This window comes from Ylistrum balloti, unplaced genomic scaffold, assembly GCF_031769215.1.
Source record: "Ylistrum balloti isolate Yb309-2 unplaced genomic scaffold, AGI_CSIRO_Ybal_v1 Utg370706, whole genome shotgun sequence".
Classification (NCBI taxonomy): Eukaryota; Metazoa; Mollusca; class Bivalvia; order Pectinida; family Pectinidae; genus Ylistrum; species Ylistrum balloti.
The window spans coordinates 1-225,699 of NW_026782423.1; the positions used below are offsets into that span (position 1 = coordinate 1).

Genomic DNA, 225,699 nt, shown 5'->3' on the forward strand with positions numbered 1-225,699 from the left:
AGAGGTCGATGTGAATCCTCCCTAGGGGGACCACATATGCCAAGGAGTTGAGATACCCCAGAAAACTGAGGAACCAATGTACCTGGACAAGCGACCAAGTGATGAAAGTCAGAGCCAGAGCCCTGACCTTCTCAAACTTCTCCAGAGGTGGAAGGGCTAAGCCCCGAACCATGTCAAAATGGTTCCCCAGGAAGAAGAAGTCCTAATATGAAGGAACCTCTGACTTCTCTCTGGAAGGAATGAAGCCGACTCTGAGCAAGAGTTTCAGGACCAGACGAGTGTCCTTCACTAACGATTCCCACACCAAAAGAGGCATGAGGGAGTCGTCGAAATAGATGTGGACGTCTATCTGCGTGAGTGAAGGAAACACCAGCAGCAACTTGGTGAACACCAAAGGAGCTGTCGTGAGCCCCAAGGGCATCTCTGCCTTGGCAGCATGGTCCCTACTTCCTCCTGGAGCACCCGTGCCCTTTCTGAATCCCTGGGAGGAGGAAAGAAACAAAAACGGCCAGGAGGCGAGGGACGAATCCTGAAGAAGGGGAATACCTAGACCCTCCCTGACCACCGACAAAAGCCCAAGCGTCATCTGTAATATCCTGCCACTGGGAAAGGAAAGCAGAGAGACGTCCGCCCACAGGGAGTTCCGGATGGGGCAGATTGAGCCCCTGCCAGACCAGAGAATCGTCTGCCCACCCGGAGCCTGAGCCTGCGGGAGAAGGACATGAGCCCGGGAAAGGAGAACCACCGTCCACCCGGCCATACCCTTCGCCTTTCGCGGCCAAGAAGCAGAAATAGTCAGGAACCCTTCTTCTTGCCCCCAGGAGGTTTCTTACCCTTCCTACCCTTCCACTTGTTGCCGTTGAAGTGAGGTTGGGACTTGGGCTGTGCAGAAAACTGAGCAGCCGAAGACTTCGCCTTCTTCTTAGGAGGCACTGACCCCTGCGAGGCACTGGCCTTCTCAGCCTGAAACCTCTTCACCAGAAGTGCTGAGATGACCGAGTCCTCCTTCATATCCTTCTGAACCCAAGGAAGAGCTCCCCTGAACAGGGTAGAGCCCTAGAAGGGGGCATTCAACAAGCGGAAACGGTAGGGTTACTGGACTGGGCGGATTTTCAGAACTGAAAACTGCCTAGCCAACACGGCATTGACGAGCAGAGAACCTGCAAGGTTGCCGTGTCCTGTATGTCGGCTGTTCTGTCTCGGATAACCGACACTCAGGCAAATCGGATACCCTGTATAGACAAACTGTCAGGACGTCTATGTATGACAGAACTTGGATGGAGAGGTGCAACATTCTCTCCATCCTGTGGTGCTCTTTGGGATCGAGCACCACCTGGTCCACTGATTTGCCGGGCCAGGCAGCCAGCTGTCTCAACTCCAGCTGTGCTGGTTGAGAGGCCAGCTGCCCATCATGTGTGGCATAGTCGGAAGTTGAAGCCTCCGACAATTCACAACACTGAGCTGCAGACCGACAAACCCGGGAGCACGGGTAGAGAAGGAGTCCTTCTCTAAAACCGGAGCCCGGGCCGTGGCCAGAACCGAAGACATGATATTGCCTTCTGGCAGAGACCGATCTGAGCGAACGGAAGCCCGAGGAGCCACCAGGGAACCCAGAAGGATGGTGGATTCAGGCGCCGACGATGCTGAGGCGGTGGGCAAACCTCCGCCCTGAGAATCCGGGAGATGTTGGCCCGGAGGACCCGCATCCCAGAAAGCACATGCTGAGCCTCGGCTTCAGCAGTCTCAGGGCCATCTTCCCCTTGTGAACCCTCTTGGCCCAGGAGAAAGATGTATGACATCGTCTTCCTCTGCCGAGCCCGCACCCTTGATGTCCATCTCCTCTTCAATAGAGACCGAAGTCCCCTTGGGAGGAACAGGGGCCGCCAGAGGAGCCATCTCCGCAGAGGGGAACTCCTCTTTATGGCATTTGGACGCAGCGCGACCAACAGCCGTAGCTGTAGGCTTGGGTCGGAGACCCGAAGCCGACCCCTGGGAACAGGAGACCGACGGGTCCGCGCTGGAGGCGGAAGTCCTTAAGGTCTGGCAAACCTTTATAGGACCGGCCAACAAGGCCCCCGAAGTAGCAGAACATTGGGGGGATTCCGCACTGCTTTAACATCTCCTAGAGGAGAGACCAACCCCTATGGGTTCCACGAGTGAAGACCCATGGGGTAAAAACCCAAACCCCTGAGGGAATGGGAACGGTCCAGCGGGCCGGGAGTGACCCCAGAACTGGCCAAGATGGCCTGCCTGAGTCTGGGGCTGGACACCCTGTCCAAAGGACCAGGATGAACCGCCACTCCCACCAGGTGGAAACCCAGACATGTACGGGCTAAGCCCGTAACTGCTGAGTAACTGTTGGTACCCAAAACCATCCGCAGGTTGGCCTGGGCGACCCAGGAATAAGTGCCGGCAGGCACCCCTACTCCCTGAGCCCGGGGGAAAGGGAGACCGGAAACCGGACTCCTGGCCTGAAGCCCCAAACCCTTGGGGGAAAACCCCCTGGGAAACTCTGCACTGGGAAATCTGGATAGGGACGGAATGTCCCAGAGCCAGAAGTCTGTGAGGGTGGGAAAACAGACCCCGCGCTGACACCAGGATTAGTGAACTCAAGTGTCACTAATCCCCGTAGCCACAGACAATCCTGACAAAAAGTCTGTGGCCCCTGACCCTATACCCGAAGGCACAGTTCCGGAGTCAAAGCGGCCCCCACCAACGACGCCACCTGGCGCGCCGAGGTCCCTGAAGGAATCAGAGACCTTGACCGGAAGTCCCTTTTCGACGGTAACACCAAATCTAATTATTTTCAAAATGCACACTAATTGTAAGCTTTAAAATACCTTAAATAAACTTATCAATAAAAAAGGTAATTGATGGTGTTATACCTAATTATTTTCAAAATGCACACTAATTGTAAGCTTTAAAATACCTTAAATAAACATATCAATGTGCACACAGGTATAACACACATATATATATATATATATAAACTTCCCAGTATGTACATTGAACAATGTGATATCACGATGTACTGGTTTATGATTTTAACATGCCGTTATGCATGAACATGTTCTGATATTGTTGTGTAATATCTAAAGCCTTCATTTGAATATTGATGGTGATAGAATGACTGTGTAGACTGATTAATGTTGGAAGCCGAAAATGAAGTCAGACAGATTAGAGAAAAACCCAGAGTGGATATTCAGCATTAATAACATAGAGGTAAACCTACAGCTTACATGTGATGTTTTAACTTTCAGTGTCTCCATTTTGATGTACATATGTTACATAAAAGCACTGTTGGGATAAGATTTATCAAAGTAAGTGACAGACACAAGTTCTAGAGATGTAGGAGGATTTGGATTTTGTTACGAGTATTTCTGTTTTGTGTATGAGTAAGGTGTACCCAAAATAATGTAAGAAAAGGTTTGAGGGGGTGGGGAGGAGGTTTTGGATATGCATCACAAATGTATCAGTCTTAAAAATATCTTATTTCTTTGAATTAACCCAGTCTGACTTTGTGTGCAGTAACTGTTATATCTTTGAGGGTTGAAATTTGATATTTTGGCATGAATTGTATCTCATCTATTGCTTGTGAGTATTATCTGGTGCCAACTTTTCCATATAAATGACTTCTCAATGTCCCAGAATAATGTCGCCTGCTGGGATGAAGTTCAGTAGTCTCTTTCAAACGAATGACCTTGATCCACATTCAAGGTCACAGGGATCAAATGTTTTAAAATCTTTTAGCTACCTCTTCTCTATAACTAGGTCCAGGGTCCTGATAGAGAGCTTGTGGCATGCTAGAATTAAGGGCTATTATGTTTGCTCAAATGAATAATCTTGGCCAACTTCAAGGTCACATAGTGTTTAAATCTTTCAAAAATCTTTTGAATACCAACGAGACACAGGGACTGATATCGAATCGGTTACATACTTACATGCTTAGATGAAATGACAAAGTTTGTTCAAACAAGTGACCTTGACACAATGTTAAGGTCACAGGGATCAATTTATCAAACAACTTCCAGAAAACTGAAATGGTATAGAACTTTGATACCATGTATGTATGTGCCTTCCTTTTAAAAAGTATGTAACTGTCAAACAAATCTGACATTGATCAACTTTGTATGTCACAATTGTGTTTGCAAAGAACAGTTGACACTTGATCAATGCAAGCCCATTAGGCCTCTTGGTAATACAAATCAGACTTTGATCATGCACAAGTTAAAAGTATTTGTATTGTTTGCAGTACTGTCCCTTAAACTTGCATTTTCAATATGATCTTTGTATATTGCACACTAGTCTTTGAAATTAAGATATATTTTGTACATCGTAGTAAAACTTAACCCACAATGTTGACCATTATTAGTAATGCTTATAAACTCTCCTGTTTTAATTTGTTTTTTCACAATAGACCAAAATGGTAAATGGGTCATATAAGCAATTACAAGAAAAATCACAGTAAGTTTTCATAGACTGTTCTAAAATGTCCTCAAATGTGACATTAGCATTTGTTAAAGTTCTGATGATGAACTTTTGATGTAATTACTATTTTGAGTTAAGTTTAGCATTATATGCATAATGTCACCTACAATCAAATGTTGAATATGTCTTGTTTATATTTACAGAATTTGCTAGCTGGATGCCTGCTTGCTATTGGAGGAAACCTTCTCATTAGCGTGTCTCTGAATCTTCAGGTATAAACAAAATACAATGCTTCACAATCTGGTTTATCCAGATTTATCAATGGAAAGTATTGAAAAAGGATATGTATACATAAACTGTTGAAACAGAATCACATTTTCTTGTTTTTTTTCCCTGTTACTCAAAGTGTCTTTTACAAACAGAGTTCTTTTGCAGAATATCAAATAAAAAGAAACACTGCAGGGCTCTCGCACCCAATTTTGGGACTGGGGCCCAGGACCCTTAGAATTTGGAAAAATAGCGGCGTTTTCCTTAGAATTGAAAAAACTTGGGCCTAGATTGGGAAAAAAGATACTATTTTGCATTGGGAATATTCGGCCCCAAATCTGGCAGATCGAGAGCCCTGCACTGTGAATGTATATTTTATCACAAATATATTTTGTTACTGGTACCTTTATAAGGAAGTGTGTGTGTGACTTTTTGTCTGTATATTTGATACATTGATTTGTGCCTGGTTATATCAAGACATTGCTGATATATGAATAATAGGAATGCTCTGCTCGAGTGTGAATATATATGAATATTTAATGCAGTAACGAAGACTTCCTTTGTTATAATTGGTATTGTAAGCTGAGGACATTGATTCTCTATGTTTTTATACTTGTTAGCTTTCAGCATAACCAGATTAGCTACACAAAAAGGGATATTGTAAAAACATTAGATAATCTATTTGTTACAATTATGCCCAGTATTAATATATCCATCCAATGAAATGAGCAAGTTTTTTGCCTGTCACATGTGTAGATATCCCTAAATGCATCTTCATTACATAGAAACTTCATTTTCAATTATCTCCACATCAAACATCACATGGATGTTTGCAAATTTGGGATGAAAAACAGGGTCATTGTACCAGTAAACATTGATATTGTGGAAATGTGGTATCATTATTGAATACATATTTATTTGGGTTTTTTTTCTCTCACAGTCATGAAACTTAATGTTGGCTGTCAAAAGTTGCTGCAAATATGAGTAGAGGATGTTTTGTCTACAGTTGTCATTTTTTGTCTTGATTGGCAAGAAAATAGTATACTATAGTTATAAAGATAACTTTCATACAAAGTTGCGTTTTCACCTTCTGTGGTCAAAAGAATTGTGAAAATAATGGAATTTTAGTATCATTACCATGAGCGTCTGTGTGTAAAGACTTTATTTCTTTTCCAAAATTGATTTTTTGTCATGAAACTTGGTGTATATTCTAACCAGCATTACCTCTGGAATAGATTAATGTTTCTACCATGTTGGATTAGAACATCATCACTAAGCAGATTTTATTTCTAAGTTGATTTTCATGGTACATGTACCTTCTAAACGGGCGCAATATAATCTCTTCAATATATGAATTTTTGGTTACTTTTAACATTGCAGTGTAAAAATCAGGTCACTAATTTCGTGATCACAATCCCAACAAGAACATTTTACATAAATAGCTAGGTTTTCTCCTGATGCCAGTAAGACATGTAAATAATGGTAAAATATTGACAAAATAGTGATGAAATAATGAGATTAATTTGTTCCTGTGTTAGAAGGATTTTCTGCTGACTACAAGATGCTACATATACCTTGTTATCTGTTGAAGCAAGCTTCAGGACTAATATGTATTACCTGTGTGACTGTCAGTTATAATAAATATATAATGAGAGTTTACTATTTACAGAAATATGCTCACATGAGAAATGAACTGCGAGTAGATGCCATACACTACACCAAAGATCCACTGTGGTGGGTGGGTGTTGCCTTGATGGGTTTTGGTGAGATCGGGAACTTCTCTGCCTATGGATTTGCCCCGGCCTCATTAGTGGCACCTCTAGGGACTACTACTGTCATAGGTAAGCATTTAAAACACTGTTCAAAAGAAAATTGATTTCCTTTTGGTTTTGTGAAGGTTTAATTTCTTTTCAGCGTTAACAATATTTTGTTTAAACTCTTATCATTAATGTTAGTGGCTAATCCTGCTCCATAAAGCAAGCTTATTGAGAGTTTTGTGGTCAGGCATGAGTTAGTGGGAGTTTTGTGGATCAAGCATGAGTTATTGAGAGTTTTGTGGAGCAGGAAAGAGGTATTGAGAGTTTTGTGGAGCAGGAAAGAGGTATTGAGAGTTTTATGGAGCAAGCATGAGTTATTAGGAGTTTAGTGGAGCATACATGAGTTATTGTGAGTTTTATGGAGCAGACATGAGTTATTGTGAGTTTAGTAGAGCAGGCATGAGTTGTTGGGAGTTTTGTGGAGCAGGCATGAGTTATTTGGAGTTTAGTGGAGCAGGCATGAGTTATTAGGAGTTTTATGGAGCAGACATGAGTTATTAGGAGTTTTATGGAGCAGTCATGAGTTATTTGGAGTTTAGTGGAGCAGGCATGAGTTATTAGGAGTTTTATGGAGCAGACATGAGTTATTGTGAGTTTTGTGGAGCAGACATGAGTAATTGGGAGTTTAGTGGAGCAGGCATGAGTTATTGAGAGTTTTGTGGATCAGGCATGAGTTATTCAGAGTTGTATAGAGCAGACATGAGTTATTGTGAGTTTTGTGGAGTAGACATGAGTTATTGAGAGTTTTGTGGATCAGACATGAGTTATTCAGAGTTGTATAGAGCAGACATGAGTTATTGTGAGTTTTGTGGAGTAGACATGAGTTATTGTGAGTTTTGTGGAGCAGGCATGAGTTATTGAGAGTTTTGTGGATCAGACATGAGTTATTCAGAGTTGTATAGAGCAGACATGAGTTATTGTGAGTTTTGTGGAGTAGACATGAGTTATTGAGAGTTTTGTGGATCAGACATGAGTTATTCAGAGTTGTATAGAGCAGACATGAGTTATTGTGAGTTTTGTGGAGTAGACATGAGTTATTGTGAGTTTTGTGGAGCAGGCATGAGTTATTGAGAGTTTTGTGGAGCAGACATGAGTTATTCAGAGTTTTGTGGAGCAGGCATGAGTTCTTGTTACAATTGTCACTATTTTACTCCATCCTGGAAAAAGTGAAATAGTGTCTGCCATTGTTTATAATCTTACATGTGGAAGGTTTGTTAACTACATCAACTTTATTAAAAGGATCACTGATTCTAAAGATGTCCAGCATTTGGTTTAAGCCTAGATCTGAACCATGCCACTTTTCATACTTGATTAACCCGCTGTCCATATTTTTAGCTTACTTGCCCTTCGCAGAAATGTTTGTTTGTGTTGCTATAAACAAAACACCAAAATACAAGGTAATGAAGTAGACTTAAAATGGAAGTATTAGATCTATTCACAAATGTTTAACCTTGAAAACAAAGCACCATTTCATCTTATATACTATTGAGGAATATTTATGGTTGAGAAAAAAGGCCAAGAACATTCTAGTGGAAATTTTAAGTGCTACATCAAGGAGACCAACTTAAGCGATGATTTTTAAAAGCCACAGCTTGTACCAGATGTCATTGCGAGACTTGATTTACATTTTATGCATTTTAAAGATTTCTCCATTGTTGAGACATAGACATATTTTCATCTTTGATTACTGGTAATATATTTTGTGCCAGGTTTCCTCTGAGTCCTCTGAGAAACAGAGGGTTTCCTTTGAGTCCTCTGAGTAACAGATGGTTTCCTCTGAGTCCTCTGAGTAACAGAGACTCTGGTATCACTTCACAGTATCAGCAGATCAAATACTAACATGATATCAACAAGTGTTATTGATGTCACTATAAAGTGAAAAATGGTTTTTGATCATTTGGTATGAATTTTGCAGATAGAGTTCAGATAGTAAATGAAATAAATGAGTGATACAGGTCTTGTTGGCCTCTTTTTATTGTGAATTTATGTTTGGGAAGACATTCTTTTAGGTCTATGGTAAGTGAAACTGATTGTTGCCGTTTCAGTTCTATAAATAGATAAAATGCCTTTACTTTCTCACACAATGGTTTGAATCACCTGTTAGTACAGTTCTATGAGTCTCTGTGTAGTATGATGTTATCATATGATTTTAGATGAGGTGAAACAAGTGTCTTATTATATGTGTCTTGTCACCAGTCAGGGTCTACAAAAATGGAGGTCATCCCTGTATATATATGGATAAGATAACCATGGCTGAATGACTCTTACATTCATAGCACAGAGTGTGTATTGTACTCATGATAAAATGACATATTTCATACATTTGATGACCTTTTTATATACTTCAATAGTTTTCTCTTTGAATGACCCCCATTTTTGTGTAGTGTTGTTAAATATACTTAAAAAATTTATCATTATTTTTCAAGTATCAAACAAGGTTTGAACTTGCTATGTGACAATTACTTAGTTAATAAGAATAGTATCTGACAATAATTTTTGTTGTTGAATTTAGACAAACCAATACTCTCATTCATTTCATTATATGTGAAAGGTAACAACTGAAAAATTTTTGATTTGAAAGTAGACTTTTTCAGTGTCTAAATTTGTAACTACGATGCACCACAAGCTCACAACCTCGTGTTACTGTCTATTTGAATCAGAATTTTGTTGTTACATTCTCATACGGATTTTGCTTCGTAACATGACTCTATTTACATGCTGTATGTATAACTATGTTATACTTGTAGTGTATGATAGCGATTGTGAAGGTCAACTAGAACCTGTCTTGTGTTATTGTTTTTTCTGTTTCTGTTTCATATTTGTTTTTATTTCGTTGTTTTTCATATAAATAAATTAGGCAAGTTGTTTTCTAACTTTGTCAAATCAATGTGTGTGAGAATATTTTTTTTATTTTTTTGTTATTTCAAATAAAAATTAATTTACAGACTGTTGTAACTGTGGTATAATGATCTTCAGAGCAGGGTAGCACCAAACAATGAAGTAGATTTCATTACATCTTGTGTGTGATATATATGTATATTACCTGGGTATATGTTATTTGCATATTGTGCGTCTTTGTCAACCACAAGAAGAGAAATGATGTAAAAGATCGTTCACAAAGTTACAGCTGGTTACCACTCATCAATGCAAATCCACTCCGAAGATTCGGTAGTCATTACTATATTATCACCAGGTTTCAGCTTTCATTTTATATGGTTCCATGACATTTAATGCAATAGGCAAAGTTTGTCCCAAAGGAAAGTGGGGAAAAATCAATCTGTACATTAAACTGAATGAAAAATAAATTATTTCTAGTCTTACAGCCATATAATAGCACATTCACACTTCCTCATTACTAGGTGCATGGAATCTTAATAATTGTACAGAATGATAATCCAATCGGTGAATAGATTTTACCATTAACAGTAAAAGTTTTGTGATAGAAATGTATTTAAATTTTGATACTTACTGCTCAATCAATGTGATTAATGTCATGTTGTGTTGCCAGAACATCTATAGGTCTGCGAGGGGTTAAATGGATAAGGATTTAGATGGGCTGGCAAACTGTGGTGTTTTAGAATTTATCACAAAGTATTGCTTCATGCAACTTCATGCATTTCTTAATGTGTTTTTGCGATCAGAAATACAATAACCAATAGCTATGTTAGACACATGTTGGCTTATTACAGACTGGTCACTGGTCATGTTAGCACATGCTTGCTTATTACAGACTGGTCACTTGCCAAGTTAGACACATGTTGACTTATTACAGATAAGACACTGGTCATGTTAGCACATGCTTGCTTATTACAGACTTGACACTGGTCATGTTAGCACGTGCTTTCTTATTACAGACTGGTCACTGGTCATGTTAGTACATACTTGCTTATTACAGACTGGTCACTTGCCAAGTTAGACACATGTTGGCTTATTACAGACTGGTCACTGGTCATGTTAGCACATGCTTGCTTATTACAGACTGGACACTGGTCATGTTAGCACATGCTTGCTTATTACAGACTGGTCACTTCCCAAGTTAGGCACATGTTGACTTATTACAGACTGGACACTGGTCATGTTAGCACATGCTTGCTTGTTACAGACTGGTCACTGGTCATGTTGGCACATGCTTGCTTGTTACAGACTGGTCACTGGTTGTTTTAGACACATGCTTGCTTATAACAGACTGGTCACTTGCCAAGTTAGACACATGTTGGCTTATTACAGACTGGTCACTGGTCATGTTAGCACATGCTTGCTTATTACAGACTGGACACTGGTCTTGTTAGCACATGTTGGTTTATAACTGACTGGTCACTTCCCAAGTTAGACACATGTTGGCTTATTACAGACTGGTCACTGGTCATGTTAGCACATGCTTGCTTATTACAGACTGGACACTGGTCATGTTAGCACATGCTTGCTTATTACAGACTGGTCACTTCCCAAGTTAGGCACATGTTGACTTATTACAGATAAGACACTGGTCATGTTAGCACATGCTTGCTTATTACAGACTGGTCACTGGTCATGTTAGCACATGCTTGCTTGTTACAGACTGGTCACTGGTTGTTTTAGACACATGTTGGCTTATTACAGACTGGTCACTTGCCAAGTTTGACACATGTTAACTTATTACAGACTGGTCACTGGTCATGTTAGCACATGCTTGCTTATTACAGACTGGACACTGGTCATGTTAGCACATGCTTGCTTATTACAGACTGGTCACTTCCCAAGTTCGGCACATGTTGACTTATTACAGACTGGACACTGGTCATGTTAGCACATGTTGGCTTATAACTGACTGGTCACTTGCCAAGTTAGACACATGTTGGCTTATTACAGACTGGTCACTGGTCATGTTAGCACATGCTTGCTCATTACAGACTGGACACTGGTCATGTTAGCACATGCTTGCTTATTACAGACTGGTCACTTCCCAAGTTAGGCACATGTTGACTTATTACAGACTGGACACTGGTCATGTTAGCACATGCTTGCTTATTACAGACTGGTCACTGGTCATGTTAGCACATGCTTGCTTGTTACAGACTGGACACTGGTCATGCTAGCACATGCTTGCTTATTACAGACTGGACACTGGTCATGTTAGCACATGCTTGCTTATTACAGACTGGTCACTGGTTGTATTAGACACATGTTGGCTTATTACAGACTGGACACTGGTCATGTTAGCACATGCTTGCTTATTACAGACTGGTCACTGGTTGTATTAGACACATGTTGGCTTATTACAGACTGGTCACTGGCCATGTAAGACACATACTTGTCTATTACAGACTAGCCACTGGACTGTTCGACACATGTTGCCGTATTACAGATGGTTTCTAGAAGGTTGTGGGATGCTAGATCAAAGTACTAGAAAAATATTTCATTGAAGAAGTAACAGTCCTCTGTCAGGGATTAAACCTGATGGCTGACAAATCTACTGCTCTATCTATCAAGCTAACGGGAAATTCCCTCTGGTATGATGCTTGAAGGGGTCCATATGTAAAGTTAAAACTTGCTACATTATTCCCCTTTCTAATCCATCTGGGTCTCTCTACTTTCACTTGTAGTAGTCACTTGCACCTAATATAGCAGGAAAGGAATAGTGTGCCTCCACAGAGAGTTTAACCTGCAAGTCTTTCACTCTACCAATAGAGCTAAAGAGAACTTTCCTTTAGAATATATAAAGCACTTCTGAATGAACATATAATTAATTTTGAAATATCTTCTGACCTGAATGGAATTAAATTCACAGAGGTCACATATACTCTAAATACTGTAAATCACCTAGATTTCAGGAAAGCTTTATTTCACACCTTTGTAGACAGATTTGTGAGTACAGTCTAGTACATGTACAAAAGAAACAAACATGAACACTCCATATGCTTTTATGTTTGAAGAGTGAAATGAGTTGTTTTCAAGGTAAAATGACAGGACTTCAATGGGCCTTACTTATTGTCTAGTGTTAGGGTTAGGTTTCATGATGTGTTTATACTAATTATATCGTACTCGTTCCAGCAGTAACATCTTTCACGGTTTTCCTACTGTTTATTTTGTAATTCAATAAAATAGATATTGTGCATATCATAAACTTTGTCATTGTAAATATTTTAACACCTTTCCAACACCAAAATATCTAACATGGCAGCAATATGTGGTTGTCATTTAACAGTACAGGATTCTAAAGAAGTCTGAATTTGAAAGGAACATAGGTCTAGCAGATTTGTTTGTGATGTTATGATTCAATTCAACCGAAGTGTAAACAGAAATAAAAACAAGGTAAAGATAGAATAACAAGGACTTCATTAAGAGATTTATGCAAATAATTGTGAGAATTTTAAATTCGCAATTGGCTGTCCTTACATATGAACGCAAAAATAAATACAGCACAAAATGTAAGTGATTTACAACATGTGAAGTGTAATTATTGTGTGTATTATTTACAATAAAAGAAATAGCAAGGAAGTGGTCCTGTAGCCAGAGGATATTACGAACAACTTTGTCATATTGTAGAGAACCTTACTACCTAGACAACATAAGCACCAGAAATTCTCATCATTTCAACTGAGGATAGGTAATCATAGAGCCTGTATGTGTACAGCCAGACAGCATCATATGGTTTCTTAAGATGATTGAGGAAGCTCATAGTGTCTTTTTCATGATTGTATACATCTGGCAGTAAGAATAAACCCACCCAAATATATATCTGTTCAGTAAATGCTAATGCTTTTTACATTATTCTGTAATAAGCCCACCCCTGATTCTGAGCAAGAGGTAATTATGCTATGCTCCTGGGCTGATACATACATTAATTTTCTGAAGAGAAATCAGAAGTTATGACAACTCAACATCATTAGGGATAACCTGTTATTATGATCATGTTAAAAATATGGAGGACTTTTTAATAGATAAATCAATCAATCTAATAATGTCATTGATTTTGAAACATAAAAGCAGAATACGTAGAAAATTTCCAAACATAGAAGAGAGCTTCCTATCTAAGTGAAAAAGACAGTGTATTTATGATGTATGGGTTGATGTCTTGCCATTATCACTGTTCGTTTTCAGCCAAGACAGCAGCACCAATTTATGACAGAAACACTTATGCATAATGGGCCCTACATGACAATGAAGCTTATCACCCATAACTGTAGGAAACACATTTTGAACATCTCTTCTTACTCTGACCCCAATAATGTCTTCAGTTATAACATTGTGACAAGGTCTGACAGGTATGACCTTATTTATTCGACAGTAAACCCATGTATAGAAAAAAGGGGGGAAAATTTGTTTGTAATGTCATATTCATAAAGTTAACAATAAATAATATTTCATGTCTGTGTACTTGAGGTGAGAGTGTATATGTTAGCCCTCTTGATTTACGGGTAGGAAAAACACAGTATGCATCTAAATCAAAGATCACTGGTAGGAAGATGTGTGACCATAGGACAAATACGGTATGTCACAAAATCAAGGAACAGTAGTAGGGAAGTGTGTGTCATTATAGGACAAATACGGTATGTCACTAGATCAAGGTACAGTAGTAGGGAAGTGTGTGTCATTATAGGACAAATACGGTATGTCACTAGATCAAGGTACAGCAGTAGGGAAGTGTGTGTCATTATAGGACAAATACGGTATGTCACTAGATCAAGGTACAGTAGTAGGGAAGTGTGTGTCATTATAGGACAAATACGGTATGTCACTAGATCAAGGTACAGTAGTAGGGAAGTGTGTGTCACAGGGCTAGAAAAAAATATTTTCAGCTACTCGTCTGTCAGGCAAGTGAAACTTGAAATTCACTTGCCCAAATCCAATATTCATTGGATTTTATTGTTTTACTCATATTTAATTCACTGTTAACGCAAGCGAGAACATTGACTTTTTGACAGTAACTACGTACACAAAACAACCTTGTCTACAACATTTGTGGTGGCGTAATAGGTTTTCGCGTAGTCTGGATCAGCCCGAGTCTTGACACGTGGTGTAAACAAGGATACTACATCAATGTATTTGATTGACTATCAGTGGATTTGAATTAGTTTTAAGAGTGTTTAAGTTGATAAACATGATTTATTATGGAATATTCAATACTCAGACCTACAAATTTCACTCGCCCGCCGGACAAGTAGCTGAAACAAATCACTCGCCCGCAAGTAGCTTTGACACATCTAGACAAGCGGACGAGTGGATTTTTCTAACCCTGTGTCATCATAGGACAAATATGGTATGTCACAAAATTAAGGATTAGTGAAATAGGGAGATGTGTCATCATAGGACAAATATGGTATGTCACAAAATTAAGGATCAGTGCAATAGGGAGATGTGTCATCATAGGACAAATATGGTATGTCACAAAATTGAGGATCAGTAAAGTAAGGAGATGGGCCATTATAGGACAAATAGGGTATGTCACAAAATTAAGGATCAGTGAAATAGGGAGATGTGTCATCATAGGACAAATATGGTATGGCACAAAATTGAGGATCAGTAAAGTAAGGAGATGGGCCATTATAGGACAAATATGGTATGTCACAAAATTCAGGAACAGTAGTAGGGAAGGTGTTATCAAAGGACAAATAAGTCATGTGACTAGTTCAAGGATCAGTAGTAGGGAAGGTGTTATCAAAGGACAAATAAGGCATGTGACTAGTTCAAGGATCAGTAGTAGGGAAGGTGTTATCAAAGGACAAATAAGTCATGTGACTAGTTCAAGGATCAGTAGTAGGGAAGGTGTTATCAAAGGACAAATAAGTCATGTGACTAGTTCAAGGATCAGTAGTAGGGAAGGTGTTATCAAAGGACAAATAAGGCATGTGACTAGTTCAAGGATCAGTAGTAGGGAAGGTGTTATCAAAGGACAAATAAGGCATGTGACTAGTTCAAGGATCAGTAGTAGGGAAGGTGTTATCAAAGGACAAATAAGTCATGTGACTAGTTCAAGGATCAGTAGTAGGGAAGGTGTTATCAAAGGACAAATAAGTCATGTGACTAGTTCAAGGATCAGTAGTAGGGAAGGTGTTATCAAAGGACAAATAAGTCATGTGACTAGTTCAAGGATCAGTAGTAGGGAAGGTGTTATCAAAGGACAAATAAGTCATGTGACTAGTTCAAGGATCAGTAGTAGGGAAGGTGTTATCAAAGGACAAATAAGTCATGTGACTAGTTCAAGGATCAGTAGTAGGGAAGGTGTTATCAAAGGACAAATAAGTCATGTGACTAGTTCAAGGATCAGTAGTAGGGAAGGTGTTATCAAAGGACAAATAAGTCATGTGACTAGTTCAAGGATCAGTAGTAGGGAAGGTGTTATCAAAGGACAAATAAGGCATGTGACTAGTTCAAGGATCAGTAGTAGGGAAGGTGTTATCAAAGGACAAATAAGTCATGTGACTAGTTCAAGGATCAGTAGTAGGGAAGGTGTTATCAAAGGACAAATAAGTCATGTGACTAGTTCAAGGATCAGTAGTAGGGAAGGTGTTATCAAAGGACAAATAAGGCATGTGACTAGTTCAAGGATCAGTAGTAGGGAAGGTGTTATCAAAGGACAAATAAGTCATGTGACTAGTTCAAGGATCAGTAGTAGGGAAGGTGTTATCAAAGGACAAATAAGTCATGTGACTAGTTCAAGGATCAGTAGTAGGGAAGGTGTTATCAAAGGACAAATAAGGCATGTGACTAGTTCAAGGATCAGTAGTAGGGAAGGTGTTATCAAAGGACAAATAAGGCATGTGACTAGTTCAAGGATCAGTAGTAGGGAAGGTGTTATCAAAGGACAAATAAGGCATGTGACTAGTTCAAGGATCAGTAGTAGGGAAGGTGTTATCAAAGGACAAATAAGGCATGTGACTAGTTCAAGGATCAGTAGGAATGAGTTATGTTATCATAGGTTAAATATGCGATGAATAAGACTTTAGAAATAAGAACTTCCGGTATATGTATTTTGATTTAAATCTTTTGAAATTTTAAACCTTTCAAGCAATGTCTTAAATTAAGACTATGAAAGGTAGTACCCATGAAGTCATTCTACATTACCTTGTTTATAAAAATATGATATAGAATTACATCTCGCTTGTTTAGACCGTCTGGAAAATTAGCTCTACATTGTAGAATGGGAAGGAGACTTATGAAACATCGTTTTGTCAGAATGGTTGTAACCATGAACAACACACTTTACCCTGACTGCATGCGACAGGCCTCCCATATGTTGTTCAGTGAGGTAGCCACTGGTTACTACAAGGAGACCCTACATCAAAATGTCGCTAGCTCTTAATAGGGTGATAAATCCACCAAACAAACAAACGAATAAACTAATTACACTTTTACAGGTATGGAACGTAGAATAACGTGATAGTTGTCTAAATATATTGAACTTTCGGAATAAATGTATACACATTAAAAAAAGAAGGAACAAAAAATTGTTTAAATGCACATGCACCTTCAGTGAAGATTGCTTTTCAGACCATAGAAAATATTATCGTAATATAATCCATGTCTTAAATGTATACATACCAAATATGGAGTCAATAAAAAAAGTTTGAGGATGACCATTTTAATCAAGAGATATGTATAATGACATTTCAGAGTTATTCACGATTAGATACGTGATAAAATTGATTTGGTCAACATGGTTGTAGACTTTGTCACTTTCCTTTGTCCAGGAAATCGATTGTGTCATTTACACCATATATGTGGACTCTATGGAGAATACTGTGACCTTTGGTTGGTGTCCATTAATGTGTGGTCTCACACGATCACTGACAGTTTGCACATCAGAAATAGACACTATAGTTTCTTTGGTTAATAGTCATTGTCTTGATAACTTTTCATTTTCATATGTGACTTTTATTCTTTTGACTTGAAGCAAAAAAAGTTGATTGAGATATAAACAGCAGTTACAACAAAAAGTATAAAAAGTTTCTACATTTAAAAAATTTTTTTTTTTGACAATTTTCAGTTGTTTATGGTTTTTACAGTTACATAAAATGGAGTCTTTGTTGTAAATGTAGATGTTTTTAATGCTCCTATATGTACCACACATACAGGAAGGTGGATATATGTTTTTAATGCTCCTATATGTACCACACATACAGGAAGGTGGATATATGTTTTTAATGCTCCTATATGTACCACACATACAGGAAGGTGGATATATGTTTTTAATGATCCCATATGTACCACACATACATCAAGGTGGATATATGTTTTTAATGATCCCATATGTACCACACATACAGGAAGGTGGATATATGTTTTTAATGATCCCATATGTACCACACATACAGGAAGGTGGATATATGTTTTTAATGCTCCTATATGTACCACACATACAGGAAGGTGGATATATGTTTTTAATGCTCCTATATGTACCACACATACAGGAAGGTGGATATATGTTTTTAGTTCTCCTATATGTACCACACATACAGGAAGGTGGATATATGTTTTTAATTCTCCTATATGTAACACACATACAGGAAGGTGGATATATGTTTTTAATTCTCCTATATGTACCACACATACAGGAAGGTGGATATATGTTTTTAATGATCCCATATGTACCACACATACATCAAGGTGGATATATGTTTTTAATGATCCCATATGTACCACACATACATCAAGGTGGATAAATGTTTTTAATGATCCCATATGTACCACACATACAGGAAGGTGGATATATGTTTTTAATGATCCCATATGTACCACACATACAGGAAGGTGGATATATGTTTTTAATTCTCCTATATGTGCCACACATACAGGAAGGTGGATATATGTTTTTAATTCTCCTATATGTACCACACATACAGGAAGGTGGATATATGTTTTTAATGATCCCATATGTACCACACATACATCAAGGTGGATAAATGTTTTTAATGATCCCATATGTACCACACATATAGGAAGGTGGATATATGTTTTTAATTCTCCTATATGTACCACACATACAGGAAGGTGGATATATGTTTTTAATGATCCCATATGTACCACACATACATCAAGGTGGATATATGTTTTTAATGATCCCATATGTACCACACATACAGGAAGGTGGATATATGTTTTTAATGATCCCATATGTACCACACATACAGGAAGGTGGATATATGTTTTTAATTCTCCTATATGTACCACACATACAGGAAGGTGGATAAATGTTTTTAATGATCCCATATGTACCACACATACATCAAGGTGGATATATGTTTTTAATGCTCCTATATGTACCACACATACAGGAAGGTGGATATATGTTTTTAATTCTCCTATATGTGCCACACATACAGGAAGGTGGATATATGTTTTTAATTCTCCTATATGTACCACACATACAGGAAGGTGGATATATGTTTTTAATTCTCCTATATGTACCACACATACAGGAAGGTGGATATATGTTTTTAATTCTCCTATATGTACCACACATACAGGAAGGTGGATATATGTTTTTAATTCTCCTATATGTACCACACATACAGGAAGGTGGATATATGTTTTTAATTCTCCTATATATGCCACACATACAGGAAGGTGGATATATGTTTTTAATGATCCCATATGTACCACACATACAGGAAGGTGGATATATGTTTTTAATTCTCCTATATGTACCACACATACAGGAAGGTGGATATATGTTTTTAATTCTCCTATATATGCCACACATACAGGAAGGTGGATATATGTTTTTAATTCTCCCATATGTACCACACATACAGGAAGGTGGATATGTGTTTTTAATTCATATGGGATCATTAAAAACATATATCCACCTTCCTGTATGTGTGGTACATATATATGTACCACACATACATGAAAGTGGATATTTGGTGGTTTTTAGCCCACCATCTATTCAAATAGATGGTGGGTTATTCAAATCGCCCTGCGTCTGTGGTCCGTCGTCTGTCCGTCCGTCCGTCTGTAAACAATTCTTGTTACCGCTATTTCTGGAAAAGTACTGGATGGATCTTTCTCAAATTTCATATGCAGGTTCCCCTTGGTCCCTAGTTGTGCATTGTACCTTTTTTGAACTGATTCGCATTCAAGATGGCCGACAGATGGCCATCTTGGATTTTGGAAGTAAAAGTTTGTTACCGCTATTTCTGGAAAAGTACTGGATGGATCTTTCTCAAATTTCATATGCAGTTTCCCCTTGGTCCCTAGTTGTGCATTAAACCTTTTTTGGACTGATTCGAATTCAAGATGGCCGACAGGTGGCCATCTTGTATTTTGGAAGTAAAAGTTTGTTACTGCTATTTCTGAGAAAGTACTGGATGGATCTTCCTCAAATTTCATATGCAGTTTCCCCTTGGTCCCTAGTTGTGCATTGTACCTTTTTTGGACTGATTCGAATTCAAGATGGCCGACAGGCAGCCATCTTGGATTTTGGAAGTAAAAGTTTGTTACTGCTATTTCTTGGAAAGTACTGGATGGATCTTTCTCAAATTTCATATGCAGTTTCCCCTTGGTCCCTAGTTGTGCATTGTACCTTTTTTGGACTGATTCGAATTCAAGATGGCCGACAGGTGACCATCTTGGATTTTGAATGTAAAAGTTTGTTACTGCTATTTCTTGGAAAGTACTGGATGGATCTTTCTCAAATTTCATATGCAGGTTCCCTTTGGTTCCAAGTTGTGCATTATACCTTTTTGGACTGATTAGTTTAAACATATTTTATTGACAAAGAAAAGTCAAAGGGATTGGTCAGTAAGTTGCTGACTGATCCGAAATAAAGATGGCTGACAGGCAGCCATCTTGGATTTTGAGAGTAAAATCTTGTTACTGCTATATCTGAGGAAGTACTGGATGGATCCTTCTGATATTTCATAGATATTGGTTTCCCTTGGTCCCTAGTTGTGCATTGTACCTTTTTTGGACTGATTTGAAATCAAGGTGGCCCACAGGCAGCCATCTTGGATGTCGACAGTAATACAGCACAAGCATATTGTCCATTATCCACCTGTAACTGACTGCTATCTAATAATACTTTGGGATCTTTTTCAAATGATATTTGCTAATAGGTGCTTAATAAAAATATCATGTGCCATCATTGAGTACATTCAATGAAGACCAGTTCATGAACATTTACAACACCTGTAACACACAAAATAAAATAAATAAATCATCAAGAACTGAAAACAGATCCTCAAATGGTGGGCGCCAAGATCCCTCTGGGATCTCTTGTATGTTTTTGTTTTTTCGAGATTCAGCATTAATTATAAGTAGGAACAAGTGTACATGATTCAATGTCAGATGTTTTGTGGTATATGGACAGGTTTGCATATATAGGTATGAAGTATATGTAAAGTGTTATAGATTTTGAATATTGATCATGTGTGTATGGATCATGTGTTCGTAATATTAGCATGGATGTTAACTGATGCATAAACATTATACTTTACATGTAGGAGTGTATGTAGTTGGAGGTCGTTATTTCCAAATATGGACATGTTTTCGATGTTACCATAAATGAATATTTACATTTGGTATGACCAAGAGAATTAGAAAAAATAACATTTATTTTTGCATAACAACAATATATTAATGACCTGATCACTGCAATTGCACTGTGTTGTAATACAGTAAAACCAAGTTACCTGCTAAATTGAAACATCTGCCGTTGAGCTTTCATAATTTTTTTTTGCATTCAGAACTGAACAAAATGAAATGAATATTGTATGAATGGCTGAGTTGATCCAGAAAATGTAATAAAGTGACAACAAATAATTTTCATACAGTCATTCACTATGACCATGCTATGAAATTTCCAGTGAAAAAAAGGCTCTCTGCAGTGTCACTCCCACGAACAAGCATAGTAAATGCCTAATCTGTATATTGGTGAGGTTCACCAATACAATTTAAGTAATTATAATGTAAATATAAGGAATGATTTTTAGCTCACCTGGCCCAAAGGGCCAAGTGAGCTTATGCCATAGTCCAGGGTCCGTCGTCCGTTCGTCGTCTGTCATGCGTCCGTCCTGCGTCCGTCAACTTTTCATTTAAACAAGCGAAAGGCGTAGAGTTATCATATTCAGTTGGAAGGTTCCTCTGATGAAGCCCAACTAAGTTTGCAAAAAGAAATGGCCTTGACCCATATTAAAGGTCACAGAGGTCAAATGTTTTAAAACATTTAAGCAACTTCTTCCAAAATACTGGAAGGTCTAGAATCATAATATTTGGCTGGAAGGTTCCTTTGATAAAGCCCAACAAAGTTTGCAAAAAGAAATGACCTTGACCCATACTCAAGGTCACATAGGTCAAATGTGTTAAAACCTTTAAACGACTTCTCCACAAATACCGGAAAGCCTAGAATCATTATATTAGGCTACTATGTTCCTCTTATGGTGTCCTACAAACTTTGCTAAAAGAAATGACCTTGACCAATATTCAAGGTCACAGGGGTCAAATGTGTTAAACCTTTAAACTACATTTTCTGATGATCCAAAACATCTAGGATAGTGATACTATTCCAAAGTAGGTTCTCAATGATGGCCGGTAATATTTGATAACAGAAATGACCTTGTCCCATATTCAAGGTCACAATAGTCTTAAGTGTTAAACCTTTGAACATTTTCTGATTAAGCTAAAGGCTTAGGATCATAATATTTGTCCAAAAGGTTCCCTTAATGGTGCCCACATAGTGTGTGAAAAAATAGCTGGACCCATAATGATATTTAAGGTCATTGGGGTTAGATTTGGTAAAATAGTTAATCAGCTTCTTGTGATTAACCAAAAAGCCATAATATTTGGCCATTAAAGGCTTATATACAAGTGACTTGTTTTGGACTACTAAGGGACAGAACCCATATGGAGTAATTTGTCATATTGCTTTAAGCATCTACTGTGGAACATATGCACAGATATAGAACAGTTGGTCATAAAGATCCAGGTGAGTGATACATGCCCTCTGGGCCACTTGTTATTTTTTCAACATCATTAGGTCATTTTGAACAACATTTCTGGACACATTTCATCACGGATGTTGAAATAGTGCTCAACTGTAATCAACAGAGAACAAGTTATTAGATATAGAACCATATCTGTATGCTGGATACGAGGTCGAGTGAGAGGTATATTTGTAGACATGCAGATAAAATCATTTAACTGTAATTGTTCCACATGTGTAAATGAGTATGCAAATGTTTGCAAATGTTGATGAGCTCTCTCTGTTGTCCTTTATAGATTGTATTGATCAAAAACTGAAAAAAAAATGAATTATATATATTAATAATGTTATCATAGCTGTGAAGTATTAATCATTATAGATTTAAAGGATTTGAAACATGAGATATGTTTCTAGATTATATTGTCACATACTGGAATTCTTTACAATCAATAAAAATACAAATGATGAATATCAGAGCACTTCCTGTTTTGATTTAGCTGTCCGGCAATTGTTTCACATCTGATCCCAGTCTAGCAGACTCCAGCTAAGAATCAATTTCCACTCTCCCACTGCGGAAACTAGTTGGTAATCTCAGGTGGTGTCAAATTCTTTTTCAGATAATTGAAAAGAAGAAAAGAAATCTTTGTATATTAAGTATATCATCATCATCAAATGTTTTTTCATGATTGGATGAATTTGTTGAGTATCATTATTCTTAAAAAACATTAAAAGAAATGTTTGGAAATAACTACTAGAATTTTATAAGTAGTTCCTATATCTCAATCTGATGTAGACCAACTGTGGCTCAGAGTTTGGACATGTTGATATCTAAGACAGGAGGCATGATGTTTATTTGTTTACCAAATATGAATAGGTCTCCTGTTGGCCAGACAATGGCATTTGGAATATAAACCAGAAATAGCCTACTGGCTCTCTATAAAGCATTTCCTACAGCTGGTAAGGTAATTAACTGAGGTAGATTGTGGTAAATAGTATATGTATTTAATTGTAGTAATTTTTTAATGTACAGTAAGACATTGTCAGTGAAAGTGTTTAGCCATATAGAAAAGAAAATTTATGGAAATCTGTAATGTAGAATGAAAAAGGAATATGTTAAAGACCAGAAAACCTCAACTGCATGCAAATTTTTATACAAGAAAAAGTAAATTTTCTCTAATTGTAAAACTGTGGACATGGACAACCATTGAATTTATTGTGAAGCCTTAAACTCAATACTTCAGAAACTGTATCCGAGACATATACAGGTACTTCCAATCAATGAATTTTCGAACTTTTGAATTCTGACCTTGTAACCTTCAATACCAGAATTTCAAGATAGTAAAATGGTTTAAAACTATGAGAGCAAAGTACTATTATCCCTCCAAAATTGTGATGCCCCTATCACTGAAAGGTGGGAATATGATACTTTAATCAAGTAACTTCACATCATTTCCTCTATCTCAAAACTGACATATTCAAGACCTAAAAACCTGATAGCCCCAGAAACCTTCAATTTAAGACACAGAGAGCTTATAACCCAAGAAAACCTTCAGTTTGAGAGACATGGAGGCCTTATAATACCAGACAACTTCAGTTTGAGACATTAAGATCTTATAATACCAGAAACCTTCAGTTTGAAACATGGAGGCCTGATAATACCAGAAACCTTCAGTCTGAGAGACATGGAGGCCTGATAATACCAGAAACCTTCAGTTTGAGAAATGGAGGCCTTATAATACCAGACAACTTCAGTTTGAAACATGGAGGCCTGATAATACCAGAAACCTTCAGTTTGAGACATTGAGATCTTATAATACCAGAAACCTTCAGTTTGAGACATAGAGGCCTTATAATACCAGACAACTTCAGTTTGAGACATGGAGGCCTGATAATACCAGAAACCTTCAGTTTGAGACATTGAGATCTTATAATACCAGACAACTTCAGTTTGAGACATGGAGGCCTTATAATACCAGACAACTTCAGTTTGAGACATTGAGATCTTATAATACCAGAAACCTTCAGTTTGAAACATGGAGGCCTGATAATACCAGAAACCTTCAGTCTGAGAGACATGGAGGCCTGATAATACCAGAAACCTTCAGTTTGAGACATTGAGATCTTATAATACCAGACAACTTCAGTTTGAAACATGGAGGCCTGATAATACCAGAAACCTTCAGTTTGAGACATAGAGGCCTTATAATACCAGACAACTTCAGTTTGAGACATGGAGGCCTGATAATACCAGAAACCTTCAGTTTGAGATATGGAGGCCTTATAATACCAGACAACTACAGTTTGAGACATGGAGGCCTGATAATACCAGAAACTTTCAGTTTGAGACATGGGGGCCTGATAATACCAGACACCTTCAGTTTGAGACATGGAGGCCTGATAATACCAGACACCTTCAGTTTGAGACACGGAGGCCTTATAATACCAGACAACTTCAGTTTGAGACACGGAGGCCTTATAATACCAGACAACTTCAGTTTGAGACATTGAGATCTTATAATACCAGACAACTTCAGTTTGAGACATGGAGGCCTTATAATACCAGACAACTTCAGTTTGAGACATGGAGGCCTTATAATACCAGACAACTTCAGTTTGAGACATTGAGATCTTATAATACCAGACAACTTCAGTTTGAGACATGGAGACCATATAATACCAGACACCTTCAGTTTGAGACATGGAGGCCAGATAATACCAGACACCTTCAGTTTGAGACATGGAGACCATATAATACCAGACACCTTCAGTTTGAGACATGGAAAACCTTGCATTCCATCAGTGAAACCTTGAACTTTAGGAACAAGAAAACCTAATCTGTTTACTAGAATCAGGGAAGTTTTAACAGGTTTATCAGTATCTACATAGAAAATGATAAGGAACTGTTGACATTATAGAAACTGCAGTGAAGATGGCCTGTGGCTGTAAGATTGGCATTATATGACGACAAAGGCTTTGATAGAAATTTCTCGGAATTAAATGTCAAGGAGACTAGCTGGAAGTAATATACAGAATATTTGCTGGTTGATTGATAACTGATAATTCTCTTGTTTTTATCTTGTCCTTGATATACTGTATAATATTCCCTAATAGTGTTGAAATATTATAAAAATATTGTATACATTAATGTATTTTTATGACAAGTGGACATGAATGACAAGTGTTTAATTAAAACTTATGCTATTATATAAATGATATAAAATATTAATAAAGTGTGTTATGTTAGAGTAAATATGAATGACAGCATACAAATATAGTGTGTTCTGGAAGAGAAAACATGAATGATAGCATAAAAATATAGTATGTTCTGTAAGAGAAAATATAATGTTGTGGATCAAAGTGGAGATACTGATCTCTGAAGAGGCATATAATACAGCTGTTACAGATCAAGTGGGCCATAGTACAACTGTTATAGGCCAAGTGGAGCATCGTACAGTTAATATGGGTCAACTGGGGGAACATATACAGTTTTTCTGGGTTAAAAGCCACACTGGTATATAAGTCGCAGGGTCAGTTTTTAGCGATTTTTTTCTATTTTATCCACATATAAACCATACCCTTTCTTATGATGTGGTAACTGAGATGTTGACCAAAGGTTGTTGATATAACTGACAACAGAGGGCAATTTATCAAGATTTTCAGTGAAACATTTAATAAAATTTGCAAATGAATTATACACAGATAATTCTTGATTTTATTGATGTATTTAAAATGAAAACTTTAAATAGCAAATATCAAACTTGTTTGGCTTGGGTCTCTTCACAGATTGTCTACGCACAGATAGGGAGCTTATGTTACGTGTGGTTTATTAACAATCTCTCCATCTGTGTCTGTACTGTTAAATATTAACAAAGGCAATTGAATGCTGACCAAATTCTTATAGTCCAGTAAAATTGTTCTTCTTGTAAGTTTCATGAAGCTATTCATATCGTAAACAAGCATGGTGGTCGTTCTAGAATTTCACCTATAACCAAATGACTTAACGATCCCACAATGCAAAAGGCCATTTTAAACTTCCACTCTAGCTTTAAAGTAATCTTGGAAGTCTAGACAATATTATTGCGATTCCTATTCAAAGGTATGATTAATTAAATCCAGGAAAATGTATTTTCTATTTCAATCTTCAAATCATCCTGTATACGATTGCAAATGATGGTTCTAGACGATCTGTTTCATTCACAAGCATGTTACAGTCAAGTGGAGAATAGTACAGCTGTTGAAGGTCAAGTGGGCCATAGTACAGCTGTTATACAGGTCAAGTGGGGCATAGTACAGCTGTTGAAGGTCAAGTGGGCCATAGTACAGCTGTTATACAGGTCAAGTGTGGCATAGCACAATTGAGATTGGTCAGATGAGGCATTGTACAGCTGTTATAGGTAATAGGGATGTAGTACAACTGTTATAGTACAAGTGGAATACCTTTCAGCTGTTATAGGTCAAGTGGGATACAGTATAGCTGTTATAGGTCAAGTGGGATACAGTATGGCTGTTGTAGGTCAAGTGGGATACAGTATGGCTGTTGTAGGTCAAGTGGGATACAGTATGGCTGTTGTAGGTCAAGTGGGATACAGTATGGCTGTTATAGGTCAAGTGGGATACAGTATGGCTGTTATAGGTCAAGTGGGATACAGTATGGCTATTATAGGTCAAGTGGGATACAGTATTGCTGTTATAGGACAAGTGGGATACAGTATGGCTGTTATAGGTCAAGTGGGATACAGTATGGCTGTTATAGGTCAAGTGGGATACAGTATGGCTGTTATAGGTCAAGTGGGATACAGTATGGCTGTTATAGGTCAAGTGGGATACAGTATGGCTGTTATAGGTCAAGTGGGATACAGTATGGCTGTTATAGGTCAAGTGGGATACAGTATGGCTGTTATAGGTCAAGTGGGGACAAGTGGGATACAGTATGGCTGTTATAGGTCAAGTGGGATACAGTATGGCTGTTATAGGTCAAGTGGGATATAGTATGGCTGTTATAGGGCAAGTGGGATACAGTATGGCTGTTATAGGTCAAGTGGGATACAGTATGGTTGTTATAGGTCTAGTAGGATACAGTATAACTGTTATAGGTCAAGTTGGATACAGTATGGCTGTTATAGTTCAAGTGGGATACAGTATAGTTGTTATAGGTCAAGTGGGATACAGTATAGCTGTTATAGGACAAGTGGGATACAGTATGGCTGTTATAGGTCAAGTGGGATACAGTATAGTTGTTATAGGTCAAGTGGGATACAGTATGGCTGTTATAGGTCTAGTGGGATACAGTATGGCTGTTGTAGGTCAAGTTGGATACAGTATAGTTGTTATAGGTCAAGTGGGATACAGTATAGCTGTTATAGGTCAAGTGGGATACAGTATAGTTGTTATAGGACAAGTTGGATATAGTATGGCTGTTATAGGTCAAGTGGGATACAGTATGGCTGTTATAGGTCAAGTGGGATACAGTATGGCTGTTATAGGTCAAGTGGCATACAGTATGGCTGTTATAGGTCAAGAGGGATACAGTATAGCTGTTATAGGTAAGACTGTTAAAGGTCGAGTGTTTGCAATAATAAACCGATTTCAGAGTCCATTTGAACGAATTGTTATCATTGTAAAGTGGTATTTCGAAAAATGCTTAACTATGTGATATACTGAACATTCGTATTTCACTTCTTAGCATCAAAAGAACCTTTTAAACAAATATGACTCCATATTTATTATGCCTTCAGGCAAATTTAGTATAAAATGTTTTGTATCGTCTTGATTTTATGGTAAAAAAATCCTACAGTTCACTAAATAAATGATGGTAGTAGAAAAATAGGGTGCAGTATAGCTTCAAAGGCAATATGTGTAGGTGGAAAGATTGATCATGGATGATGCTGGCTCCTGATTCAACCACAGAGTATTAAAATGATTATTAGAACAGGGTTAGCTCAGACTGTGTAATGGGTCTGTACAGGATGTCATCTGCCTATCTCCATTATAGAACCAGTCTATCTGGTCAGACACAGTGCCACAACCTCGACTGTGGAACTTGTAACTCGTGAGCAATTAGTTTTAGTCAGATTTATCAGCCAGAGACAATATTAACATAGCTGAATGCATTTGACGTGATATAAAAATGAATTGTTCATTAGTGATCTGATTGAGGTAGTATTCTAGATTGATCATAACAATTAGCAGCCCAGCAAGGTCTAGTCAATAATGAAGGGTTAGGTCTCTTTGCAACAACTGATGGCTTCTGAAAGTCATGTCATGATGAATCTGAGAAAGATTGGACGAGTTTTCTGTTATATAAGCAGAGCTGTATTTGCAAAATGATATTGAACTGTACCAGTTTTAAGGTAGACCAGTTTGTAGATGTCATCGCCCATTAGAGACAGGATGATCTTTCAGAATTTTTAAAATCCTGGTCATATACATGTACATTTATAGCTGATGAATGTTCGTTGAAAAATTATGAATCAGGATATTAAAGCAAAATGTCTTTTCTATCCAGCATTTGTTTACTGTTTAACATGAAATGATTGTGGATAATTCTTTCTTGGTGTGTATATACTGTATATAAGAGGTTGTATTATGGTATGTCAATCCATCCATACATCCATCATAAAATTGTATTTGTCTGGAAATCTTCTCCCACAGTTCTCAACAATCACAACGTGGCAAAAAGGGTGTGTTTTCTTGATCACAGTTTCATTCGATCAACAGGATTTGGAACAGTCATACTGTGAATGTTCTCAAAATGATAATCTCGTCCAGAGATTTCTTTTCTCAGCTTTGAACCTGTCTCTTTCAAACTTGGTAGATTTAATCACCATGACATGATGTTGTATTCTGGCAGTTTGGTTGAAATTTACTTGAAAGAGTCGAATCATTGCTCCCGTTTTCATGGTAGTCTTTGTCTGGAGATCTCCTTTCCTTAAAATTTTGTAGGCTTTATGATGTAAAATTAAATTTTCTTAAATGGCAGTTTGATTAAAAACTAGTGAAGGAAGTATTGCCCTTTAAAGGGTCATGATGACCTATAACCATTGTGCTTAATCTGTTGTCGTCAGCCGTCCGCCAGAGTAGACTTTGACATTTCAAACTTCTAAAGTTCCACCAGTGGGATTGAGCTCAAACTTACATGAAATAATCCTTAGATGGTACTGACCAAGTGTTGTTATTTTCCGGGTCTGTCTGGAATCCAAGATGGCCATCTTGAAAAACATATTTAAATTTTTTTCTGCAGTTCCACTGGTGCCATTGAGCTAAAAATTGGAAGGAATGTTAAGGAAAGGTAGCCAACAAAGTTTTATTTTTTAGACCATGTCAAAACTTTGACATGGCAACTAGGGATGCCATTTCGTAACATAATTGCAAAATCATGGTTTTCCTGTTCAACACTTATTTCAAAGTCCCACCTGTGGGATTGAGTTCAACTTGTCTGAAATGATCCTGAAATGGTCCTGACCAAATGTTGTTATTTTTCAGGTTGATATTACAGGTTGGTTTGAAATACAAGATCGCTGCCATGGCTTCAATAACCACTATCATGAAAAACATTTTTGAAACTTCTTTTCTAGTGCCATTGAGCTAAAAATTGGTAGGGATCTGGAGGAAAGATAGCCAACAAAAGTTTGCTTTTTTTTACTGTGTCAAAGCTTTCACATGGCAACCAGAAGCAGCAGCCATTTTGTAACATGACTCGTTTTCTTTAACAACTCCTATTTAAACTTCACCAAGTGTTGTTATTTTTATGGTAGGCCCAAAATCCAAGATGGCTGCCATTTTGAAAAACACATTTTAAACTTTTTCTCTACTTCGCCTTCTTAAGGCCTAGGTAGATTTCAACCAATTTTGATCTGAAACATTATTGCAGGTAGGTTATCATTTGTGAAATTCAAAACATTGATTTGACCCTCTAGGGGACCTTGAAGCATGGCCCCAAGTGGAAAACACAAAACATTATTTCCTTAATGCTTGCATGGATTTATACCAAATGTGGTCTGAAATATCGTCATAGGAATTCATTAGATTTGTCAGACAACCATCTGCAAATTCTGTGGTTTGTCTTATCAATTTATCGATTTTCAGATGACTGTTAAGGGCCATAACTCCCTGTCATATTTTACAGAGTTCTCTTCCCTCAGTTGAGCTTTTAAACTGTGGCATGAAATTGTGTTTTTCTAAATGGCATTGAAACTTTATGATTTTGATATCTGTTGCTTTTTGTTTTTTCCAGTATTTTGTTTTTCTCTGCCAATCTACTTGATCCTTAGTAGGCTTAAAAAACCCATACATAAGGTTATGATTTCATGAATTGCTTTTTTTTTCAGCAATATTTCAAAGAGTTTCTGCCCTTTGTTTTGTTTTTTTTTTTTTTGCAGTATTTTGATTTTCCCATATCTTTAAAACTTGGTACACTTTAATTTATTGTCAAAATATATAGCACTGCATCTCTCTTCCTATTTCCATATTTGTATTCCTTTGACACAATAAGTGATGAACATTTCTTTGGCAAGAAGCAGACACCCCACAGTACTCTTGTTTTTTTGTTAAGTGCATAAATGTTGAATTCATTACATTTTATTTCATGGGTTTGTCTGCAAGCAGGGAGATGACAGACAAGGTTTTAACACAATGAGCATTTAATGTCATAAAGTTCCTTAATCTTTCTGAGAGGTTAAGATAAACAATGTTTCCTAGGGTGCAAGTAAAGGTTGACAAATTACATTTCTTGTCTTGATTACAGAAAAATGATTGCATGTTCTCAGGTGCTGAATCATTAGAAATCGCACACACATGTACACTAAAAGCAGTGTGATAAGTTTCCCTCTGTCAAGTGGTCATTAAATGCTGTCTCTGAAGGTGTGTTGTTTCATTGCCGTAAGGTCCTGGAGAAGATTTTTCTTTAATAAAGAAGTCAGTAATTCCTGCAGGCTAGTCAAGGAGACATGAACACAGTGTTTATCATGGTTTTGTAATTTTCACTTTGGAAGCATTTTATTGCTTTTTCCAGCTCTAGCATGCACAGGCACTCCCTGAATCATTTATAGATATAGCATGTCCTTACTTGATTGTGTATCCTTTCAGCTAACCTTTTCCTGGCGGCCCTGATCCTTAAAGAGAAGATCCGAGCTGAAAATCTCTTTGGTAAGTGGATTTTATTTGCCCCATTGTTGTATTGATGATAATGAGGTAATGGATACACTGAAATACAAATATAGTTCTTCTTTTGAAAACACCATCCTACCTTCCATTCCTCACTTGTATGGTTTTATTAAAGAGAGTAAAGCTCCTGCTCCAGGTGTTGTAAAATTTGCTTGAGGCATATTTCCCTTTATATTGGCAGACTCTGTACTAATATATACTTTTTTTTATTTTACAATTGCAAAACAAGATACTTCATCATGTTTATGTCTTTTGCTGGCCTGAATGGTAGAGAGTTTCACGATTGCAGATTGTCATTGCTATGTCTTGAGAAATATTAGATGATTCTTTCTCAAATTCACTTTGTAGTTTCCCCTTGGTCCTTGTTCATGCCAATTCAATTTTAAGACAGATACAAACCTTTATTGCTGATAGGAGGCTATCTTGGTTTTTGGCAATTAATGTTTTCTGAAAAGTGTTTCCTGAGAAGTACTGAATATATGAGAATAACTTAAAACAACCTTCCAAATTAAGCATTCGTGCTTTCATTCCTGTTTCTTCATGATGCTTGATAAATTGCCTAGATACAATGTCTGTGATGTAATAACAAGTGTGATTATGTGACATCATAATTGAATGGTAGATCATGACGTAGTTTATATAATTCTTAAACAGTACTGTTTAGTTTGGGTTTAAATGATCTAATAAAATACATTTCTTTTTCTCTTCTTTCATTGGGATTCCTCCGAATAGAATTTGTAGAAAGGAAATATTTTAAATAGTTTTTTTTTCGCAAATGTCTAAATATTCACTTAGTTTTAATTTTCTGTATTCTGGAGATTTGATGTGCTGTTTGTGGACTCGTACGGTGCGGTACTTATATATAGTGGAAGGAGAAAGTACGTGAACATTTAGTCATTTGCGGAAATATAACATTTAAAATCTTTCCTTTCTTCAAATTCTATTCGGAGAATCCCATTGAAAGAATGCAAGTACTCCGTGGTCCCTCTTGGTGCCTTTTCTATTTGGAGAATGATTTGAAAGCAAAATGGCCGGCAAGCAGCCCAAATAGCCAGTTGGTCTTCAAGTTATACATTTCCATACAACATAATTACTTATACTGTGAGAGTTATTCTTACACGGGAAGTGTTACCTAACATTGTATCAATGTTGCAGGATCTGCAATGGCTGTCATTGGTGCTTTCCTCATTGTCACCTTCTCATCCAAGGTTTGTATAAAAATATCTACTTTATACATGTATTAATGACTCTACACCTGTGAAAAGACACTCCAAGAGAATTTCTCTTTTATGTTACGATTTTTATTTAAGAAGGAGCATATACAGCCCCACCTGTTGTAATATAGTATCATTACTTTTTCATCTGTTATCTTAATATCTCTGTGGATTTTGACAACTTTTATGCAGTAGTCAAGTTTAGGAATACCTTTGAGGCATTCCTGTTTCCAAGGAAATGCCAGTCTCCATTTTTGTGACACTAACTTGCATTGGAATTGGTTAATAATGTCTTACAGGTGTATGCTTGTTCTTATATAGAGCATAAATTTGTCAGCTTCAGCTACAGGAAGGCTATATTTGAGAGTTAGAAAAACTAAACATTAATAATCTGCAATGCATGCACTTTTAAGTACGGAAAGACCATCATCACTAATTGGAATGTCACTATGTTAAATGGTTCCTAAGGAGGTTTCGTTTATATATAACTCTTGGGGTATAGAATATTGTTGGCTGGAAAATCATTGATATGATTCTTTTGAATTTGATAAATTTCTATTGATTTCATGTATTGGTTTTGTATGAACTGTATGAAATTCATCTACAAATTTATATACTGAATCAGTAGAAAATTTAGTTGATTTAAGGGTGAAGTGTATGACTATTTGAAATAATATTTTGCAATAAAGCTAACCAACATAATGTATCATGTCTTTGACAATGTGTTACAAGGAGTTCACAGAGATAATTGGATTTCTAGGAAAGAGCAGGCACTGCCTGCATGCAGCTCTGATTGAGGGTTTCTTAAATAGATCACAAAACCACAGAAGAACCAATTACCATGATAGGAGGTGAAGCAAGGTCACATTGCTGTGTGCTTTTCAACATCATAGTTGTTGCACAATGTGGTGCTTATCCACCTGTCCTATACATGTATTACAATATAAAACATTACAATGTATAATGACCTTGTATTGTACTTATCTTGTATTACAATATATACTTGTATCACAGTGTATCTATACTTACTTTCACAATATATATATATTCAAATATAAAGGTTGAATTCAGTGTCCATGAAATATAATCAAATAACTTCAAACATCTTGAAGATTCAGAAATGAAAACGCTAATGCTTAATTTGACATGTTGTTTGAAGTTATTTTGATATATATATATACATATATACTAACCTTGCAAGATTTATGCTTACTTTTATTATAATGTATGTACATAGTATACTGACAAGGAAAAGATACACAACATCCAGTTAAATACCAATAGTTTTTTATTTCAATAAACTTTTGTTTAACAGTTCTGAGTAGCGTGAAATCATTTGAATTGATCACACTACATGTTCTTGTGTCCACCTGACACATATATCCTGATCAGCATACAAGTAAGTATAGACGTGGCAGCATTTCACTGAAATTTGTCATTGTGTAAAGGATGCTGAGGCTAATTAATGATGAAATTATGATTACAAAAAGTCAGTTCTAATACTGTTGGCTAGAAACACCCAAAACACTGTGGCAAGAACTCTACAGCCATGTTTGATTGACTGGTACACCTGACAGCCACCATCAAACATGACTGGTACAACTGACAGCCACCCTCAAACATGACTGGTACAACTGCCAGCCACCCTCAAACATGACTGGTACAACTGCCAGCCACCCTCAAACATGACTGGTACAACTGCCAGCCACCCTCAAACATGACTGGTACAACTGCCAGCCACCCTCAGACATGACTGGTACAACTGCCAGCCAACCTCAAACATGACTGGTACAACTGTCAGCTACCCTCAGACATGACTGGTACAACTGCCAGCCACCCTCAAACATGACTGGTACAACTGACAGCCACCCTCAAACATGAATGGTACAACTGACAGCCACCCTCAAACATGACTGGTACAACTGCCAGCCACCCTCTAACAAGTGGACTGAAGGTAATTATGCCTTGACAGGATTGTTTCTTGAGGTTGCAACACTTGTCCAAGTAGTTTAGAACTGCAAAAAATCCTGCAAATTAGACGCCAGGGATACACAATTCAAGAGTTAGCCAAGATACTGTGCTGAGACATCTCCACTATGGCATCAAACTGGACTATGTTGCAGTGAGAATATCCCTTTATAGTCATCAATGTGAAGCAAGACTCCAATGTCACCATCCAAATGTGTTTTCAATGAAAAGATGGCACCAGGTACTCTTCTCTGACAAGTCAAGATTAACTCTGTATCTTCCAGATGGGTGTCGGCAGGTTGTTCGACGTTGTGGTGAACATTATGCCGATAACTGCAATGTGGATTGTGACATGTTTTGGTGGTTGCATAATAGTGTGGGGTGGGATCTATAGTGACCATACTTTTTCAACAATACAAAGCTCAATGTCGTTTGACACGATATGAAATGAACCAAAATAATGTTGACTCTTTACCTTGACCCCAAACAATCTTGATCACTCTACAGTAGAGCATGTGTTGGACATATTAGATTGACACATTCAAACACACCCAAATCCACCCATACCCTACCCACTAGGTGTCAGGCAGTACTGGTAGAGCGGTGAAATATCACTGTAGTACATATAAACTGTTTTGCATCGTTGAATTCGGACACCAACTAATACTAACCAGGGCCATACTTCTCACCGAAGACAAAATGAATTTTAATAGCTGCTGCCTTTTCAGCCTTGACATTTCTTGCTAAAGTAATGATGATTCAATCTTAATTCACTGTTTCATCAAGTAGAATACATGTGTTTCTTCAATTAGTTGTATAAATAAGATGTTACATTTGAATGAAATAATTTGGATTTTACCAAAAATTGAAGGTTATGTTTCTTTTGTGTGTCAGTATATTTACGTATCAATCTTATATTAAAATTTAACACATTGCAGGGTATATTTATCTACCAGTAGCAAATTTGCACTACAAAAAAGAAGACGATACTATTGGCCTGACCTGGCTTTAGGAGTTGGTGCTGTTCTTTATTTTTTTTTATTTATTTATTGTTTACCAGTATTTAACTTTTAAGAGACCTCTGTATACCACTTCTGAAGCCTAGAAGATGAACCTTAACACACATAAGATACTTAGCAGGATGTTGGTTCTTTGGAAAATTCTCCAACTTGAGATTTTTTGTCTAATTAACTTTCTTCCAGAATATTTATCATATCATTGTGTATACTAACATTGTATTACAATGTTGCACATTACAATATGTACAGATCTTGTATTTTATTTGCTATTTATAAAGTTACATAACAATTCCTATCCAAATTTTATTACAAAGTACATCATCAAGCTTGTATTACCATGTCACCATTCAGTCAACTTATTTTCCATGTAAGAACTTAAGTTTGATACCTCAACCCTGTTACAGGTGTGTATGTCATAAGATCAAGATAATGTTGGTTTCGGTGTTATAATTTGAATTCCCTTTAATATTTTTAACTTCATACAATGTCTTCTTACGGAAAGTGTTTACATCGATTAAACATTCTTTAAAAGTGCTTTTGTCTCTTTGCAGTGTGCGAAAGTAATTAAAGGTGTTTCATATATATTAGATCCTAGCAGAATGAAAGTGTATAGACCTTTTAGAACATTAGTAACTTGATGTAATCTTTTTTTTTGTACTGTAAGAAATTTTACAGATGAAAATTTTAAGAAATAAGAAAGAAAATTTAAAGAAAAAACACAATAGAATTTGTTAATGACTATATTCTTTCTCTCAGAAAAGAACAAAAATGGTTTGATGTACTATTCAAACCTTTATTGTCTCTCTTGCTAAATTTTCTGGAAACTCTTGGACATTGATCCTTGAAATCGCATTACAAAAAAGAAGAACATTGTTCGTAGGAGTGCTGTTCAAAAGTAATTATTTCGCAGGAACACTTTTAAGAGAAAAACACGAACTCTAGAAGTTTCTACACACAAATGATATAGCAGGATGTTTCTGAAAATCTCCATTGACACATTAGTTCAGTTATTTTGGTTTTATATCGGCTGTCTTGTTTTCACAAAGCCAAAGTCTGTCTGTATTTTACTGTTGTTTTGTACATCATCAAGCTTGTATTACCATGTCATAATCTCTCTAATGTTTCCATGTAATGAGTTTGCAATACATCAACCCTGTTACAGGTGTGTATGTATAAGATAAGTAATGTTTGTTTGATGTTATAATTTGAATTCCCTTTAATATTTTTAACTTCATACAATGTCTTCTTACGGAAAGTGTTTACATCGATTAAACATTCTTTAAAAGTGCTTTTGTCTCTTTGCAGTGTGCGAAAGTAATTAAAGGTGTTTTATATATATTAGATCCTAGCAGAATGAAAGTGTATAGACCTTTTAGAACATTAGTAACTTGATGTAATCTTTTTTTTTGTACTGTAAGAAATTTTACAGATGAAAATTTTAAGAAATAAGAAAGAAAATTTAAAGAAAAAACACAATAGAATTTGTTAATGACTATATTCTTTTCTCAGAAAAGAACAAAAATGGTTTGATGTACTATTCAAACCTTATTGTCTCTCTTGCTAAATTTTCTGGAAACTCTTGGACATTGATCCTTGAAATTGCATTTGGAACATTGTTCGTAAGTCTCAAAAGTAATTATTTCGCAGGGAACACGTAATAAAGAAAAACACGACTCTAGTAGTTTCTACTCCAAATGATATCAGAAGTTTCTGATCTATGAGGTTGATCGTATTAAAGACACATTAGTTCAGTTATACTTAGGTTTTATATCGGCTGTCTTGTTTTCACAAAGCCAAAGTCTGTCTGTATACTGTTGTTTTGCGCACAGTTCATAATCTCTCTAATGTTTCCAAAATGAGCAATACATCAGCTTCTGTTGATTTCTCTGGTTACTGGTTAATGTATTGTATTGTTTGATGGTTAGTTTTGAAGTCGAATTGATTTGATTGGAATGATTACTGAGGAAATGCATGATCATAGTTCAGAGTCAAAGATTTTGGTAGCATTGTTTTAGTGTCTTGACTGATACATTACTTTGACGTCTAGAGGCAAACTTAATTGAAACGAAACAAGAAATCTCACTCTGGAATATCAAGGACACTGTAGGTAAAAGATCAAGTTTATTTTTTCATTTTCAGGTTGTTTTATTGAAATATCAACAGAACAACTTCATAACATTTTGGAACAAGAATTTCTGGAGGACTGATGACTATGATTATTTATAATTCCTATCTATGGAATGGTGAAGAGCCCAACACTGATAATTATATATAATCAGTCACCAATTTCTATTGTAGACAGAGAGAGTACAGGGCTTGTTGACAGAGAGAGTACAGGGCTTGTTGACAGAGAGAGTACAGGACATGTTGACAGAGTACAGAACTTGTTGACAGAGAGAGTACAGGGCTTGTTGACAGAGAGAGTAAAGGACTTGTTGACAGAGAGAGTACAGGACTTGGTTACAGAGAGAGTACAGGGCTTGTTGACAGAGAGAGTACAGGACTTGTTGACAGAGAGAGTACAGGACTTGGTTACAGAGAGAGTACAGAACTTGTTGACAGAGAGAGTGCAGGACTTGTTGACAGAGACAGTACCGGGCTTGTTGACAGAGAGAGTACAGGACATGTTGACAGAGTACAGAACTTGTTGACAAAGAGAGTACAGGACTTGTTGACAGAGAGAGTACAGGACTTGTTGACAGAGAGAGTACAGGACTTGTTGACAGAGAGAGTACAGGACTTGTTGACAGAGTACAGGACTTGTTGACAGAGAGAGTACAGGACTTGTTGACAGAGAGAGTACAGGACTTGTTGACAGAGAGAGTACAGGACTTGTTGACAGAGAGAGTACAGGACTTGTTGACAGAGTACAGGACTTGTTGACAGAGAGAGTACAGGGCTTGTTGACAGAGAGAGTACAGGACATGTTGACAGAGAGAGTACAGGACTTGTTGACAGAGAGAGTACAGGACATGTTGACAGAGAGAGTACAGGGCTTGTTGACAGAGTACAGGACTTGTTGACAGAGAGAGTACAGGACTTATTGACAGAGAGAGTACAGGACATGTTGACAGAGAGAGTACAAGGCTTGTTGACAGAGAGAGTATTGTACAGGAAAAGCTACACACTGATTATTATATGCAATCAGTCATTAATTCATATATATATATTTACAGAGAGAGTAACGGACAGTGAAGAGCTCAACGGTGATAATTATACATGAATATAATTAGTTAGTAACTTCTGTTGTAGATTGAGAGAGTATTGGACAGTAAGAGCTCAAAGCATGTAATTATATATAATCAGTCACTATTCCTGTTGTTGGCAGAGAGATTATGGGATGGTGATGATCTCAACATTGATGATAATGTATAATAAGTCTTTAATTCTTACTGTAGACAGAGCGAGTACGGAACGGTGAAGAGCTCAACACTGCTGTCACACAGGTGTCTTTTATAGTTTACATTGTAAGTAATTATAAGCACTAAAAACATTGTCCTTTGTTTTGTACACTGTAAATGTCCTTAATTATGATTAATAAACCTGTCATTTGTATACATCAATTATACTGATATCCTTTGCTTGGTTCATTGGCCTATTGGATATATAGAATACTTGCCTTTGACTGTGTGGGCTTGGATCCAGTTTCCTGATTAAACATAAAAAAAGAATGGGTTACATATATCTATATATACATATCTATGTGGGTTTACTGTAGGTACTCAGGAATTATCCCATGTGAACTAAGACCTTCTTCACACTTAATCTGGGCCTTTGAGAATAAAAAGATACATTTTTTATCCTTTTTTTTGTTTGTTGTGAAAAGTTTAAACATCTTTAATTATATGCATTAAGGGGCTGCAAAGGCTCAATGTGTAGAACATTAGACTAAATTAACCTACAGTGAAGATCTAATGTGGTGTGTTTCAATACCTATTTGAGGCAGTTTGTGTTTATCCAGAAACGGAGATCACAGATCATTCTGTGTTTTCATGGTTGTGTGCTTTGGTAAGAACCTTTACCCCAGATGCTCTAGATAGCATGCAGCAGGGCCTCTCATCTGATGTTCAGTGTGGTACTCAACAGCTACTACAGGGAAACCTGGCCTTAAATTGACTATTTGTTCTCTAGATGATAAAATCAGTGATCAAACATCTCGTGCTATGTGTGTGAAGAGAGTGTGATATCTCGATTCACTGATGATGATTTAATGGAGTAAGTTATCAACCATCAGAACTATTTAATGGCTAACAGGTGATTCAATCTGTTCAGAAGCTTCCATCTTGTAAAGAAATGAGACATTAAAAAATCCACTTACTTAGATTGGGACATATTGATGTTTTTCTTATAGTAATTGCTTTCTGATGAACCAGGAACATATTGTAATCTCTGTATTCAAAACGTTGCCATTGTTCATATCCAATCTGATTCTAATATACTTGCTCAAAAAGGATTTTGTGGGCACTGAAATTTTTATGGATTTAGTCCAATACATTAGCTTATACTTATTTTAACAGCATATGTTTTTGGAGTTACAGTGCCCACAAAATCGATGAGGAGTGATTCCAGAATAAAGTTCATGGTTTTATAGTAGGCATTTACATTTCATTCTGTATGTATGTAGATGGTAGACAAGATAATTATGTTACTTTTTTGGTTTTTAAAGCAGCTCTTCTTCTCAAAAATGGCCAAATTTAATTTTTACATTGATGAAAGTAATGGGGTTCACTATGAGAACATTGATGGTGTTCAAAAGGGGTTATTTATAGACTCCATTACTGAGTAGTGGTGAGGTCCTCTTTAGGGTATAGAGGGGTCCACATGGGGTTATTATTGGAGTCCATTAGTGAGGTTGTGATGGGTCCTCTAGCAGGTATTAATGGGGTCCACAAGGAGGCATTGATGGGATCCACTTGAATATTGAGGGATTCACTGGGGGATGTTGATTGGTTCCACCACAGGATAACTAGGGGAGAGAACATTGATGGGGCCCACTTGAATATTGTGGGATTCACTGAGAGATGTTGATTGGTTCCACCACAGGATAACTAGGGGAGAGAACATTGATGGGGCCCACTTGAGGGTATAAGAGGGTCCACCAGAAGATATTGAAAAGACTTATTTCAACAAACAGAACAATATTGTAATACTAAATTTGGTAATGTTTTCATGGAACAAATGAATTACATCTTGTGTAAAAGAAATGGTATTCCATCATGTGTAGGATGAATGGGTCCAGAAAGAGAGATGAAATAGCTGAAATGGCTTTTCTGGAAGAATGAGTTAAACCATAGTAATTGTGTGCTACCAGATAAATGATTATGTAAGACCATGTTTCACATTTGGTTGTCAGTGATTATAGAGATTGTTTACTTACAGTGTCTAGAGTTGCTGGCTCTGGTTGTTCTCTTCATGGTTCTTTACTGGATGGAGATCAGGAAGGTGGTGGTTTACCTACTGATTGCCTCTATTATAGGTACGTCACATCTCAATCATAAATAAGTACACATCATATCATATCTTATGGGTAAGTCACACCTCTATCATAGAAAAGTACACATCATATGATCTCTTATGGGTAAGCCTAACCTCATTTTCTCTATTATAAGTAAGTCACACCTGTTATCCTTTGGAATAGGTAAGTCACACCTCATATTCTCTATTATAGGTAAGTCATACCTCGTATCCTCTATTATAGGTAAGTCATACCTCATATTCTCTATTAGATCTAAGACACACATTATATTCTCTATTAGATCTAAGACACACCTCATATTCTCTATTATAGGTAAGACACACCTCATATTCTCTATTATAGGTAAGTCATACTTCATATTCTCTATCAGATCTAAGACACACCTCATATTCTCTATTATAGGTAAGACACACCTCATATTCTCTGTTATAGGAAAGTCACACCTCATATTCTCTATTAGATCTAAGACACACATTATATTCTCTATTAGATCTAAGACACACCTCATATTCTCTATTATAGGTAAGTCACACCACATATTCTCTATTATAGGTAAGTCATACCTCATATTCTCTATTATAGGTAAGTCATACCTCATATTCTCTATTATAGGAAAGTCATACCTCATATTCTCTATTATAGGAAAGTCACACCTCATATTCTCCAATATAGGTAAGTCACACCTCATATTCTCTATTATAGGTAAGTCACACCTCATATTCTCTATTATAGGTAAGTCACACCTCATATTCTCTATTATAGGTAAGTCATACCTCATATTCTCTATTATAGGAAAGTCATACCTCATATTCTCTATTATAGGAAAGTCATACCTCATATTCTCTATTATAGGTAAGTCACACCTCATATTCTCTATTATAGGTAAGTCACACCTCATATTCTCTATTATAGGTAAGTCACACCTCTTATCCTCTATTATAGGTAAGTCACACCTCATATTCTCTATTATAGGTAAGTCACACCTCATATTCTCTATTAGATCTAAGACACACCTCATATTCTCTATTATAGGTAAGTCACACCTCTTATCCTCTATTATAGGTAAGTCATACCTTGTATCCTCTATTATAGGAAAGTCATACCTCATATACTCTATTATAGGTAAGTCACACCTCATATTCTCTATTAGATCTAAGACACACCTCATATTCTCTATTATAGGTAAGTCACACCTCTTATCCTCTATTATAGGTAAGTCACACTTCTTATCCTCTATTATAGGTAAGTCATACCTCATATTCTCTATTATAGGTAAGTCATACCTTGTATCCTCTATTATAGGAAAGTCATACCTCATATTCTCTATTATAGGTAAGTCACACCTCATATTCTCTATTAGATCTAAGACACACCTCATATTCTCTATTATAGGTAAGTCACACCTCTTATACTCTATTATAGCTAAGTCATACCTCATATTCTCTATTAGATCTAAGACACACCTCATATTCTCTATGATAGGTAAGTCACACCTCTTATCCTCTATTATAGGTAAGTCATACCTTGTATCCTCTATTATAGGAAAGTCATACCTCATATTCTCTATTATAGGTAAGTCACACCTCATATTCTCTATTAGATCTAAGACACACATCATATTCTCTATTATAGGTAAGTCACACCTCATATTCTCTATTAGATCTAAGACACACATCATATTCTCTATTAAGTAAGTCACACTTCATATTCTAGGTAAGTCACACCTTATATTCTCTATCTTAGGTAAGTCACACCTCATATCTTTTATTAAAGGTAATTCACACCTCTTATCCACTATCGTAGGTAAGTCACACCTCATATACACTATCATAGGTAAGCCATACCATGTGACCATGTGACCTTGACCGTGACCTTCGATCTTCATTTGAAAGTAAAAAATAATCTTTACCACAATGAAGACATAAGTGTTTCACAAAATGTGCATGCAGTTAGCACATGCCTTACACAGTACAGTAAATGTCCCACTTCAGAATTCTGTTGCAACAAGGGGCATAATATTTCATGAACATGTTTTCATATGAACTGAAGTTCCAATGGGTCAGCAATGAGATATAAAAGATATTGGTTATATTGTTAAAAATAATTCATTTCATTAATCTTTTGTGCTTCTTATATGTGACTCCGTTAAGATTCGGTTTTTAAGGTGTGTCTTACTGTAACCTCATGTTTTATTGCATCCTCAGCCTCCTTCACTGTCATATGTGCCAAAGGGCTGTCGGGGATGATCCAGCTGTCATTTGCGGGCTACTCCCAGTTTGATCACCCTATACTGTATGCCATGACAATCATCATGATCGTCACTGCTATTATACAAGTCAAGTAAGTCACCACAGACATGCTGCACTCAACGCTTCATACAATGTACATTGATATACAGAGTAATGTAAGCTGTCCCATGGGATTTACTTTAGTAAAATTTTCACAATCAAAACAATGTTGTGAGAGGTAATCACAAAAAAATTGAGACAGCGTACTATGCAATGAATATAGTATAGCGTAATAGAGTCAGTTACATGAAATCTACTTGTCATAAATTTGTGATGCAGAAATCGCAAAACCTGTTGGTCATGAAAGAATGTTGGTTTATCATATTGCTTTGGTCCCATAAGTGTAATGGTTAATTAGCGGTCATTGGTTGAAAAGCATGTAGGACTTCCATGAAAAAAAATAAGAAAACATTGGAATTTCCAGTAACTGGTACTAGAACAGGAGATGAATGTAAGTTCTTTAGTTCTTATTACACAGCAGAAAATGTCAATAGGATTCCAACATAGTTCCCATCATGTTATATGTCGAGAGGGGAAGTTGTATCTGTGTATGATGAGGAAGGAAATCTCTTTATATAGGGACTTGGTATGACTCGTGTGAAACATTTCATCACCATGTGGTGATGTGTATATATCTTCTTAGTACATGTATATGGTATTCTGGAATGGGTTTTCACAATAATCTGTTTTGGTTGGTGTTAACATTGAAAAAATTCTATGCAAATATGATGAAGTGTCAGGTGTATTCTGGGATATTATCCATTATCAAAATTGATAATGTCAACTGCTACATTAGCTGGATTCAAATCGTATTTTTTTTTTCTCCCAGTTTGACTTAAACTCTTTACCATGTCTAAAACTAAAATTTCCTAACTACAATTTGTGTCACTAATTCGGCTTGTGAAACTTTCTGTGGTTTAGTATTGATTTTGTCTCGGAACTGCTACATGTATGTCCTGAGAGCATTCAACCGCATAGTGAAGTGATCTAACACTGTCTGCAGTATAAGAGGAAACCAGTAAAATCTGGATGTCAAAGGAATGCATCAAATGCTATTCATTTTTTGTATATTGACCAATGAACATCAGTGAGAGAGTATAATTTCTAATTATAATGTAATGGAGATTTACACCAATTATTGGATACTTTTCAATCTAGAAAAATTTGTTTATCTTAATCCCATTTTGATTCATTTTACATTATCTCCATCTCGTATGATGTAATGGAGACAGATTAAATTTTCTTAATTCTAAGTTGATGTAGTGAATACATTTTACATCAATGCATGTTACAGCATCTTAATCCCATGTTGATGTAATGAATACATTATACAACAATACTTATCACATTACCCAATAAATCATTTTACATCATCTTAATCCCATGTTGATGTAATGAATACATTATACAACAATACTTATCACATTACCCAATAAATCATTTTACATCATCTTAATCCCATGTTGATGTAGTGAAAACATACTACATCAATGCATGTTACATCCTATTAATCCCATGTTGATGTAATGAATACATTATACAACAATACTTATCACATTACCCAAAAACTAATTTTACATCATCTTAATACTATGTTTATGTAATGAATACATACTACATCAATGCATGTTACATCATCTTAATCCCATGTTGATTTAATGAATACATTATACATCAATACTTATCACATTACCCAATAAATCATTTTACATCATCTTGATCCCATGTTGATGTAATGAATACATACTACATCAATGCATGTTACATCATCTTAATCCCATGTTGATGTAGTATGTTTTCACTGTTGAAACAGTTCATCACTGTTAGAATGTAGCATGTAAAATCTTTACTGATTGCGTTGCACATATCACATGATCTTGTTGCATCCTGATCCATCAAACAAAATGGAGGTTAAATTATATCATCATCAGTATTAAGGTTAAGCTTAAAGAGATAACCGTATGTCGTTAGATAGAGGAAAAATTCATTGCTAAAATTTCATGTTCTCTGGCAGTAACTGTCCATCAAAAGGGATAATCTGACACCTCAATCTCACATATTTATCGGTACAGGAAGCCAGGAAAGCTGTAAAGTGACTTGTCATCACTAATGAACCCTGCCATTAATTATTTTGACACATCATATTCCCAGAGCTAAGAGAAAATTGTAAGATAAACCTGCATGTTTTAATTTCTAGGTTCCTGTTAACAAATCAGTCTTCTTTGGTGACAGATCACTGGATCAAGAAAACACTTTTTATTGTGTTTGACTTATTTAGAAGCAGTGATTCTGATTAAATGGCTTAAATTTGGTGTGATCAATTGTCACAGCAGTGAATGTGGGGGGTATGGCTTTAACTTTTCTAAAATAATTGAGTTTGGTTCAACTCTTTAGGATAGGACAGTGTCCCAAAGGGGAAATCAGTTGGTTTCAAGCAAATTTGGTCTGAAACATCACTGAGAGAGGGCAGTCATTTCTTACAAATAAGATCAATTTGACTCCTAGAGATAGGGGGTGGAACCAAAAGAGGAAAAATTAACGAATTTTTTTCTTTGAAATGGTATTCCTCCTAAAGGTCTACCCGATAAATAGACTTGACCAAATTTGAACTTAAACAACCTATGGGGAAGGCAGCCATTTTAAAACGAGGTTGGTTTATTTCCTGAGATTGTAGAAATGTATAGGGACTTGTCCTGACCAAGTGCTTTATTTTTTGTCTCAGGTTGATACGCCATCTAGTGGCTAAATCCTCTTGATGTTTAATTGTCAGATTGAAGCATATCCCTGGGTAGGTCTCTTATTTATACATGTGTATATATTTTTATCATTAATTGATCCACAAGTTATATATTTTTCTGATAGGAACCATTTTGGACACCTATCCTAAACTGATTATCACAGATGTACCATTTACCTGGTACTGTACACTGACACCTATTATCATTTCTGCCATTTCAGTCAACACAAGCATTGTTTATTCTTGAAAGTCACACCTTGCATACAATAGTTTTGAGTGCCATGTTTGGACTTTGGAGTTAAGATTCCACTTGTTTTGCAGGCTTTTTTCCATTATATATATCATACACAAGGGATCTCATATGTTTCAGATTTTTGAATGAAGCCATGAAGAGCTTCGAGTCAACAGTGGTGGTCCCTACCAACTTTGTGTTCTTCACTATTAGTGCAATCATGGCAGGTGAGTGCATAATGAACACCTTTTTTCTCGCTACAGATTAACAGACATCTAATGATAATTTTGTTCAAGTAATAAATAATTAAATACAGTGTACCTTACGTCCAAGTTGAAAAGAAAGATGCATATGAAATCCTTATGTTAGAAAAAGCAAATTGTTTTTAATTACAGTTATACAGAATCAGACATGATATCTAAAGTCCTATGATCTGTACTAAAGGATTGCTGCTGGTTCAGATTATACAAGTAATACTCCTTCAACAACCAGAATTCAGTTCATCTTTAAAAGAAGAAATTGAAAGTCTATGAAATAATCCTGTCTTACTTTCATTTCAGGAATAGTATTTTATAAAGAGTTCTGGGGACTTAATGGCCTGGAGATTTGTATGTTCTTGGTCGGGTATGTAGGTCATTCTTTCTTGTTTTGCCCTGCATTGATGTCATCACTCCAGTGCAATTTTGACAAAAGAGGAAACAAAGATGGAGTATTGGTGTTTCCATGGTCAAAATCACCTCTACTATTCATAAAAAATCATTAGCTTTTTTGCTTGGAATCAGTGGTGCATGTATTCATGTCTTGCAGACATTTTCTAATTCTACTTAATAAGGTATTAAAGTTTTCATAAAGATAATGTGTATTTTACTACATAATATCCCAAGATTTGTATCTGTTGCAAGAATACTTCTACAAAGTAACCCACAGACACAGATTCCAAAAAAGTACTGCTGTGTGACTTTCTTTCAGAAAATTTCTATATGGTTTTTGTCATAGACTGAATTTTTACCAACAGGTGCTTGATGTCATTTGTGGGAGTGTACTTCATAACCATGAACAGAAGTCCAGAGAGTGAATCTGAGTCAGCAGGTGTTCTGTCTGAAACTGCCTCTGTGGACAGTAAACCACAAGTGACGGCCAATATATTTCCTGGTAGGTATCAGTATAATACATCACTTCCTGATTCACAACTTCCATATATATATATATATTGCCATTGTAGGTATCACTACACCAAACAACAATGTAGACTAAGACAGTAAACCCTTGCTATATCACTACACCAAACAACAATGTAGACTAAGACAGTAAACCCTTGCTATATCACTACACCAAACAACAATGTAGACTGAGACAGTAAACACTTGCTATATCACTACACCAAACAACAATGTAGACTAAGACAGTAAACCCTTGCTATATCACTACACCAAACCACAGTGTAGACTAAGACAGTAAATCCTTGCTATATCTCTACACCAAACAACAATGTAGACTAAGACAGTAAACCCTTGCTATATCACTACACCAAACAACAATTTATACTGACAGTAAACCCTAGCTATATCACTACACCATGTATGATGTGTTGTAGTCCACTTGTTTACTATTGCTGTTTGTTTTTGTTGCAGCCTGGTTATTGGCCACTGTCAATGTTGGTGAAGTTCAGCCAAAAGGAGACATCCAACACCTCAGTGATAATGACAGGGCACCATTTTTATCTCCTCTGCCAGAGGAAAGTTCTACATCATTAGACACACTTTCTAGCCATGATGATTCTCCAGTACGCTCTAAACCAGCCACATCATATGGTGCAACAGGATGAGAAAATAAAACATATTTGTATGATAAATTATAAATTTGTATAAAAGATTATTTATTTTAATATTATCATAGATCTGATTAGAGTTTATAAACTCTTTTTCTTAGTTTGAACGTGTGTAAGCATTGAAATGAAGAAATATTGAAAACTAGATAAAACCTGGAATGTGACAGTTTATTATGATACCCTGTTTTGAAAGATGTCGTTTTCCATATCACTGATATTTGGTAATTTAGGGCAGTTGTAGAGTAGTTGTTATTGTTTGTTATTTGTTTATCAGCCTGAGGGTTTTATTGTTTACTACTGTATGGATAATGCCAAAATGTGGTTAGTATTCGTAAAAGTACTTGGTATATAATCACTGACTATTTCCAACTTGGGCTGTAGGATGATAATCCTAATTTGCTTTATTCATTGTAAAAATATATACATGTATATGTTATATCCAAAATATTTACCGTTTAACATTCCTAATTATTGGCAATATCCTATAATCCTATTGGCTTAAGATCTGAGATTTGAACATTGATATTACTGTGGTAGATTGAATTCTAAAGTGCAAAGTATCTGTCAAAGTTGTGAGATCATAATATGTAAAGGAACCTACTGTGTAAATGTCATTCATGAGGGTATGTATGACATTTGGGGGGGGGCTACTCTGTATATGTTATTCCTCAGTGTATGCACTCTCCAGAATACCGCTGTGTGGTATAATGACATGTTAGGGGAGCTTACTCTGTATATGTGTCATTCATCAGGGTATGTACTCTCCAGAATACCACTCTGTGATATCATGACATGTTAGGGGAGCTTACTCTGTATATGTGTCATTCATCAGGGTATGTACTCTCCAGAATACCACTGTGTGATATCATGACATGTTAGAGGGGCCTACTCTGTAAATGTGTCATTCATCAGGGTATGTACTCTACAAAGTACTACAGTGTGATATCATGACATGTTAGAGGGGCCTACTCTGTAAATGTGTCATTTATCAGGGTATGTACTCTACAAAGTACTACAGTGTGATATCATGACATGTTAGAGGGGCCTACTCTGTAAATGTGTCATTCATCAGGGTATGTACTCTCCAGAATACCACTCTGTGATATCATGACATGTTAGGGGAGCTTACTCTGTATATGTGTCATTCATCAGGGTATGTACTCTTCAGAATACCACTGTGTGGTATAATGACATGTTAGGGGAGCTTACTCTGTATATGTGTCATTCATCAGGGTATGTACTCTCCAGAATACCACTGTGTGGTATCATGACATGTTAGGGGAGCTTACTCTGTATATGTGTCATTCATCAGGGTATGTACTCTCCAGAATACCACTGTGTGATATCATGACATGTTAGAGGGGCCTACTCTGTAAATGTGTCATTCATCAGGGTATGTACTCTACAAAGTACTACAGTGTGATATCATGACATGTTAGAGGGGCCTACTCTGTAAATGTGTCATTCATCAGGGTATGTACTCTACAAAGTACTACAGTGTGATATCATGACATGTTAGAGGGGCCTACTCTGTAAATGTGTCATTCATCAGGGTATGTACTCTACAAAGTACTACAGTGTGATATCATGACATGTTAGAGGGGCCTTCACTGTATATTGTTAAATCATTGTGCAAGGAACAGATAATTTGACTTCTGCAACTGATTAAGTAGAAAGCCCTTTGTAACCTTTACATGGATTTAAGACAGAGTTTAATTACCACTTTGGGCTGTGGTTTTATATATTCCCCAGTTTGTAGATATTTTCATTGATCAAGTAGAGAAATATTTCCTACTCCGTATATGTATATTTAATTGTGATCCCTTCTACAGTCTAATTTATTTCCTCAAACCCTGATTACTGGAGGCCCTGTTACACTCTTTGGGTACTTCCAATCCAAACCAAATCTCTTTTTATCTTACAAATTGGAGAACTTGGATAACTTGAAATTTTATCAACATCCTGTGGATTTTGAGAAAAGAAATTTGACTGTTCTGTTAAAATTCCATGAAACATGTGATGCATATCCAAAATAGTCCCTTTTTAAGTAGATTTGTGATGTATTAAAGTTGTGTTACTTGTTTGTGTTTAATTTACAAATATTTTCTTGCTAATTTACATAACCATTGTCTTTGGCATATCATGAAAACATTTCCTTTCTTTGTCTTTGCTCAATTGAATTTTTTATATAATGTTTTAAGAAGTCTCTATTCTGTGATGATTTTCATGTTTTCCAACAGGATTAATCAATTCTTACTTACATAGATTAGATACATATCTATATCATACATTTACATCCTACATATATAAAGTGTAGTCTAGTGTATGTATATTGTTGTTACTGTGGAGCTGTTCCCTGCCTTACTGGCTTTGTTACTTTGAATTTGTATTTCATGGATTTTTTTTTCTTTTTTTATTGATTTTTTTATGTAATTACTCTTACAGTAATTATATAATTATTATATTATTTTGTTCTGAACAAAGACATTCCAACATTAATTTTAGGTAAGAATAAGCACCATGTACAACAATAACAGTGTTATCAATGGAATATATGATGCAGCATTTGTTCTATAAGTATTTGATATACTGTTGTTTAGTTGTAATCTTCTACAATTCTGATCATCAGATAACTTGTCTTGTAAATGATATATACATATTCTGCTTGTCCGTCCACATGTCCTTTCCTTATAATACTCACCAGGATCACCCAGTAGATAGCCAAAATGTAAACTATTACATTACAGTTCAGGTTTTCCAATCACAACAACATCTGTATAGCTTCAATTGATACTGGTAAAAGTTTGATGGCTATAAAAAATGAAACTGAGAAGTGAATAATTATAACATATAATAAACACTGTTAAAACTGACACCAGATGGTCAAAGGTAGTAAATCATACATGTTCTATAGTTCTATATAAACTATGAACAGGAATGAAGGAGATAGTGTGATAAATCACAGAGGAGTTATAAGATAAATGTGTTTTATATGTGAAAAAGTACAGATCTCCTTATTAGCCTCGATTAATGGGAATCTCCCTATAGTCAAACAGTGCCGTGTTCAGCTAAAGACCGAAAGGTCACTAGTTCAAACGTCAGCAGGATGTTTATCATTTTCTCCACCTATTCCATACGACCTGGTGAAGAGAGATGTCCAGCTATGAATCACATACACCTTCAATTCTGATAAAAGTTGTATCCATGCCTTCAGATTTTATATTGTACACTATTATCTTTGTTGATAACTTTATCAATTGTGTTATAAAAGGGTATCCATGGCTCTAGGGGAATGACTGGTGATTGTTAGGGTTAGATAGAGAACATCACATGTTTTATAATTGTATGACAAAAGGGACCAAATAACAGTCATCACCATTAGCAGGCAGGATGTAAGTAAAAAAGTTCTTTGTTATACTTCTTCATAAAAATTAAGAACAAGTTTTCTTGTTAAGTTAAATCAATATAGGACATACATTTACAGAATTTAAAAATTTACCAAAAATATCATTTATATATATGTCTATGTGTGCATGTAAATAAGAGGAGAATTTTCTCACATTTTCAAAACATTATTGAAGTTAATTTTTCAATGGCATCTCATCCCTAACAGAAAAAATTAATCTTGTAAATAAAATTCTACTTGAATGACAAGTGAGTTTAAGAAGATAATATAAGAGTTACCTCCCATGGTAAATCCAAATTAACTACTAGGTTATCTCATTATCAGAATCTGACAACATTGCATCTATATGTAGCTATTGTCATGTCCAGGGGTCCTTGAATTCCAGCCTATCAGTTGGGTCAGGGTGGTAAGAGAACGTCCAACGTTTTTAAAACATATTCATTACATGAACATCAGGGTAATGCAAAAAATGCCATAAAAACATAACCCATGCTGTGTCACAAACCTCTGTAGCATATAGCCATTTAATTATAGTAATTCAGTGTATTTGGTCATAGCCCTACAAAATCAAGGACAAAGAGGTGAATTAAAGGGCCATCAAGGAAAATGTCATGTGATCAATTTTATTGTACATTTATTATTTGCCCAGGTACTTTGATTATGTTAAATCCAAAAATTGAAATTAGAATTTTTTTTTATACTGATCAAAACTAAAGAAATAGCCGGTTACATAATTCATGACATAAGCAGGTTCTGATCTGAAAAATCAGGTGAGGCAATGAGACCTTACATAACACTGCTTTGACTGATAGATCATTCTAAATAAACATTCCAATTTCCTGAATCAATGTAGAGGTTTATAATTGTTTCAGCTAAGTTGTACTGAGAATGTGAGCATCATAATATATTTAATTTGTTTTCTTGAAGTTCCTGTTAATATACTTAATGTGGAGTGACAATTTAGTACAAACCCAGAGTAAGATCAACATATGTTTCTTAATATGTTGTCTTCTAAGTGTTGTAGCTATGTCAAATATTATTGTGGAATTACTGATAGGTTGTTTTTTTTATTAATAAAATCTGTAGGTAACTCTGTAGATTTCGTATATGCCGATTTATACAAGGATAAAGAAAACCACTGTGTTTCCTTAATATGTTATTGGTTTCATATGAAATCTTTGACTTGCTTTAAGGTCATTAAACCAGAGTATTATGTCATTGTATAATAAATCTTAAGTAGTCATCACTTGTGTTAAGCTAAAATGTATTAGTAAAAGTGGCTCAAGTCTTTTAACACCATATGTAATTGGTAATTGTCTTAATAACATTAAATATTCAGTAAAAATGTCTCAATTAATTCTCCTTAGTTAATTGGTTAATAACATTAATATATATTTGAAATATATATATAAAAAAACACCTTAATATGGTCCCAAGTTAAGAAATCAGCTGTAGCATGAAATGGCATATGTAATGAAAAGTTACACAAGATTTATGAATCTAAGTTGGTTATTCATTCCTTTGGTATAGATAAGGAATTTTCCTTGACCAAAGGGTGCTTGAGTTACTGGCATAGTGCTGTGTCCAACCTCATCTTTAAACAACTTTTATTATATACCAAAAGGTCCATGATCATGATATTGGGTCTGTAATATGCTGGGATAAAGTGCTTTCAAAGTTTGTTCAAATGTATGACTTTCACTCACTTTTGATGTCATAGGCTTCAAATGTTTTAAAATTTTCAAACAACTTCATGTCAAAAGGCTTGTCTTTAAGCTGTAGACCTGGGGAGCGATACAGGTCCAGCAGACTTATTTTTCTTATTTAAATGTTATACTTGCAATATTCATAGTGCAATAGAGGTTTTGATCCATTTTAATTTGTGTTCATATACTCACACATTTCTATAAGGTTGATGGTTCGTAGGCTTATATTTACTCTGTCTAGATCAGTATATTGAATGCATTTGTGATAAGGTAATCAGTTGCAGCAAACCAAACATTTTGATCATATCGATCCTTTAAAGGAGTTTAAAAGTGAATTTTTTAAACAGTTTAAATGCAATACATGTTCATGTACTTGATATATCCTGCAATAAGTTGAGAAGGGCAACACATTACATCGTAGACAATGTCAAGGGATGGGTTTGTTACAAGGCATGATGTCCAGAAGGATAACACATTACCTCTGATACAGTGTCTGGGGGTGGGCTTATTACAGGACACTATGTCCAGAAGGGTAACACATTACCCTGACACAATGTCAGGGGGTGGGCTTAGTACAGGACACTATGTCAAGAAAACATAACACATTACCTCTGACACCATGTCAGGGGATGGGCTTATTTCAGGACAAGAAGTCCAGATAACACATTACCTCTGACACATCATCAGGGGGTGGGCTTATTGTAGGATTTCACTATAGTCACATTTAATACAAACAGTGCAAAATGAACTACCAAGTGAACATTTCTACAGTGAATGAATATCTTATAAAGTATCTGCTATGCTTGTATACATGGACAGCAGTTCATAGACTTACAGGAAATGTAATACCCATGAACTAGCCAAAACCAGCACAATTTCAAATCACTAACCCTGGTAAATATAACAAATATATCATATCACATGACAATCAAATTACATTTATTCATAGTCCTACTGAGAAGCAATAGATATGTCCGATATTACAAGGCCTGGGATTATTGTTGGATAACTACAGTACCCTGTGGTAATTTTAGGCCTACATATTATCATTTAAGAAGAACTTGTAATGGATTATTATCAAGCAGATTGTACAAGGTGGCTGTTTAATGTATGTAATGATTAGTTTGTTGTTATTGTGTTCAAATTAAAATAAATTATATTGTATACAAAAATAATAAGTTTGCTGCTGTTATTATTTACAAATTAAATAAATTATACTGTATAGAAAAGTATGACCTGATGGTTTTATTAGCTCACCTGGCCTGAGGGTAAGCTCAGTAATCCATGGACCAAATGTTTTGATATTTGGTTGCTATGTTCCTAAGATGAAGTCTGACAAAGAAATGACCTTGACCTTATATTCAAGCTCACAGGGGTCAAATGTGTTAAAACCTTTAAACAAGTTTTTTTCAGGAATTAATAGGCCTAGAGGCATGACATTTTGCTGGTAAGTTCCCAGGATGAAACCCAACAAATTTGAAAAAAGGAAAGGCTTTTAAATGATGTCTTCTCAAGAAGTAAAATGTCTAGAGGCACTATGTTTGGCTTGTATGAATCCCGACAAAATTTGGAAAAATAAATTACCTTCACCTATCTTCAAGGTCACAGGGGTCAATTTTGGTTTAACATTTAAATGACTTCTTCTTATGAACTAAAATGTTGAGAAGAATATTTGCCAGGTCAGTGCTACAGACCCATTGGGCCTCTTGCTATAATTATCTGGCATATGCTGGACAACAAAATAATTTACTGATATTTCAAAGACCATTAATCAATTTTTGGAAAAAAACAATGGGCAAGTTTTATGGTTGCCTAATGATGATTTCATTAGTGGATTTGTTTCACAGTATGCCTGGTGGTTCCGTTATTGTTCAAAATTATTCTCAATGGAGAATGATATGTTGGGTTGTAAGGTGGCACAGTGCACTCACCTTTGCTTAAACATCCAGGTTTTACTCCTGAGCAGACATGGAAAGGTATGGGGTCAACTGCCTGACCACAGGTTTCTGGACGGTATTCCAGTTTCCTCCCATAGTAAGACAATACTTCCATCAGGGCCAACAAGAGTGATTGATAAAAGCCAATAGGTTGTTTCACGACTTGTAAAATAGATATAGTTATGTTACTTGGATTGACCAAGATTTGCATGATGGGTGTTGTTCCTTCAGAAACACCTAGACCTCATTCTCTTTGTTCCTTCTATCTCTCTGTATAAATCATTCTTTTGTACATGTTTACCCCTCATTGTATCAATTTTAAGTTTGGATTTCGATTTTGTTAAATTTATCATTATTTAATTGAAAGAAATTAATTATTTCAAATAAAAGCACAAATGCACTCGATTTTAAAGCCAGTTCTTGATAATTCTGACCTCATGCTGAAATCTGTATATAAAACCTATCCATTGTTTTACCAGTGGTCACTCCATGTTTATTCTGAAGTTGTCAAGCAATATGTTGGTTTTTGTCACATCTATCATTGGTCATTTCCAGGGACTTCTGTACTTATCTAAACAGAGTCTGTATATATGTTTGAATGCAGGGATAACAATACTGTTGTAAATCATCTGTAGCCTTCCTTTGTGAGGAACAAGTCTAGTACCATGTAGAAACAGCTGAAAAAGATGTGAAAAAATTGTTTGACAGGTGTTTGGTATATTTAAAACTAAACAAACAATTTGTGTGATATTCTTCCAGTTTACTACAACTCCATTCTCTATTTTATCATCAGACTGTCCACTCGCTGTTCTGTGATACCAGACTGGCATGGAAGTGATGAGAATCGTATCGGCTTTAAGAAATTGATATTATTTAGAAGTCCCTTGTATTTACCAGGTTCTAACTACAATGCTTAAAATCAGAACTAGACGTGCTGGAATTCAAACGCACCAGAGCGTGACAATCAGATGTCCACAACCATTGATTATGAAATAAAATTTGCAGCAAGAAGAACCAGTTCTGAATTTTTTTTACTGTATATTTGTGTTTTCTTCACTCAAAATCCATTTGTATACCCTTCTTACGTCAGACGTTTGACATTATTATCAATGTCACCTACAGCAAACAAGGCAATTTTTTTCCTCAAAGTACGAAGGCGATGTGTGTAGGACACTACCGCAGTTAACAATACTGTTCAAATTAAGTAGTAATGTTATTGAATAAAATCTCGAACAGCCAACATACTTCTGAGGAGGAACCTGGTGATCGGTTTTCTCTCCTTTTGTTTATCACGATTTTATGAGTCTGGGAACTCGACATAACCATGGTCAGGTACATTTTTTGTGTAATCTGCAGTGAGCCAACAAAACCACGTTCTTATTTTTCATAGATGCTGACTTACACATTGGAACCTAGGAAATCACTCAGTCTTCGTTGTTAGTTTTGTGGACATTCTCAGAATTAAAGGTGTAGGTTTCGGTATTGCAAGGTCAACTATTAATAGAAAGCATACCGCTTGTCATAAACAGTTAAGGGGATGATTGGTAGGACAAATAGTAGAAAAACACTGACGTCATAGCAACAATGTTAACTCAAGTGTAGGTTTTGAAATTTGATAAAAGGGGACGTGTAATACACACACACACAGAGCAACATTACACGTCACTATGCTTCAATATGATCTACTCATAATTGATGTGTATCATAGTTACAGAAGGTATAAAAAACGAAACTGGGTATAGAAAGCGACTATAATAAGGCCCTAGAACTGAAGAGAGAAACTCCATTTATGGACTTCTATAAAAATTGCAGCAATTTTCTATCATCAATTAACTTGAAAGTCAGGCAAATATGGATTACTTCCATTACGATATCATTCGTGTAGACCAAAGCAGCTCTGTTGGAACACAAAACATTCATTACTTCAAATTGTATACTCCTCTGTCTTCTGTAAAGGTTGAATCTGGAAATTATTCTTAAGTGAAGTGTGTATTATTACAGCCTACGTACATACTACAAAGGATATTATAGAGTATGATAATGACTTGTTAAGCAAATCAATTCCGGTAGTTTGACTAAAATGTTCTTAATGTATGAGTAATTAGGGACCTTCAATAAAAGTGTCACTGGATTGTAATTGACAAGAGAAGTCGTTGATGCGTGACACCTTAGACTGATGGACGAAATTGAAAAATAATTCTGCTGAAAATTCCAATACTATTAGACTTGGAGCCGTTTTTAGGGTCAGTTCGTGATATAAAGTGAACAAATTAACTTAAAAATATTTGTTGGATTGTGACCTAATTAACAACCACGTGTTCAGCAGACTTAAAGGACACGTTAAACCATTCCAATAAACTTAATAGAGTAACTGTCTACACAAAGACATTTTTGTTTTAGGAACAAAAGCCGCACAGTTGTAGAATCGGGTCACAACTAATTAAGACACAACAGAACTGTTAAGACAATTTAACTATCATATCTCCCACTAAACACTACAGAATACTAGATATCGTCGTGTAGGTCATTCACAAGTCGGAACCTTATATACATTGTATGTGTGGCTACAGCTTTGATCAGTGGTAGGGTTATCACTATAACAAGGTGTAGACAGGTTCCATTCTGGGTAACAACATATACATGTGTAAGGTACACGGTCGTATTGGATTTCAAGATTACTGACATATATCATATCTATAGTACACTGATTCTGTCTAACAGATAACATGTAAAAATAATTCCAATTTCACTTTATTTTATCGTGAATCTTTGTCATTTTCTGAAATATGCCGACATTTTTTATTCGCCATCACTGTTGTTTGTCTTCAAGTGTTTAATATATCGAACCTGTTGTCATTGTAAACCTGGTGAACATATACCGATAATCAGGCCAACAACCAAAATTCACACAGTAGCATTTTCGCTAAGGAATTCGTTCAGTTTTCGTTGTCGTTGGATATGCTGCTGTACGGACTCGCCGTATTCACGGCAGGCGTATTGAAGAGATGTATCACTTTTATAGAAAATCTCTGGAAAAAACTGTCATCTTATCCCGAAAAATCACAACCTTGGTACAGCTTTCACAAAATACTATTGCCGTTTAACTGCAATGAGAAAAGAACCATGTGTTTAGGAAGTGTAGGTGTCTTCTGGTTTTTCATTGACACCTGTCATGTAAATCTTGATAAAATCCGGAAAGTTTAAGGGGCCTAAAGTGTCGAAAGGCCCAGTGACAGTGTAACTATCCAAAGCGTTGACCTTCACGTCGTACAAGGGCGTAGATTGATTCCACGTGAGATCGTGATTACTGTGATGAAGTTTGCTCATTAAGGTTGGTATAGTGAATTTGTCCATAATAACCCTACATTGATCACGGAAATTCTATCATTAAGAACAAGCAAATGGGTAGTGGAATTCCAATGTTACAATGTAATGTATACAAGGCCTAGGGTGGGAGAGAAGCAGTGTTGTTATTAGTGTCAAGAGAACATTCGTTGTAGAATATCTTACTTCTGATCTTTACTACTTATGTAAGTTACGAGTAATTGTGTCGAGGTTCACTCTCCCTGATATAGAGAACTCTCGTATATGTATAGCGAGTCCAATTTACCGTCCAAATAGAGCAAAGTGTTTGTATAAACAGGTTCAGTTGACCCGTTAGAGCGAACCATACGTTTGAGTTATGAACTCTCAACTCCGTATTCTGAAATATCTTACACTCTGATCTTCTCGGTGGCATAAAACGTCGTTTTTAGGATAAGAATCAGTATACTTACCTGGGTCAGATTTGACGTAGCGCGTGTGACTACACAGTGGTTTTGGATACTATACTAAAAACATAAAACAAATTTACATTTCATTGTAATACCCTAGCTACGACGCATGTTGTGGTGTTACAACCTGAAGTGATGCGTGATACTAACCCAGAATTAAGGCTTTCAGCATCTATACTTAGTCTAGCGTATACCTATTCACATGCTTTTGCAAATCTTTTGTATTTGATAAGTCAAAATTTCAAAATTGGTTTCCGATATGATTGATGTGGCGATTTCCCAAGGTTCCATCCTACCAGAGACGTATATATCACGTCTCTGATTCTACGTCCTTTATTATACCTTCACAACGAAGTTTCAGTGATAGGAATACCCCCTCCACGTGCGCTCGTACGTGAAAAAAAGACGGTGTCTACAGGCAGTGTTTCTCATCCAAATGTCATGAAACTCCACACACATGATGGCAAACATCAGTTCTTGAACGACTTTCTGACCTCCAACCTTGTGTTGTCAAAAACAAGGTCGTTATAAAAAAAACGATAGAGAGAAATCAATAAAAAATTTCACGTCACCGCTCTACAGGCTGCAATTCTAAACTGATAAGTACAAAACTCCATACATATAACCACAAACACAAGTTCTTACGCCAGTTTAATTTGCAACCTTTTGCAGTCAAAAACTAGGTCGCTGATACTAAAAATAAAAATCAATAGAAATTTACACGTCACGGTTCTAATAGCTGCATTTCTGAATTGATTGGTAGGAAACTCCACGCGCATAATCACAAACACAAGTTCTTACACCAGTTTGACAGGCAACCTTGTGCAGTCAAATACTAGGTCACTGTTACCATAAATACAACTGTCACGCCATTGCTGCAAAATTTCCATTGTTTCTCAAATTTGTACCAAACTTTATGCGGCATTAAAACAAAAGATACACAGTTTAATTTCTACATTTGTACTACAGATGGCACAGATGCGAACTCTTACAAGAGATGATGTTTGTGAACACGTATAGAGTTTCCGTTTACTCTATATTAGGTACACATATGAAAAGTATCTACAAATATCATAATATAAACTTTAATGATTTAGTAACACGTTAAAATTACTTAATTTGATTTACTTAAGGCTACTGAAGTACAGAAAAATGCGTCACGCAGCCTTAATCATCGGTAAGAAACACGTTTAAACGCGTTGCTTCATTCAATTTTTACACCATGTAGAGCTTTGTGTAATATCAGGAATGTATTTGTTCTGTCTTTCCGACTTTTAAATATTGTGTATAGCAAGTGGTTTGATAAAACTGTTTCGCATGATTTCACGAATCAACTTGTCTTCAACATCGGCGACATTTATAGATCATGTGACTAAAATTTGGATAGACCAATCAGTATTATGGATTTTGATCACATGGTCGGCAACCACCACAGTTTACAACATGTCCGACGGAAGGTTATCTGCACTGGCCTGTGAGTCGTTTGAATAGGCTTGAAAACATGCTTTCTTAAACGGAAGTAGAAGATAATGAATCGTGAAAGAGTACAATCTATTCCACAAACCTAAGTATGAAATATCGTTTAGTTCTTGCTTGAAATAGTTAAAATATCACATTTTATAGTGAAGTTTCAGACGCTGTCAGTGTCACTTGTCAAAAGCGTGATCAAGTTGTTTACTTGAAATTAACAATGGTCTTTGTTCTTTTCACGACGTGCCACTTTTCTTAACTTAAGTATACGTTTTAGCTAATTTTTTAGTAGCATTACAATAATACTATGAGTGTGTTTAAGAGTGTGTTTTAATAATGTTTGCTGATGATCATCCCTCGAATCAATTACCACATGGTGTAAACATTCGATTCATTGTCAGGTACACTGAAGTAGGTTTACTATACTAAGATGTATGTAGGTAGTTATTGGGTATGTGTGTTCATCACATGTCGTTTTAAAGTCAAATGCCATGCATTAAAAATGCCATCTTATACATATGATACAGTACGTGATTTTTGCTAGGCTTGAAGATGTCCATTCTGTTGTAAAGATGAATTTGATCATCTTATTGCCTTCCCTTTTCTTTATTCTGACTAAGTCAAGCTTTTGACATGTTTGAGAATATTGTCAGTAGGTGGAAGTAAAACTGTTAAAGGAATGGGTCTCTTAACTTTGGCCAGTATGCATGCCTGTACATTTTCCATAGTATAAAGTATAAAGTATCTCATTCACTGGATGGAGCATTGCATCTAAAGGTAATGTTACGGATTATCATGCCGGAGACCCAGGTTTGATTCAAGTAATGGTGCTTAGCAAGAACTTCTTGTTCTTTTTATAGAAGAAAAATTCACTCACAAGGAAGTTAATGAAGTGAAAATAAGAAAAATATGAAGGGTTTTTATGAAAAAAGTTAAAATCTACTGTATACCAAAGTGATGAATGTATTTTCTATAAGAATCGAATGTTCTATATGTGAAATATAGACATAATACTGTGTTACATAAATAGAAAGAATTATGTATATTCTTTTTTCAAATATGATTTCTCCTATTTCAGTACTATAACAATTGTATTTCACATATAGCATGTCTGATTCATGTGATTTTACATATTGTTAAAATTGTCAATACATGCATATTTATATACATTTCATATATATTACTTCTTATTTTAAAATGAACTGTAAATGAATGTAAAAATAAAATGAATTGAATTTGCTTAACATAGATAGACCATGAAGTAATATGTGCTTATGTATGAATTTTAAACTTGATCTATAGGTAATGAACTTCTTATATTGTAATATTATATTCTCTCAAAAAACCTTTAATGCAGAACATTCTTCATTGAATAGAATGTCTGACTCCTGTTGTTTTTACGTATCATTAATTTTGTCAATACATGTATACTTATATACAATTTATACATATTACTTCATTTTAACTTTTAATTTTAAATTAAATTGAACTGGAAAGAAAGAAAAAAATGAATAATTGCATTGGCTTAACATAGGCAGTCCATGCTCTAATATGTGTTTATGTATAAGCTGAAACTGGCTCCATAAGTAATAAATTTACTTCTACTGTAATATATTCTCTCAAAAAATGTACTTTGCAAATGTTTCTTCCTCAAAAATGATCTTGCAGCAAAATACAAGAATTATGTAAATATAGCAATTTTGAAAAGTATTTCTACTTTCCGATCGTATTTGAAATGCAGGACTATGACATCAATGGTCTCCATTAGTTGTATAGAAACACTTATAGTTAATTGGCAGGATTAATGTAAGCATTACTGACTCTCTTAACAACTAGGGTCAAAGTAAATTGGATATACATGTTAAATAAAATCTAAGCAGTCAAAAATAATTGACCTGGTCTTAGTTTCATTGATAATCAACTAAAGTTTGTCATTAATTCCAACCCTGGAATTTATACTCGTATTTGAGACAATATCTTACAAGTAGATACAGATATATATATATACTAAAAAATCATTATTGAAGTTAGAAGGTAAAAAGACTGATTTTGTGAAACTTTCATCTGGAAAAATGAAAGAATGAAACATTAGCATAGCTTACTTTAAAACAGAAAATATATTATACTTATTTTCAACCCTGTGTAGAGTTTATAATTAAAATTAATAAAAAGTAACATAAGTCAGGAAGTAAAGTAGTGATTTAAGCTGCTGACAACTACAATGCTCAGAACATTGTAGATATTGAATCTATTTTTTGGGGGTCCAACTTAATTGATTGAGAAGAATCTTGGTGATCATGAGGGACTGTGGGTTGTTATAACATTGCTGGCAATATGCACACGGAAAAGCTATTGATTGAAATCATGAGCTATTTCCAGTAAAATGCCTGGAGGGAACACAAAGTCTGGCAAATTATAAGAAATTCTGATTGAATTGTACTAATGCATGAACAGTGATGGACTGATGGTTATGTCAAATATATAACCATGTAGCATTCAGAACATGCTTGCAAATGATGATAGAGTGAAAGGCTTATATTCTAGATTTAAAACAAACATTTTTTCTTTTCACAAAATTTTACAAAAATAGAACATAAAGTTAAGACAACCAATGTATGGGATTGATTTATTTTAAAATTTCAGAATGGTGAGCATAGGGAGTGATTGATATGCAGGATGTCGGAGTTCAGAATAGGAGGGCTTTTCTTCACCTCCAAGTTTGACTCTGGCAATCTTTCTCGGGTAGAGAAGGTGTACAGGGATGATGAAGAAGAAGGCGGTGGTGGTAAGTAAATTTGTGCTTTCTACACAGTAAACAGTAATATTATTTTGAAAGGATTACCATCACACAATAAACAGTATTATCACTTTTCTATGATGTAAAATAGATCACAGATTGAAAACACACAGATTGCTGTTAAAATGGGATTTACAAGAGTCATTAATATTAAATTGTTTAATTTTGTATAAATGTTCAATTTTGATTTGACAGTGTAGTAAATGAAATGGACAACAGTCTGTTTTTGCCAGGAGTTAATTAATTACTACATACACCATAGCAATAGTGTTAGAATTCTCCGTCAAATGTAAATTTGTTATGGTGATACAATTAGGAACTGTAGTCAAATCTTTGAAGATTTGTTAAATAGATGAAACACCAAGCATTGAATGACACCAAAGATTTGCTAAATCACTATGATAGTACATGGGTTAATCTAGAATTTGGGTGAATTTTTAGCCTATTTTGAGAAATGGAGATATTTCTGACAGCCCTTTCGGTCTTAATTCAAAAGAGGGATATGATTAAAGTAAATGGCATACATGCAGATTACATGATAGGACAATGTTGAGGTTAGAATGATTTTCCCTTTTCATAATGGCATGATTTGAAACAGAAAATGTTTAAGCAGAAATACACAAATTATCTCTGTTTTGGGGGAAATTTCCCGTTGTTTTCAGTACATTTTCTTGATTGGGAATTAGTTTATATTCCGAGGGGAAAACATACCACTAGGAGAATTCTACCCTTTTCCGGTAGAGAAATATGACTGGATTAATTCCTGTAGGATGCCTGCTCTAAGTAGATTGATTTAACATTTCAGGTGGGTTTTATAGTGAGCCCAAACCGGACTATGAATACAATGTATGGACCAAGCCAGATTGTGCAGAAACTGAGTTTGAAAATGGCAACAGGTGACAAATACAAATTCTATATTGTTATGATAAAATTTCAACAGATTTTTAATGTGCAATATTATATCATTTATGCAGAGTATTTCCTTTAGAAATGTCAAAATGAAAATGTTGAAATTTGTGTTCAACCTTTTTGTCTTCTGTGAAATGTTTGAAACTGATAAGGATAAGTGAAAAAAAAAGCCCACCATCCAAAATTAAATCTGTAATTCTTTTCTGCTCAGGTCTTGGTTTTACTTCGGGATCAGAGGTTGGAATCCTAACAGGCTAATCAAGATCAACATCATGAATTTGAACCGACAGGGCAAGTTGTACAGCCAAGGCCATGCCCCATTCACAAGGACTCTCCCTGGGAAACCTCGCTGGGACCGGATCAGGGACAAGCCTACATATGAAGTACACATATATTTATTGGTGGTGATTTTATCAGTGATATTTAAATGAACAACATTAACACATATTATGAACCAGTACATTTGCAATATATTTAATTCCTGCATAAAAAGTAAGAGGTGACATCTGAATAAATCTGGTTTTTACCAACATTTGTTCAGTTCCAAATGGCATTTTGATTAATCAGCCACCTCTCTGATCGTCTTTCCAGTCATTAAACATTATCAAATGTACTAATGCTGTTACATTTTTTATACTGTGATATCTTTCAGACAATAGACGGTCAGTTTAACCATACCTTTTACTGTGATATTTTTTCATACATTAGATGGTCAGTTTATCCTTACCTTTACTTTGATACTGTGATATTTTTTTCAGACAATAGACGGTCAGTTTATCCTGACCTTTACATACCGATTCCCTGACCTCAAGGGAGCTATGACCTACTTTGCCTTCTGTTTCCCTTGGTCTTATACCGAGACCCAAGAACAATTGAATCAACTAGATGTGAAATTTGCCGATGCCAAAAATCTTACCTCAAAAAGGTACGTGTCTCAGACATTGTCTCATTGCGTGATTTGTTATGTGGTGACAGGAACACTTACACCGCCACTGTGTGAACTGAAGGGCAAGCATCTCATGTTTTTGTCCTGATCAGAGTGCTATCATAAATATAGAAAGCTACTTTGTGAGGTGAAAGCTTTCATCAATGCACCTGTTGTTATCATTACTGACAGATTTTAATGAATAATCACAATATAAGTGATCACTCAAGGTGCCTATTCCTAAAATAGAATTTTACCATGTTTTCAGTAGAGAGGGAAATATTTTCGAAAGAAAATTAAAATGGTTTTTGACATTGACTTTTCAGTAACCCAGACAGCATTTATTACCATAGAGAACTTCTGTGTAAGTCCTTAGACAATCTACGCATTGAGTTAGTCACCATATCATCTTGCCATGGTATTGTTGATGAAGAAGAGCCTCGTTTTGACAGTAATCTCTTCCCAGAAAAAGACGTACCAAGACCAAAGAAATTCAGAGGGAAGCGGGTAAGAATGGAAATGTCTTTGTGTCTTCACTTAAAAATCATCATAGGGATTTCTTTAATCTGGAGATTGACTACTCATGATCACTTGTTAAATGGTATGCTGACTAGTGTTAACATATTTTTTGTAAAAATGCAGGCACAGTTTTTCATATATCTGAGTATATATCCATTTTGAACTTTCATTGAATAGTGTATTTATTTGGATGTATCTATTTTGTCTCTGTACAGGTGTACCTGTTGAGTAGTAGAGTCCATCCTGGTGAAACACCTGCTAGTTATGTCTTTAATGGTTTCCTTGATTTGATCTTAAGAGAAAATGATCCACGTGCCAAAGCTCTTCGGAAGCAATTTGTTTTTAAAATGATTCCATTGTTGAATCCTGATGGAGTTCAGAGGGGACATTACAGGACAGATCAACGAGGTGTGAACCTGAATAGGTTATACCTTGACCCCGATATCAATCTCCACCCATCAATTTATGCATCAAAAAGTATTCTAGTGTATCATCACATTAAAAACCGTGTTGTAAAAGAAGGTGATAAAATAGATATAAAAGTTACCTTTCCAGGGTCTAATGTTGTGTCTTCTAGTCCAGATATTCCTAAATATTTACCCCAGTCTGCCAAAAACTCTAAACTCCCTCCAAAACCGGAAGACAATAAAGGGGAAATGCAGGCAACTGCTGGTGCTAACTCAATGGGAGATCACAATACTAACAACAATCACAGTTTTATGAATGGAGGACATGTAAGTGTGGAAAATTCTCTTCAGACCAAAGAAAATTCTTGGGTGACTGAAAATCATGACAGTGGCTTGTTGCCTCCTAAAATGAAAGTAGAAAAGTTAAATCTGGCTGGCCTAGATGGGACTGATACATCACTGTATGGAGACAACAATATGACTGTAGAAAATTCCATGGATGATCAAGGACGTTTGTCATCTTCCTGTAGCAGTATACTCAGTAATGCCACAATACAAGACCGGAGAACTGTTGACAGTGAGTTAAGGCTCCGACTCTCGGAGTTAAACATGTCGGACGATAACTGTCGGGGGAAGTTATCACACATGAGTATGTTGACTATGAGTGTAGGATTAAATGATTCTGACAACGAAGATCCCAATACAGAACATTTGGGTAATGAAGGTTCAGAGGATGAAGGGGATTTTACACCGTCCATGATCACTCGTACAAACTCTCCTCATCTATCCTCTCCATGTTTACGAGAAATTCCTCCTCAGGAAAGTGGGATTGCTTTTTATGTTGACTTGCACGGACATGCCTCCAAAAGAGGATGCTTTATCTACGGAAATTATTTTGAAAATGAGGATACTCAGGTAAGTAGTTTGATAAGTACAAATGAAATCACAATAAGGTGTTATAAGTTTACTGGTCTAAAAGAACTGAGTTGAATATGTCCCAATTTTTCATATGGCTTCACCTTATAATAGATAGCAAATCTTTTTATAAATCGAATTGCATATGCTATTTGTTCAGTTGGAACTTTGGATGAGTTGCTATTAAGTTAATGCATGATAATGTAATGCTGACAAGGAATGTACGTCATTCAAATAACAAATGAGATGCACAGTTTAGGTCAAAGATAAAATGTAATATATTGGGTGAAATGTTTTATCGGACAGAAGCTTACTTCATTCCTTTACGATAACTCCATGACCCAGAGTAGTAATACTATATGCTTCCTTGGAAGGAAAAACTTCAAGTTTCTTGAGCTATTTTTAATAGTATGGTATGAAAAAACTTTGTTTAGATAAAATATTAAATCACTGAATTATTAAAGTTAGCTATTAATTAATTCCATTGCTGGCCCTGAATATGGAAAGTTGAATATTGTGTAAATGTGGAATTTAAATCCTCTTGTTGGTTTCAGGTGGAGAATATGCTATTTCCAAAGCTGATTTCCATGAACACGGCCCATTTTGATTTCACAGGCTGTAACTTCAGTGAGCGTAATATGTACACAAAGGATAAACGTGATGGGATGTCTAAGGAGGGCAGTGGACGAGTGGCCATATACAAAGCCCTAGGCATTATACACAGGTGTTTATAGATTCTAGTGGCCTTTATTAACAACAGTGTATAGTAATTTGTAGACCTATGAGAATTGTTGCTGACTGATTAAATTTTTATTCAGTTTTAATGATAAAAATGATATTAGGGTTTTCAGACCTGTTGGGGCAATCATGAATTTATCTTGTAGTCTTGTATTTCAACATTTTATGTTTATATGTTTCAAGTTATACATTGGAGTGTAATTACAACACTGGAAGGATGGTGAACCCTGTTCCTCCAGCCTATGGGGACGATGGCCGGGCGACACCCCCTCCAATGGCAGCATTTCCTCCCAGATACACACAAGCTCACTTTGAAGAGGTTTGTTAAAGAACAAAGAAGTGATAGTTTGACTAATATAACAGCAATGATGTGAATTTAGCTGGTTACTGTTTTATGTGCTATGTATATCAACTATGATATTTGTTTCAAGATCTGACAGTAAATTTAACGCTTGTAACTGCTTCAGTATTATTGACCTTAAATAATATTACCAATAACAATTTCCTGTTTAGATATTGATAGGTCTTAACATAGATTGATAAAATGTCTTTATTTAGGTTGGCTTAGCCGTGTATATGATATTTTCCTTTTTATGTTGGCCAAGCTCAGTAAACAATACACTTCCTTTTAGATTATCCAGGTTCTGTGTTTTTGATTGGCCAAGCTCTGTCTATTACAATTTTACTGTTTAGGTTTCCTAAACTCTGTCGCATTAACTTTCTGCATTGATTGGCCAAGCTCTGTCTATTACAATTTTACTGTTTAGGTTTCCTAAGCTCTGTCTCATTAACTTTCTGTTTCAATTTGTCAAGCTCTATTACAATTTTACTGTTTAGGTTTGCTGAGCTCTGTCTCATTAACTTTCTGTTTCGATTGGCCGAGCTCTGTCTATTACTATTTTCTGTTTAGGTTGGTCGAGCTCTGTCTATTACTATTTTCTGTTTAGGTTGGTCGAGCTCTGTCTATTACTATTTTCTGTTTAGGTTGGTCGAGCTCTGTCTATTACTATTTTCTGTTTAGGTTGGCCGAGCTCTGTCTATTACTATTTTCTGTTTAGGTTGGTCGAGCTCTGTCTATTACTATTTTCTGTTTAGGTTGGTCGAGCTCTGTCTATTACTATTTTCTGTTTCGATTGGCCGAGCTCTGTCTATTACTATTTTCTGTTTAGGTTGGTCGAGCTCTGTCTATTACTATTTTCTGTTTAGGTTGGCCAAGCTCTGTCTATTACTATTTTCTGTTTAGGTTGGCCAAGCTCTGTCTATTACTATTTTCTGTTTAGGTTGGTCGAGCATTATCTATTGCTGCTCTGGATTACACTGACACAAACCCCTGGTCTAGACTGACTTTGTCAGAGATGAACAGCATACATGGAGTGCGGGAGAGTGTTAAACGGTACCTCAGAAGTATGAGAGGAGGGCCAAGAATTCCTAGAAATCCTTCTAAATCCTTTGTTAAAAACAGGTGTGTATCACTAGGAAAGTTTGAGTACATTGCCTCTTCCATTGTATGGGAGGCTGGATGGAGAATAGAAAACTTGTAGATCAGAACATGAGAAATATTTTAAAGTATTATGTTTGAAGAGCTGAGTATCTGTACTTAAATTAGACACAATAGGTAAACCATCCAATGAAAATGACATAGGGACTGTTTTCATGTCAGAGAATTGAGAATTGTTGTCCCCTCACATGTCAGGCATTTAATAACTAAACCATGATTTGAGAATTAGATGTTGATGTGAAATAGTTTATTTGCAGTTTAGTGACATCAATTAAATAGCATATGAAATGTAAGAAATGCTGATAACAAGCTCATCAATCCAAACAAATGTTTTATAAATAAATGTATGGAATTTAGTGGTATTATTTTGGATGTATATTATATATGATTTTAGAAACCCACCTATAAAGTGAAATTTTACTTCATTTTTTTTCCTGCAGCATTACAACTAACCAGAACAATAACCGATTAAATCGTACCAACAACGATCCAGGACCTGGAGGCCGCCAACTTCCTGCTCGCATGAACTCTGTGGAATCCACCGCTAGTAGTAGCAATTCTGCCTCACGCTTCAGTCGTCGTGATATGCAGACCACACAGAACCAGAAGAGGGAGCTTGGACCAGTCAGGGAAAGTAGGTATCACTTATGTCATTATGATAGTTTTGGAGATGTGGAACATAACTCCAAGAGGCTGTACAGAACCAAATACACATCTTAACCTTATAGAATAGGTCCATCTATCTAGATTGTGTAAATATTTTGATAATAAAAAAACTCATTTTGGTGTAAGTACAATGTAGTAACTCACTAGTTTAAATGGTAGTGGTAGGAACTCAGTGTAGTATGATTAACACAATAAGTGACTCCAATATAACTTGTAGAGTGCCTATAACTGTAACACTCATTTCAGTGAAGTTTGAATAGTGACTTACTCATATGAAATTGGCAGCAAAGACACACTTTTGTAGAAGTTATACAGTGACTTTCTCAAGTGCAATTAGTGTATTGTAAGATTGTTGTGACTCAGTCATGCGTTACTATCACAGAGACTCACTGTAATGTGACACTATCATATTTTGTATACCTTACCAACTAAAATAATTCATATTCTTATTTCTTTGTTTACATTAGAATCATTTGTCATTTTTGAAGAATATGGTGCAACAATATTTTATAAAGTCTTTAGTACAAAAACATGTGAAGCATTGTCACTGTAGTGGTTTTACAGCCTCATCAGACTTGACTTGATTTATCAGTAGCTACTTTTATTTTTCTACAGCTACCAGGCCTACCATTGCACCGCAACAAAGGCGACGTGGACCTAATGCACCTAACTTTGGGTCGACGACCTCCCGGTCTTTGGGTCAGCCAAGCAGTTCAGGCAGTGGGTCAGCTCCAGTCACACTCACACTGACCAACAGTCAGAACAATGAGGTGAAAGTGATGCGACAACTGTCGGCTGATGCGACAACTCGTAGTCCTGATGATGAGAAGTTACAGCCCTTACGTCATGTGAACTTGGTAAACCCAAATTTGTTATTTCTAGAATATAATTCATCAGTATTGTTTTAAAATTCACTGTATGTTATGAAAGGACAACATATATTTTTAGTTAAAAGTGGATCTTGTAGGAAACGAGCAATTTTTTAAAGTCAATATTTGATAATCAGTTTTACTTTTTCAGTTAGCTATAGCAAAGAAATCGGGTCCACCTAGTCGGATTCCGCTACCCACTGGAAATCAGGGTGTTAAAATGGATGTTCAGACTCCACAGGATTTACCACCCCCTAGGGTGCCAAGTGGACGCTGCGGTTCTCGCTATGGTCAGAGATCAAACATGCAGGCATACCCATTGAAGAAAGCTAATGCTGAACAGTTACCATCAGAAACTCCACGTCATTCCATTGCAGATGGACTCCTGGCTAGTCCATCATCTGTAGGACCAAACGCCACTGGTAACTTATACAGTCTCAATAACATCCGTCAAAGTGCTGCCTCAAACATGGTACACAGTGCACGTAGCATGCACAGCCTTGGACCATCTTCTTCCCTTGGAGGTCAGGTGTCCTCCCCCAGCATCTCTGGGGCAAATCACTCAGCATCAGGACCTAATCTTGGCCAGCCTGATATGGATTTGTCTGGGCCCCTACCACAGCCCCCATCCTCAGCAGCTGAGAATCTTACAGTCACTGAACCTAACAAGTGGGTATCACAAGAAATATTTCTGTATCAGATTTTTCAATACATCAGTTTGCTATAATATCAAGTGTACGATTTATTTTGATAATAACTTAATGTAAACTCATGAACATCTTCAAATAAGAAATGAGATAAGTACACAACATATTAATAGAAGACTTTCTCCTTCAAGATACTTCATTCATATATTTACTGCATTCAGGAGGTTTTTGTTTATCACACAGCTATGCTGTTATAAACATTGTGTAGAAAAAAAGATTATTATTGCCATACTTGTAATATGACCTAGTAGAACTGTAATTGGATGAAGTTTCCCATTGTTCTTATTACAACATCACAACATCATGACATCATCAACACTGTGACATGACATAAGGAAGAGATACAGAGTGAGAGTATTTCCAATTCAAATTTCGTATCAGGAAGTTTTCACAAATGTTTGCAAAAGTATCTAAGTTTTATGATAAAGAAAATCATTTCAATTCTGATGAGATTTATGAAATTTGTCACAAATTTTTTCACTTTGTCTTTGTCAAAGACTGGTTTAAATGAAATAAAAATTGAAAAATCTTCTTTCATAAATATCATGAATTGAAATACCTGTAATATCTTCTATATATACTTACATAATGATAGTGTTAGCGGTATAGGTACATCAGCGGTTCACATCTATCTCTTGTTGGGAAACTGCAAATGACTGTCCATTAGAGAAAATAAAAGTTTCTGTCCATAGCTCAAGATAATGATTTCAGGTGTGTAAGCTATGAACTTTATCCATAGGAATACTTGAAGATGATTGCTCCTGCTTTTGAAAATTATCAAAAGAAAATCTTTTTTAAGTAAATTACCTTTAACAGAAATGTTAGAAAATAGTGACAATGTTAAATGCTTTAGATTTCAACTTACACTTATACCTGCTTTGACAAAAGTTTTATAAATGGCCTTCTGCAACAGTGAATCTCCAAAACGCCGTCGCCGATACATGTACTTGAAGAGGAGAAACCCAAGTCCTAAGATGGGAAGTGCAGGGAACAAGGGACAGCACAGACAGCCGGGTATGGCTGACACTTCCAGTAGTGAAGCTAGGTCTGGTAGGCGTAGACGCCGCAAATCTATGAGGAAGGTCAATCAGTCGCCATCATCAGATGAGACTGGAGGCCAAGGTAATGACTGTTCGCATGATGTGATGTATGGTGTATCAGTTTGGAGTGGATGAGGGAAGTAGGTACAGATGGTGAATGGTGTTGGTTTTTTGTAGATGGAGGGGTAGTCATTGTCTGTAGTTACAAATGATGCAGGGTGTGTTTTGTGTAGGTGTTTGGAATGAAGGATGGGATTCTTTGTTTGTAGGTACAGGCACTGAGGAGTGTGGGTTTTGTGGTGAAGGGGGAAAGTCATTGTTTACAGATGATGAAGGGATGGAAAGCATAACATAAATGGGGTATAGATTATTTGTGTCTGTAATGATTTTTGAAAATTTTTCCTTGTATAGATGTTAGGGATGATCACAGGAAACGCATGTAGGATATTGTTTAAACTGCAGGTAATATGGTACAGTCAAACTTGCAGGAGAGGAGACCTGTTTACAGTGGACACCTTACTGTGGACAATTTTGGTCATCCAAATTAATTTTATTATAAATATTTTATATAGCAGGCACTGCTTTACTGGGGACATAGTTTTGCAGTTTAAAAATTATGTATGTCTTGATACAGAGAAATTCCACCATTGAGTAATTCATCTATTCAATATAAATTATCTCCCTTTTCTAGTTCCTATTCTTGAAACAGTCCATTCTGGGTTATCTATCATAACAGCAATATGAGCTGGGGAATGTGGTAAATAGAATGTGGAACAGTTCAGATACAGGTTATGGGTTTGATTACTGTTGGGAAGGGGCTGCTTTTGAATGTGTTTGATTATAGAGTGAGATTTTCATACATTTAAGGTTGGGCCATAGTAATACTAATCCTTTAATCTGGGAGGATTGTGTGTGCATTAAGTAGTCTGCTTCCATTGTGCTTGCTAGATGTAAAAATTAATAGATTTGTTGTAACCTGCATGTTAAACTGTTGATGAAATGGCTGCATGTTGTTTTCTCTGATTTGTGTATTATAAGCTGTCCCACAGCTAGAAAATGAACCTAAATGTTTATGTTTCTTTCTGAAATCAACATTTTAATTTACCATACTTATTTTAACACGGCTATGAAATTGTCAAATTTGTGACATATAAGAATATATATGAGCTTATGTCTTTGTTCCCCCTTCAATACATTTTCTAAGAAAAGGATATCAATAGAATCCTTGTGACACTGGTTCTGAATTACGGTTATACTCTACCATTATGGAAATCCTGACATATTTTGTTCACAGTAACCAGTCTTCTACTCTAATGTTAAATATGCATGTTTGTTTCAATTTAGCTAAATATATGTTGTAATTCAATAGAGATGTTTGTGACCACCTAAGTTTGAATATAAGCTTTATCAGGTAATCTTTTCACCTGTATGATAACATCACATAATGTATGATATATATATGATATGTAATTTGAATTGTGAATAAATAATATTTTTATGAATTTCAGATTTTTTGTATTGGAGACAGCAGTTTGCTCCATGAACATGTCTTTACAATACCTAAATGATCTGTTATAGATCAGTATTTCTCCTTGGTTATTTAAAAACCTGAAAAGAGCAGATACATATCTGTATGTAGACAAGAAGAAATATTGCTTTTTGGTGATTCATTAGTTTAAGTGAAATGTGCAGATGGTGTATTGCTACACAATATAGACTAGCTCTTGTTTCATAATTTTTCAAACCAAATGGTTTCCTTTCAGTAATGTTAGGCCTTGCAGCAGGCAAGTACTGTCCACACCGCTATTAGTGCCTTAGCTCTGTACATAACAGATGTTAACACTGAGGGCTGCTTGGCTTACTAAAACTTGAATAGTCCTACAACAGTTTACTGTAGTGTAGCAGGAATATCTGTAATAGATATTAACATTATGTGTGACTTCACAATAATGAGATAATGTTACCTTTTGTTTTTTATGGTAAATCTCCCTTCATTTTTTTTTTTTTTTTTTCGCTTTAAAGAATATCATATTTGTAAACAGAATACATCATATGAAAGGAGTCAAAAAACAATTATTATTAATTCAAATGTGTAACAATGCTGAGATTTTTAAGTTGTGTACTTAGGATAATATTTTACAGTCCATATTTTATGTTGTATCCTTATTCTCTGTGTGCTGCTTTTTCACATTTACAATTTATCATTATTAAATAGGTAAATATGTTGTAGATAGATTTTGTATTAGACCAACAACACTAATATCAATATATCACTGCAAATGTACATGGCACACACATTTTAAGGGAGAACATTACTATTATTAAACCAGATACCAGTGTATAACACAGCTAGGCTAGTTTTTTCTGTGCAATGCATATATTTAGATTAGATACTAATGCATCAACTTGCTCATGTTTAGACAGCAGGAAAATAACAACCAACTTTGTATATAAATTTTGAAGTTGTGTGCTCCTTGTGTGATCATCTACCAGGGGTGTGTAGTCCATGTTATCACAGGAATAGCCATTGTTTTGCTGTACTGTCAGTGCATTATAAAGTTTGGAGTAATTTTTTTTTAATTGATTTTTTTGATTGATGATTTTGCTTTTGTTTTCATTAAAAAAAGATTAATGTTTTGTCTGCATCATCATAATTGGTTCCTTGGTATATTTTTTTCCTGGAGTGTTTGTGGTGTGTACAGTTTGATGGATTTTTGTTGATATGAAAGAGCTATGCTAGATTTGACTGATTATTTCATTGCTAAAATTTTTCACTTTTTGGTTGGAATTTTGACAGCACTCTCACTTGTTATAGATTTTCTCACTAAAGGGTGAATTATATCCTGGATATTAATGAGTAGCAGTGAACATATCAATGTAGTTAGATACTATTTTGGTTCAAGAATAACATTTTATTGACTGCTAATTAAATTTAAGCAGCATTTGAAATTGGGTAATTATATATCTATGTGCCAGAGTTTTTTGAAAATCTTTAAATAAAGAGAAACGTAGAGACAAAAAGTGACTAAAGGAAATTCCACTGACTCCTGTTGGACAGCAATGTATCATGACATATTTTAAACACTTTATTAATAAATTGATTGGTATAAAAATAAAGATAAAGGATATTCTGTTGATTTTAATAGAACTATGGAGGGGAGACTTACTTATTGATAAAGAGATAGTAGTGAAAACCTCATCAAACCCATCTAAAGAAAATGTCAGCTGCAGTAATAGAATCCATCTGTAAAATGTCCTGAATCTGAATAATACCTACCATCAAAGAAATGAATATGTGGCCGTTATCACCCAACCCAACCCTCCTAGGACTTAGTTTTCATAAAAAAAACCCCTTGAAATCCTTGATATGTTTGTAAATTAGAAGGATCTGTCTCCCATCATTGATAATGATTATACTGCCTTTCATCATATTCAAGTGCAGACATGTGATCGTAATCTTAATAAGTTGCATCTTTTTGCACATACAGTGGACTTTGGTTTAAGTAGTGCTGCTGGTGGAAACGGCAACACACTGGACGCCGCCAACATGAAAGTGTCACCAAGGTAACGCCCTCTACTGCCCAACTTTTGCTGTGTTTTTATTGGACACAGCTCCTCTTCCCAAGTTACCTCCCCTTTGTTTATTTGTTAATTGCTTTTGAGCTTATGTATGACAGCTATTTCAAGAAATACAATAGAGATTAATAAATGATATATCAGTATTATGTTTCAAATCATATGTTAGATTTAAGACAAAATTGGTTTTTATCTAAACAATAAAGAGAACAATGTCTAACACAAAGTTAATGTGTACATGATCAGGATAATGATGATACGATGTTAACATTTCAATCTACCTACAAAAGGGAGATAACTTTCTTGTATCCAGCATCCTTAGATTATATACCTAGGAATATATGCTGGTTTTAATGTACTCGGAAGCTTGAAATAAAACAATATAAACTACATAGCTAGTTTAGAAATCACATTGATTAGGCATGATTGATTAGGAATAGATCTTGGCTAAATAACAGAAATTTAAAGGCTTTAAATTAGTCCCCTAGTTACTTGGTCACGCCAGCTATTAATAGGCTGTATCTTGTGTAGAGAGATATGTTAAAATCTTATTTTGTACCTCGGTCTTCTAGAGGTTCTTCACAGACATATAAATCACTCTGTTGGCTGTTCACAGTTGTGGTTTGACTGTAAACCTGTTCTGTCTTGTTGTTTGGTGCAAAATTCACTTTTATCAAAAAATGATGCTGTATCACATCTGATCATTTCAAATTAATTTTATTCACAAGTTTTTCATCTTGTTTGTTTGGTTTTTATTGCTGTGTACTCCATGTGAGCAAGTATGAGGTTTTCTCACTATTTGTAAAACAAGGAGCGTGTTGATGTTCAAGGTTACTTATAGAAGTACATGTACCAAGCTTAAAACAGGCTACTGGTCAAGTATCAAAATGAATTAACGGCCAGTATCAGACTCATTATCAAGGTAAACCTTCAGCAGGCTACTGGCTTACTGTCACTGTAAGCTACTAGCCTGTTGTTACAGTAAACCATTTTTGCAGGCTTCTGGTCTGTTATCACCGTAAACCTTCAGTAGATTAATGGCCTTTTGTCACTTTCAACCAACAGCTGGCTATTGGCCTGTTGTCACTGTTAACCAACAGAATAGGCTACTGGCCTGTTGTCACTGTTAACCTACAGAATAGGCTATTGGCCTGTTGTCACTGTTTCAACAGAATAGGCTACTGGCCTGTTGTCAATATTAACCTACAGAATAGGCTACTGGCCTGTTGTCACTGTTAACCTACAGAATAGGCTACTGGCCTGTTGACACTGTTAACCTACAGAATAGGCTATTGGCCTGTTGTCACTGTTAACCTACAGAATAGGCTATTGGCCTGTTGTCACTGTTTCAACAGAATAGGCTACTGGCCTGTTGTCAATATTAACCTACAGAATAGGCTACTGGCCTGTTGTCACTGTTAACCTACAGAATAGGCTACTGGCCTGTTGACACTGTTAACCTACAGAATAGGCTACTGGCCTGTTGTCACTGTTAACCTACAGAATAGGCTACTGGCCTGTTGTCACTGTTCACCTACAGAATAGGCTACTGGCCTGTTGTCACTGTTAACCTACAGAAAAGGCTACTGGCCTGTTGTCACTGTTAACCTACAGAATAGGCTATTGGCCTGTTGTCATTGTTAACCTACAAAATAGGCTACTGGCCTGTTGTCACTGTTAACCTACAGAATAGGCTACTGATCTGTTGATACTGTAAGCCTTTACAGTGGGTGACTAGCCTATATCTGCTGGATACTTACATTAGGCTACGGGCATAATATTACGGTATACATACAGCATGCTACTGGCCTTTTGTCACTGTAAATCTACAGTAAGCTACTGGCTGCCTGTTGTTATTGTATTAAAACCTACAACAGGGTACTGATCTATAATAAGAAAATCTGTGTAACTTTGCGTCTCTAATAACATTTACTATATTAGTTTCTTTTCTGGTATTAGTAGACTGACCCGTGTTCGTCACCCTCAACAAAGATAATATGAAGTACATATTTATGTTATTAGATACCTTTTTACCCTGACATCTCAATAGGATATGTCTTTGTATAGAACCTACAGAACCCTTGTAACATCATGTTATCTATTGTCTTGGAACAGGATCATATCCCTGACTATGGTAGGTACTCTGGGCTGTAGTCACCTGGCTTAATCTGTACAACCCTTTTTATTTCATGATGGACAGAATTAACATTTTAGTCAGAGTAAGAATGGATCACTTCACATGAATATGTTTGTAAAGCTGAAATTGTAGTCATCTTGAAATTAAAGTGTTGTACAGTGAAATTTTGCATGGTGTATACCTTGATTTATTGGACCTGTATTGCACATGTACAGGGACTGTGTGATACTATATGCATGATGCACTTATTTTTTTACTTTTTCATAATGATGTGGCAAGATTTTTTTCTCTCACAGAAATGGTGTTTATCTTACTGGAATTGTGTACAACAGAGCTTACTCTCTTGTTTCATTTTGTGCTGATATGTAAAAATTCTTGAATTATAATTCTAGCTGTTATGGTTTTTTTATTTTCTTAATTTTAACACCGACTTTGATATTGATGACATGGAGTGAGATACTGGTAGCTTATAACATCCTCAATGATGATATATTTAAGCTCTTTTATGATTCACCCCCTTTGTGTATTGTTTATTGATTTGAACTTTAATTGATTTAGAGTGATTTATGTACTCCACTAATTGTAACTTTTGTTTGTGATATAATTCTTATAAAGTAAAATTTCTCTGTGATATATATTTAAGATGAAAATGTATTTGTTTTATTAGAGCCTTCCACCTATTGTGAAAAGATCTGTTGTAAGAAATATCTTTTCTTTCTGTTTTTGATTAGGTATCATGTATTAAGCACATAAAGCATGGGTTGTTTTAAATTGTATCTATTAGAAAGATCACATGTATCCTTGTAGTTCAATCTTTGAAATAATCTTTTTTTTTAACAACTTTTATGTTCAAATGGAAAATGGCCGTACTGACATTATGTGTGTGTTTATATATATGGATGTATGAATAGATTACTTCTTAACATATCCCAATAGTGTAACTTCAGATTTTCTGCTTTATCTTTAGTAGCTTGCTGTTTTAGAAAGAGAGAGGATTGAGGAAATCTTAATAGAAAACTTCATATCAATTTAGTTAATAATGTAGCCTAGCCAATAACAAGTGATGATTTCCTCTCCAGGGAAATCTTGTGATATTGTAAGGAATGTTGTCCCTTTATAGGGAAACCTCGTGTAACGGTAGGGAATGATGCTGTCTCTTTATACGGAAACCATGTGTAACTGTAGGGAATGATGCTGTCTCTTTATACGGAAACCGTGTGTAACTGTAGGGAATGATGCTGCCCTCTCTAGGGAAACCTTGTGTAGCTGTAGGAGTGATGCTGTCCTCTCTAGGGAAACCTTGTGTAACTGTAGAAGTGATGTTGTCCTCTCTAGGGAAACCTTGTGTAACTGTAGGAGTGATGCTGTCCTCTCAAGGGAAACCTTGTGTAGCTGTAGGAGTGATGCTGTCCTCTCTAGGGAAACCTTGTGTAACTGTAGGAGTGATGCTGTCCTCTCTAGGGAAACCTTGTGTAACTGTAGGAGTGATGTTGTCCTCTCTAGGGAAACCTTGTGTAACCATAGGGAATGATGCTGTCCTCTCTAGGGAAACCTTGTGTAACTATAGGGAATGATGCTGTCCTCTCTAGGGAAACCTTGTGTAACTGTAGGGAATGATGCTGTCCTCTCTAGGGAAACCTTGTGTAACCATAGGGAATGATGATGTCCTCTCTAGGGAAACCTTGTGTACCCATAGGGAATGATGCTGTCCTCTCGAGGGAAACCTTGTGTAACTGTAGGAGTGATGCTGTCCTCTCTAGGGAAACCTTGTGTAACTGTAGGAGTGATGCTGTCCTCTCAAGGGAAACCTTGTGTAACTGTAGGGAATGATGCTGTCCTCTCTAGGGAAACCTTGTGTAGGGAATGACTGTAGGGAAAGGTGTAACTGTCCTCTCTAGGGAAACCTTGTGTAACTGTAGGGAATGATGCTGTCCTCTCTAGGGAAACCTTGTGTAACTGTAGGGAATGATGCTGTCCTCTCTAGGGAAACCTTGTGTAACTGTAGGGAATGATGCTGTCCTCTGTAGGGAAACCTTTTGTAACCATAGGGAATGATGCTGTCCTCTCTAGGGAAACCATGTGTAACTGTAGGAGTGATGCTGTCCTCTCTAGGGAAACCTTGTGTAACTGTAGGAGTGATGCTGTCCTCTCTAGGGAAACCTTGTGTAACAAGGGAAACCTTGTGTAATTGTAGGGAATGATGCTGTCCTCTCTAGGGAAACCTTTTGTAACCATAGGGAATGATGATGTCCTCTCTAGGGAAACCTTGTGTAACTGTAGGGAATGATGCTGTCCTCTCTAGGGAAACCTTGTGTAACCTTAGGGAATGATGCTGTCCTCTCTAGGGAAACCTTTTGTAACCATAGGGAATGATGATGTCCTCTCTAGGGAAACCTTGTGTAACTTTAGGGAATGATGCTGTCCTCTCTAGGGAAACCTTGTGTAACTGTAGGGAATGATGCTGTCCTCTCTAGGGAAACCTTGTGTAACTGTAGGGAATGATGCTGTCCTCTCTAGGGAAACCTTGTGTAACTGTAGGGAATGATGCTGTCCTCTCTAGGGAAACCTTGTGTAACTGTAGGAGTGATGCTGTCCTCTCTAGGGAAACCTTGTGTAACTGTAGGAGTGATGCTGTCCTCTCTAGGGAAACCTTGTGTAACTGTAGGGAATGATGCTGTCCTCTCTAGGGAAACCTTGTGTAACTGTAGGGAATGATGCTGTCCTCTCTAGGGAAACCTTGTGTAACTGTAGGGAATGATGATGTTGTCCTCTCTAGGGAAACCTTGTGTAACTGTAGGAGTGATGCTGTCCTCTCTAGGGAAACCTTGTGTAACTGTAGGAGTGATGTTGTCCTCTCTAGGGAAACCTTGTGTAACTGTAGGGAATGATGCTGTCCTCTCTAGGGAAACCTTGTGTAACTGTAGGGAATGATGCTGTCCTCTCCATGGAAACCTTGTGTAACTGTAGGGAATGATGTTGTCCTCTCTAGGGAAACCTTGTGTAACTGCAGGAATTGAAGCTGTCCTCTCTAGGGAAACCTTGTGTAACTGTAGGGAATGATGATGTCCTCTCTAGGGAAACCTTGTGTAACTGTAGGGAATGATGCTGTCCTCTCTAGGGAAACCTTGTGTAACTGTAGGAGTGATGTTGTCTTCTCTAGGGAAACCCTGGTGTAACTGCAGGAATTGAAGCTGTCCTCTCTAGGGAAACCTTGTGTAACTGTAGGAGTGATGCTGTCCTCTCTAGGGAAACCTTGTGTAACTGTAGGAGTGATGCTGTCCTCTCAAGGGAAACCTTGTTGTAGGGAAACCTTGTGTATGTAGGAGTGATGTTGTCCTCTCTAGGGAAACCTTGTGTAACTGTAGGAGTGATGTTGTCCTCTCTAGGGAAACCTTGTGTAACTGTAGGAGTGATGTTGTCCTCTCTAGGGAAACCTTGTGTAACTGTAGGAGTGATGTTGTCCTCTCTAGGGAAACCTTGTGTAACTGTAGAAGTGATGTTGTCCTCTCTAGGGAAACCTTGTGTAATTGTAGGAGTGATGTTGTCCTCTCTAGGGAAACCTTGTGTAACTTTAGTGTGTGCTGATGCTATTTCTGATTCAGTCTGTAGTGCCATTCCCGCCTTAAAGCTTAAGCTTTGCTTGTACCAGAAAAATACAGCATTGCTGCCAAATCTTGAACACATACTAGTCTTATAATACCATATATTTATTTACAACAGCACTTCTATAAGTTCTGTTATCACTTTTGAATACCAATCAAACCCACAAGATGTTATGATACAGGTATCGCTTAAACAGAAAGGTTTCAGTCATGTTAATGTTACCTCCAGTTAAACTCGTAGATCCTTCTATCCCAAATCTGGCTCGATTTCTGGTTATAAAATGGGGTGATATCAAGAAAGTTTTTTGTGTTGAACAGAATGCACAGTCAGGTAGCCCGAAGCCATTGCGAGTGGCTTCCTCCCAGCAGAATGCTGCTTCACGATGTCTGGGAGTATTTGAAGTACGTGGGGATGAGAAAAAGACTGCTATTCTTATGAAACAATTTTCAAAAGGACCGCCTCAAAAGTCCAGTGTAAGATTTCTGCTGCCATTACTTAATTCATTTAACAGGCCTGTATGGCTTCAAATGAAGTGCTGAACTTGGATGTGTGCATGACTTTATCATTTACCTCTAATGCCAGACAGACCACAATGAGTCATGAAAAAGCATGACATTCCATCCCATTGCTAATAATAATTCCAATCAGTCGAAGATGACTGGGAAAGGTCACCTTAACCTCATTTATCAGAAAGTGTTGCTGTGGTTTGTATGCATGTTGACTGTGAGGGGTGAATACCGATCATGTGTGCTGATTGTGTGTGGTTCGTCATCACCAAAGTTATAAATTCCTTCTGGTAAAAAGGGCTGTAAATCTAAATCAAGCTGCTGTTTGTTGCCCAGACTTTCCTTTTAAAATTTTTTTTATTCTAGAACAGCTAAAGTTTTTATTATCTTGGCAAAGAGTCAGGGAATGTAATGTTGGTCTAGGTTTGATGCATGGCATCCAAATAAAAAGTGATTTTAAATGAAAATATGGGCAATCACATTTTCATATAATATGGCATGGATGATGCTTAAGGCGAGATTATTTCAATTTTGTAGGTCAATATTATGATGCCACCTCACCTAATGTATAGAGTGGTTTGTTCACAAAGGGAAGTATGTATTTCAGTTTCTATTTTTAAGATATCTGTTTAGGTACAAAAGAAAGGATAGATGAATTAATAACTGACTTCCGCTAAAGAAATAAACTGACCATAGTGGACATCAGCTACAACAGACCTCGTTATCAACTGTGCAAATTGTTTTTATATGCCAAGTGTCTACTGTTCCAGGCTGTCCTTTTATGTGTTCTGTTACTTAAATTGTTATTTTCACCCGATTTTTATGCTTGAAATACATTCCTTAACACAGCTTGTTTACCATGTGTTAATTGTTTGGGTCAGTATAATTATTGGAAGAGAAGCATTTAATTTTCATGTCTAGTTCAGATAACAAGATAGGATCATTGTGATGCATGTTAATCTAACATATCACAATAGATACCCGAGCTTACATATTGATGTTGATTCTCTCCCTCTCTAGTTATGAATACTTCCTGTAATTCAACTTTTACACAATACATGGGTTGTGGGATCCTGGGAATTTGAAGACAAAATGACTGTTTGTGATGCAGATGATTGTGTTAAAAATTGTGAAACATTTCATGAGGTATTCTCAGTTTATCGTATGTGTAATTTCTAACATATTATCAGTTTTATTTATTTCAGGAAATTTTAAATTTCTCTATATCCACACTTACTGAATATTTGTATATTTTCAGAATGTTTTCTGCACATATAGCACTATCTTTTGACATTTATTATACTGTATATTGTACATAGTAGTGGTTGTGATGAATCTGGTGTCTGATATTTTTACTGATGCTTCTAACGAACTCAAATCAATTTCTGTTACACACTGTAAATCTTTATGGTTGTAAACAATTTAATAAATAGTTGCTGTCTTGCATAGCAACAATTTGAAATATGTTTTAACATCATTATGTATCAATATTTTATTTTCAGACATTGTCAGATGAAATTCACTATGTACTCCATTCAACAGTGGCTATGTTCAAATACAGACAGTAACTGAGTACTGTTATCCTATACCAGCCAATATTAAACAATTTTACTGTAACCAGAAGCTTAAGTCCTATTTGTACTTATGGTATACCAGGCTTTGGTCTTAATAACCTTTGTGCGGTGATATTTTTGCCAGAAAGACATCCTCTAAATTCTTTGTTTTGTCACTTACAGCAGACACAGCAGCAGTTTACTCGACAACACAGACATTCCGATCACCCTTAGGGACCTACCCGGCAATGACAGAAGTCGCTTCAACTCCGCGAGAGTAAGTGTCGAGCGATTCCCCACCCCCCTAAATACCATATGATTAAAAAAGTACACAAGACCTTAATGTGCTGGAGATTTTTATTGAGATTCTGTAGTATTGTTTTAAAGACATTGAGCTCTGATAATCAGCATTTAGATTTCACATGAATCATATGAGAATTATGAATATTAATTGAAATAGTTTCTACCAAATTTTCATGTCAAGGTAGGTCCACATAATCCTGTGAACTCTCGAGAATGTAGGACTGTAGACTAGTTCTGGTGATTCATCTCTACCCACTTCTGAGGTCACAGGATTCAAATGTACATATTTTGGCCTAGAAAGCTGACAGCAGTATTGAACTTATAATCTTGACTCTGTAGGGGGTCATTTTAAGACAACTGCAACTTTATAAAAATTAATTAGACATTCATTTTCATGCATTTAAGTCAGCTCTGTAAAAGTATAAAGTAAAGTAAGGATACCACCATCCCTGTCCAGAAATTTATCTTGGTAATACATGGATATTTATTTTTTTTCACAGGCTACACCTAGTCCAATGACATATGATTACAAAAGGCTGACACAGTCCTCAAAGACACAAAGACATCACCAGGCTCCGAGTAAACTCACTGTCTTCTGGATAGACTGATCAAGGGTGGTCTACCGCTGACTTTGTGTCCCTGATTGACCGACCTTGTCTTTGACCAGAAGTCCAGGAATGACCTGTTTCTTAGTTGATTGTCCATGATTTCCTATGTATGAAATAGATAACTTGTTCATCTTGAGCACCCCTTTGTAAACAGTTTTCTGGAGACTTGTCTGTAATTATGAAACATCTTCTAGAAAACAACAAAAAAGTTTATGAATCACATTGTGTTAAAATGTAGATATATATATATATCACTGATATTTCAATATGTGTATAGCAATGGCAGGTAGTTAAAATGTTGGTAGTGGAAAACGAAATTTGAATTTGAATAATTGTAAATTTCATTCATATTACTTGTTGGCGGAGTATATATGGAAAACAAAGAATGACATGTTAAATGGCTGAGTAATTTATTCATAGAATATTAAGTCAGCATTGTTTTTACAGGCCTAAAGGGCATTTAGTCTTTTTCCCAGAAAAAAGGTAGTGATGGGCATATTAATTGGAATACAATAGTAATTTATAGTTGCTTTTGGCTAGAAGTTTTATACTTTTTAAAAGTTGAAAGTCTAAATTTTTTACTTACTGAGACTGTATTTTGCAGATATTTTATATGAAGGCTGACCTAGATTAATGGTTAGAATGATGAGTATACATTTGAAATTAAAATATTTCTACATATTGTTTTAATCCTCTAGCTATGGGTAAAGCTAGTTCCTGAATCTCGTATTTTTATTCATGTGCATGTTCAAAAATACCACATTTCATGTCTTGAAAAATACTGTGATGTTAATTTCCCAAGGAGTTAAAAGATTTTTATATACTGTCTGTTTAAATGTTATAAACATGGAGCTCTGACAAAGAAAGGACTTAATCAGTAACCAACAGAAAGTTTGCAGTCAATGTTTGTCTAAAGATAGGTTTCCAAGCACAGGTACAATACTTGCGGATTTTTAATTTCATCAATGTGTTTTTGGTTGTTTGTGTTGACCTCATTAGTGCACATAACCTGAATATCATCAGAATATGTAAATGACCTCTTCTTTTGAACTTTCCCTTGGCAACAACAATTGGGAGATTACATTAATTCTAAGGTTTGTCAAATCAGGTATGTGATATACATAGAGTACACCATGTCAAGTGATTGGTATATAGATATTGGTTCATCTGTAAGGACAGGACAAATTTAACAATCAAGTCAGTTTTCAATGATGGAAATTTGATGACTTTGTTACATCACTCATAACAAATTGTCTATTAGGCAGGACATGTATGCCCTTCAGTTAACCTTGATTATTTTTTAAACATATCGTATGATGCTTTCATTCCCAATTTGAGAAGTGGGTAATATTTCTTCCAAATGTAAACATGTCTTAGAACTGAATATAAAGTCCAAAAGAATTTAACATACTTACAGGTGATTTTTAATATCAGTTTTTGTGTTCGAGCAAAAAGTCATCACAAAAATGGTACGACGTGATGTAATAGCTAGTTAGAATTTTATCAATGCTAGAAAAAGACACATTTCCTAACATTTTCATGGATGTGTGCCATGCATGGGAACCCATCTTTAGAGTGAACTGTGAAGTCTGGATCTTTCACCTGATAAAAGTTTATTTTAATGCTTCTTTACATCATGGTTTAAAGATGGCAGTTCGTATATCAACTAAATGTTGCTGATAACACTACAGACTTAGATATATCTAGACAGGGATAACATTATTAATATATCTATACAAAGTCTGTAATAAAATTATTCATATGCGCTGTATCTGTATGTAGATATATCTTAGTCTGTCTTTAGATATATTATAATATCACAGTTTGTATATCTGATTTAGATATCCAATTCCTTGGTAACATTACCCATATATCTGTATTCAGATACATCTTTTCAAGACTGTGGTTACACAATTTATATATCTGTATTTCTGTGATCAAGATTTAACGATACCTTTATCAGCATTTGTCCATAGTGGAATGAAATATATGTACCTGTATGTTGTATTGTTCATATAAACGACTGTGAATGACCTGTCTGGTTAACCTCTGTGTGGGAGTCCATCTAAATCAGAGAAATCTGTAAAAACACTCATGGCTTTATATTGCAGTGTATCATGATTATTTTGGTGTAAATCCAAGGTTTCCATTTCAAATTTGTTAATGGTTAATTTAATATACAATTCTTTTAATATCATACAACTTGGATTTTAATGTAACAATTGCTTTGTTAGTAAATTCAGGTGAAATTGGATATCTTTTGTCTTTAGAGATGACTTGAATTTGAAGAATTGCATAGTAGCTGCAAGAGATCCAATTTAAATTAAACACCTCCCAAGGCGTGCCTACAGACACACCATAAAAATAAACATAGCAGCACACAAATAGAAATCCTGGTTTCCTCGGGTGTATATTTCACATTAAGTTAATGTGACAGGTCATTTTGGGTTGACTATATGCCTGTATTATGCACCAATATTACCTTTTATGTATAATGTCTAGCAATGGCTTGGAGACACCGAACTTTTATTGTCTGACGTACCTAGTTTGGCGTCTTAGATTTTAGTGTGATACAACATAGACTGTGATATTCAACGTCCCTCTACTTTGTATTTATTGTAGTATTTATTCTAATGTTTTAGTGCTGCGAAACAAATTTTAGAAGTTAATGTCAATTATTGTATTTTTACAATAAGGAATATGATGCAAGCTTTTCTGAAGGCTTTGTGTTAAAGACAAAATCGTCTATGATTTTTGAAGCTGCATTAAAAAAACAATTTGTAATATTTAAATGTGGAAGTTTAATTTGTAGGAAAAAGACCCATTATTTAAGATAGGGTACCTTATTTTTTTAGTTTATATAAGGAAAAGACTAGTAACTGTACAATATGCTAGATATTTCATATTCCGTCCTCAAAGTGTCAAGTCATAATAATGTTATGATATAGAACATGGTAACATGGCAGATTTTTCATCAATCAAAAATACCCAATTAAATTTTACCAGTATGTTGATGCATTGTACAATCCATTGGACTTAAATATAAAATTTGGTATTAGCTCGATGCTTTTATCAGTAAAAACACTATCAGTACAAACATTACACAGGTGCTGTATAGATCATATATATTATAAAATCTAGAAGTCTACATTTAGATCTTCCTAACATGTAACTGTTTACACTTGCCAGCTATGTAATTTATAGTTTGACTATTTAAATTTAGAGTTAAGGCATTAGGACAAGAGTACTAAGCCAAGAGCTGTGGTAGTAATCCTTGCTGTTTTTGGATGGGGCAGGATTTTCATTTTGTTACTAGTTTCAATACAAATTTGAGCTTATCTGTAGTCCTATATTGAAATGCATTATCAATATTCAGGGACGTTTAGTCAAGAAATATCTGGTGTTCTATAGAATCAATCATTTTAATATACATTTATTATTGCAAGTTTTGGGCATTTTGTGGGAAAATGTGAAGGAGTGGTAGAGTATTGTCAACTTCTAATATGTATAGAACATTAAGTTTGTGGAAACTACAATTCATTAGTGTAAGGAAGCCAAAGATGTATTTACATATAGAATTTCATAGATGGGACTTCTGATATTGACTAGAGCACTTGTACATTTCGTCTGGTGTAAGAAGTGCAATTATTGTGCCATAGATTTCTAGAATGTCAACATCTATTGCAAGGTTATTAGGTGAAAATTTTAGGATTAAGAAAACAAATAAATGTCCAATATTTAGAAGATACTTTCCAAATGATGTTTGCACAATATATTCAATATGCACTACAAGTATTGATTACTGGGTTTATTTTTAATTGCGGGCTTGAAACAAGCTATGAAGCAAGCTTTTGGTAAATTTTAAGTTCTAGATCTGGTGTAACATTAAACTGATGTTTATTCAACATTGACTGTTTATATTGTGTGTGATGGTAAGATTTATCACCGACAGGTGGTAAGGATATGTTTAATAAATTTGTACCATAACCTGATCTTGCTGTTCATCTTTTTGATGTACCACGCAGTACTAAACATACATAGTCTGACTTCAAATTTAACAATTTATCCACTACAGGACCTCATTGTAAACAAGATGCAATTCATTATGGTATTCACCCAGTTTCCATGTACTAGCTTTTGTTATTCCAGCAACCTTAATGTTAATCGCTGTTGGGCATTTTACAATACAAAGATCAGATGACTTCAAAGTTATTTCACGAGTCAATTGCTAAAATCTGGTGCCCCAGTATATCAGTTTGGTAAATCCTCATTTTTACATCAATTCAATGGATCTTATTTCTCCTTGGCCTACAGTACATCGAAATCAAACGAACTGACCTGACCAGAATTGTTTGAAACAGAAAAATTTCAGGTTCCTTTGAAATCAAATGTTATAAAAATCTTGCTCCCCCATAGTGACTATGGAGTATTCCTATTCATTTCTTCCTCCAAAGGAAGCAAAGTATATTGGTAAAGGTAGTGATGGCAGTGTTCCATTTCTGTAATCCATTAATTATTATTAAAAAATTATTTACCTGTTTTCAAGTGAATAAAAGAATTTAACCTAAGGTGACATTACTTTATTTCACCAGATTCTTCAAAACAAAATGCAGCAGAGGTTATACTGAAATGTTATATTCACCTGTGAGAAGTTACAGTCATCTTGTGTACACTAATTCTGCCAGTTTTGGTGTAACAATGCAATACACAAGATGTATTTTACCTATGAGGTGATTGGAAAAATTGTAATCTGGAAAAAAATCACACTAGTTACAAGGTGGGCCCCTGGACCAATTTCTTGGTGGCAGAGTTAGTGTAAGGCTAATTGTAGATTTGTTATCTCTATTTCTTCGGTCCCTAGAATTGCCTTTTCAATTCCGATAGAAATCACACAATAGCCACCAAGTGGCAATCTTTGATTTTGACAAGGACAGTTTGTTAACACAACATCCAAGTTCAGGACAGTTTATTCTCAAACTTCATACATAGGTTAACCCATTTTGGGTCATATGCAAGACAATTAGACAAATTCTGTCCTGCATTGAATGTGAAATTCTTGAATCTTGAAAACAGAATGTCTGACAGGTCCACCACATTCAATTAGGAATAAACTTGGGTGTTAAAGCATCCAATGACAACATGTATTCCAAGCAATTCATTATCTAACTGCATTTGATGGCATCAATGTAAATTAGTAGACATCATAAGTTCAAACCAATAATTGATATAACCGATTCCAAAGAGGAAATAGCATTAACTTGAATGAGTGATTTCATCCATTCCTAATTTAGGTCCAACATTAATTCGAAACAAAGTGACCTACTTTTGATATATACAGTGTACCCCGTCACCTGGACGTTTGGACAGACAGACACAATGCAAAGCTATAACCCTTCCCCCACCCAATACCTGGAAGAAGACTTCATTAAGAACTAAACAAAATACCACTTTCAATCTTTCTAACAGTTGAACAGTACTGGCTATTAATACTGTTTAAGGGGTCATTAATGCGACAGCACCAAATGCAAGCCAAATGCAGTACAGAAAACAAACGTTATGATTCATTTCAACATTTTATCCTTCAGCACATTAATTTGTATGCATATCAATGTGGCTATAAATAAACTGTACTTTGTAAATGCCAAATGATAGGTCAAACATTTTAGCTTCCACATAAAGTATTTGTACATTCACCCTCTCTGGTAGATCTTAGGGAATCGCACGGTCAGAAATTCCAGAGAATTTGCAGCAGTGATCAGGTGCAAACATAAATAACTAAACATGATGTGTTCAATGAAACAGCAGGTTTGTGTAAAATGTACAAAATGTATAAACCTGCTGAAGTAAATATGAAATATGCCATGAGGAAAAAAACCCAATAGGATCCATGCTTTACATCGCGGTCCCAAGTGTACAAACACTTCACTGAAAGTGACACTGACATGTATAGTGTCAAACATACACCAGTGAGGTTTAGATCACAACACTTCTCTCATTCACACAGCTGAATGTTAGTCCCGTTGGAGCTTTATGCCCCAGTACACATCCTTTATAGTATGAAAACTGTTCCTGTGGTCAATTCCAGAAAGACTAAGATTGATCCCAAGAGGAACTGTTCAAGAGGCCACTGCTTCTGTTGGTTTAGGTGCCTCACTATCTGCCTTTTTATCATCCACATCCTGAAAAGAAATGATACCTTTATTACAAGGGCATAGAAAAACCTCACAGGTGGAGACATGTAGACAAGAACAAAGTACAACATACATTATCACTAATGCCAACAGGACATTGACATCTGATGGAGAGACTGAACTTTGATCATGTTGTGTAGACAAGAAACAAGCACTTAAGAATCACAACATCCGATGAGACAGAGCCTTGCATTAGATGATGTCAGGTAGACTATAAACAAGTACAATAACATACAACAATCACAAAGTGTCTTTCAGTGTCATGTAAATTCAGGATCAACAAAAGACTATATTTTCCACAATGTTCTGACTTATCACCAGAAGTCTAACAGAATTTTTTGCTGTCATTAACCAAAACATCACAGCTATGATGTAAACTTTACATTCATTATTATGTTAATGGGATCATTTCTGGTTTTTCAGTAATCCCTTACCATACTTTCTTTGTCGCCATTAACTCCATTCACCTTTGGTGGGGCGTCACCTGATCCATTCTCCTGGCGGGATTTTTTGGGTTCAACTGGCTCTTCCTCCTCATCTGGCTTTCTCTGTAAAATACATAATCATGATAATGTGAATATCACATCCCTGGTCTCTTAGAGGTTGGCGAAAATAACCTTGTTTACAAGTTTAAATTCATGCTTAGTGTCATATCCAACAAATGTTAATGGTTTTATACTTTTAATTCTATATGTAAAGTAAACAAGATTACAAGCAGATCATCAGCAAAGCAGTACACAACAAACTGCGAGTTATGAATAGGACAGCCTGTTTTAATACATCATCACCTGACAGGTAATTCAGAATCTGAGTCGAGTAAACTTAATACCAGCAACACTTGCCTTCCCTACAACATTACTTCACAGGTACTTCTGTGTCAGGTAAACTTCAAACACCAAATCCCTACCTGCCCTATACCATATCCAACTAAACACCAGTGATCCTTACCTTCCCTATACCATATCCAACTAAACACCAGTGATCCCTACCTTCCCTATACCATATCCAACTAAACACCAGTGATCCCTACCTTCCCTATACCATATCCAACTAAACACCAGTGATCCTTACCTTTCTGCGAATCAAATGACTGATGTCAGAAACAGGCTTTTTTGGTTCCTGTGAAAACGAAAGTATATTGAAAGTAAGCTGGTCAGATCATTTTACATTTCATTCACAACATTAAAAAAAAATTAAACATTTGTCCATATAAACTGTCAATAGATGTGAACTGAAATACTTTAAAACTTTCCTGTCCGAACTTCAAATCTTGGACTGTTTTAAGCAAATCCATTTCCTGTATTAACTGTAGTGTTCTTTGAATGTTTGCTCAGTAGCTTTAATATAAAAATGAGACTGAATTTCACTTTGGTTACAAATGTTTCCTTGAATCACATTGGTGACCAAAACTTATAACATCATTACACTGATGTAAATATCTTTATCAGGTGTTTCAACTCAATTTCTATCTAGGGATATTTTAACCTCAAGTTTTGAAACTTGAGTTCTGTTCCTTTTTTTTTTTTAAATTTTAAGTAGGCAATGAATAATGATAAGTTTTTCCATGTGTTTGTGTCAATAAAACAAATCTACATTGAAGGACAGCTGCAGAAAATAATTTGCAACATTTTACTGATAACCTGAACATTATTTGACATAAAAACCCAAAGTACCTAACCATGTTTTATCATCTACTGCATTATTTTTCTTTTAAGTGTAACAGGACAGTATCAATACATGCTACAGATAGAGGGAGAGTCTGATAAATTTCTTTGCCTCCTGAAGTCACATTGGGCCGAGACTGCTTTATTTTTTGAGTGTAGGGGTTTTGGGTTGTGGATCATTCATTAACTAGCCTCCATGGTACTACGACTTTAGATTACTGCAAACACCAGGACCAGTTAGAGGTAACTTTAAAAAAATCATGTAGAGTTGTTTGTTACGATGTTGAAGTGTTCCATGTCAAGCAAATGGAAGGCGATTCTGGGTTGTCTTTAGATATCATCTATGTGACTGAAGTATTCACAAGCATTTAAATTATGTTAAGAGGTTTATGAGAGAAACTGACAAAACCTTCACTTGAATTATTCAAAATGAGCAAATTGTGCAAGTTTTCTTCATAAATAAGAACACTTTTTATAATATTAAACAAATAGATACAAATAAGCTTATTGTCCCAGATCATTCTGTAAATGTCTACTCTCAGTACTTACATCTTTAGACTTTTCTTCTGGTTTTTGAAGACCAAGACTTTCGGTGATCTGCTCAAACAAAATTCATATGATACTGATTACCTCAACAAATTACTGAAATGTTCAGACCAAGAACTAAAAAAAAGCTTGTTAAAAATTTATGAATTACTGTGTGTACAAATTTTTCTGGTATATTTGGTATAGTAATAAGTTTTGAATTCCTCAGTTCTAGTCAATCGTACAAGGCTAAACTTAATCCTTCACCAATGTGTATAAAATTATCTGATTTAAACATGGCCGTTACTGTAAGAGTATCACCCGATAGCATATTTTGTCACTGCTTGAAGTAAATCTAGCCGACTTCATAAGACCAATGGAACAGATTTTATGTTTCTGAATGTCAATGAACCAATAATTATGAAAACCAATCATATGACCGATATGATCCTTCAGTAAACTATTGTATCTGATATAGCGAGCAGTCCTTTTCTATAGATAATGATATACCTACCACAGACATGCCCTCTTTGGCCATCTTCTTCAACTCTTCAATTTGTCTTCGTTCCTCGATAACTTCCTCTACCTGTAAAGAAAAATCTACACTTAGTTGTCTTTCACACTGAAATTTGTTGAGTTTGAACACGTAATATTTGTGGGTAGTGGTTAAGACATCTGAAGTGTAGATCCAGTGGGGAACGCTTATTGCTATTGCTTATTATGTTGTAATGAATCTAATTAAAATTCTACGAGATGTCTAATTTGACTTTTCACCTGGTGGAAGTCAATTGATTTCTTGATTGATGCCATTTAAATTTGTATAATGTCATGAAAAATGTTTAACAGATTAGATCTTTACTCATTATTGAACGACTAAATTTTGGTCAGCTGACTAGGATTCCAACCATTATTTTCAATGTCACAAATCTTATTTTGACCTGTGTTTTCCAAGATGATGGCTGATGTTGGGCCTATGAACAATTATAATCTCAAAACAGTCAGCCGAGTTCTATAAAAGCTTTCATTTTTGTTGCAACACATTATAGAAATAATCTTGATAACAAAGTGAGGTTTATAACTTAACTATATTGTTCATAAATTGTGAATAACATTAACTGCCATCCCATGTCATGGATTCCAACCATATTTGACTTATTTCCATCAGAAATTAAACAAATCATGCTTAAAAATACAATATTCTTATATAACTTTAGTAATTTTTACCCTCTCTAATCTTGTTTATGATAACAGTCACTTGTCATCACACATGCTATTCTGGATTTAGGTCTTCCTTTTTTATGTAATTACCTGGGCAGGTGAGCAAACAATAGGCCCAATGGACCTGTATCACTCCTCTGTTCTGCAGCTCAAGTATGAAGCAAAGATTTTATTGAAATAGTTGATTCATGCCACTTCATGTATATTTTTAGCTGAATAACCTTTCAATGTGTGTTACTGGTGAAATAACACAACCCTGGGTATCTTGATTTAAATACATTAGACACCAGACCTTTGAAGTGAGTCAAGGTCATTTATTTCAATAAAATTAATATCCCTAGTCTTAAAAGTGGGTCAAGGTTGCCTCAACCAAGCATGATATTTGCCCAAAAGAATGACCTAAGTCTCTTGATCAATCAATGCGACATTAATTTTCACATATTTTATACATCTGGCTGGAAATGGGTCAAATTCATTCATTTAAACTGACTTGATAATCTTCATCTCAAAACCCTTTGGTATTTTTCAGTTATTCAAAAGTAATCCCAACATTTAAATTTTTGTGTGATTTGGGGTTACTCAAGGTCACAAATTTGAAGACTATTGGCCTAATATATATCTCCATTCTAGGTTAATGAGAGGCTGATTTCTAAAAAAAAAAGTGTACATTTGAATGATGGATAATGCACATGCTGAGCTTAATAACTGAAATTAAATCAAGTTTTGAACTAGCTTACATTACCTTGCCTCTAATATCTGGTAATATTTCTTTCAAGTCATTTATTTCTTGTTCTGCAAGCTTCTTTGGGTCATCAAAGCTTCCTTCTGCAGTTACAAAAACAAAGCGATTACTACACAGTACTGTGTACAGGATATACATCTTACTTTTTCTAAATATTTCAATGTTTCTGAATTTTTTTGCAGTGTACTACGCAGGATTTTGAGGGATTAAAGAACATTCTGCCATACAAAATATCCTTATTCATAACTCAAGTTCAGAATTATTTTTCAAAAGACGTAGTAGTTTGTGGAAACTCAGTGATCAGAACCAGATATTTAAAATCTCCCAACAATATATTTAGCTCACCTTTTGGTGGTGGGAACTTGTCATCGTCTAATCGCTTCTGTAGTGAATCTGTCAAAGAAAAAAACAATCTAAAATAAAAAGATATGTTTTGGACTTCACCATTAGCCTGGAAGTAAAACCTGTTTCTAAGTGAAAACAAAATGGCAGTCACAAGGTATGATCTACAATTCATATCAATCGATTTTTAAAAACATATCAGAATTTTTTTTTTATTACTGAATAAAGCTGGACATGGAGATAAAAAAAGTCACTGGTTTCAAACAGGACAAAGTAAACTTCAGATAAATCTTGCAGACTGAGAATTTGAAAGAGATAAACATTATTTTCAATACAACGAAAGACCCATTACAGCTTTTACTAACTCAATCTCTGAACTTAAAAGGGAGATTTTGTTATACAAATATGCAATTGCATTGTTACTGTTCTTAATAAAGCTAGATATATTACATTCTTTAACAAATCTACAGGTCAAGCTGGACTCTCAATCACCATATACAGTTAACAGGAATAGACGTCGGAGAGCGATGCCAATTTAAGGAGGGGAAAAGTTCGCCGATTCTAGGCGAGCATTGACCACCTTTATTGATGGTATTCAGCAATTTTTAACCAATCACAATTCATTTTATCATTCCATGCCTGAATTTAATTTTCAGATCAAGAACTGTTCTCCTTACCTATCTTACTTTCCATCACCTTTACTGCTGCCCTGAAACTGTCTATAGATTCATCATATTCCTTGTTGAAACTGTATGCAAGTCCAAGCTGATAATAACTGTATGAAATCAAGGAGTGTATAACTACTGGTTTATCTCTTCACATTAATAACAAACTAACGGATACAACAGAGGACTACTGACTAAAATATACCATTCTTAAGATAAAGTTCGCATAGCTTGCATCACCCAACCCATTGTTAGCTTGGTCATTGTTAGTTTGTTCTCTCAACAGCCCGAGATGTTGGGGAGTCAATATCTTCTTGAAGTGGCTGGTGGCTACATCACTTGTTCTAATTTAATTGCTCAAGGCTAAGTAGATCAATCATTAATATTGATATATAGCACTTAGCAGACATTTTATCATAAGATAGGTCACTCATTTGTCTATGGTCGACTGAAAAACGAAGATTTGTGAAATTCAACCGATATTAGTTAGTTGCAACATCTAAAGCTCTGTCACCCAGATTCATTATATTTAACCAATTTCTTTTGTTAGACCTAAATAAAGGAAAGTATTTGAACAAGACTAGTCCTTCATTCCAAGTAATTACTCCTTTTTAGGAAATAGGAATTTATATAAGATAACAACTAAACCTGAAATCTTTTCTATACAATGTCAAATTGAAGATGTCTTGCATGATGTATCGAAATAAAAGAATAAAGCAAGTGATTATATGACTATAATTCTATGAAACAATCTATCCTCCAACATGAAATTACCAGTTAAGGGCATTTTCTATAAATTACAAGAGTCATCATGACACCATAAACTTGCATTTATGACAAATTTCGGCGAGACTTACATCTCAAAAAGTGACCTTTAACTTAAACCTACAATGCATTTGCTTGTCTAAAGAAGATAGGTTTAAATGAACAAACACAAGTAATTAAAATGTTGAAACATTAGTTGATTTAAGCCATCACAAAAGGGTTCAAGTTGAAAAAGTTCAGAGATGGTTGATGTGTTATGCTAATGCCAAGTGGGCTACACAATAGATTCTAGAGAGGTATTTGCAACAACTTTTAAAAGAAAAAAATTTAATTATTAATTTTGGTTCTCATTCGACAAAGCAACTAAAAATGTGGCAATGACTGTTTTTGATTTTGATATAGCTGGAAATGTTCATGATATCAAAATAAAAAACAGTCATTGCCACATTTTTGGCTGTTGGTTAAACACCACCAGTGTTGTGTCGGACTGCAACATCTAGCTTGATTTTGTTCAAAATACCAAAAAAATTGAAGAACGCAAAACTTGTCGTGTACAGCAGGGTCAACTGTGCAGTCATTGGTTGAATTCAGATTACCATTGCTTTGCTCGAGATCTTTTCTCAACAGAGGTAGAAAAGTACCCACATCCTGTACTTATCATGCGCATAATGAGTGGACAAGTTAGTTGCTATGTTGAATGCGAAACGAAATTAAAGCAAGTGTTCCAGCACTGTTCCCATTCGAGCACTCATCACATTAGTTTAATTCAGTACCGCAACTCAATACAGGACAGAAAAAAAAAAATAATAAAAATGGAGAAGAAAAGCATTAATGGAGAGGTCCAGCAAAAACTTATGAAGTTAAAAGCAGTTAAGCATTGAAATTAATTTAATTTTTTTCCAAGTAGCCTCCCCTTGTCCATAATTACGTGAAAACTCAAATTTCTTGCATATGTCCAGAAGTATAGTAATATGTACTGGAAATATTCTGAAACACTTGTTGCTAAAAGACATTTCATGGTTGATTATACACTTTCTCTTTTATTCATTTATCTTGTTATAATGTTGCCAACCATAAGACAGCATGAAATATATTGTGGTATAATGTTAAAACACATTTATGTCACTCATTTACATAGACAGAAGATGATGCATGTGGTTTTTTTTTTTTTGTTTTTGTAGGGAAAAGTCAGATTTGACTTGTTAGTCTTCCCTATAGATACTGGTTCCCAGCACCTAATAAAAGGTTTGTCAATTCATATATCACAAGCTAAACAGGAACACTGGATGGCTCTGTCACTGCAAACCATATATAATGAATGTCTGATCACTTTACCTGGGCATTACTAGAATCCAGCTTAATGTCATCTATCTACACAAACTATGTAGTTATTCATCCAAGTACAGCATAATTTCAATAATACTAGTGATATATATTTCCATAAAGCCTTTAAAGGTCTAAAAATTTACAGACAGTAATATATTTGACATTGACATCCTTGAAAGGTCATGGCAATTCATTTTAACACGGTTAATAACTTGCTAGCATGCTAAAGGCCAATTTTCATGTTTTATGTCTCCTTACAGTGTAAACAAATACTCTCTCAAGAGAAAATTTTCACAAATTTTGTTCAAATCAAATTTAATAGAGCCATTTGATAAGGACAGACAGAACAGCTAAAATGATTTAATGCCAATCAAGGATTTGGAATCTTGTAGCAATACTGTAGAAAGGGAAACATGCGACTGAAAAAGTGTATAGAGGAGATCTTGTAAATATAAGTATAAACACAGCAAAGGTGTTGAAATATTGAAAAGGATACGTTTCTGCCAGTGACCGATCATCTGGATCAAGAACAGATTTCTGAATATTTAGGCACTCTGTGAAATCCGATATTGATTGTGCATATTGCTCTGAAAAACAAAAACACACAAACGATTAGCAACAAGTATAGATTTCCTCCAAGTAGCAAACTACTTCCTACTTGGACCATTGGAACCATTGATACATTAAATATGCTAAGAACCAGATATCTATCAGTCGATAAGAATGGATATGTAATATGAAGATTGTCAATGAAGTCACCACACATGCTACTCTACCTGTCTCTAGACTGACTTCTCCCAGTTTTAGGTATGCATCTGATGCCTTCAACTTGGCCTCTTTGTCTTCATCTCTAAAAGGTTGTAAAATTACATCATACATGTACACCAAGAGCTAGATGATCATGAAATAGATCTACATATGTGAAGGGTCTTGTCTGATACAACATGAGCTTATAACTTTTACTAACATCAAATGGCTGATGGCACAGGATCACAACCAAAATATTGCTTCCTACTTCATATAATAAGTCCTAAAAGATTCACAAGTTTTCATTAGTGTCTCTGGAGAATATACAAAATGCCTATTGGTAACATGCATTCAAAATGAAGATACTGTCTTAAATTGTCCCAAGCCAAGCATGTTCTTTTTTGGAAATAGTTCAAAAATAATAATTCACAAATCAAAATACCAAAAAAGGTTTTTGAAAATTCTTATCTCTTTATGCATTGTTAAAACAAATGATATTACATTCCTCCATCCATCTGATGTATTTTGTAAACCAAAACTTACTTCAAATATATAACTTTGGCCAGCTCCAACATTTCCCAAGCCAGCTGTAGATTTGATACGTCATCAGCATTTTCCTTTAAATAAAAATTTTTTTGTTACAGATAATTGTAAACCTTTACTCCACATTTACCTAAAATAAATTCCTTTATCTTTATAAATGTTTATGAATCATAAGTACTGACTAAAAGAAGAAAAACTAAGAGAACTAGATCTAAGTAGCAACGCTTACCTCCCCTTCTTTCTCTCCTTGTGATCCTTCTTCCTGAGAGTTATCACCTTCCTCTGCTGTATCAACTGCCTCACTTTCATCCTCATCTTCCTCTGTGCCCTCCTCTTCTGTGCCCTCTTCTTCCTCATCCTCTGTACTGTTTTTTGTCGAACTAGATTCACCTTTAACCAGAATATATTGGGTATTGTCACTTCTTAGATTCTGACCAATTACCGTTAAAAATTCTTCCATACCACTGTTAAGACCAATTCTACAAAGTGATCAATTGTTAAAAAAAAAAAAAAAAAAAGTACTGATATCTTGCTCCTTAAAAACTTCACACATTTTTTATCCTCCAACAGGCCCAAATGTTAACAATGAATAAATATGTAAAACCAAGCAATTTCAAACATAACTTAATTCTATCATACATTTAACCCATTAACCCTGACCAATGAACATCTAATATTAATGAGGTAAATTTTCCATGATAGAAAAGAAGTTTCTATGATGTTTGCAACAATGAATACATCTCGAAAGAGAGGTGCATAATTCACTCAATATTCTCGTATATGATGCATATTCATCAATACAATTTTCATTGGTTTCATTGCTCATTCACATAAGATAAATAATGATGAAAAGTACATCTACTTTGTAATAAATACTATGCCCTTCTTGATTTTACAATAATCAACTAAGAATAACGTTGTTAGTAGAAAATGAAAGTAGAAAAGTGATGCATGCATTGATGAGAGAGGCTGTATCCTGTTAAGAACAAAATGCCATGTAGTGGTAAAGATTGCCAGCTTCTAACAAAACATTGTCATGCAGTGGTGGACTTTCAGCTCCTCAAAATTTACTGCCATGCAGTTGAAAAAGAGACTCTGCTATAAAAAATACTGCCATGCATTGGTGAGGTACACTGCCAACTCTATCAAAATAATGCCAGCAGTGGTGAGTGAGGCTGTCAGCTCCTAACATGATATTGCCCTGCTCAATGAGGGAGACTGTCAGCTCCAAACAAGATACTGTCAGCAGTGATGAGGGAGACTGTCAGTTCCAAACACGATACTGTCAGCAGTGATGAGGGAGACTGCCAGCTCCAAACACAATACTGTCAGCAGTGATGAGTGAGACTGCTAGCTCCAAACACAATACTGTCAGCAGTGAGATGAGGGAGGCTGTCAGCTCCAAACAAGATACTGTCAGCAGTGATGAGGGAGACTGCCAGCTCAAAACATGATACTGTCAGCAGTGATGAGGGAGACTGTCAGTTCCAAACATGATACTGTCAGCAGTGATGAGGGAGACTGTCAGTTCCAAACACGATACTGTCAGCAGTGATGAGGGAGACTGCCAGCTCCAAACACAATACTGTCAGCAGTGATGAGTGAGACTGCTAGCTCCAAACACAATACTTTCAGCAGTGATGAGGGAGACTGCCAGCTCCAAACAAGATACTGTCAGCAGTGATGAGGGAGACTGCCAGCTCCAAACAAGATACTGTCAGCAGTGATGAGGGAGGCTGTCAGCTCCAAACATGATACTGTCAGCAGTGATGAGGGAGACTGTCAGTTCCAAACATGATACTGTCAGCAGTGATGAGGGAGACTGTCAGTTCCAAACACGATACTGTCAGCAGTGATGAGGGAGACTGCCAGCTCCAAACACAATACTGTCAGCAGTGATGAGTGAGACTGCTAGCTCCAAACACAATACTGTCAGCAGTGATGAGGGAGGCTGTCAGCTCCAAACAAGATACTGTCAGCAGTGATGAGGGAGACTGCCAGCTCCAAACAAGATACTGTCAGCAGTGATGAGGGAGGCTGTCAGCTCAATGAGGGAGACTGTCAGCTCCAAACAAGATACTGTCAGCAGTGATGAGGGAGGCTGTCAGCTCCAAACATGATACTGTCAGCAGTGATGAGGGAGACTGTCAGTTCCAAACACGATACTGTCAGCAGTGATGAGGGAGACTGTCAGTTCCAAACACGATACTGTCAGCAGTGATGAGGGAGACTGCCAGCTCCAAACACAATACTGTCAGCAGTGATGAGTGAGACTGCTAGCTCCAAACACAATACTGTCAGCAGTGATGAGGGAGGCTGTCAGCTCCAAACAAGATACTGTCAGCAGTGATGAGGGAGACTGCCTGCTCCAAACAAGATACTGTCAGCAGTGATGAGGGAGGCTGTCAGCTCCAAACAAGATACTGTCAGCAGTGATGAGGGAGACTGCCAGCTCCAAACAAGATACTGTCAGCAGTGATGAGGGAGACTGCCAGCTCCAAACATGTTACTGTTAGCAGTGATGAGGGAGACTGCCAGCTCCAAACAAGATATTGTCAGCAGTGATGAGGGAGACTGCCAGCTCAAAACACGATACTGTCAGCAGTGATGAGGGAGACTGCCAGCTCCAAACACAATACTGTCAGCAGTGATGAGTGAGACTGCTAGCTCCAAACAAGATACTGTCAGCAGTGATGAGGGAGACTGCCAGCTCAAAACATGATACTGTCAGCAGTGATGAGGGAGACTGTCAGTTCCAAACATGATACTGTCAGCAGTGATAGGGGAGACTGTCAGTTCCAAACACGATACTGTCAGCAGTGATGAGGGAGACTGCCAGTTCCAAACACAATACTGTCAGCAGTGATGAGTGAGACTGCTAGCTCCAAACATAATACTGTCAGCAGTGATGAGGGAGGCTGTCAGCTCCAAACAAGATACTGTCAGCAGTGATGAGGGAGACTGCCAGCTCAAAACATGTTACTGTCAGCAGTGATGAGGGAGACTGCCAGCTCCAAACAAGATACTGTCAGCAGTTATGAGGGAGACTGTCAGCTCCAAACATGTTACTGTTAGCAGTGATGAGGGAGACTGCCAGCTCCAAACATGTTACTGTCAGCAGTGATGAGGGAGACTGCCAGCTCCAAACATGTTACTGTTAGCAGTGATGAGGTAGAACAAAATGAAGCCATGCAGTGGTGAAGGAGAACAAAATACTGCACAACAGTGGTGAGGGAAACTCGGCTCTCAACATATACCAAACTTTAACCTTCAGGTTTTTTTTCTTTTGTCTCTTGGTCTTCATCTTTCAGTTTGCGGTCTTCATCCATCTTTTCCTCTTTCTTGTCTATTTCGGTTTCATCTTTCTCTTTGTTTTCTTTCTTTTCATTCAGCTTAGTTTCATCTTTTGCATCATTTTGCTTATCCTCAACAGACAACACCTCTTTTGTTTCATTAACGACAACGTCTGTGTCCATTGATTCTTCGTCTTTGTCCTTTTCTTCATCTATTTTCTTACATTCCTCCTCATCTTTTTCATTCTTTTTTTCATCCTTGAGTTCTTTATCTTTCTCTTCATCCTTTACTTTATCTTTCGTTTCATCCTTTACTTCTTTATCTTTCGTTTCATCCTTTACTTCTTTATCTTTCGTTTCATCCTTTACTTCTTTATCTTTCGTTTCATCCTTTACTTCTTTATCTTTCGTTTCATCCTTTACTTCTTTATCTTTCTCCTCATTCTTTTTCTCATCTTTCTGTTCATCCTTTAATTCATCTTTCTCTTTGTTCTTTTCCACTTCTTTTTCAACATTCGATTCATCTTTCTTTTCCCCGTCCTTCTCTTTATCCTTTTGTTCTTTCTCTTTTTCAGCAGAAGCAAGTTCTTTTTCAGACATAGCATCAACAACTTCTGCTCGAAGTCGGTAACGGTCTTCAACTATAAGAGATGCGTAAATGAGATTTCAAATCATTACCAGTACCTATAATATTGGACTTTATCACTACTTCACTATTTGTATAAAGTTCCATGTTTGACTTTCATCAAACTACCTTCCTAATGATTAAGACCATGCAGAACATGCAAACACATTACCTTGCACATATATCTTCATTTCAAATGAGGCGGATATTTCAGTTTTGGTTGTCCTTCATATAGTTTTCCATGTGCTTTCAAGAAGTTTATTTAAAATTATGTATTTTTTAAAATGATGCTAAAACTGATTTCATTATATCACCTAGAGTGAAAGTATTAATTCGATGAGTTGCAAAAATGCTGCAATATATCAAATTTAATCAATGGTCAGTGTCGGTGTCATTTCCTCCATTTTGGTAAACTGGCAACAGTTGGTTTTTGGGAAAATTTCGTTCAGGGAAAAACTGAATACTGGGGAAAAATACTGAACGTGAACTGCTAGTTCATTGTTCTAATGAAAACACTTTGACTTAAAGATTGCAGAAACTTTAAAGGGTTCTTCAACATGCATAATTGGGAATGGTTCCTGAATACGGACCAAATACATCAACCGATAATACACTTCTGGACTAGTACCATGATAATAAATAACTTTAGTATGATAGACATGATCTAAAACCAATATCTGGAATCCTGCTTCGCAATAACTCTTTAACTGCTTATTTGTAAAGCTCCAATTTTTCAACAACTTGTAGTTGTTTAAATTACCAGTAATGGCACATAACAGGTACACATAGCATATTGGCCAAGTCTCAACATACTCAGCATTTGAGCATGTCCAATCATGGCACCATTCTAAAGTACCCTCTTAGTAAACTCGTCCTTCATGCAATTTTGTCTGAACATTCTTTCAACTACATGTGCCATGGCCAATATTAAAATTCTCCTTGCTTGTCCAAACCAGTCTAAAAACTCTTAAGAATATTTACGTGTTGAAATTCTACCAGGTGATATTTGAGAGAAAAAAAAAAAAAAAAAAAGCAAAAAAAAAACTAAGCTTTATTCTCAACCAGAAAAAGTTGCTCTGTTGAAAACTTAGATATTGAAGGAGAATTAAAAAGCTAAAAATTAAGAATTGAAAATAACTCATTTCTTTTCAAAGCAAAATACCATGCACAAAAACTGCATCTCATTGTAACAAAGCCTTCAGAGTTTCAAAGTTTCAAAAACAGATGATTGTGGGACAATATGAAAATGACAAGGATGGACAATAACTCTTTCAAAAAATACTGAATCGATATACTGTTCATTAATATACAACATCATGCTTCCTGAAACAGCTAGTGAAAGTCCTGCACAGAACCTTGTTACACTCGATGGCCAGCAAAAGCAGACTAAAAATATCAAGCAACTTCTAAGTACTAACTAGCTGGATAAATAAATTCATCACCACATTTACTACTACATGCAGACAACTAAGTCAATACATTGATGCATCAAGTCCAAGCTTAATGTCTTGCAGTATATATATCTAAACAGATGTAACATTTTTCATAAAGTACATTAAAGACAGCTCAACTGTATATATACTACCTTCCATGTCTCCCTTTTCAAATTGTTCATCAGCACTTTTCTCTCCGTCTTCTTCCTCTGGTACTGTAATAATTATTCTGCACATATATACATGAAACAGAGGCATACATTACAAAGAGGATACTAGCCAATCCACATACGGTAAAATCCACTACTTTCATCCTTGCTTAAATCTAGCGTAACTGACTCTTCGAATGTTTTTATTGTTAAAAACTTAAGCATGTGTATCTAAAACACTAACTTATGGTACTACGAAAACATTTCAATCTTGTGTAGGTTTACATAAGTGAGAAACATGCTACCGAGTCCAATTCTATAAAGTACTGAATTGAGCGAGACATTAGAAATTAAAAACATTCTGGCCCCTAGCTGTTATCATCATTTTGATGGGTGTGGTTTACCTCCTTGTAGAGCATTGCCAAGTACTCCTGTTTCCATCCTGGCCAAGTCCAAAAGAGCTCGCCCATACTGGTAATAGGCTTCTGCACACTCTTTGGCAGTTTCTCCATAGGATTTAGAACTGTAACAAATATAGAACTAGTTTCAATATTATGACTTGTTTGGAGATTAGATGGTTATACATGATCTTATGGTATACACATGAAATCATATTGAGGAAAAAAAATTAAAAATGCATAAAGCCTTTAATTTTCCCAGTTTATGAAACTACTGGCCATTTGATCAAACATACAGAACAAATTCTGTAAATTTCTGTGAAAATGTTCAAGCCAAATATCTTTAAATGAAAAGTGAATTTGACTTAAGACTGACAGCAAAGCAAACCTTATCCTTTTTCTTAAGTAAAAAATGGTTGACCTCTGACAATTTATATGCAGGGTATACATAAGTTGACATCTATATTACATTTTTTATTCCACATATATGTCGGCATTAATTCATTAGATGAGGATGATACATAGCGACAACAATGATCAAAACTGATGCAAACTATCACTTATTAAAGAACGTCTGCTTGGTAAGAGGATAACTAATCTGATGGAACAGCCCTACAGAAAATAAAGTATTCCTACCAGAGGAATGAGAAATTATGTCATCTGTCTGATGGGTTTGACCATTTTCTATCATGTGCTTAATAGTTTTATGATTCACACTTACAGAACTTTACAGGCTTCTTGGAACTGGTTCACTGCTGTTGGAATCTCGCCACAAACCATGTTACGTTTCCCCTGTGCAATCATATTAAGGGCAGACATGGCAGCTTCCATCCTAAAATTTGAAAAAAAAAAAAATTAGCGAAAACAAGAATTTCACAGCAGTAGAAGTGTCACCTGCCCAGCAAGGTTTCTGGATATGAATTTTCTAAAACAATAGCCAAAGATATTCATTGTATTTATTCCATTCACATAATTTATCCATTTTGTGATGTGTAAAATTGCAGGTTAGATATATTGTGTCAAAAGGAACCAAATCCCCATTCATTGATGCTTAGTTCATCGTTTGGTTTATTTCATCATTACTGAATCAATTTTGATGATTTTTATTGTCCTATCACAGACACACAATTCAGTCGTGCATGTGCCCTAGCTTTAGTCACTGCTCTTACTCTCCTTAACATCAACTCCATTGAGGTGTTGGTCCTTGGAGGGAAATTATTCCACTCCTGAATAAGGGCCTACACGAGTTGAGTAGCATTATATGGGACACAGACACACTTCCAAACTCTCCTGTCCAGCTTGTCCCACAAATGCTCGATTGGGGACCAATCTGGATTGTATGGTGGCCAATCAAGATCTGGAATGTTGTTTTGAGCCAAAATGTCATGACAAACCCTAGCAATGGGCCTTGTTTTGTCGTGTTGCAACATAAGGTTACATTTGTTAATGAGTAAAAGGACATACTTTTAGAGACCCTTCCAAGAATCTGTCGTTTTCCGTTATGAGAATCAGAATACACCTCACCATGACCCCAAAGGACATGTCGTCCATCTGACCTGTAAAGTGTGAAGCAAGATTTGTCTGTCAACAACCTGGTTTTACAAAACCAATTAGGTGCATATGCAAGCAGCCACTGCATTAGACGTTGTCACTTCTGCATAATTGGTGGACCAACCTAGGGATGCTGTGGCTTTAAATGAACTTCCCACAACTAATTACTAACCATTCTTGAACACACTGGCTAACCACGAGTGGCAAAAACTTTATATGCTGTCTCCATCTGAAATCAGTTATGGAGGTATGAGAAACGTATGCCTCTATCTCGATATTGTGAAGTTGTGCTGGTGTCCACTTCTGGGACGGTCATCCAATCTCCATGTGGCTCCAAGATGATCAACTAAACAGGATTTTGTTGTTTCATCATTCATGTACATCATATTGCTGGACTACATAACATTGCGAATGCTCCTGCATTATCCTATTCACTGAACTCAATGGTGGCACTTTGCTCTACAATTGCTTTGTTGTTTAGTGGACCTGTACTGTTCCAATGTTCAATTTGTAAGGCTATACCAGTACATATGGTGCAGAAATACTCTGGATGCACACTTTCTTGTAAAATCGGCTGAAAGTATGCAGTGTCGAGCTGGGTCATATATGGCTGAATTTTAACTGAAAAAATTTTCACAGTGCACAAAGTTAGCTCTGTCAAAATTAAATTTTCGTCCATGTGTCTAAATGTTATATTAAGAAAACTGAACTTGTGGTTTCCCCCGTAATATATTTCCCTTCTTTCACATTTCCTAAACTACAGAACATGAATTGCATAAAGAATTTTTTTTACCATTTTGATGCCTTATAACTTCATTATAGTGATCCGACAATTCTTAACTTATATACTCCATAACATGCCCATTGTGTGTGAATCAGTTAAAGATGGCTCAGCAATTCAGTTACACCAAATTTTTTAAAGGACATCTAAAAAGAACGGATGTAAAATACCTCCAGACTGGCTATTGGACCTGGCTCTCTGCCCCCAGGGTGGTTAGACCAACCATATATACAAAACAGAATCCCCTTCCATCAAGAATGTATCAGATCAAAATCAGACAAAACGGTGTCTTTCTTTAAGATTCTAAAGAATTTGTTCAATTTCTCCTCCATCAGGTCCCATGGTTTTAGACCCAACATTTATACAAAATTTGTTCCGATTCCCTCCAAATACTTCTGACCAAAATAAGTTTAAATCTGCTGTCACCTTGCGACTAGTGGCCATTTTTAGAAAAAAGCTGACATAGGAGTGTGCCATACTATGACATACATAAGCTAACCGGTAGTTTGGACCGGGGGAGCTAAAAAAATGTTTAGTATTTTCCTTTGCTAATACATTAAATTCTTTCAAAAATTTTGCTGTTGCCAGCAGAAGTGACTTTTGGGTTGGTCATTTGTGCATTATCTATATCCGAGCACATGGCAGTAGTGCTCGCTTTGATAAAAACATTATTCAAGACTGTGTGGTGCTTATGATATTGGTATGTTGACATTTGCTGTAATCCCTTCATAGGAAATGAGTGGAAACGTTATTGAATATCTTTCTGGAAATCCAATCATCCAATAAAATGATGGTAAGAACTACTGTACAAGTGCTCACTGTCACTTCTGTGCAATGCAATTGATCACTTCTTCATAACCATTTTTCATTGCATGCAATAGTTAAACATTCCTGTGTTATTTTGACAAACTTAATTATGTATGTTTATAGTTTTTCATGGTTTATATGTGTTTTTCTTATTATCAATGCGTCCAAATGCAAAAGTAGAATCAGAGTCCATTTCATTTTCGGTGTAAACAACCCCGCATAATCCAGCTGATTTCAGAGTATTTGATAGTTTAAATAAATTATGTTAGACATAAAGATTATCATGATTCTTTGATATTTATATCTGCTTCATAAACAATTTGTCAACCAATTCCTGCATCAATCATGCCCAAGTGAAAAGGCAACATAATTGCTTTATGATGTCTTAAGATGTTACACGGGAAAGGCATGTGAACTGCAACGTCTCAAGATGTTGTGGAGGATACAGAGCACATTGGTGATCTTTCCAGATGTCACGAGAATGCAGAGTTCATAGGTCAAGAAAAAAATATTGTATGTACTATGTGTATTATATGCAAACTGGCTTAACATGGCAATTTGGATATAAATCTTATAATTGAACAAGAGATCCCAGAGGAATCTTGGCACCCACTATTGTTTGATCTTTATTTGTTCCTTGAGGGCTGGATCTTTTCCCCTATTTCCTCTAAAGTTTTTGCTCTTAATGATGAGAACTTTCCAGAAATAGCTGGTTGCCTTAAAGCCATTGTTTTTTCATATCGGTCCTATAATCCAACTGGCACAACTAGGGACAGAGGGGAACCCACATATGAAATCCGAGAGATCCATTCAGTACTTCTTAAGAATCAGCGATAACTTTACTAAGTGAAATCCAAGATGGCCATCTGTCGGCACTTTTGTTTTTCTGATCAGACCCAAAATCAAACAGACACAAATAAGGACAATGGGGAAACCTACATAGGAAATTTGAAAGTACTTCTCAAGACTTAGCAATAATGAGCTTTACCCTGCCAAATACATGGTGGCTGCCTGTCTGCCATTTTGTTTTTCAGATCAGTCCAAAACAGGCACAACGAAGGACCAAAAGGAACAAACATAAAATTTCAGAGAGATCCATCCATTACTTCAACAATAGCCATAACAAACTCCATTGAAAAAAATCCAAGATGGCTGCCTGTCAGCCATAACTATTTGCACATGGAAAAGTACCTATGGCCTTTATGACGTTACAATAGTTAATGTATTAATTAATGTATATGCCAGTATTGCATATTAAATAAATGTGTTTTTTTCTACCCGTTTCAATGGTGGTACAAATAAAATTAACTTTTTTGTAACATAAACCCTATCTTTGTCGCAAACATTTAAAAAATTTCTGTTTCTCTTTTCAAACAATCCTGTGTTTGAATATTAAATTTATTTCTAAAAGCAGCAACATATACAGATGGTGTACTATCACCCATTCTGACTTATGTAACTTAGGGGACAGGATGTTTGACACAGAAACTAGGTATGTTTTACGTGTCTTTCTACATGAAGCCCCATAACACAGCTTACATTGTTTTTTAGCTCTGAATTACACTGGAAAAGTTAACAGACCAAGCTTCAATATTTGTCCATGTTTGCAAAAATGGGAGGTAAACTGTACTGAATATTCCAATATCAATTCACCATTCAAACGTGTGAGAAACAAATTATTTATTTGCAAATGTTTCATTTCATCTTTAAAGTGAGATATGAAAATTCTGCAACCAGAGGTACAGCCACGGATCAAAAGTCATTCCCAAAAATTATCAACATTTCTATAACAAAATAGACTTTGGAATTTAAAACCGTGCCAATATATCAAGAGATGTATAACATTCAATAAATGGGAAGTCTGGAAAATTTGAGGCAAAGTGGCAGGCCTAAAAAAACTACTGCCAAGGATGGGTGGAAGATACTTTAAATAAATCGTCAATTTAATGTGCACACATCTGTTAAAATTTCAAAATCAACTGACCAACGACATTTCCATTTCCATGGTTTTAAAAGATGAATCATCAGAAAAAAATTATGATTTTGGTTGAAATGACGTTTGAAATATTTTTTTCTGACCAATTTAAGTGGTGTTGGGTACCAACATTAAAATTTGCATCTGGTGAACAGGCAACGAAAACTGGCTTCCTCAATGTTTAGCTCACCAGGTAAAGCTGCCATGGTGTTTTGGGGTTTGTGGCAATATCAATTCTCAAAAGTAAACAGAAATCCTGTAACAAAATTTATGGCAGTTTTAGCTAATAATTTCCCAAACTCGCCTTTGATTTTCCAAGATGCCAACAAGTCATTTCACTGATCTCTGTGCACAATTCAAATAATATTCCGTTATTGTTATGGCCAGCATAAAGCCCAGGTTTTAATATCACAGAAAATACATGGCTTCTACTTAAGATCAAGTTGAGAAGGCAAGCAGCAACCATTGAGTATAAGGATAACCTTATCAGAGTTGTCCAGGACATTTGGGCTTCCTTCTCTCAGATATATACCAGATCACTTTCCTTTTGTCAAACATCTTTTAATCAAAGTACTGAAAGTACTGAAAGGCTAAACGTATTGAAAAATATTCACAAATAACCGCAAAGCTATATTACTTTCCCCACACTCCTACACTTTGGAATGCAAAAATTACTAAAATAAGAGAACCAGAGGCTATTTTTCTTAATTTTAAGCGATTTTATATCTTCTTTAATTCTTATTTCAAATTTGACGACAATAATGTGAACAAATCAAAATAGGTAAAGAAAATTAAAAAAAATACACACAACCAACCATACATTTATCGCCAACAAGCCAAATGATAAAAAGCTCTATGATGAAGTTGACTAAATGAAACCTTTGAAATACCCAAGATTTTGCAATTACTATCCTATCAATATGAGGATTTAGACAAATCGAAAGGATTTTATACTTACTTCTTTATTTTGAATGTATTGCAAAGTAATAGTCCTTACTTATTATAATTTCATTTGTAGTTGAGGAAAGTAGATAAGGTGTACACAGCATTTCAGATAGATTAAAGTGTAAGTAATTACATTAAATGTATTTACATGCCTATCTTCCTTGAAGTATCATGGTTAGACTTTTCTTCCAGTAATTATGTCTATAAAGACATAGTTCTTCGAGATTAAACCAGACTTCTAAATATATACAAAATTTACAATATTTTCACTATAGCTACTACTATTTCTGATCTGCAATGCATTAGATAATGTCACCATGACACGCTAAATGAATAAATATGTTATGGAAATATTTCGTTTGAGTTAATTGATAATTATAAACATGAATATTTTGGGGTTTTTTATACGCATTTTGTTTGAAGGAATATTTTCATTTCAAGGAACTTTGATACACATTAACAAACCTTGAGAAATCAGCACAATCAAGCTTCATCAAATAAAACTAAAAGACAAAAAATATAAGTTATAACAGAGTCAACATCATGATCAGTACAGCATTAAAAATATATTATAAATCATGAGCACCAAATGTACCTTGCCTACGAAGCGCAAACTTTTTATCTTCAATAACTTGAAAAAAAGTGTCATGGCGGTGGGTGTGAAAAACCTGAAAAAGTGTCATATTGGCGGGTGTGCACGTGGGACGAACAGTCCAATTCGGTGACGTCTAATGAGGTTAAGTGATGTTATATATTAAGACGATCTTGCCACGACAAGGATTAAAACAAAATTGATGTTCTATTTGTAAGTTTTGTTTGTTTATAAGTGCTGTTAGTTGATAATTCAAACCAAGCCCCCTGACTAGCTTCTGATCAACTCGCACGTACAGTGTTCTGTACGCTTACGTCATGTCGAGAAATATGTTGTTCAAAATTTATCAATAGTTCAACCACACTGTGCTTCTTTTTTTAAATATATAGTAATCGTATTGATATTAAAAAAATAAACTAATTTTGGATGCTTTTAAAATAGCGATTTGAAAGATTGCAGCATTATTTACGCAGAAAATTGCCGCTAGAGGGCTCTAACTCTTTTCGATATTTCAGCCAATGAGAAGGCCAGGATCGGTAAATTTTGTCTGAAAGGCCGTTGCAATAGGCTATGAGTACTGAGTATGTTTAACCTAAAAAGCAAATGGATCAATCATAAAATAATGAAAATTTCAGGCAAAATCTACACTATTTATCATTAATACTAAGTTTGTGAAGTGCCTTTGTTAACATTTGACCGTGGCCATTTTTGGGAATGACTTGACCCTTGGCTGTACTAACATTCTTTCATTAGAGTATTATAATCAATGCATTTGGCTGTCATATTCATTCTCATAAATCCCACAGGAATGTGGCATTTTCTAAAAAAACAGCTTGTTTGACAGTCTTCGGTAAGGACTTTTCAGCAAACACTGCACTTCCATGTACATAGGCATGTAGATTTATTTTGGCAAATAGCAGATCTAGTCCGAATTATTCCGACATTCTGTCGACTTTTTCTTATATCGGTCTCGCGTCGATGAACGCTCAGAACTCATGCCCTAGAAAAAGTGAGTGGTGTAAGTGACCAGTGTCTGGGTCAGCATTCAAACGATAATTATGGAAAGAAATCGTACTCCAAGTAAAGAATATATTCTTCATTTTGTGAATGGCATTACTACTTTCACATCGAGTAAATCGCTGTTACCCAACCAACAACTTCTACACTTTCAAGACATTCATCGATATCTGTCAAACCTGGATTAGAGATCTTCAATCTGCTTCTTCCACGGACGTCACTTGCAGTGAAACTGCTATCTCCTTAGCACCTACCTGTCTTTGTCTGATGACCAACTAGGACCCGGATTATCCATAATTCAGAACAAATAAAATACGTGCAAAGCAAAGAAAAACGTGATAATTTCGCGCCTTCTCTCAATCTCAACTTCCGCTTCGAATGTGTATTAATCTTTAAACAAAACAAAAAAAAATTATTTATGTATGTCATGTATATCTTTTGACGCTCTAAGTATCAACACTGAGCTAAAATACAAAATATTAAAGGATATATAGGCATATTATAATCACAACAATACATAACAATATTGAATGATTTCTAATAAAGAGTTCTACACAATAAACGATGACGTAGCCCTCTTCAGCGGCGGCCATAGAAAACCTCGTGGGTCTTCATTTTTGTCGATCAAATTTCAGGGTAAATAGAGCATTATAGTTCGAAATAACACCATCAATTTTATTGTACTTTCAAAAACACACAATAGTATCGATACTGTTTGATTATATGTCGTTCAACTTCGTGTCTAATGTTTATATCAAAGTAGATACTGACGATCACATCGCGTTGTTTGTTCACTGATAAATTAGTAGTGACATTCCATCCTGGAGATCCTTTCACATATCAATTACTTGAGGAGAATATTATCATACGGTTTTTCAATACAACAATTATTGCGTTTCCCCCATGTTCCGTTTATTTTCTAACTTATATCTATGAAATTATATTTCCAAAATACCTGAAATTCTAGGAAATGTCATTAGGAACGAGACATGGCGAATGCGAAGCATGTTTATGCAAGCAATCATATACCACATGGATATATGTATATTTGTATATGTGTTTTCTCTATATTATATGAAAGTTTATCATTGAAAATAACGATATCATAATAAACCACGTTTTTCACATTAATGGAAATCGAATAATAATAAAAATGTGATAAAAATAACTGGACTCTGGATGTAGATTTTCCAACAACTATTCATCGTTTGAGTAACTTAACTTATAAAACAACATTGAAATAGCTGTAAGCGAATTCAAAGATACATCAACGAAATGTTCAGTCTGTTAGTAGTACACAAGTCTTTATGTGAGGCTTCCTATATCTGGTTAGAAAGTGAATCTATTCACAGCTGACAACTTTAGTTGAAACAACTTCTTCATTAGGTTGCAATGCAATTTTGTCATTTGTTGCATGATAAAATTCATGTGCACTTGCCATTCTTAGTTACATACCCTGTCATTGTGTTTATGTAGATTGATCTGATTTTGAATCTTAAAGAAGGGCATGGTATATGATCCAAGTGTTCTACCTCGCCCAACTTATTTGATGGTTGAGCATTCAGTACTGGTTGCCATATATCAGGAGCTCTTAAACATTTCTGTATAACATGCCATTATTATCACATTTTCAGACCATTTTTATGCCCCCTCCATTTTATTGGGGAAGGGCATATACTGTTACAGAAATTTGTCCTGTCATTTTGTTTTCTGTTAAATTCCATCCTGATCATCCGTGTTATCATTTGATTTTGACAGATTTTGGTCGAACTTCTTGCAAAAGCTGCCTATGTCAATAGTGAATACCTCAAATGAATGCATTTCATGAGACCACCCTTTTAATAGGAACTTGTTATATATAGATATAAATGCTTATGTGCATTGAAGAGAAGCATTCACTTGTATTTTTCTGTCCCGTTTCCTTTCCTCTCCCCACCCCCTTTTTTGATATTTTGATATTTTCTTTGAAACCATTGAAAGTTATTCAAACAAATTATCAGGAAAAGTATAAAATTTACTTTCTGCAACTTATTTCAGCTGCACCTTAGTACAAATACACAATTAAATTAGTACCTAAAGTAAATCAACTTTTTTATGATATAATACTGAAGATGAATTTTAATTATGTTGTTTTCTCTTTTTAGGTCATCTGACCCGAAGGGTCCGATGACCTATAGTCATCATGCTTCGTCCGTCGTCGTGCGCCGTCCGCCGTGCGCCGTGCGTAAACTTTTCATTCAAACGACTTCTTCTCAAATACTAGAAGGTCTAGGGGGCTAATACTTGGCACAGAGGATACTGGCATGGAGCTCTACCAAGTTTGTTCAAATGAATGACCTTGACCCACTTTAAAGGTCACAGGGGTTATGTTAAAATCTTTAAACAACTTCTTCTCATTAACCAAAAGGCTCAGAGTGTAGATATTGGGCCTGTGACATGCTGGGATAAAGTGCTACTAAGTTTGTTCAAGTGAATGACCTTGACCTACGTTCAAGGTCACAGGGGCCAAATATGTTGAAATCTTTAAACGACTTCTCCTCAATAACCAAAAGGGTCAGATTGCTGATATTGTGCCTGTGGCATGCTGGGATGAAGGGCTATCAAGTTTGTTCAAATGAATGACCTTGAACAACTTTCAATGTCACAGGGGTCAAATATGTTAAAATCTTTAAATAACTTCTTCTCAAATACTAGAAGGCCTAGGGGGCTAATACTTGGCCCATAGCATGCTGGCATGGAGCCCTACAAAGTTTGTTCAAATGAATGACCTTGGCCCACTTTCAAGGTCACAGGGGTCAAATATGTTAAAATATACAAAGGACTTCATCTCAATAAGCAAAAGTCTATGAGTGCCGATATTGGGTCTGTAGCATGCTGGGAGGAAAGGCTACCAAGTTTATTCAAATGAATGACCTCGACCCACTTTCAAGTTCACAGGGGTCAAATATGTTAAAATATACAAACGACTTCTTCTCAACAAGCAAAAGTCCATGAGTGCTGATATTGGGCCCGTAAGATGCTTGGAGGAGAGGCTACCAAGTTTGTTCAAATGAATGACCTCAACCCACTTTCTAGGTTTGGCTTGCTTTTTGTCAGATGACCGTTAAGGCCCATGGGCCTCTTGTTTTTCATTATTTTTGCTTGTGTAAGATAACTGGCGTTTGATAACTAAGTTTTTAAAATTTTGGTAATGGTTGTTACAGATTAAAAATGAATCCTGAGAAATTGAAGCAGCTGCAACAGCAAGTACGCATAGGAGGAAAGGTACGTTTCTGTTGTGTTGTAGATCAAACTGCTATATTATTATACACATGTTGTTTTTTGGAATGTAGATATTAAAATCTTTAACCAGTATTATATCAATCTTATATTTTGGATAGCATTTAAAAGTTTTGAAAATGCTGCTTAGAACCTTTCTGAAAACTATGTTTAGTTAATATGTTTTCTTTCACACTAGGGTACAGCAAGAAGGAAGAAGAAGGTGGTACATCGCACAGCAACAACAGATGATAAGAAACTACAAAGTTCACTGAAGAAACTCTCTGTCAGTAACATCCCAGGAATTGAGGAGGTACAGTTCACAGATGTAGTTTTATGAGAAATAGAATCCATAATTTGATTGATCTTTTAATGCTTAACTTAATAAAAGAAGTGTTCATATTAATATTCATCAGCTAGTGGTATAATAATTGATGGATATCTGGTTTATACACAAAAATAATAAATGAGGTCTTGAAATTGTGAAATGTGCCTCATATTATTTTGAACGGAGTGCATTGATTTTATTTTTACACAGCTTGAACAATTTTCATTATTTTTTATACCTCTGGCAGTGGTAGGATGACAAATCAAACTTTATCGAATCACAAGTGTTGCATGATAAGTTCAAATGATTCAGTGTCATGATTTAATTTTATTCCTACCAATTTGAAGTAAAAGTTAGCTAAACCGCAAAACTGTCTCAGCTGCTGTTGGATTTATCTGTGTTGAAGATGTTCAACTGATGAGGGTATTATAAATCTGTTGATACAGTGGGACCCATTTAATGTCACTTCTGTTAATGTCACTTTCCAGTTAATATCACATTTTCTTGAAACACCTTTTTCCCCTTATATATTCTATGTTATCCAACATCTGATAATATCACTTTTGAGTCATTGCCAAGCCCTTTTCAAATCCTAGCTGGTGCTCTAATAATATATATGTATATATATTACAACAAGTCTAAAAAAAAGCCTGTGATCCCATCTACTGTCATTTTCATACAAATAATCGCAGGAGATTGAATATGTGCTTGGCTCTCCTCACTTATTAATGCAAAAATAAATCCCATGCAAAATATAAGTGATGTACGGTAATTTAAAGTATTGCTTTTTGATTATATGTTGTATAAAATACAAAGTGTTATTTGTGTCAGCACTATCACTTTTGCAGTGAACAAAAAAACATTGAAAATAATGTCCATTTGTCAAAAGAATGCGATAATGTTCAGAATATGATGTTAACAATTGAAACATTTTTTTAAATGTCTAAATCCAGAATTGGTGTTTCAAGGAAATGTGAAATTAACCATATGATCAGGCTGTGTAATTTTAGTTGTAACATGATTTATTAATTGCTAAAATGTCAGCTGACCTGTCAAATACCAATTGAAGATGGTAGACCTGGATATAAGTTTAATGATTTTGTCTAATTGAATTCTAGAATATTAATACTATTCAACAATGTGGTTTGGCAGGTTTGCTAATGTGTTCATCACAAATCAGGTTTAGATTTATCGAAAGTTTATGAATAATGATAGTTATCTCCTATGATCAGTAAAAGCATTTATCTTAAATTTAAGCCGCTGTTTGTCCTTTTTTTTTTTTGTTCTTTGGCAGGTGCTTTATAAATTTAAGATGTTTTGTCTAGAGGTAAAGTTTGTTTTCCATGCCCTTATCAAACGAAAGCCAAAAAAATTGGGAAAAGGTCCAAATATTTCCAGGCTTTCGCTTGTTGGCACACACATAGGATTTAACATATTCCCAGTTTCAGATTTAACTTTTGAAAGAATGATCTACAGTAATTCATCTTAATTTCAGGTGAATATGATCAAGGATGATGGTATGGTCATCCACTTTAATAACCCAAAGGTGCAAGCCTCACTTGCTGCAAACACATTTGCAATCACAGGACAGGCCGAGAACAAACGTAAGTTACAATGTTTATCGAAATCTTGAAGTAGTGACTGTTGTGATTAGTGGTTTCTTCCATCTTGCTGAAATGAATAATGTTTTATTGTAAACTATTACAACATTGATATTTGAAAACTTATAATTTTCATTAGACTTTAGAATTAAAAGGGAATGCCAGTTATTATCCCATGCCAACTTCGTTGGGCAGGGGATCTTCAAATGGGTTCCATCCTTCCATCAGTCTTGATTCTACTTGCTGCATATCTTTTGAAGAACTGGTCAGATTTTGATGAAACTTTGTGGGTACACTTGATCCCTTATCCCTTGCACAAGATTGATGAAGAACAAATTCCGTGCATATTTAATGAGGCTGTTGGGACCTGATTGGCTGATTTCTTTAATCACTCTATGGGAATGCTTTCTACTCATTATCTTATGAAGGCATAAGATTTTAAGAAACTTGCCTTGTAGACTTATTACCTTAATTATTCGTTCAGGTTCGATTATTGGCAAATCTATGCATATTTTATGAGATTGCTGTGACCTGATTGGCTGATAACTTTCAGCAATAAATACTTCTCGGCATGTTATCTTTAATGAATTATGATGAGACTTGCTTGGTAATCTTATTACATAATCTCCTCACTCAAGTTCAACCATGCATATTTATATCATAGTGCTCTTACCTGACTGACTGATTTCTTGAAACGGTTATGAGGATCACTTTCCATACAAGTTTTATTATCTGCTAATGTCACGAATATCAAATGAGGTAGCTGTGACCTGAATGGCTGATTGCTTTTCACAGAATATCTTTTAAAGTAGTAATAAAAGACCTGTAAAAGACTTTAAAATTAGACACCACAAAATCTTAAGTATAATAATAATAAGAAACAGAACAATAACAACAGGTGTTTTCACCAGTTGGTAAAAAGGCCCAGTATACCTGTGATAGTGAACCTCCTAAATGATTTTAGGAGTCTAAAGTTCAAAGTGATGTTGCACTATCACCAGTTATGATTTCTTTTACTGGTAGTAAACTTTCTGGTAATTTTACATATCTGACTATTAGATGGTGTGTTATATTTTATTAATGTTTAAAAGTATTTTACAGCTTTGTCATACTTTAGCGATGATAAAATCATTGATTGATCCAGCATCACTGAAATTAAGTGACAAATATTCTATCATTACTGTTCGTAAAAAAAAAGGGAATATAAAGGTATGATAAGCTGATTTTAATGTTCACAGTAATATGATAGATCTCTTTCATTGGAACTTTAAACTGAACATAAACAATAAATGGTTTCAATACCTTCGCTTTCAATGTTGCTCACTTTAGATGTATATATTTTAGAAATGAACACAGGTTTTAGATCTCAAAGACCATGTCCCTGCTATTGATTGATAAAATTTTATAATTTCTATTTTTCTTGTGTTTGCAGAAATAGCAGAGATGTTGCCAGGTATTCTTAATCAACTAGGAGCTGAAAGCTTAAGTAGTCTCAAAAAGCTTGCATCGTCTGTCACTGGTAGTATGTCAGGTAAGTTTCAAAACCATAGTCAAATTTCTGTTTTGTTTTGTTTTTTGTTTTGTTTTTTTGATAAAGCAGTGAGAAAATAGATTCTCCCAGCTTCTGAGTGATAACAGTTAGCCCCAATCAGTCAAAAATGATATATTCTTCAAACAAGATTGGTAATTCTTTCAGAGGTTAAAACCTGTCTGTTGATACAACATCTGATGACTTTGGTCTAACTAGATTTAGGATTTTCATCATATATTATTTCTTCATCAAATTTAGTATGTTGCTGTGTATCCATTAGATCTCGGTTGAGTTTGATATTGGTCAACATCCATCAACATTTGCCAGAGTTAAAGGACTTGTAAAGGTCACTGATACAGTATTGTCTTTATTTCTGTTAAATAACTTCAATTTTTACCATTAGATTTGAACCAAATGTATTATACTATTTGCTTTAAATTTGTCATTTGTCTGTGATGCATGACCCACCTGTAAACATCTATTACTACTCCTTGAGAAGTTCAGGATGGATCTTTCTCAAATTTTATGGTAGAGACCCTTTGGCCCTTAGTTGTGTCCATTTGATTTTGGGACTGAAGAACAAATAAAGACTAAACAGTAGTGGGCATCAAAATCCCTCTGGGATCTCTTGTTATTCTACAAGTTAATTGACTAAAATTCAGAAGTCTTCATTGTTAATTTCTATCCTAACAGTTGATGAGATTGTGGCACAGACATTAGTGTGAATTTGAAGGTGAAATAACCTCTTACCCACCAAGAACAGACAAAATGGAAAACAAGGCCAGTGATTGTTCATTTCATTGTATGCTTACTTTTTAACTTCAGGAGGCTCAGGAGACAACAAGCCTGCTACAGAGGACATTGATGATGACGATGATGTTCCAGGTAGGTACCAGCATCAAACTACTTTGTACACTAAGATGACACAACAGAGTTCGCAAAATGGTTACTGTTGCTCAACTTTGCAACATATTGTTAGGGTTCTATAGGAGCCAAGGCAAGATGTCCACATCATTCTCTGTTTAACAGTCAGCAGGTTGTAAACCAAAGGAAATATCACAAATAAGGAAAATGTTGGTCTTGTACAACCAGACTCTTGATTTCTGCACACATTGCACCAGTCTGGTGAGTCTGTGATGTGGTTTTGTGATGGTGAAATGAGTCTAACCAGAAATCTGGTTAACAATTGCCTCAGTCATCAGTACACTCACCCTTATCAAGATGACTATTGTAGCCCTTTTGATCATATTTTATCTTGCCCGTTTTCCTTGGAATCACTTCATGATCTTCTTCTTCAGTTTATATTAATGTATAGTATCACTGCTTTGAAGAACTAAACAAAAGACAAGCTTTTGAGTTAATCCAATTGTCGTTAACATGTTTCTATGGTATTAACAAAATGGTGTAAACCGAAGCCTTCAGGCGGTGACAATTTCATATTTGGTTAAGTACACTAGGAAAATGTAAGTTGAACATGTCATCAGACAATATTTTAAATGTATGCAAAACAACAATGGTGTTACTACTTTCAGAAAAATGTGTAAACAATACAGCAGTTTTCATATTTTGGCAGAAATGTTTCAGAAATGTTAAATCTCTTTTGGGAAGGATAAAGGTTGAAATCAGACTTGTCATTAACTTAACATTGAGATGAATATACATACTACTTTATTTGATGTTTATTTATTATCTCTCCTAACAAATGCAATATCATTAGGATTATTTCGGGGATCGTGAATAGCAAACCAAGTATTTCATTTTGCTGAAAAGCAGTTATTACTACCTCCATTTTTTACTTTCAGATCTGGTTGGGAACTTTGATGAGTCATCCAAAATGGAATGATCTAAGTTTCAACATTAAAAGCATGTTCAGACACTACTGGTTTTGCTTGTACTATGAAAGCTGTTGGACTTGTGTGAATATCAAAAAATACCCTGACCCAATTTTAGCGCTTTATCAACAAAATGACAATAAAAATGAAGACATGGTCGCAATGGAAAAAATCGTCCCAACATGGGATACTATTATTGCCAGTGAAATGAAGATTGGCATAATAATGTTATTGTACAATATTTACACAATTATAGGAAAACATTTTATGGACGCCTTTCATAATAAATCCACTCACTATAGTACTTGGACACCGGACGACAAACAGCTGTTTTTACAAAGATATCTTGACCAATGTCCAAGTACAAATAAAAACTTTTTCTCACCTCTTGTTTTCTGTTATCAAAATTATATTCATAAAACCGTTTTTATGCTCAAAACTGATTCTGTACTCTTGTTGAAATCTACAACACTTATTTTGATCATGTTCAAAACTTTCAAGCAAATATGAGCACTAATGGTTTTATGGATAAGATTCTCTAATTACATATTGATTCTTTTGTGTAAACATCTATTTAATCATTTGTTACCAAGGGTATTTCACCCACAAAAAGAACTTTTCCTAGAATATTTGACAAATGTTCTAGTAAAGTGTCAATGCCCCTGTCTCCATTTCTACAAATTCCTTTTATTTTTGTGTGACCCTCACAATAAGTTGATTTTTGTATGAAGATCAATATCAGTATCCCGAACCTGATTTATTGAAGAAAACAAAAATTCTTTCCATCCAGTTCTGTCAGACTCGGCTATGTTGTAAAGTGGTGGCTTCGAGATGTTGCTAGTTCATGGTTTGTAACGGGCAAATATCCCACTACTACCTACATGTATTAGAATTGCATTATGTGGTTCTTGGTTCTTTAGGGACTCCTCAATGATGGTAGTGGTACAATGTATGAATGTCAATTAAAACCACATGCTTGTAATTCAATGCTTCACTATTATGACCACAATAATGCAAGATAGATTTGAAATGGCCCAAAATTAGTTTTGCATAAAATTTTGCCTTTCTAATAGGTCGAGTGACCCGTCCTTGGTGTGTACATCGACCACGTGCCAGTTATTGTTGTCAAACTGGCTACTCAAAAGTCATCTTTGTGATAGACAAAATATATGCCAAATTATCAATTAAGGAGTTATTTATATCGACCCATGGCTATGGTGTGTCGTCCTTCATCTACTTTTTAACATTCTTGAAATTGCTATTTCTTGAGAAGTACTGAAAGGATATTTCACAATCATCATATGTAGGTTTCTCTTGTCCCCTAGTGATGTCCTCTTAATTTTGTGATATATAAGGAGAACAATAGTGCACTGACGGTCATCATAACAAAAGGTTGATTATTTAGCTAATCTCTTGCAAGTATGAACTCTTCAGTGGGTAGACTGCTGGAATCCCTGACATTTGTCACAAGTTGAGTTCGGAGGAAGTGGAAAAATTGTAAATGTTGCAGCATGTCGAGTAAATCAGAATGACCTTTCATAGACAAAAAGACAATCCAAGGTTGGTTCAGAATGACATTTTAATAATTTATAAGAATTGTCAAATTTATTCAACTTTCGTGTATGGAATTCTTGCATTTTTAAACGAACATTAAAATCCAAAGTAAGCTTAACTGCAATTACCAAATATGGTAGTTTCTTTTACATATAGGACATCTACATCCTGTTCAATCCGAGGGCCGCAATCCAATATGGCTGACATTTCGCTTTAAACGAAATGCTTTATAACATTCAGTCACCTTCCTTTCTTACGACTGTTTACGAATACACATGAAATTATTTAGGTATAGAATGTGATATTACTGAAGCTTACGGCTTATAAAGAACACGTATATTTTTTTTAAACATGTTATATACATAATGACAGCTCCATCGCCTAGTAACGTTATGATGCGCATGCATAAACCTAAAAGACGGTAACAATGTATTGTAGTAAATAAGTTCACGCTTTGGCTTTTTAATGAAGTCATCTGGATACGCCGCAGCGAGCCAGTACTTAATAGGGACATCTCTGATCAAGTGTTGACAAAGCGTATCCGAATCAGAGACATATGCGATATATACGTCTCTGGCCGAATTGACTACAGCGCATTGTTACCATCTGGTGTATTTTTGGTCTTTAATCTGTTTACCACCTCGTCATAGTATGTTCGGCCTTAGGTGTTCCGTATCGTCGACTACACTCGCCATGTAAAGCCTGGTCAATCCAAGAAGTAATGTCACGTTCGCAAATGAGACATTGTATACAATAACGTAACAACAGGCAAATAACCAGCATCAAACACGACTAGCTTCATATTACATCAAAGCATTTTTTTAATGAGATCACTATGGCAACCATAAAGCTTTCCACTATTTTTACCAACCTGCATCTTTTCACTTTGTTATGAGTTTGTCCGTCAGTTGAAAATCGTGATAATGGGAACAGACACATGAATATCAAATCAGCTGTGACTTGTAAATATCATAGGTTTGTACCTATCCATGCGTGTTTCGTTGTAGGAAAGGATCGAGATAAGCAGCTGATGTCCAAGAGTCTGTGGTATCTTTGATTTCCAATTCGGGTGGATATATACGATGGACATTGTCAATAAATCTCTTGTTATTTACAAAAATAACGTTTCATCTATTTTGAAACCGAGTTTGAAAAGACCGAGTGGAGTGACAGTTAATTCTATTACAGACAGAACTCATAAGATGGAAACTATATTCTATCAGAACGACTACAATTGTAGACCAGTCACATATCTAGCAATCCTCCAGGGTTGTTCACTATATGCTTTCCAAATTTCTTTTTCGACCACGGGATTTAGTTGTAACTTGCCTGGAGTGGTCCCGAGATAATGTTTCCTATTTTTCCGAAAATCACTGTTGTGTACATGGTCTGAAGGAGACAATTCACAAACAAGTAGCTATATACTGGATTTCTATATCTGTTTTTATTTGTGTTTTATCATCACATTAAAATATAGGCAAGTATTCTAACTGAAATGTGTATTCATTTTAGACTGAAAACATTTTTGTATATGAAAAATTGTTTACCTGCCGAAGTCGACCGAAGTTTGATTTACAAAACGAAAGTAGGGGCAACCTGCCTGACCATTTGGATTTTCTCCTGGTACTCTAGTTACATCCCACTTTAAGACTCTCCGCATGCTAACTTCCGGGCTAACAAGAGTGGAATAACAATCATGGTTTCCCTAAACAATAGTTTTTTTAAAACTTCTCATGCCCTACAAGTGGGTTTGAAGTGGGTTAAACATGCTTGAAATGATCCTGAAATGGTCCTAACAAGTGTTGCTATTTTTAAAAGTCTGTAATCCTATATTGCCTCCACGGCCGCCATCTTGATAAACACATTTTAAAACTTTTTTTTCTTGATTCAACTGTTGTCATGAAGTTATTATTTGGAAAAGAAACTGAAGTGAGTTCATATATGTTAAGGTCCATGGGCCTCTTGTTTGATAGCTAAGGAGTCAAATAATACACAAAACAATCACTTTATACATCAATAAAGACTTCGGTTCATGATATTTGACCAGAAGCAATGTTGTATTGAAGGATTATCAAGTTTGTTCAGATGAATTACCTTGACCTACTCTCAAGGTCACAGAGGTCATATTATAGTTTTTTTCCCCAAATTGTCAATATATATCACCCGTATACTGTATGTTTAACATTTGTTTAGATATTCAATAGATGCTGTTTAAACTACAACTTATATACCAATGTCATCAATTTACTTCTTGTAAATAACCAAAAGGCCCATGATATCCACTCAAAAGCAAACTCCTATAACTGAGGAATTAGTTAGTTACTTAGTTAGTGTATTGATTTCTTACGGTATCAAATATTATATCAATGTATCACGGCTAAATAACTGAGTGAAATTAAATGGAAAGTAAACATAAACTACATACATATACATGCAAAAAATCCAAGAGAAGTTAACTGGGTCATCAGGTCAAAGGTCAAGGTAAGGTATTAGCAAATATAAAGCAAACGCAAAGCTCGCCAGAATCAAATGACCATCAGAAGTTGATGAATATTTAGTCCAAAGACTGAACATGTTTGTTTAGGAAGTTGCTAGTTGTGTAATCCAGATAAAGGAGGATTAGATATATTTAAAGTTAACTTCCACATCTCACCTTTACACTTCGCATTATGTAAAAGAGCACGAGCTTCAATGATTATACATATTATCAAATATCAGATTGTTATTTACAAAAATGTTCGTTTACAGTTCTTCCAGTACTTTGATTTATGTCAATTTCATTTTTGACTTTCCACATTTCTGACTTCAACAATCTCTGAAAAGTCTAAGGGTGTCTAAACCGCTGTATGATGCACGTCAATCATCAGACTTGTAGGGCACATTATTGTATTCGTTCATATTATCAGCAATTACATTGGCCGAGATGGTAGTGTGGTCAAGGTGTCTATATCACCAGCTCGCCAAGTCTATGTCACAGGCTCGAGAAATTCGTAGGGCAGTTGCCAGAGGGCTGTCCTCCACTACCAAAAATCTGGCATTAAATGATACTGGCTAATAAGAGGATATTAATCCTTGTTACACAGTAATCGCATCATATATATAGATTCCAGTATGTATAGCTGTGCAGTCAGATTTGTAACTTGTCAATGATCCAGTCAGGTTTGTAACTTGTCAGTGATCCAGTCAGATTGGTAACTTGTCGGTGATCCAGTCAGATTTGTAACTTGTCGGTGATCCAGTCAGATTTGTAACTTGTCAGTGATCCAGTCAGATTTGTAACTTGTCAGTGATCCAGTCAGATTTGTAACTTGTCAATGATCCAGTCGGGTTTGTAACTTGTCAGTGATCCAGTCAGATTTGTAACTTGTCGGCGATCCAGTCAGATTTGTAACTTGTCAGTGATCCAGTCAGATTTGTAACTTGTCGGTGATTCAGTCAGATTTGTAACTTGTCAGTGATCCAGTCAGATTGGTAACTTGTCAGTGATCCAGTCAGATTTGTAACTTGTCGGTGATTCAGTCAGATTTGTAACTTGTCGGTGATTCAGTCAGATTGGTAACTTGTCAGTGATCCAGTCAGATTGGTAACTTGTCAGTGATCCAGTCAGATTGGTAACTTGTCGGTGATTCATTCAGATTGGTAACTTGTCAGTGATCCAGTCAGATTTGTAACTTGTCAGTGATTCAGTCAGATTTGTAACTTGTCAGTGATCCAGTCAGATTTGTAACTTGTCAGTGATCCAGTCAGATTGGTAACTTGTCAGTGATCCGGTCAGATTGGTAAATTGTCAATGATCCAGTCAGATTTGTAACTTGTCAGTGATCCAGTGAGATTTGTAACTTGTCGGTGATTCATTCAGATTGGTAACTTGTCAGTGATCCAGTCAGATTTGTAACTTGTCAGTGATTCAGAAAGATTTGTAACTTGTCAGTGATCCAGTCAGATTTGTAACTTGTCGGTGATTCAGTCAGATTTGTAACTTGTCAGTGATCCAGTCAGATTTGTAACTTGTCGGTGATTCAGTCAGATTGGTAACTTGTCAGTGATCCAGTCAGATTTGTAACTTGTCAGTGATCCAGTCAGATTGGTAACTTGTCGGTGATTCAGTCAGATTGGTAACTTGTCAGTGATCCAGTCAGATTTGTAACTTGTCGGTGATTCAGTCAGATTGGTAACTTGTCAGTGATCCAGTGAGATTTGTAACTTGTCGGTGATTCATTCAGATTGGTAACTTGTCAGTGATCCAGTCAGATTTGTAACTTGTCAGTGATTCAGTCAGATTTGTAACTTGTGGTGATCCAGTCTTGTCAGTGATCCGGTCAGATTGGTAAATTGTCAATGATCCAGTCAGATTTGTAACTTGTCAGTGATCCAGTGAGATTTGTAACTTGTCGGTGATTCATTCAGATTGGTAACTTGTCAGTGATCCAGTCAGATTTGTAACTTGTCAGTGATTCAGAAAGATTTGTAACTTGTCAGTGATCCAGTCAGATTTGTAACTTGTCAGTGATCCAGTCAGATTGGTAACTTGTCAGTGATCCAGTCAGATTGGTAACTTGTCGGTGATTCAGTCAGATTGGTAACTTGTCAGTGATTCATTCAGATTGGTAACTTGTCAGTGATCCAGTCAGATTTGTAACTTGTCAGTGATCCAGTCAGATTGGTAACTTGTCAGTGATCCGGTCAGATTGGTAAATTGTCAATGATCCAGTCAGATTTGTAACTTGTCAGTGATCCAGTGAGATTTGTAACTTGTCGGTGATTCATTCAGATTGGTAACTTGTCAGTGATCCAGTCAGATTTGTAACTTGTCAGTGATTCAGAAAGATTTGTAACTTGTAAGTGATCCAGTCAGATTTGTAACTTGTCAGTGATCCAGTCAGATTGGTAACTTGTCAGTGATCCAGTCAGATTGGTTACTTGTCAGTGATCCAGTCAGATTGGTAACTTGTCAATGATCCAGTCAGATTTGTAACTTGTCAGTGATCCAGTCAGATTGGTAACTTGTCAGTGATCCGGTCAGATTGGTAACTTGTCAATGATCCAGTCAGATTTGTAACTAGTCAGTGATCCAGTCCGTTCTGTAACCTGTCAATAATTACACCTCGTACGATTCATTAACGAGTGAGACAGTATTCTCCGAAACCCCACCATAGACAGAAAAGTAGTCTATCAATTGTACCCGTGATCAAATTAAAATCCTCTTTTAATTTATCCACAGGCACTCGCTTCCAGTCTTAGAAATGTAAGACAGACGTTCGTTAACAACACATTTATAAATTTTACAAACTAATCTCGTATTAATGATGTATCTTTAAAACCAGAAGCGCGTGACTGTGATTCGTTTCAATCAATATGATTCCTTAACTCAGAATTCCAGTTGATAAGTCGAGCTTTTCATTGCCAATCCTTATTACACAGTTTGACTTCCGGTTGTGTGGGAGTTGTTGGATTCGTTAAACGACGTCATAAAATGGTTCTTCGATAACCAGAGCAGGATGAACGAGACGTGTGTTCGTCTGTTTGTTGTACGGCAAAAGTGAGTGTTTGTTGAAGTAAGTGATAAATTTTATCAGGCTTTCGAATTCGTAAGTATCGTCAAATCCACACCTCCCTTGTTCATTTACTTCAATGATACAGTGCTTTACACCATTGTCACACCTGAAATAAAATTTCAAAAAATATGACCGAACTGCTGAAACCTGTCATTCCGTATATATAAAGATGACTGTGCGATTTTGTATTAAAACTTTCATCTGTTTTTTATTGGACTTACTTTATCGACAAACATTTTCGAAGGCTTGGCTTCTTTGGTCGGATGAGGAAAGTACCAGTCTCGGCGTCGGCCAAGACCTTAACGGCTTCGTCCCTATCCGCGTCCAAATACCAGGAACGTTTGTTTAGTAGTGGGTTTCTGAAAGTATACACGTTGTATTCTTAATGTATTTACTGTCATAACTGAAACAGGTGTAACAACCTTCTGTAGTGTAAACTCGCAGCATGATTTACGATTTATTTTTTTGTTTACATTTAATAGACCTATCACATATGTATTTAAATGGCCGTTTTACATAAATCGGAATTTACTACACCAAGTGTTAGCTCATCGTGAAATACAAGTTTGCCTTACCCAATAGTCTCTGCGATTTTTGCCTCTATATCACCGGTTGTGTCATTCTTCGTGAGATCATCGGATGCGTTAGTGCGGCGGTTCCTTAATTTGGTAATGATGGGCTTTAACTCGTCCAAGTCGGCTTGGTATGACCACACTACTGCCCCTGTCCGCCTTATCTCCGGTTCCAGGCTTTTCATATCCTTACGCAGATTAGAAAGCCGCTCATTCAACATCGAGAAATTCATGTGCAATCTGGAATGAAATGGCTCTTATCCTGTAGTATGTTTTGATTTACTGCAGTAGTGACACGGGTCGATATATACAGGTTTACTTGATCTATCAAGTGTCCTTTGAAAAGTATTAGATTTGTTGATTTAGTGAGCTAATACGCAAAAAACGGGTCTTAGGAGACGAAACAGCTGTATGACGCAGTTTACTTCATTGTTTGTCTTCACTGTATCTTATTTAATGCGCAGCGTACAACCATATGCAGGGTCGTAGCTTCCGTAGAAAGAAAAAGCCCGGGCTTACACATAAAAAAATCCGTGCATAGAGTATGTCGGACAAAATTACAAAGTTAAGGTTGAAAATAAATATATAATATTTTTGATAAATAAAAAACATAAATAAAAAATTGTTAAATAACTAGGCCTAGTGCTTCGCTATCCGGAACGTTTTACACGTGATACTATTCTACTTCTTACTATCATTTCAACGTTTCCGATTATAATGTTGTTAAAGAGCAAATTTTCAAAACGAAGAAAGCTTCTGGATTACAGACGTCGATCGACAAGTTTTTCAAACAAAATAAAGTCGAATCGAGTGACCACACTAAAAGTGACACATCAAAGACCGAAGGTACATGTAACCAAGATACGGAAATTGGACATTTTCGCAAATCAAAAGCACAGAAAGTTAGCTTTTATTTAGTTAGAAGTTGGAGTTTGTTGTTAAGTAAATAAAAAAAACTGCCTCAGAAAACGATTCAAAACATCTTTGAAATCATGAAATTCATTTTCCTAGGCGGCCCCCAGACCCCTCGCCTGGACTTACACATTTCTGCTGGGCTAGTTACGCCCATGATATGCTGAGGCTACTTGTCACCTACTTGTCCGCTGTTCCCAGGGACAAATAATTTATGAACAAAAATATTGAACTTATAACAAATATGCCACAAAAGAGTTTTTAATAACCGATAACGTAATTTTGAGTTTTAAGTTTGTCTTCTCTTCTATCAATTTTGACTATTCATTAGCGGTTTGATTCCTCAGTAACAAATGAGCATTAAGCATGGTTAGATAATATAACGGAAACTGCACTCGCGTCCTCTTGGTTTTTACATCGTCGTTACTATAATGAATACCTACATCCGTTTTCGTTCTTATTCAGTGATCCTATATACAGATTAAGCAAAATTTTAGTAAACGTTACCTTGTAATGTCGTCAACTGGTGCACTGCGGACACATTCTTGAAGCAGATCGACTTGTTCCTGGTACACCTCGATACTTGCTTTATACACAGCCAGACACTGTTGTTTGTTCTGAAGTATATCCAGCTGTTCCGAATGTTTGTCGAGGAGCAGGTCATATTCGTACATTTGGTCCATGTACTCCACGTGTAAGGTTTCAAAATCGGAAAGTGTCAAACCGTCAAACACCTACAACAAAAGTAAACGTGATATCGTATATTGACAATGAATAAAAATGGTCCAAACATAAAGCATCTTCAACACTAAACAACAGATCATGGAATAATAATAACAAAACATACCGACAAAACATCAAACATCACCGACACTAAACAACAGATCACCTGGTATTTATAGCAAAACTAATCAACATAACATCAAACATCACCGACACTAAACAACAGATCACTTGGTATTTATAGCAAAACCAATCAACAAACATCAAACATCACCGACACTAAACAACAGATCACCTGGTATTTATAGCAAAACCAATCAACAAACATCAAACATCACCGACACTAAACAACAGATCACCTGGTATTTATAGCAAAACCAATCAACAAACATCACCGACACTAAACAACAGATCACCTGGTATTTATAGCAAAACCAATCAACAAACATCACCGACACTAAACAACAGATCACATGGTATTTATAGCAAGACTTATCAACATAACATCAAACATCACCGACACTAAACAACAGATCACCTGGTATTTATAGCAAAACCAATCAACAAACATCACCGACACTAAACAACAGATCACCTGGTATTTATAACAAAACCAATCAACAAACATCAAACATCACCGACACTAAACAACAGATCACCTGGTATTTATAGCAAAACCAATCAACAAACATCACCAACACTAAACAACAGATCACCTGGTATTTATAGCAAAACTAATCAACAAACATCACCGACACTAAACAACAGATCACCTGGTATTTATAGCAAAACCAATCAACAAACATCAAACATCACCGACACTAAACAACAGATCACCTGGTATTTATAGCAAGACTAATCAACATAACATCAAACATCACCGACACTAAACAACAGATCACCTGGTATTTATAGCAAAACCAATCAACAAACATCACCAACACTAAACAACAGATCACCTGGTATTTATAGCAAGACTAATCAACATAACATCAAACATCACCGACACTAAACAACAGATCACCTGGTATTTATAGCAAAACCAAACATCAAACATCACCAACACTAAACAACAGATCACCTGGTATTTATAGCAAAACCAATCAACAAACATCACCGACACTAAACAACAGATCACCTGGTATTTATAGCAAGACTAATCAACAAACATCACCGACACTAAACAACAGATCACCTGGTATTTATAGCAAAACTAATCAACAAACATCACCGACACTAAACAACAGATCACCTGGTATTTATAGCAAAACCAATCAACAAACATCACCGACACTAAACAACAGATCACCTGGTATTTATAGCAAAACCAATCAACAAACATCAAACATCACCGACACTAAACAACAGATCACCTGGTATTTATAGCAAAACCAATCAACAAACATCACCAACACTAAACAACAGATCACCTGGTATTTATAGCAAAACTAATCAACAAACATCACCAACACTAAACAACAGATCACCTGGTATTTATAGCAAAACCAATCAACAAACATCAAACATCACCGACACTAAACAACAGATCACCTGGTATTTATAGCAAAACCAATCAACAAACATCAAACATCACCGACACTAAACAACAGATCACCTGGTATTTATAGCAAGACTAATCAACAAACATCACCGACACTAAACAACAGATCACATGGTATTTATAGCAAAACAAATCAACAAACATCACCAACACTAAACAACAGATCACCTGGTATTTATAGCAAAACCAATCAACAAACATCAAACATCACCGACACTAAACAACAGATCACCTGGTATTTATAACAAAACCAATCATCAAACATCACCGACACTAAACAACAGATCACCTGGTATTTATCAACAACATAACATCAAACATCACCGACACTAAACAACAGATCACATGGTATTTATAGCAAAACCAATCAACAAACATCACCAACACTAAACAACAGATCACCTGGTATTTATAGCAAAACCAATCAACAAACATCAAAACACTAAACAACAGATCACCTGGTATTTATAGCAAAACCAATCAACAAACATCAAACATCACCGACACTAAACAACAGATCACCTGGTATTTATAGCAAAACCAGCAAACATCACCAAATAAACAACAAACATAGCAAACTAATCACAAACATCAAACATCACCGACACTAAACAACAGATCACCTGGTATTTATAATCAAAACATCAATCAACAAACATCAAACATCACCGACACTAAACAACAACAGACCAATCAACATAACATCAAACATCACCGACACTAAACAACAGATCACCTGGTATTTATAGCAAAACCAATCAACAAACATCAAACATCACCAACACTAAACAACAGATCACCTGGTATTTATAACAAAACCAATCAACAAACATCAAACATCACCGACACTAAACAACAGATCACCTGGTATTTATAGCAAAACCAATCAACAAACATCACCAACACTAAACAACAGATCACCTGGTATTTATAGCAACACACATAGCAAAACCAATCAACATAACATCAAACATCACCGACACTAAACAACAGATCACCTGGTATTTATAGCAAAACCAATCAACAAACATCACCAACACTAAACAACAGATCACCTGGTATTTATAGCAAAACCAATCAACAAACATCAAACATCACCGACACTAAACAACAGATCACCTGGTAATTAAAGCAAAACCAATCAACAAACATCAAAAGACACTAAACAACAGATCACCTGGTATTTATCAAAACAATCAACAAACATCAAACATCACCAACACTAAACAACAGATCACCTGGTATTTATAGCAAAACCAATCAACTAACATCAAACATCAGACATAAACAAAAGATCATCTGGTATTTATAGCAAAACCAAACATCAAACATCACCAACACTAAACAACAGATCACCTGGTATTTATAACAAAACCAATCAACAAACATCAAACATCACCGACACGAAACAACAGATCACCTGGTATTTATAGCAAAACCAATCAACAAACATCACCAACACTAAACAACAGATCACCTGGTATTTATAGCAAAACAACAATCATCAAACAAAACTAAACAACAATCAACAAACATCACCGACACTAAACAACAGATCACCTGGTATTTATAGCAAAACTAATCAAACATCACCGACACTAAACAACAGATCACCTGGTATTTATAGCAAAACCAATCAACAAACATCAAACCAACACTAAACAACAGATCACCTGGTATTTATAGCAAAACCAATCAACAAACATCAAACATCACCGACACTAAACAACAGATCACCTGGTATTTATAGCAAAACCAATCAACAAACATCACCAACACTAAACAACAGATCACCTGGTATTTATAGCAAAACCAATCAACATAACATCAAACATCACCGACACTAAACAACAGATCACCTGGTATTTATAGCAAAACCAATCAACAAACATCACCAACACTAAACAACAGATCACCTGGTATTTATAGCAAAACTAATCAACAAACATCAAACATCACCGACACTAAACAACAGATCACCTGGTATTTATAGCAAAACCAATCAACAAACATCACCAACACTAAACAACAGATCACCTGGTATTTATAGCAAAACCAATCAACAAACATCAAACATCACCGACACTAAACAACAGATCACCTGGTATTTATAGCAAAACCAATCAACAAACATCAAACATCACCGACACTAAACAACAGATCACCTGGTATTTATAGCAAAACTAATCACAAACATCACCAACACTAAACAACAGAATCTGGTATTTATAGCAAAACTAATCAACAAACATCACCAACACTAAACAACAGATCACCTGGTATTTATAGCAAAACCAATCAACAAACATCAAACATCACCGACACTAAACAACAGATCACCTGGTATTTATAGCAAAACCAATCAACAAACATCAAACATCACCGACACTAAACAACAGATCACCTGGTATTTATAGCAAAACCAATCAACAAACATCACCAACACTAAACAACAGATCACCTGGTATTTATAGCAAGACTAATCAACATAACATCAAACATCACCAACACTAAACAACAGATCACCTGGTATTTATAGCAAGACTAATCAACATAACATCAAACATCACCGACACTAAACAACAGATCACCTGGTATTTATAGCAAAACCAATCAACAAACATCACCAACACTAAACAACAGATCACCTGGTATTTATAGCAAAACCAATCAACAAACATCAAACATCACCGACACTAAACAACAGATCACTTGGTATTTATAGCAAGACTAATCAACAAACATCACCAACACTAAACAACAGATCACCCGGTATTTATAGCAAAACCAATCAACAAACATCACCAACACTAAACAACAGATCACCTGGTATTTATAGCAAAACCAATCAACAAACATCACCAACACTAAACAACAGATCACCTGGTATTTATAGCAAAACCAATCAACAAACATCAAACATCACCGACACTAAACAACAGATCACCTGGTATTTATAGCAAAACCAATCAACAAACATCACCAACACTAAACAACAGATCACCTGGTATTTATAGCAAAACCAATCAACAAACATCAAACATCACCGACACTAAACAACAGATCACCTGGTATTTATAGCAAAACCAATCAACAAACATCAAACATCACCGACACTAAACAACAGATCACCTGGTATTTATAGCAAAACCAATCAACAAACATCACCAACACTAAACAACAGATCACCTGGTATTTATAGCAAGACTAACCAACAAACATCACCAACACTAAACAACAGATCACCTGGTATTTATAGCAAAACCAATCAACAAACATCAAACATCACCGACACTAAACAACAGATCACCTGGTATTTATAGCAAAACCAATCAACAAACATCAAACATCACCGACACTAAACAACAGATCACCTGGTATTTATAGCAAGACTAATCAACAAACATCACCAACACTAAACAACATATCACCTGGTATTTATAGCAAAACTAATCAACATAACATCAAACATCACCGACACTAAACAACAGATCACCTGGTATTTATAGCAAGACTAATCAACATAACATCAAACATCACCGACACTAAACAACAGATCACCTGGTATTTATAGCAAAACCAATCAACAAACATCAAACATCGACACTAAACAACAGATCACCTGGTATTTATAGCAAAACCAATCAACAAACATCACCAACACTAAACAACAGATCACCTGGTATTTATAGCAAGACCAATCAACAAACATCACAAACACTAAACAACATATCACCTGGTATTTATAGCAAAACTAATCAACAAACCATCAAACATCACCGACACTAAACAACAGATCACCTGGTATTTATAGCAAAACCAATCAACAAACATCAAACATCACCGACACTAAACAACAGATCACCTGGTATTTATAGCAAAACCAATCAACAAACATCAAACATCACCGACACTAAACAACAGATCACCTGGTATTTATAGCAAAACCAATCAACAAACATCAAACATCACCGACACTAAACAACAGATCACCTGGTATTTATAGCAAAACCAATCAACAAACATCAAACATCACCGACACTAAACAACAGATCACCTGGTATTTATAGCAAGACTAATCAACATAACAACAAACATCACCGACACTAAACAACAGATCACATGGTATTTATAGCAAAACCAATCAACAATCAACAAACATCACCGACACTAAACAACAGATCACCTGGTATTTATAGCAAGACTAATCAACATAACAACAAACATCACCGACACTAAACAACAGATCACCTGGTATTTATAGCAAAACCAATCAACAAACATCAAACATCACCGACACTAAACAACAGATCACCTGGTATTTATAGCAAGACTAATCAACATAACATCAAACATCACCGACACTAAACAACAGATCACCTGGTATTTATAGCAAAACCAATCAACAAACATCACCAACACTAAACAACAGATCACCTGGTATTTATAGCAAAACCAATCAACAAACATCACCAACACTAAACAACAGATCACCTGGTATTTATAGCAAAACCAATCAACAAACATCAAACATCACCAACACTAAACAACAGATCACCTGGTATTTATAGCAAAACCAATCAACAAACATCAAACATCACCAACACTAAACAACAGATCACCTGGTATTTATAGCAAAACCAATCAACAAACATCACCAACACTAAACAACAGATCACCTGGTATTGATAGCAAAACTAATCAACAAACATCACCAACACTAAACAACAGATCACCTGGTATTTATAGCAAAACCAATCAACAAACATCAAACATCACCAACACTAAACAACAGATCACCTGGTATTTATAACAAAACCAATCAACAAACATCAAACATCACCGACACTAAACAACAGATCACCTGGTATTTATAGCAAAACCAATCAACAAACATCAAACATCACCGACACTAAACAACAGATCACCTGGTATTTATAGCAAAACCAATCAACAAACATCACCAACACTAAACAACAGATCACATGGTATTTATAGCAAAACCAATCAACAAACATCAAACATCACCGACACTAAACAACAGATCACCTGGTATTTATAGCAAAACCAATCAACAAACATCACCAACACTAAACAACAGATCACCTGGTATTTATAGCAAAACTAATCAACAAACATCACCAACACTAAACAACAGATCACCTGGTATTTATAGCAAAACCAATCAACAAACATCAAACATCACCAACACTAAACAACAGATCACCTGGTATTTATAGCAAAACTAATCAACAAACATCACCAACACTAAACAACAGATCACCTGGTATTTATAGCAAAACCAATCAACAAACATCACCAACACTAAACAACAGATCACCTGGTATTTATAGCAAAACTAATCAACAAACATCACCAACACTAAACAACAGATCACCTGGTATTTATAGCAAAACTAATCAACAAACATCAAACATCACCGACACTAAACAACAGATCACCTGGTATTTATAGCAAAACCAATCAACAAACATCAAACATCACCAACACTAAACAACAGATCACCTGGTATTTATAGCAAAACCAATCAACAAACATCACCAACACTAAACAACAGATCACCTGGTATTTATAGCAAAACTAATCAACAAACATCACCAACACTAAACAACAGATCACCTGGTATTTATAGCAAAACCAATCAACAAACATCACCGACACTAAACAACAGATCACCTGGTATTTATAGCAAAACCAATCAACAAACATCAAACATCACCGACACTAAACAACAGATCACCTGGTATTTATAGCAAAACCAATCAACAAACATCACCAACATCTACTTTTTTATCTACTAAGGTGTTATGTAGCAAGCATGATTTCTCTGTTTCTCCTTACCCTGACAGAAAACATATCGTCTACTGTTTTTTTCATACCGTTCTAGCGCTTGTTTGAAATTCGATTTTTGTGATAAGGGAAGGCATGCGGAAAGTAGCAACGGTAATTCAGGATACACCTGTTTTCAATTGTTTGATGCAAATTTTCCCATTGGTCGTCCAGCTAATTGATAATTTTTGCTCACATGTCGGTCTTATTTTCATATAAATGGTACTTACGTTGGATAAGCTCCGGTTAACAGGATGGGCCAACATTATGTCCATTGAAGCATTGAATTGACTCAGTGAATGATCACCGTAAAATTCCACCAAGGACATGACCGTTGAAAAAGACTCCCCCATGACAAGGCCGTAACCTCCATCTGTAGTTCTGTAAATCTTCATCAGTTTACTGGCCCCTCCCTTTCGTACAGTCAATGTGTATTCACCCGTTGAATTAGCGGAATCCCGAACGAGAAAAGATCCGTCACATCGATCCCTCATTAAATCTTTTACCTCCTCCCGCGAAATTTTACCCCAGTACCACAGCTGGTCGTCCAAGGACTGGCGTGGCGGGCGCGCTGGGGCATAGTTGTCATCCTCCATCGTCACGTGTTGCGTCCTCGCATTTAGAAAATAACTGAAAATCAGTCCATGAAACGATAAACAACCAGTAATTCTCTATGCGCTGCTCCAACATGTACCTGCTTACATCACAAACCTCTGAAGTAAACAATTAATCTATCTAATTCATTCCTGGCGTGCGTTTTATCACATCATAATTTTATCGCCATACGCATGCTTCAATGATTTTCATTTTTTTCAGTTTTAAACGTCATATCGTCCTCATCTTTTCACTGGAGAATATGTGTAAACCCAACATTAAAAAAATATATGACTTGGTTGATAACTCCCCATTTTCTTTATATTGTTATGATATTAAAGCAATGTTTTCTTCACAAAGAACTTATTTTTTCATACAAGATCATATATATTATGTTTAAGTGGGACTCTCTTCGGTACAACTTTAATGATGGCACATGTAATATCGTTTCACGTGTTGTAAATAATGGGTGAAAACTATATGTAGGGGAAAATGGGTAAATTCAGTATCATTTCAAACCCGCGATAGGTTGATACATATCATGCAAATAATTGCAAGAATCTTTGGGCCCCTTCATTTCGATTCAGAAAGTAAAGACAAAACCATGATTGTGGATCGTATTATGTTGTTAACATCAAGTGTAAGCATGATAATTTTTAAACAATTTGATTGGCAATGTCTCTTTCATTATCGTCAACTAAACGGGCACGTGATAAAAAATTTTCTAGCCCATGGACTGTCGATTCGATTGCCCTTTTACGCGTTCGTCCCCAAATATGTTCCACCTTCGCTGGACATCATTTTGTGATGGAAGTAACTTTGTTAAGTGATTAAAACGTCAGAGAGACAGGGTGTTTATTTGTATAACAACGTTAATATTTTCAGCCAATATCGAACATAAAACACTACCTCGATTGGTGATAAACAACACGTTAGATATGTTTGTTTCAACGTCTATAAAATATACACATACATATATGTTATCTGTAAAGCTGTGACGAGGGCGACATAGATACACACAAGGAAGTGTACATTTCAAGTGCGGAAACCAGACGAGTCGTTTTAATACCACAGGTACAACATTAAAGCTAGCGTTGTGGTTACTCCTAGACAATGCGTCCCTATATGTAATGTTAAACACAAAACAACAAAAGTAGATTTTTAACGAATCACATATGTGTTTGGCGGTGTATGAACAAGCGTGATATCAGCTGGTCTGTCTTCGATACGATAATTTGAACATTAGGTAAATAGTCAGTACTCGTCGTTAACACTTTACAGACAGGGTTTTCTGGTATTTGCTTATGTGTAATTCCATATAATACTCGCCTCAGAACATCTGAGTTGTAGATCATCAATGTGTTCTAGTTGATGTGTAGAATTATTTACACAAGAAGAAAAGCGTTCCGGTTGATGTGAATCTTTTGTACATTTACACAAGAAGGAAAGGAGGTTTACTTACCGCCGTGTGACTCCAATGATCCTGATTGGCGAGGACGTGGTAACTGATATACCCTAATACCACGAGGAAGTTAGATGTACATCCACATCCTTATCAAATGTGTCCACATGGTCCCAAGCCTAACTGTGATAAAACGAGCCGTGCATGATAATACTTATATAATACACGTGTACTACATAATGTGATTGTTTGAGCATCCGTGAAAGATAGGTCAATATATCACAACACCTAATGTGCGCGAGATTTCTTCTTAAGTGATAGCTCCAGTTAATCGCTTTCACTCACCGATCTTCTACCTATCAGCTCTCACAATTTAAAAGGGCACATCTTCTGACATCAATAATTCAGTCTTATATAAAACTTCTTGATTTAAAAATCTTAATTTCGATTTATAGAAACAGTTCTTGCATTTCGGTTATCAGAAAATTATTTTTATTTGATATATTAAAATTAGAAATATTCTTTTTATTTTAAGAAAAAGATTGATACCAGAAAATAAAATGCTGAAACTAGTATACCAATCCGACTAAAAATAGAGACCATAATTACACATTAAGTTATAGCGTAATGTGTAATTATGATATGTAATTCAATCAGAATGCCGACATAAAGTTCGATTTTTAAAACGTGTATTAAGAATTCTATTTAGAAAGCTATTTGCGGTTAATACGATTCAAATAAGAGAAACACAAGGCTTGAAAACGTTAGTAATTGTGATTTGGAAGTTTAGTTGCAATGCTAATATTTTGTTTATATATATGTTTTAAGTTGCACTCGACAAGCCTCGTGTTCGGGAATTTAATCAGTCCGCTCGGGTTGAGATCCTATAATCTTGCCTCCAAGGAGGTAAACTGTTACTATCATTTTAAAATTTCATCAGTATTCCCTGCTGGTCTCTTCTTGTTGATTAAGTTTCAGACTGATAAAAAAAATGGCCGACATATTGAAATTTGAAAGTTGAAGTTTGTTATCGCTATTTCTTAATAAGTACTCAATAGATCCTACTCAAATTTCATATAAAGGCTCTTTTAATTTTACAAGATCATTTTTGAAAAAGATAGGCAGTCATCTTGAACTTTGAGTTTAAGTTTGCTATAGCTTTTGGGATCCATCTATAGACTCCCCTGTGCAGCCTCGTTTTTGATTTATCAAAATCACAAAAACAAAATGGCCAATCATGTTGGATTTTGACAGTCAGAATTTATTATGGCTGTTTCTGTAGAAGATCTTGATGGATCTCTTAATAAATATCAACATGGCGACACCCTTGGTTCCTAGGTTTTTGTAATTCTGAGAGTGATCGGAAAACAAAATGGCCGCCAGTCAGCCATCATGGACCTTGGCGATTATAATTTGTTATAGCTACATCATATTTCTGTAGAAGTTATTGATGGGCCTTTCTCTTAAACATTATCATGGTGACTCCATGTAGTCCCTAGTTGTGTATTATTTGAGAAACATGCTTGAAAAACAAGATGGCCAAGAGGTGGCCATCTTGGACTTTTACAATCAAAATTATTTCACTGTTTCATGGGATACTCAAAAGATTATCTTAAAATTTCATATTGGTTTAATTTAAGGTCTGTTAATGCTTTTTCTTGAGAAAGACAAGACAATTCATCATAAACAGAACAACAGAAGAGAAAAGAATGGAAAAGATCCTACTCACAACAAAACAATACAGATAATACAATGATGACTGCCAAGATCTTCTTCGATCTCTGTTCTGGCAACTGTGTTTTTATTTTTTCTTGAAAAGTACTGCATTGACCATATAATTTGTTCATGAAAACTCCTCTTAATCTTATGACCAGAAATCCCAAAATCTTTTGACCAACTCCCTAAGATCCTATATCCTCAAATGCTCTGACTGTTCTCTCTGAAATCTTATTGACAAACTCCTCAGATGTTATGATCAATCTCCTTGGATCTTCTGACAAAACTACCAACATCATCTGACCAATCTCCCCAATCTTATATCTAACCTCTTTAGATCTTTTGACGGATTTCTTGGGATCACAGTAATATGACAATAACAAAGTTCTTATTACTAATACTCTCAGATTTTATGTAGCTTTACCTCTGGTCCATATGAGCAAGAAAAGAATTAATTTGAATAACGTTTATGTTTATCCTAAACTTGTTGTCTGTAGTATATGTATATACATGTTTGTTACAACTGAAATTATGAAACTCAAGTTATCACAAACAGGTTGTTTGAAAGTATGACATAATTTATCTCTGTGACCTTGGAGTAGGTCAAATTAATTTGTATTTAAACAAACCTGAAAGTCATTCATCCCAGTATACTATTGATTACTACCGATGAAGGGAAGGTGTGAACGTTTCAAGTACTGTAGTACTGAACAAAGTATTGATAGTATTGTACTGAAGTACTTCACCAATCGAATTCCTTAAATTTATGCAACAAGCTCTCTGATTGGCAGAGCCAAGTCTAGATCGATTGTGGGTGGAGCCAGGTGAAAAAATACTGTGCAGACATCGGCATTTTACAAACACTCGACTGTCGCGAGAGGTTAATTGGAAGAGTCCAAGTCACAGGTGGCTTCAGATCAGACCTAATTGGGTTGTCCCATTTGTTTCGTTCTACACCCAATGATACCTTGCTTTTCCATCGATGGTACAACGAGAAAACGAAAGTTACTCAGTACTAAACTAATTTACGTACAAAAGATATATCAACAGGTTAGATCACTGGGACCGGAGAATTCATAACATCTTAACAGTGAATATAGTCATATAGTCATTCTGTACTAGTTTTATTTATTTATTTTTTTGAAAGGGGGGGGGGGGGAGGGTTGGCTCAAAATATTTCGGTTTAAGCCCAAGCTCTATTATATGTAACAAAGAATTACGAATTACCTGGGACCTCCTGATATATGCCGATAATTCATACTGCATTAAAAAATAAAGGAATTCTGTGGTCCCATATATTTTTTATTTCATTTTTTATCTTTCCATATATCGTAAAATTATACATATCCGCAACATGTGAAAAAACTTTGAAGTTGGTTGGGCGGAATATCTAGAGCATTTACTACTGCAAGTTCCAGAAATTCTGACACAAGTCGGGTATTTGCCCGAAGCCTCTGTCTCATGACAATGAATACATATTCAGTTACGTTGTATTCCGGGGAATGAGGCGGTTGAAAAACCAGGGACACGCCATATTCTTTCAGCATATTTCTTAAAATGCGCTCTCCCTGTCTATGGTGATGGAATCCACAATTATCCATCACAACCACATCGCCTTGTACAAAAACAGGATTCCCCATATCGTTCGTATCGGACATAATTCCGTTGAAGAAAATTTTGCGTACTGTTGCCGTCGTCGGACATTTTTCCAGCGATTACTTAGTAATTGTTATGTAACTGGTAGTGTACATTAACTCCGCCTACCGGAACAAATTGGGTGTCAGATCAACTATTCAGGTTGTCTAAACTCCGCCCCCGACCAATCACAGAGGTCGTTGTATACTTGACTCGATTATTTGAATACTTCAATACAATAGTATCAATACTTTGTTCAATACTATAGTAAGTGTGTCGTTCACACCTTCCCTTCATCGGTAGTAAATATCAAGACAGTGAGTAAGTCATCATTGAGAAAAGTAATTATATATATATTTAAATTCTAATTTCTGTGACCTTGAAAGAAAGTCAAGATTATTTATAACAACAAAGCCCTTCATCTCTGCATGCTGCCTGCCCAGTATCATGACCCTGCACTTCTTCGTATTTGAAATGTTGTTTAAGAGGTAAGCTATAAGAGAGGCAACTATTCACAAGAACTGAGGAGATCAACTGAGGCCAACTCAGTCAAACTATATTTTAAATGAAATGCAAAATAAAGCATTTGACAATTTACAGTTCTTCAGCATCAATGGAAAATATATTTTAGTAGACATAAGAGATAGTGTCTATAGTGGATGTTTTTTTTTCTATATCAAATTGGCTCCAAAATAAAAGGAAAGTTTGACAGCAGTACTGTGTAGAACATCAGAAAATTCAGATACAAATGAGTTTTCAAGATCACATTTATGATATATGAATTATGAATTGGATTAAAATTAACTTCTTAATTCCAAGAACTGGTCAGATTCATGCACTTGGCATTCCCTCCAAGATTCAGCTTTATTTGTTAGACAACTGGATTCTCATAAAAGCAAAAAACAGTAAGGAAATACATAGATTTTCATCAATGTCAAAATTTATTAATAAAATATTCACTTTCTGAATCTTAATGATTCACATAACACATTAAACTCAAAACATACACTCTTCTCAGTCAACTTCACACATACAAAGTCCCAATTTGGAAAATAAACATAACATTTAGACACAGGTATCTTCTGATTAGAACGTCAAATTCCTGACACAATCTCACTAAATATACACACAGTATATAGATGTTGTGTACATAACAAGTATTGAAAAGAAAAGAGAGAAAAAAATCTTGGTGTCGATACTACAATGTATGGAAGGAGGGTGCAAAATGTATACAATCTATATCGCTACAGATGAATACAGACAAAAGATTTGTACAGTTACATCTCCATCTAGAGTTACAGGTGAACTAGAGATATAAGATGTACATGTCACATCTCCGTCTAGAGTTACAGGTGAACTAGAGATATAAGATGTACATGTCACATCTCTGTCTAGAGTTACAGGTGAACTAGAGATATAAGATGTACATGTCACATCTCTGTCTAGAGTTACAGGTGAACTAGAGATATAAGATGTACATGTCACATCTCTGTCTAGAGTTACAGGTGAACTAGAGATATAAGATGTACATGTCACATCTCCGTCTAGAGTTACAGGTGAACTAGAGATATAAGATGTACATGTCACATCGCTGTCTAGAGTTACAGGTGAACTAGAGATATAAGATGTACATGTCACATCGCTGTCTAGAGTTACAGGTGAACTAGAGATATAAGATGTACATGTCACATCTCCATCTAGAGTTACAGGTGAACTAGAGATATAAGATGTACATGTCACATCTCTGTCTAGAGTTATTTGTATTGATCTATGAAGACCTTGTGTATCTGTTGTTCAGTATAAAGCTGCCATTATCATTCTTTGCACATTTTGGTCTTGTCATCACCGTGAATCACAGCAATCATCACTACATTATGTTTTGTGTAAAATATCATAATTTATATTTCAATTAAATTTCCTCCCTGTTTGGCAAAAGTACTGGATAAAAATTTGCGAATGAAAATGCAAATAAAAGTGAGTATTTAAACCAAGAAGATAAAAACCAAATTTACAAGAAACAGCTAAGACTGAAATTTTAAGTATTGCCAGAGAAGTTCTTCATAACACACATAATTGTGTACAGTATTGATAAAGGGTGGAATAATCATCACTCCAATATTCTTCCTTTCATCAACCTATACTGGGAATTACATGTCAGTCTCAGGCAAAGTATTCATGAAAACTTTTACCATTTATCAAGTTTAATTTTGGTTTAAATTTGAACATTATGTAAAATTGTACATAGGAGTTTTAATCATAATTTTGGTCCAGTATGGCAATATCTGGAATTGCCCTTTCACAAGGTATTATGTAGCACAGCAACCTCTGTCACTAAAATAGCACTAACAATCGACACAGATTTAACTAGTCAGACTTCACCAGTAGAACGAGTTGGTGAGAAAGTTAGCTGCCGTACTAAGCCATCCAGAGGATTTGTTGTCACCATCTTTCCCCACACGAGCCATTGTCTTGCCATCATGGGTGGGACTGTCCACTTCATCAGGTAGATAGTCTGGTAAGGTTGTGTTTTCCTTGTCCATGTCCTGATGATGTGACCCAAACGATAGCAGCATCTGCAAGCAGTTTTAAAACATTGATATAAAATATCAATTGGAGGAGATATAGACTCACCGCCAATCTTGTGTAAACATACGCATGTTAGTGGTAATCTTATTTCAGCACTTTTTGTGGTGATTATAAAGCAAATTTTGTAGTTGTGCTAATTCATTATAACAGCAATTTGCCACAAAAGTTATAATGTACTAAAATTAGATTGCACCAAATTAAGTATGTTTACAGTATATCCTAAATATATGAAGGAGTGAACCTCCTTCAACCAGGAATATAATTAGTACACTTCTATCTACAGATTAATCCATATATTGAGCCCTACTACTCTGCTCTAGTGAGATCCCATTCTTGGCCCAGAAATACGCCATTCTTTTAAGAGCAGATCTCTCTTTAATTTGAAATGTCTTCTCCCTTCAAAGGGAACCATACCTTTAGTTTAAATCACAGTATTATTTCCCTGCTCTGATCAGACGTTCAGGACTGATACATTTACTGTGAGAAACTGTTGATAGATGACTGACAATAATGGCGTGTTTAAATCACAGAATTATTTCCCTGCTCTGATCAGACATTCAGGACTGATATATTTACTGTGAGAAACTGTTGATAGATGACTGACAATAATGGCGTGTTTAAATCACAATATTATTTCCCTGCTCGGATCAGACTTTCAGGACTGATATATTTACTGTGAGAAACTGTTGATAGATGACTGACAATAATGGCGTGTTTAAATCACAGAATTATTTCCCTGCTCTGATCAGACATTCAGGACTGATATATTTACTGTGAGAAACTGTTGATAGATGACTGACAATAATGGCGTGTTTAAATCACAATATTATTTCCCTGCTCGGATCAGACTTTTAGGACTGATATATTTACTGTGAGAAACTGTTGATAAATGACTGACAATAATGGCGTGTTTAATCAAAATATTATTTCCCTGCTCTGATCAGACTTTCAGGACTGATATATTTACTGTGAGAAACTGTTGATAGATGACTGACAATAATGGCGTGTTTAAATCACAGAATTATTTCCCTGCTCTGATCAGACGTTCAGGACTGATATATTTACTGTGAGAAACTGTTGATAGATGACTGACAATAATGGCCTGTTTCCTCTCTTATCCTATGATGTTTTGTAATTGTAGGAATAAAAACTGATGTGAAAGTTCCAATTTGCTGATATCTATCTCAAATCTAGATTTCCAAAACCTTTTTACAGTAGTGGAAGACTTACCTCTTCACCGTTATCATCTTTAATGACTTGCTGAGCAGTCATTGTTTGTGATTTAGCAATAGCCTGTACTAAAGTCTGAAAGAGAGAAAAAACCTCTTACATCATGTAGTTGATACGTGAAGGATGCATGTACTACCTGAGCTGATGTTATCAGATATACAATAAAACTGCCTGGATTAAGTGAACTCTAATGGATAAAAACAATGAAAAATCTCCATGTAACTGACTAATATATTATTGATCTGATGTATTTTATGTGGAGATATACACAACTATTGAACCAATGGATACAACATTGAAGGAGTATGAGAATACAGTTACACAAGATGGTCTACCTCTGGTTTGGTGTCCTGTCTGGTCCTCAGGATGCACCTCTTCTTGTTGAGATCAAATGTAATACTGACAACTCCTTTGACTTGAAGGATCAGTCGCATCACCAGTTCTCGGTCAGCCTTTTCAATCAATTCATAAAAAAGCATTCTAGGCATTACAATTCCTAAATTATGTCGGAGAATTATCATTTCAGTACTAATCAATCACAAATGCTAAATAAAAATGATGCATATGCTTTTAAACTGTAATTTTTCAGAAATTACTTTCATTGGGTACAGAAGTTTTAAACCGAAAGGATAAATGTACACATATGCTTCATTTGCTTGAAAAAAATATCAGCCCTTCTCATGCTAACCAAAAACTTTGATCTGTATCTCTGTGTGTTTTTCAGGATCTTCTATTGCAAAATAAACATTGTGTCTTGTATTTCATAAGTGAAGTGACCAGGATTCCGTTCTTGTTGGGGGTTTGTGTTCAAGAATGATGTTAAGGTATTATATACAATTCATTAAGACAACCAAGCTCTCTTAACATCTATCTTAACTTCAAATTAACGATATAATGTAGAAAATGAGTCTCTCCTTATTTTGCCTACCTTATCAATGAGTCCTCGGATCTGTAACACAATGTGTTTAGACTTTCCATTTAGCACACTTCGGTTGTTCTTAGAAGTGCTATTTTTTTTACTGAAACAACGATAGTATTACACATATATAAGATGACTTACATAATACAGACTATAACCAATACTGTTGGACATCTAACCTTGCACCCATCACTTATATAATACAGACTATAAACTAAACAGTGGGACATCTAACCTTGCACCCATAACTTATATAATACAGACCATAAACTATACAGTGGGACATCTAACTTCATCTTTGCCTCCTCTAATTACTTTGACTGGCAGAATAGGATCAGTTTGCCCCTGGTTACTTTGACTGGCAGAAAAGGGCCTGTTTGCATCTAGTCACTGTACTGACAGAAAATAACCTGTTTGCGTCTTATTACTATGTGATTTATTATGATACTGACCTTGATTGTCCGGATATTGAAGATTTGTTGAGAGTATCTTTCAGCGGTGTTTGTAGATCAACTTGTGTCAGGGTCACGTAGAGCTTTTCTGCTAAGCTTGCAGCTTTTTGGTCATAAGAAGATCTACAAAGCATTGTGTAACAAAAATGAATCTACTGCATTATTTGAATACTCCACCAGTGTATGAGTACAAAACATTTAGCTCTGCCATAGTAAGCTTAATTTTAAATTTGATTCCCCTATCATAAGAATAGATAGACTTCATAAAATATTGTATACAAAAAAAACACAACACATGTGCATGGTATTTTAAAAGCATAAAATTTCACGATTTTAGAGAAACTACTAATTAAAATGCAATCTGGATAAAATTTGAACCTTATGAATACATGTACCAGTGTATATTTGAAGTGAATAAGGTGGAAGTAAGAACATACAGGCACAATTCTTTTCAGCACAAATCAAATACAATTACATAAACATGTTTGAAGTCATCATAAATGAGACAGGTCAATTTACAGTTAAATAGGGACAGTCACTATAAACATTTGCTGATCAGTTACAATGAGTACATTGATAATATATACATAAATTGTCTAAAATGCTCATCCCAAAAAGTATGAAATACTAAATCCACAGAATACAATGTAAAGAATTTTGTCTCAATGTGTAAAGAACAAGATTTAATCCCAACAAAATAAAACTACAAATATGATCCATTGCCAGTGTACTGTTTCCACTAATCATTTCTCGTAGAAATAGATCATAAAAAGACCTAAAAATACCTCCTGATGATGGTCTCTAGTTGGTCAGTCATTCCAATAAAATCTCTCAATGTTGTTCTGTGGTCCGATCTATCAGCCAACAAAAGCAAAGTCTAAAACAGAAATTATAGTTAATTTATCACCAGGAACAAAAAAGTCTAAAACATTTATATCATGATACTGAACATGGTTATTATTATATACAAGACTTTATAAAAGAAAAATTCCCACAAAAACTCAGTGAGGTTCACATCATTGCGAAACTGAATCATAGCAATCAATAATTATCTCCCATTAAAGTTGTAGTGTGGGTTTCGTTTCAAAATGATGGTTTTGAGTTAGCAATGCTATAATGTTAAAGTCAAACAATAATTCAAAATAGTTTATGGAATCTGAAAAGATTTTTCAGATGGAACAGTGAATGCTTGTCACGTATGCCAAATAAAAATACATGTACATTACTGATTATATACACTGGTATGTTATTGTATCAAAATGAATAGGCAATACAGAAATAAAGCCAACATTGTTAAAAGAAATTGGCACAAAGAAAGCATAACTTTATGTAATTATAATAAAGTCTAACATGGTATATGGAACTTGTTGAAAACCAGGAGAAGGATCTTCTTACAAGATGAAACAAGAGGCCTGAGAATCTTAACACTTACAATGAGTTGTAAATGAGTTGCTATGAGATATGTCACAATAACCAGCTTCTTCACAAATTATGATAATTTTAACTACATCGTACAAGTAATGCAAATAAAAAATGTATATAACATTAACTGCTATCCCACATTTATAATTCTAACCAAATTTGTATTTCCAATGGAAATTAAACAAAACATCCTCAAAATGTAATTTTTCTTTATAACTACATTAAAATTTATTTCTTCCCTGAGGTGAAATGTGAAAACCTAAGGGTAAATAAAATTCATAATTTCCGTATAGAAGACCTTTCTATCCATAAAGTGCATATGATATTACCATAGCTGGGTCTTGAGTAGAAGATTTTTTACCCCTTTTGGCCCTACCCATTAGTTCCTTGCATACTATCAAACTGTCATCCTATATTGCAATAGATCTAACCAAGTTTTCATTATTTCAAATGGTAGTTAAACAAATCATGCCCAAAAAAGCAATTTTCCAATATAAATGATTCAAATCCAATTAAATTTGTAAAACAGCTGAGTTCTGAATGGTAGAAAAAAAGCTCTACTGACGCTTGCTACATACCTCAAGTGCAACTGTGACCACCTTGACATCTGGATTAGACAACACCATGACAAGACCTCCAATACAAGTTACATCCTGCATACAAAAATTACTAAGAATCAGATCCCTTTGTCTGAAATAAGCTCATCTTCTTAATGACATCTGTTGCAAAAGTGGAATATACAATTTTTTTCAATCCAAGGGTCGTAATCTATAGCTCGTGACCAAGAAAACCATTCCAGAATTACATATTGTTCTCTACCATACAACGAATATGAAGTTACATATTATTCACACAATTTTAAACATGGCAGCCAAAATAATGTAAACGTAAGTAGATATTAGATCACAACATATAATATCAACTGCATGAACAAATAAAAGGGTCTATGAAATCAGATCAAACAGAATATGTAAACAAGCAAACGTGGTGGAAACAAGTTGTCTTTTCATCATTTGATGTCATAATCTGATTGACTATTTTAATTTATCTAAAATTATTACCAAGTAAATTGTACATAAGTCAAGATTTTCCCTTGTTCTGTTTGGATAAGAGGGCATCACATACAGGTCAGTTGATACGTAATATATGGACTCCATGTTTCTACATTTGGAACGTCCAGACCAGACGGACCCCTCAATATGATATGTGTCTTGGAAGATAGTTTGTGATTTTTTTTGTTCTAGCATTTTACTTGTTGAAAGGTTTCAGAACTTTTGTGCCCTTATAAGAAAATCAACACACTTATTGATGATTATTCAATTTTGAGATAATCTTATTTTATAATTACATATACAAGGCAATAATAAAAAAATGGACCTTTCATTCTGTCAATATGGTATTACTTGATCTAGTAGAAAAATATTCAATGACCTATAGCATATGCCATCTACCTGTAAGTATATCAGTTAGACCCTATCATTCTCCTCTATTGACTAAAATGTTAAAATTCTGGGAAAACCTTAAGAAGGAAACTTCTCTTCTTTGGGTCGGAGGCCATTCCCTTGAGGGCTGTGATTGTTTCCAAAGAAGTCATTCTGTATCTTGTCCTTCTGAAACACAAACCAGTATTTTTTTCTTTAAGTCTTCATCTCAATCCATCATAAATGGATCCCTATTGATTTTAATCAAATGTTCACAGCTGTAAGAAACGAGCCAAACTAAAATTGTAAAAGAAAAAAAATTACAAGACATTTCCAAGGAATGTAGATATGTAAATGTTAAATATTTAAGTGTGAACAAATCAAAGGGTCTATGAATCTAAAGGATTATATGTGTAAAAAGCAAACCAATGTTGGAAATAAGTTGTCTTTTAATCATTGTAATTGTTTATATAAAAATTTTAATCTGTAAGTAGAATAAAAGTCCTTATAACACAACCAGCTGAAGATTTCAGTGTGACATGTCAATTATAGTCACCATCATCAGACAAACGACCAGTCTGATGTGTACTAGCACCGATGTACGTAGTGTACTAATTGTGAGAAAGTTAAAAAAGGGAAAAATGGTAAAAGAGATGAAATACTAAGGAAAAAAAAGCAAAATAAAATGACAGGTAGTCACCCCTTACAGTCCCCCCTGGTAAAATACTAGCAGCTGCTTGGCAAGTGAGAACTTCTCTTCTCTTCAGCCAAATCCGATGAGTATCAGACCAGTAAGCCAGAGGTCCTATGTTCATATTCTAGCGGAGGCAATGAAATAAAATGACTCCTGTTACATTGGCATCCATTTAGGGATTCGGTAATAATATTTAGCCATGCACCGTAATGGCCGCCAAATCTCTTGGCAACTTGAGGATAAGTTATATCTTGGAGAGGGAGTATGTAACCTTGGTAAAATACTAGCAGTTATAACCGCTCGGCTACAGAGAACTTCTCTTTAACTCGACTGGTTGAGTATCAGACCAGTAAGCCACGGATTGGGTTTGAATCCTAGCTGAGGCATTGAGATAAATTGTTACCAGGGTTTTCTTTAAGAGCCGGTCGCTGGCTAATTTGACAAGCTACTTTGATTATTTGGCCGCCTACACCAATCCAGTTCCGTAATAATGTTCCGTACACGAATACACGTACATGGCAGGCCACCCCCACCTTGCTGCTCGGTTCGGCTGGCTTTGCCAGCCTCCTACTTTCACTACACAGCCACCTACTAACAAAATTATGGAAAACCCTGGATTACATTTATTATATTGTACTCCCCCTCCAGGAAATTTTAATTGTCCCCGAGTTCCCATGGGTTACGAAATTCTTATGATGAGATTTGTGAAGGACGTACTAGTGTTAACTTAATCCCATTTGGTATTCCCCTTTAAGACTCTTTTATATCGGACGTTTGACAACGTCCCTCGCCGAGTCCGATTTAAGTGAGTCCCGAGGAGGAATCCCAAATAGGATTCGCCTATTATTACAGTGGAAGCTTAGAATTTGAGGCTTGGCTAGTTGGGAGTTGGCCTTAATATGAAGTCAAGCGGTAGCGTTTTTTGGCAACATGTCGAATGATCTTTAGTTCAAGTCCTAGTCATGTGAAGGGCGTTTTGTTTATTAACGCTTTCCTATATATATATATATATATATATATATATCAGATATTGATATAAATTGTGTAGGATACAAAACCTCCTCGCCCTCGGCAGCTAGCACGAACAGTGTGGCGATCACCTATGACAAATTAATTATGCGCGTAGCAGTAAAGTAGGACATCAATTAATTTATGTTGTATAATAAATCAAGTTATGCAGCAAATCCACTTAATGGTGTCTTTACCTGTTTACTTTCCTGATTTTTGTTGTTGAAAAAATAGTATGGTGACCGGAAATAAGGTTGAATTTACCACCAATCGTATTTACATTTGATTGGATAATATTTTGAATCGTTTCTTGCGATTGGACAATTCTAATTGTATGTCGGGAAACGGAAGTACATTCAAACGAATGGCGGCTGCAGTGAAAAGGTGCATGGCATGGTACGGGTGTTATGTCAGAGGACAATTTAGATTTATTTCATTTACATGACTTGGTCATGGTATTACGATACTGTGAATTTCTGTTCTTATGTAAATAGTTTATTGTCAGATGCATAAGGCAATATACATTTTGCCAAGAACAGCCATTGTTGACAGGCTAGTGAGACTAGGTTAGTCGACAAAAACAGTGACGGACAAACACAATATTATAGGCCTAACAGATCTTTAAACGATTTATGGAGGCAGGTCAGAAAGCAAATTTTGATCTGTGTAGTTAGGCATTTTTTCATAAACGAACTGCCCCAATCAAACACGTAACATGTCCTAATCCGCTGGAGTATCCGTAGAACTCCTATACGCACAATTATGTAGCTTTATCCTGCAACTGGTGCTAGTGCTGCCATTTTCGAAATACGCCTTCCACAAGTATTTTTGCTGTAGTTAAGCACGTGCATGAATTCAATAGAATTACATTCTGAACTTACTTGAATGTTATATTTAGAAAGGATAATATCTCTTATTTGGACAGGGTGACATATTTAGACAAAATATAGTTTACAATATGGCCCTGCTGTCGAGTGCCGACATATGTATGTACAAGTTTAATAAGACAATAAAAAGTTACAAGTCAACCGTTCATAGAACAATGTAAAGTATATACAATTAAAATTATCACAGACAAACAGGTACTGTTTCATATAGCCTACTGGTTGTAAAAAATTCTTAAAAACATCAACACTGGAAGCCCTTGTGATACCTTCACTTAGACTGTTTCATGAAACAGAGCAACTATAGCTAAAAGATCACTTTAAAATACTTGTATTGGCTAAAGTGTACTATAAAAAATGTTAGGTTAAAATATATGACTTGCTTGAAAGGCTCAATAACAAGAACAACTTAACCATCATCCTTATGAAGGTATACATACTTATACAAATAATCAGAAAAAGCATGTCTCAAATCAAATACTTTCTTAATGTGACAACATTGTTATTGCAGCATAACTGGCTAGAGCAGCAGGAAGGACTAGGAATGTGCAGTCAATTGTGTCTTTCCTGAACAGGTGATTGAATAAAACAATGATTTGACACAAATTTTCCCCCAATTTAAACAACAAACTTCACTGAATTTTCCGAATTTTGATACCTCTGGCAATTTCCAAAACTTACCCTGCACTTAACATGTAAAACAACATTTGATGAAGGAGAAAAATTTTTAAAACTTGCATAATGAAGCAGGTGAAAATGTAGTTCATGGTGATGATGTTCTTTATAATTTTTTAAATTGAAATGATGGCAGGCTCTGACAAGAGGAGCTCTATACATATTCTGTAAAGTATTAATTGCTTTAACTATGAAATAGTTAAAGTAAGAATAATAAACATGCATTTTTTCTTCTAGATAATCAACTGGATAAAGGATGGATGTTATTGAAGATTTTTTTGAGATCCTGAGAGTTGTTTTAGATTATGTTGGAATTGACATGGATGATATGGTGAGCAAATGCTATATGAACTTCATGACTGATAAGTAATTTACTATTTCTCAGATGATGGGCAATCAGTGATTGGTCATAAACTGAGAGAAATGAACAGAGAATTTACCAAAATGTATAATATGTGAATATTTTAAATGTAACAAAATGCATATGTGCAGGAATCAATGAACAAATAGAGTTGGATGTTGGAAAAGAAGTCTGACAGGTTGAAATAGCATCCAAATCCAACCTCAGATAGAGGTCACTCTCTGACTTAGAGGGTTTATGTTTCCCTCAAATCTGACATAATGTCAATCTTGTCTTGTCATGGTTGTGTCTATTGGTATGACACTTGAAATAGCAAGCAAAGATGTTGTATCCGAGCAAGGAAATCATCAAATGTCAATACATTTGATATATATATATAAACTTTATTTATTTTACAACAATTGCGAAACAAGTTATGTCAACTTATACTAATCACTCTTGTTGGCCCGGATGTAAGCGCGCGAGGGGTCTTATTGTGGGAGGAAACCGGAGTACCTGGGGAAAACCCACGTGGTCGGGTAGGTGACCCCTTACCTTTTCACATCCGTTCCGGGAATCGAACCCCGGTCGGATAGGTGAAAGGCGAGTGCGCTACCACTGCGCCACCCCGACCACCCAATACATTTGATAGATAGCACTGATCTGATTGGTCAAAATTTGTATCATCACCATAAAAAAAATATATACATGTATCATCATTCAACCCCTAGGGACATGGAGACTGTAAAAGGGGAAAGTTGGACAATATTTTACTTTAAAATTCTGCTCCTCTTTCATGCCTTGATTGATTGGATGTAGATTTTCTGTTGTTTGACTCAGTGTTTTGGTAATTTTACATCAATGTGTATACATTTTCTGCAGTTAAGCTCAGCGTTATTGTAACTTTACATTGATATGTAGAGATTTTCTACTGTTTGACTCAGTGTTATGGTATTTCTATATTGATATGTAGAGATTTTCTATTGTTTGACTCAGTGTTATGGTATTTCTATATTGATATGTAGAGATTTTCTACTGTTTGACTCAGTATTATGGTAATTTTACATTGATGTGTAGAGATTTTCTATTGTTTGACTCAGTGTTATGGTAATTTTACATTGATGTGTAGAGATTTTCTATTGTTTGACTTTGTGTTATGGTTATTTCACATTGACATATAGAGATTTTCTACTGTTTGACTCAGTGTTATGGTAATTTGCACATTGACATATTATGTATAGATATTATCTTAAATAACTGTATATAACATGCAAACCTTTGTAGAGTCTTTGATTTCTGTTTCAGTCTGAATTCCTTGGTTCTCTGAATACCCGATCAAGACGAGCCCTTCTTCACATGAACAGAGCAATTGTGACAAAATGGCACCAATCCATTACTGAGCCACGTGTTAGGATGTACAGCAGGTGGAACCATTGGAGATCTGATATACGCCACCAAAGTTTAGTCAGGATCATTGGCACCAGGTTACCACTGCGCCCAGCAAAAAGGCTCAAAATACAAGTAAGTTATAGAAATTTAGACTTTGCTTATTGGCTTTGCTATATAAGGAAGTGGATTACAGCCTTAGTTGAGGAGCTAATTCTTCATTAATGGGCAGTGTACATGTCCTATATGACCCAAGTTATTTGAAAAAATTTTCAGATGATCTTGCATTTGCAACTTTCATTATAGTACCATTTTTTTATTTGGTGGCAATTTATTCATCACGCATACACTATTTATTGCCAGAGTCATTTACTGCGTCATCGACAACGTCATGAGAGTTGTGACAGTGATATATCATTGCTGTCCTTGACAAGCACTGTGTCATCCTCACAAGCTGATCTGATGTGGGTGGAGGAAGATTTAGGGGACAACTGTATCAGAGTAAGGTAGGTAGAGGATTAAGGAGAAAATTTTATCAGATTAAGGTAGGTAGAGGATTTAGGGGGAAAATGTATCGGATTTTGGTAGGTTGAGGATTTGGGAAATTTTATCAGATTAAGGTAGGTAGAGGATTTAGGAGACAAGTGTGTCGGAGTGAAGGAGATAAGATGATTTAGGGAAGAATTATAAGAGTAATCAAGGTAGATGAAGACGGTATCAGAATGATGTAGCTGTATAGGATTTCAGGAACAACTGTATCAGGATCACATCTGTGAAGGATTTGCCAATAGAATGTTATGATTACAATAACTATTTTCCATTACTTGTTTAGTTGGGCTGCTGATCACCTAAAGTTGCATGCTAAAATGATAATTTCACTTGTCAAATTAATAAAAATGGATATCATGTAACCTGAAGAAAGCAATGATCAAGTCTATATGAAAAAAACAAGAGCTATCAGAGCTGTTGTTAAGTCTGGCATCTGGAGTCTTTCTGTATGATTCCAACATCTGGTCAGACGTCATCAAATCATTCATCAAATGATATCCATGGATAATCCTCCTCCTTTGGGATTAATTTTTAGTATCTTCTCTGTTATACTACTGCTTTTATGCCACTCTTTTCTATTTACTGTAAATCACTTAGATTTCACAAATACTTTATTTCTTGAATACCTCTTTAGACAAATTGTTGATTTTGCAAATGCTGATCGAGAAATGCCATTAAATTCATGAATAATGAGCTAGTAGAGGCAAGAACTTCAAAGCTAAGAAATTGGTAACCAACTCATCATGGATGCCATACAGAGTTATTTTCATGCAAATAATTGTGATAGATTTAAATTCATGATTCATTCTCCACACATATTAAAGTGAAAATAAATGTAATGCAAAATATGATTGATTTTCAGTATAAGGTAGTGTTTGGTTATCTGAACCTTTGCTGCTCTTAAAACATGACAAAAATTATTAAGACAGTTTGTGACACATTTACTTATAAGTATTTCAAGTATATGTGTTATTTCTATCTCGATAATAATTACATGAATTTCACATCAAATTTGACAACCACCAGTAACTAAAATTTTCAACCTGCCTGATCGTAGAAGCCACAGACGTAGCTGATTTATGCCTGCAATAAGGTCTGACCTTCCCCAGACAGCCAGGCAATTGTTAGTGTCTAATCCAGTGCATTATAAAATCAACTTTTTATCTGAAGATTAAAGTTGTCAAATACTGAAACAAATGTATCATTATGAATTAATTTATACTTTTATAATGACTGGAATCTTTCCAGAGCACAAAAGAAGGATGAGGTTGATGACTGTGATACTTCTGACGATTTTGATAATGATTTCATGCTACGGAATGAAGGTGTTCGCTCTCCCATGAACTCCACCATGATTAGCTCAGTCTCCATGGTGTCCTCGTGTGATCCAGCTGCTATCCAAAAGATCACAGCTATGGAGGATGAGTTAACAGCTTTGAGAAAGCAGATGGCTATGCTTGTACTGATGCAAGAACAAGTGAATAAATCTCAAGGTAAACACTCACTTTGAAAGAATTTACATGAGCAAAAGATTTTTCATTCATGATGCAATTGAGCCAAATCTTGCATGAAATGATCATGACATGGCACTGACCAAAGTTTGTTAATTTCGGGTTGGTCCGAAATCCAAGATGGCCGCCATCTTGAAAACACATTTTCGACTTCTTCTCAAGTTCCAACTGTGCGATTGAGCCAAAACTTGCATGTAATGATCATGACATAGCATGGACCAAAGTTTGTTACTTCAAACATCCTCTGAATAACCAGAACACCCAGGGTGATGATATTTGGCCTGTAGCATGCTGGGATGAAGGAATAACCTTAACCCACTTTCAGTGTGGTGGCTGAGTGCCCTTGATTCTTAAATCCAGGTGAAATAAGTTCAGAATTTGAAATCTTGTATTTTATGTCAGATGACTGTTAAGGCCCATGGGCCTCTTGTTAGTGTTCTTTTTTCTTTTTTTGATTTCAGAGTGATTACAGCAACACACATTGTTTTTGTAGGATTGTTATTTAACGTCAGTGTAAATATTTCTTCTTTCTCTCCAGCAGTATCTTCAAGTGTGTGTGCCACACCAACAGAAAATAGTGCTACCCCTATTTCAACACCTTCAGGAGCAACATTGGAAATGTTTACCCCACCCCTTCCTCCTCCACCACCCCAATATGAACCCTTGCCCCCAGACTCCCTTGCAGAATGTCTTCCACCACCTCCTGTCAGCTGGGGGGTGCCCATGCCCCCTCCTCCGCCTGCAGCTCCTGTCACTCCAAGGTCCCATAGTCCGCAGGCCATCTCAACACCACTTCAGCCCACAGCTCTGGCTGATAAGATCAATGTAAGATACCAACTACTTATGTTAATGTTTCTTATTTCAAAACAGAAATTAGGTCTTATCATTAGTATTCCATTCTTCACAGAAGCCTAAAAGAACTGATTTACTCTGACTGCTTTGTGCAAATGTTATTTTTAATTTTCGGTCATAAGATGAACCATGAAGCTGTACATCTTTCAATAATCTTATCTCCTCAGATGTAATAAGCCAAACTGAATACGTAAAAAAGAAGGAAAAAAAATTACATAGCTGAAATTCCAATATGAAGTGGATCTGACCGATACTAGGTCAATTTAGTTACATGTAAAAATTGAATAGTCAAATCTTTGTGAATCTTGTGTACAAGATATCACATGAACCCTTTAGCAGATTGATTTAATATTTACACCATCTTGGTCTACACCATGTAGATTTTAGTGGTCATCAGTTAGGGTTAAATCTTAAAGGCCATCCTTGACCACTTATACACCAGATATCTCTGAAATCCCATATAAGAATCAGTTAATATTCGCACAATAGCATCACACCATCAAGTTCTACATCTGATTAAATTTTTATGTTCATTGTTAACATGAACGGTCATCCTTGACCACAAAGGAAACAAAAAGCTTGTGTACAAGCAAGTGCCTAAACTCCTTATCATTAAGGTTAGATATCATAGGTCATCCTTCACTGCTTTTAAAGTAAAAAGCTTGAATGAAAAATGAATGACCTAGACCCACTTTTAAGAGTTATTGTATTGAAACAACTTTTCAATGACCAAAATGTCTATGCTATTGATTAAGGTTCTGTAACATAATTGGAAGAAGGGCAACCAAATTTCTTCAAATTATTGACCTTTTCACCCACTTTCAAGGTCTCTCAATTCGAACATGTTGAGAACTTATAATGTCGTTTTTCAACAAGCAATAGGTCCAGGGTCATGGTATCAGTTGATAGCATGTTTGAAAAAATTAGACTTTATGAACTGACACAGGATTCTGTTTAAGCTGTAGAACAGGTGAGTGATTCAAGCCCATTTGGTCTCTGGTCATATACAGGTCTTCAGTCAGATGTCCATGGGCCTTTTGTGGAATTACTTTAGTGATAGCATCACTGAAGGATACATGTATTTGATATTGGTTAAGATTTTTGCAAGCTTTCATTGATATATTTTGTAACAGTTTAACTTGACTCCACTGGTTATAATTTCAGATTTCAGTTACATGTACTTCTGTAAGTATTCTCATAGAAGTAGATCTCATCTGTAGATCTGTGCTGTTCTGCAATAAATATTATATGGAATTCATACAAGAATTGTATGAACATAGCATGGATGTGTATTTTTCAGCCCAAGAACAGTAGGGAGAAGGAGAAAGGGTCCCTCACAGACGTTCTGAAAGGTCTAGGCTCAGTCAAACTGCGATCGATCCAAAGGTGTGTCTCACCTATGCTTACGCTCAATTAGGATTACCAGTTACCAGTACTATATTGTACTTTAGTGACCTCTACAGATATGTTAGTTTGGTAACAGTTGAAATTTGGAATGGAATCTCACATTTGTCATACAGCCATGTATATCTTGGTGTCACTTTTCTATTATTCACCCAGCATCTATATGCAGACACTAGAGTTAAGTTGTGTGTAGCTCAGATTATCAAAAGTAACAGGGCCACTAGCTATTGCAATGGTTAGATCATGTGTAAGATTTGGGATGCTTCAATCTGATCTTGGGTGAATTAAAAAGTTTTTGCATTGGTTCTATAAAGACAATATCTGGAACTGATCCCCCTTTTATTCTTTAGATCCCCCGGTGGTACTCCCTTAAAGGTGAAGCAGCCAGATCCTGAGTATACTCGGTCAGACCCAGCTTCCCTCATTGCTCAAGCTCTGAAGAAAAAATTTGCCCAGCAGATGATGTACAGTCCAGATACAGACAAGGAAAATGATAACCACGACTTCAGCTCTTCTGACATAGAAAACAGCCCACATGTGAGCATCTGTTTGTATTCACACTAGGTGAATAACCTAAATCAATTCAATTGTTAATGGACCATGAAAGAAAGCACAAAGGTGGTAGATGATAAAAATAAAATATTTCTTCAGTATGTCTCTATTAGGCATGGAATCATGAGCTTGACTATTTTTATCTCAAGTTAAAAGGCTAGAGTGTATAGGACAGATGTTTCCTGGCTACTTCCTGCATGTTCAGATGTTACAGGAAATTCATCTTAATAGCAAAACGGTAAACAATTTGACTTTCTGTTGACACAGGTCATACCAGGAAGAAAGAACATAAAGAGACGCTCCATACTTTTCGAGGATCGGCGTAAGAGTGCAGGGCCTCTACGTGATCTTAACGTTTAGTGCCAAATGTTCCAGCAAAGGATTTTTATCAACTCAAGGTTTTATCATAAAACAGACGTTTTAATCATGTATATAACAGTTTTATTGTATGCAAATTGACACATTTCTATTAAAACTAAGAAAATAACACACATGGACATTTTTTGCTTGTTTCTCGAAGCATTAATCTGACATTAATACTCCAGTTCAGCTGTTGTAACATTCTGCAAACTAGTGTACTGTTAGCCTAACCAGTAATCTTAAATTGTTCCTAAGCATTCAATACTAAATTTCATATGAATGGTTAAAACATGTAGGAATATATGTATCTGTTAAAAAGTTTTCATGTAATGAAGTACTGGTGGGCCCGCAGAAACACCACTGAAAAACTTATCACAATCAGAGTCCTCGGTAAATGATTCCAGAATGTGTGTATTTAATTGTCAGCCATACATACAAATTGTTGTAGAGCATTGCCTAATGGCAGAAATCCAATTGTGATGAACACTTTTTACAAGGCAAATAAATTCAACAATTGTGTAATTACACACCAACAAATATGACATTTAAAAATATGTCTTGGTAATGAAATAAAAGCTATCCTGGTATTTACAGAAAAATATGTATTATATCAAACCCACACAGATTTACGATAGCTGAAGTTCATCATCTCATATTTCACATAGAGCACAGATAATTTTGCTTCTCAACACCAGTTCTAAACAGAAACATGCTATGGTTCTGACATCTTTAATTGTAGATAAACCCTTTCAGCCCTATTTCTTCATTTCAGAACCAAGGCATGTCGTTGATCTGAATTCTTTATAGAAAAAGAAGCTTTGCTAAGGTTAACATCTCCAATTTTTCTAGATTTCTGTACAACAAGGAATCTGTTTTGTCGGAAATTATTTTTCACATTTAGATTTTACACCCTTTCCTATCTCTTCAAAAATACATTTACATGTAGAAAGTCACAATTGTAATATTTGTTTATCTATGCTATGGAGTGTAAGGGGCTGTACACCTCTGTTGATAATGAATCGGGCAAGGTGTTGATTCCTTCAGACAGTGGTAAGCTTTGGCTAGATACTTGCTGCCTATAATTTGAGTAGAATTTGACCTTGGTGCTCAATCCACCTGCCTATAATGTGCGTGTAGTTTCTCTTCCTGAGATTAGTTTGCTGATGGTGTGAAGATCTTAAATGATTATCTTATATCTGAGGAGGAAAAAATATTGTGCTCTACTTCATGTGGAGGGTTCAAACACCCCATTTTATTCCAGAATTTAAGGATGACTTTGTATACTACTATAGATAGAGGATATATAATCTAAACAAAAACATTCAACTTTTTCTTAGATAAACATACATGTACAAAAATTATTGTACACATGATTTGTCACGTCTATGTGACTCATTTAATTTTCATTTGTATGTATGGGTATAGAGGATGTTTATAAAAATAATTAAATTTATGCTAAAAACATGACAATCATATATCATCAAAACTGTTGATTAATGTATAAAAAAGTTATTTGGATAAAGTTTAACATTGATGAATTATCTCTGAATAATAACACGACACATTGCAACCTTCATTGAAAAAAAAAATTTACAAAAGTGATGACAATAGATAATACATAACATTTATAGGTATTATAAACTTTATAACACTCATCATTTTGTAAAAAGAATATATATATCAAAAAATGAGATCCCAGAGGGATTATGGTGCCCACTATTTATTATTCTTTCTGTTTTTCTTATCAGTCTCCAAATCAAAATGCCACAATTTGTGAGTAATGGGAATCTGCATATGAAATTTGAGAAAATCCATCCCGTATTTCTCATGAAATGGTGCCAACAAACTTTAATAGTCAAAATCCAAGACAGCTACCTGTTGGCCACTTTGCTTTCCTGATCAATCCCAAAATCAAAAGGGCACAAGCAGGAATCAAGGGAAACCTGCATGAAAGATCCATCCAGTACTTTAACTGAAAATCCATGATGGCCCTATTCCGATCATTTTGGTTACCTGATCAGTTTCAAACTCCGAAAAGCACAACTAGTGACAAAGTGGAACCTGCATATGGTCATGGACAGAAATTAATCCAGCATGGAGTGCCCTTCAAGAAATAGCAAATTTTTGCTGTCAAAACCAAGATGGCAGCTTGTCATTTCAAAAGGGCACAACTAGAGACCAAAGCAACCCTTCATACGAAGTATGAGAACGATCAATCCAGGTTACAGATGGATGGACATAGACCCATTTGAATTGCTCATTTGATGATGGTGGGCTAAAAATATAGCATTTTCGTGAAAACTGGTGGATCGTGAATTATTTAAAGGAGAATCAACATTAACTATTTATAGGCGATTTTCATTATACCCAAAAATGAAATGTTTTTGGACATCAACTTAACTTGTTTAAACTTTTGAGTAGATACTGAGAAATACACTAATTCTAATTGTTGGGGATCCAAAAATGCTATATCTATATTTTTCAGGGTTTATTAAAATCCCTCTAGTTTTTTCATAAATTTTTTAATAGTTTCCACATGATTGAAATATGTTGTCAATAGGTGAGCTTTTCTGTTCTCAAACAGCCCCTCATATTTGTGATTACTTTTAATGAGATCAATGTTTAATAATGATGATTTGCATGTGGCATACAATATACAACCAACTAACATTTTCTAGTTAAGAATTGTCGGTGAACTGGAAATTAGGACTTGCTATCATAATCTAGTAAGTATTGTTGCTTGATAAATTTCTGTAAATGTTTGTGACCTTGACCTTGGAACCCTAGAACATGACTTCATTCAAGGAGATGTTGAAGGTTTATGGTTTCTGTAAGAAATGAAGTTGCTAAAGCCATGATGGTAAATGAACTTGTGTTTTTCTAAGATAGAAATAATGACCTTGACATTTTAGTGGGTAGTGTGATAAGATTATTTATATATAAATCCTACCCATACACTCCGACCACTCGGGTATTTACTGAGGAGCCTTCATTCATTCATATCTTTATTTCCTCCATAATCGAAGAGTAAAAAAACATAGTAAACAAGCAGTGATTTATAAAGTGGGTGTACAAAAAGAAATCAGGGTGAAAGTGTAATAGAAAAAAAGAAAAAACATCAAAGAATATAGGAGTTGTTTACATGATAATGATCAATAGAGTGCACAAATGAGAAAAAAAATCTTATATCAAAAGTATGGGAAAATAAAGACACTGTAAATCGCAAAGCATTATAACTGAACAATGTAGCTGTATTAAAGCCTCATTGAAATGTTAATTCAGGCACTTTTATAATAAATACAAAATCAAAATTTATCAATAGTTCAACCACACTGTGCATCTTTTTTTTTTTTTTTTAATATATGGTAATTGTATTGTTATTTTAAAAAATTAACTAATTGTGGACGCTTTTACAACAGCGATTTGAAAGATTGCTGCATTATTTACGCAGAAAATTGCTGCTAGAGGGCTCTAACTCTTTTCGATATTTCAGCCAATCTAAATGATTGTAATTCTACAACATTAGAGAATAACAGTTGCAGTTCTATAGGAACGGCCCCTAGCAGGGTTGTAATGAAGCGTTCACGTTCCAAATTGTCAACAAATATATATACAGATACCGCGTAATCATTAACAATTTTGGTGACCATGGAACCTTAGAACAGGACTTCATTCAAGATGCTAAAGTCATGATGGTGAATGAACTTTTGTTTTTCTAAGATAGAGATAATGACCTTGACATTTTAGTGGGTAGTGTGATAAGATTATTTATATATAAAGCCTACCCATACACTCCAACCACTCGAGTATTTACTGAGGAGCCTTCAGTTTGAACGTTTTTGTTAATGTAGAAACAAAGCAAGGCATCTGTTTGCCACCATCATGGGCCTGGAATTTTATAGCAACTGAAAGGTTTACACGATTAAGGAGAGTATAGATGTCATCTTCGCCTTTATTATGGAGAAGAAATTCCAGTTCTTCACAGAATTTTGCAATGAAAGGTGTTCCCATGGCTGTGTTTCTGTAAGCTTTTTTACCTGAAACAATTGTAAAATTGTATTATCAAATCTACAAATAACACATTGTCAGTTATAATGGTAAGCATTGTAACACTTATTTGTATTTATGTACTTGAAATGATGTTAAAATTTGCAACACCACCTATGTCTCATCAGTATAAGACTACACATCTCATCATATGAGGAATTACAAAAAATGGCTTTACAAATTATTGAACAATCACTTGCCGTTTGGGGGAATTTACCTTCTACAGTTGAATAAATGAAGAGGAAGTCCATGATAGTTGGTACAGTGAGGATGTCGATTGAGGCAGGCTCCTCTACTTCTTGTACCTCCATTTCCTCTGGTTCATCTGGCATGGTGTCGGCCGCTACATGTTCTGCCTGAGGGTTAAGTACACGTATCGTTGCTGCATGGACATCATCATTCCCCCTGCAGGCCTGCATCATGAACAACATATTCAGCATGGAGGGTTATATAACAAAACATACAGATAAATCTACTCCATATGCAAAAATCACTGAATTATGACAGGCTCCCTAAGATCTATAAAGATCCTGTCTGCCATATATGTCTACTTGATTATATCACCCATGATGTGACAATCATTACTCTCATTACAGGCCCATCAGTAGGAAAATGAAGATATTATCTGCCAACCGCCAAAGATCTTATAAAAAAATCATGGAACTTCATGTGGAGTCTTTTGAGGTACATGTATTTTTCATTTGTTTCCTCTTTAAATCGGTAGACTTGATTCAGGCGAGATCTAGAAAAGAGAACAGACATGACAACAAAGAAGGTTTTCATGTGGTTGGAGGTGTCTACTTGCAAAAACTTCTCCATCAAAGGGGAGGCGTATTAACAACAGGACAAAACCCTAAATGGCCTTCAAGGTCAACAGCAATCAAATACATGTATAATATTTGACCAGTTGCTGGGCTTAAGTGCTGTCAGGTTAGTTCAAATGAATGACATTGGCACACTCGGAAGGCCAAAAAGCCTTGTGTCATGGCATGATATTAGACTACCAGTATACTTGATTATAGCTATATCTGATATATAAAATTGTATGAAATTAATTCATACCCGTAGGGTCATGATGTTTCATTGGTATTATCACACATATGATAACCTTAAGAAGTAAACCTGGTTGAAGACCTAGTAGAAAAATTGTTTCTATTTTTGTATTTTTACTACAGTATCATGGTCAAATCGATCAGGCAAGAGTGTTCAAATGTTTTAGATTCTATAAAACAAGGGGTTCATGGTCATATTTTACCAGTATAAATATAAACTTTATTTTACAACAATTGCGAAACAAGTTATGTCAGCTTATACTAATCACTCTTGTTGGCCCGGATGTAAGCGCGCGAGGGGTATTACTGTGGGAGGAAACCGGAGTACCTGGGGAAAACCCACGTGGTCGGGCAGGTGACCCCTTACCTTTTCACGTCCATTTCGGGAATCGAACCCCGGTCGGCTAGGTGAAAGGCGAGTGCGTTACCACTGTGCCACCCGACCACCCAGTTTATTTTACCAGTAGCTTGCTAGAGAAAAGTGCTATCAAGTCTGTAGATAGCAATGACCTTGGTCCATCTATTTGACTTTTCCAATCAGTATCAAAATCAAACCTGAACAAATTTTGGTGAAATGAAACCCTCATGACATTTGAGAGAGAAATCCTTTGCATTCAGTCTGAAAAAAGTGATACCAAAAACCTAAACAGTCGAAAACCAAGATAGCTGTCTGTCAGACCTAAACATGCAAAACTGTACACCACAGGACTTACACATTAATTTCATAATGGTCTGTCAAGTAAATAGCTAAGGAAAACTTGAATTAATGTCCATGGTGACATTGTTGGCTAATTTGCTTTCCTAAACAGACAGAAAATCAAACATGCCCTTTAAATGGACCAAGAGAAATCCATTCAACTCTTTTCAAGAAATAGCGATAACAAGAATTCTATAATACATGGACCCCGAATTGCAATTTGAACAGCTGCCAATTTTATGAAAATGGACTAAAAATTCCCACCATTAACTGACCATAACTATTTTTTTTGATTGATTTGTCTATTAATTATGATGAAAATTTCAGCTGGTCTTGCACTTTGGATTCAAGTTATGACATGCATGAATAAGAAATACCTACCTGCATGAGGAAGATTTTTGGTTTGTTGATGAGGGTTGGACAGTTTTTGGCATCAAAGATGTCACTCAGTTCATTCATTTTTATCTGACTGTCTGTTGCCCATATACCACGTTCATTGCCATGTGTCAAAAACGTACAAAAAAAAGTTGAATGTTCTGTGTGGTCCATTCTTGCAACTAGAAAAAAGAAAGTAAGCAAATAAATTTCACTTAAACAAAGCATTGAATCATCCTTGAGACAATCCAATTTTTTGCTGATAAGCCTAGTTATATTACAAATCGCATCAACCAATCTTGCTGCATAGAAGGATGCATATCAGGGGTCTTAAAGTGGGAGCTAGGAATCTAGAACATATGGTGATAACCCAAGTTAGGCTAAGTTTGCAGGTGTGACCCCATGTTGTTTCAAGTCTGATTGGGGAAATCAACTCCATGTAAAAAGCTAGTGTGTCAGCAAAATATATAGGTATACTGACTCTACAACCTACAACCTCAAGTAAAAGGTGTGTCACCCAACCCTCCAGGTAACCCAATGTGAAAGATGAATGTCACCCAACCCTCCAGGTAACTCCATGTAAAAGGTGTGTCACCCAACCCTCCAGGTAACCCAATGTGAAAGATGAATGTCACCCAACCCTCCAGGTAACCCCATGTAAAAGGTGTGTCACCCAACCCTCCAGGTAACCCAATGTGAAAGATGAATGTCACCCAACCCTCCAGGTAACTCCATGTAAAAGGTGTGTCACCCAACCCTCCAGGTAACCCAATGTAAAAGGTGTGTCACCCAACCCTCCAGTTAACCCAATGTGAAGATGAATGTGTCATCTTACCCTTCAAGTAACCCCATGTAAAAGGTGTGTCACCCAACCCTCCAGGTAACCCAATGTGAAAGATGAATGTCACCCAACCCTCCAGGTAACTCCATGTAAAAGGTGTATCACCCAACCCTCAAGGTAACCCCATGTAAAAGGTGTGTCACCCAACCCTCCAGGTAACCCAGTGTGAAGATGAATGTGTCATCCTACCCTTCAAGTTACCCCATGTAAAAGGTGTGTCACCCAACCCTCCAGGTAACCCAATGTAAAAGGTGTGTCGCCCAACCCTCCAGGTAACCCCATGTAAAAAGTGTGTCACCCAACCCTCCAGGTAACCCAATGTAAAAGTTTTGTCACCCAACACTCCAGGTAACCCAATGTGAAAGATGAATGTCACCCAACCCTCCAGGTAACCCAATGTAAAAGGTGTGTGTGTCACCAAACCCTACAGGTAACCCAATGTGAAAGGTGAATGTGTCATCCTACCCTCCAAGTAACCCAGTGTAAAAGGTGAGTGTGTCACCCAACCCTCCAGGTAACCCCATGAAAAAGGTGAATGTGTCACCCAACCCTCCAGGTAACCCAATGTAAAAGGTGAATGTGTCACCCAACCCTCTAGGTAACCCCATGTAAAAGATGAATGTGTCATCCTACCCTTCAAGTAACCCCATGTAAAAGGTGAATGTGTCATCCTACCCTTCAAGTAACCCCATGTAAAAGGTGAATGTGTCATCCTACCCTCCAGGTAACCCCATGGAAAAGGTGAATGTGTTGCCCAACCCTCCAGGTAACCCAGTGTAAAAGGTGAGTGTGTCGCCCAACCCTCCAGGTAACCCCATGGAAAAGATGAATGTGTCACCCACCCCTCCAGGTAACCCAGTGTAAAAGGTGAGTATGTCACCCAACCCTCCAGGTTACCCCATGGAAAAGATGAATGTGTCACCCACCCCTCCTTGTAACCCAGTGTAAAAGGTGAGTGTGTCACCCAACCCTCCAGGTAACCCATTGTAAAAGGTGAATGTGTCACCCAACTCTGCAGGTAACCCCATGGAAAAGGTGAATGTGTCACCCAACTCTCCAGGTAACCCCATGGAAAAGGTGAATGTGTCATCCAACCCTCCAGGTAACCCAGTGTAAAAGGTGAGTGTGTCACCCAACCCTCCAGGTTAATTGATCCTATATTGTAATGTATGTTTTTATACACTATTACTTTCAATATTTCAATTACTGATTACGTACTTTTTTTGAGGTGTATAGGTATATAGGTATATATATATAGGTATATATAAACCTGAGGAAAAATTATCTAAGGCATAGTTGAGGTCAATGGAAGTTTTTAGGTATATATATTATTGTACATCCAAACAAGCTTAAGTTGATGTTGCGTGCAACACATGTCCCCTGCCGTAAATTACTGTATTTATCAGCAAATAAGCACATGTCTGCTAATAAGCCCACCAATGTTCTGTTGTAAAGCAAATGGGTGCAAATGCTACTCAACTGTTTGCAATAAGCTATCCCTTTACTATGGTTCCGCGTTTATATGTTGGCCCCATGATCTAATTGCAGTATAAATACATTATTTTTTCAAGTAATGTAGAACTTGTTCTGTATCAGAAGTGTCTTGTTTTATTATTTATAAGCTTCCAGTGCATCGAGTTTCAACCAAATCCACCAATCCGTTCTCAAATTATTGTCTAAAAACTAAATTGTGACAAGATTATGTTTTTAGTAACAGTGACCTTTGTAGCTGATCTTTTGACACCAAACAGAATCCTACACTATATTGCCTTATAAACTACCATTGTATGAAGTTTCATCCAAATCCATTAATACATTCTCAAGTTATTGTCCGGAAACTAAAATGTGACAACAATTTCTATTTTTAGTAACAGTGACCTTTGTAGTTGATCTTTTGACCCCAAACAAAATCCTCCACTATATTGCCTTATAAACTACCATTGTATGAAGTTTCATCCAAATCCATCAATCTGTTTTCAAGTTACCGTCTGGAAACCAACATCATAACAGACAGACGGACGGCCAGACGGACGGAGTCAAACACTATAGTCCCCTCCGGTTTCACCAGCAGGGGACTCATAAATGATAGTGTTTATAATTGTTACATTTGATGATAAATAATACCATTACCATCTATATAATGAGAGCTAGGAAAATTGTCAAGTGGAAAAATAAAATTGATAAAAATACTAAGAATTTGTAACATACTGTTTCTTCAAAACATTAAGGCAATATAGCAAATGTCTTCTCAGGATATATGTACCTAATTTATTATAGTGTAATTTTGATGAGTACATAAGTCATTCAATCCTGCTCCTATTTTTCACAAATATGACAAAGCATACATCATCTGAGGCTTCAAAATAGCTTCCATCAACATCTTGATAGTCGTAATATGTGTATATTAACCAAACAGAAGACAATACCATTATGGCTATATTATTGATATACATCACACAGTTCTAGAGAAGTTGCTAAAATTTAAAATTTGAATTCTCATCCCATAATTTAGTGTTGAGTCACCTTTCTGTTTTTCAATTGCTAGTTCTGCATTGCTTCTGACCAATTAGGAAAATAGTTAGAATCATAATAATAATTATATCATTATCGTCAAACTGTAGGGACTAATTTACAAATTTAGAACTTACTGCATGTGCTTTCAAGCAATTCAAACTTCGAGAAAAATGATGCAGCAAAAAATTTCAATGTCATGTTACTGCATGGTATCAAAAGTTAAATTCACAATACTGAAGCTGCAATATTCTAGCTAAAATTCTACGTATAATTGTTTTTATTAAATAAGTTAAGAAGGTAATTTGTAAATGTTAGTTTTATTTGATTTTGAAAGTTACGAAATAGGAATTCAAATGCCACATTTAAGACTGAAAAACTTACTATTTTTCAATTCTTCCAGCAATTCATGTCTGGACTTGTCACAGATAAGCCTAGTATGAAAGCCGAATTCATTAAACCTGTTTAACAAATTAGCTGCATCTTTATCAGTTCCTTCCCGATCGGGCAGATCTGTGAATTTTCTGTTGTTGATAATGACGGCATGACCAGGCTCTGGATATGTCTTGTATTCTGCAGCATAAAGATCAGGTCCCTGTATTACAGGTTCCGCCTGATCTTCATTTTCATTTCTAAAATTTAATAAATTTAACATCCTTCATTAAAGCATTCGTTATGAGTTTTGTAGAAAGCAGGTTTGTGTTACTTTATACTTTACATCTCTCACTATTAGGGAGACCGTGTTTGGTATGATGAACAAGTAATTTGGAACGATAAGTAAATGTGGCCATGAAATAATGCTTCAGGAGCCATCGCTGAGTACAGAAATCTAGATTTAGAAGTTATTGGACAGACAACAGCACCACACATCTGATCCTTGGTGTTTTCAGCTTGTTTAATTTGAATTTGAACAATAGTTTGACAAAAACAACCACTTATTATCACCTTAGAATTTATATTTATTAATGTTTCTGTCGCAAAAATTAAACATATTCAGTACCATTCATTTCATTTTGGTGTTTGTGACCTTTGGTATGCATATGCATACTACCAGATCAGTTAGTAAATATGTCTGCCATGAATGGAAGCAGCACACATTTCATCACTGAAACGAGATATTTATTAGAATCTTGCATTCTATATACATAACATATATAAGTTTCTGTACACACTAATGGCTTGGCTGCTGAAGCGCTGTTCTCTTGCCACTTTGCTTACACCAAATTACACTCTCATTATACTAAATATGTTAGACTCCTTGACATTGGTGGATGATAAGTATGTTATCTCTAAGAGCTTTATCATGTATCTTTTTGATAAAAATAATGACACATTCAAATAAAATATTCCTTGAAAGATATACGAAATAAATATTTGAATTACTTTGGGGGTGAAAAAGTCTCATGTACAAAAATGATATTACTTTCCTGCATCTTAAAATTATTTCACTCAGATTTTATTGTTTTTTTTCCCCACTTTTCTTTTGCTCTAGAACAGGTTTTCCCTCATATTCAATACTATGGTCCTTCTCTATCAGTAGTCCTTGATGAGTTATCCAGTCAACCAGGCTTAACCAGTGATAATGACAGACAGATATCAATACTGAGCCAAAAAATACTCGCTCATACGATGAAGAATAGAAGTTCTTATAACACAACAAGTAGAAAACCTGAGTGATGTTACAATGACTATAGTCTCCTTTATCAGACAAATGACCAGTGTGCACTAGGTAGTGTACTTGATAGTAAGGAATAAAAAAAAAAAAAAAATCATTTACTGTATATACAAGTATAGGTATATTATACAAAAAACAGGTATACATCATTGCATCATGTTTGAGTAACACAGGGTTTATTACATTCGAGTGATAAACTTACATGCAATAACCTATACTATAGTCTCCTGATGCCAGAGACCACTTCTTGGCACAGTGCCAGGCAATGATTGGGTGATCACTTATCAGGCAATCGTTTCAAAGGTGCAACAGATTTGAATGGAAGTTGCATTTTCCTTTCATATAAATATTAATGCAATATACATGTTGATATAAAAGTGCAACAAAAATATCCCATTGATTTTTTTCCACAATTTTTCTTTCATTATAAAAACATTCATACATTCACAATAGCAAGAACAGAAAAAATTAAAACCTTGGTCTTCCCCTACATCTTCCCTTGCACCTCTATCACCTGGAACCAACCGTCAACAGTGCCACAACTGAGACCTTTAAGGCTTCAGTCAATGGTCTCCAGCAACAATAAGTACCTCTCCAACACCCCGCCCCCCCCCCTCCCAATGCATTACATGTTCATAAGGACACTGCTCTATAAATACACAGACACCGATAACTTTTTATTCATAAATGTATTTTAATTCCCTTGTTGAGGTTAAGTAGGTGCTTCATTGTGTTATACTTACCTGTCATATAAGGTTTCTGGTTGTGGCAAAGGGTCACCACCTGTCGGCGGTATTGGTTCAGTGTCTATAGATTCTAAAGATAAAGAAATAACTTAGTATCCACTGAATTCTGAACAATGCTCTGATTCCATTGGCTTTTTTAAAATGGCAATACTTTCCCAGCAACTGTGAGGTTCTTTCATTTGGGATATACACAAATTACTAAATACTGCAAGTTACAAAATACAGTAGATTTAAACAATTGCAACATGAGGCCTAATGGACCTGCATTTTTTCATTCAGAGATTGATTGTCGGGGAGAGATTGTTTGTCAAGGAGAGATTGCTTGCCAGGGGGATATTTACTGTCAGGGGGAGATTGCTTGTCAGGGGGATATTTACTGTCTGGGGGAGATTGATTGTCTGGGGGATATTTAATGTCAAGGGGGAGATTGTTTGTCAGGGGGATATTTACTGTCAGGGGGATATTTACTGTCAGGGAGAGATTGCTTGTCAGGGGGAGATTGTTTGTCAGGGGGAGATTGTGTGTCAGGGGAGAGATTGATTGTCAGGGGGATATTGACTGTCGGGGTGAGATTGATTGTCAGGGGGATATTGACTGTCGGGGAGAGATTGATTGTCAGGGGGATACTGACTGTCTATGGATGATTGATTGTCAGGGGGAGATTGTGTGTCAGGGGAGAGATTGATTGTCAGGGGGATATTGACTGTTGGGGAGAGATTGATTGTCTGGGGGATATTTAATGTCAAGGGGGAGATTGTTTGTCAGGGGGATATTTACTGTCAGGGGGAGATTGCTTGTCAGGGGGATATTTACTGTCAGGGAGAGATTGCTTGTCAGGGGGAGATTGTTTGTCAGGGGGAGATTGTGTGTCAGGGGAGAGATTGATTGTCAGGGGGATATTGACTGTCGGGGTGAGATTGATTGTCAGGGGGATATTGACTGTCGGGGAGAGATTGATTGTCAGGTTGATACTGACTGTCTATGGATGATTGATTGTCAGGGGGAGATTGTGTGTCAGGGGAGAGATTGATTGTCAGGGGGATATTGACTGTTGGGGAGAGATTGATTGTCAGGGGGATATTTACTGTCAGGGAGAGATTGATTGTCGGGGAGAATTTGATTGTCAGGGGGGAGATTGATTATCAGGGGGATATTGACTGTCGGGGGGATATTGACTGTCGGGGAGAGATTGATTGTCAGGGGGGAGATTGATTGTCAGTGGGATATTGACTGTCAGGGAGAGATTGATTGTCAGGGGAGAGATTATTTGTCAGGGGAGAGATTGATTGTCAGGGGGATATTGATTGTCAGGGGGAGATTGATTATCAGGTGGATATTGATTGTCAGGGGGATATTGACTGTTGGGAAGAGATTGATTGTCAGGGGAGAGATTATTTGTCAGGGGAGAGATTGATTGTCAGGGGGATATTGATTGTCAGGGGGAGATTGATTATCAGGTGGATATTGATTGTCAGGGGGATATTGACTGTTGGGAAGAGATTGATTGTCAGGGGGATACTGACTGTCAATGGATGATTGATTGTCAGGGGGATACTGACTGTCTAAGAATGATTGATTGTCAGGGGGATATTGACTGTCTATGGATGATTGATTGTCAGGGGGATATTGACTGTCTATGGATGATTGATTGTCAGGGGGATATTGACTGTCTATGGATGATTGATTGTCAGGGGGATATTGACTGTCTATGGATGATTGATTGTCAGGGGGATATTGACTGTCTATGGATGATTGATTGTCAGGGGGATATTGACTGTCTATGGATGATTGATTGTCAGGGGGATATTGACTGTCTATGGATGATTGGTTGTCAGGGGGATATTGACTGTCTATGGATGATTGATTGTCAGGGGGATATTGACTGTCTATGGATGATTGATTGTCAGGGGGATATTGACTGTCTAAGGATGATTGGTTGTCAGGGGGATATTGACTGTCTATGGATGATTGATTGTCAGGGGGATATTGACTGTCTATGGATGATTGGTTGTCAGGGGGATATTGACTGTCTATGGATGATTGATTGTCAAGGGGGATATTGACTCTAAGGATGTCGGGGAGAGATTGATTGTCAGGGGAGAGATTATATGTCAAGGGGAGAGATTAATTGTCATGGGGATATGGACTGTCGGAGAGAGATTGATTGTCAGGGGAGAGATTATATGTCAAGGGGAGAGATTAATTGTCATGGGGATATGGACTGTCGGAGAGAGATTGATTGTCAGGGGAGAGATTATATGTCAAGGGGAGAGATTAATTGTCATGGGGATATGGACTGTCGGAGAGAGATTGATTGTCAGGGGAGAGATTATATGTCAAGGGGAGAGATTAATTGTCATGGGGATATGGACTGTCGGAGAGAGATTGATTGTCAGGGGAGAGATTATATGTCAAGGGGAGAGATTAATTGTCATGGGGATATGGACTGTCGGAGAGAGATTAATTGTCAGAGGGAGATTGATTATCAGGGGGATATTCACTGTCAGAGGGATATTGCCTGTCAGGGAACAGATTGATAGTCAGGGGGATATTTATTGCCGGGGAGAGATTGATTGTCAGGGGGATATTCACTGTCAGAGGGATATTGCCTGTCAGGGAACAGATTGATAGACAGGGGGATATTGACTGTCGGGGAGAGATTGATTGTCAGGGGGATATTTACTGCCGGGGAGAGATTGATTGTCAGGGGGATACTGACTGTCGGGTGGAGATGGATTGTCAGGGGGATATTGACTGTCGGGGAGAGATTGATTGTCAGGGGGATATTTACTGCCGGGGAGAGATTGATTGTCAGGGGGATACTGACTGTCGGGTGGAGATTGATTGTCAGGGGGATATTGACTGTTGGGAAGAGATTGATTTTCAGGGGGAGATTGTTTGTCAGGTGAAGATTGATTATCAGGGGGGAGATTGATTGTCAGGGGGATATTTACTGTCAGGGAGAGATTGACTGTCAGGGGGATATTGACTGTCAGGGGGATATTGACTGTCGGGGAGAGATTGATTGTCAGGGGGATATTCACTGTCAGAGGGATATTGCCTGTCAGGGAACAGATTGATAGTCAGGGGGATATTTACTGCCGGGGAGAGATTGATTGTCAGGGGGATACTGACTGTCGGGTGGAGATGGATTCTCAGGGGGATATTGACTGTCGGGGAGAGATTGATTGTCAGGGGGATATTTACTGCCGGGGAGAGATTGATTGTCAGGGGGATATTGACTGTTGGGAAGAGATTGATTTTCAGGGGGAGATTGTTTGTCAGGTGAAGATTGATTATCAGGGGGGAGATTGATTGTCAGGGGGATATTTACTGTCAGGGAGAGATTGACTGTCAGGGGGATATTGACTGTCAGGGGGATATTGACTGTTGGGAAGAGATTGATTTTCAGGGGGAGATTGTTTGTCAGGTGAAGATTGATTATCAGGGGGGAGATTGATTGTCAGGGGGATATTTACTGTCAGGGAGAGATTGACTGTCAGGGGGATATTGACTGTCAGGGGGATATTGACTGTTGGGAAGAGATTGATTTTCAGGGGGAGATTGTTTGTCAGGTGAAGATTGATTATCAGGGGGGAGATTGATTGTCAGGGGGATATTTACTGTCAGGGAGAGATTGACTGTCAGGGGGATATTGACTGTCAGGGGGATATTGACTGTCGGGGAGAGATTGATTGTCAGGTGAAGATTGATTGTCAGGGGGAGATTGATTATCAGGTGGATATTGATTGTCATGGGGATATTGACTGTTGGGAAGAGATGGATTGTCAGGGGGATATTAACTGTCGGGGAGAGATTGATTGTCAGGGGGATATTGACTGTTGGGTGGAGATTGACTGTCAGGGGGATACTGACTGTCAATGGATGATTGATTGTCAGGGGGATATTGACTGTCTATGGATGATTGATTGTCAGGGGGATTTTGCCTTTCTATGTTTGTTTGTTTGTCAGGGGTATATTGACTGTCTATGGATGATTGATTGTCAGGGGGATATTGACTGTCAATGGATGATTGATTGTCAGGGGGATATTGACTGTCTATGGATGATTGATTGTCAGGGGGATATTGACTGTCTATGGATGATTGATTGTCAGGGGGATATTGACTGTCTATGGATGATTGATTGTCAGGGGGATATTGACTGTCTATGGATGATTGATTGTCAGGGGGATATTGACTGTCTATGGATGATTGATTGTCAGGGGGATATTGACTGTCTATGGATGATTGATTGTCAGGGGGATATTGACTGTCTATGGATGATTGATTGTCAGGGGGATATTGACTGTCTATGGATGATTGATTGTCAGGGGGATATTGACTGTGGAGATATTGATTGTCAGGGGGATATTGACTGTCTATGGATGATTGATTGTCAGGGGAATATTGACTGTCTATGGATGATTGATTGTCAGGGGGATATTGACTGTCTATGGATGATTGATTGTCAGGGGAATATTGACTGTGTATGGATGATTGATTGTCAGGGGGGATATTGACTGTCTATGGATGATTGATTGTCAGGGGGATATTAACTGTCAGGGGGATATTGACTGTTGGATGATTGATTGTCAGGGGGATATTGACTGTCAATGGATGATTGATTGTCAGGGGGATACTGACTGTCTAAGAATGATTGATTGTCAGGGGGATATTGACTGTCTATGGATGATTGATTGTCAGGGGGATATTGATTGTCTATGGATGATTGATTGTCAGGGGGATACTGACTGTCTATGGATGATTGATTGTCAGGGGGATATTGACTGTCAGGGGGATATTGGTTGTCAGGGGGATACTGACTGTCAATGGATGATTGATTGTCAGGGGGATAGTGACTGTCTATGGATGATTGATTGTCAGGGGGATATTGACTGTCTATGGATGATTGATTGTCAGGGGGATATTGACTGTCTATGGATGATTGATTGTCAGGGGGATATTGACTGTCTATGGATGATTGATTGTCAGGGGGATATTGACTGTCTATGGATGATTGGTTGTCAGGGGGATATTGACTGTGTATGGATGATTGATTGTCAGGGGGATATTGACTGTCTATGGATGATTGATTGTCAGGGGGATATTGACTGTCTATGGATGATTGATTGTCAGGGGGGATATTGACTGTCTATGGATGATTGATTGTCAGGGGAATATTGACTGTCTATGGATGATTGATTGTCAGGGGGATATTGACTGTCTATGGATGATTGATTGTCAGGGGGATATTGACTGTCTATGGATGATTGATTGTCAGGGGGATATTGACTGTCTATGGATGATTGATTGTCAGGGGAATATTGACTGTGTATGGATTATTGATTGTCAGGGGGATATTGACTGTCTATGGATGATTGATTGTCAGGGGAATATTGACTGTGTATGGATTATTGATTGTCCAGGTAAGAATGAATGTCTTGAGGATGTTGTTAAACTTGTAAAGATTGATTCACTGAGGAAGATTGTATGGTCAGCAAAAATGGCGAAAAATACATTAATACAAAACTGACAACTGATCTTGTAAACATATAAATAAATAGGCAGAGATCATTGTTAAGATGAACAGTATGCATTACAATATGAACAGCTTAAAAACAAAATCAACTGATCCTGACGCAAAATGAACATTGATTCAAAATAAAGCCATTGATACAAAATAAACAATCACTATATAAATAAATGCTAAATGGCGTGAAAGTCTGCATTTCTGTCTAGCCATAAATACAGCGGGGGTGAAAACCAAACACTGGCCACAGCTTTGGCTCCAAAACCCGTACCAGGATTGTAATAAATAATTTATATCTATAGAACGAAAATTGAATAAATTTCAATTTTTTCCCTCCATATCATCAAAATTATAAGCTTTGATTAAGGATGATTTCAAACAATACTCATACCTATCTGGTTGTAAATACATATAGGTTTGATTTAGAAGCAAGACATAATTCATATCTAATCTTGCTTTATTATGGTGGCAGTGAGGATTGCTGGTGGTTTGTTACGCCTGACCCCATTCACCCATTCCCATGCTAAGGAGAGGTCTCATATATCACAATGCAACACATTCTTAGTTCACCTGGTCCAAAGGACTGATGAGTTAATGCCATGGCATGGTGTCCGGCATTTGTCCATCAACTTTTTTCTACAAAACACTAGTAGGTGTGATCGACTGAGGGAATTTTGACCAAATTTAGTCAGAAGCATCCTTGGGAGAAGAGAAACATATTTTGCATAAAAGGTGTGTCCTGGCACTCCAGGGCCTGAGGGGCAGGATCCAAAAGGGGAAATTGTAGGTTCTTTAAAATCCTACTCAACCGGTTGGAATGATTGGATTTTGTCAAAATTTGGGTGGAAAGGAATCAATTTAGTATAGACAATGAGTCTCAACCCCCCTTGGGCTGGAGGGGTGGGGCTCAAAAGAGGAAACAGAGTAAATTCTTTAAAATCCTACTTCTCCTGTAGGAATGATTGGATTTTGTCAAAATTTGGTCTGCAGGATGTTTTAGTGAATGGAAATCAATTTTGTATCGATGGTGCGTCTTGATCACCTGGGGCGAAAAAGGGTAGGCCCAATATAGGAAATTGGTTATACCTTTGAAACAGTCAAGATCCCCACCCCTTTACTATATATAGCATTACTAGGCATCAAGATATATCCTAAATCATGATGTAAAACTTTGCCCTGGGTTATGGCCACATCCTTAGAGACTTAGTTTCTTGGTTATCTTTGAAGCATTTCAGATCTCCACCCCATAACCATACCTAGCAATGCTGGGTATCAAGAGTTAAGAGATGTGAAAATTGACCCTGGGGTGTGGTTCCACACCCAGGAACTTATTTTCTGGGTTATAATGTTGAAACAGTTGAGATCCCAATCTGTAAACCATATGTGTAGCAATGTTGGGCGTCAAGTGATAAACATATTAATAATGTAAGAATGACCCTGGGGCGTGGTCCCACATCTTTGGACTTCGTTTCTGGCTTACATCTTTGAAACCCTTGAGACCCCCACCAATAACCATATATAGCATTGTCAGGCATCAAGATATATCCTTAATCATGATGAAAAAAATTGCCCTGGGGTCTGCCCCCACCCTTTGGGACTTAGATTCTGTGTTAGAAGCAATTGAGATCCACACCCCATAATTACATATAGCAATGTTCAGGATCAAGAGATAAACAAAATCATGATGTAAGAATTGGTCCTGGGGACTGGTCCCATCCCCAGGGACTTGGTTTCAGGGTTATATTTTCAAACAGTTCAGATCCTGCTGGGCATCAAGAGATAAGCACATTCACAATGAATTGACACTGGGGGTTGGTCCAATATCTTAGGACAGTTTGGTTTTGCCCTACCAGAGAGGTTAAGTGACTGAGCTGTAATTTGGAAATATTTGAAATACCCAACCATTAGGCATGTATACCATTGCTGTGCTTTAAGATCCATGTGAGCAATACAAGCCCTTTGGGCCTCTCGTTTTCTCTTTCTTATAATATCAAATGGCATACAGAATGTTCTGTCAACTTTATAGAAATAATAATGTTATGGGGCTTTGAAAAAGGGATGCAGTTCTATGGCTGATTTTTTATTATGCATATTTGTAAAAGAAGAAAAAGTTTTGTTTTTTTAATATATATACTCTATTTCCTCTATCAGGCCATACCTCTTTTGTTCAAGGGGACCAAGACTCAATGTTTATACACAATTGATTCCCTTTCACCAAAACATGCCACAGAAAAAAATAATGGGTGAAATCAAACTATATGTACAGAAAGACTGGGATTTTATAGAATTTGTTCTATTTCCCTTACTGGGCCCTGACCCACCATTTATATAAAAATAAAAGTGATTCATCTTCACCCAAGCATGCTTCAGACTAAATTGCAACAGAATCCTAAAATTGCTACAAAATTCCTTCACTTGTTCATGACTAGTAGTGATTTGGAGTAAAAAGTTCTCTGCGCGGCATGGCATAAGCTCACCCGTCCTTTTGATCAAGTGAGCTTAAAATAAAACTATAGAGATACTGCGCTTTACCACACCACATCATCTAATTCAATTTACTGTCTTGATAAAACTAAAACACACGACTAGGACTGACCACAGGTAAATGTGCAATGTAGTTCTAGCTGAGAAATGCACAAACGGTGAAACAAAATTATTAATTCAATGGCAAAATAGTTGTGTAATATATAGCGTTTTACAATAATGAAGATACATTAAACATAAAGATGACATTTTAAAATGCTTCCAACCCCATTGAGTCAGACTCGTTTTCATTAGTTCTATCGCATATTCATCAACTACATTCATTATCACCCGAGATAATTGGTAAAGATCGACTGTCAGGGAAATATTATTTGTCGGGGAGGTAGATTGTCTAAGGCAGGTTTCTCAGAGGCATTGTCTGAAGGAGAGGAACTGTTCCCTTTGCCTCGATAAATCTTGTTGTCAAAACTTCTAGATCATCCTTTTGAAATAAAAGTAGAAATCAAAAAAGGAAATAATAATTTCTACTTTCGTTTTAAGCTGTAACGGGTTTGTGTTGGTACATCTTAATTACTATCTCACCTCGACTCTCCTGCATTTTAACTTAGAAAGCGGAGTTTTAACGGCTAGAAAAATATGACATTCGATTTCTGGTCCGCGAACAGATCAGATACTACTTCCCCAATCAGTATTTTGATTATACTGCGCCACAAAAGCGTTTGTCATTCGACTGAAGATTTTCCGAGAGTTACGCTTATTCGTGACACAGATGGGATTTTAAAGGGAATTCCCCCTCGTCAGATTTTTTTTCTTGGTACTTTCGTTTTGAAAAGTTGGAGGATTAAAATGTCAGACAAACGAGGTAAGATATTTGGTGTACCTGAAACATTGCGTATACCTAAAGAGAAAGGAATTATTATAAGGCTAACGGGTAAAACTGACAATGACCTGTAACATACAGGGAACGAGTAGAATCTACATTTGAACATATACACATAAATGTACTATTGTACATATCTAGGTACGGTACATTTTGATGTTAAGCAAATATGTCAGGTGAATACATTTATGTTATTATTATAAAAATAATTTTAGTGTAATAATACTGTTTAACATTTGGGTTATTTCATATGTATCCTAATCTCGCTCCTTTTTATATACATTGTATACATTTGTATATTAAATCTGAATGCACATCATGTGTATACATGGGTTGGCGTTGGAGCCACCGTAAGGGGAAACTAACAGTCTGGGGGAGAGTGACTGTGTCTGTCTGGAGGAGTTTGATTGTGTCTGGATATGATGATTGTGTGGAGGAGATTGACTGTCTTAGCCAAGGGTATTGACTATCTGGGGAAGGTTGATTGTCTAGAGGAGATTGGTTGTGGTAGGGAGCCCGACTGTCTGGGGGAGGTTTAATACTCTCTCAATATTCATGTACAAAGTGGTTAAAGGGTTGGTACCAGCAATACCTCCATCTAACTCCCTACAAAACTCTGAAGAGCCATTCGAACACCACAGAATTTAGTTATCTTATCAACCAAAAGCATTTTAGGTACATATAAAACCAAAAACCAATTACAGCAAGCCAAGTTCAGAGTGCCATCACAGAATCACCAAGAAGATATAGTTGTGTATGGGTTATCAATTAACAAAATCCAATAAAGACATTGCCCTCTCTGTCTCTTGTCAAGCAAAAACCAGCATTAGGATATGCGACATACAAATACAGATACATAATATTTCAAAATAGCACACCAGATGAATCTCCAGATCAAAATATATACATGGTGCATTATTTATGGGATTTCATTTTTTTTATATAGATACAGAAGAAAGACAACTTTTGTAATGTGGTGCCCTGTTTGTGCCTAAAATTCATTAACCACAGCACTTGATTTCCTTAGCCATGAAATATCTCCATTAATTGTTGGACCTTTACTCCTTACAAATAACATCTTATAATGTTTATATTTTCATTAAATTAAAAACTGAACTTTTTACATTGGCTTGCCACTGTCTTTTTAACTTACTCCATTAAGACAATCATTAAATAATATTAGAATCTCTTTAAAATACAGTTACAACATGGAAGGATGTATGTTCAGGAATGTATACACATACCAATTTGCAAAATCTGTGTTAACATGTGTGCATCGGAGGTAAGGCAGCTAGTGCACACAAACAAGGCCATATACTTAGAAGTACACACAAATCAGGTCATATACTTGGAAGTATACACATCCAGGTCACATACTTAGAAGTGTACGTAAATAAGGTCATATACATGGAAGTGTACACATCCAGGTCATATACATGGAAGTGTACACAAACTAGGTCATATACTTAGAAGTGTACACAAATTAGGTCATATACATAGAAGTGTACACAAACCAGGTCATATACTTAGAAGTGTACACATCCAGGTCATATACATGGAAGTGTACACAAACAAGGTCATATCCTTAGAAGTGTACACAAACAAGGTCATATCCTTAGAAGTGTACACAAACAAGGTCATATCCTTAGAAGTGTACACAAACAAGGTCATATCCTTAGAAGTGTACACAAACAAGGTCATATCCTTAGAAGTGTACACAAACAAGGTCATATCCTTAGAAGTGTACACAAACAAGGTCATATCCTTAGAAGTGTACACAAACAAGGTCATATCCTTAGAAGTGTACAAAAACAAGGTCACATACTTGGAAGTGTACGCAAATAAGGTCTTATACATAGATCATCCCAGATCCTGTATGTAAGGATGTATACACACAGATCAACCCAGATCCTGTATGTAAGGATGTATACACACAGATCAACCCAGATCCTGTATGTAAGGATGTATACACACAGATCAACCCAGATCCTGTATGTAAGGTAGTATACACACAGATCAACCCAGATCCTGTATGTAAGGATGTATACACACAGATCAACCCAGATCCTGTATGTAAGGAAGTATACACACACAGATCAACCCAGATCCTGTATGTAAGGAAGTATACACACAGATCAACCCAGATCCTGTATGTAAGGAAGTATACACACAGATCAACCCAGATCCTGTATGTAAGGATGTATACACACACAGATCAACCCAGATCCTGTATGTAAGGAAGTATACACACAGATCAACCCAGATCCTGTATGTAAGGTTGTATACACACAGATCAACCGAGATCCTGTATGTAAGGATGTTTACACACAGATCAACCCAGATCCTGTATGTAAGGAAGTATACACACAGATCAACCCAGATCCTGTATGTAAGGAAGTATACACACAGATCAACCCAGATCCTGTATGTAAGGAAGTATACACACAGATCAACCCAGATCCTGTATGTAAGGATGTATACACACAGATCAACCCAGATCCTGTATGTAAGGAAGTATACACACAGATCAACCCAGATCCTGTATGTAAGGAAGTATACACACAGATCAACCCAGATCCTGTATGTAAGGAAGTATACACACAGATCAACCCAGATCCTGTATGTAAGGAAGTATACACACAGATCAACCCAGATCCTGTATGTAAGGAAGTATACACACAGAGATTAACCCAGATCCTGTATGAAGGGATGTATAAACAGACCAATCAAGATCCGGAATGTAAGGCAGTTACACAGAAAACAATCCAGACTCTGTATGTAAAGATATATATATATATATATACGCAGACCATCCCTGATTCTGAATGTATGGATATGTACCCACAACCCAGACCATATGCAAGTATGCAAGGATGTATAAACATGCACAAACCAACCCACATCCTGAGTATAAGGCAGTTACACACAAACTAGCCCTGATCCTGAATGCTAGGAGGTTACAAACAACAAACCCACATCCTTTATGTTCATTTGTGAGGAAATTACACTCAACCCATATCATGTATGTTAGGATATATACACACAGACCAACAGTCTTCCTGTATGTAAGGAAGTTACACACCAGCAAACCCTCCCAACCCATACCATGTATGTTAGGATATACAAACATGCAAACTACTGCACATAGCATGTTTTCAATAATTGATACATTTTAAAATACATATTGGAAAATGCATTAATGGAAGTTTTGTATTGTATTTTTAACTAGAAGAGAAGAGAATTGGTGTGAACCATTCAGACGCTCGGGGTAAAATACCGCAGCAGACGGAGGCTGTATCTTCAGGGTAAATTCTGAATTTAATTACCATGTAATAACTATACAAACTTGTAATGAAGATTAATTACAAACAAAATGACACTGAATGTTTCATTTTGACAGCTGAAGAACATTTTTATTCTTTAATATTTCACATCTGTAAAGGTTATCTCCACACAGTCTCAATAATAATCAAACAGTCTCAATAACAGTCTCAATAATAGTCATACAGTCTCAATAACAGTCATACAGTCTCAATAATAGTCATACAGTCTCAATAATAGTCATACAGTCTCAATAACAGTCATACAGTCTCAATAATAGTCATACAGTCTCAATAACAGTCATACAGTCTCAATAATAGTCATACAGTCTCAATAACAGTCATACAGTCTCAATAACAGTCATACAGTCTCAATAATAGTCATACAGTCTCAATAATAGTCATACAGTCTCAATAACAGTCATACAGTCTCAATAACAGTCATACAGTCTCAATAACAGTCATACAGTCTCAATAACAGTCATACAGTCTCAATAACAGTCATACAGTCTCAATAACAGTCATACAGTCTCAATAACAGTCATACAGTCTCAATAACAGTCATACAGTCTCAATAACAGTCATACAGTCTCAATAACAGTCATACAGTCTCAATAACAGTCATACAGTCTCAATAACAGTCATACAGTCTCAATAATAGTCATACAGTCTCAATAACAGTCATACAGTCTCAATAATAGTCATACAGTCTCAATAACAGTCATACAGTCTCAATAACAGTCATACAGTCTCAATAATAGTCATACAGTCTCAATAACAGTCATACAGTCTCAATAACAGTCATACAGTCTCAATAACAGTCATACAGTCTCAATAACAGTCATACAGTCTCAGTCATAAGTCTCAATAATAGTCATACAGTCTCAATAACAGTCATACAGTCTCAATAACAGTCATACAGTCTCAATAACAGTCATACAGTCTCAATAATAGTCATACAGTCTCAATAACAGTCATACAGTCTCAATAACAGTCATACAGTCTCAATAACAGTCATACAGTCTCAATAACAGTCATACAGTCTCAATAACAGTCATACAGTCTCAATAACAGTCATACAGTCTCAATAACAGTCATACAGTCTCAAAAATAGTCATACAGTCTCAAAAAAAGTCATACAGTCTCAATAACAGTCATACAGTCTCAATAACAGTCACAATAAGACAAACAGTCACAAAAATAGTCATACAGTCTCAGTAACAGTCATACAGTCTCAATAACAGTCATACAGTCTCAATAACAGTCATACAGTCTCAATAACAGTCATACAGTCTCAATAATAGTCATACAGTCTCAATAACACTCATACAGTCTCAATAACAGTCATACAGTCTCAATAACAGTCATACAGTCTCAATAATAGTCATACAGTATTAATAACAGTCATACCAGTCATACAGTCTCAATAACACTCATACAGTCTCAATAATAGTCATACAGTCTCAATAACAGTCATACAGTCTCAATAACAGTCATACAGTCTCAATAACAGTCATACAGTCTCAATAACAGTCATACAGTCTCAATAACAGTCATACAGTCTCAATAACAGTCATACAGTCTCAATAACAGTCATACAGTCTCAATAATAGTCATACAGTCTCAATAACAGTCATACAGTCTCAATAACAGTCATACAGTCTCAATAACAGTCATACAGTCTCAATAACAGTCATACAGTCTCAATAACAGTCATACAGTCTCAATAACAGTCATACAGTCTCAATAACAGTCATACAGTCTCAATAATAGTCATACAGTCTCAATAACAGTCATACAGTCTCAATAACAGTCATACAGTCTCAATAACAGTCATACAGTCTCAATAACAGTCATACAGTCTCAATAATAGTCATACAGTCTCAATAACAGTCATACAGTCTCAATAACAGTCATACAGTCTCAATAACAGTCATACAGTCTCAATAACATAACAGTCATACAGTCTCAATAACAGTCATACAGTCTCAATAATAGTCATACAGTCTCAATAACAGTCATACAGTCTCAATAACAGTCATACAGTCTCAATAACAGTCATACAGTCTCAATAACAGTCATACAGTCTCAATAATAGTCATACAGTCTCAATAATAGTCATACAGTCTCAATAACAGTCATACAGTCTCAATAACAGTCATACAGTCTCAACTATAGTCATACAGTCTCAATAAAAGTCATACAGTCTCAATAACAGCCATACAGTCTCAATAACAGTCATACAGTCTTAACTATAGTCATACAGTCTCAATAACAGTCATACAGTCTCAATAACAGTCATACAGTCTCAATAACATTCATACAGTCTCAATAACAGTCATACAGTCTCAATAACAGTCATACAGTCTCAATAACAGTCTCAATAACAGTCATACAGTCTCAATAACAGTCATACAGTCTCAATAACAGTCATACAGTCTCAATAACAGTCATACAGTCTCAATAACACTCATACAGTCTCAGTAACAGTCATACAGTCTCAATAACAGTCATACAGTCTCAATAACATTCATACAGTCTCAATAACAGTCATACAGTCTCAATAACAGTCATACAGTCTCAATAATAGTCATACAGTCTCAGTAACAGTCATACAGTCTCAATAACAGTCATACAGTCTCAATAACAGTCTCAATAACAGTCACACAGTCTCAATAACAGTCATACAGTCTCAATAATAGTCATACAGTCTCAATAATAGTCATACAGTCTCAATAACAGTCTCAATAACAGTCATACAGTCTCAATAACAGTCATAAGTCTAACAGTCTCAATACAGTCTCAATAACAGTCATACAGTCTCAATAACAGTCATACAGTCTCAATAATAGTCATACAGTCTCAATAATAGTCATACAGTCTCAATAACAGTCATACAGTCTCAATAATAGTCATACAGTCTCAATAACAGTCATACAGTCTCAATAACAGTCATACAGTCTCAATAACAGTCATACAGTCTCAATAACAGTCATACAGTCTCAATAACAGTCATACAGTCTCAATAACAGTCATACAGTCTCAATAACAGTCATACAGTCTCAATAACAGTCATACAGTCTCAATAACAGTCATACAGTCTCAATAACAGTCATACAGTCTCAATAACAGTCATACAGTCTCAATAACAGTCATACAGTCTCAATAACAGTCTCAATAACATTCATACAGTCTCAATAACAGTCATACAGTCTCAATAACAGTCATACAGTCTCAATAACAGTCTCAATAACAGTCATACAGTCTCAATAACAGTCATACAGTCTCAATAATAGTCATACAGTCTCAATAATTGTCATACAGTCTCAATAACAGTCATACAGTCTCAATAACAGTCATACAGTCTCAATAACAGGCATACAGTCTCAATAACAGTCATACAGTCTCAATGATAGTCTCAATAATAGTCACACAAATTCAATAATAGTCATACAGTCTCAATAATAGTCATACAGTCTCAATAATAGTCATACAGTCTCAATAATAGTCATACAGTCTCAATAACAGTCATACAGTCTCAATAACAGTCATACAGTCTCAATCAGTCATAACAATAATAGTCATACAGTCTCAATAACAGTCATACAGTCATAACAGTCAGTCTCAATAACAGTCATACAGTCTCAATAACAGTCATACAGTCTCAGTAACAGTCATACAGTCTCAATAACAGTCATACAGTCTCAACTATAGTCATACAGTCTCAATAACAGTCATACAGTCTCAATAACAGTCATACAGTCTCAATAACAGTCATACAGTCTCAATAACACTCATACAGTCTCAATAACAGTCATACAGTCTCAATAACATTCATACAGTCTCAATAACAGTCATACAGTCTCAATAACATTCATACAGTCATACAGTCTCAATAACAGTCATACAGTCTCAATAACAGTCATACAGTCTCAATAACAGTCATACAGTCTCAATAACAGTCATACAGTCTCAATAACAGTCATACAGTCTCAATAACAGTCATACAGTCTCAATAACAGTAACAGTCTCAATAACAGTCATACAGTCTCAATAACAGTCATACAGTCTCAATAACAGTCATACAGTCTCAATAACAGTCATACAGTCTCAATAACAGTCATACAGTCTCAATAACAGTCATACAGTCTCAATAACAGTCATACAGTCTCAATAATAGTCATACAGTCTCAATAACAGTCATACAGTCTCAATAACAGTCATACAATCTCAATAACAGTCATACAGTCTCAATAGCAGGCATACAGTCTCAATAACAGTCATACAGTCTCAATAACAGGCATACAGTCTCAATAACAGTCATACAGTCTCAATAACAGTCATACAGTCTCAATAACAGTCATACAGTCTCAATAATAGTCATACAGTCTCAATAACAGTCATACAGTCTCAATAACAGTCATACAATCTCAATAACAGTCATACAGTCTCAATAACAGGCATACAGTCTCAATAACAGTCATACAGTCTCAATAACAGTCATACAGTCTCAATAACAGTCATACAGTCTCAATAACAGTCATACAGTCTCAATAACAGTCATACAGTCTTAACTATAGTCATACAGTCTCAATAACAGTCATACAGTCTCAATAACAGTCATACAGTCTCAATAACAGTCATACAGTCTCAATGATAGTCATACAGTCTCAATAACAGTCATACAGTCTCAATAACAGTCATACAGTCTCAATAATAGTCATACAGTCTCAATAACAGTCATACAGTCTCAATAACAGTCTCAATAACACTCATACAGTCTCAATAACAGTCATACAGTCTCAATAACAGTCATACAGTCTCAATAATAGTCATACAGTCTTAATAACAGTCATACAGTCTCAATAACAGTCATACAGTCTCAATAACAGTCATACAGTCTCAATAAGAGTCTCAATAACAGTCATACAGTCTCAATAATAACAGTCATACAGTCTCAATAACAGTCATACAGTCTCAATAACAGTCATACAGTCTCAATAAGTCTCAATAACAGTCATACAGTCTCAATAACAGTCATACAGTCTCAATAACAGTCATACAGTCTCAATAACAGTCATACAGTCTCAATAACAGTCATACAGTCTCAGTAACAGTCATACAGTCTCAATAACAGTCATACAGTCTCAATAACAGTCATACAGTCTCAATAACAGTCATACAGTCTCAATAACAGTCATACAGTCTCAATAATAGTCATACAGTCTCAATAACAGTCTCAATAACAGTCACACAGTCTCAATAACAGTCATACAGTCTCAATAATAGTCATACAGTCTCAATAACAGTCATACAGTCTCAATAACAGGCATACAGTCTCAATAACAGTCATACAGTCTCAATAACAGTCATACAGTCTCAATAACAGTCATACAGTCTCAGTAACAGTCATACAGTCTCAATAATAGTCATACAGTCTCAATAACAGTCATACAGTCTCAATAATAGTCATACAGTCTCAATAACAGTCATACAGTCTCAATAACAGTCATACAATCTCAATAACAGTCATACAGTCTCAATAACAGTCATACAGTCTCAATAATAGTCATACAGTCTCAATAAAAGTCATACAGTCTCAATAACAGTCATACAGTCTCAATAACAGTCATACAGTCTCAATAACAGTCATACAGTCTCAATAACAGTCATACAGTCTCAATAACAGTCATACAGTCTCAATAACAGTCATACAGTCTCAATAACAGTCATACAGTCTAAAATATAGTCATACAGTCTCAATAACAGTCATACAGTCTCAATAACAGTCATACAGTCTCAATAACAGTCATACAGTCTCAATAATAGTCATACAGTCTCAATAACAGTCATACAGTCTCAATAACAGTCATACAGTCTCAATAATAGTCATACAGTCTCAATAACAGTCATACAGTCTTAACTATAGTCATACAGTCTCAATAACAGTCATACAGTCTCAATAATAGTCATACAGTCTTAACTATAGTCATACAGTCTCAATAACAGTCATACAGTCTCAATAATAGTCATACAGTCTCAATAATAGTCATACAGTCTCAATAACAGTCATACAGTCTCAATAACAGTCATAGTCATACAGTCTCAATAACAGTCATACAGTCTCAATAACAGTCATACAGTCACAATAACAGACATACAGTCTCAATAACAGTCATACAGTTTCAATAACAGTCATACAGTCTCAATAACAGTCATACAGTCTCAATAACAGTCTCAATAACAGTCATACAGTCTCAATAACAGTCATACAGTCTCAATAACAGTCATACAGTCTCAATAACAGTCATACAGTCTCAATAACAGTTTCAATAACATTCATACAGTCTCAATAACAGTCATACAGTCTCAATAACAGTCATACAGTCTCAATAATAGTCATACAGTCTCAATAACAGTCATACAGTCTCAATAACAGTCATACAGTCTCAATAACAGTCATACAGTCTCAATAACAGTCATACAGTCTCAATAACAGTCATACAGTCTCAATAACAGTCTCAATAACAGTCATACAGTCTCAATAACAGTCATACAGTCTCAATAATAGTCATACAGTCTCAATAACAGTCATACAGTCTCAATAACAGTCATACAGTCTCAATAACAGTCATACAGTCTCAATAACAGTCATACAGTCTCAATAACAGTCATACAGTCTCAATAAAAGTCATACAGTCTCAATAACAGTCATACAGTCTCAATAACAGTCATACAGTCTCAATAACACTCACACAGTCTCAGTAACAGTCATACAGTCTCAATAACAGTCATACAGTCTTAACTATAGTCATACAGTCTCAATAACAGTCATACAGTCTCAATAACAGTCATACAGTCTCAATAACAGTCATACAGTCTCAATAACAGTCATACAGTCTCAATAACAGTCATACAGTCTCAATAACAGTCTTACAGTCTCAATAACAGTCATACAGTTTCAATAATAGTCATACAGTCTCAATAACACTCATACAGTCTCAATAATAGTCATACAGTCTCAATAACAGTCATACAGTCTCAATAACAGTCATACAGTCTCAATAACACTCATACAGTCTCAATAACAGTCATACAGTCTCAATAACAGTCATACAGTCTCAATAACAGTCATACAGTCTCAGTAACAGTCATACAGTCTCAATAACAGTCATACAGTCTCAATAATAGTCATACAGTCTCAATAACAGTCATACAGTCTCAATAACAGTCATACAGTCTCAATAACAGTCATACAGTCTCAATAACAGTCATACAGTCTCAATAACAGTCATACAGTCTCAATAACAGTCATACAGTCTCAATAAAGTCATACAGTCTCAATACAGTCTCAATAACAGTCATACAGTCTTAACTATAGTCATACAGTCTCAATAACAGTCATACAGTCTTAACTATAGTCATACAGTCTCAATAACAGTCATACAGTCTCAATAACACTCACACAGTCTCAATAACAGTGATACAGTCTCAATAACAGTCATACAGTCTCAATAACAGTCATACAGTCTCAATAACAGTCATACAATCTCAATAACAGTCATACAGTCTCAATAACAGTCATACAGTCTCAATAATAGTCATACAGTCTCAATAATAGTCATACAGTCTCAATAATAGTCATACAGTCTCAATAACAGTCTCAATAACAGTCATACAGTCTCAATAATAGTCATACAGTCTCAATAACAGTCATACAGTCTCAATAACAGTCATACAGTCTCAATAACAGTCATACAGTTTCAATAACAGTCATACAGTCTCAATAACAGTCATACAGTCTCAATAACAATCTCAATAACAGTCATACAGTTTCAGTAACAGTCATACAGTCTCAATAATAGTCATACAGTCTCAATAATAGTCTCAATAACAGTCATACAGTCTAAATAAAAGTCATACAGTCTCAATAACAGTCATACAGTCTCAATAACAGTCATACAGTCTCATTAACAGTCATACAGTCTCAATAACAGTCATACAGTCTCAATAACAGTCATACAGTCTCAATAACAGTCATACAGTCTCAATAATAGTCATACAGTCTCAATAACAGTCATACAGTCTCAATAACAGTCATACAGTTTCAATAACAGTCATACAGTCTCAATAAGATAGTCACACTGTCGCAATAAGATAGTCACACAGTCTCAATAAGATAGTCACACAGTCGCAATAAGATAGTCACACAGTCGCAATAAGATAGTCACACAGTGTGCAATAAGAGTATCACACAGTTTCACAGTCACACAGTGACACTTATGAAATAAGATAGTCACACAGTCTCAATGATAGTCACACAGTCTCAATAAGATAGTCACACAGTCTCAATAAGATAGTCACACAGTCTCAATAAGATAGTCACACAGTCACAATAAGATAGTCACACAGTCTCACAGTCGCAATAAGATAGTCACACAGTCGCAATAAGATAGTCACACAGTCTCACAGTCGCAATAAGATAGTCACACAGTCGCAATAAGATAGTCACACAGTCGCAATAAGATAGTCACACAGTCGCAATAAGATAGTCACACAGTCGCAATAAGATAGTCACACAGTCTCACAGTCTCAATAAGATAGTCACACAGTCGCAATAAGATAGTCACACAGTCTCACAGTCTCAATAAGATAGTCACACAGTCGCAATAAGATAGTCACACAGTCGCAATAAGATAGTCACACAGTCTCATTTTTCAGAGTCATATATCATTAACACTCAGATCATTGTTTTACATCTCAACCACAGCCATACATTCTGAAGAGTGACAAAAAGTTCTCCATTACAAATTTATTTGAAAAAATTGAAATCATGATGATTAAATTAGTGTGTTAATGTGATGACTTGCTGTTGGTGTGTTATTGATAAAGGAAGGAGTCCTTATCCCAGCTTCCTGGAGGTTCTGAAGATGGGACAATGGTCAGGATGACCACTGCTGACTTAACCCGTGACACTTATGAAATAGGCACTGAACGGTTTCCAAATAAGGGCAAAGTTCTTATCTTCAACAACATTAACTTCAACAATGGAATGCCTGACCGCGTTGGTAGTGACCAGGATGCTTCCACCATGTATCAGAGGTTCTGTGATTTAGGGTTTGAACCCACCCTTTTTAATGACTGCACACATGATGGAATTATGGAAAAGCTCAAAGCAGGTAAAGAAGATTGCTTCACATGCATTTAAGTAGTAAAAGCTGTATGTATGTATGTAAAAATTGAAAAAAAGGGTAATTACTTTTGATATTCCATCATCCATATGGCAATTATCACAGCAGATTTTTGTTTTAATCATTTATTTATTGTTCTTGTGAGGGGACATAGTTATGATTAAATATGGTAAATAAAAGTAGATACCTACCAATAATACTTGAAGTTAGACATTAACATCTTGTGCAAATTTTTGTAGGTGTGCAAATCTTGTGAATCTAGCATGATGATTTAAGTATCATACAATTATTTGTACATTTTTCTCTGTTTTTAGGTCACCTGAGATGAAGTCTCAAGTGACCTTTTGTGATGGACATTTTTGACTTCTTCTCAATAACCAAAAGTCCCAGAGTGTTGATATTGGGCCTGTAGCAGGCTGGGATAAAGGGCTATCAAGTGTGTTTCAAGGTCACAGAGGTGAAATGTGTTGAATTCTTTAAAAAACTTCTTCTGAATAACCGAAAGGCCTAGGCTGCTGATGTTGGGCCTGTTGTTAGTTAGCATAAAGAGTAACCAAGTTTGTTCATATTGTTGACCGACTTTCAAGGTCATATGTTTGAAATATGTCAAAAACTTAAAAACAACTTCTTCTCAATAACAATAGGCCAAGGGTCATGATATTGGGCCAGTAGCACACTGGGATGAACGGCTATCAGGTTTGTTCTAAAGAATGACCCTGACCTTTGATCAAAGTCACAGGGGTCAAATATGCTAAACTGCAACAACATAAGAGTGTTATCGAATTCATTTAATTGAAAATTAAGCCTTTAAACTGAGAAACAATAAAAACTTTATAAGTATGCTTATATCAGTTCTGTTCTATCTACCCCAATACTGGGAATGATAGAAAGGTTCTAAAACTGTCCAAAGACCTGAAAACCTCAGGTGACCATTAAGGCCCATGGGCCTTCTGTTTAATTTTCCTTTAATCTATGCCAGAGAAATTCACTGCAGAAATTTCGAATACTTAATTCTAATTTTCAGCTGCAAGTGAAGACCATAGTTTATGCAGTTGTTTTGCATGTGTGGTTTTGTCTCATGGGGATCAAGATGGTATCTGGGCTACAGACAAATCACCTGTTCTGAAAACAGAAGACCTGATGGCAACAATGAACTCACAAAACTGTAAAAGTCTTGTTGGGAAACCAAAGATCTTTATCTTCCAGGTATATTCAGAGTCCTCATACTTTGTGTATTGTGTCATTTGAATACCATCAGTTTCTTAATATGACAAAGTAAAGATGATATAAAACAGAACAGATACGATTACACAGGAAATAAAATACGATAAGTTCATTAGCTATGGTAACCCTTGGGTAGTAAAATTGAAAATGAAGTGGGATTGTTTTATCAAATAGTAACCCTTGGATGGTGAAATTGAAAATGAAGTGGGATTGTTTTATCAATTAGTAACCCTGGGGCAGTGAAATGGAAGAAGTGAACTGTTTTATTAATAAACTATTTGGTGGTGTGGTTGGAAATAGAGTGGGATTAGGTCATTAGTATTAGTAGCCCTTGGGTAGTGAAATTGGTATTGGATTAGTGTTGGATTAGTTCTGATAGAAATCATAATTCTTCCTTCAGGCTTGTCGTGGACTTCAATCTGATGCAGGAGTGGCGGTTAACATAACTGACAGAGTGATGTCAGATGCAGCATCTGAATCAGAAGAGTATCATGCACATTTAATCCAACAGGAGAGCACATATCAAAATATCCGCCTTCCAACAGATATGGATTTTCTCCTTATCCAAGCCACAGCTCCAGGTATACAGTCTATCTTTACCAATGTCACTCCCTCTATGGTGTTCACTTGTATCAGTAGACCTTTTTTTATCTATTTGTCCTTTCTTGTCCCATTAATTTTGTGTGTCAGTTAGATAAAGGTCGCAAATGTAATCTATAATGATCCAGCAGGTAATGTTAGGCTGAAAAAAGATTTTGTTACAATTTTTCTCTTCTAATATTCTCTTTTCTGTAGAGAATATTTCACTTAAATCATATTGTACATGTAATTTTTGTACTCACTTATTTTTAGAGGCATATAATTTAATTAAGTCCATTTAATCTCTACTGTAATAACTAATTAGACAGTGGACCATTTTCTCACACTTTTTTATTTAGAAAGGATTCTTATTGCAGGAAGGACGTCGATCAGAAATACCCAGACAGGATCACCCTTCATACAGTGTTTGTCTGAAGTGATGTCTAATATGGAGGAAAATGATGATTTCCTTGATGTTCTTACAAAAGTTCACAGGAAAATGGCATTTAACATCTCCACTGGCCAGTTAGAAGGGACGTCAATAAATGTGAAACAAATGCCCTGTTTTACATCAATGCTTACCAAAAAGCTCCTGTTGAAGAAAGGATGCTGAGTCATCGTCAGTTACCTGGATATTTGATATAAAATAAAGACACTAATCTAATGAGACTTACATCAATAACTCATGTATTAATTGTGAAATAATTTTGTTCTGTGTTTATATATCATTTTGCTGAAAGAACATTGTAAAAATATCAACTTTCATTGTTTTTTGAACATCTGATGATCTCAAGTTGCATATGTAGGTTCCCCTTGGTCCCTAGTTGTGCCCGTTAGATGTTGGGACTGATAAAAATACAAAATGGCTGACAGGCAGCTATCTTGGATTTTTTCAATGAAGTTTGTTATCGTTATTTCTCAAAAAGTAAGAAATAGATCTTTCTCAAATTTCATATATAGGTTCCTTTTGGTCCCTAGTTGTGCCAATCTAATTATGGGACTGATCAGAAATATAAAATAGCTGACAGGTGCCCATTATCTTGGATTTTGACTTTGAAAGTTTTTAATCACTATTTCTTGAAAAATACTGGATAGATCTTTCTTAAACTTATATGCAGGTTCCCCTTTGCCCGCAGTTGTGCCACTTTGATTTTGGGTCAGATAAAAATAACCAAAATGGCCGACAGACATCTTTGATTTTGACTTTGAAAGTTTCTTATCCTATTTCTAGAGAACTGCAGCATAGATCATTTTGAAATTTCATGTGTATGCTTTCCTCTATCCTTGTTGTGCCTGTTTGATTTTGGTACTGATCACAAAAAACAAAATGGCCCACAAGCTGCCATCTTGGATTTTGACTTTGAAAGTGTGTTATCACTATTTCATGAGAACTACTCTATAGATCTTTCTTAAATTTCATGTATAGGAACTGACCAGAAAAACAAAATGGCCAACAGGCAGCCAACTTGAATTTTGCCTAGTAAAGATTGTTATTGCTGTTTCTTAAGAATTTCTGAATAGATATCTCTCAAATTATATTAAGGTTTGCTCCTTTTGGTATCTCCTTGTGTTAGTTTTAGTTTGGGACTAATCAGAAGAAACAAAATGACTTCCAGGGGGCCATTTTGGATTTGGCAGGTTAAAATTATCATCGCTATTTCTGCAAAGGAATGTTCAAATGTCTTTTCATTAAGAACAAAAACAGAGATGAGAAGAGGAAAGAAGGGAAAAGATCCAATTTTCAAAGAGCATATAAATATAAAACAATGGTGGGGGCAAAGATCCCTCTAGTGTACGTTTTACAAATTTATATGGGCTACCTTGTATATGACAGAGCCTGCTTCATAGGGATGCCTCTATGTACAGTCAGAATACTAATCAACACTTGACTGTACACATTGTATGGATACACAACTACACTGAACCCAATATGTAAGAGCATTGATGCATAGCCACAGTTTTAATTTTCCGCCATGTTGTAAATTACTGAAATTTTATTGTATATATCTCAGTCTATCATCAGCTTCAGACATTATTTCTTCAATACTATTACAATAGAATTTCCTAGAGTAATGATGTCAAGGAATCACATCTATTTCATAATAAAAGATTTTCTTTTCTTCACTAAAGGATTTATTACTCTAACAGTTTTCTCATGGATATAATACATAAAGTGCTACTGTAAATCATGTTTATGTTATGAATTGTCACAATATATAAATGTTAATCTACCATTCAGAAATGTGTATTATGTATTTGTTTTTTGTGTTTGTGTATTGTTGTTATGTATTATGTATTTGTTTATTGTGTATGTGTATTGTTGTTATGTATTATGTATTTGTTTATTGTGTATGTGTATTGTTGTTCTGTGTATTATATATTTGTTTATTGTGTATGTGTATTGTTGTTCTGTGTATTATATATTTGTTTATTGTGTATGTGTATTGTTCTGTGTATTATGTATTTGTTTATTGTGTTTGTGTATTGCTACTCTGTGTATTGTATATTATGTATTTGTTTATTGTGTATGTATATTGTTGCTCTGCATCATATTATAAACTATGTACCTATCATCTCTTATGGTCCTAAATGACTTTAGTCAATTAATGAAATGAATTGACTTGTAAATAACATGATTTTTATTGGTTTTTAATAAAAGACTGTAATGCTGTTTCATATTCACTCATTATTCTATTAGATTTAATTTAATTACTGCATTTGCATATATATGTACAAGTCAGATCCAATACACACTTGACAACAGGAATGAAAAGATGATTTTAGATATACTACAATGACCTTGACACTTCTAAAGCATCTATCTAGATAGAGTTCCAGCATTAAATGAAAACCTGTTGCTAAGATGGTTTATTGCATAAGGTTTGGTATTTATTCTGCAACCTTTTCCACTCCAATGATTAATAATTTGTTTAGAATGTGTAGAAAGAAAGTCTCACACAAATCAAGGTTTAATGAAATCTTGAATGAAGTTCTAAATTCATACAAGGGATCAAGTGCAATTCAAACTTCGTCATTACGTAGTGTATTGTGTTTCATTTTTCCATACTATGCAAAAATGTTTCCCATTAAAACATGGAATGGAGAATGTATTGTTCTTAGGCACAAAATAAATAGGCGAAATTAAAGACTTAAAAAAACTGGGTTTATTATTTCCAATCGGTTTTACTTTCTACACATTTGGAGTTGCACAATGCATCGAGATTATAAATAAAAATGACAAGAATATCATCTTGCTTTGACAAATTGCCGCCAAGTATGACATTATATGATGTCGGCGTAACTACAAGGCATTCATTCCCAAAAAAGAAAACTTGATATCGATGATAGTCTCAAGAAGTTAAATATTGCTGATATTAACTGTAAGAAGAAAGAATAGCTGGACAGAGTATTATGAATAATCTGAACAAAGGTATATAACTTCCCAAAAAGGTGGAAATTTAAAATCCATAACATACAATCTAGTCACTAAAATTCCTACCTCATCATGTTGTATTCAACCTAGTCATTGCACGTCATAACGTTTTTAATCTAGGCACTACATTTCCTACGTCATAATGTATTTGATCAAGGCACTACACTTCCTACGTCATAATGTATTTAATCTCGTCAGTACACTTCCTACGTCATAATGCTTTATTTCATCTCATCACTACACTTGTTACGTCATAATGTTTTATTTAATCTTGTCACTACACTTCCTACGTCATAATGTATTTAAACTAGGCACTACACTTCGTACGTCATCATGCTTTATAATCTATATACTAATTACATACAATTTGTAAAGAGATATTTAGTATATGTATAAATATTTTTGATAATGATTTTAGAATAATATTTGGCATTAAAGACAGTAATGTGATAAGATTTATCAAAAACTTGTTATCATTAAAATTCAATACTGAATATAATCATACTTCCAAGACAAATTACTTGCCTCGAAAAAATTTTACTGTTCAACCATTCCATGTCAATTTTATTGTATTATTCTTGACGTAATGAAAACAAAAATCAATTACCTGAAAAGTTATGTTATTCGTCTAATTCAGCCAATCTGTCAATTCTACTATCTGTGATTAAACTGAGAATATCAACAAAATAAATGGTAATAATGAAGAATGTAATAAACTGACACATTCTATCATTAAGATATGAACAACAAATATGTCGGTTATGAAATGACAAAAGAAAATCTAATAACAGTAGAAGAGGATTTATTTTGAATCTGAATGGCTATCGAAAAAAAACTAACAACACTTTCAATTATCTATGGTTGGTACAGGACAAAGAAAGACATGTGACAAAATAACAAATACATGAACAACATTTATACCCTACATATCTAAATAATGACTGGAATTAACATGGCAAAAATTGTGTCTAGAATTAACACAACAAAAATTGTGTCTAGAATTAACACAACAAAGATAATGTCTAATGCAAAAAGAACCCCCCCTCTCCCCGTTATCTATATATCCCTATGCCTAACAAGTCTCCAAAGCAAGGTTAAAAACACAAAGATATCCTAATTCACGCAGGTTCCAAAGTACTTAATACGCCAGAAGAAGTAAAAACAGATCCTAATACACATACCATTCTATTATGGAATGTTTTGTTAAGAAGGCTTTCTGCAAGCGAAATATATTAACTTTGTAAGCAAAATATCTGTTACCTATTTTGCTACCACGGCGAACCACAAAGGGCTGTTCATTTTCGAACTACTTGAAAAATCAAATAAGTGTCAATGATTACATAAAATACATAAGAATGAGAACAAGAGACCCACAGGTCCTGTATTGCTCATGTCGGGTTTGTCTGAAACTGATTTATTCAAACTGAGCGGACAGAATATTAAAAGATTAATCTCTATTTGCCCTCATTGGTCCAGTCCCGCGGTCCTGTGGGAACAAGAGCCTAGATTATATGCAACTGAGTTCCTTAAATTTAAGAGTGCTCTCGACCAAATTTCGAAAAAAAAAAAAAAAAAAAAAAAATTCTTCATCAAGCGGGTCTGCTTACAACACAAGACCCTGACAATCAACGAAAGCATGTTACAATAGATGAAAAAGTTTAAAAGTTAATCAATTCTCTCATGAGTTTAGGAATCCACAATATCGGAGTGTCTCCAGCGTTAAGTGTGAGCGTTGGTAAAATTTCCTTCTTCTGTCGCTAATATATATGGATGTAAACTTTGGAACAACGTTCGTAGGATATCTACATGGGCTAATCTAGAAATACTACAACGAAATGTCACTGGAAGATGTCAAGGCTTCGAATATTACCCACCTTCCTGTGTTACCATACATTCTCTTGGTATTTGTCGATATATGTAGGATTCTTGATATGGTAAACTATCCTTAATGTACGTTTATGTGTTTTCATGATTGATGAAACCGTTACAACAGGCTTTATACCTGATATCGTAAGACTTGACAAGAAAGTATAATGGTAGTTGCCTGTTCGACGACTTCCTATTTGGAGACACAGAAAGACAAGTTGAATAATCTTTACTGAGCTAAGTGAGCAAGAAGGGCGTTTACTAGGAATATGACAAAAAAAGATCAAATTGTCATTTATGTATGTTAATAATATAGTTATATGTAACTTCTGTGGACAACAAGGTAGAAATGTTATAGGTCTATTTCTGATACAGTGCAATAAATTTTATGAAACAAGAGATCTTTTATTGGATAATATTATCAACATTCCTAGCATCACAAGCTATATAACTTTCACAGGACAAGATGAAACAAATAAAAAAAAAGTAGTATTAGGCAGTTGTCAATATATAGATGTAGAGGACAATATATTGGAACTGATTATACTGATGAACAGCATCAGCATCGCGGCCATAGTAAAAATCTTGACTAGAATTTTATGAAATATTAAATTCGATTAAATGGCCGTATGACCGTTTACTGCTGTATGAGATAGTAATATTTTGTACATAACATTATCATTTTTTCTATTTTATTTAGAATATACATTTAGTATGTTTGAAATCTTTATATAGATCGAGAAAATAAACATATCTTTCGATCTATAAAACTGGGGTCCACTAATTTTAGAGTCCTCTCGACCAAGTTTCAAAACAATACACGTTACAGTTTCCGTGTTGAATATCAAACTGATACTGACAAAACACGTTACAGTTTCCGTGTTGAATATCAAACTGGTACTGACAAAACACGTTACAGTTTCCGTGTAGAATATCAAACTGGTACTGACAAAACACGTTACAGTTTCCGTGTAGAATATCAAACTGGTACTGACAAAACACGTTACAGTTTCCGTGTAGAATATCAAACTGGTACTGACAATATACGTTACAGTTTCCGTGTTGAATATCAAACTGGTACTGACAAAACACGTTACAGTTTCCGTGTTGAATATCAAACTGGTACTGACAAAACACGTTACAGTTTCCGTGTAGAATATCAAACTGGTACTGACAAAACACGTTACAGTTTCCGTGTAGAATATCAAACTGGTACTGACAAAACACGTTACAGTTTCCGTGTTGAATATCAAACTGGTACTGACAAAACACGTTACAGTTTCCGTGTAGAATATCAAACTGGTACTGACAAAACACGTTACAGTTTCCGTGTTGAATATCAAACTGGTACTGACAAAACACGTTACAGTTTCCGTGTAGATTATCAAACTGGTACTGACAAAACACGTTACAGTTTCCGTGTAGAATATCAAACTGGTACTGACAAAACACGTTACAGTTTCCGTGTAGAATATCAAAGTGGTACTGACAAAACACGTTACAGTTTCCGTGTTGGCGGTATTGATGAGAGCATGTGGTACATATTTATTATAATCACTGATACATCATGAATTGTGATGACAAATTAAAAAAATTATTTACTCTTGCTTGATTAACTTATCTAGGAGTAATGATTGTCATTAACAGACAGATATTTAAAATATTTTAAATAAGTATTATCAGTCATAATATGTTAAAAGATTACAGCCGTATCTGTAGTCTTTCCACTACCTCTTATCTTTCGATGTTTTATTTGGAAAGTGGTATCTTTCCAAAACAGCGGTAAAAGGCATATGTCATGCCATTATTTGAAAGAATATAAAAGAAACATAAAGTTTGGAAGGACATGCCAATACCATTACTCAGCACTGATGGGAAGGTTTTCGAAAGATTAATTGGAAAATATTTTAATAATCAGTTATTAGAACATTCCGTAATAGATATAATATTGGTCTGATTTTTCAGCTTGCTCACTCAACAGTGCATCAAATTACAGAATTATATCATTCATTATGTGAAAATATAGAGAAAGAAAAAAAAGTTCTCCATGTTTAGTTTTCTGTGGTTAAACAAAAGCGTGCGATCGTCTGTGGCACAAGGGGCTGAAGGTGAAACTAGAAAACTACGGTATTTAGGGTAAATTATGAGATTGATTAGATAATCACATCAGTGATAGACAGCAACACGTTTTTGATGCTAATACTTAATACTTAGTTAAACCTACTGATACCTCAAGGCTCGGTATTAGGCCCTCTTTTATTCAGTCTTATATATTAATGACATTGCTGATAACCTTTCATGTTTATTTAAATTATTTGCAGATGAACCTCACTTCACTCTGATATCTCTCCTGAAACCAATGAAATAATGATAAATAACGACCTAGATAAAATAAGTTTGGACAGATAAGTGGTTAGTTATGTTTAATCCTACTAAGACAGATGCACTACTTGTTTCCAATTTTGAAATTGATCATATAATTGAGTTTCACGTTTATGATGTTGATATTGTATTTATAGAAAACCACCAGGGAGAAGTATTAAATTTTCTCGCTTGCGGAAAGTGCCGAGGGTTCCCGATTTCTGCAAATGGAGTAGCCATGTTGAAAATAATTGTAAAATATGTCAAAAAAGGTAAGTATTTTACGAAAATTGAAGTATGTGTTAAATAGAGGAACATTAGACCAAATATATAGATAATGCATTCTATCTTTATTGGAATAATGTTTTGAGGTATGGGGCGGGTGTACTCTCGGTGATGCTAACAATTTAGAAAAACGCCAGCTATAGAATCTAGTCTGTTCCTGTAATTACTGGATCACCCTCTAATACGAGTAGGGAATCATTATATTCAGAAAATGGACTAGAACCACTAATAAACAGAAAAAAAGGAGAAAATGGCAGCACTTCGACAAAATTACTACTAATATCGCACCAAACTATCTTACAACTTTACTACACATTTTAGATTCACATAATTCTTAGTATAACCTCCAAAATGCTCATAATTACTGTCTACCTAATTTCAGACTTAGTCTTATAAACATTTCTTTTTCCCCTCCACTATTTGACTTTGGAACGATTTAGAGAGTATGTCAATTTCAACATTTCAAAAACTCTCTTCGTAAACGTAAATATTTCCTCTTGATATTTGATTGATGACATAAAAATAATATATTATATATATAGATTTATATATAGGGAGAGGGCTTGATATAAGTTAGAAGACTTGTGCCCGATCTCTATTTGATACAATAAAAATATGTTTAAATTAACTTACAAACAGATGATGGTAAAAAGAAAAATGATATTGAAATAAAAGTGATTTGGTATAATAAATGTATAAATCTTAATGGCAAAATTTGATGGTTTAAAAATTGGATCGATTCTGGTGTGAGATATTTAAATGATAAAGTTGGAAATTGATGATAATCTTATATATCAGAAATTGAAATGTAAACGTTACTGGTTAGTTGTATTAGCATCTGTAAAACGAGCGATCCCCTGAATATGATTAGAGGAATTACGAAATAAAAAATCAGTGGTTCGAATTGTCTGTGAACATCAAAACGATCCACGACATAATGTCCACAGAAAACATAAGCAATGAGGATGTGTTTGGGATGTTGAGGGATAAAATACATATCTCAATATGCCTTATATATGGAGAGATACATTTTTTCATACTCTTTTGTATTTGAATTTAGAGTGATAATGGAGCATGACGATGGAAATGATTTCATAAAAGAATTCGAGAAGGCATTGATTGAGAAGATAGAATATTAAGTGTAACGAGAACTGCGATATTTGTAAGATAAGGGATGGTTATAAACATTATTTCATTAAATGTAATTGTATTATTATAAAAATACTTGCACTGCCATTGACTGGGTGTATTGCCTCTTATCACTGACACACACACACACACACACACACACACACACACACACACACACACACACACACACACACACACACACACACACACACACACACACACATACACTACCACATACATCTCCCCATCCCCCACCTCCCCTCACACACTACTATATAAATATCTGTAATATTTGGTTTCAATAATAATAGTCATTGCAAGCACTGTAACGAGACCAAGCACGAGAGTATAAACATCAGCAAAAGTCAGGCAGTGAAGAGAAACAGAGTGTAATATATTAATGCATAAATGTGTTTAAAATTTGAACGTATATAAAAGTTTGTATATATATGTGTGTGTGAGGGCGTGTTTGTGTGCGTGCTAGGGTGTGTTTGTGGAGTGTGTTGGTTTGATTGTATGTGTGAGGGTGTGACTGTGCGTTGGTGAGGGTTGTGAGAGGATTCGCGCCTCAGTATGTGTGAGTATATGTAATGTAGGTATATATATATAAGTATAAAGGATACGTTATGTAATGCCTATAATTTGTTATACGCATGTACACTTTATGCAATAAAACTCGGTTCTGAGTGCTAAAAGAAGAAAGAAATTAAGAATAGATAAGAAAAACCAAGAAGAAAAAACAGGAGAGAATGAAAAAATGAATAAAAAGGAAATAATAAAAAAAAACAAAAAAAAAAAAAAAACATGTCGCCAATAGGTTATTATAAATTTTCAAGATTATAGTAGACCCTCTGGGTGTAAGATATTGAATAAGAATTGCTGCTTGGTTAGGGGTCAGTATTTGGTCTCTCCAGTTGTTCATAGATGTTTGACTGTCGTAGTTCCAATGTGTTGATATCTGTATAGTCGTTGTCTGTGAAACAGAAACAAAACATAGTTATTTCACTTCGAAATATACGAACACATTATTGTGACTACAAATGTATAACATTCAGCATGATTTTTTTTGTGTATTAGTCGAGGATACCCTATCTTGTAAATATTTTCAAACCACAGATCCTTTTTTACTTCCTCAATTGCAAATAAATACCTTGTGAGGTTTCTCTTGCCAGGAACGATGCAAGTCTCATTCTCAACCTAATACGAACAAAAAATTAATGTTAGAACACCCTTCTTTACATGACCGTATTCTTTTTATATTGTTCCATCAAATTTGAAAAATTATTTATGACAGCAAGAACATAATGAAACTACTGATACGTACTTAGCGAATGGGAAAATGTACTTACCGAACAATATAGATTGTGGCCGCTGTTAACAGAATAGCTAAAGGTCCAACTACAGCTGAAAAGACTGGAATGGACACGAAGCCTTTCGTCATGCTGTGTGTTTCCTTTTGATCTGTGGGGACAAGTACGGGAGTGATTGGAGCTTTCTTTGGCAGGGAGTATATTGTTTTTGCTGTTTGTTTGTCTGTTGTCAACTTTAGCTTTGTCCATAACTAATTTTGCCATGTGTGTTTGACCTTTGACCTACATATGAAAAATTTTGTCCTTAACCCTTGCACTGTAAGAGGTAGGTTTTAATATTTGACAGAGTTACGCCCCTTGAAAATTTCCAATAATTTACAGTTTCCATTCATTATCTCTGAAACGGGTGCACATACTGAACAATTTACAGTTTCGCTCTCTATCAAAGTATACAAGCACAGTTTGTGCATAGGTATTCCAATCGACGTTGTGTTTTACCTCAGACGTTTCAGGTGATGGTTATTTGTAATGAAGTAAAAGAATCATCAGCACAGGTGCTTCTTAAAGTGTGCATGATATTAGCCCACTTCAGAATTTTGTTGTAAGCGGGGACATAGTCTTTCATAAATACATCTTGTTTTCTTCTGGAACCCGCTCTAGACTAATCAAATTATTTCGCTTGTGCCCTGTGACATGTTCCAGGGATAAAGAAACCAATATTAAATGTAAGCCCTGGAGTATCGAGGATGACTGATGTTCAATACTTTGAGGAAAGAATGATGATTAATCCATACAGAACAAACTGCAGATTTAGGAGTAATCGAAGAGAATTGAAATCAAAATGGACTAATTATGGGAGCTGGCTAGTCAATACAAGGTATGTCCCCCATTCGATCAGTCCACAGACGTGATTCTCATAGACAAATTACCCTCCACCACAACCAGTGGTAATTTAACTCCATGTGAGATTCCTGCCCACACCAAAACAGATCTATCCCCAAACCTATCCGTCTCTTCTACACAGCAGTCGCAAAAAAAACGTTTTCTACGACGTCCATATACACGACGTCGAACGTCTGCGCGAAACAGGATGACCGGGACTCATCAGTAAACACGACCCGCCTCCACTGTCTCAATGGGAATATTCTAGGGGCATGTGCCGCCATTCAAGTCATACAACCTTGGCGATGAGCAGCGGTAAGGGGCAGACCTACAAACGGGTGACGTGCCCGCAGGCCAACTTCCCACAATCGTTTCCTTACAGTGTTTAAATGTTTGCATGGATAGGACGGTAATAAGTACTTATGGTACAAAGGGCAGATTAGGTGTCAATAAGGTACCGATTGCACAAATGTGCGAGACGAATAAACCTGTCCTGACGTTGTGACGTCACGCGCGGACGCCCAGAGCAAGGTCTATCAGCAACTCGCCCAGTTTCCCTTAGACATTTAATAAGACGTTCATTAGTGCAAACATGGACACCGAAATGTCTGGCAACCTGTATTTGCCTTTGACCTTACATAATCATCGCAATGGCCTGACAACTCTGAACTTCCGTCAGCCGTGCCATCGTTTAATGCTATCAGAAATGAATCAAAACATCGGAAAATGATGTGTCTATAAATACTACCTAATGGTATACGAGTGTCGTGTAATCACATTTAATGTCCATGTTAATGTCAATAGTGTTACCCGTTAGTCTTGGTCTCATCTGAGTTTGTAATTGTTAATATGTATGTCAAGCGTCTGGCTGAATAGAATGTTGTTGTAACTAGACATGATGTGGTTCTTTGTATGTGACAACGAGCAGTGTAACTCGATGTCATAACACTGCTGTGAACGAGATTTCTCCGTTTCGTGCTTTCCCCGGAAGACATCGTATAATGCAACATTCGATACAGGGCCACCTACACTGTAACCTACAGAGTCGTTTGACCGATTTTCATTGTGTTTGAACAGCAAGATATTGCAAATAATGTCCTCTTGCGTTTCTCGAGTATATGTTACTGTGTTATATACTTATCGTTTAACAACTGGTTACAAAATCACATCTTTATCTCAAAACGTGGCACAAAAGTGAAGAACAAAGCAAGAGTATATCTCACTAGTTGTACTAGCCAATATAGAGTTTGCATATTAAGTGGCTGTTGGCCATACCAGGGCTGTAAATAAGGTATTGTACTGGGCTAATGCCAAGCCAGGGATGCATATCGGTTAAACTAATGAGTTAATGGCCAAGCCGGTAATGTTTAATAGGCGTACGCAGATTTATCAGGATGTTTTTTTCGAGATTTATTGACAGAATGATATACTAACTGAATATCTATGATATCAGTAAGCATTTTCTTACATCACTTGCAAAAATGTTCAATATTTTCGAGTCAATGCGTTATTTTGACATAGGTTTAAATGTGTGATCGTTTGGTATTTTATTGATGAAGATATCATACTTACCTTCGCTACAAGATTCTGTTTGCCGCCCTTGGTCACATCCTTCATATAAACAAGTCCCATCCACGGGGTCACATGATCCCAGTCGGCAATGACACGTTTCTTCACAATTATGTCCAAACGTTCGGGGACAGCATCCTTCAGTATATCAAAGGAACATATTAAGATGAGAAAGGAAAGTACATGTTAAGATGAGAAAGTACATGTTAAGATGAGAAGAAAAAGTACATGTTAAGACGAAAGGGTAGGTGCATGTTAAGATGAGGAATAATGTACATAGTAATATGAGAGGGAAAAGTACATGTTAATATAACAGGGAAATGTACATGTTAAGATAAGATGAATCAGTTACTTTCTTTGTTTTTAATGATAGTTGTTAAGATCTCAAACGCGTTCTTTGAATCTCCTATATTATTCACACGGAGAAAAAAAACCATAAATCTTAATCAGAACAAAAACAAGAGATTCCAGACAGATCTTGGCGTCCATCATTGAATAATCGTTATTGATTCTATGCAAGACTGTAGTTTTCAACACTTTTCCCTTCTTTTCCCTTTTCTTCTCAATCATTTGATAACCAGAGAATAGCGACAACAAACTTCAACTATCAAAATCCAACATCCGACCAAATATTTTCTTCTTTCAGGCAGTCACAAAATTGAATGTCCAAAACTTAGCACAAAGGGGAACCAACATACTGTACAATGTTTCAGAAATAATAATTCGGTAGCTAAATGGGCACAAATATGGATCACAGGGCCGTATACACATCATGTTTGAGAAGTATCCCCAGTTTTTGTAAATAAAAGAAAACAAACACCAACTGTCAAAATCCAAGATGGCTGCCGATCGGCCTATTTGTTTCACTTATCAGACTCTAAAATGAAAGTGCACAAAGAAGGACAGAGGGGAACCTCTGGACGGATGGCATTGGACGCACTGTCTGACACTATCTATGTGCAATCTTTTGTCCATTTGTCTTGTTGGTTGAAGCACTGATTGAATCAAAACGTTTCTGCTCGTTCACAATGACAAATTGTGGGCGAAACAAATTTCAAGAAGGACATCTATTTACCCAATATCTACACTTCAACATCCTTACCGGACATCTCTTTGGGTTGCACCTACAGTCCAACATCCTAATACATCTATTTACCCCATACCTACAGTCCAACATCCTCAACAGGACATCTATTTACCACATGCCTACGGTCCAACATCGTTACAGGACATATATTTACTTTATATCTACGTTTTTACCCTATATTTACCACATATCTACGTTTTTACCCTATATTTACCATATACCTACGTTTTTACCATATACCTACGTTCGTCACATGCTGTACCGTTCCATCCCCGCTGACATCTGCCGGTTGGACAAGTTCCGTATTCTGGATCACACGTGTCGTTGAGACAAAAACAAGATTGTTGACATCCTAATCCGAAACTGCCATGGTCACATGCTGGAAAGTTCATCAAAAAAATTAACTGACACCATTACGATGTTGAGGTTGTATTAATACGTTATCCCAAGGACAATGATGTTAATGTAACGATCTATGTATATATAACTATTAGTCATGGAAACACGATAGAAGAGTGTTGTCCGTGAGGGAAAATGGGGTAAATATTTTCACCATTTAACAATATATTCTACTGTACCCGACCTAAACTGTTGGCGTTTTTGAACGATAGCGTCGGTTAAATTGCGGATTTTTGTTAAAGCTTTAGTTGTCATGTACAAAAGATGACTAAATTTGATAAACAAGGCTGTTGTCAGCTTTGTCACTTTATTCCCAGCCGAACCTGTGTTTGTTGTTGCTGTGAAAGGGTGTTTCAATCACTTTCCTGAAGCTGCAGACAACAAATGGGAATATTTTCGATTGCTATTCAATGTCAAATTAATTGAATTTCATTGGATTATTTTTCTTTTCATTTTCTTTATTTTAAGATATACGAAGGTAATTGTATTTTTTGTTGTCGCATGTTTGAAGTTGTAGTCCACTTTTGCATCCGGAAAAACACGTGCCGTTGGCCAGGTTACAATATCATTTATATAATGTATTTCACTGAGTTAATGTCCAAGCTAGGAATGTTTATATCTATTTCACTGCGGTAATGACCAGGCCAGGGATGTCTACCATAGGCTTCACTTGAATATTAGCACATTGAGGAATGGATTTTAATAAATCACTTCCCCGAATCACTTTGATTTTGATACTGGTAAGTAATGGAAATAACTCTTTTCGATCAAGATGATGGGTATTTTTTTTTATAATCATCAGGATTATCTCCCTTGGAAATAATCTATTTCTCCTACATTATTCACACCAAGAAAAAAAAATCATTAATCTTAATCAGAGAATAGCGACAACAAATTTCAACTATCCAAATCCAACATCCGACTAATTATTTTATTCTTTCATGGAAGTTACAGAATTGAATGTGCAAAACTTAGCACAAAGGGGAACCAACATACTGTACAATGTTTCAGAAATAATAATTCGGTAGCTAAATGGGCACAAATATGGATCACAGGGCCGTATACACATCATGTTTGAGAAGTATCCCCAGTTTTTGTAAATAAAAGAAAACAAACACCAACTGTCAAAATCCAAGATGGCTGCCGATCGGCCTATTTGTTTCACTTATCCGACTCTAAAATGAAAGTGTACAAAGAAGGACAGAGGGGAACCTCTTTGGACGGACGGCATTGGACGCACTGTCGGACACTATCTATGAACAATCTTTTGCCCATTTGTCTTGTTGATTGAAGCACTGATTGAATCAAAAACTTTTTGCTCGTTCCATCACAATGACAAATTGTGTGCGAAACAAATTTCAAGGAGGACATCTATTTACCCAATATCTACACTTCAACATCCTTACCGGACATCTCTTTGGGTTGCACCTACAGTCCAACATCCTAATACATCTATTTACCCAATACCTACAGTCCAACATCCTCAACAGGACATCTATTTACCACATGCCTACGGTCCAACATCGTTACAGGACATATATTTACTTTATATCTACGTTTTTACTCTATATTTACCACATATCTTCGTTTTAACCCTATATTTACCATATACCTACGTTTTTACCATATACCTACGTTGGTCACATGCTATACCGTTCCATCCCCGCTGACATCTGCCGGTTGGACAAATTCCGTTTTCAGGATCACACGTGTCGTTGAGACAAAAACAAGATTGTTGACATCCTAATCCGAAACTGCCATGGTCACATGCTGGAAAGTTCATCATAAAATTAAACTGACACCTTTACGATGTTGAGATTAATTATCAATTAATTAACGTATTCATTTTCTCCTTACAATATGTTCTACTGTTCCCGACCTTAACTGTTGGCGTTTATGAACGATGGAGGCGCTTAAATTGTGGATTTCTGTTTAATTTTCAGTTGCCATGTACAAAGGATGACTAAACTTCATAAACAAGGCTGTTGTCAGTTTTGTCACTTTAAATCCAGCCGTATAAATGTTTTTTTTATTGCTGTGAAAGAGTTTTTCAGTCACTTTCCTAACACTGCAGACAAAAAATGTACATTTGAGAATATATAAAACATATTAATCTCTTATTCTACTTGGTCTTGAAATTTCAATTGCTATTCAATGTCAAATTTATTGAACTTCATTCAATTGTTTTTCTTTCTCTTTATTTTAAGGTATGCGGAGTTGATAGTATTCACATTTATTGCATGTTTGTCCTTGTAGTCCACTTTTACATCCGGTAAAACACGTGCCGTTGTCCGGGTTACACACTCCGTCCCAGCATCCTTCTGGGCATTGCTCCTCACAGTTTCCCTGGCCATACCAACCAGTCACGCAACCTGTTTTTAAAAAATCATATCAATCATCATACAGCAGTTCTATTGAATTTTCATATTAAATTAAAAACTTAGGCCAAATCTACTCCGCGCTCCGAACAAAATATACCAAACCCTATTATTTCCGTCGTCCATCCGTATTCCAATTAACTCGATAATTCTAATGCAAAATACAAAAAAATGAGAAACCTGACTAAGTATTTGATACAAGCTACGTCTAAAGGAAAGACTATCTTAAATAAATGATAAGTTGTGTATATGTTCCAATATATGTTCCACTGACAAATATCATACATTTTCTGTAGCATGTTGATAATATTGCTATGTTCTGTGCCATCTTATGGGCATTGAATGAAATATTTACCTGTATGTATGTTGTATCATATATGCTATTTGCATTTGGAAATAAAGAACTTGGAGAACTGGCTCACGAGAGGTCCCATTAAGATAACATACAGATTAATGGAGAGACGAACAGTTTTTTATAAGTTAATTATTATGATCAACAAGTTGAAAAGTTTGACAATGCAATTGTTAATGATAAACGATAAGTTCAAAGACACATTCCGATATTTCCATTTCTTAATTTTGTAGCTAAAGAATTTTCCTAAATTACAAAGTCCTTGTGTACGCTGAGCAATGTATTGGTTTGAAGACGCTATGTTTTCCAAAATATTACGGTTTCGTCGAGTTTCAATATTAAATCAATATTTTAACTTACTCCGTAGAGAGACAGAATCAATTTGATAGTGTTATTGACAGACAGAATCCACCTGACAGTGATATTGACAGACATAATCCACTTGACAGTGATATTGACAGACATAATCCACTTGACAGTGATATTGACAGACATAATCCACCTGACAGTGATATTGACAGACAGAATTCATTTGACAATGATATTGACAGACAGAATTCATTTGACAGTGATATTGACAGACAGAATTCATTTGACAGTGATACTGACAGAATTCATTTGACAGTGATACTGACAGACAGAATTCATTTGACAGTGATATTGACAGACAGAATTCATTTGACAGTGATACTGACAGACAGAATTCATTTGATAGTGTAAGAATGAAGTGTGCTGAACATGGATTGTAAACCCTCAGGAGTTTCAGCTAGCAACAAAATATCTTCCACATACGTTGATCAAAATAAATACAACATTTTGATATCTATAGAAGCCAACAGGAGTTTCAGCTAGCAATACATTATCATAAAAAGACATTAGTTAAAATAGGTTCAACAACTGGATTTCTATAGAAGACATTTCCATTCAAACAAAGAATTTCAAAATCATTTACAAGCAAGGAAAAGAGAATTGGCGATAACATTTGTAATATACTGGTGTTGTTATTGTAGTATATAAGATTAAACATTTTCATACATAGATTAAATAATAGTAATTGACAAACCAACAATATTAACTTCTTATTTTTCAATGATCTTCGAATTAAATTATACGATGCAAAATTATACTCCGGAGTACCTACTGCTGGTCTAAATCCTAAATGGACGTAACTTGTAATATGTTTGATACCATTTTGTCTGTTATTTAGTACACGTGTAAACTGTTTACCGAGAGGTGTATATCTGAACGTTTAAACATCCTAAAAGGACACGTCTCTGATCTCTGAATGCCAACATCTTTTTAAACGATTGGAATAAAAATAACGTTGGCATTCAGAGAACATCCCGCCCAGACAGCTGACTATTACTGTACCTCTGTAGTTTTTTTAAGTCATTTAAGTCACCTGTTTTATAAACCAGAGTACCACAACTTTTTGCCTTGGCACTTAGGAGAAAAACAACTAATTCAAATATAGCATTGCAAAGTTTGTGGAGATGTTGAACTAGAACATCTTTACAACATTTCATACAATACAACAGCCAATACAATCTTCAGTACAACTTTTAAATTTTAAATTGTAAATTGCATATACGATTTCAAATGATGAAACATGAATATAAAACACAAATGAATCAACCTTTTGTATTCCATTTGTATTGTATTTAATATCGTTTCTGGATGATTAATTTTAACTTAGTTAAGCGGGTGGGCTATTCTTTTAAATGGTTGTAAAAATAGATATTTTGACAGAACACTTGATGTGTTATCTTGTGTAAACTTATCATAAAAATCTTTTGTCCTTCTTTTAAATTAATCAGAATGTTTCATAAGCTTAAATTTATGTACAGCAAAAAAACATTAGAAGTATATATTTTTGATTGTAATGTAGTAATATGGAGGACACGAAAACACCATTTGTTTACTCGTAAGACAAGCCGAGAAAGCATGATTGGAAAATTGCTATCTTATGTATTACACAATTTGTCAACATAGCCAAATATCCAGTACATTAAAGCTATTGTAGAATCCTATTTGTTCGAGTTGTTTTGAGAGCCTTAGTTAAAATACCAAAAATATGTTCATTTGGTTTACCAAAAGCCTCCAACTCGCTAAGCTCGACGAAAGGGTTTGGATCATTAGTATATGTCTGGTCGTCGGCGTATGTGATAAAGCTTCCTCTGGTCAGACATGGAACGGTTTGTTGAACTGGTGGTTCGCTTCTGGTCTCGGTACGACATATGTGGCCCTCTATCTGGTGACCCCTGTTCCACGGGTGGGTGGATTCTGTGTTTGATACAATGAACTTGTATCCCGTCATTCTCCTGCCCCAACCTGAAAGAATACCAAATCTAATTATCCTACACCATGAAGAATAATAGATTTTTATCAACTATGTATGATACAGAGATAGATATTCTATATTAGTACGAGCGTATGTCGAGTGGTATACTAAAAAACGTTTGATAATCTCGGGAGTTGAGATCTCCGTCTATCAATGTCAAACAGGGCCATAGCTATTTCCTCACGTCTCTCTGTCGCTGAAATAATTTGTAATCGGTAACTTAAATGTCCGCTGTAAAGCGCTGACGTGACCAGTTCTATCCTTTCCCTAAACTAAAATGGACGAGTGAAATGTGGAAGAAAATAAGATGTGTTTAGGTCACTAGTTAAAAGTATATTCAGATAATTTTCCTTTAATTTTGATAACAACTGCTGTGCTATTTGTTTAACACACAGACATCAGTAATTACCCTCGACATTTATTCAAAGTAATCAATATTTCTATGTTAATACCGAGCGCAGCAGCGCTTTATGATATTGTGTGTAAAAATTCCAAACCAACAAGCTTGAGCTGCCAATACGATCATCTTTAAACGAAGCCTGGCTGGAGCTTCATTACCCACAATGCACTTACCGCAGCACACTATGAAAGCAGTCGATCTTTTGAATGGATTAAAAATGATTTTCATGTGAAAATGAAATCATACTAAAAGTCTAGAATGATTTAACTAACTTTAACGTTAATGGTTCGAAACGCATATAACGAAAATCTCGTTGAAAAATTAAAATTTCAACCATTCAGGTTTAGAGCACGTTTGTTCTCTGGTGAACCTGATTACCACTTTAAGCTTCGGGAACTTTCGTTACTTTCCGTAAACCAGAAATACATTGTCTCTTACATGAAAACAGCCGAAAGGTCCCAATTTGGCGTAAAACCTGTTCCGTCTCCTACCTATACATTAAAACTGCAACATGTGGATGTATTTTCGATACCTGTCTGAAATTAATTGAGGTCAAGTATTTGATTGTTTATAAAATTTCCCAGCAAACGCTTATAAGGCACAATGATAGGATAACTATTTGTGGTGTTATTTATGCAGAAAAAGACAGCTTATGTAATATTGGTGACAAATTCACTTAAAAATATATATTTATACTGATTTTATAAATTACAATGTATAAGAGAATAGCCTCAGCGGTGTTTACAACATTATAATATCAGGGAGCGTGAATTTTAAGCGCGTTGTTTTACCAAGACAAGCCAACATTGCTTTAAAAAGTGAAGGTTCTCAAGCATGTTATGATTTGTTAAGCAGAGAGAAAACTCTCAACAGTAAAGAGAAAAGAAACGGTGAGTGAGAACATTCTGATTTTAATAATGAAAACTGGTTAAACAAACTGGTTTTACAAATCCGACTAAAACTAATTTGTCTTTAACCATATCTTGACGACAAATTCTTTTCTTTTAAAGCAAAGATGATATGTAGTCTTCTCTGCAATCTCTGTAATTCTCATAGAGAAACTCTTGACATTTATTTTGAAAGTTTCTTAAAATCTTTTTTAAGTCTAGATATGTTATTAAAGAATTTTTCAGATCTTTAATTATTAAATAAACAAATCCCTCTTTCGTAAAATTAATAACAACAAAAACTCTTCCAATACATATATGTAACTTTATTTGTTTACTTATTTGGCAGCTTTAAAGCCCACTATTACAACCTTTCAGCAGTCGAGACAATGTTGTCAATCGGGGTATTATACATATAAAACAGTGTCTATACACAACTTACACAAATAACTTAATATCAATTAAATGAGATCTTCACATATACACCACATCACATATAGACATATATCTCCTATAAATGGTACATATAAATACCCTCTCTTCCCACATACAATCACATAATGGAACTTTCTCCCTGCAGCAGCAGCACAATCTACTTCACTAAAGGACTTTAAGCCACTTATCCCTTAGGTCCTTGAAGACCTCACATTAAAACATCTAAGTTTTTGTCCTTTATCTAAGCATTGATGTATTTTTTTTTAGTTTCATAGGGGTATGAAAAAAAATTTGTTTGCAAACTGTATGAATCCGCGTATTCATTCAAGATAGTTCCGGTGAAGGGTGAAGAGGGGGCGTGGCTCATTATTTTTTTTTTCATAGAGGTATGAATTTTCTTTTTAGACCAATCAGATTGCAGCATTTTGTATGGAAAATAAAGAAAAATTGATTATATATATATTTACCTCATAAATTACCAAAAATAGGGCACTGTAATTAACCTCTTTCGTGATCGCCAACAATGACCGAGCTTTGAAAAAGAAAAAAAAAGAGTTTTGATATGCCATCCTTGTTCATTACAAAGTCCCAAACATTGTACTGAAGGGGAGATGTTTACAGGCAAATTTATGTACGAGGTGAAAAATTGGAAAAATCAATAAAAATAACGTTGCATCTTATCATATAAATGAATAAATTATATAAATATTACCTGCAATTATAAAATACAGCATAATTTATATGATTGTAATTTTCATTACACCAGTTTCCAGTCTCTGACATGGTCGTCGTGCATGACCAGCTACCAGCGATCTCCTCTCCTCTCTTCAAAATCCCTTCTGATTTTGTAGTTCAATTTTTGTATACTCGACTTGCATCTCTCTCTTATCTAAATTAATTTGATCTCCGTCCGTCCGGGTGTACTTTCGAGCTTCAAAAGTTCAAACCGTTCCACGCAACAAATCTTGCTGTATATATTAAGTCAAAAAACATAAAATTAGTGTTAACTTTCCTTTCCGGACTAGAACTTCGAAACCATTCCACTCAACTCCACAAAACCTTCCGTATATATTAGGTTAGTGCCCTAGTTAATTTTTGTTCTGTTGTCATGGAAACAGATAACTCTCATCGCAAATTTCAGTTTTTCAGACAAGATCTCTGGAACGGCGTTCGAGATAATTGCTCCAAAACGTTCTACACTTATCAAGCTTGTAGTATCTTTTGCTATGGAGAATTTCTCCATTTAAATATGTTTTCTGTTATCATGGAAACAGATAGGCCAACTCATAAAGTTCAGTTTTTTCAGACCAGTACTCTTAATTTGCATATTAAAATTACTCATTTAAATAAGTTGTCAAATTTGGACATAGTAACGTTTAATGGCCCCCCTTTTCAAAGCAAAGACACGCCCACCATCCTACCTTTGGTGCATTTGTTATATTGGTGTCATGACGTCGACTATGTGGTTTCAGAGTCATTTGCATACATGGTGCTGTTTCACTTAAAATTCAAAGCAACGAATAAAATCAACCTGCTAGGAGGTATTCATATTTAAAATAACCAACTACGTAGCAATATTTTCGCAACAAAACTGAAATATGGTGAGATTTTGAAGCTAGTATGCTCTGGTGTTGCGAGTTTCTTTGACATACGTTCTATATACGTTACCTATCCCGTGATACCAAAAGATAGCATGTGAAAATAATGAAATTAAATCAGTTAAATGGAGGTGAAGACAGCAATTCATTACCACAATGTACAAAATGCAACGCCAGATATTAGTTCAATGTCTTATTTCATTGGAATTCTGAAATGAGTGCATTAGAAATGAATAGATTTGAAACACCGCGATTAAGATTTGTCCTGTTGTATATATACAGAATACAAGAGCGTGTTAAACACGTCTTCATAAAGAAGCCAAGTGTGATTTTCCTGTCAAGCATTGGTTGTCACATGAACAAAGCTCCCTGAAAGAGTGATCCGCTTGTGCCCATACCTAATCGCGTCTATAAATGAGGTCGTGCCATGTGCAGTACGGTATACTGAGGTTTTGAACACTGTTAGGGTTTCTTGTGAGCACACGTTAACCGTGTCTTTATTTTATGGTATTTATGAATGAATTTCCGTTATTTTCTGTGCAAAAGTTTATCTATATGGAAATGCTTGATTACAAAAAGTTGTGTATTTAATTCGTTTATTTAACTTTTTATCATTTGTTTTAAATTTGCATCTTGTCGATATAATGTATGATATTGGGCCCCTGGCTATGAATGTCAAGGTTATATAACTCAGATTGGTCTATATAGACAAGTTTGATATAAACTCGAGAAATAGTTGATCATGACAGGTACTGTGTTTTCATCTAATGTAATATAAATAGACTTCTCGAACAGTGGAAGAAAGTCGGTATGTATCCAGTTTGGAACAAAATATAAAAATGCAATTTATATCAATTTCTATCTTAGTGGGGGGGGGGGGGGGGGGGGGGGGGGGGGGGGGAGAGAGAGAGAGAGAGAGAGAGAGAGAGAGAGAGAGAGAGAGAGAGAGAGAGAGAGAGAACTTTATAGTCTATATTGTCGATCTACTCAAAACTCAATAATTGGTAGAAAATGACAATGGCAGTCTCTGGTCAAAATACTAAATAAATGGTAGAGTATGATAGTTGTGTAACATACTTACTTGTTCTATAGTATATGTTTATCCTTGCTAGAGTGCAATTCTGTGTTAGGTTTACCCACCAGCGGGGAAATTCTTCATGTCCGGTGTGGATCCAATTGAAAAGAAATCCGTCCACTACAAGTTCAGGTCTGATATATCCATCCAATCCCGAAGACATCCAAGTCGGTTTCATGAACGCAACATTTACTACAATAAAAGATAATGAAAGTTTAAAATTAGAGCAAAGGAAACGTTTTGTTTGACACCAGTATTAAGAGATAGTACATTATGCAATTCCATTAATAAAAAAAGAACATAATGAAAAGAATGTGGAACAAACAAAGCTTTCATGGTTTTGTGTGTTGGTGAAGTAGTAACGAGGATTAGATACAATGTTGATATGAATATATCTGAAAACTGATTGCATTCGTGAAGCGTAATCGAAAGATGAAATCAACACGGCAAATTTTGGATTTCGTCAACGTTTCCAGACCTTAAGGCCATTCAATTAATTACTACATTCAAAGTTTTGGTTAGCGCTTAAACAGCACGAAATTGATAAAAACAAATGAATGGGACGTAACAACATTATCCTCATTTAAGGTCTAATGTCACCAATTTAGTGACGTTTAGTGTTAGTTCAATGTTTACGCCGTAGTTAATTAGTATTAAGGTAATACATGTAGGACATGAACAATATGTTATGACCGTAAGATGGTCAGTATTGTAATACATTTATATGTCACGCTACAACATGTAAGTCGAGAGCTCGAGATAACAAATATAGAATATGGTATTACTTATGTCCTTAATGTATCACCGATAAACATTAATGGCGTATAGTTGGTTTTCGATATTGGTATCCTTTTGTAGAAGGGTTATTTGTTATTAGTGCTGAATCAAGACAAAACGGAGGTCATTGTGTTCACTACAAAATACATAAGGAAAAACATTCCAGCATTCCAGGTTCAAGTTGGCAACAACTCTATCAGGGCTGTCCCATTTGTAAAGAACCTTGGAGTTTTCATGGATAGCTCTCTGAGTATGGAAAAACAAGTGACTTCTGTAACAAAGTCATGCCACTTTCAAATAAGGAATATCGGGTGTATTGGGCAATTTCTGTCCACTGATGCCTGTAAGACTCTAGTGCATTCACTCTTAACATCCAGACTGGACTATGGGAACGCTTTGTTTTATGGCATTCCAGGTGTATTGGCTAAGCGTCTCCAGAATGTGCAAAATACTGCGGCGCGACTCATTACACAAACTAAAAAAAGAGACCATATAACACCTGTGCTGGAGTCCTTACATTGGCTTATAAAGCTTATAAACTCGGACACTGAGGTCACAGTCTGGTGCATTGCTTATTTCCCCCAAAGCAAGGGCTGTCACATATGGACACCGCTGCTTTGATACAGCAGCAGCACACTTGTGGAATAATCTTCCATTTTCCATGAGGAACATAGAATCTCTGTCAGCTTTTAAATCTGCACTGAAAACACATCTTTTTAAAACAGCCTTTAAATTGTGATAGCATTTCTATTAATAGACAGTGTATGACATAGTTATAATGTTTTAGGTTTTTTGTGAAGGACATTTTCATTGATGGATAATGAATGATGAACTTTTATGCTTAAATTTTTTTATGTTAATTTTATGTAAAGTGCTTTAGTGTAATCCTAACGAATTAAATAAGGCGCTATATAAATTTAGTATATTATTATTATTTACGTGTTTTTCGGCATACGTATTGCTGTGTGTTTACCCGAACTTTCACTTAGTGCATTTCACGTTTGTTTGAAGTAATGTCTTCACATGTTGGACAAACAATAACATGGGCTATATTCTTGTTTTTGTAATTTAAGTCACTGGATCTTTGATTTCTTTCTGTCTGCGGTGAACTAATATTGGTAGTTCCGGGAAAATACTCTCGACTTTACTTGACGAGAGCAAGTAATCTGTTCCAAAGAATATTGCGGTACTCTACCCCTCTGTAAACTTTCTCTCCCAGAGTGCTTTGCGGTACCCTAAGGAACAATAACTGTGGTAGAGACTGAACAGCAGGATGTACCACTTTTTTTCTGAAAAAAAATTGATAGTTGTGGCATGCCATGTTGAAAGGTTACCACACAAGGTACTCTTACTGGTCTGACTTTGCGATAGTGGCCGGACACTTGTCATTACTTTTACATTCACCAATGGTAAACTTTTTGCATGATTCAATTTTATTTACAAAAGTTTATCATAAAAGTAAACTTTTAGTACACTTTTGTGAGATACACTTATTTGTACAAAAGTGACCAAATGTATACATTTCAACATCAAAGTCGATTTTTGTGTTCCAAAGTGCACGATATAAAGTACAGTTTTAGCGGTATACTCAGTTTTAAAGTCATATATTCACCAAACACACCAAGTTCGTGACCGAAGGTTGACTAATGGCATTTTTGTGTAGGAGAACGTCAGAACGAAAACATTTGGCATTTTAATTGTATAACGTGGGTACGCAAAGAGGAACAAGAACCGATTTATATCAGACATTTCAATGTACACTTTGTACTATGAACAAGATACTCAGTAACATTATTATTGTAATTCGACAGAAAACTACAGAAAATCACATGAATACACAAGACTGGTTGTTGAACGGATATAGTCATTGCGGAAGTATGAAGTATTAATGCTGAAAGGTAACAACAAATGGCTTGTTCTCGTATAATCAAGTGTGAGTGTTATATTGTTATCTTGTTATAAAGTGAGTTGTCAAGCATAACAAACAAACTTAATTGACCATGTAACTAGGCAATAAGAAGAGGTAGGAAATGTCTGCCTACAAAAACGGAATAATATCAAGTCCATGAACAAGAATATCATACAAGAGAAATTATCAACGATAGAAGACGGTATTGAAAACAATAATTATAAAAAAACTCTGAAGTTTGACAGAAACAAGACTTCTATTCAAACGGAAATACAACAAAGGATGTCATTGTTACCAACATATTATCAACGAAACATTAACATAAACATAACAATAAAAAAACTCAGATCAGAATAGGACAAAAACAAAAAAATCAAAAACAGAAAAAAAAAGAAAAAAGAAAAACAGAAATCACCCACCAGCAAAGGCAACCATAAAATATTTAACGATGAAATATATTTGGTGTAATTACGTGCCCTGGTTGTAATCAATGCCATCTAGGTGGGTTTGTATGGAATTAGTTGTACACTACACAAGCTCTATGTTTTAATGTTCTAAGAGTTCTGAACATTCCTGAAAGCAAAGAAGGTGAATAGGCAACGGTGATTATTTGTCTATTGTGTCTTTTAAGAAGAAATTTATCAACTTTTCCATAGGAAATAATATGTAATGTTATCCGAACTGTTGACTCCGAGGTAAATAACAAAATCCGTGCATCGTCTCCTATTAGTTGCCTAAACGCTGTCTAGAAAGCTAACAGAAATTTTCATGAAAACAATACTACCTGTTGTACCATATCGATTTGAAGATAACCTTAACGAAAGACACGTTACACGCAATCCGATGTGGTTAAAACGTAATCATATCAGATAGGAGTGAGATAATGCTATTAAAATCAATGATTAAATAGAAAAGAAGAAGAAGAACCCCCCCACTTTGTACTTTGTACTCGATTTACATGCTTCGATTTCCCAACAGGACGAAAATCACAGCATGTAGTGGAAGTTGTGATGCAAACGCAGGACAACATTAAACGGAAAGCAAGCGATAATGACTTGGTCATTTTGAAGGTATACATGACACTTATATATAATGTAATGGTTAAATTATGAAACACTGCCAAAAAAAATGTTATATCATGTTAACATGTCCACCATCATAACATGGTCAGTGTTTTATAAAAAGGGAAAGTCAATAATTTTCGCCAGGGGATGCTGTGTTACGTTCATTCTGAGGGACACTTGAATGAAGTGACAAACTTATGAAGTTATCTGAAATGGCGGAAGAGGATTTGGTGAAGTCTCGCTTAAAGGCGCTTTATACAAAAGTGATGAGTCACAGCGAAAATGGTTTGCTGACATTTTAAATGACGCATATCATGATTTCAGCTAGTACATCGTTTATACTTTCTTATTTTTCGCTAAAATATTCTAGTTTTGAAGAAAAACTGATTTCAATGATGATAGTGTTTAGTGTACAAGTAGATATATGTGGGTTCTGTAAACGAGAGGATATATTTGTGTAAATATGCTACTGGATATTTGAATTATATGATATAAAACTGACACATACTTACCTGAAGAATTAACAGTATACATTCCTAAACATATCAATAAGGCGTTGATTGTTGACGGGGTCATCTTCAAATAACTGAAATAACATTACATGTTCCTACTTGCTTGTACACTTACACATACATGTATATGATGTTCTAATTAATCGTGTCCGGAGTCGGTTACATGATAAAATTTTACGTCCGGGACTTTGGCAACCCTAGCTATTTCCTGTCTTTGTTGGTGACGTGGACTCAAACTGACTTTGCAATCTCGTATATCTATATACTGAAATTATGTGTGTTAGACGTTTTAAGCTCACCTGCCCGAACTTTTCTTCTTCTCAGCAACCAGGGATAGCAGTGTTATACGTTTGGGCTATTTGCGTGCTGGAATGAAGTGTTGCCAAGTGAATGCAACTTAATGAGGGGCTAAGTGTTAAGTGACTGT

General features: G+C 35.7%; 10 protein-coding genes and 1 long non-coding RNA gene across 12 annotated transcripts; 5 read left to right on the top strand and 6 right to left on the bottom strand.

The window, feature by feature from the left end:
• Window positions 1–3,162: 3,162 nt before the first annotated feature.
• On the top strand, window positions 3,163–48,411 carry LOC132557641 (NIPA-like protein 2). Its single transcript, XM_060222161.1, has 12 exons — window positions 3,163–3,222; window positions 4,632–4,700; window positions 6,365–6,536; window positions 31,498–31,557; window positions 32,731–32,783; window positions 39,175–39,243; window positions 41,156–41,252; window positions 43,457–43,592; window positions 46,648–46,736; window positions 47,070–47,133; window positions 47,525–47,661; window positions 48,141–48,411. Exons 1-12 carry the CDS (start codon window positions 3,163–3,165, stop codon window positions 48,332–48,334), a joined length of 1,200 nt encoding a protein of 399 aa, XP_060078144.1. The 3' UTR covers window positions 48,335–48,411.
• Window positions 48,412–63,296: 14,885 nt separating this feature from the next.
• On the top strand, window positions 63,297–86,642 carry LOC132557657 (cytosolic carboxypeptidase-like protein 5). The gene is made up of 18 exons (XM_060222177.1): window positions 63,297–63,411; window positions 64,232–64,322; window positions 64,547–64,718; window positions 65,094–65,260; window positions 65,587–65,767; window positions 65,995–67,101; window positions 67,656–67,825; window positions 68,023–68,158; window positions 69,120–69,301; window positions 69,778–69,971; window positions 70,619–70,860; window positions 71,024–71,541; window positions 72,493–72,701; window positions 74,383–74,403; window positions 76,108–76,183; window positions 78,311–78,329; window positions 84,178–84,271; window positions 84,798–86,642. The coding sequence occupies exons 1-17, from the start codon at window positions 63,306–63,308 to the stop codon at window positions 84,226–84,228; spliced, it is 3,642 nt and encodes a 1,213-aa protein (XP_060078160.1). The 5' UTR covers window positions 63,297–63,305; the 3' UTR covers window positions 84,229–84,271; window positions 84,798–86,642.
• A 3,823-nt stretch (window positions 86,643–90,465) lies between these two features.
• Window positions 90,466–113,537, bottom strand: LOC132557648 (protein HGV2-like). Of its 2 annotated transcripts, XM_060222168.1 has the most exons (18): window positions 113,454–113,537; window positions 106,253–106,363; window positions 105,538–105,656; window positions 105,137–105,199; window positions 103,350–103,567; window positions 102,902–103,262; window positions 99,863–100,023; window positions 99,634–99,707; window positions 99,120–99,193; window positions 98,840–98,930; window positions 96,265–96,362; window positions 95,591–95,638; window positions 95,246–95,328; window positions 93,800–93,871; window positions 93,310–93,357; window positions 92,168–92,215; window positions 91,531–91,644; window positions 90,466–91,084 (listed from the first exon to the last, which is right to left on the bottom strand). In XM_060222168.1, exons 1-18 carry the CDS (start codon window positions 113,492–113,494, stop codon window positions 91,022–91,024), a joined length of 1,887 nt encoding a protein of 628 aa, XP_060078151.1. In that variant the 5' UTR covers window positions 113,495–113,537; the 3' UTR covers window positions 90,466–91,021. The 2 variants fall into 2 exon arrangements, with proteins under 2 accessions (XP_060078151.1, XP_060078152.1); XM_060222169.1 differs by lacking the exons at window positions 102,902–103,262; window positions 103,350–103,567.
• A 226-nt stretch (window positions 113,538–113,763) lies between these two features.
• On the top strand, window positions 113,764–122,134 carry LOC132557637 (transcription factor BTF3 homolog 4-like). Its single transcript, XM_060222157.1, has 7 exons — window positions 113,764–113,835; window positions 116,403–116,463; window positions 116,657–116,770; window positions 118,281–118,389; window positions 119,819–119,917; window positions 120,743–120,802; window positions 121,720–122,134. Exons 2-7 carry the CDS (start codon window positions 116,410–116,412, stop codon window positions 121,758–121,760), a joined length of 477 nt encoding a protein of 158 aa, XP_060078140.1. The 5' UTR covers window positions 113,764–113,835; window positions 116,403–116,409; the 3' UTR covers window positions 121,761–122,134.
• Window positions 122,135–127,615: 5,481 nt separating this feature from the next.
• On the bottom strand, window positions 127,616–140,609 carry LOC132557638 (phosphatidylinositol 3-kinase regulatory subunit gamma-like). Its single transcript, XM_060222158.1, has 6 exons — window positions 140,533–140,609; window positions 138,707–139,106; window positions 130,850–131,076; window positions 129,434–129,670; window positions 129,080–129,217; window positions 127,616–128,964 (listed from the first exon to the last, which is right to left on the bottom strand). Exons 2-6 carry the CDS (start codon window positions 139,070–139,072, stop codon window positions 128,760–128,762), a joined length of 1,173 nt encoding a protein of 390 aa, XP_060078141.1. The 5' UTR covers window positions 139,073–139,106; window positions 140,533–140,609; the 3' UTR covers window positions 127,616–128,759.
• A 5,137-nt stretch (window positions 140,610–145,746) lies between these two features.
• LOC132557694 (armadillo repeat-containing protein 1-like) lies at window positions 145,747–152,026 on the bottom strand. The gene is made up of 8 exons (XM_060222215.1): window positions 151,952–152,026; window positions 151,011–151,085; window positions 149,796–149,887; window positions 149,011–149,133; window positions 148,568–148,658; window positions 147,975–148,091; window positions 147,640–147,714; window positions 145,747–146,396 (listed from the first exon to the last, which is right to left on the bottom strand). Exons 1-8 carry the CDS (start codon window positions 152,024–152,026, stop codon window positions 146,199–146,201), a joined length of 846 nt encoding a protein of 281 aa, XP_060078198.1. The 3' UTR covers window positions 145,747–146,198.
• A 3,344-nt stretch (window positions 152,027–155,370) lies between these two features.
• On the top strand, window positions 155,371–162,193 carry LOC132557642 (mitochondrial fission regulator 2-like). Its single transcript, XM_060222163.1, has 8 exons — window positions 155,371–155,445; window positions 156,760–156,975; window positions 157,204–157,346; window positions 158,638–158,882; window positions 159,439–159,725; window positions 161,053–161,138; window positions 161,507–161,693; window positions 161,976–162,193. The coding sequence occupies exons 1-8, from the start codon at window positions 155,371–155,373 to the stop codon at window positions 162,066–162,068; spliced, it is 1,332 nt and encodes a 443-aa protein (XP_060078146.1). The 3' UTR covers window positions 162,069–162,193.
• A 1,392-nt stretch (window positions 162,194–163,585) lies between these two features.
• On the bottom strand, window positions 163,586–182,682 carry LOC132557643 (caspase-3-like). The gene is made up of 6 exons (XM_060222164.1): window positions 182,610–182,682; window positions 174,010–174,082; window positions 171,976–172,223; window positions 168,246–168,421; window positions 166,333–166,528; window positions 163,586–166,105 (listed from the first exon to the last, which is right to left on the bottom strand). The coding sequence occupies exons 1-6, from the start codon at window positions 182,623–182,625 to the stop codon at window positions 165,879–165,881; spliced, it is 936 nt and encodes a 311-aa protein (XP_060078147.1). The 5' UTR covers window positions 182,626–182,682; the 3' UTR covers window positions 163,586–165,878.
• A 153-nt stretch (window positions 182,683–182,835) lies between these two features.
• On the top strand, window positions 182,836–199,797 carry LOC132557647 (caspase-3-like). Its single transcript, XM_060222167.1, has 6 exons — window positions 182,836–182,889; window positions 186,137–186,212; window positions 195,120–195,406; window positions 196,443–196,624; window positions 197,043–197,223; window positions 197,599–199,797. Exons 1-6 carry the CDS (start codon window positions 182,874–182,876, stop codon window positions 197,832–197,834), a joined length of 978 nt encoding a protein of 325 aa, XP_060078150.1. The 5' UTR covers window positions 182,836–182,873; the 3' UTR covers window positions 197,835–199,797.
• Window positions 199,798–207,199: 7,402 nt separating this feature from the next.
• Window positions 207,200–207,701, bottom strand: LOC132557644 (uncharacterized). Its single transcript, XR_009554520.1, has 3 exons — window positions 207,647–207,701; window positions 207,448–207,494; window positions 207,200–207,270 (listed from the first exon to the last, which is right to left on the bottom strand). It is a non-coding gene; the product is annotated as an uncharacterized LOC132557644 (long non-coding RNA).
• Window positions 207,702–213,745: 6,044 nt separating this feature from the next.
• On the bottom strand, window positions 213,746–225,356 carry LOC132557653 (uncharacterized). The gene is made up of 4 exons (XM_060222174.1): window positions 225,273–225,356; window positions 221,017–221,202; window positions 216,366–216,605; window positions 213,746–213,916 (listed from the first exon to the last, which is right to left on the bottom strand). Exons 1-4 carry the CDS (start codon window positions 225,334–225,336, stop codon window positions 213,747–213,749), a joined length of 660 nt encoding a protein of 219 aa, XP_060078157.1. The 5' UTR covers window positions 225,337–225,356; the 3' UTR covers window position 213,746.
• Window positions 225,357–225,699: the final 343 nt, after the last annotated feature.

Bases quoted from the DNA above. Each gene is read 5' to 3' on its own strand.
- LOC132557657 (XM_060222177.1), top strand. From the start codon at position 63,306: ATGTCGGAGTTCAGAATAGGAGGGCTTTTCTTCACCTCCAAGTTTGAC. The intron at 65,261-65,586 runs GTACGTGTCTCA...TTGACTTTTCAG, and splicing joins AAAAATCTTACCTCAAAAAG to TAACCCAGACAGCATTTATT. The intron at 72,702-74,382 runs GTAATGACTGTT...GTTTCCTTTCAG, and splicing joins AGATGAGACTGGAGGCCAAG to TAATGTTAGGCCTTGCAGCA.
- LOC132557641 (XM_060222161.1), top strand. From the start codon at position 3,163: ATGAAGTCAGACAGATTAGAGAAAAACCCAGAGTGGATATTCAGCATT. The intron at 6,537-31,497 runs GTAAGCATTTAA...GTATCCTTTCAG, and splicing joins AGGGACTACTACTGTCATAG to CTAACCTTTTCCTGGCGGCC. The intron at 46,737-47,069 runs GTGAGTGCATAA...CTTTCATTTCAG, and splicing joins TATTAGTGCAATCATGGCAG to GAATAGTATTTTATAAAGAG.
- LOC132557653 (XM_060222174.1), bottom strand. From the start codon at position 225,336: ATGACCCCGTCAACAATCAACGCCTTATTGATATGTTTAGGAATGTAT. The intron at 216,606-221,016 runs GTAAGTATGTTA...GTATTCTTTCAG, and splicing joins AAACATATACTATAGAACAA to GTTGGGGCAGGAGAATGACG. The intron at 213,917-216,365 runs GTAAACCAAATG...TTTTAAAAACAG, and splicing joins TAGCGAGTTGGAGGCTTTTG to GTTGCGTGACTGGTTGGTAT.
- LOC132557637 (XM_060222157.1), top strand. From the start codon at position 116,410: ATGAATCCTGAGAAATTGAAGCAGCTGCAACAGCAAGTACGCATAGGA. The intron at 118,390-119,818 runs GTAAGTTACAAT...TTGTGTTTGCAG, and splicing joins AGGACAGGCCGAGAACAAAC to AAATAGCAGAGATGTTGCCA. The intron at 119,918-120,742 runs GTAAGTTTCAAA...TTTTAACTTCAG, and splicing joins TGTCACTGGTAGTATGTCAG to GAGGCTCAGGAGACAACAAG.
- LOC132557642 (XM_060222163.1), top strand. From the start codon at position 155,371: ATGGATGTTATTGAAGATTTTTTTGAGATCCTGAGAGTTGTTTTAGAT. The intron at 159,726-161,052 runs GTAAGATACCAA...TGTATTTTTCAG, and splicing joins CTCTGGCTGATAAGATCAAT to CCCAAGAACAGTAGGGAGAA. The intron at 161,139-161,506 runs GTGTGTCTCACC...TTTATTCTTTAG, and splicing joins AAACTGCGATCGATCCAAAG to ATCCCCCGGTGGTACTCCCT.
- LOC132557648 (XM_060222168.1), bottom strand. From the start codon at position 113,494: ATGGATAATCCGGGTCCTAGTTGGTCATCAGACAAAGACAG. The intron at 103,263-103,349 runs GTAAAGGATGAA...AAAGAAGTAAAG, and splicing joins ATGAGGAGAAAGATAAAGAA to GATGAAACGAAAGATAAAGA. The intron at 96,363-98,839 runs GTATCCTTTTCA...GATTTCATACAG, and splicing joins GATCGGTCACTGGCAGAAAC to TTATTATCAGCTTGGACTTG.
- LOC132557694 (XM_060222215.1), bottom strand. From the start codon at position 152,026: ATGACTTCTTTGGAAACAATCACAGCCCTCAAGGGAATGGCCTCCGAC. The intron at 151,086-151,951 runs GTTTTCCCAGAA...TTTTGTATGCAG, and splicing joins AGAGAAGTTTCCTTCTTAAG to GATGTAACTTGTATTGGAGG. The intron at 148,092-148,567 runs GTAGGCAAAATA...TTGATTGAAAAG, and splicing joins TCCGAGGACTCATTGATAAG to GCTGACCGAGAACTGGTGAT.
- LOC132557638 (XM_060222158.1), bottom strand. From the start codon at position 139,072: ATGGAGGATGACAACTATGCCCCAGCGCGCCCGCCACGCCAGTCCTTG. The intron at 131,077-138,706 runs GTAAGTACCATT...CTTTTGTTGTAG, and splicing joins TTAACCGGAGCTTATCCAAC to GTGTTTGACGGTTTGACACT. The intron at 128,965-129,079 runs GTAAGTCCAATA...ATTTTATTTCAG, and splicing joins CGAAAATGTTTGTCGATAAA to GTGTGACAATGGTGTAAAGC.
- LOC132557647 (XM_060222167.1), top strand. The intron at 186,213-195,119 runs GTAAATTCTGAA...TTATTGATAAAG, and splicing joins ACGGAGGCTGTATCTTCAGG to GAAGGAGTCCTTATCCCAGC. The intron at 196,625-197,042 runs GTATATTCAGAG...TTCTTCCTTCAG, and splicing joins CAAAGATCTTTATCTTCCAG to GCTTGTCGTGGACTTCAATC.
- LOC132557643 (XM_060222164.1), bottom strand. The intron at 172,224-174,009 runs GTAAGTATAACA...ATTAAATTTTAG, and splicing joins CCAGAAACCTTATATGACAG to AAATGAAAATGAAGATCAGG. The intron at 166,529-168,245 runs GTAGGTATTTCT...TTCATGATGCAG, and splicing joins CAAAAATCTTCCTCATGCAG to GCCTGCAGGGGGAATGATGA.